At 43.7% G+C, this 235,228-nt stretch overlaps 1 protein-coding gene across 13 annotated transcripts; it reads right to left on the bottom strand.

Annotated features, from left to right (window-relative positions):
* Nucleotides 1-14,731: 14,731 nt before the first annotated feature.
* LOC144495127 (long-chain-fatty-acid--CoA ligase 1-like) lies at nucleotides 14,732-205,057 on the bottom strand. 13 transcript variants are annotated; one of them, XM_078215062.1, is made up of 22 exons: nucleotides 196,387-196,464; nucleotides 128,918-128,988; nucleotides 93,523-93,739; nucleotides 76,667-76,781; nucleotides 74,658-74,722; nucleotides 69,062-69,163; nucleotides 66,733-66,832; nucleotides 60,694-60,872; nucleotides 59,106-59,138; nucleotides 55,915-55,966; nucleotides 55,496-55,569; nucleotides 53,755-53,832; nucleotides 48,261-48,395; nucleotides 45,182-45,316; nucleotides 41,982-42,077; nucleotides 39,062-39,134; nucleotides 35,987-36,075; nucleotides 31,696-31,812; nucleotides 26,742-26,885; nucleotides 22,292-22,393; nucleotides 21,336-21,407; nucleotides 14,732-15,428 (listed from the first exon to the last, which is right to left on the bottom strand). In XM_078215062.1, exons 3-22 carry the CDS (start codon nucleotides 93,715-93,717, stop codon nucleotides 15,288-15,290), a joined length of 2,097 nt encoding a protein of 698 aa, XP_078071188.1. In that variant the 5' UTR covers nucleotides 93,718-93,739; nucleotides 128,918-128,988; nucleotides 196,387-196,464; the 3' UTR covers nucleotides 14,732-15,287. The 13 variants fall into 13 exon arrangements, with proteins under 13 accessions (XP_078071188.1, XP_078071197.1, XP_078071190.1 ...); XM_078215071.1 differs by lacking the exons at nucleotides 53,755-53,832; nucleotides 128,918-128,988 and adding exons at nucleotides 53,886-53,963; nucleotides 153,350-153,431 and having other exon boundaries at nucleotides 196,387-196,444; XM_078215064.1 differs by lacking the exon at nucleotides 128,918-128,988 and adding an exon at nucleotides 153,350-153,431 and having other exon boundaries at nucleotides 196,387-196,428.
* Between the last annotated feature and the right edge of the window lie 30,171 nt (nucleotides 205,058-235,228).

Genomic DNA, 235,228 nt, shown 5'->3' with positions numbered 1-235,228 from the left:
AGGATTCAGAGCAGGGGTATTAAGAACAAGAGGAAGTATTAAGAACCAAAGAATAAGGAAAGTGATAGGCAGAGAAATCAAGGGCCAGAGTCAGATAAGGACCAAGCAAAAAATAGTAGGAAAGGGAAAAGAAATGTTAAAAGTGCTCACCTTAAGGCTTTGTACCTGAATGCTTGAAGCATTTGAAACAAAATGGATGAATTAGTTGCACAGATAGATGTAGAGGGGTATGATATAGTTGGCATTATGAAGACGTGGTTCCAAGGTGACCAAGGATGGGAACTAAACATTAAGGCCTATTCATTGTTTAGGAAGGACAAACAAACGAAAAAGTGTTGCATTGTTGATCAAAGATGATATTGAGGAAACATATTAGCATAGATTATGTGGAATCTGTATAGGTCGAGTTAAGAAATAAGGGGTAAAAAATATTGATGTGGGTGGTATACAGACCACCAAACTGCAGTAGTAATGTTGGCAAAAGCATTAGACAGGAGATGGATGTGTTAAATGAGCACAGTGATTGTTAACGACTTTAATCTGCATATAGATTGGCAGAGTCAAATTAGTCACAGTACAATAGAGGAGGAATTTCTGGAGTGCATATGGGATAGTTTTCGGGAGTAACATGTAAAGGAACCAACAAGGGAGCAGGCCATCTTGGACTAGGTGTTGTGCAATGAGAAAGGATTAGTTGGCAATCTAGTTGAGAGAGAACCCTTGGGGACGAGTGACCATAATATGGCAGAATTCTTTGTCAAGGTGTATAGTGATGTAGTTGATTCTGGGACCAGGATTCTGAATCTAAATGAAGGTAACTATGATGGTATGAGGCTTGATTTGGCCATAATGGGCTGGGAAATATTACTGAAAGGAAAGGCAGTGGACAGGCAATGGCAGGCATTTAAAGAACAAATAGGTGTTCTTTGGCGGCACGGTAGCACAGTGGTTAGCACTGCTGCTTCACAGCTCCAGGGTCCCGGGTTCGATTCCCGGCTTGGGTCACTGTCTGTGTGGAGTTTGCACATTCTCCTCGTGTCTGCGTGGGTTTCCTCCGGGTGCTCCGGTTTCCTCCCACAGTCCAAAGATGTGCGGGTTAGGTTCATTGGCCAGGTTAAAAATTTCCCCTTAGAGTCCTGAGATGCGTAGGTTAGAGGGATTAGAAATATGTGGGGGTAGGGCCTGGGTGGGATTGTGGTCGGTGCAGACTCGATGGGCCGAATGGCCTTCTTCTGCACTGTAGGGATTCTATGAATTCTATGAAAAGGTGAACTCCAGAAGTTCATTATTCCTGTTTGGTGCAAGAGTGGTAAAGGAATTGTGACCAAACCATGGTTTACAAGGGACATTAGAGATAGTATTAGGTTCAACGAAGAAATATACAAATTGGCAAGAAAAAGCAATAGGCCTGAGGGTTGGAAGCAGTTTAAAATTCAGCAAAGGAGGACCAAGCGATTGGTTAAGAAGGGAAAAATGGAGTATGAAAGTAAGCTAGGGGGGAACATAAAAACTGAGTGTAAAAGTTTCTATAGATACATAAAGAGAAAAAGATTGACAAAAATGAATGTAGACCCCTTACAGTCAGAAACAGGAGAACTCATAATGGGGAATAAAGAAATAGCTGAGGAATTTAATTCATACTTCACAAAGGAAGACATGAATAATGTACCAGAAGTTCCGAGAGAAACAAGTTTTAGTGAGGAGCCAAAATCAGCATTTGTAGAGAAATGGTTTTGGGGAAAATGATGGGATTGAAGTTAGCTTTTTCTCCAGGTCCTGATAATCTTCATCCCAGAATACTTAAGTGGTCATGGAAATAATAGATACATCGGTGGTTACTTTCCAAAATTCTTTGGAGTCTGGAGTAGTTCCTATAAATTGGGGGGTATATAATGCAAGCCCACTATTCAAAAAGGGAGGTAGAGAGAAAACAGGAAACTATAGACCAATGAGCCTAACGTCAGTACTGGGAAGTTGCTAGAGTCCATTAACAAGGATTTCATAGCTCAGCATTTGAAGGCAGTGGTGTAATCAGACAAAGTCAGCATGGATTTACAAAATGCAAATCATGCTTGACAAATCTATTGGAATCCTTTCAGGATGTAACTAGTAGAGTTGACTGAGGAGAACCAGTGGACATGGTTTATTTAGACTTTCAAAAAGGTTTTGATAAGGTATCACATAACAGACTGCTAAGTAAAGTTAAAACACAAGGGATTGCAAGTAAAGTCTTGCTTGAGATGGATAGAAAGCTGGTTCGCAGACAGGAAGCAAAGAGTTGGCATAAATGAGTGTTTTTCTGATTGGCAGTCAATGACTAGTGGGCTTCTGCAGGGATCTGTGCTAGGACCCCAACTGTCCACTACATATATTAATGATTTGGAAGAGGGAACGGAATGTATTATCTCCAAATTTGCAGAGGATACAAAGTTGGGTAGGAGAGTGGGCTGTGAGGAGGATGCAGGGATGCTTCAGCATGATTTGGACAAGCTGAGTGTGTGGGCACATACATGGCAGATGCAGTATAATGTAGATAAACGTGAGGTTATCCACTTTGGTAGCAATAATAGGAAGACAGATTATTACTTGAATAGGTGTAAATTGAGAGATAGATATTCAGCGAGACCTTAGTGTCCTCGTGCATCAGTCGCTGAAAGTAAGCCTGCAGGTACAGCAGGCAGTAAACGTGGCAAATGTTGGCTTTCATAGTGAGAGGATTTGAGGATAGGGATCGGGATGTTTTGCTGCAAATGTATAAGGCCACACCTGGAGTATTGTGTGCAGTTTTGGTGCCCTTATCTGAGGAAGGATGTCCTTGCCATAGAGGAGTACAGCGAAAGTTTACCAGGCGGATTCTTGGCTTGGCAGGTTCGTCATACGAGGAGGGACTAAGTCGGTTAATAATTATATTCATTGGAGTTTAGAAGAGTGAGAGGGGATCCCATAGAAATGTATAAAGTTCTAACAGGATTAGTCAGGATAGATTCAAAAAGAATGTTCTCAATGGTGGGGAGTCCAGAACTAGGGGTCATAGTTTGAAGATAAGGGGCAAACCTTTTAGAATTGAGGTGAGGATAAATTTTCTCAACCAGAGGGTGGTGAATTTGTGGAATTCACTACCACAGAATGTAGCTGAGGCCAAAACATTGTCTGATTTCAAAAATAAATTAGATATAGCTCTAGTGGCTAAAGGGATCAAGGGATATGGGAGGTGGGGAGGGGGGGGGGGAGGAAATCAGGGAATTGAATTTGATGATCAGCCATGATCAAAATGAATGGCAGAGCAGGCTTGAAGAGCTGAATGGCCTACTCCTCCTTCTTGTTTCTATGCAGCAGGAGGATGAGGCAGCAAGGAGAGAATTTTCAGCTGTGGCTGGGAAGCACAGAGTAATGTGGTCAACTTTGTCCAACAGTGACACAATGATGTAGTACCTGTTAATTCTCAGATACTTTTGACCAGTTTGCTTACTCTAAGGTTTTACCCCGGTGTCCTTATTTGCAAGATGGACAAAGGACACACACAAGTAAAGGTTCAACAAGTTTATTAATAATAACACTATTAACTCTTAAATTACCCACATAAAACAAGAGGATACCCCAGATTCAAGTATACTACCCGTAAAGATGGTTTGGTTGAACTGCAGGCTCGATTCTCTGAGTCCCTCTGGTCCGTCGTCACGAAGGTGAGTCTCGATGGCAGCTTCTTCCTTCCTTCCTTCTTCGGTCAGTCTTCCGAATGGGCAAGGCCGCCTCCTTCGTCGAGTCTTCACTCCTGTGTGTCTCAAAGTGTGTCCCTTTATCCCCCAGCCTGCTTGCCTTTCCAGAAACATCTCTGGCTTCCGGCCAATGAGGTTCCAGGAGGGGGTTCCAATACCCAGTGGGTTTCTTGATATCTGACTGACAGGACAGTAAAAGTTTTAACACCAGGTTAAAGTCCAACAGGTTTATTTGGTAGCAAATGCCATTAGCTTTCGGAGCGCTGCTCCTTCATCAGATGGAGTGGATATCTGCTCTCAAACCAAAGAGCAGATATCCACTCCATCTGACGAAGGAGCAGCACTCCGAAAGCTAATGGCATTTGCTACCAAATAAATCTGTTGGACTTTAACCTGGTGTTGTTAAAACTCTTACTGTGTTTACCCCAGTCCAACGCCAGCATCTCCACATCATGCCTGACAGGACACCAGGGTCCGCCCCCAGGAGTCCCATCTCCATGCTGTTGCTTATGTATGACTTATCAGATAAGGTATCTACAGGAACTCTTGGTGACAGAAAGTCTGGCCCGATCTGGGCTTCTAACAATAGGCCGCTGCATTTCAATGAGGTGCAATGATCTCCTGCTAAATATCAGTAACGACCTTTGATGGGTGGTTGATGGGTCAGGCGCAGACACGTTTGTGTATTTGTACAATTGGCCTGTGTTTGATTTTAATATACCCAATTCTTTAATTTAGGATATCCAATTTTATCAGCCTTAAAACTAGGCCCTGTTTACATCACCACATTCCCTCCTCTTGATCCAATGAGCGTCAGCGAACCGGATCACACAATTCTCACCAAACCATCTCAACAAGCAAGTACCCCGAATCTGGGGTTGACAGTATCATCCCTAACCCACAATAGTACCAACAAATTTAAATGAAGTAAAATAATTTTTTAAAAAAGAAACAATACGTCAATCGGGTATATACAAAACAAAGCAATAAACAGTACAAAATGACAAGTGGCGATACATATTAAATATAGATGGGAGAGTATCAAGGCTCTTGATCGTAGAGCCTCTCCCAATGTCGGATGGCCCTTGCCAAGTCCAAGTTTTTGCAGAAATTCCTTCTTCTATTGGGCGTGGGGTGAACCACATATATCCGGGGTATCGTAGGCTGATCTTCTGGTCTTTGGTTGATGTGGTGTCTGTGGTTCGGTCTGAGATGAGGAGTCCCAGATAACAGAGAAGTATGTAGTTCATTCTGGGGAAGATCAAGGTAGCACCTGTTAATTCTTATTAATACCTGATTCTTTTTTCCTTTTCTTTACTAGAATGTCGTATGACTCCTCTTTTTTTTTAAAAAAACAAAGAAATAAGTAAACATAGAACATAGAACATAGAACATTACAGCGCAGAACAGGCCCTTCGGCCCACGATGTTGCACCGACCAGTTAAAAAAAAAAACTGTGACCCTCCAACCTAAACCAATTTCTTTTCGTCCATGAACCTATCTACGGATCTCTTAAACGCCCCCAAACTAGGCGCATTTACAACTGATGCTGGCAGGGCATTCCAATCCCTCACCACCCTCTGGGTAAAGAACCTACCCCTGACATCGGTTCTATAACTACCCCCCCTCAATTTAAAGCCATGCCCCCTCGTGCTGGATTTCTCCATCAGAGGAAAAAGGCTATCACTATCCACCCTATCTAAACCTCTAATCATCTTATATGTTTCAATAAGATCCCCTCTTAGCCGCCGCCTTTCCAGCGAAAACAATCCCAAATCCCTCAGCCTCTCCTCATAGGATCTCCCCTCCATACCAGGCAACATCCTGGTAAACCTCCTCTGCACCCTCTCCAAAGCCTCCACATCCTTCCTGTAATGTGGGGACCAGAACTGCACACAGTACTCCAAGTGCGGCCGCACCAGAGTTGTGTACAGTTACAACATAACGCTACGACTCCTAAATTCAATCCCCCTACCAATAAACGCCAAGACACCATATGCCTTCTTAACAACCTTATCTACTTGATTCCCAACTTTCAGGGATCTATGCACACATACACCTAGATCCCTCTGCTCCTCCACACTATGCAAAGTCCTCCCGTTAGCCCTATACTCAACACATCTGTTATTCCTACCAAAGTGAATTACCTCACACTTCTCCGCATTAAACTCCATCCGCCACCTCTCGGCCCAACTTTGCAACCTGTCTAAGTCTTCCTGCAAACTACGACACCCTTCCTCACTGTCTACCACACCACCGACTTTGGTGTCATCAGCAAATTTGCTAATCCACCCAACTATACCCTCATCCAGATCATTAATAAATATTACAAACAGCAGTGGCCCCAAAACAGATCCCTGAGGTACACCACTTGTAACCGCACTCCATGATGAATATTTACTATCAACCACCACCCTCTGTTTCCTATCCGCTAGCCAATTCCTGATCCAATTTCCTAGATCACCCCCAATCCCATACATCTGCATTTTCTGCAGAAGCCTACCATGGTGAACCTTATCAAACGCCTTACTAAAATCCATATATACCACGTCCACTGCCTTGCCCCCATCCACCTCCTTGGTCACTTTCTCAAAAAACTCAATAAGGTTAGTAAGGCACGACCTACCTGCCACAAAACCATGCTGACTATCACCTATCAATTCATTACTCTCCAAATAACTATAAATCCTATCCCTTATAATTTTTTCCAACATCTTGCCGACAACAGAAGTGAGACTCACCGGTCTATAATTCCCGGGGAAGTCTCTGTTCCCCTTCTTAAACAATGGGACAACATTCGCTAACCTCCAATCTTCTGGTACTATACCAGAGGCCAACTACGACCTGAAGATCAGAGCCAGAGGCTCTGCAATCACTTCTCTTGCCTCCCAGAGAATCCTTGGATAAATCCCATCCGGACCAGGGGATTTATCTATTTTCAGACCCTCCAGAATATCCTGCACATCCTCCTTATCAACTGTAATACTGTCTATTCTACTCCCCTGCAACCCAGTGTCCTCCTCAGCTATATTCATGTCCCCTTGCGTGAACACCGAAGAGAAATATTGGTTCAATGCTTCACCAATCTCCTCCGGTTCCACACATAACTTCCCTCTGCCATCTATAACTGGCCCTAAACTTGCCCTAACCAACCTTCTGTTCTTGACATACCTATAGAACGCCTTAGGATTCTCTTTAACCCTATCCGCCAAAGTCTTCTCATGTCCCCTTTTAGCCCTTCTAAGCTCGCTCTTCAACTCCCTCTTAGCCAATCTAAAGCTTTCTAGTGCACTACCCGAGTGCTCACGTCTCATCCGAACATAAGCCTCCTTTTTCTTTTTAACCAACAAAGAAACTTTTTTGGTGCACCACGGTTCCCTAGCCCTACCAATTCCTCCTTGCCTGACAGGGACATACCTATCACAGACTCGCAGTAGCTGCTCCTTGAAAAAACTCCACATGTCGGACGTTCCCAGTCCCTGTAAACTCCTAGTCCAACCTATGTTTCCTAATTCTCTCCTAATAGCCTCATAATTACCCTTCCCCCAGCTAAAACCACTGGCCCGAGGTTCATGCCTATCCCTTTCCATCACTAAGGTGAACGTAACCGAATTGTGGTCACTATCACCAAAATGCACACCAACTTCCAAGTCTAGCACCTGGTCTGGCTCATTTCCCAGCACCAGATCCAATATAGCCTCACCTCTAGTTGGCCTGTCTACATACTGAGTCAAAAAACCTTCCTGCACGCTTTGAACAAAAACTGACCCCTCTAACGAGCTAGAGCTATAACAATTCCAGTCAATATTAGTCAAGTTAAAATCCCCCATAACAATTGCCCTATTACTTTCACTCCTAAGCAGGATTGACTCCGCAATCCTTTCCTCAACCTCTCTAGAACTTTTAGGAGGTCTATAAAAGACTCCCAACAGGGTGACCTCTCCTCTCCTATTTCTAATCTCCGCCCATACTACCTCAACAGATAAGTCCTCATCAAACCTCCTCTCTGACACTGTGATACAATCTCTGACCAATAATGCTACCCCTCCCCCTCTTCTACCTCCTTCCCTACTTCGACTAAAACATTTGAACCCCGGGACCTGCAGCATCCATTCCTGCCCCTGCTCTATCCATGTCTCTGAAATAGCCACAACATCGAAGTCCCAGGTACTGATCCACGCTGCAAGTTCACCCACTTTATTGCGAATACTCCTGGCATTGAAGTATACACATTTCAAACCCTGCTCCACCCCACCTCTGCAATGCCGTGCATTGCAGTCCCCATCCATGCATCCCTCACTTTCAGCCCCACTACTCAGGATCCCTCCCCCCCCCCGAATCAGTTTAAACCTCCCTGCATGGCCTTAGCAAATTTACCCCCCAGGATATTGGTCCCCTTCTGATTAAGGTGTAGACCATCCTTCTCATAGAGGTCACACCTTCCCCAGTACGAGCCCCAATTGTTTAAGTACCTGAACCCCTCCCTCCTGCACCATCCCCTCAGCCATGAATTCAAACCTTCCCTCTCCCTATTCCTCTCTAAACTATCCCGTGGTACAGGCAAGAGTCCAGAGATAACCACTCTGTCAGTCTTGGCCTTTAGTTTCCACCCCAACTCCATAAATCCCTGCCTAATATCCCCTTCCCCTATCCTCCCTATGTCGTGTGTCCCCACATGTACAATAACTTGTGGTTTATCTCCCTCCCCCCTAAGAGTCCTGAATACCCTGTCAGACACATCCCGGACCCCAGCCCCTGGTAGGCAACACACCAACCCTGAGTCCCTACCTTTAGTTCCGACCCTCCTATCTGTCCCCTTAATTGTGGAGTCCCCAATCACAAGGCCCAGTCTTTTACAGCCCCTAACCACCTGAGCTTTCTCACTCGGCTCACCCCCAGAGATCTGCTCTCTATGCTCAGTTGATTCCTCCTCAACTGTAGCCTCCAGCACCGAAAACCTATTATGGAGGGGAACCGCCCCAGGGGATTGTCTTCCCGATTGCTTCTTACCCCTCCTCCTGGCATTGACCCAAGCCTCATTTCTAGGAGTTACTATTTCTCTATAACTCCTATCAACTTCCACCTCCGCCTCCCGAATTATGCGGAGTTCCTCTAACTCCCCCTCCATCTCCTTTACACGCTCCTCCAGAAGCTGCAATCTAATGCACTTCTTACAACTAAAATCTCCTGAAACACTACTGGATTTCCTCACCACATACATCCCACAGGAGATGCAGCATACTGCCTGAACTGCCATCCCTGAAGCCATTACCAGCAAGAAAAAAAGAAAACAAAAAACTTCCCCACACTTATAATTAGGTTAGAGGAGGATGGAAGGGTGGGATCCTCTACCAGTGTAGAGGATCGGGTATCTCCTCTGCACCAATTTATAGGGCTAGGGGCCCGAGAGAAAAAAAAACTACAGCTACCGGCAGGCTTCGCGATGCGGCCTTCCGGTTTCCGTTAATTACAAAAAACCTCCCGAAAATTAGACAAAAAAAACCCCAGAATTTACTCACAGTCCGCGCTCTCTCTCTCACCGCTCACAGTCTCCACCCCGCAGGTCCGCTCCCAGAGGAACACTGAGGCCGATACCCCTAGGCGAGTACTTATAAGGTAAGTGAGAGAAAAAAAAACTACAGCTACCGGCAGGCTTCGCGATGCGGCCTTCCGGTTTCCGTTAATTACAAAAAACCTCCCGAAAATTAGACAAAAAAAAACCCCAGAATTTACTCACAGTCCGCGCTCTCTCTCTCACCGCTCACAGTCTCCACCCCGCAGGTCCGCTCCCAGAGGAACACTGAGGCCGATACCCCTAGGCGAGTACTTATAAGGTAAGTGAGAGAAAAAAAAACTACAGCTACCGGCAGGCTTCGCGATGCGGCCTTCCGGTTTCCGTTAATTACAAAAAACCTCCCGAAAATTAGACAAAAAAAACCCCAGAATTTACTCACAGTCCGCGCTCTCTCTCTCACCGCTCACAGTCTCCACCCCGCAGGTCCGCTCCCAGAGGAACATAAAGGCCCAATAGTGTCATACGAAGGGTTGGTCGGCAATTAGTGTTGATGTGGTTGAGTGGGGGAAGGAGTTTGCAGAGCGTGAAAATAAAATGTTGGGTATGTGGCATGTGTCCTTGTTGTTGGAGGACTATGGCACAGTATAACAATAGATTCTTCATCCCACAACCAAACTGTGGTGTGTCGGAGGATTATGACGCAGTATAATGTGGGCAGATAAGAAACCCTTTTCAATTGGGTGATGCGTGGAGTGGATGGATAAAGCTATTTACAATCTGGACTGTGATGTCCTGATTCTTTCTCAGTGGAGGGAACCTATGTGGGCGGGCTTTGGCTGCCAGGTACCCATTGCATTACCACCTCTGGTAGTGAGCGCCGGGTCAAACGGTTCTGGGAGTCCCAGTACCAGGGGTGCCATAGGGGATAAGGTTTGCGGGTTCCCCATCCTTTCCGTCGGGGTCCCCTGGGCTGGGGTTTTATTCCTGAAGCCCTGTAAATTGGGGCGGGGACCGAGGTTGCGTGTGCTGGTCCTGGGGATACTGGGTGGGGGGTGATAACCTGGGGTACAGATTGTGGACCGTGGTTTAGGTCCGGTGCTGTGGGGTGAGGGTTGGGACTTCCTTGTGACTCAAAGACTCCTTCCAGGGTGACATGGTATTGGTGAAAATTTTGCTGGGAGCCGAATGCCTTCATTTGGTTCACATGATACCACCCGGCTTTCTTGTGGTCTACCATGACCTTGTATACCGAGGGGCTGGCCTTATCTACCACTGGATAGGGTCCGGGATATTTGGGGGACAAGAACGTTCCAGGCTGGAAGACTCTGAGCGTTATCTGTTGCCCAACCTCATATTCGATAGGTTTTACCTTACCATCAAAACAGGCCTTACTTTGCTGCTTCCGTTTGCCTATCTTAACGGCTGCAGCCTGTTTTGCGGCCTGTATGTTTTCTAGGATGGCTCTCATGGCATTTTCGTGGGTGAGGGTCATGACTTCGGGCCCGGACAGATCCAGCCCGAGTAAAGGTTCAATTCCTCGCATAGGTCACCCAGTCATGAGGACATGGGGGGCGAATCCGGTGGAACTAGATACGGAATTGCGCACTATCATTAACATGAAGGGAAGGACTTTGTTCCAGGAGTGACTGTTCTGCTGAACGGTCTTACGGATCATATCTTTGAGGGTACGGTTCATCCTCTCTACTACACCGCTAGATTGGGGGTGGTAAGCAATGTGGAATTGTTGCTTTATCCCGAACAATTCCATTACCCGTTGCATTACCTGGGCAGTGAAGTGAGTGCCCTGGTCTGAGTCGATGCTGCGGGGAAGGCCCCACCTAGTGAATAGGCGCTGAAGTGGCTTTGTCTTGTTCCCTGTACCTGGGGTTGGGGATATATCGGTGTTCTGTGCGGGGCTGCGGTTTTCTGTATCGATGATTGGCAGGGGTATATGGGGGTGGGCGCCCTGAGTTTCCCTGTCCCGTTTCCACCTTCCCCTTCGTTACGCCAAACTGGGGCTGGGTCTGTGTGGATTGGGTTCATCTTTCTGTGTTTTGTGGGCTTGGGGGTGTCTGTTTGTCTGACTTCCCGTTCCCCCACACGAGTCATTTTGTGGATGGCCCAGGCTTGTGTGTGTGTATTATCATTGGGATCAAAATTCTCACAGGCTTTCTGACTCCCCTCGGTGGCGTGTGCTATCAGGGTCTGGATCCACGTGGGCCGGTGGTGTGCATTTAATTGGACTCGATTTAATTGACCGAAAACCGCAACAAATTGGTTCCATAGTCGGCCAGCATAGGCTGTTGGGTGCTCCCCTCTCTTTTGTTGGCAGTCGTTTAAGCCTTGTACCGGGTCATCCCTATTGTAGCCTATGGCGGCCAGAACGGCCACCTTCATTTCTGGTAGGGTTCCCCCGGCCACGTTCTGGGGTTCGGGTAGGGCGGAACGGATGGCAGGACTTAAACATAACAGAATAAGTTTAACCTCTTCTGCCTCGTCTAGGCCATTTAAAACACGATATTGGGTGACCTGGTCAAAGAGAGCGTGTGGATCCCCGGAGGGTTCAAATACTCCAATCACTTTAGCTATGTCAGTGAGCTGTGTCATGGTGTATGGAGTTACATAAGTCACATTGTGGTTCTGTCCGTCCTGTCATTGGGTGGTGACCAGATTCATCGGTACAGGAACCGGATTAGTGACTGAGCTTATTGGGATGGTAAAAGGACTAGGAGCTGAGACTGAGTTTCCCCAGACGGGGGCTGGATTAGGTGGTGCCGTTGGTTCCACAACCAGGAAGGGAGGTGGCGGTCCCCAGTCAGCAGTGACGCCAGCTGTTGCATAATGGCAGGCATCCTCTTCTAAATCCCCCCACTCTACCCCTGGGTCACTATCCCGTTTCGGTCGTGTATGCACACATTACACCACTTTTTATGGCTAGTTGTGCTTTTAAATCTCCAATCTCGCACAGGCATTTGGAGTGGCCTGTTGCGCGGGCTGTATTTACTTTTCCTGCTTGGTGCAAAAGTTTTACTGCAGCCTGTAGGTCGCTGCATTTACATTTAACTTCCTCTACCTGTTGCAGCGCAGCCTCTCTCTCACGGACAGCACGCCGTGCCCTTTGGTAGGCTTTATCACATTGAGCCCGGAATTGGCTCATGTATATCATATTGATTTGGTTCCTTTCCTCTCGTGTGTTTACCTCCGCTTCCAATTGTTGTATGCGCATGGTCTTCCATCAGGCGAACTTAAATGTGAGGATGGTTAGGTACACTGCCATAAGTAGAATTCCTATTACGGCCAGTTGTGACAGAATGCGGACCCATGGGTGGATTTGGACATTTAGAACAGTACAGGACAGAACAGGCCCTTCGGCCCACGATGTGAACCCCAATCCCAGAGGTCCTCCCATTCAGCATGACTGGCCATAATTATTTCCTTTTAGGATTCGTCACTTGAGTATAGGTAAGGGATCGGGGTAGGGGTCCGGTTTTCACTAAATTCCGTCCCGTAGATTTTACCCAAATTCCCTGGACTGTTCTAGTTCTAACTACACAGTTTGTCCACCTTGTGTTACAGACACCGGGTTTATGGCCCAATTTACTGGTTGAATCTGTATTAGTCCTTCATTCACTTAAGACTGGCCGTCACGTGGGGCATCTGCCCTCTTAATTCAGGCTCAGACGGCATGTTGGAGAATACTGGGTTGAAGGTTTGACTTCGGAGCAACTTATCAATTCTTATCGAAGTCCCATCTGGAGTGCCACTGTAGTACCTGTTAATTCTCAGATACTTTTGACCAGTTTACTTACTCTCAGGTTTTACCCCGGTGTCCTTATTTGCAAGGTGGACAAAGGACACACATAAGTAAAGGTTCAACAAGTTTATTAATAATAACACTATTAACCCTTAAATTACCCACATAAAACAAGAGGATACCCCAGATTCAAGTATACTACCCGTAAAGATGGTTTGGTTGAACTGCAGACTCGATTCTCTGAGTCCCTCTGGTCCGTCGTCACGAAGGTGAGTCTCGGTGGCAGCTTCTTCCTTCCTTCTTCGGTCAGTCTTCCGAATGGTCACGGCCGTCTCCTTAGTCGAGTCTTCGCTCTTGTGTGTCTCAAAGCGTGTCCCTTTATCCCCCAGCCAGCCTGCCTTTCCAGAAACTTCCCTGGCTTCCGGCCAATGAGGTTCCAGGAGGGGGTTCCAATACCCAGTGGGTTTCTTGATGTCTGCCTGACAGGACACCAGGGTTCGCCCCCAGGTGTCCCATCTCTATGCTGTTGCTTACGTATAACTTATCAGATGAGGTATCTACAGGAACTTTTGGTGACAGAAAGTCTGACCTGATCGGGGCTTCTAACAATAGGCCGCTGCATTTCAATGAGGTGCAATGATCTCCTGCTAAGTATCCTGCTAATGACCTTTGATGGGTGGTTGATGGGTCAGGCGCAGACACGTTTGTGCATTTGTACAATTGGCCTGCCTGAGGTTTGACTGTGTTTGATTTTAATATGCCCAATTCTTTAATTTAGGATATCCAATTTTATCAGCCTTAAAACTAGGCCCTGTTTATATCACCACAATGAGGCACTGAGTCAACATTGTTCTACATCCCAGCGTAAACAGACTTGCTACACAGCAGAAAAAGCGTGGTTAGTGACCCAAAAAAGCTTTGTAGACAAGGTGTGGACTAAATGCAAAACCTTTATCAATAGTGTTACTATATAATAATGGGCAATTGAACAAGTCAATTCTAAGTCACCATGGTCCACGAACAAAACATGTTCACCAAGTAGCAATCCTATAAATATCATTTGTTCCCTGATATAAAATCATTTTGTAGAAAACATAAAACCTTCCTTTCCTTTACGAAAATGAATGGGCCCCTGTACACCAAGGTGGATAGGCAAAATAAGCCAGCATCGCTTACTTGACTTCAGAGCACTGTGCATAATTCACACCCAGTTTTGGAGGCACAAAAACACAGGAAAAATAATTGGCATTCGCTCAGGGAGTGTATTCCAGTTTAATGGAACAGAATCTTCAGAGCACACAGGGGGAATTAGATTTCATTGATTCTCTCCCCCCCCCCCCGCCAGAAACATGAATGAAGGGCTTTTAGGGTTTGAAAAATAATCATGCCAACTTCAGTTAGTATTATTTGATCCTCAAATTTCAGAGTGTACCAGCACTGCACAAATTTATGGCATGTTCCCAACCAGATGAAAAAACTACTTCTGGAGTTTGAGAGTTACGGACTTTTCTTCTGCAATTATTCCACTTAAAGACTGCAAGATGGTTGAGAGAGCAGAAGGTGCCAACTACAATATACCATTGAAACTGGTTTTTGTTGTCCAGGTGATAAAGTACCATTCAGCATGCAGTGGAAAAGGGTCACTTAGTGCATACTTCACAAGGGGAGCATATCCATCTCATTTCAGCGCAGCGAGGCTGTGTTTTGTGATCAATGGATAGAATTTACTGCAGTGATGAACCACGATACACAAAAACATACTTTTATTTTAATTTTACTGACAAATTTTGCAAATTCTCTTTTGGTTCTGTGTACAAAATCATTTACAATGCCAAGCCTTCTTTTCCTTGTACATCAAATATTAAACCTCAGGGAGACATTATAAATTAAATATGTAATCTTGTTAAAGCTTTCAGTGTTAATCTTCATTTCATCTTTAAAACATTTGTGCAACAGTTGCTGTGTACATAGATACAAAAAGAATGTTACTCAATAGTGCATTTGAGACAACTGTACATCCTTAAACTCAAGTGCAACTCAATTTGTGCTTCCATTTCATTTCAAGTTTGCTATATCATTCCCCCATGATAGAGATGAATGTTTCAAATATAAGGCATTCTGGAAATCCATATATTTAAACTGTGATCTGCACTGATATTTTTGGCTCGTAAGGCTTGTTGTACAAAATACGAATATATATTTTATATACTCTTGTTGGAGTTCATTGCAAAGCATCTGTTAACAGTTTATCAAAACTGATCAAGGCCATTAATTGAACTTGCTTCAAATAAATGTTTGTTTTTTATACAGTGACGTTTTTGTAAAGTTCAGCGATCTGCAAGCTGAAGAATTTTCTCAGTTCTGCCCTCTTTGCCTTGAATGTTGGAGTCAGAAGGCCATTTTGAACAGTTAGCATCTCGGGATGGAGATAGATATCCTTCACCTATTCAAAACAAAAAGAGTCAGTTATTAAACAAGTCTGGTCATCTTTTGGCTTGATTAAACAGCAGGTTATCCCAAAAGGTCATTAGCGACCCAGATGGGATTAATTCCTCAATTGTCATGGTGGGATTGGAAATCAAGTCCATGGATTATTAGTGCAGGACAAAGGGCTGCAGGCACATGGGATAACCACTACCAAGTCACATTCCGAACTGGACAAATATTGGCGTTCTTCTATCACCACTGGGTCAAAATCCTGGAACTCCCTTGAGCACGGACAACAGGAATTCAAGGAAGTGCCCATGACTACTATGAGATTGTTGCACATCCACCTACAGATTATACTCCGAAAGTACTTCAACGGGTTGAACTGATTTGGGATATCGGCGAACACGAAAGATACTAAATTTTTAAATAAACGACTGAATCACAGCAATTGGGACTGGTGTATGCAGTGTTAAGGTGAGCTAAAAGGAATTCACAATTATGTGGCCAATCTGAAAGCTCCTAACCAGTTATAAATTGCACAGTGGGCGAAAATAACTGCAGTGTGTGGAGCTTTTGTAAGAAATGGAAGGAAACACAGACAGTGAAAACCACAATTTATAGCTACAAGGCATCAACTGAAACGCAGTGACACATGGGGGCACAGATAAGTGCTCTGCATGTTGTGAAGAAGAGATCCATGCATGCATGGAGACTACTGGCCTCGCAGTAAACACAGGAGTCACATGGTTAGCCAGAGGGATATACATGGGCATGAAGGATAAGGTGCCAAGGTGGAAAGTGAAACATAGAAACATAGAAAAACTACAGCACAAAACAGGCCCTTCGGCCCCACAAGTTGTGCCGAACATATCCCTACCTTTTAGGCCTACCTATAACCCTCCATCCTATTAAGTCCCATGTACTCATCCAGGAGTCTCTTAAAAGACCCTATTGAGTTTGCCTCCACCACCATTGACGGCAGCCGATTCCACTCGCCCACTACCCTCTGTGAAAAACTTCCCCCTTACATTTCCCCTGTATCTACCCCCCAGCACCTTAAACCTGTATCCTCTCGTAGCAGCCATTTCCACCCTGGGAAGAAGCCTCAGAGTCCACCTGATCTATGCCGCTCAACATCTTATATACCTCTATTAGGTCTCCTCTCATCCTACGTCTCTCCAAGGAGAAAAGACCGAGCTCCCTCAGCCTATCCTCATAAGGCATGCCACTCAATCCAGGCAACATCCTTGTAAATCTCCTCTGCACCCTTTCAATCTTTTCCACATCCTTCCTGTAATGAGGCGACCAGAACGGAGCACAGTACTCCAAGTGGGGTCTGAGGAGGGTCTTATATAGCTGCATCATTATCCCCGGACTCCTAAACTCAATCGCTCGATTGATAAAGGCCAGCACGCCATACGTCTTCTTAACCACCTCCTCCACCTGCGGGGCCGATTTTAGAGTCCTATGGACCCGGACCCCAAGGTCCTTCTGATCCTCTACAGTACTAAGAGTCTTTCCCTTTATATTGTACTCCTTCATCCCATTTGACCTGCCAAAATGGACCACTACGCATTTATCTGGGTTGAAGTCCATCTGCCACTTGTCCGCCCAGTCTTGCATCCTATCTATGTCCCTCTGTAACTTCTGACATCCCTCCAGACTATCCACAACCCCACCAACCTTTGTGTCGTCGGCAAACTTACCAACCCATCCCACCACATCTCATCCAGGTCATTTATGAAAATGACAAACAGCAAGAGTCCCAGAACAGATCCCTGGGGCACACCACTGGTGACCGACCTCCATTTAGAAAAAGACCCATCTGTACCCACTCTCTGCCTCCTTTGGGCAAGCCAGTTCTGGATCCACAGGGCAGCAGCCCCTTGGATCCCATGCTCTCTCACTTTTTCTAGAAGCCTTGCATGGGGGACCTTATCGAAAGCCTTGCTAAAATCCATATAAACCACATCTACCGCTTTCCCTTAGTCAATGTGTTTAGTCACATTTTCGAAGAACTCCACCAGGCTCGTAAGGCACGATCTGCCTTTGACAAAGCCATGCTAAGTATTCTTGAGCATACTAAACCTCTCTAAATGTTCATAAATCTTGTACCTCAGGATCTTCTCCATCAGCTTACCAACCACTGAGGTTAGACTCACTGATCGGTAATTTCCTGGGCTATCCCTATTCCCCTTCTTGAAAATAGGAACCACATCCGCAATCCTCCAGCACCTCTCCCTTCTCCATCGACAACGCAAAGATCATCGCCAAAGGCTCTGCAATCTCTTCCCTCGCCTCCCACAGTAACCTGGGGTACATCCCATCCGGACCCGGCGACTTATCTATCTTGATGCCATTCAAAGATTCCAGCACAACCTCTTTGTTAAAGTCCACACACTCAATCTTTTCGGTCCACCGCAAGCCCGCAGTACATCCACCCAGGTCCTTCTCCTCTATGAAAACCAAGGCAAAATACTCATTAAGCACCTCTGCCATTTCTACTGGTTCCGTACAGATTTTCCCGCCTTCACCTTTTATAGGCCCTATTCCTTCACGTCTCATCCTTTTACTCTTCACATATTTATACAACGCCTTAGGGTTTTCCTTAATCCTACCTGCCAAGGCCTTCTCGTGACCCCTTCTGGCTCTCCTAATTTCCTTCTTTAGTCCCTTCCCTCCCTTGACCATAAGAAAATGTAATTTATATGCATAGCCAATTAAATAAACAAAAACAATTGCAATTGCTGACCATGTTTTGAGCCTATAACTTAAAAACATTTTTTTTTTTTAAAGGATGTTTTGCTGGCTGGGCCAGCATTTATTGCCCATCCCTAATTGCCCTTGTGGTGCATTTGTTTTAAAAAAAGAGTCAACCACATTGCTGGAGTCACATGTAGGCCACACTGGGTAAGGACGAAAAATTTCCTTCTCTAAAGGACATTAGTCAATCAGATGGGTTTTTCCGACAATCGACAATGGTTTCATGGCCATCATTAGACCTTTAATTCCAGATTTTTATTCGATTCAAATTTCAGTATCTGCCATGATGGGATTTGAACTTGGGTCGTCGGAGCATTATCCTGGGTCTCTGGAATATTAGTCCAGTGACAATACCACTATGCCATTGTTTCCCCCTGCAATTGCAAAATAACAATGATCGAGAACTTAGTAGAACTGCCCCCAAACCAGGAAAGTGCAGCTAAAGGAAATCCAAAAAATTATAATTCACACACACAGCTAGCAATTACAATCTCTTCATTTGGCAGTTTTACAGCTTTACACCTGACTTACTGAAGTGCCGCACCATACCCACCACCCTACCCTTCTCCCTCCCAACAGTGCCTGATATTGTGCTGTAGCGATACCTCTCATAGCCAAGTCTTCCCTGACTTCCGGATTAGCTTGGATTACAATTACCCTCATTCAGCTTTCGGAGAGCCACACAGACACAATGTGCTGAATGGCTGCTTTCAATGCTTCACAATTCTGTAGTCTCCCATTCCAACCCAAATTGTTGTTGCTGATGGACCTGTCTGGGATGCTCTGCTCCTTAGTATTACGATGTGGAGATGCCGGCGTTGGACTGGGGTAAACACAGTAAGAAGTTTAACAACACCAGGTTAAAGTCCAACAGGTTTATTTGGTAGCAAAAGCCACACAAGCTTTCGGAGCTGCAAGCCCCTTCTTCAGGTGAGTGGGAATTCTCACTCACCTGGAGAAGGGGCTTGCAGCTCCGAAAGCTTGTGTGGCTTTTGTTACCAAATAAACCTGTTGGACTTTAACCTGGTGTTGTTAAACTTCTTCCTTAGTATTACAGCACACATCATTATCAGAAGCATGCTGTAGGTGTGGAATTAGCGTCAGATCCAGTCCAAGATCAGATTCAATGCCTTTCCTTGTCAGCTTGGATCTTGTGCGTTTCTCTTGTGGGGACCATGAATTGGATTCAATTTGAATTTGAATTGATTTTTGGAGCAAGCAAGGAGATGGACTAAGGGCTCACCCAGTCTGTTCCGTGCATTGGCTTTGTAACTTTAAGAACGGAGTAAAAAGTTCTGCTATATGATTACAATAGTCCCCAGAGGCGGAACGGTAGCACAGTAGTTAGCACTGCTGCCTCAGAGCGCCAACTGCCCGTGTGGAGTTTGCACGTTCTCCTCTTTTCTGTGTGGGTTTCCTCCGGGTGCTCCGGTTTCCTCCCACAGTCCAATGATGTGCGGGTTGGGTTGATTGGCCATGCTAAATTTGCTCCTTAGTGTCAGGGGGATTAGCTAGGGTAAATACGTGGAGTTATGGGGATAGAGCCTGGGTGGGATTGTGGTCAGTGCAGGCTCGATGGGCCAAATGGCCTCCTGCTGCACTGTAGGATTCTACGATTTTTCTATGATTCAAAATGGTGTAGAGGGCACAAAAATTCCCAGAATCAAATATCTGGAAAGACAAGGAAGGTTGGGCCCCTACCAGAGGGAAAAAAATGAATAGCTTTCGTTATTCCAGAAATGTCCAAACCTACCAGGGCAAAAGCACGCACTTTAATTTATTTGCTACATTACAGGTACTGGTGTGTCATATATGCTTGCAAATTCTTATCTTAGGGGAAGCTGCAAGCATTGCTGTTACTGTTCACATCTCATCGGCAAGGTTCATAAGGTTTGGGTTCTCACAGGAAAGACAAGCTGAGGTAAAGAACGTGTTGGCCAAAACTGTGGTTAAAAGTCTTCAAGCTTCATGCAATGGAAAATATATTCTAACTTAGCTTGGGCCTGAGTTTGGCCCTGATATACAGGTGGGAACTGAGGCAGTCTGAAAGCTGGAGTGCCAGTTTGTCAGCATCATTTTCACAAACCACCCCCTCCCCACCCCACTTCCCCCACCTTAAATTATCCTGGAGCCCGATTGGAGGAGTAATGACCACCTGCCTACCATCAAGTTAAGGGCAATGATTCTGAGACCGAGTGGAATTTTTCCATTTGAACATTGGGAGCATGGCAGCCGTTTGGAGGTGACCTCTTGGATTGACACTGCAGTTCCTGAAGTGTACACTACCCTACTGACCAAATGCTGCCATGTTCCATGGTGGAGGCTTGGCAGCTGTGGCTCTTTTTTTAGTTCAAATATTTTACAGTTGCTGAGAGGGCAATTCACAATGGAGGCATCTATCTTCTCTCTCTCTCCCCCTATGGGCCCTCTGATTCTGAGAGCCTGCCTTCCATCTTTAATGAGAATGATAAGCACACCCTCTGGCCATTAACTGACCAATCCAAGCAAAAATCAATGTCAGGTGACCACTCAACATGAAGCCTGAGCTCAGGACCTTTACTTGACCCTAGAGTCCTGACTGAAAAGGAGAAAACACTGCCCCTTAATGCTGCAGTCTAAGGTTCATAGAGATTTACAGCATGGAAACAAGCCCTTTAGCCCAACTTGTCCATGCCGCCCAGTTTTTAACCACTAATCTAGTCCCAATTTGCCCGCATTTGGCCCATATCCTCTCATCTTACCTACGTAACTGTCTAAATACTTTTTAAAAGACTAAAGTGTACCCGCCAACTTGTTCCAGACATTCGTCACCCGCTGAGTGAAAAGAGGTTAATGCTATATCCAGCGTCTTTCCTTGAATTCTACATTGTGATTTAATTTGTTTGGCGTTTTCTGGAGCTGTAATTTTAAAGTGGTTTGTCATCTTTGAGTTTTTGTTTGAGTGAAAAACATCAGCCTGTGCGAGAAATATATTCATTCTTATTTTCATTCACAATGTGAATTGATTGACGTGAAGAATCATAACACACACTCAGCAGCAAGTGGCCACATTAGTAACGGATGAAGGAAACCACTTAGTTTGAAGGAAGGAAGTGAAAGAGAGAGAATAGCCAGCAAAGGATGCAGTACACAGCCAGTAAAACAATCACTTGCTTACTTGTTCAAATGACTTGAGTCCAGCTTCCTTTCCAATTTGTGTCAAATTTGCTAAAATAGCATCCTTTAAACCCTTTAGGAAAAATAAAAGTGCAAATAATTCTCCATTGGGAATATGAAAATTGTTAAAGGCATTGTGAATTATGAGACAAGTATTTAATAACTAGGATTACAGGAAAAAGTATTTAACGAATGCAAAAAAAAAAATGGCAAATTTATACAACACAACCAATGTTTCCTACAATTTTTTTTAGTCTACACGAACAATTTTTTAAGCGTGCAGCCCCTTTCATTTTCTTTCCCCCCACACACATGCAGTAATTTAAAGGAGTCAGCTGGAGAATGGGAGCTTGCCAGTTGCTGCACAGCTACACAGCTTCGAGGGAACATTAAGCCAATCTCTTCCAAAACCAGCCCTTAGCTTGGCTCAGTGACTGTACATTTGCAGTCAGACAATCAAGAGTTGCGTACACAATCAGATAATCCAGGGGGATATTTGGTACCGATCCAGTGTTGCATTTTCAGGCGTGCCATCTTTCAGAGATGGTTAGGGCCTGTCTGCAAGTTTAGGCAGACATAAAAAAAATCCCAGAATACTCTTGGACCTGTAGTAGGCTCGTTCTACTATTGGGCTGATTTCATTAATGGCTCGACCCACACCACCAAAGCAGGTTAACTGATCTTCCTGTTGTCTGGGGGGGAATTTTGCGATCTGGAAATTGGCTGCTGCATTTGTCTACAACACAGTCACTATATTCCCCAAGGAATTAAGTGGCTGGGAAGTAACATGGAACACCCTGAAGATACAAGTTATCTTTTTTCCTCTCGAATCAAGTAATAGAAAGAATAATAAATATTTGTAACATATACTGCATACTCCTCCCTACCAATCACAACTACTTCATGGCAATGGAAATAAAGTCACCCACATGCAAATATTTCCTCTTCAAGACTTGCCTTGTTCTTACACAATTCCTCAAATGACCCAGAAATATTTCTCCTTTGTGCCCACGCAGGTAACACTTCAGGATCAGGTATTACAATTCCCACCAGAAAGGCCTGTAATAGAAAAAAAAAATCAATATGACAACACGAGACAAGACAAGCTCGGCACAACATCGTGGGCCGAAGGGCCTGTTCTGTGCTGTACTGTTCTAAGACTTAGGAGATCAGAAGTCTTTGTCCTTGCTAGAAATGGGGATGCACAGGATTAATTCATAAAGGATATCTAAAATATTATCCTTGTAATTTCAAAGGATGCTATATGTGTAGTGTAAGTGTGTGAACAAAAAAAATGTTAAGTGTAGGAGATTCTCACATATTTAAAAACATTTGTTTGCACAAACTTGGTTAAAAATGTCTAAAATGTAAAAAAAAAATGTTCCTGCTCTCTAGTGACGTCATTTAACATCAAACAACGCACAAGAATTATTTTCTTGTCTGCAATGGCACATTCTGGGGCATTTGGGCAGCACGATGGCACAGAGGTGAGCACTGCTGCCTCTCAGTGCCAGGGATCTGGATTCAATTCTGGCCTTGAGTGACTGTGTGGAGTTTGCATGTTCACCCCGTGTCTGCGTGGATTTCCTGCGGGTGTTGCGGTTTCCTCCCACAGTCCAAAGATGTGCAGGGTTAGGTGATTGGCCATGCTAAACTGCCCCTTAGTGTCCCAAGTCGTGTAGGTAAGGTGGACTTAGGGGTTACGGGGATTGGGCGGGTTTGTGGGGGGGGGGGGGGGGGGGGGGGGGCGGGGGGGAGACCTTGGTAAGTTTCTGAGCTGATGCAGACTTGATGGGCTGAATGGCCTCCTTCTGTAGGGGTTCTATAATTTCTTTGTGGTTGTGGTCTGAGGATAGAGAATATGGATAATCGTGCCTGCAACTCTATAGCATCATCCTGACTCATCAAAAGGTCTCTAAAAAGTGTGTTTAGAACAATATAGAACAGTTGTCCAATTTTGGTGAACAGCAGAGTTGCAAAGCCAACCCAGTTCCTTTCATCAGTTATTGGACAAAAATAAATTCATACTTTGTACAAAGTCTATACTTCTTATATAACAAAATATGACAAATCACATTTAAAATATTGATCCTGTACTTCACATGCAAACCACTTACTGTGCATTCAAAATGTACGACATCCATCTCTTTATAGCATCAGGCCTAGCATCATTTAGCTTTGGCGCAGATGGGAAGCATCTTATTATTTTCCCAGCTCCAGGAGTAACCTGACTGACAAATGCCCCAGGTGTGTGTTTTTGCAGAGGTTGCCCCACACTGGGAGAACGTACACACTTAGCACAAAAGCATCAAAGTAGGAGGGGGGCCTTTGTCCTGCTGATAGCAGGCAGAGCATGCATCACGTTAAACCCAATGGGAGGCCAAAGCTACCCAGCTTTCATAGACCTCTGGAACCTTTGTTCAGAAGGCTGCAGCAGCAATAGAATATACATACACTCGTACTGTATCATTCTCTACCACCACCCACTTCTGATCCAACTCAATGGCCAATGAAACTCCTCATGTAAAGGCCTGCATGGTCTGGCTAAATGGCCTGGTTCTGTGTTGTCTGTTCTATGCAATTCTATACATAAACCTGCAAGCTACCTGGCCATAAAGCACGGTGGCACAGTGGTTAGCACTGCTGCCCCACAACACCAGGGACCCAGGTTCAATTCTGGACTTGGGTGATTGTCTGTGTGGAGTTTGTATGTTCTTCCCATGTCTGTGTGGACTTCCTCCGGGTGCTCCAGTTTCCTCCCACACTCCAAAGATGTGCGGGTTGATTGGCCATGCTAAATTGCCCCCTAGTGTGACAGGGGCTAGCAGGGGTAAATACGTGGAGTTACGGGGATAGGGCCTGGGTGGGATTGTGGTCGGTGCAGACACAATGTGCCGAATGGCCTCCTTCTATACTGTAGGGATTCTATGATTTCACCTGGTCACTAAGCAGCCCCATCATAATTTATAAAACCATGAAACTATGTATGGCTCTCAATATTTGTATCTGCAAGTATTGCAGTCTTTTAAAAAAATTTATTCACAGGATGTGGGCATCGATGGCAAGATCAGTATTTATTGACTCTTCCCAACTACCTCAAGGTGGCGGTGGTGAGCTACCTTCTCAAACACAACCAAATTTGCTAGGCCATCTTGGAGAGCAGTTAAGAGTCAAACACATTACTGTGGGTTTGGAGTCACCTGTAGGTCGGGCCAGGTCAAGATGGCAGATTTGCCTCCCTTAAAGACATTAGTGAGCCAAATGAGGTTTTACAACAATCCGGTAGTTCCATTCTCACAATTATTGATATTAGTCTTTTAGTCCAGATTTCTATTTATTAATTTATTGAATTTAAATTCTCCAGCCATGGTAGGTGTCGACTTCATATCTTCAGACTTTTAAAACCAGCCTCAGGATTAGTGTTACATAACCACTATACCCCTCAAGTACTGTAGTACATACTCTGCACTGCACCAAACAGTTATTCCAGAGCAACTGTAAATTTCCTTACAAAAAACAATACAAATTTCAGACCAAACTAAACGGATTCTATTCACCCTTCTAGGTCCCAAAATACAAAGCTGAAAATCCAAATTTTACATTCAGAAGATGTGCACTTGGAGGGAATGGTGCCGAATATCTGGCAGGTTCACACTCCGGTCCATTCCAGATGCTGCTATGTTTCACTAGGGCTTACAATAATTAGTTATCATAGAATCATAGAAACCCTACAGTGTAGAAAGAGGCCATTCGGCCCATCAAGTCTGCACCGACCACAATCCCACCCAGGCCCTATCCCCGTATCCCTATATATTTACCCGCTAATCCCGCTAAACTACGCATCTCGGGACACTAAGGGGTAATTTAGCATGGCCAATCAACCTAACCCGCACATCTTTGGACTGCGAGAGGAAACCGGAGCACCCGGAGGAAACCCACGCAGACACAGGGAGAATGTGCAAACTCCACACAGACAGTGACCCAAGCCGGGAATCGAACCCGAGTCCCTGGAGCTGTGAAGCAGCAGCGCTAAGCACTGTGCTACCGTGCCGCCCCTAGTTAAAAATTAGTTTTATTTATTAGTCACAAGTAGGCTTACATTCACACTGCAATGAAGTTACTGTGAAAATCCCCTAGTCAGGTACATTGAGGGAGAATTTAACATGGTCAATGCACTTAATCTGCACATCTTTGGGCTGTGGGAGGAAACCCACACAGACACAGGGAGAACGTGCAAACTCCTCACTGATGGTGACCCAAGCCGGGAATCGAACCTGGGTCCCTGGCACTGTGAGGCAGCAGTGCTAACCACTGTGCCACCGTGCTGCCCCAAGATCGATTTCAAACATCCACATATTAAACATTCTTTTGACAAAGTGCAGACACAAAGGGCTGAATTTCTGGGGGCAGGCAGAGGAGAACTTTGCCCACTTGCTGGTGCGCCGATTTCCCAGCTCCTTCCACCCCCTGGCCAATTTCCTGGAGACTGGTGGTGGTAGCAGGGTAGTCAATTGAAGCATTTAAAGGCCTATCGTCTAAGGCCCACCGGGATTTTCCAGTCAGCCCCCAGGTCCCCACAGCTGGCGGGGGGACAATGCAGCTGCCTCTCAGCGGCTCCCCTGGCAGCAGACCAGGGTGCCAATGCTTCAGGAAGGCCAAAAAAGTGGAGGGGAGGGGCATGGTGAGGGCAGCCCAGTGGTTAGCACTGCTGCCTCTCAGCGCCAGGGATCCAGATTCAATTCTGGCCTCGGGTGACTGTCTTTGTGGAGTTTGCACGTTCTCCGTGTTGTGCGGGTTTCCTCCGGGTGCTCTCGTTTCCTCCCCCTCCAAAGGTTAGGTTGATTGGCCATGTGAAATTGTCCCTTAGTGTCAGGGGGACTAGCAGAGTAAATACTTGGGGTTACGGGGATAGGGCCAGGGTGGGATTGTCGTCGACTGCAGGCTCAATGGGCCTAATGGCCTCCTTCTGCACTGTAGGGATTCTATGAAAGGCCCTTTCCATTTGCCTGGTTTTAGTTGCAGTCGCAGGTCACCACATGGATCTTTTTATTTTAAATTTAAGATTTTGGGATACCCTTGCCCTCATTTCCCTGTAATGACATCCTGCTGCTGCTTCTAAGCTGGAGGGATTCCTATTAGGCAGCAAAACTGCCCTCTGGCCACTAATTGGTCAATTCAGTGAAAATCACATTTCCTCCTGCTGCCGGCATCGAGGGGCCTGTGGGATAATCCTGCCCAAGAAGTTTAAAAGTCAACTTGGACAGCAGCAGCAAATGGGCGACAGCGATTCTTATTCAACAGCCTGTTCAGTGTTCAAACTAAAACTCACCCCATGAGAGGCAACAACTGACTTATGCCACTATTCAGTGGCAGTCCCAAATTTAGAAATGAATCTTATTGCAATTACCTGCAGGCTGTCCCCATGAACAAACACCTGGGCCACGGGCTCAGACCGCACATAGATGTTCTCAATTTTCTCCGGTGCAATGTACTCGCCCTGTGCCAGTTTGAATATGTGCTTCTTTCGGTCAATTATCTTCAGAGTGCCATTCTGCCGAGGCAAAACAAGTTCCATCGTTTAGTCACAAGCTGCTGCATATTTCTGACATAAATTAAATCTCATCACTGAAAGGTTTCACAGCTGTGAGATTGTATGTCAAAAGCGTCCCTCTTTCCTTAGCTCAGTAGAGAGGCAGACTGCAGAATGGAGTTGGGGGAGGTTGAAAAAGAGAGATATTAGTAGATTTGGGGCGCGGGGTGTGGGTGGGGGAGGAGGAGGTGGTGGAAACAGCAGTACAGCATGACTTTTGGGCCTTCGAGACCAGCAGTGATGACAAGACCAGCAAGTAATAATATCATGCAACAGGTATCTGCCTAGAATACAAATGCAAACCATTTGATTTGATTTGTCACATGTATTAACATACAGTGAAAAATATTGTTTCTTGCACATTATACAGACAAAGCATACCATTCATAGAGAAGGAAAGGAGAGAGTGCAGAATGTAGTGTTACAGTCATAGCTAGGGTGTAGAGAAAGATCAACTTAATGCAAGGCAAGTCCATTCAAAAGTCTGATGGCAGCAGGGAAGAAGCTGTTTTTGAGTCGGTTGGTACGTGACCTCAGACTTTTTCCCGATGGAAGAAGGTGGGAGACACATCTGTCAACATTAGTCAAAATCCATCTCATTTTTTTTTGTCATGTTTAGCCATTATGTGGGAACCAACAACAACACTTTTTTCTTTCCTTAAATCCTGTGATAGGTGATCGGCATGACAAGAGACCAGTTCCAAAGCCACAGTTAAGCCACCGCCAACAGTTCTCCACCGAGGTGTGTTGAGTATCGGGGTGGAGTGGGGAGAACAGGTCAGTACTTTGCACAAACCTATCACTTCCTAACACCTTTGCTCCATCCTTCTGACTTTATATTAGTTAGCAAATAGGCCAGCCTTTTGAATTTTATCTTTTCTCCCAAAGGTTGACATGTGGGAAGTGTGATGGAGGGGAAGTGATTCTGTTTATTTGCTGTGAGGCTTTAGTGCAGTATTATGCTTGCAAGTCTGAAAGTCATTATGCCGCAGGAGTGAAGTATGATCAAATACAGTTAAATCCAATTAAGGTGAAGGAAAGTTGCGACAAAGGTATTTTTAAAGGAACATGCTTGTATTATGCAGGATGACATTTTTACACTATTTAATGCTTAGAACACTAAATGGCTGATGATCTACAATATTACACTACCAAGTTCGGGAGGTCCATGTCTAGTTCATGAGTTGCAAAGTGTCACGTTTGGAAGGTACCTTTGGATATTTACCAGATCAGGTGGCACCGTGGGTTTGCAGTATCCTGTCACCCCTGGATCTGAATACATCCAATATCAATAGGATAAAAAGTCACTAGCTTTAAAGATCCTACATTAACGGAGTTTGCACAATCCTAATCAATTCCCTTATGGTGGGCAACACAATACCCTTTAATTTAGCTCTGATTAATAATCTCTTGATTTGGAGAAGGCAAAAGGAATAGTGTGACCTGCAGAGGGTGATACTTTTCAGAGGTGGGGGTGCTGAGGCATATTACTGGGCAGGAGTGGAGGAAAGCTTTGAATCTGCGTTGAATACCAGCTATTGTTAACACAGGGAGAGTTTGAAATGGGCATGGATTCAATTGCTCAGTAATTCCTCATTCTACCTGAACTTATTCTAACTGTTTTAGCTGCTTCTGCAGTAAAGAATGGACAGACAATACATCATTCCCATTTTGTTTATATTGGCTGGATTGGATTCTCCGATCTCATTCACTGCCACCACCTATATTAGAATGCACTCTTCCCAGTAACATGCCTCAGCCCCCACCTCAGAGTATTGCCCTCTGCAGGTTACACTAGTCCTTCTGACTTCTCCAAGTAAGATTATTAGTCAGTGAGAATGGAGAATCTGACACCCAGCCAAAACTCCATTCACCGCAGTGGGACTGAAGAATCCCAGCGGCGGGCAAAGGTCAGAGAATTCCAGCCATAATTTCCATTTCGTTAAAGTCGAAGCATGAAAAAGTACCTATTGACACTTATTCTCAGTCATTTAGTTGAAGCACTATTTCTATTCACACTAATACCGTCACATGTAAAGGCATCAGGTAATGGGATATAGATTCCAAATTGGGATACAGATTCAGTGGCACCACTCAGAACAGTCACCCAAGTATACCAACATCCATTTCAGCTTCCATTCCTAATTGCTTTCCTGAACCCTCAGTGAAAGTTCTAAATGACAACAGAATCAACATGATATCCCATCCCTTGAATAATCATTTCATAGAACTCTTACTGAAGGAGGCCTTTTGGCCTAACGTGTCTGCACCGACTCAGCATCTTACCCAGGCCCAGTGCTCACCACTGTGCCGCCCACAGGACTGAGTTGCCAGAAGGAGAGTCGGTGAAAAAATACAATCAGAGTACTGTTTTAAAATAGAAGCCCACATCTCCAATAAAAAAGGTGGTGGATATTGGTAACAAAGTACAGGAAGGAAAAAAAGAGGAAAAATAAAGAGTGCATTCTAATATAGAACATAGAAAAAATACAGCACAAACAGGCCCTTCGGCCCACAAGTTGCGCCGGTCATGTCCCGACCTACCTAGGCTTATATATAGGCTCACCTATAACCCTCAATCCTATTAAGTCCCATGTACTCATCCAGAAGTCTCTTAAAAGACCCTATCGAGTTTGCCTCCGCCACCACTGACGGCAGCCGATTCCACTCACCCACCACCCTCTGTGAAAAACTTACCCTGACATCTCCTCTGTACCTACTCCCCAGCACCTTAAACCTGTGTCCTCTCATAGCAGCCATTTCAGCCCTGGGAAAAAGCGTCCAAGAATCCACCTGATCTATACCTCTCAACATCTTGTACACCTCTATCAGGTCACCTCTCATCCTTCGTCTCTCCAAGGAGAAAAGACCGAGCTCCCTCAGCCTATCCTCATAAGGCATGCCAACCAATCCAGGCAACATCCTTGTAAATCTTCTCTGCACCCTTTCAATCATTTCCACATCCCTCCTGTGATGGGGCGATCAGAACTGAGCACAGTACTTCAAGTGGGGTCTGACGAGGATCTTATATAGCTGCACCATTATCTCCCGACTCCTAAACTCAATCCCTCGATTGATGAAGGCCAGCACACCATACGGCTTCTTAACCACCTCTCTACCTGCGAGGCCGATTTAAGAGTCCTATGGACCCGGACCCCAAGGTCCTTCTGATCCTCTACACTGCTAAGAGTCTTACCCTTGATATTATACTCCTTCATCCCATTTGACCTGCCAAAATGGACCACTACACATTTATCCGGGTTGAATTCCATCTGCCACTTCTCTGCCCAGTCTTGCATCCTATTTATGTCACACTGCAGCTTCTGACATCCCTCCAACCTATCCACAACACCACCAACCTTCGTGTCGTCGGCAAACTTACCAACCCATCCCTCCACTTCCTCATTCAGGTCATTTATGAAAATGACAAACTGCAAGGGTCCCAGAACAGATCCCTGGGGCACTCCACTGGTGACCGACCTCCATTCAGAAAAAGACCCGTCTACAACCACTCTGCCTCCTTTGGGCAAGCCAGTTCTGGATCCACAAGGCAACAGCCCCTTGGATCCCATGCCCTCTCAATTTCTTGAGAAGTCTTGCATGGGGGACCTTATCGAACACCTTTCTGAAGTCCATGTAAACCACATCTACCGCTTTTCCTTCATCAATGTGTTTAGTCACATTTTCAAAGAACTCCACCAGGCTCGTAAGGCACGATTTGCCTTTGACAAAGCCGTGCTGACTACTTTTGAGCATACTAAACTTCTCCAAATGTTCATAAATCCTGTCCCTCAGGATCTTCTCCATCAACTTACCAACCACTGAGGTTAGACTCACCGGTCAGTAATTTCCTGGGCTATCCCTATTCCCTTTCTTGAATATAGGAACCACATCCGCAATCCTCCAATCTTCCAGAACCTCTCCCGTCTCCATCAACGACGCAAAGATCATCGCCAGAGGCTCTGCAATCTCTTCCCTCGCCTCCCACAGTAACCTGGGGTACATCCCATCCGGTCCCGGCGACTTATCTATCTTGGTGCTATTCAAAATTTCCAACGCATCCACTTTCTTAACGTCCACATACTCAATCTTTTCAGTCGGCCTCAATCCTGTAGTACAACCACCCAGGTCTTTTTCCACCGTGAATACCGAGGTAAAATATTCATTAAGCACCTCTGCTATTTCTTCCGGTTCTGTACAGACTCTCTCATCTTCACCTTTTATAGGTCCTATTCCTTCACATCTCATCCTTTTACTCTTCACATATTTATATCTTACCTGCCAAGGCTTTCTCATGAACCCTTCTGGCTCTCCTAATTTCTTTCTTAAGTCCCTTCCTACAAGCCGTATACTCATCTAGATCCCTATCATCGCCGAGCTCTCTGAACCTTTTGTACGCTTTCCTTTTCTTTTTGACTCGGTTCAGCGCAGCTTTCATGCACCACGGTTCCCGTAACCTACCAACACCTCCCTGTCTCATCGGAACGTTGTCACGCAGAGCTCCAGACAAACATTCCTCGAAAATCTGCCACCTTACTTCGGTACTTTTCCTCGAGAATGCCTCCTTCCAATTTACGCCTCTAATCTCCTGCCTGATGGCTTCATATTTCCCCTTACTCCAGAAAAACATAATATAATTGGTATTTAGAAAATTCAATGTCATTTCTGGATCATTGGGACTCATTCATGTCCTAAAGCAACATTATTTATATTAAAAACCAATTGCACTTATACTGTACAAGGAGATGATCAAAAAGAATTTCCTCCTTACCGGCAGCCATTTTCCTACATCCCCCGTGTGCAGCCAGCCATGGTCATCCAGAGCTTCTGCTGTTTTCTCAGCGTCTTTTAGGTAACCAAGGAAAACATTTGTCCCTTTTACACAAATCTGGAAGATGAAACACAAAAGAGTTTCTGGCCCTGTGAGCAAAGCGTTGATGATTAAAAGTTTATACTTCCAAGTTATGACCTTCATTCCTCCACAAAATAATGTGATGCAAACAGGAAGGATATCAATGCTTGGTCCTAAGCAGACTTGGTATAGCATGTGCAATTTCCACATTTCGTTTTCAATCAATTTCCCATTTAAAATCAAAACTCCTAATATTAATGCTATACATTCTTAAATTCTATAAATTGACTCATTTGCACATTCTCCCCATGTGTGGGCTTCTTCCGGGTGCTGTGGTTTCCCCCCACAGTCCAAAGATTGCAGGTTAGATTGATTGGCCATGCTAAATTGCCCCTTAGTGTCAGGGGGATTAGCAGGGTAAATACCTAGGGTTATGGGGATAGGGCCTGGATGGGATTGTGTTCTGTGCATATTTGATGGGCCAAATGGCCTCCTTCTGCACTATAATGATTCCATGACTCCAAGATGAGCATCTGGACCATTCTGGTTCAACAGGTTCTGAGATGACTGAGGCGACCAAAGTGTGATTGGCAGACTCTGCCACACGAGGCAGGTGGTGCTTGAAGGAATCTTGGGACATGTGTGTGCTTTCTCTGACATGTTGACTTTGCCTCTGCACATTTCTGATGGAGTCTCTTGATGTGTTTGGTGCCTTTTTGGATGAGCATTCTCCATTCTGGTTGGTCACAAGCCATGGACTCCTATGAGTTAGCGGGCACGTTTGACCTGCTTTGGGACATCACTAAAAAGTGTTTCTGCTGACCTCCTGGGAATCTTCGGCCATGACTGACTTTCAAATAGAGCAACTGCTTTGGGAATCTAGCTTCAGGCATATCAACATGTCCAGCCCAGCGGAGCTGGTTTCGAGTGATTAGTGCCTCAATGCTGGCCATTTTGGCTTGGCAAAAGACACAGCTATTAGGCCGTCTTTCCTGCTACCAGCCAAGGCACCACTGTTGATACTTCTCCAGTGCTTCTAGGTACTTACTGTAGGCTCTCCAAGTCACCAAAGCATATAGAAACATGGGGATTACTGTTGCCCAGTAAACTACGACAGTAGTCTTGGGTCTAAAATTTTTCCTTCAGTTGTTTTTTTATTCATTTACGGATTGTGGGCTTTGCTGACTAGACTAGCATTTATTGACCATTCCTAATCACCCTTGAGTAGGTGGTGGTGAGCCGCCCTCTTGAAACGCTGCAAACCCCAAGGTGTAGGTACACCTTCAGTGCTGTTAGGGAGAGCGTTTCAGGATTTTCACCCAGCGATAGTGAAGGAACGGTGATATATTTCCAATTAGGATGGTGTGTGGTTTGGAGGGGAAATTCTCGCTGGTGACGTTCCCATGCATCCCCTGTTCTTCTAGATGGTAGCAGTCATGGGTTTGGAGCCTTGGTGAGTTCCTGCAATGCATCTTGTAGATGGTGCACACTGCTGCCACTGTGCATCAGTGGTGGAGGGAGTGAATGTTTGTGGATGGGATGGTAATCAAGCTGCCTGCTTTGTCCTGGATGGTATAAAGCTCCGACAGTTGTTGGAGCTGCATTCATCAAGTCATATGCAGAATATGTCATCACACTCCTGACTCGTGCCTTTGTAGATGGTGGACAAGCTTTGCGGAGTCTGGAGGTGAGTTACTCACCACAAAATTATCAGCCTCTGACCTGCTATTGTAGCCACAGTATTTATATGGCTGGTCCAGTTCCATTTCTGGTCAATGTTAACCCCCAGGATGTTAATTGTAGGAGATTCAGTAACTGTAATGCCATTGAATGTCAAGGGGTGATGGTTAAATTCTCCCTGGTCAGTGGTGATCATTGCCTGGCACTTGTTTGGCATGTGTGTTACTTTCCACTTATCAGCCCAAGCCTAGATATCATCCAGGTCTTGCTACATTTGGACATGAACTGTTTCAGTATCTGAGGAGTAAGGAATGGTGCTGAACATTGCGCAATCAGTAAATATCCCTACTTTGGACCTCATGATGGAAGGAAAACCACACACCAACTTGACCTGGAACTATATTCTCGTTCCTTCACAGTCATTGGGTCAAAACTCTGGAACTCCCTCCCTAACAGCACTGTGGGTGTACCGACACCTCAGAGACTGCCATGGTTCAAGAAGGTAGCTCTCCCCTAGCTCAAGAACAATTAAGGAGGTTGAACACATGCTGGCCTAGCCAGTGATGCTCACATGCAATGAGCAAATAATAACAAAATTTATAAAACTGACTGCAGAATCTACAGTGGTATCACCCTACAATTAACAGCTATTGAATTATTGGTTTGGGTGGCACTTGCTTTTGTTAAGAACTCTATGACAGACAAACACCACAAACAACAGCCGGGGTTCACCAGGAGAATAGTTCAACCGTTGAATAGATATTTACACTACAGCAGGTGGCAGCTAAATTATGCAAATAAATATGTTTGCTACGACAATCTGGAAAAAGGCTTTTGATTCACTGAGCAGAAATTGGATCAAGTGTCATTCGGAAAACATTGCATCATGAAGTTTAAGTTGGCTATGGAAAAGGACACAACAATCCAGAGTAAGAATAATTAACTGGGGGAAATGCAACTTCAATGGGGCAAGATTGGACCTGAGCCAGATTAACTGGAATTAAACATAAGAACACAAGAACTAGGAGCAGGAGTAGGTCATCTGGCCCCTTGAGCCTGCTCAGTCATTCAATATGATCGTGGCTGATCTTTTCGTGGACTTAGCACACCACACCACTTCATCCTTTGGGTGAAGAAGTTTCTCCTCAACTCAGTCCTAAATCTGCTCCCCTTCATTTTGAGGCTATGCCTCTTAGTTCTAGTTTCACCCACCAGTGGAAACAACCTTCCTGCTTCTATCTTATAAAATTATGAAGGGAATAGATATATTTCTGTAAGATCCCCCCCCCTCATTCTTCTAAATGCCAATGGGTATAGTCCCAGTCCATTCAGTCTCAGATTGGCAGGAGCAGAGGGACCTGGGTGTAAATGTCCCTGAGTTATCAAAGATGACAGCACAGGTTGAGAGAGTTGTCAATAAAGCATACAGTACTAAGATTTGTTAATAGGGCTGCAGAGTAATGTTAAAATTGTATAAAACACTGCTTTGGTCTCAACTGGAGTATCACATTCAGTTCTGGGTGCCACACTTTAGGCATTGGAAGGAATGCAGAATGGTCCCATGAGGATGAGGGCCTAGTTACATAGATATATTCCAGGGGTTGAAATTGTTCTTCTTGGCGAAGAGATTTGATCGAGGTATCCAAAATTATCTGGACAGAGTAGATGGGGAAAAATTGTTGCCGTTGGCGGAAGGATCAAGAATGAGGGGGCACAGACTTAAGTTGGCATAAAATTTCTGTTTCCTGGTACTCTGCCGACTGGAACTGTACATGAGCAGGAATTCAATGGGTTGGGTCAGTTTTTTGATTGGATTTGTTAGTTATTGGCAGTCTGTACTCCCTTCCGTCTCAGCCACCACCCCCCCCCCCCCCCTCCCACCCCCAACTACTCTGCAGCACCACTGCCTCTTGGCACCACGCACTTGATTTGTGCATTCCTGTACCCCTCCAGCCTCAACACCCACATGATCATCCTGGAGATTTCTCCTTGGATGAAAACATGGGACTTATATCTCAGTTAACCAGAATATATGATTAACCGGCACTTCCCATTCCTGGAGCTTTCCAGATAACAGATTTTCCTGTTACTGGCAAAAGGATCAATGGAGATAAGAGGAAAAACTTTTCCCTGGTGAGTGGTTAGGATTTGGAATGTGCTGCCTGAGTGCACGGTGGAAGCAGGTTCAATTGAGGCACTCAAAAGGGAATTGAATTATCTGAAAAGGAAGAATTTACAGGGTTACCGGGAGAATGCCACTAAGTGCATTATTCAGAGAGCTAGCATAGATACAATGGGGTGAATGGTCTCCTTCTGTGCTGTGAAAATTCTGTGACAAATGTTTAGTAGAAGAATAAGCCTTTAAGGAGGGCCTTTAAAGGGGATGGTGGGGGAGGAGGGGTTCAGGGAGGAAAGACGCCTAGGCGGTTGGCAGTCACCTGTACAGATGCATTATTGCAATATTCAGATCCAAAACAAACTTTTATAATATGCTGTTATTTATGCAAGAACACAGACATTTTCCACCTACCTCACCCTCCCCTTCTCTTGCAAAATAGTTCATGTCTTCTACATCAACAAGCTTAACCAGATTGCAAGGCATTGGAGCTCCAACATGGCCTGTAGATGAAATCAGAGAAATGGAATTGAAGGAACTAACCTGTACGTGTTAGAATGCTGCCCTTAATGGGGAGTCTGTTTTAATAGTGAAAAATGTTCAGTATTTTAACTTAAATGGCTTCAGTCAACATGTTTACTTCAAAATCCATACAGCATTGATATGGGATGTAAAACCGACCATGGTATCAAGGAAAAATATATAGTTCAGTATTCTGCACTGACTTAGTGTTGCAGAGCAAAAGTTTCCCATAAGCTCAAGCAGTTTTTTTTCTCCTTTGCAATATTTCCAACCAGCATTACAATATTTGAAGGTGGTTGGCGACTGAATATTACAGGTACTCTCCGTCACGCAACATACTTGAAGCACAGATTATATTCACGTGTATTGCTGGTGACTGTACTGGTAATATTTCACACTCGAGTCCGAGTGTTCTGGGTATACGCACGCTAAAAGGGAAGCAAGGAAACAAAGCTAGGAGATAAATATTAAGCAGTTGTGCTCTATATACTGAGCAGTAACTCATTATCATGAGAGCCTGCCCACTATTTACACTGATAGACAAGGTGTGTCGGGGGAATCACTTTTGTACAATCCATCATCCAAACTACTCATCTCCTGAGAGCTCTTGTACGGACACTAGTGGGAACACAAGAGCAGGAGTAGGCCATTTGAACCTGCTCCACCATTCAATAGGATCGCAGCTGACCTGGTTGTGGTCTCAGCTTTACTTTCCTGTCTGCCCCCCCCCCGCACAATCCTCAACTTCCTTGCCAATTGAATGCAATATCAAAGCCACTGCACAGAATTTGTAAAATAGGTGAAAAGCACCAAATTTGTTAGTCTCCGTTAAACAATTATTAGGTGGTTGAGAGTAAATTGATTGCAGGAAAGGCAGAGGGCGGGATTCCTTGGCCACGCTCACCTGAAAACTAAAGTCCCTCCCCCACACTTCCGCTAGAATTCCAGCGACAGGCAGAATGAGAGAATTCTGGCATTGGAGGCAGTTCAGAGGAGGTTCACTAAATCGATTCCGGGGATGAAGAGGTTGACATATGAGGAGAGATTAAACAGTTTGGCTTGTACCCACTGGAGTTTAGAAGGAGGAGAGGGGATCTGATCGAGGTATATTAAACTTCAAAAAGGATTGATAAAGTAAATGTAGACCAAATGTTTCCTCTTATGGGGCAATCTAGAATAAGAGGTCACAGGTATAGGTTGAGGTGGTAGGTTTAAATCGGAAATGAGGAACTACTTTTCGCAGAGGGTGGTGAATTTGTGGAACTCGCTGCCCCATAGTGCGGTGGAGTCTCAATCATTGAATGGTTTCAAGAAGGAGATAGATATATTTCTAATAAAAGGGAAAGAAGGATAAGGGGAACAGATGGGGGAGGTGGAATTGAGACCAGGAAGAGATCAGCCATGGTCTGATTGAAGGGCTGAATTTGCCTACTTCTGCTCCTAATTCCTATATTCCGATGTTGAAGAGACACCAACGGTTTAGGTTAGGGATGAGGAAGCAAAGGTAAAAGAGGATTCTTTCGATTTTCTTTTTGAACAGTTGGGAGAATAGGAAGTCTAGAGAGCTGCCAACAAGACTGAGGATAATGCTGCTGAACCCAAAGGTTATTTATTCCATTTCTTTTAAGGCCTCGTCACTGGATCGGAAAACTGAGATTACACTGACATCTCTAAAGTGGAACATTTCTCCTTTTACACTCAGCATTTACTTTGCAGTTTTGAGTTTTCAATTCTCGAGCTGTTTAAATCTGTCCCCTTTCTTTCACTACCCCCCATCCCCATCTCCAACTGGAGAAATGAGACATCCGCAGCTTACAATCAGTAGAAATCATGAACTTGTATACTTGTCTTCCACCTTGGCGCTTTTCATAATTTTTCATAAAGTAGCGCAAAAAGGAGCAAGTAATTTTTACACTTTAGCAGAAGGTGGCTAAGTGGAGTGTTCCCCCGGCTGCCTTTCATTGCCCTGCTGAGAAAACCCCCACAGACAGGCCCGGGGGCTCCGCCACCTTCCCCCACAGACAGGCCCGGGGGCCCAGCCACCTTCCCCCCGCACCGAGGCCCGGGGGCTCGAACACCTTCCCACCCCAGGCCCGGGGGCTCGAACACCTTCCCACCCCAGGCCCGGGGGCTCGAACACCTTCCCACCCCAGGCCCGGGGGCCCCACCACCCCCCCCCAGGCCCGGGGGCCCCACCACCCCCCCCAGGCCCGGGGGCTCCACCACTTCCCCAGGCCCGGGGGCTCCACCACCTCCCCAGGCCCGGGGGCTCCACCACCTCCCCAGGCCCGTGGGCTCCACCACCTCCCCAGGCCCAGGGGCTCCACCACCTTCCTTCCCCCCCCCCCCCCCCAGGCCCGGGGGCTCCACCACCTTCCCCCCCCCCCAGGCCCGGGGGCTCCACCACCCTCCCCCGCCCCCAGGCCCGGGGGCTCCACCACCCTCACCCCCCCAGGCCCGGGGGCTCCACCACCCTCACCCCCCCCTTCCCCCCCGCCAGGCCCAGGGGCTCCACCACCTTCCCACCATGCGATTTACCAGGGATTCCCATGCAGCAGGCTGATTCTAGAAGGGTGTGCAATTGTCTAGCTCCCACCCATGATTCAGCTGGGCAGACCCAGAACTCACCAAAAGTAATCCATCAGACACTTCCAAATTCATTTTCTGATTTGCCACCAGTGGTCACTTCAAGAACCTTTGCCAAAAATGACCATGATAGTGTGAGCGGTGCAGTCCACTTTCAACCCGGGAATCCTGATTTTCATAGTGCAAGGTGTTCCCACCCACATCAGGCAAGTGCCTGGGCCACCTTGATGGAGGTCCAAGCAAAATGAAGGCAGGCAGGCATGCCAGCAGCCAAGAGCAGTAAGCACTGATGTTGGGACGACTAAATCAAATTTGCCCCTCATGTTTCTTATAGTCAACCAAATCATTGCTCAAGTTTATGAGGAAACAGAAAAGACTTGCCTGCCGACCAGTCTCCAGGAATAGACATTGAACAGCCTGCCGTGCACTCAGTCTGTCCGTAGCCCTCATAAAACTGCAAAAAGACAGACCAAGACAAAAGTGCATTACTTTTAAAATGAAATATACTGAAGAGAAAATTCTCCCACCCCCAGCACCCTCCCTGACCCAGAGAATAATCTGTCAGCAGCTGGCAGCTAAGGTGAAAATAACAGAATTCTGAAGTGACAAATATTCAATTTCACGTATCTGACAATTGCAGCAACTGTTCCCAGTTGGCATTTTGTCAACTGACCCACATAACACAGGGCTGGATTTTAGGGGGCACCGAGGTACTTGCACACCCTGGTGAAAATGTTGAGGGGAAAGCATACGGGCATCTTTTTGCTTAGAGGGGGGTTAGGTGAGACGTTTCCACCGACACCTCCCTCCCCCCCAAAAAAAATCTGGTCAGGAGATCCCACCTCTGAGCTGCCAGCCAATCAAACGGCTGGGGCACCTTCGCAGTCCCATCACTGCCATCAGGCAGTATAAATAACGAGGAGCCAGAATGAAAGGAAATTGCAGGGATATCGCTGGGACCAAGCTGGCAGGCTGTGTGTGGGGGAGGGGGGTGGGGGGGGGGGGGGCGGGACACACTCTGGCAATGGGTTGGACACTTGGCATGGCCCTTTGTCACTGCTGCTTAGATCTCACCAGCAGTGGAAATGAGGGTAGTAAGGTCTCAAATGGGCATAAATTGGCCCCACGGACAGTCAGGATGCAGTGACAATGAACTGGTTTGGGGAAGAGGGAGACATAAGACTGGGTGCCAGGGAAAAAAAAAAAGAGTAGGTGTGGGGCCCAGCACTTCCTGAAGGGCTGTTGAGCAACAGCAGTGGCGATGTGGTGAGTGGCAGCAGCCTGTGAGAAAGACAGTCAGTAAACAGATAAGTGAAATCTGGGAACTTCAGTGTGGGAAACCAAGACAAGACTGGCTTCTACTGGTGGGCGAGTTGAAAGAGCCAAGGGGAAGTGAGGAGTATCTGAAGCAGAAGCACATTAGATCACGAGATTCTTCACAAGTGACTATGGAGGTTTAAACCAAAGCACCATTTAAAAGGAATGGAATAATTATTTGAAAAGGAGGAACATAAAAGGATCTGGAAAGTTTGTGGTTACAGAAGCAAAGAACTGTACTAGAGGCCTCCTCCTGCGTTCCAATTTCTATTAAAAGTTGGCTTTATTCACTTAAGTGACTTACAAATGTCGAACTGAATTTAGGATGATTCATCCTGTAAGAGGTGTCCCAAACGCCAATCTCTCAGGTGAAGGTCAGTCTGCACATGTCTGTCTTGATATTATGGAGTCCAAGTACAGATTGGATCCGTGTGAAGGAGGAACCGAACTGGGAGCCTCGGTCAGAACCAGAGCCCGAGGAGATAGGGAAATGGTGAGACCTGATAAAAGCAGTATCAGAGCCTGACCATGAACATGTACATACAGGAGTCTGGCTGTAGTCACAGTGTGAATAGAGCAGATTAAAGAATTACTATTAGATATAGGTAGAATTTCAGATTATCACACCTATGACCACTAGTTACACATGGGTTATTGGTGAGTTGGTTATGAAGGGAATTGAGAATTACCAGTGTTACTTTGATGGATGGAACCAAAGTTCCTCCATCTTTGGTTTCTCCAGAGTCTCTTGCCCATCGTAAAGGAAACTGCTTGAACATATGTCAGAGATTTATTGATGGACTTGTCCAATTGACCCAACCTCTGTTCCACCTTCCCAGGTTCTGTTTTATTTTCTAAAAGTAGCCTTCTTCTTAAATCTGGGCCCAGTAAAAAGCTTGAAAATCTGAACTTGGAATACTCAAAAGGCAGTCACTTCAATGGGAAGGAGCCTCAGCATGGACACTAATGACAGTCAGTGTTTTTTATTATTGTCACAAGTAGGCTTACATTAACACTGCAATGAAGTTACTGTGAAAGTCCCCTAGTAGCCACATTCCGGTGCCTGTTCAGGCACACAGAGAATTTAGCATGGCCAATGCACCCAACCAGCACGCCTTTTTGGACTGCGGGAGGAAACCGGAGAACCCGGAGGAAACCCACACAGACGTGGGGAGAACGTGCACACTTCGCATAGACAGTGACCCAAGCCGGGAATCGATCTCAGGTCTCTGGCGTTGAGGCAGCAGTACTAACCACCGTGTCGCCCATGTCACTGTGCTTGACAGGTTAAATTGGTATTACCAGCTTGTTTCAAAGCTGACCTCAGGCTATGAATGTTGGTGTCAAGAGATCATACGCAGACGATTAAAAAGAGAAACAGATACAAGCTTGAAGCACATCCCACAGAGACTGCACAGGTGCAGGAGAAGGAGGAAATGTGAGTCCTGTAAATCCACAGGGGTTTCACTCTATTTCAGTCTTGCGGGAAATCACCCAGAATTACAGTCGGAGTCAGCGAGACTTCCTGCAGAATTCCAGGGCCCCCCGACCTGCATTGGCACAGATGGCATGAGAATCAAATGATAGGTCAGCAGTGGAGGAGAATGGTTAACAATGCATCGAGGAGGAAATGTCAAGAATGAGAAACCATGGTTACTTTCACAAGACTTGGTCAGTGGTATTGGCCAGGATATTGTGGACGGCAGGGACTCAAAAGGAGAAATGAGATTGATTTGGGGGAAGAAAGCTGGGGGTGGGAGGGAAGAGAGAAGGCACCATTTACTAATGAGATGACAGCTCTTGGCATGACTACTTCCTCTCAGCACTGACTAATGCCACTCAAAAATCCAACCCATGACTGTGCGTCTGAAAATAAGACTGGCCAACAGTTCCAGGAAACCAAAAAAGGTAATTTCCCACCAGAATCTCATGCACAAAACAGAAATCAGCAAAATGTAAATATGAATATAAAAGTGCAGCTTACCTGACAACCGACAGCGGCTCTGATAAAGGTAAGCACAGTCTCAGACACAGGAGCAGCTCCAGTTACCATCAATCTTACCCGACCACCAAGACTGTCCTGTAGACAGAAAGTGGATTGGTAACTATAATATTGATAAAAGCCAAAGGTCAAGTACTGACTGAACTTGAATATTTCTGAGACTTATTAAAAGGAGGGGCAGTATTTTTGTTGTTGAATTATATACAAAACACCATGGAACAAATTTCCTTGAACAACCACTGTATGAATTTCAATGCCAGAGTGATGGTAGATACATCAGTCAATATGTTGCAATGATTGACTTATTTGAATCAAACAGCATGATCCTTCGATTGCTTGTAACAGGCTGAGTACAGACTGTACTCAACCAGCCCGTGCTGGCAAAACCCAAAACAGAATGTCTACTGTTAGATGCGATTCTGTGAGCGGGCAGCACTTGCTGAACAATTCAGAGTGTGCCGATAGTTACACTAACAACCAATTGAAGATCAATCAAGCTTGTAATGTGGCTCATTTGCGAAAAGCGACATACATTCGTATGCTGAGACCTGTTCTCTACAAAAAGGCACAGATTCAGGACTTGCCCCTTGAATTACCCGGGAGCTTGGGGAGTCATAGAAACATAGAAAACAGGAGTAAGAGTAGACCATTCAGCCCTTCCAGCCTGCTCTGCCATTCATTATCATGGCTGATCATACAACTCAATAGCCTGATCCCACCTCCCCACCCCCCGCCGCCAATATCCTTTGATCCCCTTCACTCCAAGAGATCCCCTTTAACTCCATCTTGAAAGCATACAATGTCTGGCCTCAATTTCTTTGTTGTAGCATATTCCACAGGCTCACCACTGAGTGAAGAAATTTCTCTTCTCCTCAGTCCTCAGACTGAGGTGCAGACTTGATGTTTCGAATGACCTCCTTCTGAACTGTAGGGCATTCTACGAATTAGCTTAACCTGGTAATTCATCTAGCTCAGTCTCAGTTGGGCCGCAGTGCCCAATTTACACTGGAGCAAGAGTGAAATGGAAGAGAACCAACTCCTCGATTCCAAGAGCGAAAAAGTTCAGGAACTTTTGATCCAAACTATGATTTTGTATTCCTGCCCTAGATAATTCCATGCGAAAGTTTCACTAATCTTTGGTATAAGGTGGTGCCACTTCAGGGCATATGTAAGAAATCTTAGCATTACCACTCTGTTAGGGCCTTATGATTTACATGATTTGGCCTACAATCTGCACCCACATCCTTGACGAATCTGTAATTGGCCCAAGCTACAATTAATTCCGCAGGAGTCTACAATAATCACAGAATGTAGAGTGTCTAACACACCCATCTGCTCTTTGATTCATATTTATACAGTTTCCCTTCTGCTGTCTGAAAGCTCACCCATAACGTTCTCTTAGCTTTTCTTCTACTCTGAAACCTATCCAGTGCCCCGAAATTTCACATTACAGAAGGTGAGTGAGTCGCTCAGATAGAAATTCTTCCACGTGCCACGACAACCCTGACTCTGGAATAATCAGAGATCATCAACATGCATGATTGAAGTAAATGGAGAAATCTGTCCTGGAGATTAATCCAGGAGGAGGATATGTTTGGTGTGAAGACAAAAGTGCCATATTGATGTACAAAACTTGGCCCACTGAGAGCTGATACTAACAGTTTTCTTACATATGCCCTGAAGCAGCAGCTCCTGATACCAATGGTTAGTGAAACTTGCATATCAAGTTGTCTCGAACAGGAATTCAACATCACAGTTTAGATCAAGTCTAACAGCTTTTTAAACTCAGTATCCAGAGGAAGGGGCTGATTCTCTATCACTCAGCCTTTAGCTCCGGGCTAAATCCAGCACTGCAGGCCAACAAGCAAAACAAGATAAGCTTTCATGCTAAGCAAATTTTAAAATACTTTTCATCTTTTCGTAAAGTATCCCAGGCCCCACAATCATTCCAGATTGATGTTTAAGTTCAGACAGCCAAACTGTAAAGGAGACCAAATTGATCCAATAAGACAGAAAGAAAAAGGACGTCCTAAGGATCCCGACACATAAAAGCAGGAGCACAAGGACCTTGCAGAACTTGGAGCATGTATTACATTGCTAAATTAGAAAACATGAACATAAACTAGCAGATGTGGGTGGCCCAGATACAGCCCCCATGCCCCCCCCCCCCCCCCCCCCCACCGGAACCCACCCCTCCACTCCCCCCAATACCCGGAGCCTGCTCTGCAATTATTTAAGAATCAGGACTGATCTTCTACCTCAACACCACTTTCCCACTTTGTTGCCATATCTCCCGATTCCCCGAGTGTCCAAAAATCTATCAACCTCAGCCTTGAATAAATTCAATAGCTGAGCGCACACTGCTCCCGGGGTGAATTCCAAAGATTCACAACACCCTTGAATGAAGAACGTTTTCCTCATGGTCCTAAATGGTCAAACTCTCATCCTCAGACCATGATCCCCAGTTCTAGACTCTCTGACCAGAGGAAACAGCCTCTCCGTATTTAACCCCGCCAATGTCTTGCATGTTTCAATCAGATTACCTTTCGTTCTTCGAAACTCCATAAAATAGGGGTCAATTCTACTCAATCTCTCCTCAAGACGTAGGACACGGTCATCATAGAAATCGATCAACTGTGCAATGATGGTTAGCATCCATAGCAGTTGGTGAATTTTGGAGCTAATACTGATGCTAATCATTAGCCATCAGGTCCAAGTTTTTTTTTTGAATAAACATGAGATAACCATGAACCACAGATCTTTCAGTTCAACTACAGTTGTAACGCTTAGGATATTTAAAACAGGGTAAACCTGTCTCAAGAGAGACTTTGTACAGCAGAGCATTGTCAAACCTTTCCCTTCATCAACTTTTTGTTTATTAAATGAGGAAAAAATTTGCATTGTTATGCTACCCTCAAAAATACTTACATTCTTTTAATACTGGGATCACAAAAGTAAGTAATGTACCAGGTATTTGGGTAGAGTCATCAAAGCATCAATTAAATGTAATTTTAAAATGGCCATGTTTGCAATAAAACCTCTCTCTCTCTCATGTACATTTTCTTTACACATTGAAAAAGAGCAACAGAATAGTACTTCCACATCAGGATTCATTGTTAAACAGTCATTATTGGATAAAGCCTCTTTTATTTCTCCAGCTATCACTCATGTCTGACACACACCTGGATTTTACGAAAGACCAATTTGTCCCATATGCTGTTGCGTCGCATTATTCCATTTCGAAGTTCTGCTGTTTTTCTCCAAGTAGCTAACCCCAATATCCGCCGTTTTATAAAACTGTTAGCCTGGTTGTGGACCTTCAAATCAAACTCATGTTAGATTATCAAAAGAAGCAAATACTGGAGTTATTCTAAAATATGAACTGACAATCAACTGGGAAGACTTACGGAATCCAATTTTCATCCCATTCCCAAATTAGACAATTGCACACATTAAAAAAAGGGTTTGTCATGTGGATCCATGACCAAAGACCTTTGCTTCACATCTGTTAGGAGAACCATAAATTTGGTAATACAATTATTTACTTATGAACATACAAATTAGGAGTAGGCCACTCAGTCCACTGATCTTTTGTCATGGAATCATAAAGTGTTGCAACACAGAAACAGGTCATTCAACATAAAGTTTGGGGCTTCCTTAATCTCCACAAATCCTATTGTCTAATATCATGCTCCTGATCAGTTCCATTCATATTCTTCTATCTGGAGCAACTCTCTACTTAACCATACCATAGAATCCTTACAGTGCAGAAAGAAGCTATTGACCCATTGAGTCTGCACCGACTCACCGAAAGAGCATCTCATCCAGGCCCTCCCCTCCGCTCTACCCCCGTAACCCCGTGAATTAACCATGGCTAATCAACCTAACCTACACATTGTTGGACGCTAAGGGGCAATTTAGCATGGCCTATCCACCTAACCTGCATATCTTCGGACTGTGGGAGGAAAATGCAGCACCCGGAGGAAACCCACACAGACACAGGGAGAATGTGCAAACTCTACACAGGCAGTGACCCAAGGCCGGAATTGAACCCAGGTCCCTGGCGCTGTGAGGCAGCAGTGCTAACCACTGTGCCACCATACTTCATAAACAAAGGGCCCTATTTTACCATTGCCTCGTGCCCGTTTTCAGGCGCGAAAACGTGGTAAATTCGGGTGAGAGGCCATTATCGCGATCCGCACCCGCACCTGCGCAGATTGCCACTTTACCGAAATCCGGGAATGGTGGCGATTCGATTCACGCCCAAAACGGGCGCAACGATGATTTAAATGCATTTGCATGCATTTAAATTGAATTAATGAACTGCCCACCCAACTTTATCAGCATTTCCCCCTTTACCAGCGTGTTTGCCAATCTGGAACCGCGCTATAATGGACCTGCTAAATAAAAGTCTGAAACGGATGCTCCAGCTTTTGAAGAGCGCGTTCAGCGTTTCCAACGGCTCACTTACTCAGATCAGTAGTGGGGGGGGGGGGGAGAGAGGAGGGCCTGATCATTCTCTGGTTGCGGGGGGGGGGGGGGGGGGGAGTGAGGTCAGATCGTTGTCTGGTTGGGGTCGAGGAGGAGGAGGCGGGTCAGATGTTTCTCGGAGGGGGGTAGGTGGGAAAGATGTATCTCTAGGGGGGGGGGGCGATCGGTCTGGGTAGTGGGGGGGGTGGATACGAGGGACAGCGATGTGTGTGGGTAGGGGGGTGGATGGATAAGAGGAACAGTGATGTGTGTGGGTAGTGGGGGGAGGGGGGGTGGTGGATAAGGGAGACAGCGATGTGTGTGGGTCATTGGTGGGGGGAGGGGGGGGGGGTGCGTGGATAAGGGGGACAGTGATGTGTGTGCACCCGCGCTCCCGGGCCGCTTTCTCCACTTTCTGCGACCCGGGAGCGCTTTTTCAAAATGTTTTTCAAACTGCGCATGCGCAGTTCAGAGCTCCGATCATTTCATTCGCGCTAAGCCCCGCCCACAGCGCAAATGGGACTGGAGATGGCTGAGAGTGTATGGGGGCGCCTGAAAGCAGATTTCTAAGTCGGATCAGCATTACGCCCAGATTTGGCACTTCGAATGAAAATGGTAAAATCAGGCCCAAAGTCTTGGAATCAGTTAACTGCTTGTGGCAGAGAACTCAATATTTTAACCTACCACCCATTAACTTAAATTTGTGCCCTTTCGTTACTGCATTGAAACCAGTGGAAATATTCTGCTGCTATAATTCCTCATCATAACCGTGACCAATAGATAATCCCTTATTCTCCAACTCTGGTAAGAAAAACAAGATGTGGAGATGCCGGCGTTGGACTGGGGTGAACACAGTAAGAGTTTTAACAACACCAAGTTAAAGTCCAACAGGTTTATTTGGTAGCAAATACCATTAGCTTTCGGAGCGCTGCTCCTTCGTCAGATGGAGTGGAAATGTGCTCTCAAACAGGGCACAGCGACACAAAAATCAAGTTACAGAATACTGATTAGAATGCGAATCCCTACAACCAACCAGATCTTAAAGATACAGACAATGTGGGTGGAGGGAGCATTAAAGAGATGTATATTGTCTCCAGACAGGACAGCCTGCAAGTCCAGGAGGCAAGCTGTGGGGGTTACTGATAGTGTGACATAAATCCAACATCCCAGTTTAGGCCGTCCTCATGTGTGTGGAACTTGGCTATCAGTTTCTGCTCAGCGACTCTGCGCTGTCGTGTATCGTGAAGGCCGCCTTGGAGAATGCTTACCTGAAGATCAGAGGCTGAATGCCCGTGACATGAAACGGGTACATGGGATTAGGATTTCAGCTCATAGATGAATAAGCACCAAGTTGGACTGTTTGGACCAAACGGCTTGTTTCCATGTTGCAATTCCTATGTAATTCTATGTAAAATCCAATTGAGAACTCTTTAGACCTATTGTCAATGGATCAGACAGAGTTAAGCTGACTGTTGGGTGTGGGAATTCGCTGAGCTACTTTGCAGTATATAAGAAGCTGGAATATAATAGAATCAGAACTGCAGCTCAAAAGCTGGCATTCAGCCCTGGCTTTTAGACAACATCACTTTCCCAACTTTACTTACAAAGGGTGTCCCATGATTTTAGTTTTATTTGGAAAATATTCTGTTATAAATCACTAGCCTGACCTACAAGTGACAAATCGGAAAGGAACAATCAAAATTCTGATTCATTTTTCCAAGGAACGCAAGGCGTTTGATTTGGTATTGCAAATTCTAGTACATCACAGTTATGGAGAGAATTCAGGCGCACCTTATCATACATCCTGTTCAGCAGCCGGGGAACTACAGGGAAAATAGTTGGCCGCAAAACTTTGATGTCATCCATCAGCAGTCTGATGTCTCCCTGGAAGAATCCAATCCGTGCCCCATGACTCAGAACCACAATCTGCAAAGAAAATCCCAATCTCAGTGTAAAAGTCATCATTTTCATATTCTAAATAAACGGGAAAAAACTGCTGCTGTTAGTCCCCATTGGTTAAAGGGACGCATTAACTTTCTGGGCTCTGACATTGGGTTATTCCCAAAACATCAATTGGTCTTTTTTCTTTATAGAATCACAGAATCCCTACAGTGCAGAAGGAGGCCAATTGGCCCATCGAGCCTGGACTGACAACAGTCCCACCCAGGCCTTATCCCCTGTCGCTAATCCCGCGACACTAAGAGACAAGAACAAGAACAAAGAACAAGCCCTTCGGCCCTCCAAGCCCGTGCCGCTTGGATTTAGCACGGCCAATCAACCTAACTTGCACATCTTTGGAGTGCGGGAGGAAACCCCCGCAGACACGGGGAGAACGTGCAAACTCCACAGATAGTCGCCCAAGGCTGGAACTGAACCTGGGTCCCTGGCACAGAAGGCAGCAGTGCTAACCACTGTGCCACCCACAGATGCGGATTGAAGTTGTTGCACATTTCTCGCACTGTTTTGGTTTCCTATAATTCTGCTGGCCTCTATCCGAGAAAGCCAGTGAAGAATAGAACTGGAACCAAATCTTTTACACACTTTAATAAGCAGTTATTTACAGAGGTGCACAGAACGCACCTCAAAACCCAACAACCCCAGTTTCAGTCTGCTCTTATTCCCCAGTAAACGCCCACCACCCACATACAATTAAACACTAATAATATTCTCTTTTAAGTGTTCAATATTGAGGACCACTTATGGTTGCAGCACACAAAATTACAAACTTTCAGTTTAACACAAATATTTGATCATCATAATAAATGTCGGAGTAGCCTCAAAAGGGCTGAATGGCCTCCTCCTGCTTCTATTTTCTCTGTATGCTCCTACATATTTCCTTTCTGTTTAGTTGAACAATTGCAGTTTCCTGTGAATCCTTAGATTCCCCCCAAAAATTGTGGAACTCAGTAATTCTGTAACAACCAATGCTTTCTATTTATGTGCACTGCAGCCCCACTGTGAACAAAGAACAATACAGCACAGGAACAGGCCCTTCAGCCCTCCAAGCCTGCACCGATCATGTGTTCCTAACTAGACCATCCGTTTGTATCCCTCTATTCTCAGTCTGTTCAGGTGGCTATCTAGATAAGTCTTAAATGATCCTAGCGTGTCTGCCTCAATCACCTTGCTTGGTAGTGCATTCCAGGCCCCCACCACGCTGTGTAAAATACGTCCCCTGCATATCTGTATTGAACCTTGCCCCCCCCCCTTACCTTGAACTTGTGACCCCTTGTGTTTGTCATTTCTGACCTGGGAAAAAGCTCCCAACTGTTCACCCTATCTATGCCCTTCATAATTTTATAAACTTCTATTAGGTCGCCCCTCAACCTCTGTCTTTCCAGGGAAAACAACCCTAGTTTACTCAATCTCTCCTCGTAGCTAATACCCTCCATACCAGGCAACATCCTAGTAAACCTTTTCTGCACGCTCTCCAAAGCCTCCACGTCCTTCTGGTAGTGTGGCAACCAGAACTGGACGCAGTATTCCAAATGTGGCCTAACCAACGTTCTATATAACTGCAACATCATATGCCAACTTTTATACTCTATGCCCTGTCCAATAAAGGCAAGCATGCCATATACCTTCTTCACCACCTTTTCCACCTGTGCTGCCACCTTTAAGGATCTGTGGACTTGCACACCCAGATCCCTCTGTGTCTATATTCCTGATGGTTCTGCCATTTATTGTATAGCTCCCCCCTGCATTAGATCTCCCAAAATGCATCACTTCATGGTGGGTAATTTGTTGGAAGGCATTTTGAGAGACAGGATCTACAGGCATTTAGAGACGCAAGACTGATTAGGGACAGTCAGCATGGCTTTGTGAGTGGAAAATCATGTCTCAAATTGGATTGAGTTTTTTGAAGGGGTAACCAAGAAGGTAGATGAGGGCAGTGCAGTTGATGTTGTCTACATGGACTTCAGCAAGGCCTTTGACAAGGTACCGCATGATAGGTTGTTGCATAAGGTTAAATCTCATGGGATTCAGGGTGAGGTATTTAAATGGATACAAAATTGGCTTCTTGACAGAAGCCAGAGGGAGGTTGTAGAGAGTTGTTTTTCAAACTGGAGGCCTGTGACCAGTGGTGTGCCTCAGGGATCAGTGCTGGGTCCACTGTTATTTGTCATTTATATTAATGATTCGGATGAGAATATAGGAGGCATGGTTAGTTATTTTGCAGATGACAATAAGATTGGTGGCATAGTGGACAGTGAAGAAAGTTATCTCCAATTGCAACGGGATCTTGATCAATTGGGCCAGTGGGCTGACGAATGGCAAATGGAGCTTAATTTAGACAAATGCGAGGTGATGCATTTTGGTAGATTGAACCAGGGCAGGACTTACTAAGTTAATGGTAGGGCGTTGGGGAGAGTTACAGAACAAAGAGATCTAGGGGTACATGTTCAAAGCTCCTTGAAAGTGGAGTCACAGGTGGGCAGAGTGGTGAAGAAGGCATTCGGCATGCTTGGTTTCATCGGTCAGAACATTGAATACAGAAGTTGGGACGTCTTGTTGAAGTTGTACAAGACATCGGTAAGGCCACGCTTGGAATACTGTGCAGTTCTGGTCACCCTATTATAGAAAGGATATTATTAAACTAGAAAGAGTGCAGAAAAGATTTACTAGGATGCTACCGGGACTTGATGGATTGAGTTATAAGGAGAGGCTGGATAGACCGGGACTTTTTTCTCTGGAGCGTAGGAGGCTGAGGGGTGATCTTATAGAGGTCTATAAAATAATGAGGGACACAGATCAGTTAGATAGTCAATATCTTTTCCCAAAGGTAGGGGAGTCGAAAACTAGAGGACATAGTTTTAATGTGAGAGGGGAGAGATACAAAAGTGTCCAGAGGGGCAATTTTTTCACAGAGGAGAGGGAGTGTCTGGAACGAGCTGCCAGAGGTAGTAGTAGAGGCGGGTACAATTTTGACTTTTAAAAAGCATTTAGACAGTTACATGGGCAAGATGGGTATAGAGGGATATGGGCTAAATGCGGGCAATTGGGATTAGCTTACGGGTTTTTTTTTAAAAAAAGGGCGGCATGGACAAGTTGGGCCGAAGGGCTTGTTTCCATGCTGTAAACCTCTATGACTCTATAGGTGATCCCACCTGAGGGAAAATTTTACGAATCAACAAAAACTGCAAGCAAGAACAAAGCGAAGGCAAAAAACAAATCTTCACTGCTCTGTTTAGATATGGTGCGAGAGCAGCAACTCAGTCAATTTTAACTCCTGTGCCTTATTAAACACACCACTCTCTGACCACAATGGGGGGAGTGCCAGTGGATAGCAGCTACCTGTTCACCAATTGGCAGAGGGGCAAGGTGGAATGTAGATGGATCAGAATGGGTTGTCAAGGAATCCACTCTATCTCTCTCCCTCCCTCTTCCCCCCCACCCATTCTGTCTAGAAGAAATGTAGAATTTCAAGAAGGGAACCATGAATGATACCAAGAATTTTATGCTTCCCCAAAAATGCACCTTTACTTCAATGTCTGCATCACTCTGATTTATTCACTTTTCACCAGACACCACTCAGTATTATGTACGATATACAGCACAGAGACATGCAGTACAGCCCAATCAGTTCATGCTGGTATTGATGCTCCACTCAAGCCTCGCCCTATCTTTTCTCATCCATACCTAACATCGTAACCCTTCTCCCACGTATGTTTGTCTAATTACCTCTTAAATACATCTATGCAATCCACTTCAACCACTCTCTCTGTGATAGTGAATTCTCCATTCTCACCACTCTTTCGGTACATACAAACTAGGAGCAGGGGTAGGCCACTCGGCCCCTTGTGCCTGCTCCATCATTCAATAAGATCTGATTGTAACTTACCCACCATCCCCGATAACCTTTCAACTCTTTGTTTATCAAGAATTCATCTGCCTCTGCCCTAAAAATATTCGAAGATTCTGCTTCCACCCCCTTTTGAGGATTGGAGTCCCAAAGAATCACTACCCTCAGAAAAAAATTCTCCCCAGCTCTGTCTTAATTGGGCAACCCCTTATTTTGAAATGGTGACCCTTAGTTCTAGGTAAAAAAGTTCCTTTTGATTTCGTTTTTGGAGTTTTGGTGACTCTCATCTTGATGCCCACTTATCCACATCCTCTTGGGCCATCTAAAAACCTTCCAGAATTTTAAAGACCTCTATTCAGTTCGAAGTTCAACAATTTGGTAAACTTCATCATTAACAAACTTGGCCAATGTGAAGCAAAAGTGGCACATACCTACCTTCCCTCTGTCCAGAAAGATAATGGACAAATACATATTGAAAATTTTACTTTTATGCACATTGCAAATACTTTATTGAGAAAGGATGGAGCCTGTGTGAGAATGCAAATAACTATCTGTAATTTTTCAAAGCAATCAAAATTACTACCAAATCATTCTGGCCCCTACTAATTTCCTATCAATTTGCCTTTTGAAATCAACCATGCATAATCCTTTCACCATCTAACAGATCTGAAATGTACAATGTAGGATATTTGCACAGCTTTCCAAGCAAAATGCTTTGTTTTTAAGTGAATTGGTTTAAATGAATTCTCAATTTTTTTTTGAGGGTATTAAACCTTAAATTTGTACATTATTCATACAAAAAAACTAAAGGTGAACTCTTTGTCTTTTTATATGGTTCCCTGACTGATCTATTAAATTCAATGGAGCTACACAGAGGTATTAAATTATGTGTCATCAATAAAATTAGCGTATAGACTTGAAATGTGTCATTTACTGGACTGTGACTATCATAGAAACCCTACAGTGTAGAAAGAGGCCATTTGGCCCATCGAGTCTGCACTGACCACAATCCCACCCAGGCCCTACCCCCATATCCCTACATATTTACCCACGAATCCCTCTAACCTACGCATCTTTGGACACTAAGGGGCAATTTTAGCATGGTCAATCAACCTAACCCGCACATCTTTGGATTGTGGGAGGAAACCGAATCACCCAGAGAAAACCCACGCAGACACGAGGAGAATGTGCAAACTCCACACAGACAGTGACCCAAGCCGGGAATCGAACCCAGGTCCCTGGAGCTGTGAAGCAGCAGTACTAACCACTGTGCTACGTGCCGCCCATTCATGACTATTCAATCAAAATGCTGCAAAAGGTGAAGTTTTTGGTAGTTTTCCATGGCTACAGAATGAAAACCCAAAACCTTACCATGCTATACAAATACCTAACAATAACTGTTCGAGTGAATTGTGCACTGTCCTTCTTAACCATTCTAAACTTTCAAATACAGCTCAAGGTCCTGAAGTTCTGTTTTCTTACCTGTACCAAGCGTTCAAACATGTGTGCAAGTGGTAAAAAGGAAATGTGTATGTCAAAGGGTGATGCCACCCACTGTCCCTGTAAAAACACAACACACAACTCAGGCTTGGGTTTAATTAAAAGAGACCTACCTCCACCAATCGTTCAAACATATGACCCAGAGGCAAGAAAGAGATTAGAACATCATCTGGAGTTGGGACGTTCATATTCTGCATGATTATGGAGGAAGGAAGGCAGGCAATGAAGTGAAAGGAAAAAAGATAAGATAGACGCATCCGTGTTTGAATTGAAAGCAAAAATCAAAGTATAGAAGAAGAAAATTTTGAAATTTTAACATCCAAAGTACTCCATGCTTGTCAATCATATTTGTTAAATCGTTAAAAACTCAAGTGTTCAAATAACTAATTATCTCAGAATATTAGAGCTAAAGATTTTGATCTTTTATACTGTCCAAACAACTGTTTATTGCTCATGTCGAATAAAATTTTATATACATAGAGAATCACAGAATTCTGCAGCACAGGAAAAGGATGTTCAGTCCGACACAGCGGAATTAGCTCTCTGAAACAGTTATCTGCTTCAGCCCATTTCCCATACATTTCAAATATTTAATAATAACTTTGCTTTTAAAAATCATAGATTCTGCTTGTGGCTTGACATGCTATGTACAGTTGACACTGTAAAAAGAATACAATATATTCTAACTTTCCAATCATTCCTTTTGTGGTGACTTTGCAATTATGCCCCATTAGTGCTACCGATTTATTGACTTGTGAAAATAGTTGCTTTTTAAAATTTAAAGCTTTCCAAGTCTGAATACCTCTCAGAATTGTGAAGTGCAGTTGGCAATTTCATTGCAATGCCAGTGCTGAAGTTCTGCAATAAATGCTACTTGCTTTGAAAGAGAGCGCTCCACAAAACAAACAACTCATTAAATATTTAATGTCACAGGAGACCGCCAGTAGGATCACATAAGGATGGTAGTATGAACACAATTGACACACTGCCTTGTAAAAGCTTCTGGCCATCATGTTGAAGTTGGTTGGAAAGCAGAACAGATGCTTAAGTACCAGCCAATTTCCTGTGGAGTAAGCAGTATTATGTCACTTAACTGCCAATGTAGCCTGTCCCCTTTAAGGCCATTCCCGAGACTATCCAGGTAGCTGGAGCGACTCAAAATGTATTCAGATCAAATGGCCTTGAGTACAGTCCTCAATAATTTTATGAAATACCTAGCTTTCTCTCAGTAAGAGAAGGATATGTTTACATTAAACCTTTAGCATCTTTACCATGGATTATCTTTGTAATATAAAGTCAGCTTTAAGGCCTGACTAAATCCACAGAGAAACAGCGAAGGACACCCTAGATGGGTTAGACACAATGCTTTGGCTTGACATCACAAATAGAACAAAGTGTTTTCCTAGCACACACACCAACATTCTGCCCTCAAATAACAAAAGAACATGCAGGTAATAAGATAGTTTCATGTCATGGCAGGAAGTGGGACATGGCTGTTGATAAAATGGCTGCTGCAGTACGCACGAAACATCTTCCAAGCCACTTAATAAATGCAATATAAAATCATTTTCACCCAAAAGACTTTGGCACTGGTTACTGCTCATGCTCACTTGGAAACTATCACATCTAGAGAATCAATGTGCCTGACTACTGCACAACATAAAGACAAAAGTACGGACGCCATCTGGAAATATAGGACATTATGATAGCGCTTGGTGCTTACCTCTGTGATTTTCACAAATGCAGAGAAATTGGACACGATGTTTCTATGCGTCAGCATTGCGCCTTTGGGATTTCCTGAAAGAGTAACAATAATAATGAACCCATTGTCAATCAGCATCAGTCCACTGTCAGAGTCAAATCTGAAAAACATTTGAATATATATCAACATGATCTGAAGAGAAAACTCATCAGGTTGATATCACACGAATGATCTATCTGGCGGACTGAAGTTTCGCTGCATTTTGCAACCTGAAACTAATCTGGGTGAAGTATAAAAAATAACCGATTCACACCTTTTAACACCGATACAGCTCTGCGATTTTAGTTGCCAGTGGAAAAGACATTTTGACATCAGAATCCAGGAATATGTACTGGAAAAAAAAAAGGTGAAAAGGACTTCTAAGCCCCAGTGGTACTTGCCTGTGGTTCCACTTGTGAAACAAATAATAGCCAAGTCACCCGGCAGCGGCGGCTGTGAAGACAGAAAATAAAGTTAAAGTTTATTTATTAGTCACAAGTAGGCTTACATTAACAATGCAATGAAGTTACTGTGAAAATCCCCTAGTCATCACACTCCGATGCCTGTTCAGGTACACGGAGGGAGAATTTAGCATGGCCAATGCACCTAACCAGCACGTCTTTCGGACTGTGGGAGGAAACTGAAGCACCCGGAGGAAACCCATGCAGACACGGGGAAAATGTGCAGACTCTGCACAGACAGTGACCCAAGCTGGGAAATCAAACCCGAGTCTCTGGCGCTAACCAGTGCTAACCACTGTGCCACCATGCCGGCCATTAAATAACAGGTTATATGTTAAAACAGCTTGAAGAAAACCTCCTGATGGCCTTTTAAAAATTCTTTCATTGGACTGGGAGTCGTGGGCAAGGCCTGCAATTGTTGCCCATGCCCAATTACCCTCAGAAAAGTGGTGGTGGTGAGCCACCTTCGTGAACCTCTGCAGTACACCTGGCACAGGTACACCCACAAAAGAAATAGGGCACTACATCCAAACTTAGAAGAATCTGAAAATCAAGATACCTGAACCACTAGGTGTCAGCTTGCCACAAAAGCCATATTCTTGTTTCTGAATCGCTTCTCCGCCCTTTGGCAGAGATCAAACCCAAGATGACGTTGCAGTGCCTTATCTTGTCAGCTTGGAACTTATTTGTCTCCCTCATGGACACCATGAATTGGATTTTGAATTTGGTTTTGGAGCAAGCAAGGAATGGATTTGTGTTTGCCTGGTCCACTCGGGGCATTGGCTTTGTAACTTTTAAGAATGGAGTAAAGTTTTTTTAAAAATATTCTTATTTCCTAATCAGAAAATAATCAACAGGGACATAAATAATGCAGGCTGATATGTCAGTGCAGGAAAGAAGAAATGTTGCTAAATTGGGAGGTTGCATCTTTTGAATGGAATGTTAAGCTGAGGCTCCACCAGTCTGTTTTCCCTTTCGGTTGAGTCAAAAACATGAGCTGATAATTTATCTCATTGATGTTTGTGGGACATTGCTGTGTGCAACTTATCTGCCTAACAGCAGTGATTGAGGGATAGAGCACAAATCCAAAAATGACCACTATTGCTTCAGTTAAACTGTTTTGATATATCCCCTTTGGATTAGTGAATTTTACAGCTCTAATCAGAGGAAAAATACTATCCTAGCCGACCAGCTAAAATGATGACAGGTGTCAGGTTTCAAAGTTAAGAATTAGAGATTGGTTAGCCAATAGGAAATGAGGACAGGCAAAAATGGGTCATGTTCTGGTTGGCAAGATGTGATGAGGGGTATGCCACAGGGATCAGCGTTGACACCTCAACTATATGCAAAATTTATATCAATGACTTGGATAAAGGGACTGAATGCACAGTTGCTAAATTTGCTGATGATGCAAAGATAGGTAGGAAAGCAAGTTATGAAGAGGATGTAAAGAATCTGCAAAGAGATAGAGACAGGTATAGGGAATAGGCAAAAAATTGACAGTAATGTGGAAAATGTAAGCTTGTCCACTTTGGCAGGAAGAATATAAAAACAGCACATTATTTAAATGGAGAGATAACAGAACTCTGGAGGTACAGAGGGATCTGGGTGTCCTGGCACATGAATCATAAAAAGTTAATATGCAGGTATAACAAGAGGAAGGCAAATAGAATATTGTAATTTATTGCGAGGGGAATGGAATATAAAAGTAAAGATGTTTTGCTACATTTGTAGGGTATTGGAACTACAAAAGGTCGTGAATGTAGCCCAATCCTTCACACAAACCAGCCTCCCATCCATTGATTTTGTCTACATTTCCCGCTGCCTCGGCAAGGCAGCCAGCATAATTAAGGACCTCACGCACCCCAGACAGACATTCTCTCTTCCACCTTTTTCCTTCGGGAAAAAGATACAAAAGTCTGAGGTCACGTACCAAACGACTCAAGAACAGCTTCTTCCCTGCTGCTGTCAGACTTTTGAATGGACTTACCTTGCATTAAGTTGATCTTTCCCTGCACCCTAGCTATGACTGTAACACTACATTCTGCTCTCTCTCCTTTCCTTCTCGATGAACAGTAAGTTTTGTCTGTATAGCGCACAGGAAATGCTACTTTTCACTGTATGTTAATAAATGTGACAATAATAAATCAAATCAAAGTATTGCTGAAACCATATCTAGACTACTGTGTACAGTTTTAGTCCTTATTTAAGGAAGGATATGGATGCATTATCAGAAACTCAGAGAAGGTTTTCTTGACTGATACCTGGAATAGAGAGTGTTATCTTACAAGGAAAGGCTGTGCAGGTTGGGTCTGCATCCATTCGAGATTGAAGAATGAGTGGTGACCTTAGTGAAACATGCAAAAAAAGCCAGGAATTGAACCCTGGTTCTTGGCGCTGTGAGGCAGCAATGCTAACCACTGTGCCACCCAAATGTTTATACCTGCACCTGTTAATCTGCACCTGTCATTTTTTCCCACTCCTGGCTAAAGAACATCAGAGGGTCACCTGCTGTTTTATATGGACAGCTGCCTCCACAAAACATGCATGAGCAAATCCCAACATGGGTCCATTTCCGTCCCCTGCAAAAATGTTAAGTATTGTCTTCCAGAAGGGACTTCTGAATTTTAGCTTCTCCCTCCATTTTGGCAAATACAGAGAGGTTCTCCATCATTGCAAAGCCCGAATCTATCCACCGTTAGCACGAAGGCTGCTGACATTGTCTCCAAGTGTAAATACTTTGCACCTCCTTCCCAGTAAAATAACCTGGGCCCCCCTTTAATCTCTAACAATTAGGCCACCAGGCTTGCTGTCAGGTGGGCTTTAACACAGGTCACATGACTCCCTTCATTTTACCCTAAATTGAAAGACAGTCCCAAAACAAAATAGTCTTATAAACCTCATAATTGCAACACCAGCACCTTGTCAAGAACAATTAGAGATGGGCAATAAATATTGTGCTAGCCAGGGATGCCAGATCCCATAAATAATAAAAAATAGAAAACACATTTAAAATCATACTCTTGAAAATGCAAGGTATTTAGGAATCAGGATAAATGTCTTTAAAAACAACGGAACTCTTTTTTGTCGTTAGCTTCATCGTGAACACTGGGTAAACAAAGTTTACTTACTCTTGGGTTCCATTTTTTATCCCTTCCCGCATTCTAGGAGAAATATAGAAATTAATAAATTTGCAATTTATGTACACATTTTGGTTCTGGTGTACAAACCAATACATTCAACTGATCAGATCTACATCACATAAGGAAACAGCATACTAGTGCCTTGACCCTGATCCAATAGTTATTCCAATTCTATCAAATAGATAATCTGCCATTTGTACATTTATCAGAATTCAGAATTTTTTAAAACTCATTCCACAATAACTTTTGCAAAGAGGAAAAACAAAGATTTTTCTTCTGTGTCAAAAGTGATAACCACCTACCCCGATAGAGCAATCAGAGAAGTACATCAGCAGGAATTATTCTTGAGCAGGAATTATCAGCAGAAACATTCTACATGCTGCCCCTTCAGTGGTGGCATCATCCAAAAGCACAGCATCAGTTTCTATATATACACCCAGCACTGGATGAGCAGAAATGTCCTCCAACTAAACAGTGGGAAGGCTGAAGCCATGGCCTTCAATCCCACTAATTGTTCTCTATCGAGTGACTCCATCCCGCTCCCAGGTAATTGACCAAGGCCGAACCACACCTTGCTGTTGAGATCCCAACTACATCATGACTAAGACCATCTAATTTTTTCTTCCTCGCAAAACTCAACTCTACCCTGTCTAGCTCATCTGCTGCTGAAACCCTTAAATCACACTTTTTTAACCTCTAGATTTAATGCACTACTTGCTGATCCCCCATGTTCCACTGTCTGTAAACTTGAGGCCCTCCAAAGTTGTGTTTTAACTTGCACCAAGTCCCATTCATCCATCACCTCGGTTGTCACTGAGCTACAGTGACCCCCCCCAGTTAAGCAAAGGGGATTTTATAATTCTCATCCTCGCTTTCAAATCCGTTCATGAAGTCACTCTTCCCAACCTCTATATAATCATCTCCAGCCCTACATCCCTCCAAGTTAAATGGTCTCTGCTAATTCTGGCCTTTTAAGCATCCCGCAATTATTGTCTGTGCTTTCAGCTGGAATTCTTCCCCTGAAGCTTTCTTCCTTAAAGACACTCCTTAAAACCTCTTTGACCATGCTTTTGGTCAATTGCCCTAATGTCTCTATATGTGACTTTTAAAAAAAAGATTAGTAATAGGAGGATTGAGACCAACTACGTGGGAAAAAATGGAGACTGACACATGGAGACAAGATGTGCTGGGTCATGGGGAAAGGGACACTGAGTGAGACTAGATAAATTGCTCTTGCAGAGAGCTGGCTTAGGCTCAATGGGTCAAATGGCCTCCTTCTAAGCTGAGCCATTCTTGATTGTCCAATGCTCTTATATATGGCCTTAGGTGCTTTACCATGTTAAAGGTGCTATACAAATACAAGCTGTTGTTGTAATCCATCATTTGAAATACTGAGATCTCATAACAACAAGTGGTTATGTGAGAGCAAAGGGTGGGGTGGGTTGTACACACAAATCTCAGAGAGAGATGGTTTTATGCTCAATCTCTATGTTGCAGTAAATTAGAATGTTGCATGCTTCATGCAAAAGCACTTCCGGCAGCAAACGTGAATACTGGTTTGTTCTTGGTACCTCACCTCTAATGTCTTCATAGAAACAATTTCAACTCCATGAATCATTGCTCGGTTCTCGAGGTCAGCTCCAAAAGGATCCATGATGACGATGGTCTTAATGTCTGGAGTTTGCCCTTTTTCCACACCCTGTAATACAGCTTCTGCTTTGATCGCTGTGTCACAGAACACAATCGCAATATCCGCTAAGGGCAAGGAGGCATCTGGTTAATTTCTTCATTATTTAACCATGGTGTAGTTAAAATTGCAAAGAACACTTAGGTCCTTAAAAATATTAGATTATGCTCCTGTTTCATTCATATTGTAAAGTTCTTTGTGAAATTAAGGAATTAAGATCTGTTCTGTTGTCACTACCCCTGATGTGTAGCGCTTGGGCAAAAAGAAGCAGTTGTTGAAGCTAGAAAGAAGTCTTTATTAACATTACTAATCTATGCCCTCTGGAGAGGATCCCATACTAGATCCTTACATGTTGCTACCCATCTCTAGATAGGCTCTAGTTCAAGGTCACGTGCCTCCTTACATCACTGTGGGCGGTTGTCTACTCATAGAAACTAGAAGCAGGAGTAGGCCATTCTGCGCTTCAAGCCTGCTCTGCCATTCATTTTGATCATGGCTGATCATCAAATTCAATATCCTAATCCCGCCTTCCCTCCTCCCCCACCCCATATCCCTTGACCCCTTCAACCGCAAGAACTTAGATAATCTCTTCTTGAAACCACACAAGGTTTTGGCCTCATCTACTCAGTCATGTTAACCCTGTAGGTACCAGGTCCTTCGACTACAGCTTCAAGAACAGAAATATATGCACAGGGCTGGCCCCATGTACTGACAGTTGCTCCACATGAAGTTGAATAGGATAGTTCCTGTAATGGTATTCAGATTATCGCAACCATCTTCATTGGATGGCTGACTGAAAGCATCATTTTATCTCAATGGCATTTTTTGAAAGGATTATGAATAACTTGGTTTTGAAAAAAAATCAACAGTACTGTGAGTCAGGCCTAGGTCCAACAAGAAGGTTGACAAATATTTTCAAGACATTGAAGAGGAATGAGTGGTTTGGATAGACAGAGACTATTGCCACTGCTTGGAAGTCTAGGATCAGGGGTCTAGTCTAAAGATTAGAACATAGAACATAGAACAGTACAGCACAGAACAGGCCCTTCGGCCCACGATGTTGTGCCGAGCTTTATCTGAAACCAAGATCAAGCTATCCCACTCCCTATCATCCTGGTGTGCTCCATGTGCCTATCCAATAACCGCTTAAATGTTCCTAAAGTGTCTGACTCCACTATCACTGCAGGCAGTCCATTCCACACCCCAATTAGGGCCAGACTTTTCACGAGTAAAGTTAGGAAGCGAAGCTGGTAAAAGTTTGTAACTCTCTTCTGCAAACAGTAACTGATGCTAGATTGATAGATTTATATTAACCAATGGGCAAGAAAGGACAAGGGGCAAAAAGACTGGCAGATAAAGTGATGTTGCAGATGAGCCACGAGTTCAATAACTGGTGGAATAGGTTTCAAGCGATTAAGTTGCCTATTCCTGTTCCTTAGTGGTCAATACTGCACCTGGCAGTGGCACATAATTTCACTTCTGGCTTCTCTCAAATCCAGGACAGGAAGCCGGCTGCCAATCGTAGTCATTCTCAATACGCACAACAGGGGCAATTCTCCCATCCTGCAGCGCTGAGTTTTTAGTGCAGTGGGTGAGGAGATATAGGCAACAGCAGATTTGCACGATCTGCGCTGGCCGTCTGGCCCCAAACGAGTCTCCCAGCGCCGGATTTCCAATGCCATCAGCTCCCCGCCGGAAATTGGTGCGGAGCCGTATTACACACAGCCCTTCATCTGCATCTGTTTTAAATGACAACAGCGGGCTCAGGACAGAAGCCTCTGGGCCCGTTAGCCTCTTCCCCCTCCCCCCCCCTACCCCGCCAGGAGTATTTCACTCCAGCAGAAATTACTATAGCTCCCCACTTGCAGGGAGCTAGTGGCCCGATCCTGCTGGAGTGAAGGGGAGGCAATTGGGGCCCCCCAGAGGGTCAGGCAGCTGGAGGGGGGCCCCTGGGCATTGGGCACCTTGGCAGTGCCAGCCTGGGCCTCTGGCACTGCCCAAGGAGCAAAGTGCCAATGCCATGGGGCAGTGCCAAGGGAGTGGGGCCTGCTGGTGGAGGAGTGGGTCGAGGCTGGGCCCAGGCATGTTTGGGGGACCAGCGATCAGGCCATGGGGGTGTGGAAGTAAATTTTATAGATGAGGAAGGCATGGTGAAATTCAATTTTACATATGTGCAACTACAAGCCCAGAAAGGAAAGATATACAGGCATTAGAGGCAGTCTAGAGAAGGTTCACTAGGTTGATTCTGGGTTTTGAGAGATTTTTTAAATGAGGAGTTTGAGTAGATTGGGCTTGTACACATTGGAGTTTAAAAGAAATGAGAGACTTAGAGACATATGGGATTCTCAGGATAGATGCTGAGAGGTTGTTTCCCCTTGTTAGAGAGTCTAGGACCAGAGAGCATAATCTCAGAGTAATGGGTTGCCCACTTAAGACAGAGATGAGGAGGAATTTCTGCTCTCAAAGGATAGTGAATCTGTGGAATTTTTTTTTTAAACCACAGAAGGCTGTAGAGGCTGGGTCATTAAATATGTTCAAGGCTGAGATTTTAATCATGGGTGGAGTTGATTATATTATATCAGATCAGTCATTATCACATTGAATGGCAGAGCTGACTTGATGGGCTGAAGGGCCTACTTCTGCTCCTATGCCTTATGGTCTTATAGTTCTGTGAACCCGTTTAAGTGTCTCTGAAGCTCACTTTTAATAAGTTTGACAATCATATCAAAGCTTCAATGGGCTGTGCAATGCTCTTTGCTTCTCTGCTGAAAGAAAGATTTGTAGTTAGATAGAACCCAAAGCACTTCACAGACAATAAAGTGCATTTGAAGTGTAGTCACTGTTGTAATGCAGGAAATGCGGCAACCAATTAATATACAGTAAGTTCCCACAACAACAGTTTGATAATGATCACATTATCTATTTTGGTGATGTTGATTGAGGGATAAACATTGACCAGGACACCCAAGTATAAATTCAAACTTGTGCCATTGTTTCTCTTTACATCTACCTGAGAAGCTGACAAGGTCTCAGTTTAGAGTTTTATCTGAAAGGTGGTACCTCCAACAGTGCAGCATTCCTTCAGTACTACCTTGGAGAGTCAGCCTTGATTTTTGTGCTTGTCCTAGAGTGGAATTTAATCCCTGAATCTTAAGACTTAAAATGAGAAGCAATGGCTAACACGCTAAAGTTCATTAATGCCATAACCTCTTGCTCAATGTGAAACCCATAACGAGGCACTAACTATTAGTGATTTGGAGTTATCAGTGATTGACTTTATTCCCTTTCTCCCAGTCAATATTTGTCCCTCAATAAACATGGTAAAAAAACAGATGATCTGTTCATTATCAAGATGGTGGTATGCTGAGCGCATATTAGCTGCCTTGCTTCCAACATATATAAATGCAAGTCTGACTTTTACATAAACACATTTACTGTCCCCACTTATGAGGGAGAGGCTCCTTTCCTCAGAACATGGGAATTATTAGCACAAAAGGCGTCGTTGAGGTGAAGTGTAGATACATTTGAGATGAACCAGATTAAGAACACAAAGGAGAAAGGAATAGATGGGTATGCCGATAAGACAAAGTTGGGGGGGGGGGGGGGGGTAGGGGGGGGGAAAGAGAGAGGCTTGTGTGGAGCATTGACACCAACATAGAGACATTCGATGGAATTCTACCACCTTGCCCGCCACAGAATCAGAGTGGGCGAGAGGTGGACAATGGAAATGTGCATTGACCTCGGGCAGGAATTTCCGGTCTGGCTCGAGTGAGGCCATAAAATCCCGCCCATTCAGTCTGAATGTCCAGATTCTATGCTGTATATTTTAAATTTAAAATGTAATCCCAAAAAACTGTGCAGAAAATCTGGGCAGTTAGGGAAATAAGGTGAATAAAAAGGCACAAGTCAGTGGAACGAGTTCCCAAATTCATACAGTAGCATCTACCTTTAAAAGGTCTCGAGTGTTTTGGTCACTAACTCACCACTCACAGCAAGTGGAGACAGCAAGTTGCTCCGCAGTTTCTGCTGTTGGCCCTCTGCCAGATGCAGAAATGACTTATTTCCTCCTGGTCAGGAAATGCAGAAGCTATCTCAAATGGGTTGGCCATAATGAAATAACCACAAAGAAAACTCAGCTTATTGGCTTTCCTGGCAACCATCCAATCGAAAAAGAAAACTATAGCTGTATGTGTGTGTCCCTGCTGGTTGTCAACACAACTACAGCACTTCGAAGACACTAAAATGTTCTGTGAAGTGAATATTTAAATCATCCATGCCAGCGAAGCTCCTTATAGATGACCCACTTTGTTTAATGGTGAATTGACTATCAAAATTATTGGTTGACCGAGCAGGGAAAATTCAGGAGTTTAACCATTTTGAACAAAGTTATTTTAAAAATTTCCATTTGAAAAAGAGAAAGTAATTTAACCTTGTGTTAATAAAACGGAAAACACTGGCAAAACTCAGCAGGTCTGGCATCATCAGTGGACATGATGTGGAGATGCCGGCGTTGGACTGGGGTGAACACAGTAGGGAGTCTCACAACACCAGGTTAAAGTCCAACAGGTTTATTTGGTAGCAAATACCATAAGCTTTCGGAGCACTGCTCCTTCGTCAGATGGAGTGGAAATGTGTTTCCACTCCATCTGACGAAGGAGCAGTGCTCCGAAAGCTTATGGTATTTGCTACCAAATAAACCTGTTGGACTTTAACCTGGTGTTGTGAGACTTCTTACGATCATCAGTGGAGACAGAAACAAATGAACACTTTGAGCCCATATGACTTTCCTTCAGATCCTTAAAAGTAAAAGTTAAAGAAAAGTTTATTTATTAGTCACAAGTAGACTTACATTCACACTGCAATAAAGTTACTGTGAAAATCCCCTAGTTGTCACACTCCGGCATCTCTTCAGGTACACGGAGGGAGAATTTAGCCTGGCCAATCCACCGAACCAGCACGTCTTTGGACTGTTGAGGGGAAACCCACGCAAACACGGGTAGAATGTGCAAACACCACACAGACAGTGACCTAAGCCAGGAATCAAACCCATGTCCCTGGCGCTGTGAGGCAGCAGTGCTAACCACTGTGCCACCATGCCACTCGGGCGACGCTTGTAAAATCCCACCCAAGGCCAACGGAGAATTCCATTCTGTGAGCTACGCCCACCCCGATTCCAGAGCAGGTGTGACAGTAAAATCCTGGCCTTTGCATTTCTTCCTTTACATTTTTGAGCACTAATCTGCTTTTTCAACAGGCATGGTTATATTTTTAAAATAAATTCTTGTGCCAGATTTTTACATTTCGACTGTTCTGAAGGTCGAATGATGGAAGAAGTTCCAAACCAGGGGAACCACAAAGATACACATTGCAGTTTGGTTCTTTAGTTTGTGTGTGGAGAGATTTCTTTTTGCAAAGAGTCGAAGTACGCAGCTGGAACTGATTGAGGCAAAGGCCATTATATTGTTTAAGAGAAAATTGCATAAATATTTGAAGCAAATACAAGTACACATGGAATAGAAGAGGAAAGTGGGATTAATTCTGACTTGCTCTAACATAATTCTGGCTGACATGAATGCACCAAATGGGAACACCACCACCTGGAAGCCCCCTTCCAAGTCACTCACCATCCTGACTTGGAAATATATCGCCGTTCCTTCTTTGTTGCTGGGTCAAAATCCTGGAACTCCCTCCCTAACAGTACTACAGGTCTACCTACCTGACATGGACTATAGGCAGTTCACCACCACCTTTCCAAGGGTAATTAGGAATGGGCAATAAATGCAGGCCTAGTCAGTCAAGCCCACATCCCATAAATGAATAATAAAAAAGGGGTTATTCTGTCTTAAGAATTGATAATATAAAAAGGGAAATAAATAGCATGAGGAAGTGCAACGAATTAATTTAACTTATTTGTAAAGATAAACCTACCTTTGTTTAAGATATAGGAAATAGCTTCAGCTCCCAATGTGTCATACAATGGCACCACCACCATGGAGTAGGTGTAACAGGCCTGTTCAATAATCACCCACTGAAATGGACCAGAGAATGTTTAACACTTTGAAATGGATGTTCAACAACACCAGCATTCAGCTGACTGATTATATAGTTAGATCATAGAATAGGAGCAAGAGTAGGCCATTCAGCCATTGAGCCTGCTCCACTATTCAATACGATCATGGCTAATCGGACACTTCAATGCTTTTTACACCCACTATCCCCATAACCCTTTAAGTTATTGTTAATCAGAAATCGATCAGTGTCTGCTTTGAACATACTCAATGACTGAGCTTCCACATCCCACTGGGGTAAAGAATTCCAAAGATTCACAACTCTCTATGCAAAGAAATGTCTCATCATCTGGATTCTAAACGGCATTCCCCTTATTTCGAAATTGTGCCATCTGGTTCTAGACTCCCCATCCACGGGATTACCTACATCTACCCTGAATATTCCTTTCAGTATTTTGTAGGTTTCCATGAGATCACCTTTCATTCTTTGAAACTCTAGAGAATATAGACCTAGTTTGCCCCAATAGACAGTCCCACCAACAAATCTGGTGAACCTTCATTGCACTCCCTCTATGGCAATAATATCCTCTGAGGTCAGGGGACCAAACCTGCCACCAATATTCCAGGTGCGATCTAACCAAACTTCTATACAATTGAAGCAATATTTCACTATTCCTGTACTCAAATCCTCGTGATAAAGGCTAACAAGGTCAATTTAATAAATGCACAATAAATACCAGAAAGTGTCAAAATTTCAATACAGTTACAAGGCATTCAGCTTATCCTCAATGTTAATCAAAGAGGACATGAAATATCATTTTCTCAGAGAAGGCAGCTGTGGTCTGGATTCTCCCAATTAAAATTGTACCTGGGACGCTGCACTGCACCTGTAGTGGCCATTGTAGGATAAATTTCATACACAGAGGGAAAATGTTAATATTGTGAATAATTATTCTTCATAATGCATTTAGGAAATGTAGGAGCAACACGTTTGGGACACTGTCACTTAACCTTGTTATTATTTCACTCGCTAGCCAACCGCTGAGAAAGACAGTGGTCACATTCCCCTGGAATGACTACCTCCACTGTGGGGGTAGATGTGCGTTAATTAAAGTGGCCAACCTTCCAAATTTAGACAGAATGAGGCCAACATGTTTATCCCACCGAGTCTCATTAGAGTTTGACGTGCAATGAGAAAATATATTGAGTTTCTTGCATAAAGGTTAGAGCTGTCCAACCTTTCTTGAGGTATGCAAAGATCATTTTTCCCCCTCTTGCTCAGATGGTCGAGCCCCAAAATATTGGAAAATATCAATGCCAGCTGCGATGGAAGGGAATTCAAGTTTGGCAGGTCTGGGTGGGGCCCTATAGAATAGTCAACTGATCTCAACCTGACTCCAGATATCTTATTTAGGTCTTGTCAGGAATGGAGAGTAGGATAATATCTGCAGGCTTTCAAACATCCTCCCCCTACCCCGGGCCAGGACTGTGAGGGTCAGCTGATTGTATCCTGTATAACCAGCCAGAAATAGTGTTTTTCTTAAATAATAAATGACAAGATTTTCAATGCAGTATTTTCCTGTGAAGTTTGTATTAAGTTATGAGCACCTCTGCTTACTGATTGGTTCCCCATCTTGGATATTGCCTCACATCAGGAATGGTAGAAACAGATATTAAAGAGCATTAAAGTATATTTCAATGTCACATATGAAAAGTATGCTAATTGTTCATATGCCTTTGACTCATAAATGACCAAAATAGTTGTGATGACCAAGATAAAAAATACATTGGGTAGGATTGTGCGGCCCTTCCTGCCAGCAGGATCTTCTGATTCCACCGAAGGCGGCCACCCCACCCCACAAAATGTAGTAGACATTGGCAGGACTGGAAGATTTAAAGTAAGGTAAAGTTTATTTATTAGTCACTAGTAAGGCTTACATTAACGCTGCAGTGAAGTTACTGTGAAATTCCCCTAGTCTCCACACTTCGGTGCCTGTTCGGGTCAATGCACCTAACCAGCACATCTTTCAGATTGTGGGAGGAAGCCGGAGCACCCGCAGGAAACCCACACAGACACAAGGAGAACGTGCAGCCTCCACACAGACAGTGACCCGAGCCGGGAATCAAACCCGGGTCCCTGGCGCTGTGAGGCAGCAGTGCTAACCACTGTGCCACCATGTCGCCTGTTGGAAAACATGCTTTGGTGGGGCCAGGAGATCCTTCATTATCTCCAAGAAAAAAATACTTGCCTCTGGTCGGTTTTGTGCAAATATTCCTATAAATTGATCATTCCCTGGTTTGTATCCTCGCGCCAATAATCCTGAACCCACAAATTCTGCTCTGTTTATAACCTGAAAGACAAGTTAAGGAACACAAATGTAAACATAACCATCTCATTCCCCCCATCAATAATGTAACTACTTACACAGAGAGAAGAAAAATGACCTCACTAAGACCCAATTCCCCAAAAACACGACAGCCTGAGTATAGAGTGTCCATTATCCCAGGTTTAGAACATAGAACATTACAGCACAGTACAGGCCCTTCGGCCCTCGATGTTGCGCCGACCAGTGAAACCAATCTCAAGCCCATCTAACCTACACTATTCCAATATCATCCATATGTTTATCCAAAGAACATTTAAATGCCCTTAATGTTAGCGAGTCCACTACTGCTGCAGGCAGGGCATTCCACGCCCTTACTACTCTGAGTGAAGAACCTACCTCTGATATCTGTCCTATATCTATCACCCCTCAATTTAAAGCTATGTCCCCTCGTGCTAGCTGTCACCATCCGAGGAAAAAGGCTCTCACTATCCACCCTATCTAATCCTCTGATCATCTTTTATGCCCCTATTAAGTCACCTCTTAACCTTCTTCTCTCTAACGAAAACAACCTCAAGTCCCTCAGCCTTTCCTCATAAGACCTTCCCACCATACCAGGCAACATCCTAGTAAATCTCCTCTGCACCCTTTCCAATGCTTCCAAATTCTTCCTATAATGTGGTGACCAGAACTGTACGCAATACTCCAAATGCGGCCGCACCAGAGTTTTGTACAACTGCAACATGACCTCCTGGCTCCGAAACTCAATCCCTCTACCAATAAAAGCTAACACTCTGTACGCCTTCTTAACAACCCCATCAACCTGGGTGCCAAATTTTCAAATTACTCTCACTTTATGTGGTAAAGGGCAGTGATTTGCATGCAAATTATACATAACAAAGACTCAAGAGAAGGTTCTTTCCTGCTGCCACCAGACTTTTGAATGGATCTACCTTATATTAAGTTGATCTTTCCCTACATCCCATCTGTGACTACATTCTACACTACACTAGGTTCTGCACCCTCTCCTTCCCTTCTCCCCTATCTACTCTATGAACAGTATGCTTTGTCTGGAAAGCAGTCAAGAAACAATACATTTCACTGTACACTGATACGTGACAATAATAAATCAAATCAAAAATCAAAGCATACAAGGCCAGATTTAGATTTGATAAATCAATGAACATAAATGAGAATATTTACGTTATTGAAAGATTAAAAATGTTGCAAGTTAATGCTAACAATACATTTCAACAATTTTTCTGGATAATGAAGCTCCAAGAAATGAAGTTAACCAATTATGTGGATTAATTTTGGGGCCTTTTGATTACAAATCTAAACTAATCACAAATATTTAAAGCCCACCGAAGTATATCCCCCCGACTTCTGTAATCTTTGCTAATCTTCTAACATTCCGAGATCACTGCACTGCACAAATTCCATCATCTACAATTAGCAGCCGTGGCTTGGGGTGCCGAGACCCCAACTTCAGAATTCCCTTCTCGCCTCTCATCTTCTGTAATAATTCTTGTTCACCAATTGAGGGAAAAACCACAACACGCTTATTCACAAATAAAGGCTATACAGAGGCTTGCAGCCTATCGCTGCAGACAGCTCCCTAGAATGTTCTTCAACAGCAAGCCCTGTTCACCAGGATGATCCCACCCCTTCTCCTATGTGAGTCATGTGACCCTTACTCTGCAGATTGATACTTAAAGGGACAATCACCACATCCCTCCCTCTAAGTTCCTTTATACAAATGCCAATACTCAATTTACACAGTACCAGATAATTAAACATTGAATACATAAATCCAGTCCCATTATAAATTAAGTCTTTCAGTTGGTTTCCGATTCTTAGTGGCGTGGCATAACTCCTCTGTCTGGCCTCAGTAGAAACCACAATCACAGGTGTCTCTTCAGGTACAGGCATCTCAGTTCCATCTGTTTCCATGGGGATGTCAGTTGCGCCTGCAACAGGATGACCTGGTGCTTCAGTGCTTGGTTGGTTGACAAAATTTCCAGATGGCAATGTAGCTCCTGATGGCAGTACTGGCTGCTCGGACAACTCTTGTTCTTTCAAATGGTCTACATATTTGCAGGCGATCCTTCCTTCTACATCCACTTGATAAGACAAGGTTTCTGTTTTGGATACAACAACTCCAGGGACCCAAGTCGACCCACTTCCAAACTTTTTCACATACATGCTTCACCCACTAAAAACGACGCTGTTGACTTACACGAATCATTGGCTGACCATGAGGCTCAGTCTTGCTCTGAGACGATGGTTCATCAACAATTCTGCTGGCGGATATTCCGTTGTTGCATGAAGAGTGGTCCTATACCCCCGGAGGAATTGAGATATCCTTGTCTCTAGGGTGCTTCCCGACTGCTTCTTTTGGACAGAGACAAAGTTTTGGATAGTTTGTTCAGTTAGTCCGTTGGATGCTGGGTGGTAAGGTGCAGTCCTAATGTGCTTGATACCACCGAGGGTGGTGAAGTTCTGAAGCTCAGCACTAGTGAAGATAGTTTCATTACCAGACACTACAACTTCAGGTGTTCGTGTGGGTGGGAAAACATTGACATAATTGCTCAACTGTAGCGTTTAGAGACTTCTCCTCAAATACTTCCATACACTTTGAATGTGCATCGACAAGGAGTAAAACCACTGTGCCCATGAATGGACCAACATAATCAATTTAAACTCGTATCCAGGGCTGGCCAGGCCACTCCCAAGGGTGCAATGGGCTACAGCAGGCAACCTTTGTTGCGATTGGTACTGCTCATATAGTGCTAGAGTAGACTCTCAATGTCAGCATCAATGCCAGGCCACCAGACATAACGCCTGACGAGCATCTTCATCTTAAATATACCCAGATGGGCACGGTGTAAGTCAGTTAGGCGCAACTTCCTTCCTGCTACAGGGACTCTTGCTCTTCAAACTTTGAGCTTAAAAACAGCGAGGTTATGTTGCAGCTGTATAAGGTGCTGGTGAGGCCACACCTGGAGTACTGTGTACAGTTCTGGTCTCCTTACATAAGAAAGGATGTACTGGCACTGGAGGGAGTGCAGAGGAGATTCACTAGGTTGATTCCGGAGTTGAGAGGATTGGCGTATGAGGACAGACTGAGTAGACTGGGACTATACTCATTGGAATTTAGAATATTGATGGGGGATCTTATAGAAACATAAAATTAAGAAGGGAACAGATAAGATAGAAGCAGGGAGGTTGTTTCCACTGGTGGGTGAAACTAGGACCAGGGGGCATAACCTCAAAATAAGCAGGACCAGATTTAGGACTGAGTTGAGGAGGAACTTCTTCACCCAAAGGGTTGTGAATCTGTGGAATTCCCTGCCCAGTGAAGTAATTGAGGCTACCGCGTTGAATGTTTTTAAGGCAAGGATAGATACATTTTTGAACAGTAAAGGAATTAATGGTTATGGTGAGCGGGCGAGTAAGTGGAGCTGAGTCCACAAAAAGATCAGCCATGATCTTATTGAATGGAGGAGCAGGCTCGAGGGGCCAGATGTCCTACTCCTGCTCCTAGTTCTTATGTTGCAAGTATGATGCCATCTTGGCAACTCAACTCAGTTTTTTGTATGAAATATGGTTTCATCTCTTCAGAAACTGGTTCATTAGACAGCAGCGAATCCCAACTGGTCCAGAACTTGATCTGTTTCACCGAGACTGGCAACATGTCCAAAAAATTAAATGCAATGACAATTTCCTGCGGTACTAGGGGAGGTGCAACACTCTCCTGCAAAAGTTGGCAACAAAGCACATCTGCATTCGCTGTGTGTGTTCAAGGCCTGTGCTTGAAGGCATATTTATGGTTGGAGAGTATTAATGCCCAACACTGAATCCTTGCCAATGCAATTGGCGAAATAGCCTTGCCGTCTTTAAAAAGATGCAAAAGTGATTTGTGATCAGAAATAATGGTAAAGTACCTACCATACAAATACTGGTGGAATTTCTTGACACCAAAAACTATTGATGATCCTTTTTTCTCAATTTGAGAGTAGCCTTTTTTGGCTCCTGAGTGTGTTCTTGAGGCAAATCCTATTAATCTTCTAGATCGATTGTCCATCTCATGAGACAACACCAAACGCCATATGGAGATGGAGAGGCATCACCAATTACCTCACTACCTCAGACAAGTTGAAATGCACAAACAAGTTTGAAGAATGCAGCAATTGTTTTATTCTGTTGAGAGCTTCTTTCTGGGGAATCTTTAAAAGGCCAACGCTGGTGTTTCTTTTGCAGAATATTCAATAATGTCAACAGGTTTGGTAAAAATCGCCCATAGAAATATACCATTCCCAAAAATGATTTGAGCTCAACTGTTTTGGGGGCCATTGCCTTCCTTATGGCCTTGACACCGTCTTCCATAGGGTGTAATCCTTGTGCATCTACAAGGTACCCTAGGTAGGTTATCTCAGTGGCTTGAAAAATTTCTCCTTCTCGAGGCAAACTTGCCTCTTGAAATCTCTTCAGCACCTCCTCTAAGTTTACTTGATACTTGGTTTCTGTCGATCCAGTTATGACATCATCAAGGTATATCACAACTCGTGGCAGCCCCTGCAGCAAACTCTCCATTGTCCTCTGCAAAATTACACATGCTGAAGACATGCCAAAAGGCAGGCATGTGTATTGGAACAACCTTTGTGTGTGTTTACTGTGGCATAACCTTGGGAAGCATTGTCTAATTCAAGTTGCTGATATGCATGACTCATATCTAGCTTTGTATAAGATTGACTTCCAGCCAGCTTTGCATACAGGTCTTCAGCCTTCAGGACTGGATTCTTATCCAATTTGGCAGCCTGATTAACTGTTAACTTGTAGCCCCACAAACACAGACAGTCTTGTCTGGCTTCTATACGAGTCAATGGATGCTGCCTATTCTACGAACTGAACTGGCTGGATAATCCCCAGTTCTTCCAATCTCTTCTCAAAAGACATACAGTACCGGATTTGCGTTAAAAAAAAATCAAGGGGTTACCTCTGGATTCACTTAGATCTTCACCTGCAGGTCTTTTATCTTGCCTAACCCATCGCTGAAGACACTCTCATATTTCTTCATCAGTTTGAGCAGACTTCCCTCCCACACTTGGAAAATTCAGTCCAATTTAACTTAATTTCCTTAAGCCAATCGCGGCCCAGAAGGCTTTGTCCTTCGCCTTACACTATTATTACTGGATACTGGAATGGGTAGAGAAACCATTTCTGAAGATGCTCTGGTTAAGATTGATTCGAGTAAGAATGAAACTAATTAAGATGTTCTGTGGAAGAGGCACTGGAGAAGAATACGTCTCAGACTTAAAACTTATTGGGTGAGTTCTCTGGTGGATCATCAAGCAGTTTACCTCCAACGTCATCATAAATAGAAGCATGACCTACTATCCACAGATTTCCTCAAACCTTTTGAAACAAACAATAAAACTGGCCCTTAACCCACCAACAAAACTTTTCAGACCTTGGATTTCCACATACCCATCAGAATAAAGAACAAAATATTACTTACTTCCCGGTAGGTTATCCACTGGTAAGGCTGGTCTGGGTTCCTGAAACCCAAACAGGGACCATTATCTTAAAAAAAATCAAAAAGCAAAATTGAACTCTTTGCATATAAAAGATCCTAACCTACCATGATGAGATACGTTCCTTAAAACAGCCCACAGTAATTTTGAAGGTTTAAACCAAAAATCCATCTGCATTGCTGTTGCAAAAGTGCAATTTTTGCCTCATAATTACTCTGGAACATTTTACACAGCTAAAATGCTACATTAATGCAAGCTGCTGTACACCAATTTCAAAGCCTTGTTGTGTTCGCAGGGGCATGCACAATTTGCACATATTAGCTCCATTGGAAAACACCTTCAAACAGATAGAGGGTTTAGTGTATAACTGAAGATACTTCACAGATTTCCTGTCAGTACAAGAATCATACAATGAAAAGATCAATAATATTCTATTATTGAACAATACACCACAGAAACAAGACATTCAGCCCATTGAATTTACATCCTTTTCTGCCCCTCCATCTCAACTAGTCCACCCTACAGCCCACATGCCTTTTAAATGTTGATTTTTTTCAAGAATGGCCCCAATTCTCTTTCAAAAAAAAAGAGTCTGCCTCAATGGTAGTTTGCGGAGAATTCCAGATTCTAACAACCCTCTTTGTAAAGAAACTTCCGCTGATGCCCCTTTTAATTTATTGGGAATACCATGAATTTGAGCCCTCTGATTACAAATGGAGATCATCGCTATTACTTTATCATTCACAAACTGGAAGAACTCAAAAGGTTCCTCAGACAGCATCTTGCAAACCCATGATCACTACCACCTAAAAGACAATGGCGGCAGATACATGGGAAACACCATCCAGCTGGAAGTTCCCCTCCAAGCCACACACCATCCTGACTTGGAAACATATGACTGTTTGTTCACTGTCGCTGGGTCAAAATCCTCCCCAACAGCACTGTGGGTGTACCTAAATCACAGAATCTGCAGCAGTTCGAGAAGGCGGCTTACCACTCAAGGAAAATTAGGGATGGGTAAAAAAATACTGTTCCCCTCAGCACCACTCACATCCCATGAATGAATAAAAATAATTTTGAAGATTCCATAACATTCTCTGCTCAAGTTAAAAAAAAAAATCTCATCAGAAACTTACGGTACGGTAGCACAGTAATGTAGCGGCATGGTAGCACAATGGTTAGCACCGCTACTTCACAGCTCCAGGAACCTGGGTTCGATTCCCGGCTTGGGTCACTTTCTGGTGTGGAGTTTGCACATTCTCCTCGTGTCTGCGTGGGTTTCCTCCGGGTGCTCCGGTTTCCTCCCACAGTCCAAAGATGTGCGGGTTAGGTTGATTGGCCATGCTAAAAATTGCCCCTTAGTGTCCTGAGATGCATAGGTTAGAGGGGTTAGCGGGTAAATGTGTGGGGATATTGGGGTAGCGCCTGGGCGTGATTATGGTCAGTGCAGACTCGATGGGCCAGATGGCCTCTTTCTGCACTGTAGAGTTTCTATGATTCTATGATTATCTAATCTTGGTCGACATTTTAGTGAATGTACTAAATTTTTCCATTATTTTAGAGAAGTGCTGTGCATAAGTGTATGAAACTGTACGCAATACTCCAACAGACACTAAACTAAGTTCTTTGCAGGAATTCATTACAGTTTCAAATTGCTTAATACTTTTTTCCCCCCCTTCCACTTGCAAAGAGAAGGTGTAATCATCACTGCAGGTTCCTTCGCAATTCTCACCATTCCTTCACCACCAAGGCAAGTAAACATTCTCCTTGCTATCACTCAGTCAGTGCTGAACTGTAACCTGCTATGTGCAGGTACAGTCGATTATCCATGCAACGTTGCCACCTCCTCCACTGCACATTTCTACACAAAAAACTGAACACAATAACTAACAAAAAATTGAATTTTGCTACAGATATATATCCCTGTGGTGAGATATTAACTTCCATTTTTTTGCCATCGACAAAAACAGCATATGAGGCATATAATACTTACCTGATACAACCAAACCCCTTTTTAACACATCGTACAGCGTTTTTACATCCAGATAGTAGAAAGTCAGCAGCTCATCCCCTTTAAGTAGCACACTTTTCCGAGCACGTCCTTCACCCTGAAATACATCAAATCATTAAAAGCAATAATTCAGTGTACACCCAAATGATGCCATTTTAAAACCAAGCGATTACTTTTGGGCAGTTTACATCAAGGTTTCATTTACGCAAATGATTATGGAATAATAGTACCTTGCAGCACAGAAGGAACCAGCCTGCCTGTGCCAGGGCTTTGTTAGAGCTATCTAATTAATCCCACTACCCTCCCTTTCCTCACAGCTCACTGATTCTTCTTCTTCATCTATATTGACTTGAGGTCAGAATGTGTAGAGTCAGGGGATAAGTAACATAATGGATGGCAGGCTGGCTACAGAACGGAAAACAGGATTAAAGGTAGTTTTTCCAATTGGCAAACGGTGGGAAGTGGCCTTCCATACATCAGCATTAATTGTCCAAGGTTAACATAATGCTGGAAAATGTCAGCAGGTCTGACAGCACCAGTGGAGAAAGAATGGAGCCAATGTCTCGAGCTTGGATGACCTCCATCCAGACTCGGAATGTTGGCTCCCTTCTCTTTCCACAGATGCAGTCAGACCTGCTGACATTTTCCAGCATTTTCTGTTTTTGCTTCAGCATCTGCAGTATTTTGTTTTGATATTAACAAATAAACTACCTGGTCTGACGAATCTGAAGTACTGTTTAAAATTTGTGGTTTATACTAAATTGGGAGGCGCAGCTAACACAGAGGACAGCGGTGATAAAATACCAGAAGACATTAATATTCAGAATCAGGATTCACTACGTTGATTCATTAGTGGATGTCTTATGAGGAAAGGTTCAGCAGGCTGGGCCTTTACTCATTAAGAATCTGAGGTGATTTTATGGAAATATACAAGACTCTGAGGAAGCTTGCGAGGGTTGATGCTGAGAGGATGTTTCCCCTTGTGGAGGAATCTAGAACTAGGGGGCACAGTTTCAAGATAAGGAGTCACCCATTCAAGACTGAGATTAGGAGGAATTTTTCCACTCAGGGGGTCGCTAGTCTTTGGAATTCTCTCCCACTGCGCGCAGTTGAGGCTGCGTCATTGAATGTATTCAAGGTTGTGTTAGACAGATTCTTCATCTACAAAGAGTCAAAGGTTTAGGGAACAGGCAGGAAAATGGGTGAAATGGCCTCTTTCTGTGCTGTAAGCATCTCTGATCTAAGATAATGAAAGAGGGAATTGATAGAAAGTAATTCCATTTAGGAGGAGACCAGACTTAAAGGCCACAATTTCTAATAAATCCAATAGGGAATTCTGGAGAAGTATCTTTGCTCAGAGGGCAGTTAGATGCAACTTGACACCAACTTGAGTTAAACAGCATAGATGCATTTGTGGGGAAACTGGATAAGCACATAAGCAAAAAGGAATAGTGTGATATGCTAATGGAGCTGGATGAAGTGGGTTGGGAGTTGTAAAGCATAAACATAGGCTTATACCTATGGGGCCAAATGACCGGTTTCTGTGCTGTAAATACTGTGTATATATTCAATTCCCCTTCTGAAAGTTACAACTTAAATCTGCATCCACCACCCGATTAGGAAGTGAATTCCAAATTGTCATAATGTGCTGCATACAAAGATCTTTTCTTTAGGCGTCGCCTCTGGCTTTTTGCCTATTATTTTAAAGCTGTGCCTTCAGGCTCCTGAGCCTCCCAGAATAATGTTGAAGTTTGCCAATTGTCCCACTGTGCCTGTGCCAGCTCTTTGGTTGAGCAAGGCAATTATTTCCCATTCTCTTCCCATACCAATGGAATTCTTTTCCATTCACGTATCATCCAAACCCTTTTTGAAAGTTACTGTTGAATCAGCATCCACCACCCTTCCAGGCAGTGCACTCCAGATCAAAACATGCTGCGTAAAAATAAGTTTCCCCACATTTCCTCTGGTTCTTTTCCCATGTACCTGAAATCTGTATCTTCTTCTTACCAGGCATTCTGTCCCTGGAAACAGGCTCTCCATATTTGCTCCATCAAATGCATTCATAATTTTATAAACACCTCCACTTAATCATAGAAATCATAGAATCCTTACAGTGCAGAAGGAGGCCATTCGGCCCATCGAGTCTGCGCCGACAACAATTCCTCCTAGGCCAAATCCCCGTAATCCCACATATTTACCCCACTAATTCCTCTAGTTTACGCATCCTGGGACATTAAGGGGCAATTTAGCATGGCCAATGCACCTAACCCACGCATCATTGGGCTGTGGGAGGAATGATGTGGAGATGCCGGCGTTGGACTGGGGTAAGCACAGTAAGAAGTCTCACAACACCAGGTTAAAGTCCAACAGGTTTATTTGGTAGCAAATACCATAAGCTTTCGGAGCACAGCTCCTTCATCAGATGGAGTGGATAACTGTTCTCCAACAGTGCACAGACACAAAAATCAAGTTACAGAATACTAATTAGAATGCAAATCTCTATAGCCAGCCAGGTCTTAAAGGTACAGATAATGTGGGTGGAGGGAGCATTCAACACAGGTTAAAGAGATGTGTATTGTCTCCAGACAGAACAGCTAGTGAGATTCTACAAGCCCAGGAGGCAAGCTGTGGGGATTACTGATAATGTGACATAAATCCAACATCCCGGTTTAGGCCGTCCTCATGTGTGCGGAACTTGGCTATCCGTTTCTGCTCAGCGACTCTGCACTGTCGTGTGTCGTGAAGGCCACCACAAGCAGTCACGGGCATTCAGCCTTGGATCTTCAGGTAAGCGTTCTCCAAGGCAGCCTTCATGACACACGACAACGCAGAGTCGCTGAGCAGAAACTGATAGCCAAGTTCCGCACACATGAGGACGGCCTAAACCGGGATGTTGGATTTATGTCACATTATCAGTAACCCCCACAGCTTGCCTCCTGGGCTTGTAGAATCTCACTAGCTGTTCTGTCTGGAGACAAAACACATCTCTTTAACCTGTGTTGAATGCTCCCTCCACCCACATTATCTGTACCTTTAAGACCTGGCTGGCTATAGAGATTTGCATTCTAATTAGTATTCTGTAATTTGATTTCGGTGTCTGTGCAGTTGGAGAACAGATATCCACCCCATCTGATGAAGGAGCTGTGCTCCGAAAGCTTATGGTATTTGCTACCAAATAAACCTGTTGGACTTTAACCTGGTGTTGTGAGACTTCTTACTGTGGGAGGAAACCAGAGCACCCGGAGAAAACCCACGCAGATAAGGGGAGAACGTGCAAACTCCACACATACAGTGACCCAAGCCAGAAATTGAACCCGGGTCCCTGGAACCGAGAGGCAGCAGTGCTAACCACTGTGCTGCTCTTAATCTTCTCTATTCTTGCAAACAATTTTGGCTTTAGTCCCTCCACACAACTAAAGTGACTGATGTTATTGTCATGTAATAACCCAATATTTTTCACATGGCTAACTTACCTTTTCTGCCAGGGCATGACTGAATTTTCACTCCAGGATCCAAATCCAGACACCAGGATGAATTCCAGGTCAGGAGTATGGAACTGCCAGTAAACATAGAATCCCTACAGTGCAGAAAGAGGCCATTCGGCTCATTGAGCCTGCACTGAGAACAATCCAACCCAAGCCCTATCCCTGTAACCCCATGTATTTACCCCGCTAATCTCCCTGACACTAAGGGGCAATTTAACACGGCCAATCTGCCTCAACCACACATCTTTGGACTAAGAGGGGAAACCGGAGCACCCAAAGGAAACCGTTGCAGATATGGGGAGAATATGCAAACTCCACACAGTCACCCAAGGCCAGAATTTAACCAGCCACCACCCACCAAAAGGTAAGTCAGCAGGAAATCGACTTGCTCCATGCCAGCCCACCCCTAAACCATAACATGCCGCAGGTGGCCTCACTGGGGAGGAAGCCCCATTCTTGGCAGCTGCCAGCCAATTCAGCCCAAGGACTGAGACACCAACTCCAGTGGCACAAGGCTCATGGGCAGCTGATATTCCCAACCTTCATTCTGCAGGAGCAAAAAACATGCAAAGCAAAGTGTGCAACATTCAGGATTTATTTAAGGGAAATATTAGAAGTTGAGGTACATGTTTTATCATGTTTTATGAGGCGGCACAGTGGTTAGCACTGCTGCCTCACAGCGCCAGGGACCCGAGTTCGATTCCCAGCTTGGGTCACTGTCTGTGTGGAGTTTGCACGTTCTCCCCGTGTCTGCGTGGGTTTCTTCCGGCTGCTCCGGTTTCCTCCCACAATCTGAAAGACGTGCTGGTTAGGTGCATTGACCTGGACAGGCACCGGAGTGTGGCGACTGGGGGATTTTCACAGTAACTTCATTGCAGTGTTAATGTAAGCCTTACTCGTGACTAATAAATAAATGTTAATCTTGGTGGGTTATTCACCCCCTTCTAAACCAAATTAATTTCATGGCATGGGAATTCACAAAATATCTATGGAAGCGTTAGAGCAAGTTGATAATGCGGTTTAAAAAAAAAAAATCATACAGGATCAAATCATAGAGTATAAAAGTTGGGGTCTGATGTTGCAGTTGTATAGAACATTGGTTCAGCCGCATTTGGAATACTGCGCCCAGTTCTGGTCGCCACACTACCAGAAGGACATGGAGGCTTTAGAGAGAGTGCAGAGGAGGTTTACCAGGATGTTGCCTGGTATGGAAGGGCTTAGTTATGAGGAGAGATTGGGTAAACTGAGGTTGTTCTCACTGGAAAGACGGAGGATGAGGGGAGACCTAATAGAGGTGTATAAAATTATGAAAGGCATAGATAGGGTGAACGGTGGGAAGCTTTTTCCCAGGGGGGGGCGGGGGGGGGGGGGGGGGGTAACACGGATATCAGAAGGACGTATTTTACACAGAGGGTGGTGGGGCCTGGAATGCGCTGCCGGGCAAGGTGGTGAAGGCGGACACACTGGGAACGTTTAAGACTTATCCAGATAGCCACATGGACGGAGTGGGAATGGAGAGATACAAAAGAATGGTCTAGTTTGGACCAGGGAGCGGTGCGGGCTTGGAGGGCCGAAGGGCCTGTTCCTGTGCTGTATTGTTCTTTGTTCTAGGATCCTTGGAGGCATAGTGAAGTTATGGTCGCGTACAAAGTTTTGAGGAGGGGACACTTGAGAGAGAATATAAAGACCTTAGAGCAGGTGCAGAGAAGGAAGGATAACAGACCTCAGTGACTTAGAAGCCAGCGAAGAAAGGATTGTTCCCCTTTCAGCAGAGAAGACGAGATCAAAGAGGCATTCTAAATCATAAGAAAGAAAACCGGAGCAGATGGCCACATGACCATTCAAACTTCCTCCACCATTCAACCAGATCATGGCTGATCTTCTACCTGAACTCCATTTTCCCACACTATTCCCATATCCCTTGATGTCTTTAATATCTAGAAATCTAATCGATCTCCATCTTGAGCGTACTGAATGATTAAACCTCCACAGCCCACTGGGGTAGAGAATTCCAATGATTCATCACCAAGTGAAAAAGTTCCTCCTCATCTCAGTCCTAAATGACCTGCCCCTTATTCTTAGATAATAATGATTTCTGATAATTAGCTAAAGAACCAATAAGGGGAAAGGGAATAATTTGATTTTTTTTTAAAACATGCAGTGAATAGTAATAATGATCTGGAATGCACTGTTGAACCGGTGCTGAAGCAGATTTAACAGCAACTTCAAAAGGGATTGGATGAGTCAGGATTCTCAATCTTTTACTCATTGGATCCTCTCTTGTGTCATAAAAACATCCACAAATCACCTGCAACACAAGTATTCTTTCTGTATAAAAATGTTATACATTTAACCATATGGATTTATTATTTTTTGTTTTACTTCGTGTGTAACTAGTTTCTGGTACTGAGGAACAATTGTACCAAGCTGTGAAGGCATCTTTGACATCTCCAAATATACACTGCCCTGTCCAGTCACATACTATGTTCTTCTCAGACCTCTTGTTGCTGTGCAGGGTCCCTCTAATTCTCCCCTGGATCGATCCAACCTCTGGGAGCCTTCTTAGAGATGAAAACCCATTCAGCCCAGAAGCCAAGTTCAGCTTTGATTCATCCAAAATCATGTCATCGCCTGCTTCATCTCCCCTCATCTTGGGGCACTTTCCTTTCCTTCGTACATCTTGCTTTCGGGCAAACTTCTTTCACAAACTTCCTTCACAGGCATCCTTTGTAAAATGCTTGTTATTTATTGGCTTTCTCAAAACCAAGCCACATACTGACACATTTAGTCATCCACTCGTGATGCACTTGTTGAGAATGGATGGGAAGGAGACAGCAGTGGGGTAAACTTCTGGTGAGCCCCTTGGAACTTTGTTCGGCAACCTAAAGAGGTCATGGATTCAGAGAGGCCACAGAGCCTCCTTACTGACAACTCAGAGAAATACTTGAAAATGAAGAATTTTCAAGGCTATGGGGAAAGAGTTAGAGCACTGACACTATTTGAATAGTTCTTTCAGCGAGCTGCCACAGCTTCCATGGGTATTATAATAATACTTTATTGCACAGAATGAAAACTAGCAATTCCAGAAGTCAACAATGACCACATAAAGCCAACTAATTAATTTACACCAGGGAATGGCCCAACTATCTCAAAGAAAATGCAGCTGCAAATCATTTTTGAAGAAAATAATCCTTTGCATAAGACAACAGGCAAGCTGGCTCCAGAACAGACTCGTAGGAAAAACAGCTAGGCATTCGTAATATCTTGGAGGACAAGCATTAAAAAACACACTTGTAACTGTGGCACTCAGAAATTACCTGATTATTTGGAAACAATGTTGTCTCAAGCTCATGTACCAATAACAGCAAGGGAAAGAATTTCCAACCAATGATTGGCAATGAACTTACCTCAGTTCCCATGAGAAAAACAAACTTTTCTTGCAACACATTAACTTGACTGACCGCATGCAAGCGCGATTCTGGAACCAGCTACTAAGATGCACATTTTAGGGCAAAATCCAGCCCATTGGCGAAGCATTGTTCTAAAATACTGGCACATCCAGGCGTGTTACATCAAAATCTCAAGTGGGAGTTGTATTAATGTGCATTTGGATTTTCATCGAGTTGTATAAACACAGTAACCCATTCCAAAAAAATACTTTAAACCTCAGCCTTTGTTTGGCAAACATTTTAGCATCCATGTCATGAGCTGGCCGAGCTGACTTGTACCAAACATTCATTTAGTTACCAAAGAATAGTTTCTTGAAATATTTTCCAAATATTGCTGAAAAGAGTGACATACTACCAAAATCTTTTGTATTGCCCTCATCAGGACAAGTGCAAGAATGCTAAATTTCAAGTAACCACCACAATTTATTCTATAGGAGAAAATGGAGCTGATTGTTTGGCTGAGACCCCATAATGGAGAGCAATGAGAAACTATAAGCTCCCCAAGTTCCAGGTAATTCAAAAAGGTGCAAGGATAAAACATATTCCTTTTATTTGCAGAGAAAGGGCCGGTGCACCAATGCATGTCACCTCCAGTAAATGAGCCACGTTACGAGCTCAACTGGTCATCATAAATTGGTTGTTGGTGTAGTACACTCAGTGTATTAGTACACTTAGTCAGCAAGTGCGATCTTGGAATCACATCCATCATATCTAACAGTATATGTTTTGTTTTGGGTTTTGCAAATGTGGGCTGGTCCTCCATTGTTTTCTCCAGAACGCTTCAACCAGAGTCAACTCCCCAACCAATCAGCATCCTTTTCTCATGTAGTATAAACTATTGTGATCATGTAAAATTTGGCATTCTTGCACTAGTTTTCATGAGTGCAAAAAGAAAAGCAACACATCTCTCTTCTTGGCAATTTTCCAAATGATTCTTGCTTAGGCTTTTAAAATCCAAGATGGCGCTGGAGCGAGGCGACTTCTTACAAGTTGTGTCCAGCACACCTTCTAATTCTATCTTTTATTCTTGTTCTATGCTTCTAAAACTTTATCCTAACTCTTTTATGACTGTAACACTACATTCTGCACTCTCTTGTTTCCTTCTCTATGCTTCGTCTGTGTAGCATGCAAGAAACAATACTTTTCACTGTAAACCAATACATGTGACAATAATAAATCAAATCAAACGTTTAACTGCTTCAAAAGTGAGCAGAGGACCTGCTTTGAACAGCATGAAAGCTGCAAAAAGGGCGACATGGTGGCACAATGGTTAGCACTGCTGCCTCAGTGCCAGGAATCCAGGTTCGATTTGAGCCTGGGGTAACTGTGTGTAGAGTTTGCATGTTCTCCCTGCGTCTGCTTGGGTTTCCTCCCGGGGATCCCGTTTCCTCCCACTGTCCAAAGATGTGAAGGTTAGGTGGATTGGCTATGCTAAATGCGTGGAGTTATGGGGATGGGTGTACCTGGGTAAGATGTTCTCGGAAAGTCAGTGCAGACATGATGGACTAAATGGCCTCCATCTTCACTGTAGGATTCAAACAAATCAGGAAATGGACGCGTATTGTGTGAAGCTGTGTATAAGAGTGACGAAGTGTATAAGATTATGAGAGGTTTTTGCAGGGGGAGTAGGTGGCAGCTGTTCCCCTTGGTGGGGGGGGGGGGGGGGGGGTGCATAGTTTTAGGGTAAGAGGTATGGCAGTATTAATAGAAGCAAAATTATAGGCTCATGTCTGGTACAGCGAGATGTACATGTGTGCTTCACATTTCCCCCAGCCACTACCTAATCATCTCAAAACCTTTCCTTCAAACCATCCACCTAAATTCAAAACGTCTTCACTGGCAACTGTTTGGGGAGGTCCAGGTGTTTTCAACTTGTGGGTCTCGTGTAAACAAGTATTGGAACAAGACCCAATACTATTTTTTGTATTCATTCATGGGATGTGGGCATTGCTGGCTAGGCCAGCATTATTGGCCATCCCCAATTACCCTCGAGAAGGGGGTGATGAGCTGAAGTCCGTGTAGTGTTGTTAGGGAGGAAGTTCCAGAATTTTGATCCAGCAACAGTCAAGTAACAGCAATATATTTGCAAGTCAGGATGGTGAGTGGCTTGGAGGGGAACTTAGATGATGATATTCCCATGCGTCTGCTACTCTTGTCCTCCTACATGGCAGCAGTTATGAGTTTGGAAGGTGCTGTCTAAGGAGTTTTGGAGAGTTCCTGCAATGTATCTTGTAGATAGTACACATTGCTGCCACTGTTTGTCGGTGATGGAGGGAGTGAATGTGTGTGGGTTGGGGTGCCAATCAAGTGGGCTTCTTTGTTCCGGATGGTGTCGAGCTTCAAGTGTTGTTGGAGTCACACTCATCCAGGCAAGTGGAGGGTATTCCATCAAACTCATGACTTGCGCTTTGTAGATGGCAGACAGGCTTTAGAGAGTTAGGAGGCAAGTTATGCACTGCAGAATTCCCAGCCCCTGCCTTGCTCTTGTAGCCACATTATTTATATGGCTGATCCCATTCAGTTTCTGGTCAATGGTAACTCCCAGGACGTTGATAGTGGGGGACTCAAATATTAAAAAAAACACGTCAGTATCTCAAGAATCTGATCTAATTTATGCAATCACCTTCGGGACTATTATCTTCTGACAGCCTTTACAATCGGTTTTCTAATGGTTCCTCAGTGCAACTATGGGGATTTAAATTTCAGTTTGCAAATATCAAGTTAGAGATTCTATAGAGAAGTGAACAAAACCTATTGGAGTGGGGAAGGAGGGGGAAAAAGGTAAATCACAGGTTGGAATTCAATCCTGGGGTGTGGAGACATATAAATCACCCAAATTTCACTCCCACAGTAAAAAGAATCTGTGGTGTGTTTGCAAAACTAGTTAAAGAGACTTTCACATTTCGTTATTCTGTACATAATCCCCATTATCAATGGTCTGAATTTCCATTGGATAAGGTTTCACCCCAAGCTGCTTCAAACTAGTTTTATTGTTCAGTAGTGATTATTTGCATTGAAACCCAAACTCTATATGCATTATGTAATTAGCCAATTAAAGATTAGTTTAATTTTACATTCTAGCAGTGACAATGTTCAGTTGTAGGGAACTTGGGAGCTTTTCAGCAACAAAATCCATTGGCCCAAACCCCCCCCTTCCCCAAGGGGTCCTGATGAACGGACGACATGGGAGTTGTCTGAGAAATGTTGACTTCCAATGGGCAATTCCCTCCCATCTGGAACTCTCGGAAACTCAGTTAATGGCAGAAACTTGGGATGGTACTGACTTATTTATCAGAAAGTTACCCAGAAAACATTAGGATTATGGGGTGGCACTGCGGTTTGCACTGCTGCCTCACAGCACCAGGGACTCGGGCTCAACTCCAGCCTCGGGTAGCTGCCTGTTTGGAGTTTGCACGTTCTCCCTGTGTCTATCTGGGTTTCCTCCGGGTGCTCAGGTTTCCTCCCACAGTCCAAAGATGTGCAAGTTAGGTTGATTGGCCACGATAAATTGCCCCTAGTGTCAAGAGGATTAGTTGGGTAACTGAGAGTTACGGGAATAGGGTCTGGGTGGACTAGTGGTCAGTACAGACTTGATGGGCTGAATGACCTCCTTCTGCACTGTAGGGGTTCTATGATTAAAACCAGTTACAGCTCCTGGGTGACTCTTTTACTGACTCCCCACAGGACCCTCCACTAATCCCTCCAGCCACATCTTTCAAAACCGACTGTCCCCTGGCTAACTACAAACCCCGCCCCCAGACAGCCGACAATCCTTCCGACTCCTCTTACCCACTCACTCACCCTACCCCATCACCCATTTAGCTTACACAGTTACCTTCTCTCTGTAGCTTTGGAGCATTTTACCGTACCAGAATACAGCAACTAGTGCTGTTGCTAGGGAGCATGGCTTAGTTTCCCCTCATATTGCAGGAGCATTGGAAGGACTCTGGAGAATCGGGATGCTCTGTGTTCCCGAGGAGACCTGGTGCTGAAGCCCAGGTGAGAAACGTGGAGCTCCAAGGCAAGGTAAGGAAACAGGGGACTGGCAATCCAACGGCTACTGCCATTCCTCAGACGAGTCGCCCATTGGAAAAACTAACGTAAGTCACAACTTAAGACATTTAAAGAGATGTGTCTCCACTGATTGGGTTTTCAGAGAGAAAAAAAAATCAACTATTTTGAAGAACTCTGGCTACGTAAAAGATAAAAGAGTAAAGAGTAAAAATGCCGCACACCTCTGACTGTCCATGAATTATTTCAATACACAGTGGCAGAAATGAGGGCAGAATCATTAAGCATCAAAGAATGGAAATTAGTTTTCATTTCTCAAAGAACTGTATATCTTTCATCAGTTTCGACTGCAGGTTCTGGAAAGAGCAAGCACATTGCTTGCAAAAACACCCTTCCTAAAACGATTAACTCTTCACATTGAAAATTATAGTGTGCGAGAGCCTTTTTAGTTCATTTAGTGATATTTATTATTATGATACAGCTACATGCAAGTTAGTTATATTGCTCATTATTAAATACTTCTTTGAACTTGTGTGTATGGCATTGAACACACTGGCACTTCATTTTGAGAGACAAGATGTACTGTGATAAACAAGGTGTTGACAAGCCTATGGAAGAGAGTATTAAAAAAAGAAATCACCCCAGCTGTTTCAGCCAATCGATTTAATTCTCCCAGCTCCTCCCCGGTGCACGGAGCTGATGTTTCCTTCACATCAGATCACTCAGAACAGCTCTTCCTAAAGCACACATCTTACAGTAAAACTAAGCACAGTGTTAGAGCATCCTCAGTGACTGCAAATTAATTCCAAATGCTACAGGACCCTCTGCAATAGTGACTAATCATAAATTCAAAAAAATATTCATGATAAACTTCTTCACTCAGTGGGTGGTGCTAATGGGTAACTCGCTGGTTGAGTTTAAGGGGGAGGTGGGCAGACACAAGGGAGGAAAGGATCGAAGATGGGGTTCACATTGATCAGTTGGGCTGAATGGCCTGTTTCTCTGGTGTACGTTCTGCATTATGCTATATAGCGGAGGCTATTTTGCCCTCAAGCATATGGACAATGTTATAAAGGGCTGCTCTGCCAATAGCATATGTTCCGAATCTGGAATGAGTCTCAAACGTTCCTTTAAATTTCCTTTTAAATTCACTTGTGGGACATTGGCGTCGCTGGCTACGTGAGCATTTATTGACCATTTGTAGTTGCCCTCGAGTTGCCATTGTTGCCTTCATTTTGAATTCTACTTCCAATTAAATAAGCAGCTGGTGCTGCAACACAATTAGGTTATGAGTTTTGGTTACTGTTCCACTCTGCAGTTTATTGCTAATATCCAGAAAGCTCAGGAGTCTTTGTGCTCCCCTGATAGTTTAGCAGGCTTATTTATCCACTTCAGTCAATTCACAATGTATCCAAGGGGAAGCCAGAGGAGTACATGAACGAGAAAATAGATGGTTCTGCTGATAAGGTACAAGAAGAGGATGGGATGGGGCACACATGCAGATACACATCAGTTGGGTCGAACAGCCTGTCTCTATGATATCAATGAAAAATACCCTATGTTTCCATATAAATACACACATGGATTTAGGATTTGATTTAATCTCATATCATTCAAGTTTTTGTTTTTTTGTAAATTTGTGATATAGTTAAAACTTGTGGATTCCTACAGTGCTGGAGGGTGGATGGTTTGATTTGTCAGGGTATAATTTAGCTAACCCTGCGTTTTAGGTATTTGCTGCAATGGCAGGATGTTTAAAATACACCTGCTGTAATGTTTTCATGGCCACACTGGAAGCTGTTGGGCAGGGCTGTTTTGAGAGATGAAATGGAACAATAGAAGAACAGGAAGATGACAAACTGGCATCTGTTGTTTTGATGAAAATACATCCATTTCAAACAGTTAAACTATCAAAACGAATGGACACCAACAGGGTTTGAGAGAGATAGACTGTAAAAATCTATTTTCAAGTTGTAGAGCAAGTCAGAATTAGAAAGGAGCAAAAGTTACATCTCTTCTGCAGGGGAAGAAAATACAGCCGTATGGGTTATTTTTCTGTATATTGACTGGTATTTAATCAGTCTCGGTCTTGTACAATAAATGAAAATAAAATTTTATTCTGGTGTCACAAAGCAAACTCATTGTATTAATATTACAAAACTCGAGTATTGCTGAAAAGTGACATTTTGTTGAAACTTGCACTCATCAGGACAATCACAGGAATACCAATGTCCAGGGAAACAACTTTAAATATATGAGGATAGAGTGCTGATTGGCTGACAAGTAGACTCAGATTTGTAAAGGCACTGCCTTGGAGAATGCACCAGTTAGTTAATGGTGACTGACAGTTAACTGCCAAGCATCGTTCAAAAAATTTAAACCAGGCAGTTCAACTGAATGGTTAAGGCATTGCCCTGAGGAATGAACCAGTGAATGGCTTTCACTTTTGTTTAGCTGAAACAGGCACAATGTGTGTACATGTTCTGTCTGTCTGCAAAGACCAGGGCCCTATGTATTAATATACGTAGCCTCTAGTACATGCAAACGCACCACTCCGTGAGCCTCCGTGGCAATCTTAAATTGGTCAGCATAATTTTTATCACACTGAGGATTATTTAGTAAATGTTATCCAATCGCAGAATTACATCTAAATGTTGGGCACTGTGTTTTGGGTTTTGCAAGCATGGGCTGGCTGGGTACAGTCTGCACCTTGCCAATTGCAAACAGCAGCTGGGACATGTTGTTTGATACGATCAGCCAGTCTTTGAGATACAAGGCTTACATACCTAGCATCACACTGGCACTGAAATTCATATCGTACATTTATCTGTGTGATAGACAAAACATTTTTTTGGCTCGACGGCAGCACCCTCTTAGTTGCGAATACCATTCATGTTGCTACTGCATAAAAGCAGCATAAAATAGCTAGCTTCACCAGTTGTTCAAATATTTGAGATGTGTTGAAGCTAGCTGCTTCACACTGCTACTATGTAGTAGCACAACAATATTTATGTGGCTAGTCCAGTTCAGTTTCTGGCCAATTGTTGTTACCTCTCAGATGCTGATTCATTGGTTATGAAAAATTACATAGTATTTGAGTATTGCTGAAATAAGACATCTCACTGAAGCTTTTTGTCTTGCACTCATCAGATCAAATTGCAAATATATCATTGTAAAAATCTCTTTTCTTAACAAGTTGCAGAACGTGTCAGAATTAGAAAGGAACAATGACAAAGTTTCATCTTTTCTACAGCAGAAGAAAATACAACAATACTCAAGAAGCCTGACACCATTCAGAACAGAGAAGCCCACATGACTGGCACCTCTTCCACAAACATACACTCCCTCCACAACCAGTGAACAGCAGCAGCGGTGTGGATTGTCTACAAGATGCACACTAGGAACTGACCAAAACTCCTTAGGCAGCACCTTCCAAAACCACGACTGCAAACATCTAGAAGGACAAGGGCTTTACAACAGGCGGCACAGTGGTTAGCACTGCTACCTCAGCTCCAGGAACCTGGGTTTGATTCCGGCCTCGGGTGACTGCGTGGAGTTTGCACATTCTCCCTTGCATCTGGTGGGTTTCCTCTGGGTGCTCCGGTTTACTCCCACAGTCCAAAGTAGTGCAGGTTAGGTGGATTGGCCATGCTAAATTGCCCCTTAGTGTCAGGGTGATTAGCAGGGTAAATATGTGGGTTAAGGGGGATAGGGCCCGGGTGAAATTGGTGTCAGTGCAGGCTCGATGGGCCGAAATGGCCTCCTTCTGCATTGTAGGGATTCTATGATTTATTAGACATGTGGGAACACCACCACCTGGCAGTTCCCCTCCAAGTCACTCACCATCCTGACTTCACAGTCAATGGGTGAAAATCCTGGAACTCCCTCCCTGACAGCCCTATGGAAGCACCTATACCTCAGGGTTCAAGAAGGCAGCTCACCCCCACATTCTCAAGTGCAATTTTGGATGGGCAATAAATGCTGCCTCGCTAGCAATGCCCACATTCCGTAAATGAATTTTTAAAAAATTGATGCACATAAATGGCAGCAAAGTAGCAAAGCTATTTGTATTCACTGACTTTGTACACATCTCACCTATGGACATTTTTTACAACTCGAACTTCTGATCTGAATGTGCATGTTAAACTCTTCAACCACCGGCCCACATTACAGCTAAAAGGACTTCTACCTCTTAGTACGATGAAATATAGTTACTGTACAGCATAAACATTGATGCATTTCACAACAGACTTCCAATTTAAAAGAACTGGTACATTAATAATTTGATTCCCTCCTACTGCACTAGCCATGAAGTGATTTGAACAGGAGGATGAAAATTTTCAATTGGAGGCACTGGGGGAGAAGAGCATTGCACAAGAGATGGAACTGCAGCCATACAGGGGACAGACAACAGAGGTGAGTGACCAGGAGGGGCATGGGAGAGGAAACTAAGGAAGGGGCTTCTTTGGATGAGTGAGAACAATTCCTCCGGGTGCTCTGGTTTCCTCCCACAGTCCAAAGATGTGCGGGTTAGATTGATTGGCTATGCCAAATTCACCCTAGTGTCAGGGGGACTAGCAGGATAAATACAGGAAGAGGGCTTGGGTAGGATTGTGGTCGGTGCAGACTTGATGGGCTGAATGGCCTCCTTCTGCACTGTAGGGATTCTACATAAAATCATTCTATATGATTGTAAAGCCGAGGTAAGGAAGAAGATGAGATTCTCAAAGAGATAAGTGGGGGTGGGGTGTGCGGTATAAAATCAGGCCCCAAATGTCAGCATTAGGGTTTGAGCAGAAAGGGTCTGGGGGCCAGAGAAATTTCCCTCAGCAGCCAGGCTGTGCAGAAAGATCGGAGGAAGAGCAAAGGGTACCAACACGCAAGGAGACAACGGTAAATGTCTCAGGTGAGCCCATTGCAGAATAGCACAACAGGAACAGTGAGGATCCGAGGACGGCAGGAGGACTGGAAAGAGGAAAAGTCTGGGGTTATAGATTTGGGGAGTGGGCAAAGTGAGAAATGAAATTGGCACAACTGGATGACAACAACAGGATCTGGAATGGCAGCCAAAATGACTACACACGTGGGCACAGCATTTCAGGTTACATGGGCATGACAAAGCTTAGAATAAATAAAATGCACAGCACAAAGTAGAAGACTAAAAAATAAAAAAAAAGAATCATGGTGCATCAATAACTGCAATTGCATCGGATTCTCCCCCACAGCAAGTTCCCACCAGAAAGCAAGTAGTTTTGAACAGGGAGTTTCGAGGCCAGGTTTCCAGCATACTGGGCTATTCATCTCCATCTACAGGATTGGCAGAAACTAAACTTTGCAGACAGCTGGAGTCAGATAAAGATGCCCAAGGTTTTTAAAGTACCACTTGAAACTTTCTGTGCAACATAACCTGGATGCTGTCACCACACAGAAAGGATAATTCAAATTAAAGGAAAACAAACATCGACCACAATTAAAAAAAGCAAATCCTTCTTTGTCACCTGTATCTTTTGAATTCAACACCATGGAAATCAGCTTTATTTTGCATTTCTGGTCCAAGTCTCAAAAAATGTTACAAGCTCTTGGTAAATCCACATCAACATTGTTTGAAAGCAGCAAATGCTGGAATCACTCAACAGGCCGAGCAGCATCCGTAGAGGGTGGAACGGTGTTGATGTTTCAGATCAGAACTGACCTGCTAAGTGTTTCCAGCATTTTTTTTGTGTTTTCCAGGCTTGCAGCATCTGCAGGATCTTGCTTTTGGTTTAGAATTTGGAAGCAACTTGTCCTGACAAATAAGAACCATAGTTATCAATCGGCCAGTGTTGTTCACAAACAAACTTCATCATTACGCCATAATACTCCGAAGAAAAAGCAATGACATTTCAAACATTACCTCCACTTGAATGGACTGCATTGACAGGTCACATGGTGGCTTCTGCGCCTTGGGTCTTGTGGCATACCAGTACGCTACGAGTGCTGCAATGGTGCCAATGCCTATTAGAGTGGATGGTGGAAGAGAGTATATGAACCGCTTGACCTCCCCAATTTCTGGTATCCGCAGGTGCGTCAACAGCTCACTTGCTTGCATGGTTGCAAAGGTATTTTCACTTCTGTGGCAGTGAAAAACAGAACAGATATAAGAGCATGTCCACTGAATCATTGGATAAATAAAATTACAACATGAACCAAGGCCATTCAGTCTACTGCGTCAGTATCAGTCTACAAATAACCATCTAACATAATCCCAACTTTCCAGCTCTGGTCCATAGCCTTTTTGATTACAGCACTTCAAGTTCACGTCCAAGCGCTTCCTAAATATTATGAACCCTTTCAGGCAGTGAGCTCCAGATCCTCTCTACCTCCAGGTGAAAGTAATTTCTACTCAAATCTCCTCTAAACCTCCTGCCCTAAATCTAGGATCCCTAAGTAATGGACTCCTCAAATCACAGGGAATAGGGTCTTTTCTACTCCATCCAGACCCACTTCAATTAGGTCATCCGTCAGTCTCCTCTGTTCCATATAAGAAACAACATTTTCCTAGCCAACCTTTCCTTGCAGTTGCAATTTTCCAGTCCAGACAACTTCCTCATAAATCTCCTTTGTACTCTCTCTAGCGCAAACACCTTGTTCCTATAGTGCAGTACTCCAGCTGTGGCCTAACTAGTATTTTTATACAGTTCCATCAGAACCCTCCAGCTCTTAGATTCTATGTCTCAGCTGATAAGAGGAGAGTGTTCCATATGCCTTCTTTACCATCTTATCTACCTGTCCAGTCATCTTCGGCGAGCTGTGAACATGCACTCCCAAGGTTCTTCTGTTCCTCTACACTTCTCAACACCTAGCGTATGTGGTGTATGCTTTTGCATTGCTAGCCTTCCCTAAATGCATCATCACGTACTTCTCGAGATTAGACTCAACTTGCTACTTTTCTGCTCACCTGACTAGTCCATTGATATCTTCCCACAGTATCAACTACATGGCCACTTTTCATATCATCTCCAAAATTCATTCATGTCCAAATGACTTATATAAACCACAAAAAGAGACTTAGTACGGAGTCCCACAGGAAACAGTCTTCCAGTCACACAAACACCCATCGACCATTACACTTCAACAACGAAAGCAGAAAATGCTAGAAAATCTTTGCAGGTCTGACAGCATCTGTGGAGAGACAGTCAACATTTCAAATCAGGATGATCTAGACTCAAAACGTTGGATCTATTGTCTCTCCACAGATGCTGTCAGACCTGCAGAGATTTTCCAGCATTTTCTGTTTCAGATTCCAGCACCTGCAATATTTTGCCTTTATTACACTTTGCTTCCTGCCTCTGAGTTAGTGTTGGATTCCACATGCTACTTTGCCTTGGATCCTATGGTTATTTACTTTTGTGAACAGTCTGTCATGTGGAACCTTGTCAACAGCCTTGCTAAAATCCATGTGTAGACTACATCAAAATGTACTACCCTCATTGATCCTCCCCAAAAAATTCAATCACGTTAGTCAGACACAGCCTCCCCTTCACAAATCCGTACTGACTATTGCTGATTAATCGGTGTCTGGCTAAATGAAGATTTATCCTGCCCCTCAGAATTTTTTTTCCAAATTGTTTTCCCACCACCAAGGTTAGGCTGACTGGCCAGTATTAATTCAATCTATCCCTTTTTCCACAGTGGTACAGCTTTAGTTTGTCTTCCAATTCTCTTGCACCATACCAGTCGTAAGAGAGGATTGAAAAGTGATGATTAGAGACTCTCTGATGGATATATTTAATCTGGGCCTGAGGTTTATCCACTTTCAAAGATGTTAAAAACCTCAAGTACTTAACCTCTCACTATGATAATTGCTTCTAATATTTCACACTCCTCCTTCCTGATTGCAATGCATCATCAGTATCTTTTTGTGAAAACAGGTGCAAAGAACTATATAGTACTAGCTGGAAAAAAATGCAGTTGAAATTCAGTGCTGAAGAAACAGAACTTCTACTCTGTCCTATACCAGCTCACTTGATACCCAATGCCAATGTCAACCCCTTTCAATATATATGATATAGGTTAAAAGCAGGGTAAAGCTAAATCTACATTATTGAAGATACTTGCCATGAACTATCCTTAATTAGAGTGACCCAAACCCAATTGCATCAATATGACATTTTTATTTCCTACCCCACACACACACACACTGGACGGGAGAATGACTAGTATCATGAATAATTGCAATAGTGTTTCCAGTTCACATTCATTTCTGTTTAGTGTAGAATGCCAGTGAATTTGCCACTGCATTTTGGGTAGTGCTTTAAAAGTATTACCAGAGATCATAAAAAAACTTACTCAATTTTTCCAAAGTTTTCTAGTCAAGGCTGCACAGTGAATCTGTTAGCTGTGAAGTAATGTCAAGACTTTTCTTTCCCCAAGGCAATTGCACAAGAACAGCAAAGAGGAACACTTGGGTAGGATTCAGTGGAACATTTCTACCCAAATCTATTTAGATTTCTCACATACCAAACCACCCACCCAAGTAATAAGACTTTATACATATTCTTTGACTGTTCTGCATTGAAATGTGTCAAACTACAACAACATGCTTGACAATGATGCACATTAAGGCACAAATTAGAATTGCTACAGTGTTTTATAGCAATGCATCTGATGGACTACTATATTCTCATCCCTCCCTCGCATACTTTTACAGATGCACCATAGAAAGCATTCTTTCTAGTTGTATCACAGCTTGGTGTGGCTCCTGCTCTGTGCAAGATCGCAAGCAACTATAAAAGGTAGTGAACGAAGCCCAACCCATGACTCAAACCAGCCTTCCATCCATTGGCTCTGCCTACACTTCCCACTGGAAAAGCAGCCAGCATAATTAAGGACCCCACTCACCCCGGACATTTTCTCTTCCACTTCTTCTGCCTGGAAAATGATAGAAAAGTCAGAGGATACACACCAACTGACTCAAGAACAGCTTCTTCCCTGCTGCCATCAGACTTTTGAATGGACCTTCCTGGCATTAAGCTGATCTTTCTCGACACCCTAGCTAAGACTGTAACACTACATTCTGCACTCTCTTTTCCTTCTCTATGTGTGGTATGCTTTGTCTGTGTAGCACACAAGAAACAATACCTTTTACTGTATACTAATACATGTGGCAATAATAAATCAAATCAAACATACAGACTCCTCATTGAAAGAGGTCATTCTTAAGTAAATTAAATCCTCCAAGTTCACATTTTTGTAACAGTCTACATTGTAATCCTTTCTTGCAGCATAACAATGGGATTTTGAAATGGCATTTAGTTTATGTGGTATGCAACCGCAAATGGCAACTTTACAATATTAAAAGAAATGGCACGAGGCTCCTCAGGTTCATTACATTAATTCCCATGTCCCCAAAACATAAAAGATTATAAACTGTTCAATCAAACCATACCTCTTTGCTTACTTAAAAACTGGACTTCGCTGAACCAAAATAAGGCTGCAACGGGTTACACGATCCACAGATTGGAAATTTCAAGAAACTGTAGCCAATGTAGTTACAGGACAAAAACTCAATCCTCATCCTTATGAAACATCACAACTCTCACTGAGAGGACACATAACAACTAACGAAACCAGGGACCAACAGGTGATCGATCCATCTCCCTAGCCTGGCCCACAACAAAGGAGAAGCCATCAAAACTCATTATACCTGTTGAGGTGTTGAAAGCCACCATTTGTAGCCTAAGGTTAACAATGGACTTTGATCAGAGGCATAAAACTGCTTGTTACCCTGTAACTGATTCATCAATAGGCATCACATGACTTAAGTTACTGGCCTTTGGAAAGTTTTAGTATTACATTTTGAGACTTGCAACTCAATCTGCTGCTTAAACGCCCAGCCTGCAATCCTCAAAGCAGGACTCCAAGGCCTGCGTAATGTCCAAGCCTTGTCAGAGATTGTTTCTCTGTAGGTTTCCTGCCATCGCCTGCCGAGCAGATCAAGTGTCTGTATGCCAACATCATCTTGCCGCGTCACCATCAAATTTAAAAGGAATTCTGCAAAATCCTTCAGCTATACTCTTAAACTATAGCTCCTTCATGGAGGAAGCCTCACTAGACTCTGACAATCATGTGAACCGATATGCACATCCACGGTGCTTTATTTTAAAATTATTCCCATTTGTAAGACCTCCTTTTTTATTGTGTGCTTATATGTATGTATGAAACGGCGACCATTCTCCAGGTTTGAATGTGTGAATAAACCAGACTTCTGATTTAACCCTAAAGAGAATTTGCTGCAAACTACTTTAAAAACTGACCTGAAAATAAAGGAGTCCTTTATTTTCTCGCTGTCTGCCCGTAAGCAGAGGTGTTTTAATTTTTGAAACCGGGCGTGTTTTTCCCCAAACCCTCTGTTTTGTTTCACTTCCTTGTCTGTAAGGCTGAAGGGTGGATCAGTAAATTTGCTGATGACACCAAGATTGGTGGAGTAGTGGATGAGGTGGAGGGCTGTTGCAGGCTGCAAAGAGACATAGATAGGATGCAAAGCTGGACTGAAAAATGGCAAATGGAGTTTAACCCTGATAAATGTGAGGTGACTCATTTTGGTAGGACTAATTTAAATGTGGATTACAGGGTCAAAGGTAGGGTTCTGAAGACTGTGGAGGAACAGAGAGATCTTGGGGTCCATATCCACAGATCTCTAAAGGTTGCCACTCAAGTGGATAGAGCTGTGAAGAAGGCCTGTAGTGTGTTAGCTTTTATTAACAGGGGGTTGGAGTTTAAGAGCCGTGGGGTTATGCTGCAACGGTACAGGACCTTGGTGAGACCACATTTGGAATATTGTGTGCAGTTCTGGTCACCTCACTATAAGAAGGATGTGGAAGCGCTGGAAAGAGTGCAGAGGAGATTTACCAGGATGCTGCCTGGTTTGGAGGGTAGGTCTTATGAGGAAAGGTTGAAGGAGCTAGGGCTGTTCTCTCTGGAACGGAGGAGGCTGAGGGGAGACTTAATAGAGGTTTATAAAATGATGAAGGGGATAGATAGAGTGAACGTTCAAAGACTATTTCCTCGGGTGGATGGAGCATAACTATAGGGTTCGTGGTGGGAGATATAGGAAGGATATCAGAGGTAGGTTCTTTACGCAGAGAGTGGTTGGGGTGTGGAATGGACTGCCTGCAGTGATAGTGGAGTCAGACACTTTAGGAACATTTAAGCGGTTATTGGATAGGCACATGGAGCACACCAGTATGATAGGGAGTGGGATAGCTTGATCTTGGTTTCAGATAAAGCTCGGCACAATATCTTGGGCCAAAGGGCCTGTTCTGTTCTGTACTGTTCTATGTCCTATGTTCACATAACCATTGAATCGAAACCCTAATCTTTGATATTGAGATTTGTCCTGTACTTGGTTACCAGCCACGTGGCTGCAGTGGGGCAAAACAAAAGCATCAAAAACAGACCATAGTAAGAAGTTTAACAACACCAGGTTTATTTAGTAGCAAAAGCCACACACGCTTTCGGAGCCTTAAGCCCCTTCCTCAGCTCACCTGAAGGGGCTTAAGACTCCGAAAGCTTGTGTGGCTTTTGCTACCAAATAAACCTGTTGAACTTTAACCTGGTGTTGTTAAACTTCTTACTGCGTTTGCCCCAGTCCAACGCCGACATCTCCACACCAACACTGACCATGTCAGTCATTATCTCAAAGGGGAGAGGAGTTATTTCAAGTATACATGCTTTGTCAGAACTGAAAGAACAGCAAGAGAAGACGAGGGGGGAAAGCAAATGAACAGCACTGGAAGAAAAAAAAGAGCAAACCAAAGGATGAGCAGGAGCAGAAGAAAATACAAGTGTGCATGCAGGAGAAACAGAAAAGGTTGCTTAAGTGGAAAACAGGAGATGGTTAAATGTCAGAAATGATATCTACCAGAGACACATGGAGGGAAATTAAAGAAATGTACCGTGCAGAGAATTTGTAAATAGCGGAGTCAGTATGGTGGGAGAAGTGAGACAGCAACGTGAAACAAATGGAAGCACAGTGCAGGCTTCAGCAGCCCAGAAAGGAATAAAAAAAAGCACCTACACCTACAGAATAGCCTATCTGCTAGAGTGGCGAGTGAGAGAGATAGTGTGTGCTTGGACACAGATGGAGTACAGTATACAACTGATATTTGTAGTTCATTAGCAGTACAAGAGTTTCCTTGAATGAATAAATCAATGCCTTGACTTCAGACATCTTTGCAACTTTTGGTGTGAAACCAATAAGAAAATTTTCCTCCTTGTTGATTAATAAGGTCACAGCATGCAACTCTTCACTACTTCTTCCCCCCCCCCCCCCCCCCCCCGCCCGCCACACACACAAAAATAATAATTTCTCTATTGGCATGGTAATTACATATAGTATTGCTGTTGCTTCAATTGGCGACACAAAATAATGCAGTCTCAGAAGCATTTTGTAAGTAAACAAAGGGCGGTTTTGTTCGTAACAGCAATGGGCCAAGATTCCACGTGGTGACATCCCTCCCTGGAGGAGTCATTCACACAATGATATAATTGTGCACATTTAGTGATTGGGAGGGGGAAGGGATAAAATAATGACACCTCCCTATGGAGCTGAGCATTTGACAAAATCCAACTCAATACCAAGTGCAAACAATTACTGTAACTCACGACCTGACCATTTAACTTCCCTGTGTTATCGGATGCAGCAAGAACTGAACGTTCAGGCTTGGGCTGATGAGCGATAAGTAACACTTGTGTCCCACAAGTGTCAGGCAATGACCATCTCCAATAAGATAAAAAGTCGAACCACCTCACCTTGATATTCAATGGCAGTGCTGTGGTTGAATCACTCTCCATCAACATCACTGACTAGAAACCTAACTGGAGCAGCCACAGCTCCAATAACACTCAAGCAGCTCAGCATCATTTAGGACAAAGTAGCCTGCTTGATCCATACCCTATCCACCACCTTAAATATTCACTACCTCGATCACTGGTGCACTGTAGCTGCAGTGTGCACAGTTTATAATTTGCACTGCAGTAACTTGTCAAAGCTTCTTTGACACATCTCCATAACCAAATGACCTCAATAACCTTGGTAAGAAGTCTCACAACACCAGGTTAAAGTCCAACAAGTTTATTTGGAATCACGAGTTTTTGGAGCGCTGCTCCTTCATCAGGTGAGTGCTGCTCCTTCATCATGGCTATCTTCAAGAACCTTAAGGGTAGCCATGATGAATCGGGCAATAGACGCACAGACACCACTCCTACAAGTTCCCCTCCAAGTCACACACTATCCTAACTTCAAACTATTTCACCATTCCTTCTCATCGCTAGATCAAACGTCTTGTTCAAAGGGTACTGTGGGTGCTCCTACATCAGACTAGACTGCAGTAAGATTTATTTATTCGTCACAAGTAGGCTTTCACGAACACTGCAATGAAATTACTGTGAAAATCCCCAAGTCGCCACACTCCAGTGCCTGTTCGGGTACACTGAGGGGGAATTTTGCATGGCCAATGTACCTAACTAGCACATCTTTCAGACTTTGGGAAGAAACCGGAGCACCCGGAGGAAACGCATGCAGACATGGGGAGAACGTGCAAACTCCACACAGACAGTGACCCAAGCAGGAATCAAACCCAGGTCTCTGGCACTGTGAGGCAGCAGTGCTAACCACCGTGCCAGCAATTCAAGAACATGGCTCAACTTTCACAAGGATAATCATGAATGGACAACAAATGTCCAGTAATGTTCACACCTCCAGGAATGAATTAAAAGAATGGCCACTTGGCCCCTTGAGCCTGCTCGGCCATTCAATAAGATCATGGCTGATCTGACTGTAACCTCAACTCCACATTCCTGCTTACTCCCGATAACCTTTCACCCCCTTCCTTGTTAATCAAGAATCTATCTAAAAATCTGCTTTAAAAAGCGCTCAAAACTGCCTTGCACATCTGCAATCAGCCAAATGCACAGTTTTTCAAACTTTCCAAGTGATTTTACTGCTTAGATTAACTTAACTGCCTTCGGCAAAAGGTAGTGCAGCTGCTAGCTACCAAAACAGAATTTACACATCAGCTGTCCAACTTCTGGAACACATAATGAAGCAGAAATTAAACTATCAACTCTGTACACATGAAATAAAAACTCTCAGTAACTACTGGTGATCCAAAACTTCAGATTCACCATTAAAAAGATTGAAAAATCAAAACCAAGTCTTTGGGAATTGCTGGGGCTCATGGCCCACATCACTTCACCACAAAAACAGATCAAGAAAGACACAATAAAAATACACTAGCCTGCGATGCACACACTCCTGTAAGCTTGCTGCACAGCTTCTCGTCAGTGAAGTTTCAAATAGACCTGAAGGCTAGATGGAACTTTTAAAAATTGACCAGTGTGTGTACTCAACCACCGCTTTTTCTTTGCAGCCAGATCACGAGATTACTTCAGAGTCAACAATGTCATTCTCAAAGGTCGTACTGCAGGTTAACTATTCCACGTTAATAAGAGATGGTGCTAACAAAGCTGGTGCGCAATTCACCGTAACTAATAGTCTTTCCAGACCTTTCGTCAGATAGCAGCAGAACCTGCTTCCAGGTCCCCGAAATACAGAATCCACTCTAGGTAAATAGTGCACTAGCAGGTCCGCATTCCAAGGTATCAGATCAACACAGATATCTAAATGGTTTCAAAACGTTTTTTTAAAAAAAAGAAACCAGCTCGGTAAAAGCGATAGCAAATGATGGTAAATGTTAGCAACAAGTGTTTGAGCACATAGTATAAAAGAATCCCTTAGAATCCACTCACCATCTGTCTGTACAATCCTTCATTCTCAAAAACTGAGCACACAGTACGGAAAGAGGGAAAAAAAACTGTTGCGAGCTGCTGAATGTTCGACAGCCAAGATCTCAAAGGGAATTAGGCACTCTGTGCTCTGAGCCCCAGCTTACCGGGGCAAAGGTGAAAGGCTACAAATTACAGGTCTTAGTTAGCAAGTGCAGCCAAGGTACCAGGAGGAAAACAGACTGGCATCTCAATGTCACTCCATTTTTAGAAGCGTGTCTGACAAACGTAATGTGCCAAACACTCCCAACATTGTTGTATTCTGAAAACCAGGATCGACTTCACTTTAATATTCAGCAGGAAGCATCTGTCAGATGCTTTAAAAGAATGGCTTCACAAATGTGCAGACACTTTCCTCTAACCGTACAGAAACAATCAATCCTCATAGTTAGGCTTAGTACTTGCATCAATACTGATATTCCCATTAACATGAAGGCAAAATAAAATTGTTTAAACACTATGAATTCAAGCAGTTCTTCACAAGATAACAGCATAATAGTGAACCTTAATGAAGCATTACCAAGGCTTAGTCAACACTGGATGAAAGTGCAGCTTGAATTAGTAACAGTGTTTTTTTGCAGCTCTTGGGGAAAGTTTTCCGGCCTAGTTATCAACCTAAGCTGATCAGTTACACAGCCAAAACGTTTGCACAATTTCCTGAGAGACTTGGGAGGCAAATGGTGAATGAGGCATTTAAAAGAGAGGCTTCAGTGACTGAACTTGCTCGACGTATTGAGTTTGCTTCTATTGGGCAATGGAGAGCATTACAGTGAGAGAGAAAAACTGACGCCAAGGTCTCAGAAGCCTTTCTGGAGGTGTTGTTAACAAAGTTTATTTATTAGTGTCACAAGCATTCTTACATTAACACTGCAATTAAGTTACTGTGAAAATCCCCTAGTCGCCACACTCCGGCACCTGTTTCAGGTACACTAAGGGAGAATGTAGCATGGCCAATTCACCTAGCCAGCACGTCTGTCCGACTGTGGGAGGAAACCAGAGCACCCGAAGGAAACCCACACAGACACGGAGCACGTGCAAATTCTACACAGACAGGTGGGCAGGGTGATGAAGAAGGCATTCAGCATGCTTAGTTTCATTGGTCAGAACATTGAATACAGGAGTTGGGACGTCTTGTTGAAGTTGTATAAGACATTGGTAAGGCCACACTTGGAATACTGTGTGCAGTTCTGGTCACCCTATTGTAGAAAGGATATTATTAAACTAGAAAGAGTGCAGAAGAGGTTTACTAGAATGCTACCGGGATTTGGCAGCTTGCGTTATAAGGAAAGGCTGGATAGACTGGGACTTTTTTCTCTGGGAGCGTAGAAAACTGAAGGGTGATCCTATAGAGATCTATAAGATAAATGAGGGGCATTGAACATCTAGATAGTAAATATCATTTCCCAAAGGTAGGGGAGTCTAAAACTAGAGGGCATAGGTTTAAGGTAAGAGGGGAGAGATACAAAACGGTCCAGAGGGGCAAATGTTTCACACAGAGGGTGGTGAGTATCTGGAACGAGCTGCCAGAGATAGTAGTAGAGGCGGGTACAATTTTGTCTTTTAAAAAGCATTTAGACAGTTACATGGGTAAGATGGGTATAGAGGGATATGGGTCAAATGCGGGCAATTGGGACTAGCTTAGGGGCTTAAAAACAAAAGGACGGCATGGATAAGTTGGGCTGAAGGGCCTGTTTCCATGTTGTAAAACTCTGACTATGACCGAAGCCAGGAATCGAACCTGGGTACCTGGCACCGTGACGCAGCAGTGCTAACCACTGTGTCTGGACCAGTTGCAGTTTGCTTTTCATACGAAGTTGGACTGCTCAACAGCCTCACCCAAAAAGCTTAGAAAGAGAGGCAGAGCAACTCAGCTTTACGAACATCCCCAAGAACCTTGATACAGTGAAGGAAAGGATTCCAGGACTGCGAAAGGACTTGTTCTCAATCTTAACACATAACTCAAATATACTTGGTAGCAATTGTACAACTGAGTCAGAATGCTGTTGGCTCAAAAAATATCAGGATAATACTCCTGTCGTCCTGACCAACTCATAGCCCTTGATCAACATCGACATATAAAATGGAAGCCTGATTATTACAGTGGTACAGTGGTTAGCACTACTGCCTCACCACGCCAGGGACCCAGGTTCGATTCCCCGTGTGGACTTTACACGGTCTCCCCATGTCTGCGTGGGTTTCCTCTGGGTGCTCCGGTTTCCTCCCACAGTCCAAAGATGTGTGGGTTAGGTGGATTGGCGATCCTAAATTGCCCCTTTGTGTCAGGAGGACTAGCTAGGGTAAATGCATGCATGGGATTATGAGGAAGGGCCTGGGTGGGATTGTGGTCAGTGCAGACTCGATGGGCCAAATGGCCTCCTTCTGCACCGTAGGATTGTTTGAGAGAGCTTGCTCTAAGCAAATTGGCTGCCCCGCTTCCTGCACCTCAACAACACTTCTAAACTATGTCAATGGTTGAGGTATACTTTGGGATGTCCAGAGGTGCAATAAAAATTAAAGTGTTTCTTATATCTACTCCTTACTGCCTTTCACTGCTTTAACTAACTGAACACTTATCCTATTTGGTGTCAATTGAAGAACCTGCAACTCCGCTTGTAATTCCTTCCTCCATTCACACTCATACTACTTCCCCATTAACGATTCCCCGTTCTCAGCTCAAAACGCAAGTTAAAATTCCAGCGCAGTACTGAGGGAATGCTACACTGTCAGCGGTGCTGTCTTTTGAGTGAGATGTTAAACCCATTTGCTCTTTCAGTGGGGTGTAAAAGATCCCCCTGCACCATTTCAAAGGTGAATTAACAGAAAGGGCTGATGGGGATAATAAGATGCTCACACATTTCAAGAGAGTTGTTTTTCCGCCTGTGTTGAGGATCTAACCTCCTTCCCACAGGATGTCTCATGGGCAGCACGGTAGCACAGTGGTTAGCACTGCTGCTTCACAGCTCCAGGGTCTGTGTGGAGTTTGCACATTCTCCTCGTGTCTGCGTGGGTTTCCTCCGGGTGCTCCGGTTTCCTCCCACAGTCCAAAGATGTGCGGGTTAGGTTGATTGGCCAGGTTAAAAATTGCCCCTTAGAGTTCTGAGATGCGTAGGTTAGCGGGATTAGCAGGTAAATATGTGGGGGTAGGGCCTGGGTGGGATTGTGGTCGGTGCAGACTCGATGGGCCGAATGGCCTCCTTCTGCACTGTAAGGTTTCTATGATTTCTATGATTCTATGATTTCATCCCCTATCTCTTGTGGAGGGGCACAAGGCTGACGAAAGGCAGCTGGAGAAAGGGCTGATGTTCCTGATGGTGGAGCCGCTGGCTTCTGCTCTTGCCTCTCTTAAGAGATTCAAAGTAGAGCTGTCCAAGCTGCTCCAATGCCATGGTGAAGGCCAGCAACAGAAAAATGCATGAAGGTGAGTAAAGTGCAAGACAAGGTGAAGTGTCTTCCAAGAAGTTGGCAATCATCTGTCGAGCGGTGAAAGCATTTCAGAGAAATACTTCTTTGAACAGCAATGGCAATGGCTGGAGCTCTTCAGCACAACTAATCAAAGCCTTTCCAGCTTCTCAGCTTAATTGAAGCAGCTCTTCATGCTGTGCAGTCGCCTCAAGTGGCCCTGGTGAGTTGCTGACAGATCGGAAAACAGGTGCTCTGATAGGGAAAAGCAGAATTGGAAGGTTGAAACAGGGAGAGGGGGTTGGGGGGGGGGGGGGGGGGGGGGGAAGAGAGAGAGAGAGAGAGAGAGAGAGAGAGAGAAAGGAGGGGGGAGAGAGAGAGAGAAAGGAGGGGGGAGAGAGAGAGAGAGAGACCAAAGATCCCCTTCCCTATAGTCTCAGTTGAAGAGTAGGCAGTCAATCCTCTCTGAAAGCTCTGGTTCATCGCCAGACTCTGTCTCCTAGCGAGAAAGAGAGTGTTCAACACCTCAGAATGGTCACATCCAAGATCTCCATCCTATCACAAACTGATAGAATGATACACTGCATCATTAATCAGTGGTGCCAATACACTGACGTGCTATTCTGGCAGGACAGCATTCCTCGCAGTTAGTTTACTTTTAGAAGCTTAATTCCAACTATCCAGTCCCTTTCATTTCAGCTAAAATAGAAACAAAATACTATGGGTGCTGAAGAAGGAAATGAAAACTAAGTGCTGGAAAAAGCCAGCAGGTCTGGCAGCATCTGTGGACAGAGAAACAGAGAGTTTTTGGACTCAAAACGTTAACTCGGTTTCTTTCTCCATGAATGCTGCCAGACCTGCTGAACTTTTCCAGCATTTTCCGTTATTTATTTATTTTTCTTTCTCCTCCAGGTTTAATTCAGTATGCAGCCGGTGCAGTTACTACTAACCCAGATATAGCTTAACTCACAGGCATTGGGTGTAAACGGTTCATTTTGCTCCATGTTTGCGGTAAATTCAGTTCCATTCATGAAAACCACTGGAATTTTACTTCACTCAGCAGTTTGAGAGAGAATGGACAAGCTAAGATTTCAGCTTGTGGAACTTTAGTCAAAATTCAACTTCTGAAGAGAAATATCTTGAATATCAACTTATCTAGCTCTCCCCATAGATGCCGATTAATCTACTGAGCGCTTCCAGCATGTACAGCACAGTGGTTAGCACTGCTGCCTCACAACGCCAGGGACGCGGGTTAGGTCACTTTCTGTGCGGAGTTTGCACATTCTCCCTGTGTCTGCATGGGTTTCCTCCAGGTGCTCCGGTTTCCTCCCACACTCCAAAGATGTGCGGTTTAGGTAGATTGGCCATGCTAAATTGCCCCCTAGTGTTAGGCGCACTAGCAAGGTAAATACATGGATGGGGCCTGGGTGGGGTTGTTGTCGGTGCAGGCTCGATAGGCCGAATGGCCTCCTTCTGCGCTGTAAGAATTCTATAATGTGCATCAGATTTTTACCTGCATCAGCTCAGCCACTACTGACATCTTCAACCATTCCTCAAGACTCAACTAGTCAAGTGCTCTTTTGGCCAGCCTCCCAACTTCCACACTGCATAACTACTGAGCTTGTTCAAGATTCTGCTACCTCTAACCGAAACTCGCATCAATTCCCATTACCCATCACTCCTCTGTCAGTACATCAAAGCTTTGGAGTATTGTGAGCAGTTTTGGGCCCCATATCCAAGGAAGGATCTGCTGGCCTTAGAAAGGATCCAGAGGAGGTTCACAAGAATAATCCCGGGAATAAAGAGCTTGTCGTATGAGGAACGGTTGAGGACTCTGGGTCTGTACTCATTGGAGTTTAGAAGGATTAGGGGGGGATCTTATTGAAATTTACAAGATACTGCGAGGCCTGGATAGAGTGGGCGTGGAGAGGATGTTTCCACTAGTAGGAAAAACTAGAACTAGAGAGCACAACCTCAGACTAAAGGGACGATCCTTTAAAACAGATGAGGAGGAATTTCTTCAGCCAGGGTGGTGAATCTGTGGAACTCTTTGCCGCAGAAGGCTGTGGAGGCCAGGTCATTGAGTGTCTTTAAGACAGAGATAGGTTCTTGATTAATAAGGGGATCAGGGGTTATGGGGAAAAGACAGGAGAATGGGGTTGAGAAAAATATCAGCCATGATTGAATGGCGGAACAGACTCAATGGGCCGAGTGACCTAATTCTGCTCCTATGTCTTATGGTCTAAAATTCTTATCCTTTATTTTAATCGCTCCAAAGCCTTGCTTCATTCTATTCCTGTAACTATCTCCCCTCTTATGGTTCTTTGCAATATTCACATCCAATAGTGAAAATGATAGTCACCCAAAGATAACACACAACCGACGACAGACAGGAGAACACCCATTGTTCCATCCAGCAACTCCCCCACACTACTGCAATGCCTTGAACATCATAACATATACGTGCCCCACCCCACCATTTTATTATCCTGGGGGAAGCAAAATAAACCATCAAGCCAAATAAATTTCTCTTTGACCCCTTAAGCAATCAAAACTAATTTGAGAGATAAGATAAAGAAGGGATAAAAGCAAAGGTCGGTGTACAAAATGCGATAACAAATACGAAAGCAGAGAAAAAAAATTACTTGTTAAAATAAATCAGTTTGGATGAAGAATAACATTTTTCCTAACAGTAAAGGTGCTGTCGGATTGGGCATACAGCAAGAAATAATGATGTGGTCTTGTAAGAAAGTCACGGCAATTATCATGGGTGATTTTAATTTACATATAGATTGGACAATCAGTTTGGCAAAGGTAGCCTGGAAAACGGGTTTACAAGTGTGCTTTCATTTCACAGTAACTTCATTGCAGTGTTAATGTAAGCCTTACTTGTGACTAATAAATAAACTTTAACTTTACTTTCAATTTCTTAGAGCAACACATTCTAGAGCCAACCAGAGAGCAGGCTGTTCTTGACTTGGCAGTGTGCAATGAGGCAGAATTAATTAATGACCTCATAGTAAAAGAAACCTGTAGGTAGCAGTGATCATAACATGATTGAATAATGCATTCACTTTGAGGAATAGATGGAGGGGAATCTAAGACTAGTGTTTTACACTTAAATTTAAGGCAATTAGAAGGATACAAAGACGAAGCTGGCTAAAGAGAACCGAGAAAATAGGTTACGAGGTATGTTGGTGAAAATGCAATGGCAGACATTTAAGGAGATATTTAGAATGTTCAAACATATCAGCCATGATCTTATCAAATGGCGAAACAGGCTCCACTGGCCAAACGGCCTTCTCCAGTTCCTAATTCACATATTTGTATTTTACGATGAGCATATAGCAAAAGGTACCAAGGTCACAAAAAGTTCAATAAGTCAGTGCACCATCTGGGTAAGGTGGGCCAGTTAGACAAAGCTTTTTAAGCACAAGAAATAAAACAAATGAATTAGAAGCTGACAGACATTCAGCCTAAAGTGCATGATGTAAGAGCTAATACAGTGACTTGGCTACCAGCTGGCTACGACAAAGCTAAATTTTCCAAGCTGTGGGGTGTTTAGAAAGGCGAGAAAAACTGGCAGAGAAGTAGCAAGACCGTGACAGCAGCAGAAAGAAAGGCTCTGAGTGAAGGCAATCCAGCAGTTGAAACACCACAAATAGAACTAAGAGAAAACAAAGAACGCAACACGGCGGCAGATCGATGAAGTTTTGACAGGCAACAGTGTCAAGGTTTAGTGACTAATGGTGAGCAAATGGAGTAGAGTTATTTATCAGCTTTGATTAGATTGAATTCATCATTTGGTCCCCTCTTATGCACCTCAGATTCAATTCCCAGACACATGTGGGTGGCATGGGGGCACCGTGGCTAGCACTGCTGCTTCACAGCGCCAGGGACCCTGGTGCAATTCCGGCCTCGGGTCATTGTCTGTCTGGAATTTACACGTTCTCCCCATGTCCATGAGGGTTTCCTCCCACAGTCCAAAGATGTGCAGGTTAGGTTGATTGGCCATGTTAAAATTGACTCGCGTGTCAAGGGGATTAGCAACGTAAATGTGAGGTTATGGGAATAGGGCCTGGATGGGACTGTGGTTGGTGCAGGCTCAATGGCCTCCTTGTGCACTGTAGTGTTTCTATGAGGATGGCAAGAACTCTAGAGTTTTCTGTTAGTTCCTTTAGGAATGCTGCCAGCCCATGTTGCATGGGGTAGAATTAATAGAACTATAGAATGGTTGCAGCACAGAAGGAGGCCATTTAGCCTGTTGTGTCTGCACCAGCTCTCTGCAATTCCCCTACGACAGTCCCAGTTAGTGGTCCAGTTAAATAAGGAACTCACCAAAGCAGCAGCACTAATCTCTGTTTAGATCACCATTGGAAACTGAAACACCAAGATTCTAAGAAATTGGCATCTGGCCACAGGATTCTCAACTAAAAATTTAGCATCCTATTTCTGTTTTGGATACAGAATGGGGAAACTGGTCGTACAGAACTTGGGTACTATTCCACAATGTGAAACCGTATTTGGAAATGCAGGATTTTTAGTAGTGAGAAATACTCAATTTGGAGTTAAAAGCGTCATTATGGCACAGAAAGAGACCATTCAGCCCATCGAGCATGTGCTAACTGACTGTAAAGCAATCCAGCAAGTCCTATTCCTTATTTCCCAGGGAGGTTCCTCCACCCATTTGAAAATCATGTATTTCACACTCAATAGAAATGTCAAATCATCCTGTACACAATTGCTCAGCAAGTTTTTTTAAAAACAAAGGGTGCCATGTTATCTATATCTGCATACTGTAAATAGCAGAACCTTAGAAACAATAAAGTAGAGGGATTTGGGCATGTAGGTTCACAGTTCCCTAAAAGTGGCAACACAGGTGGCCAAGGTGATTAAGCAAGCATATGGCATGCTTGCCTTCATCAGCCAGGCACTGAGTACAAGAGTTTGGAAATCATGTTGCAGCTTTATAAAACTTTAGTTAGGCTGCGTTTGGAGTATTACATGCAGTGCTGGTCACAACACTACCAGGAGGACATGGAAGCTTTGGAGAGAGTGCAAAGAAGCTTCGCCAGGATGTTGCCTGATTGCAAGGGTGTTGACTATGAGGAGAGGTTGAATAAACTAGGATTGTTTTCACTGGAAAGATGGAGGCTGAGGGGAGGCCTGATAGAGGTCTACAAAATTATGTAAGGCATAGGCAGGGTGGATAGTCAGGGTCAAAGTTTGATTTGATTTATTATTGTCAAATGTATTAATATACAGTGAAAAGTATTGTTCTTGCGCATGATACAGACAAAACAAACCATTCGTAGAGAAGGAAAGGAGACAGTGCAGAATGTAGTGTTACAGTCATGGCTAGGGTGTAGAGAAAGATCAACTTAATGCAAGGTAAGTCCATTCAAAAGTCTGGCAGCAGCAGGGAAGAAGCTGTTCTCGAGTCTGTTGGTACGTGACCTCAGACTTTGTATCTTTTTCCCGACAGTGGTGGTGGAAGAGAGAATGTCCGGGGTGCGTGGTGTTCTTAATTATGCTGGTTGCTTTGCCGAGGCAGCGGGAAGTGTAGACAGAGTCAATGGAAGGGAGGCTGGTTTGCGTGATGGATTGCGCTACATTCACGACCTTTTGTAGTTTCTTGCGGTCTTGGACAGAGCAGGAGCCATAACAAGCTGTGATACAACCAGAAAGAATACTTCCTATGGTGCATCTGTAAACATTGGAGAGTCGTAGCTGACATGCCAAATTTCCTTAGTCTTCTGAGAAAGTAGAGGCGTTGGTGGGCTCTCTTAACTATAGGGTCAGCATGGGGGGGGACCAGGACAGGTTGATGGTGGTGGTGATCTGGACACCTAAAAACTTGAAGCTCTCGACCCTTTCTACTTCATCCCCGTTGATGTGGACAGGGGCATGTTCTCCTTTACGCTTCCTGAAGTCGATGACCATCTCCTTCGTTTTGTTGACATTGAGGGAGAGATTATTGTTGCCACACCAGTGTCAACGACAAGTCTTTTACTCTGAAATTCTGCTGTTTCAGGGTGGATCTTTCTCTGGGATTCTGCTGTATGAGAGCCAGAAGACAGGTGTCTGTCCAAGTCTGTCTAGAGGTGTTAAACTAGAAATCTAGCATCCAAGTGAGCATATCTGCTTTTGGTGCTAACTGGTTCTGAAGATGGGATGCTGCTTCTATTGGAACTATAAAGATAAGTAGCTGAAAGAACTATAACTAGTCAGGTTTAAGCATTTAAATTGGTAAAGGTTATGCTACTTTTTTTTGTTATATTCTAACTGTATTCTTAAATAAAGTTTGTTTTGATAAAAACTTCCTAGTGGATCAATTGAATCATACCTGGAGTGGAACATCTTATGCTCACCCTAATGCCAAAATCATAAAAAGTTAGGTTCTAGGCTAGCTTCCTAATGTACCTTGGAGTTTCTGATCTGGTCCCTAACACGTGCGACAGGATCAATGGCCCATGGATTTCTGCAGTCGAAATATATATCCTCAATGGATGTTTAACGGAATGATATTTCTAATTAATTAAATGGAACTTGCTTTGTCATAGTTTTTCAATGTAATCCTACACAGGGAAGTTTTAGTTTTGTTAATAAAAGGAAACAAAACCTGCAGTAGACCAATTGCTGGAATGAGCAGCAGCCTATTGGAAGTGTTATGGTGAAATCAAAGTGATGGACACAAAATGGTTACCTGACACACACACAATGGACTCTGGGAAGGGACATTAAGAGGCACTGACTTTGGGTACAGACAGTTACACAAAGAGTTAAAACCTGCAATGTCTAAATTGCTGCAGGAAACTGGTCAGACGTTGAGGCACCTTAAGACTTGAGATAAGAGCAGACCCAGAACAATGAGTTTGATAACAAGATCAACCACTGATGGGGACATAAATGCATAAATGTAACGAGATCAGCCACTGATGGGACATAAATACATAAATGTATATATCAAAACCAGTCATTGATAGAGGACATAACTGCATAAATGTATCCACTCTATGTACAATGATGTGTTAACTGTCAATGTCCGTACCTGTCTGCTTGTAACGACGTGTTAACTGTCGATGTCTGTATCCGTCTACTCAACTTGTAACGATGTGCTAACGGCTAATGTCCGTAATGTCTATTATCTAAAAAGTATAAAAGATGCTCAACTACCATTGTGTAGTTGAGAAGGTAGCTGCCAGTACTGCGGAGTACCAGTGCTTCTCCCAAAGCTTTGTCCGAATAAAGCTGTTTTGTTGAACCTCCAAGTCGGACTCCGAAGTGGTGAATTTCCCACAACAGAAGAAAGGGAAAAGTAATGGCATGCAGTTAGTTACCAATAATCTAATCAAAGAGTTCAGATAATAAATCGCAAGGCACTTGACCTTTGATCGGTTTACAGCAGTGATTAGATTGGATCTCAGAAATCATATCAAGCGTGAATCAGTATTTCCAACTGACTGCCCAGTGAAGCTCACCTTAGTTACAATGCCAAAATTCACTGACTGAATTACAGCCTTAACAATTCACCGCCTTTGTAACTCACCTTTGATTTGTATTAGAATACAGTGAAAAGTATTATTTCTTGCACGCTAGACAAAGCATACCGTTCATAGAGAAGGAAACGAGAGAGTGCAGAATGTAGTGTTACAGTCATAGCTAGGGTGTAGGGAAAGATCAACTTAATGCAAGACAAGTTCATTCAAAAGTCTGACGGCAGCAGGGAAAAGCTGTTCTCGAGTCGGTTGAAACGTGGCCTCAGACTTTTGTAGCTTTTTCCCAACGAAAGAAGGTGGGAGAGAGAATGGTGCGGGGGGGTTCTTAATTATGTTGGCTGCTTTGCTGAGACAGCGGGAAGTGTAGACAGAGTCAGTGGACGGGAGGCTGGTTTGCGTGATGGATTGGGCCACATTCACGACCTTTTGTAGTTCCTTGCGGTCTTGGGCAGAGCAGGAGCCATAGCAAGCTGTGATACAACCAGAAAGAATGCTTTCTATGGGGCATCTGTAAAAAGTCGGTGAGAGCCGTAGCTGACATGCCAAATTTCCTTAGTCTTCTGAGAAAGTAGAGGCGTCCAAGGGGACCTCTGTCCAAGGGGAATACTATGGGTATAAACAGTGAAACCCAATGTTTTATATTTAAACTACAGACAGACCATTAGGTTTATAAAAAGATAAATGAGCAGGGGAGGGTGAGCAAGCCAAGCATCATAGCTCAAACTAGCATCAGCAGAGGTCTTATCTGTACATTACACAAGATAGGAGATTCATTATTAACACTGTGTGCTGTAATCATTGGTACACTGGTCTCCTTGCCACACGTAGTGCACAATGGGACACAAACTGTCATTTGTGAATCACATCTACCAATTTCTACTTTTAAATGTATTCCTATTTTAAATCCAACCATTCCGGTCATTCCATGCATCCCAAGGCCAACAACTTGAATATTAATCTTCACCAGGAACGTCATGACACAAGGTGCTGAGGCACAGTGGGTAGCATCCCTGCCTCTGAACCAAAAGTTCCAGGCTCAATCCCACAACAGGACTCAAACTGCACATCCTTCGTACATTCCTCTGACAAGCGATGAGAGAGGGAAGAGCGTCCTGGTCAGCTATGCCTGATGTAGTGGCGACCCTCAAGCATATAGCTGCTGGCTTCAGGCTAGTGACCTACCTGCTCCAGGAAAAAGCTATAGAAACAGATCGAAGTAAGCATGTGCTTTGTCTGCCTCATGTATCTCTGGACAGAGGGAGCCTTCCAAGTCAACATGGCCACAATTGCAAATGCCCATGAAAGCACACTGAGCATAGGAAAGAAAGAAAAATGAAGTTCAAAGGAGGATCAGGAATTTCTTGGAATATTCATGCAGGAGACAACCATATAACTGTGTGTGCCAGATCCTGCCTTCAGAATAAACTACTCCAATCTCTTTTTCCTGTACCTTTCAAATATTTATCCAAATAATATTTATTCAAGCGGTTGACTACGGTTATGCTACAGTTTAAGGCAAAGTCCAATTTTGCGTAACTGCTCAAAGTTTGTTGTGACCTAGAACATTGCTCCCTCAAAAGTTGGAGTTGCTATTTTTTCCATTCTTCTGAGGCATTTCGTTCCTCTCCTACCTGTTAATTTATGTTTTAGTTCCCAACATGATGATTAGTACACGACTGAAACTGAACTACTGCAACTCTGTGGGGACTGGCTCTTCACATGCAAGCACGATGTTTAACATTCCTTTTTAACTACCATCTACTTCCATTTAACATGGTAAAGTGTGGCAAAGGTTAGTCTGTTGACAGTCCAGATCAAAGATCAAAGCAAAATACCGTAGATGCTGGAAATCAGAAATGAAAACAGAAAAAGCTGGGAAAACTCAACAGGTCTGGCAGCATCTATGGAGAGAGAAACAAATTGCCAGCATATGCATTATTTACAACGGGCATTGACTGACATGTTAAATTTCAAAAATGGTGCATCTTCATTTCAGTATTTGCAATTTCCCTTTTCAATGGCATACTATTATACTTAATGCAGATAGGTCAAAGAACAAAGAACAAAGAACAATACAGCACAGGAACAGGCCCTTCGGCCCTCCAAGCCCGTGCCGCTCCCCAGTCCAGGATTGAATCCTGAATCCAGGATCCCCGCCCAATTTTCCAGCCTATCTACATACCAATATCCTATCCACCGAGCTGTCCCTCACAGCTACGATGCTTTGTTCATTACAACCTATTAACTTACCCCCACCCCCCCATTCCAGACCATGTGATCTCCAGGGAGAGGCGAAAACCCAGAGTGAAAAAACCCAGGGCCAATATGGGGAAAAAAAATCTGGGAAATTCCTCTCCGACCCCCTGAGGCGATCGAAACGAGTCCAGGAGATCACAATGACCCCGATCGGAAAATGCTTCCCAACCCGAGTCATTTCCACTTCCACGAACACCATATGAATTCCCTGCCCCCGAGACAGGTTCCCAACTATCCGCAGTCTCACTCTGTACTGGCACCAGCAAGATGATCATAGAATGAAGCCTTGAAACGAGAAACCAGGAACAATTAGCCCGCGCCGCTCCCTGGTCCAAACTAGACCACTCTTTTGTATCCCTCCATTCCCACTCCATTCATATAGCTGTCTAGATAAGTCTTAAACGTTCCCAGTGTGTCCGCCTCCACCACCTTGCCCGGCAACACATTCCAGGCCCCCACGACCCTCTGTGTGAAATATGTCCTTCTGATATCTGTGTTAAACCTCCCCCCCTTCACCTTGAACCTATGACCCCTCGTGAACGTCACCACCGACCCGGGGAAAAGCTTCCCACCGTTCACCCTATCTATGCCTTTCATAATTTTATACACCTCTATTAAGTCTCCCCTCATCCTCCGTCTTTCCAAGGAGAACAACCCCAGTTTCCCCAATCTCTCCTCATAACCAAGCCCCTCCATACCAGGCAACATCCTGGTAAACCTCCTCTGTACTCTCTCCAAAGCCTCCACGTCCTTCTGGTAGTGTGGCGACCAGAACTGGACGCAGTATTCCAAATGCGGCCGAACCAACGTTCTATACATCTGCAACATCAGACCCCAACTTTTATACTCTATGCCCCGTCCTATAAAGGCAAGCATGCCATATGCCTTCTTCACCACCTTCTCCACCTGTGACGTCACCTTCAAAGATCTGTGGACTTGCACACCCAGGTCCCTCTGCGTCTCTACACCCTTTATGGTTCTTCCATCTATCGTGTAGCTCCTTCCTACATTATTCCCACCAAAATGCATCACTTCGCATTTATCAGGATTGAACTCCATCTGCCATTTCCTTGCCCAAATTTCCAGCCTATCTATATCCTTCTGTAGCCTCTGACAATGTTCCTCACTATCTGCAAGTCCTGCCAGTTTTGTGTCGTCCGCAAACTTACTGATCACCCCAGTTACTCCTTCTTCCAGATCATTTATATAAATCACAAACAGCAGAGGTCCCAATACAGAGCCCTGCGGTACACCACTAGTCACAGGCCTCCAGCCGGAAAAAGACCCTTCCACTACCACCCTCTGTCTTCTATGACCAAGCCAGTTCTCCACCCATCTAGCCACCTCCCCCTTTATCCCATGGGATCCAACCTTTTTCACTAGCCTACCATGAGGGACTTTGTCAAATGCTTTACTAAAGTCCATATAGACAACATCCACGGCCCTTCCTTCGTCAACCATTTTGGTCACTTCTTCAAAAAACACCACCAGGTTCGTGAGGCATGACCTCCCTCTCACAAAACCATGTTGACTATCGTTAATGAGTTTATTCCTTTCTAAATGCGCATACATCCTATCTTTAAGAATCTTCTCCAACAACTTCCCCACCACGGACGTCAAGCTCACCGGCCTATAATTACCCGGGTTATCCTTCCTACCCTTCTTAAATAACGGGACCACATTGGCTATCCTCCAATCCTCTGGGACCTCACCTGTGTCCAGTGACGAGACAAAGATTTGCGTCAGAGGCCCAACGATTTCACCTCTCGTCTCCCTGAGCAGCCTTGGATAGATTCCATCAGGCCCTGGGGATTTGTCAGTCTTTATATTCTCTAACAAACCTAACACTTCCTCCTTTGTAATGGAGATTTTCTCCAACGGTTCAACAGGTCAGTTTTGTGAGCAAGGATAACATGACCATAGTAATCCTTTACAACTGACTGTATATATTGCTACTAGTTTCTGGTTCTCTTTTATATCCAAGTCAACTCTTGAACAATATTATTTTTGGTGCAATACCATCTGCTCTTCTCAGTTGGAAATACAGAACAACAGTGCACTCTGTAAAGGGAAAAGACAGAACTAAAGGAATATAAGGTGCATTTATGAATGCAAGGTGCCTTTACCTAAAATGCTATGAATTTCATTTTAAAAATAAAATAAAAACAGCACTGACCGACCTACCCTAATGGCCTAATTCTTAGGATTTCAAGTAGAGTTGACAGGAAACACATACCAGTGCCAACATCATGGAGATTCTAAAGGGGCGGGGAGGCGGAGGGGGGGGGTTCTCTCCAGCCTCTGGTGGGTTTTCTGACCCACCATGGCAGATACCAGCGGAAGGTCTGCCGGCTAAAACCAATTAATTTCTAGAACTCCTGTCATATTCTACCCCCAACGTCAACTATCAAACCCGCTCGTGGAGGCTAGGGAGAATGTTACCCGCTTGTATTTACACCATTTGATTCAAATTACAGAGCATCAGGTCTTTTCCCTATAGATGAGAGAACTTTGAATTAACAGAAATGGACAGCACATGCTGTATTTGATCAGAACAGAATATCGACAGTCCAACTAATGTGAAGAATGACTAGGTTATTGGGTCATACTCCTGGTCAGAAAACATCCGTGGAGAAACAGAAGTCAGTCAACACTTCAAAGTCTGCTCCTGATCCAGTCTAGCTTCACATCCAAATACAATGTGCAATCTGAATTACAATGTTGGTTCATCCACTCAGCAGTTTTACCAGATATCAACTGTCAAGCAACATTAAAAAAACCCACAGCAAAATCCAAGTCAGTAGCCAACTTTTCACAATGGATTATTTCAACAACAGCAACAACTTGTGCTTGTATAAAACTTTCAAAGCAGCAAAACCTCCTAGGGCACTTTTACGGGGCCATTATAAAACAGAATATAACACCAAACCACCTAAGATGATACTAGGGCAGATAACAAAAGGTTTGATCAAGGAGATATGTTTTGAGTGTCTTAAAGGAGGAAAGCAATACAGAGAAGGGGAGAGATGCACGGAAGGCACTCCAGAGCTGAGGGCCTAAGCAGCTTCTGAAGGCACAGCCACCACTGGTGGTCACAGTAAGTAGTCTCACAACACCAGGTTAAAGTCCAACAGGCTTATTTGGTAGCACGAGCTTTCGGAACGTTGCCCCTTCTTCAGGCGAGTGATGAAGGGGCAACTCACCTAATGAAGGGGCAACGCTCCGAAAGCTCATCTACCAAATAAACCTGTTGGACTTTAACCTGGTGTTGTGAGACTACTTACTGTGCCTATCCCAGGCCAATGCCAGCAACTCCACATCATGACCAATGGTGGAGCAATTAAAATGAAGACACCAGAATTGGAGGAGTGCAGATATCTGAGGGTTGCAGGGCTGGAGATTCCAGGAGGGTGTGAGGCAAAGGAGGGTTTTGAAAACAAGCCCATGGGTAAAGGTGAACAGGGAGGGCTTGGTACATTCTGGGATACTAGCAACAAAGTTTTTGGATTAAAAAAAGGGTGACACTTTTTTCTCTGGAGCGTAGGAGGCTGAGGGGTGATCTTATAGAGGTCTATAAAATAATGAGGGGCACAGATCAGCTAGATAGTCAATATATCTTTTCCCAAAGGTAGGGGAGTCTAAAACTAGAGAACATAGGTTTAAGGTGAGAAGGGAGAGATACAAAAGTGCCCAGAGGGGCACTTCTCTCACACAGAGGGTGGCGAGTGTCTGGAACAAGCTGCCAGAGGTAGTAGTAGAGGCGGGTACAATTTTGTCTTTTAAAAAGCATTTAGTTAGTTACATGGGTACGATGGGTATAGAGGGATATGGGCTAAATGCGGGCAATTGGGATTAGCTTAGGGGTTTTTTTTAAAAAAAGGCAGCATGGACAAGTTGGGCTGAAGGGCCTGTTTCCATGCTGTAAACCTCTATGACTCAGTGACACTGGTTAGCACTGCTGCCTCATAGCACCAGGGACCCAGGTTCGAATCCAGCACTTTTCCATCTTCTCCCTGTGTCTGCGTGGGTTTCCTCCGGATGCTCTGGTTTCCTGCCACAGTCCAAAGATGTGCAGATTAGGTTGATGGACCATGCTAAAATTGCTCCTTAGTGTCAGGGGAATTTGCAGGGTAAATACGTGGTGTTGCAGGGATAAGAACTGGGTGGGATTATAGTCGGTGCAGGCTCGATGAGCCGAATGGCCTCTTTTTGCACTGTAGGATTCTATGATTTATGGGATGTGGGCATCGCAGGCAAAGCCATGCATTTGTTTTCCATCCTTAATTGCCCTTGAACTCAATGGCACGTATTTAAGAGTCAACCACATTGCTGTGGTTTTGGAGTCTGATAGATGGGAGAATTCCTTTCCTGAAGGTCATTAGTGAACCCAATGGGTTTTTTACAAAAATCAACAACTGTTTCATTAATAAGGGTAAAATTTTGGATACAGTCAGAAGTGCATTGAAATAGTCAAGTTGAAAGTTAACACAAGATATCAATGAGGTTTTCAGCAGCACATATGCTGCGGCAGGAAAAGAGGAAATAGGTGGCCTTAGTAATAGCATGGATAGGTGGTTGTAAGTCTTTTGAATGGACTTACCTTGCATTAAGTCGAACTTTCTCTACACCCTAGCTATGACTGTAACACTACATTCTGCACTCTCTCCTTTCCTTCTCTATGAATGGTATGTTTTGTCTGTATAGCACGCAAGAAACAATACTTTTCACTGTATGTTAACACGTGACAATAATAAATCAAATTAAAGCTCATCCTTGGGTCAAATATGACACCAGCCTGCACACCACATAAACATATACTTATTTTTTTTTAAAACGTATCTTTGCAGTCAAGAATGCCAATCACATTACACCAGACCAGAAATTTCCTTCCTCTCCATCTAAGTCAGGCCACCCAGCAGCAGAGGAAGCAGTACTCCAGTTTATCACAGGAAATCAGTCATGATTTACCAGACTTACTCATGATCTAGCAACCAAGAAAAAAATGCGCTCCTCACTCTGACAGTACATGGCTAAGGACACTGGTTTTAAAAATATAGTGTACAAGAGGATGCTCCTCACTCCGACAACCTCACTGGAACACTTGTTTTCAGGAGGCTAATGAGTTCAGAGGTCACCCGTTTTCTGCATGTCCTGACTTCACAGCAACTTGTTTGAAAATCACTGCCAAAACATAGCTCGACTCAGTTGTTCCATACACAGCTCACAACCCAAGTTGTTATAATTAACTAACACATTTCAAACAAAACTATCACTGTTGCAATGCGAAGCATCAGTTTCAAATTTAGCCAAATCTTTATTTAGTCTGTGCTTGTGAATATTACAAGGAGCATCGCAAAAATGTAAAAATGACTCAAGTGCGGCACAGGCGTGGGCGACATGGTGGCGAGCACTGCGGCCTCAGTGCCAGGAACCCGGGTTCAATTCCGGCTCAGGTCACTGTGTGGAGTTTGCACATTCTCCCCGTGTCTGCTTGGGTTTCCTCCGGATGCTCCGGTTTCCTCCCACAGTCCAACGATGTGCGGGTTAGGTTGTTGGGCCATGGTAAATTGACCCTAGTGTCAGGGGGTAGATAGCAGGGTAAATATGTGGGGTTACAGGAATAGGGCTTGGGTGGGATTGTGGTTGGTGCAGACTCGATGGGCCAAATGGCCTCCTTCTGCACTTTAGGGGTTCTATGAATCTATGATCCTATTAAAATATGCAGGATTACATCTGAAGCCCAATTAAAATTGCTTTACCGGGACATGCTTTAACCTTTTTGTTTTAAAAAATGGCATCTAGTTCAGATATGCCAAAAGGCACCTATACTTAGAGTCCTGTACAAAACCAACACTAAGGCACATTGTAGAAGTGCTGGGTTCCCAAACACCGACAAGGACTTGAAACAAACAATACTTTATTCACTAGTTGAGCAGCTACTCCATGCTTGTACACACTCCCAGGGAGAACCCACACGTTCCCGGCACACGATCACTCAATCTACATCTTTCCTGTTTAAAGTTGGACATTGAGGTGTAACACTGTACACGAACCAAAACTATGTACAAACTATGTTATAACATACACCTTGAACAGGCTAACAATACATGACTATTTACAGCTGGTGAGACACGCATTAAAGGTGTTGCAGCTGGTGCATAGCCAGTCGTGTCTCCTGCTTCCACCACCCCTTTTTTTCCAGTTGTGCAGAGATCTGAAGGCCAGTTGCAGACTTGGATGGTAGCATAGTCCTAGACCTTGTGTTGGGCTGATCAGACGACCTGAGCATGTGGCTATGTCGGTTGGGTGTGCTGTAGTTTTTCTCAAGCTGGTGTCCTCTGTGTGGACAACTATGGGATCCCTATAGTGCAGAAAGAGGCCATTTGGCCCATTAAGTCTGCACCGTCTCTGAAACAGCACTGTTGTAGGCTAAATGACTGGAGTGCTGTGGCATCTGTTGGGGCTTGTTCCGCTACCTGTAGGAGGTGACGATTGTACATGTGCAATCATGCAACTATTCAGTTGCAGGGCATGGTTATGTACCACTGCCAAATTGTCATGGCCATGTGTGGTCTGGATTCTGACCATTTGTTAGAGGTGTGGCGATGCCGGTGTTGGACTGGGGTAAACACAGTAAGAAGTCTCAACACCAGGTTAAATTCCAACAGGTTTATTTGGTAGCAAACGCCACCAGCTTTCGGAGCGCTGCTCCTTCGTCAGGTGAGTGGGAGATCTGTACACAAACAGCAAACAGGGCATATAAAAGACACAAACTCAATTTACAGAATAATGGTTGGAATGCGAGTCTTTACAGCTAATCAAGTCTTAAAAAGATACAGACAATGAGTGCAGAGAGCATTAAGCACAGGTTAAAGAGATGTGTATTGTCTCCAGACAGGACAGTTAGCGAGATTTTGCAAGTCCAGGCAAGTCATGGGGGTTACAGATAGTGTGACATGAACCCAAGATCCCGGTTGAGGCCGTCCTCATGTGTGCGGAACTTGGCTATCAGTCTCTGCTCAGTGACTCTGCGCTGTCGTGTTGCGAAAGCTGCCTTGGAGAACACTTACTCGAAGATCAGAGGCCGAATGCCCGTGACCGCTGAAGTGCTCCCCAACAGGAAGAGAACAGTCTTGCCTGGTGATTGTCGAACGGTGTTCATTCATCCATTGTCGTAGCGTCTGCATGGTTTCCCCAATGTACCATGCCTCGGGACATCCTTTCCTGCAGCGCATCAGGTACACAACATTGGTCGAGTTGCAAGAGTATGTACCGTGTACCTGGTGGATGGTGTTCTCAAGTGAGATGATGGCATCCGTGTCGATGATCCGGCACGTCTTGCAGAGGTTGCTGTGGCAGGGTTGTGTGGTGTTGTGGTCGCTGTTCGCCTGAAGGCTAGGTAGTTTGCTGCGGACAATGGCCTGTTTGAGGTTGTGTGATTGTTTGAAGGCAAGAAGTGGGGGTGTGGGGATGGCCTTGGCGAGATGTTAGTCTTCATCAATGACATGTTGAAGGCTCCGGAGATGTCGTAGCTTCTCCGCTCCGGAGAAGTACTGGACGATGAAGGGTACTCTGTCCACCGTGTCCCGTGTTTGTCTTCTGAGGAGGTCGGTGCGGTTTTTCGCTGTGGCGCATCGGAACTGTCGATCGATGAGTCGAGCGCCATATCCTGTTCTTATGAGGGCATCTTTCAGCATCTGGAGGTGTCTGTTTGTCTTCCTACAGAAACTCAGCACACATGGAGCAGTTGAACCAGGAGCACTCCTCGTCACAATGGATGGCTTGGCACTCTACACCAGCATCCCCCACGATGATGGCATTGCTGCAATTGCCTCAGTACTCAACACCAACAACTGCCAGTTTCCAAATGCAATTTTACAACTCATCCGCTTCATCCTGGACCACAATGTCTTCACCTTCAACAACCAGTTCTTCATCCAGGCACACGCAACAGCCATGGGGACCAAATTCGCACCTCAATATGCCAACATCTTCATGCACAGGTTCGAACAAGACTTCTTCACCGCACACAGGACCTTCAACCGATGCTATACACTAGATACATCGATGACATTTTCTTCCTTTGGACTCATGGTGAACAATCACAGAAACAACTATATGATGACATCAACAAGTTCCATCCCACCATCAGACTCACCATGGACTACTCTCCAGAATCGGTTGCATTCTTAGACACACACATCTCCATCAGGGACTGTCATCTCAGCACCTCACTGTACCGCAAGCCCACGGATAACCCCACGATGCTCCACTTCTCCAGCTTCCACCCTAAACACGTTAAAGAAGCCATCCCCTACGGACAAGCCTCCGTATACACAGGATCTGCTCGGATGAGGAGGATTGCAACAGACACCTCCAGACGCTGAAAGATGCCCTCATAAGAACAGGATATGGCGCTCGACTCATCGATCAACAGTTCCAACGTGCCACAGTGAAAAACTGCACCGACCTCCTCAGAAGACAAACACGGGACACGGTGGACAGAGTACCCTTCGTCGTCCAGTACTTCCCCGGAATGGAGAAGCTACGACATCTCCTCCGGAGCCTTCAACATGTCATTGATGAAGACGAACATCTCGCCAACGCCATCCCCACACCCCCACTTCTTGCCTTCAAACAACCGCACAACCTCAAACAGACTATGGTCCGCAGCAAACAACCCAGCCTTCAGGAGAACAGTGACCTGGCATCACATAACCCTGCCACAGCAACCTCTGCAAGACGTGCCGGATCATCGACACAGATGCCATCATCTCATGCGAGAGCACCATCCACCAGGTACACGGTACATACTCTTGCAACTCGGCCAACATTGTCCACCTGTTACGCTGCAGGAAAGGATGTCCCGAGGCATGGTACATTGGGGAAACCATGCAGACGCTATGACAACGGATGAATGAACACCGCTCAACAATCACCAGGCAAGACTGTTCTCTTCCTGTTGGGGAGCACTTCAACGGTCACGGGCATTCAGCCTCTGATCTCCAGGTAAGCGTTCTCCAAGGCGGCCTTCACGACACACGACAGCGCAGAGTCGCTGAACAGAGACAGATAGCCAGGTTCCGCACACGAGGATGGCCTCAACCGGGATATTGGGTTCATGTCACATTATCTGTAACCCCCACAACCTGCCTGGATGTGCAAAATCTCACTAGCTGTCCTGTCTGGAGACAATACATATCTCTTTAACCTGTGCTTAATGCTCCCTCCACTCACATTGTCTGTACCTTTAAGACTTGATTAGCTGTAAAGACTCACATTCCAATCATTATTCATGGAAATTGAGTTTGTGTCTTTGTGCCCTGTTTGTGAGCAGAACTCCCACCCACCTGACGAAGGGACAGCCTGTTCCAAAAGCTAGTGGCTTTTGCTACCAAATAAACGTGTTGGACTTTAACGTGGTGTTGTTCGACCTCTTACTGTGTTTACCCCAGTCCAACGCCGGCATCTCCACATCGTGGTTTTGATCTGCAGCATTTTGCGAAATGATTCCACTTGCTACATTTACCATACGGGAAATATGCTGTTCTAAAAAGGTGATGGCCACTGCAGTTGGGAGGGGGCATGCCCAGTATCACGAAAACTTCTGTTTTCTACCCAAAATCTCTGTTGCTTTTGTCTGATTGTTTGTTGCACATGCAGATGCTAATGACTGCGTGTAGTGTTAAATCTTTCTTTTGCAGCAGCTGCTTACAGACTAGATCACTGTGGACCCCGAAGGCTATTCGAACCCATCAGTAAGGGTGCCAAATGGAAGTTTCTTTGCTAAGTATTTCAAGGAGGCCATACAAAATTATAACTGCTCTTTTGGTTTGTTGAATTAAACACTTGCTTGTTGAGTATTAAGTGTTTAACCGGAAGACAAACGTTCTCAAACTTGTTTAGAGTTACTTCAAGGTCTTCTTTCTGCTCCATTTGGAAAACTACTGGAAATTCTCGATGGCCTCTGGGCACACTAAGTTTTTTAAAGAATAAGCTTATACTTTTTTTTTGATTTGCCAGATAATGCAGCACCGAAGTAAATACACCACTCCTTCCCAAACTTCTCCCAACTATCTGCGTTGTCAAAGGCAAGAGGATCAATGTGGCAAAATCCTTGTGCCATACTGCCAACTCCTGACACCATGTAGAAGTGCTGGGTTCCCAAACACTGACAACAAAGATTTGTAACAAACAATATTTTATTCACTAACCGAGCAGCTGCTGCATGTTTGTGTTCTGCCCGCACTCCCAGGGAGAACTCCCATGCTCCCTAACACGTGACCCTTTGTCATCACGTGACCACTATAGTCTACACACATCTTCACAAAAAAAAAATCAGTGTTTAACTTCTGCTGTGTTGCCCTTAAAAGGGACAATCACCACAGAAGAGGATCACCAGGCTTGAAGGACCAATTGGGACTGAGAGTGGATAATCATCTCAGGGGGTGGAGTCCCAGGGATAATCATCTCAGGGATTGGAACAACTGGTGGGCTGATCTAGGACAGCTAGGGAAGCTGCCAACCTCTGTTTGGTTTTCCTTATTAATAAATAGCTTTTGTGTTTCTGAGAAGTCAGTGAACGTGCATCATTATAACTTCAAAATCAAATGTACCTCCAATCTTCTGAAGGATACTTCAACATAAAGAAAACACAAAATATTGCAGATGAATTAAAGTTCAAACTTTTTTTAAAAAAGAACGGGGAGTTGATTAAATGCAATCATTTGTAAAAATCATTTGTATCTAAAAAGTATCCTTCAAACACAAATTCAATAAATCAGTTACATTTAAAATGTAGACTTTGTATTGCATGTTTCTTTTTAATATGTTCATGAATTATAATTAATATCTGTTGCAATTGGTGCATACAACAACGGTGCAAGTACACACATTAGCAATAGTGATTTTAAAAGGGTGATAAGCAGCTACAGAGTTAGCAAATGCAGAAACCCAGTGACCGCAGTGACTATATCCCTCATCTACCATCATTTGAAACCTATGCTCTGAAGTGGTGCTCAGCCAGTGGTACTGGTATAAAGTAATGTGCATTTTCAGGTCACACTTGGGCATCATTTTTGAAGGAGCAGACAAGTCAGCCAAAGTTTTAAGTGCAAGACTCAAGTAGGGTCTTAAGACATGAATTGTCAACAGACTGACTTCAGTTACTCTACACTATTGCCACATATTGTCTTAGAAATGCAGGAAGGTGAAGGGGAACAGTAAAACATCAGTGTTTCGCTCACGCTTACGTGTTTAAGCGCTTGTATCAACAAGGCTCCAGTTTCAATTATTTACTAGTTGTGTTAGTAACTCAAGACACATGTTCAAGAGGGAAACAAACAAGATCCAAGTTGACAAGATGGGGCATTGCACCCCATCTTGGGCTTGATCTGACACTTCATCTTAGCTAAAAGGCCGAGATGGCTTTGAAAAATTGCATCAGGAGATGCCTCGGTTAAACCTTATCGCCTACCCTGATCATTTGACTCGATCCTAGACTCAGCAAACCATCTGCATGATCATGGTTTCACCCTTGCCAGGTAATGCTCTTTAGTTGGTCATAGTTCCACGAAATCATCAGAATCGGTGACTGCGTCAACGTGTCAACAATTACACGCTTGGCAATTACATTGTTAATTGGCTCAACCTCCAAAAGAGCGCACATGGACACAGCTGCAATAGTTGGGGGGGGGGGGGAGGAGAGGAAGCTGGAAAACCATAAAGAGTTTGTAACTCTACTAAACTGCATGCGAATAAAATGAAAAGTTGTTGCATTATTCCTCCACCATATAATATTATTGATCTTAACAGTCTGCACCAATATGTGCACAGCAAGCTCTCACAAACAGCAGTGTGATAATCATAGAATCCCTATAGTGCAGGAGACTATTTGCCCCTTCAGGCCTGCACCGACAACAATCCCACTCAGGCCCTATCCTCTTAACACTACATATTTATCCAGCCAGTCCCCCTGACACTAAGGTGCAATTTAGCATGGTCAATCAACCCAACATCTATGGAATGTGGGAGGAAACCGGAGCACCTGGAGGAAACCCACACAGACACTGGGAGAATGTGCAAACTCCACACAGTCACCCTGGCGCTGTGAGGCAGCAGTGCTAACTGTGCTGCCAAGATGAACAGATCATTGTTTATTGTAATATCAATTGAGGGATATAAATATTAGCCACATTGCTGGGGATAATCCCCTGTTCTTCTTCAAAATAGTGCCATGGGAGTTTTTACATCCACCCGAAAGGGTAGAGGAGGTCTTGAACCTCGTGATACTGAGGTACCTGTGCTACCAACTGAGCCACATTGGCACTAAAAGTTTAACACTTATGATTTTCAGTAGCTATTTGGCATCATACAAATCCAGAGTTAAGACCCAAACTCAATTTGCAAGGCACTTCTCCCTCCAAGGATACTTGCTGCAGTATTCTCCCGCCACCTAAAGGCTGCATTTACATTCATAGTGCCAAGTCATTGCAAGGTGCAAGTGCTATACAGCAATGCTCAGCCACAGGTATAATAAGTCGAACAGGGGCGGCACGGTAGCACAGTGGTTAGCACTGCTGCTTCACAGCTCCAGGGTCCCGGGTTCGATTCCCGGCTCGGGTCACTGTCTGTGTGGAGTTTGCACATTCTCCTCGTGTCTGCGTGGGTTTCCTCCGGGTGCTCCGGTTTCCTCCCACAGTCCAAAGATGTGCGGGTTAGGTTGATTGGCCAGGTTAAAAAAAAAAATTGCCCCTTAGAGTCCTGGGATGCGTAGGTTAGAGGGATTAGTGGGTAAAATATGTGGGGGTAGGGCCTGGGTGGGATTGTGGTCGGTGCAGACTTGATGGGCCGAATGGCCTCCTTCTGCACTGTAGGTTTTCTATGAATTTTAACCACATGGCCGCATGGTGGCATAGTGGTTAGCACTGTTGCCTCTCAGCGCCAGGGCCTTGGGTTCAATTCCTGGCTTGGGTCACTGTCTGTGTGGAGTTTGCACGTTCTCCCCGTGTCTGCGTGGGTTTCCTCCGGGTGCTCTGGTTTCCCCCCCAACAGTCCAAAGATGAGAGGGATAGGTGGATTGACCATGTTAAATTGACCCTAGTGTCAGGGGATTAGCAGGGTAAATATGTGGGGTTATGGGAATAGGTCCTGGATGGGATAGTTGTCTGCGTTGGCTCGATAGGCCGAATAGCCTCTTTCTGCACTGTAGGGATTCTATGATTCTTTACATTCAAAGAATTTTCACCATCAGAAAATGTTGGCACCAGTTTTTTTCTACACTGTTCAAATGTTCTGAAAATGGCCTACCAGTTATTGTTCCTTCTGCCTGACGATACAAATTGAAATGATTTCCTCATTAGACATTTCTGCCATGAATCCTGGTGAGCAAGTGGAAATTTAGCATTAACTGCTCACAGAGTCCAAAGCAAAAGGCAAAACTCTGCAACACAACTGTCATATTAGTAACTACAGTCAACACAAAAGATCTCTTAAGAATTTGAGTGCATTCTTCAAAACAGTGCAACTTTTTTAAAAAAGTACTTCCATATTAAACATACTGAAATCCTTTGTGCCAAAAATCAGAGTGCGGTTCCCACCCAATCTAGTTTTATTTATTCTTTGGTTATCTAAATCATATCTACTTCCGCAGGCTCTGCTTTGAAGTTATTATAAACCTAATTTCCTCTCCTTCCCTACCAGAGCATCATTTTTCTTTGACTGTTTATATAAATCCATCCTAAATACAGCAATTAGTTCCCCCAATCAGCAGTCACTTTGCAAAAATGTATTTATAGGATGTGAGCATCACTGGCAGTATTTATTGCTCATCCCTAACTATCCTCTATTTCAGAGGGCATTTGAGAGTCAATCACTGTGGCTCTGGAGTCACGTGTAGGCGAGCCCAGGTAAGGACAGCAGATGTCCTTCCCTGAAGGATAATCAGCATCACTAGACTTTGAATTAGTTTGTTTTTTTTAAAAAATTGAATTCAAATTTCACAATCTGCCATGGTGGGATTTGAAACCAGATCCCCAGATCTTGCCCTGGGTCCCTGGATTACTAGTGCAGTGAAAATACCACTTCACCACTCATGATAAAACAGTGAATTTTCAAAGAATCCTTTAGGCATCTAGACAGCATTTTTATAAAGTGGCCTTGGAATGATGCATACTACCACAGAATCCATGGCCAAAATGTTATATTGTTCAGGCAGGCACGTACCATGAAAAGGGAAAAAAAGCCAAAAATGAAGGTTTTAGTTGCGCACGTACATCCTGCCCACCATCTAGGGGCCTTAGGAATCCATGCAGCAGTTAAAAAGTGGCCTTTGAATGGTGCATATTACCTCAGAACCCATAGCTAGAATTTTACATTGCTCGGATGGGCACACTCCCAATCCAGAAGCGCCTGAAATTGCTCAAGAAAACATTGGGCACACATCCCATGTCATTGGGATAATAACTCGCGCGATAATAGTCAGCAGGTGCACACGAGAGTCAGAACCCACCCACCCACAATCAAGCAGGCAATTTGGCCCAGTAAGGGGCCAATTGAATGCAATCTTGCAGCCCGCCTCCTTTCACGGATTGGGTGGGCCAATTGGCCAGGTGGCCTTTAAATCTTAGCTGCAACCTCGAACCGGAGCAGGATGAACCGTCAGGGTGGGAATAGAATTTTCAAAAGGTTTCCATGAACTGAGGCTGTGTGTTTGAACGTGCTGCCTAGACACACACTGCAGTGTTTTTCCATCACAATTCTCTCTTGGAGAAGACAAATTTGCAGCTCCAAGACAGCTCCACAGTGGCTGACCCCCGAGGGACCATATTAGAGGTGCCAGCCTGCACCCTCCCTTTTCCCTGTGGCCACACTCTTCCCGCTTTCCCCAGCAGCACAGAGTCTTTCCCAGCGTGCGTTTCAAGCTGGTTACCCATTAACTGGGCAGCCAGTGTGAAATAGTGTTCTGGGGCCGCTCATGGCTAGGAGCATAGTTCGTGCCCACATCCAGGCCCGCCGAGTGCACGGGCCTGACCACAAATTCAGGATGTGGAGATGCCGGTGTTGGACTGGGGTAAACACAGTAAGAAGTCTCACAACACCAGGTTAAAGTCCAACAGGTTTATTTGGTAGCAAAATCCACTCGCTTTTGGAGGGCTACTCCTTCGTCAGGTAAGTGGGAGTTCTGTTCACAAACAGGGCATATAAAGACACAAACTCAATTTACAAAATAATGGTTGGAATGCGAGTCTTTACAGCTAATCAAGTCTCAAAAGGTACAGACAATGTGAGTGGAGAGAGCATTAAGCACAGGTTAAAGAGATGTGTATTGTCTCCAGACAAGACAGTCAGTGAGATTTTGCAAGGCCAGGCAAGTCATGGGGGTTACAGATAGTGTGACATGAACCCAAGATCCCAGTTGAGGCCGTCCTCATGTGTGCGGAACTTGGCTATCAGTCTCTGCTCAGCGACTCTACACTGTCATGTGCTGTGAAGGCCGCCTTGGAGAATGCTTACTCGAAGATCAGAGGCCAAATGCTCGTGACCGCTGAAGTGTTCCCCAACAGGAAGAGAACACTCTTGCCTGGTGATTGTGGAGCGGTGTTCATTCATCCGTTGTCGTAGCGCCTGCATGGTTTCCCCAATGTACCATGCCACAGGACATCGTTTCCTGCAGCGTATCAGGTAGACAACATTGGCCGAGTTGCAAGAGTATGTACCGTGTACCAGATGTCACCATTTCACATGAGAACACCATCCACCAGGTACACGGAACATACTCTTGCAACTCGGCCAATGTTGTCTACTTGATACGCTGCAGGAAAGGATGTCCCGAGGCATGGTACATTGGGGAGACCATGTAGACGCTACGACAACGGATGAATGAACACCGCTCGACAATCACCAGGCAAGAGTGTTCTCTTCCTGTTGGGGAACACTTCAGCGGTCACAGGCATTCGGCCTCTGATCTTTGAGTAAGCGATCTCCAAGGCGGCCTTCACAACACACGACAGCGTAGAGTCACTGATCAGAGACTGATAGCCAAGTTCCGCACACATGAGGACAGCCTCAACCGGGATCTTGGGTTCATGTCACACTATCTGTAACCCCCATGACTTGCCTGGCCTTGCAAAATCTCACTGACTGTCCTGTCTGGAGACAATACACATCTCTTTAACCTGTGCTTAATGCTCTCTCCACTCACATTGTCTGTACCTTTGAGACTTGATTAGCTGTAAAGATTCGCATTCCAACCATTATTTTGTAAATTGAGTTTGTGTCTTTATGTGCCCTGTTTGTGAACAGAACTCCCACTTACCTGACAAAGGAGCAGCGCTCAGAAAGCTAGTGGATTTTGCTACCAAATAAACCTGTTGGACTTTAACCTGGTGTTGTGAGACTTCTCACTACATAAATTCAGGATCATAAAATGGTAGGAGATAATCAGGAATATCTGACATGCAATAGTAAAACAAATTTAGTTTTAGATTTTTTAAAAAAGGAATTGCAGTGTACATAAATTGTATCAATTTTCAGTTATTAAGGTGACACTTAAAAGACGGGTTACAAAAATGAAGTAACAAATAACAGAACACAGCCACATGGGCATGGACCAGAAAGCAGGGGTAAGTGTTATTTTTTTGGCTTAAGGGGATGTGACTTGTGTACACACTAGTCTTCCAGTGCCACAGGTGGAAATGGGACCAGGTTCTCAGGTGGCCAGTTACACACACACACACACACACACACACTGTTTCATAAACCACGCACCACATTGTTTCCTAAACCAACTGCAACATAATGGAATAACATTTCTGATAAATTCAGCTACTATCAGAATATTCACCAATACAACAGACATCATTCTGTGTGAATACTCAATGTGCCATGTTCTTGGTCCTAGTAATATTTCTTTATGGAATTTTGAAAACAGAAATTTCTGGCCAACAGACTCTCCGTGCTACTGCAGAGAGCTGTTAAATCCCAAGACACATTCTACAGCGTCAACCTCAACACTTGAAACTTGAGCCTGTGCCCTGTAGTAACCCTGAAGTCAACCACTTAATTGTCTCTTTGGCGGGGGGCCAGGACGACGGCTGTGCTCCTCCCACTTAGCTCCAAATCCACAATGAACTCAGTTCAGTGTGGTAAAGGTCAGCGAGCCTGGCTGCTGATTGCTATGTGTGCTACTCGTGTGCGCACACAGAGGAGCCAAAGCTGAATGAATAAACAGAGAGCAGAGACAGAATTGTACTGCTGCACTGCATTGTACTGCTTATGTGGCAAGTTAAATTTCAGCGAACATCAAATCAGGCATTCGCTTCTTGTTAAATGAAGACTTCCAAGAATTTCATTACACAACAAACCGAAAGTGAAAGTTTCTTGTAGTTTTACAGAATAATTTTGTTTGCTAAATGAGAATACTCTTTTTGAAAAAGAAAACACTGCTAATTATCAGGTATGGGTTGTAAGTGGCAAGGGCGGTGCGTTGGCACAGTGGTTAGCGCTGCTGCCTCTCAGCGCTAAGGACTGGGATTTGATTCCCACCTTGTGTGACTGTGTGGAGTCTGTGTGTTCTCCCAGTATCTGCATGGGTTTCCTCAGAGTGCTTTGGTTTCCTCCCATAGTCCAACAAAATGCACATGGTGGATTGGCCATTCGTATCCCAAGATGCATAGGTTAGGGGGATTAGCAGGGTAAATACATGGGGTTACGGAGATAGGGCATCTCATCCAGACCGTCAGAGAGCCAGTGCAGAGTCGATGGGCCAAATGGCCTCCTTCTGTACTGAATCTAACCTGCACTGTTTGACATTCAACAGCATTCATCATTGAATCCAACACTTATTGACAACCCGAAGACTATCATTGACCACAAACTGAACTGGACCAGCCATTTAAACTGTTGTCACATATATTAATATGCAGTGAAAAGTATTGTTTCTTGTACGCTAAACAGACAAAACATACCGTTCATAGAGAAGGAAAGGAGAGAGAGCAGAATGTAGTGTTACAGTCATAGCTAGGATGTAGAGAAAGATCAACTTAATACGAGGTAGGTCCATTCAAAAGTCTGATGGTAGCAGGGAAGATTGTGCTCGAGTCGGTTGATACATGTCCTCAGACATTTGTATCTCTTTTTCCAATGGAAGGTGGTGGAAGACAGTATGTCAGGGGTGCGTGGGGTCCTTAGTTATGCTGGCTGCTTTTCCGGGGCAGCAGGAAGTGTAAATAGAGTCAATGGGTGGGAGGCTGGTTCGAGTGATGGACTGGGCTTCATTCAGGACCCTTTGTAGTTTTTTTGTGGTATTGGACAGAGCAGGATCCATATCAAGCTGAGATACACCTGAAAGAATGCTTGGTGGGAGTCGTAGCAGACATGCCAAGTTTACTTAGCCTCCTGAGAAAGTAGAGGCATTGGTGGGCTTTCTTAATTATATCGGCATGGAGGCCCCAGGACAGGCTGTTGGTGCTCTGGACACCTGGAAACTTGAAAGTTCCCCTCCAAGCCATGTAACATCATGACTTGGAACTACTTCCCCTCCTAACAGCATGGTGGATGTACCTATACCACATGAACTACAGCAGTTCAAGAAGGCAGCTAATCATCTCATTAGAGGGCAATTAAGGACAGGCAATAAACGCTGGCCTTGCCAGTGAGGCAGTGAAAGAACTTTAGATATATTGAAAATGGATTTCACAGTAAGTTTCACCTCAGCTTGTACACTGCATATCAGCAAAAGGTTTTTTCATCTGCAGGATGTGGACATCACTGAACGGGCCAGCATTTATTGCCTATTCCTAACTGCCCTCAGAGGGCATTTCAGAGTCAACCACATTGCCGTGGATTTGAAGTACGCCAGATCAGCTTCCCTAAAAGGACATTAGTGAACCAGATTGTTTCAATCGACAATGTTTCACGGTTATCATTAGACTCTTCATTTCAGATTTCTATTGAATTCAAATTCCGCAATCCTGATGTGGTGGGATTCGAACTCAGATCACCAGAGCCTTATCCTGGGTCTTTGAATTACTAGTCCAGCGACAACAATACCACAATGCCACTGTCTCCCCTATAAAAATTGGTATTGGCAAAAAACTGTTTAGAAGCAAATTTTCTGTGACTTTATTCCCTGCAGCCAACACTAGGCTAGTACATAAAGATAATTAATCACAGGATGCAAATACTCATACCTTTCCACCACAAACAATTCTGTTCTCTAAATGGTCCATCAAAATATCACGGAGGTATTAGAACATTGCCAGAACAGCCTAATCAGTCACAGTAATCCAAATTAATTATGCATAATACTTTTGAGACATTATGAGCTTCCATTAAACTCCTCCTCCCCCAACACCATTGTTCCCATCAACCCCCAAAGCTCCCCCAACCAGCCAAACCCACTACCATGCATTAAATACCAGCTATCAGGAACCCAAGAATTGCTTGGTTTCCAAAATGGAGGCTGTTATTTTATCTGATTACGTTATCTGACTATACCTTTCCATTTCCTGCTCACTCAACTCTCAACTCATAATATTTGACAATAGCTCTACTTGTCCAGCCAAGCCCTCAGAGTGTCAAATTCACAGACAGCACATGATAGATTATCCTGCATCCTTCAACACAAACAACGAGTATTGCCTTCTCCCACTTGCTTCATTTTTGTCCATTATTTCCTAGGCTCCAGTTATCTGTCCCAACCTGGCCATCACTCCCACAATGATTCCATCTTCTGTGCTTTAATGTCCCCCCAAAGATCCATCCTCAATCCCCTCAGTGATGTTACCCATGCCCATCAGTAATGTTATCCTGACGTTAGTTTTCATGTGCACGTCAGCAGAACCAGCTTTAAGCTTCCATTCTAGATTCCGACATGGCTGTTGCTTGTTCAACATCAAGTCACAAATGGGCAAGAATTTTAGCTCAGCAATGCATAGAATGCAACCAACCTATTTGGCCCCTGCCAAAATTCTGCCTCCGAGCTTCCAATTCCCTCTCGGGATGTCTACTCAAGCTTAACTCAACAATACACAACTTGTGTTCTGCTGATTTTGAGCAGAGTTGTACTTAGTCTATCATATATCTGCTTCCAAATGCAAACTCACTGCTACCTTATCCTCCCAGCTGTTGAGCCCCTTATACACAGTTTGTCATTCCAGACACAACACTATCCTCCTTATTGCATCCCATCCAACGCAAAATCTTGTTCAACTATCACCTAAATCCTTGCCAGATTCCACAAGCTTCCTCCAACTGCCTCACTCCTCTCTACATTGACAACATCTTGAAACCATAAACTCACTACCATCACCCTCTCTCAATGCTGGTGTGTCACACATGTCCCCCTTCTTGTCTCCCTACCACTTGGTGAGAGTCAGACCTCACACTTAAAACTTCCTTTCTAAAACCTTGATACACCTCAGAAGTCCTCCTGAAAAATCTTTCACTAACACCATCTTTACCCCATCCACTTTATTAAGTCAGGTCCTTAAAGGTAAAGTATATTTGGACATACTGTATTAGAGTTATAGCTCATTATTGCATTTGAACCCGTTTCTGGAGACCTGGGTTTGAATCCCGCCACAGATGATTGAATTTAAATTCAATAAAAAAACAAATCTGGAATTAACAATCTCCTGATGACCATAAACCATTGTTGGAAAAACCTACCTGATTCACTAATGTCCTTTAGAGAAGGAAATCTGCTGTCCTTACCTGGTCTGGCCTACATGTGACACAGTAAGAAGTTTAACAACACCAGGTTAAAGTCCAACATGTTTATTTGGTAGCAAAAGCCACACAAGCTTTCGGAGCTCTAAGCCCCTTCTTCAGGTGAGTGGGAATTCTGTTCACAAACAGAGCTTATAAAGCTTTATAAGCTCTGTTTGTGAACAGAATTCCCACTCACCTGAAGAAGGGGCTTAGAGCTCCGAAAGCTTGTGTGGCTTTTGCTACCAAATAAACCTGTTGGACTTTAACCTGGTGTTGTTAAACTTCTTACTGTGTTTACCCCAGTCCAACGCCGGCATCTCCACATCATGAATACTTGTGACTCCAGAGCCACAGCAATGTGGCTGACTCTTAACTGCTCTCAGGCAACTAGGGATGGGCAATAAATGCTGATGTGGAGATGCCGGCATTGGACTGGGGTAAACACAGCAAAATCTCACTAGCTGTCCTGTCTGGAGACAATACACATCTCTTTAACCTGTGCTTAATGCTCCCTCCACTCACATTGTCTGTACCTTTAAGACTTGATTAGCTGTAAAGACTCACATTCCGATCATTATTCATGGAAATTGAGTTTGTGTCTTTATGCCCTGTTTGTGATCAGAACTCCCACCCACTTGACAAAGGAACAGCTACTGTTCCAAAAGCTAGTGGCTTTTGGTACCAAATAAACCTGTTGGACTTTAACCTGGTGTTGTTAGACTTCTTACAATAAATGCTGGCCAGCCAGTGACACCCATGTCCCATAAATGAATAAAAAAGTAGTACCTAAAGTATTTTTCCCACATTTATTCATTCATGGGATGTGAGCGTTTGCCAAGACCAGTATTAATTCTTCAGCCACAGTTGCCTCTTAGGTGGTGAAGGTGAGCCACCTGTTTAAACCATTGAGGTCTGTCGTCGCATATGGGTTTTCTTTCTAAATGCATTAGTAAATGAGTTAAACTAAGGTTTTCAACAATCCAGTAAGTTTTATGGTCACCATTAGTTACATTAACTTTTGATTACATATTTATTTAACGAACGGTGTTTGCCATGGTGAGATTTGGACTCACATTTCCGACTTATTAGTCCATGGTTCTTGATTACTATAGTCGAGTAACAACTACTGTGTCACCATTCCCGTATCTAACAGAGCAGCAACCTTGCAACCAAATATTACACCTAACGATTTCTGGGCCGAAACAAAGAGGGAAACATGTCAAAGAATACAAAACCAATTAATTGCTTTTTAGAACACAACTTATGCAGAAAAGTGAACAATCCGGAGAAATCCCCATACTTTTTGCAATCAAACATACACTCTTTCTTGGCGCAATTAGTTCCTCCCTCTTCCCACAATAAAAAAACAACTTGCAGCCATGATAACTTATCTGAACTACCTCCGATTGCCTTTCAAGAAGCTAAAATGTCCACAGGTTTGCTTTGAAATGCACAGCCAGTTCTATTGCAGTGATGTATAATGGGCTGGGCTCGGCAGCGAAGCATGGCCGTTTCCCACTGGAATGGAGAATCAAATTCCATAAGCGGAAAAAAAAACTGCCGGGAGGAGCAAGTCATCAGAGACGGTTCTCCTTCTGCCCATGTTCCGCCTTAAATTGTCTATAATTTGTTGTTAGTGCTGGCTGGCAAACCCGATTACTTAATTTTGTAAACCCCACCCCACACACAAGATGTTTCTACCCAGAGTTTCAAATTACACTTCAATTTTATGGGGAGACCAGCACTCTGAACTTGGAAGATGCAAGGGGATCAGTTTGTGGCTTCACACTCAAATTACGCACCGACACCAGACACGGCTCCAAAACTACTTCACAGCCAATGCAAAAAAAAACTTCAGGCATGAATGCATGGAGAGATACATACATTCGATTTACACTGAAAACAGGATATCGTTTAGTTTCCAAAAAGACTGCACAAGCAGCAAATGAAACATGGGCACTGAGACCACGCTGCCTTGATCACACTGTAAAGTTTAAACGCAAAAAAAATAATAATGGCTCATAGAAGGATCCCCAAAAAGCAGGATTTTGATTTGAAATCAAATGAGGTGACTGAAGCAAGCACATGGTAGGGAGAATGCCGCACAATTGTAAGAAAGTGCATTCAAAAGGGTCAGAAAATCTGGAGAGCTACAGCGTTACACTGAGAGTTGGATCATAGTTTGAAAAAAAAATGTACTAGACAGCAGCTGAAAGTGCTGGCTTTGTTGAAAAAGGAGAGAAGCGTAATGAATGAATACAACTCAAGCTGCTCCTGCCTCTTAATGTCCGTGGGATAGGGGAGGGGCATGATGCGGTTGGTAGCAGGAAGCGCCAGCACTAATCAAAGCTTTATTTTGCAATTTTCAAGGTCTAAACTCTGGACACAGAACTAAAATAGTTTTGGGAACTCAAAACTGTTTATATCTGCTGATGTGGAGATGCCGGCGTTGGACTGGGGTAAACACAGTAAGAAGTTTAACAACACCAGGTTAAAGTCCAACAGGTTTATTTGGTAGCAAAAGCCACACAAGCTTTCGAGGCCCTGAGCCCCTTCTTCAGGTGAGTGGGAATTCTGTTCACAAACAGAACTTATAAGACACAGACTCAATTTACATATCTGCTGAGACAAACTAGGTTTGCAGAACGCAAGTCATGCATTGTTGAGTGACACTGATCGCCTGTTCTCAGAGTACAGACCAGTCAGTTTGCCATGAAATATCAGAGACATGGTTGGCATAAAGAGCACAAAAGAGGTTAAAGAGGTGTGTTAATGGGACACAATGAGGTTTTATTTGTTTCAAAATTACATTTTCGCAATGGTTCAGTGAGTAAACACACCACATGGTGTGACACCGAGCAAAGCAGCCCATAGGAGATGGTACAACTGGCCTGAGCAGAGAGATTCCGAGGAGGGGGGAAATTATCAGATTTCCAATCCCAGTTCAACGTGCACCTGCAATTATCAGACAAGAATAAAAATTGGGTTCGCTTGTGACATTCCCATTACAAAGTAATCAATTGACAATTGCTATCCTCCATACTACCACTGCATTAAACCTGGCACTTTATCTGTATTGAATCAACTGAGCAATCATTGAAGCAAAGCAAAATACTGCGGATGCTGGAATCTGAAACAAAAACCGAAAATGCTGGAAAATCTCAGCAGGTCTGACAGCATCTGTGGAGAGAGAATAAAGCCAACATCGAGTCTGGATGACCCCTTCATCAGCTCTGACAAAGCGTCATCCAGGCACAAAACGTTGGCTCTATTCTCTCTCCACAGATGCTGTCAGACCTGCTGAGATTTTTCAGCAACTTCTGTTTTTGCGTGCGAGCAATCATTGGAGCTGTGTTGGTTGGCTGCATTAAATCAGCAAAACCAATATACCTGTATATGATTATACTGTGACATGCAATTTCACAACCAATAAGTCAATGCCTCAACATTAGAAATAATTTTACTGAGAACATTTAGAGTTTCAGGTCTTCATAATGAAGCAATCAAAAATTGGGCTCGCTTGCGATATTCCCATTACCAAAATAGTCAATTTGCAATTGCTACCCTCTATACTACCACAGCATTAAACCTGACACTTCCTCACTGCAAATCTGCACCAACTGCTGCAGTACATTATTGATATTGGCAAAGCAGATATTCAAGCAGGCTTTGGCAATTGTATTGTCCAACAAAGAGATCTTGTTAGGGAGATGGGGACAAAAAAAACTAGTGGAACAAGTTCCAGCAAGCGCTCATGTTCATGCACAAGGTAGACTTCATCAGCTTCAAACTGCAGATGATATTTCCAAGGAGCTCAATAGAAGCTCGATCAGAAAATAAATGACACTTTCAATTTACCATTCAGGAGAAACAAGATAGGATTTGAACCCACTTGTTTCACAACAGCTGTGCTTTTTACCAACTGCAAAACTAACCAAGTGCATGTTGAATTATGATGATCAAGCCAGCAGTGACATTACACAATAGGAATTAGCATAGCACCACTCAACATAGCCACAAAACAACTTGTATTTCTGTCACATAACATAACAAAATGATCCAAGGAGCAATATGAAGCAAAATTTGACACCAAGGCAGATGAGGAGGTATTAGGGCAGAGGTCCAGATGTTTGGCTTCATGGAGCATCTTAGAAGGAAAAGAGACCGACAGGAACAAAAACAGAAAATGCTGGAAAATCTCAGCCAATCTGACAGCATTTGTAGGGAGAGAATAGAGCCAATGTTGAGTCGGGATGACCCTTTGTCAGAGCTAAAGACAAAGAAAATAGATTCTTTACTTTCTTTGTCTTCAGCTCTGATGAAGGTTCAACAAAAAGTTGGCTCTAGTCTCGCTCCACAGATGCTGTCAGACTTGCTGAGACTTTCCAGCATTTTCTGCTTTTGTTTCAGATTCTAGCAACTGCAGCATTTTGCTTTTATCTTAGAGGCAGAGAGGCGTTGGCAGGGAATTCCAGAGCTTAGGACGTGGGCAGCTGAAGACACCACCATGAGCAATGGAGTAATTAAAATCAATACTCAAGAGACTAGAATTAGATGAGTGCAATTATCTGAAGGTTGTGGGGTTGGAGGAAATTAACAGAGAGATGGGTGGGTGAGGACAGACCGGCATTTGAAAACAATGGAGGGGGGGTTTTAAAAATTGGAGTGTTGCTTGACCAAAAAAACAACTCGGATCAATCAGCAAGCACAGGGGCGATAGATGAATGCGAGTAAGGACACGCACAGGCAGAAAAGTTTTGGATGACCCCAAGTTTACAGAGGGTGGAAGGTGGGAGATCAGCATGAAGTGTGCTGCAATAGTCTCAACCAGAACTAACAAAAGGGAGAATTGAGGATTTCAGCAGCAAATATGCTGAGGCAGGGGCAGGAGCAGAGTCTGGGCAGAAATTACTGAGGTGCAAAGAGGCAATTTTAGTGATTGTGCTGATCCGTGGCCTTCAGCTCATCGAGGTCTCCAATATGGCACCATGGGTGCGAATAGCCTGTTTCGAAGGAGGAACTGAGTCAGCATTTAGGGGATGGTTTGGAGTGAAGAGTGAAGACAATGGCTTTGACCTTCCTAATATTTCACTGGTGGAAATTTCTGCTCATTCAGTTCCAGATGTCGGATAAGCTGCTAATTTAGCAACCGAAAAGAAATGGACAAGTTGAGAGAAGTGGTGCTGAGTTGCATGTTGTCAGCATACATGTGAAAATGAACACTGTTTTTGGAGGATGAGGATTAGAAGCCCCCCCCCCTCAACTAAGACCAGAGGTAACAGTGCAGATGTGAGAGGAGAAACCATTTAATACTCTGGCTATGATTAAATAGATAAAAATGGAACCAGGAGAGAGCGAGGTGCCAACTGACAGGGATTGGAGGAGAAGGATGGTGCCATCAACTGTGCCAAAGGTGAGTCAGGTGGAGAAGGATAAGGAAGGAGAGTTTATCTTTGTCACAATGACGCAAGATATCATTTGTGACTGATAAGAGCCATGGACGGGTCAAACTGCAGCAGAGAGGCTGAAACACGATTGAAAAGTTCAGTGTAAATGGCAGACAATACAATGCCAAATTCGTCTGACCGAGAGTATTATTCAGACGAATTAAAGAAACAAGATCGTTTAACATCAAGATGATGGTTAGACGAGTCTTTGATTCATGCTTAATTATGCCTACAAGAAGCCAAAGGCAGTACAAAAGATTTTGGCACCATGCTAATTTAACGTTGGAAGTATTTAATGTAAAAAGTTGACAAAAACTGCATAAAAATAACTTGCCAACAGAGCACACAGGTGTGGCAAGCCCGAATCAGCATATTGCAATTTTCTTACACTGATGCTTTCTAGGTAAAGGCAACACATTAAAAATGTGGTTTACTGTCACTGCATTTGACAAATGAGACCTGTTCCTTCCAACACTGTAACACTACATTCTGCACTCTCATTTTCTTCTCTATGGACGGTTTGCTTTGTCTGTATCGCGTGCAAGAAACAACTTTTCACTGTATGTTAATACATGACAATAATAAATCAAAAATAAAATTCTCCATAACCATGAATTTTACCTCACTTAAACTCTTTCTGACAAATGAACAACTTTACACAGACCATCCAGAAAAACTATTATGAAATTTTTCCCGACCCCTTTTTTTTAAAGAAAGCAAAGGTTCATGATATTGATCTAGAAGCGACAATGACAGAACTGAACTTTGACTGGCTGAATTCCACAAATAACATTTCCTGGACTCTTTACCATAGCAAATATCATCCATGGCTGTACCTCCCCCATGGAGGTACTCCTCAGGAGACTGCAAATGATGCAAGCATATGGTTCACAGGGCAACAGTGCGAGGGGGCAACTCCATAATGCCTGCCAAAAACTATTGTTTTGAGGAAGAGATGGGGATGCATTCCCAGATCAAGTACTTGTAAAGTCAACCTCAGGGTAAAAGTTCCTTCAACACACCCGATACCACAGCTTCAACCATATACACTTAGCAAAAACATGTACAACTTTTATTTATAAATGTTTAATCCTATTCTACCAGACATTCATTTGCTTCCTTTTTCATGATTTGATGTGGCTATTCCACGTGACTAACTTTGTTTGTGGAGAGACAAGTTCTTTTAATTGAGTTCATACAAGAATGATACACACGTTGGCTTGAAATAATTTAACTGAATTCATGGGGGGTGCAAAAGAACATAAACTACTTCTCCCAGATAAGGGCAAACATGTAGTGACAGCTTCAAAATTCCAAGCCTGGTCAGGAATTCTGCCTCTACTATATTGCAAGCACCATGCAATGAATTTACACATGATAATATAGTCACGTAAGAATCAATGGCTCTTGTACAAAATGTTATATAACCAATATTTGTTTTGGCAAAAGAAAAGTCCCTCAAAGGCACTACCCATTTGGCAGCTGCTGTTTTGGAAAAGACACGCTAACTGGCAGTTTATTTCTTAAATCGAGAACATAAATATTACCTAGCAAAAAAGGTTCAATCAACATGCCAAATATCTCAAGCCAAGATGATTAGGGAAAGATAAGTTACTACAGTATTCAAGGGAAAAAAAGAACACATTCAGCTCTTGGCAATTACTTTATAGTTCTAGGAAACAGCAACACAACATAAATAGAAAAAACATGATAAGCATGAAATGTATTGGTGAGAATTAGTAGCTCCCCACACCATCGCCCCCCCCCCCCCCCCATGTGATTTCACGGAGATGAAGAATTTATTTCAGTCTTGTATGGCACATGCTCTCCCGAATGGGGAATGTAATAAAACTGGCTACACAACAAAAGTATATTTATGTAGTACTTTTATAGCATCAAGGTATGCCAATCTTCTGACTCAGAAGAGACTGCTACCAACTCAGCCAGAGCTGACATTTAAATAGCCTGCAGCAATAGTTGAATCATCAACAATCATAAGCTATTTAAGCCAATTTCAGGACTGGGATACACAATCTGATTGCTGAAACTTCAGTGCGGAATTGCAGGAGTGCTGCATCAGAGGGGTTATCGTTCAACTCCACCATTAACTAAGGCTCTGTCTAAGATGCCTTGGCAAAATGTTCAACATTGATCCCTCAACTAACACCAAACAGGTCGTTTACCTCAGTGATCACTTGATCTGGGTATTAGTGTCTTTTGCACTAGTAATTGTTTTAAAAAAAAATACACCATTTATAAAAGTACGTTACATGACCAAAGATAACATTACACAAGGTGCAAAGCAAATCAGTTTCTTCCAATACTGTATATTACTCACAACATTTATAATAGTCAATTTTTACAATGTTCATTACATTTTAAACATGTAGCCCAAGGGGTTTTCCAGTTTCCAGCCCCTCAGTGCAATATGGCTGAAGCACTTTAGACAATGGCCTTTCCCCATTGCTTTGCAGTTGCTGCCCAAGCTTTAGTGCAACATTCAGCACATATTCCTGGATCTTGGGAATGTGCCTGTCTGTAACATTTGAACAGCTCTTCTGCACTGGAAGACCAAAGAGTCTTGGTCTGACCAAGAGATATTTTTCACCAAGGTGACGGCCCTCCAGGTGCAGTTGCTGTTTATCTCAGTGTGCATCCCAGGGAACAGCACAAGTAACACTTCAATTGCTCCAAGGGTGAAACAAGTTGACCATGGAAGAGGCAGGGCTTATTATGAATTGTTCAGCTGCTCTATTACACAGCAAGCTGAACATACCGAACAGTAATCACAATCTAGTTAGTGGATCTGGGATCCAATTAGTTCAAGTGGTATAATATAAGAGCAAACACTCTGTTATTCACTTCTGTTGATCATCTTGTTTGAATTAAGCAGAAAATCAATTTGTCCATTTTTCAACTGAAGACCTTTTTTATTGTGGCCTTTCTACCGCAGCACCACTTTTGTGGCAAAAATTAGATTACCATTATTCCACCATAATGGGCATGTCACTGGGCAAGTAATGATGTGGAGATGCCAGCGTTGGACTGGGGTGAACACAGTAAGAAGTCTCACAACACCAGGTTAAAGTCCAACAGGTTTATTTGGGCAAGTAACCCAGAGCTCTGGGGATTGGGGTTCAAATCACACCATAGCAATTTAAATTAACACATCTGGAATGTAAAATTAGCCTCAGTAATAGTGACCAGGAAAACTATTGCCGATTATTTGAAAAACCCATCTGGACAGCAATGTGGTTGACTTTTAAATGTCCTCTGAAATGGCCTAGCAAGCTACTCAGTTCTGCCACACATGTCAACAGCATTGTCAAGCGGCACATACACAGCAATAACTTGCTCACTGATGCTCAGCTTGGGTTCCACCAGGACTACTTACCTCATTACTGCCTTGGTCCAAACAAGGACAGAAGAGCTGAGTTCCAAAGGTGAGGCAAGAGTGACTGCCCTTGACATCAAGACAGCATTCGCCTAACTGTGGCATCAAGGAGTCCTGGCAAAATTGATGTCAATGGGAATCAGGGGAAAACTCAGTCATTGCTGTGTATGTGCAGCTTGGCAGTGCTGTCGACAACACCGTCCATCATCTTGCTGATGATTGAGGATTGACTGAAGGAGTGGTAATTTGTCAGAGAGTCATAGAGGTTTACAGGATGGAAACAGGTCCTTCGGCCCAACTTGTCCATGCCGCCCTTTTTCTTTTTTAAAAACCCCTAAGCTAATCCCAATTGCCCACATTTGGCCCATATCCCTCTATACCCATCGTACCCATGTCACTGTCTAAATGCTTTTTAAAACACAAAATTGTACCCGCCTCTACTGCTACCTCTGGCAGCTTGTTCCAGACACTCACCACCCTCTGTGAAAAAATTGCCCCTCTGGACACTTTTGTATCTCTCCCCTCTCACCTTAAACCTATGCCCTCTAGTTCTAGACTCCCCTACCTTTGGGAAAAGATACTGACTATCTAGCTGATCTATGCCCCTCATTATTTTATAGACCTCTATAAGGTCACCCCTCAGCCTCCTACGCTCCAGAGAAAAAAGTCCCAATCTATCCAGCCTCTCCTTATAACTCAAACCATCAAGTCAAGTCCCGGTAGCATCCTAGTAAATCTTTTCTGCACTGTTTCTAATTTAATAATATCCTTTCTATAATAGGGTGACCAGAATTGCACACAGTATTCCAAGTGTGGCCGTACCAATGTCTTGTACAACTTCAACAAATCGTCTCAACTCCCGTATTCAATGTTCTGACCGATGAAACCAAGCACGCCGAATGCCTTCTTTACCACTCTGTCCACCTGTGACTCCACTTTCAAGGAGCTATGAACATGTATCCCTAGATCTCTTTGTTCTGTAACTCTCCCCAATGCCCTACCATTAACTGAGTAAGTCCTGCCCTGGTTCAATCTACTAAAATGCATCACCTCACATTTGTCTAAATTAAACTCCATCTGCCATTCGTCAGCCCACTGGCCCAATTAATCAAGATCCTGTTGCAATCGGAGATAAACTTTCTTCGCTGTCCACTATACCACCAATCTGAGTGTCATCTGCAAACTTACTAACCATGCCTCCTACATTCTCATCCAAATCATTTATATTAATGACAAGTAACAGTGGACCCAGCACTGATCCCTGAGGCACGCCACTGGTCACAGGCTTCCAGTTTTGGTCAGCTTTGATTTTTCCTGCTTTCCCGGACAGGACATACCTGGGCAATTTTCTACATTGTCAAGTCAATGCCAGTGTTGGGAGTCATACCCGTCACAAAGTTAGATGGTTGTGGTCGTTTGAGGTCAATAATATCAGTCCCAGGATATTGCTGCAGGAGTTGCTAGGCCCAATCATCTTCCAGATGTCTTATCAATGACATTACCTCCATCATAAGGTCAAAAGTGGAGATGTTTCCCAATAATTACACAATTTTCAGTACTATTCGCAACTTCAGATATTGAAGCAGTCTGTGAGCATATGCAACAAGACCTGGACAACACTGGGCTTGGGCTAATAATTGACAAGTAGAATTTATACCACACAAGTACCAGTCAACGATCATCTTCAGCGAGAGAAAATCCCACCATCTCCCCTTGATTATCTTATGGAATTACCATTGCTAAATCCCTCACCATCAACATCTTGGGGGCTACCATTGACCAGAAACTGAACTGGACCCATAATTTAAATACTGTGGCTACAAGAGCAGGTCAGAGACTAGGAATTCTGAGATGACTAACTCACCTTGACTCCCCAAAACTTATCCACCACCTGCAAGACGCAAATCAGGAATGTGATTGAACACTCCATTTGCCTGGATAAGTGCGGCTCCAACAATACTCAAACTCGACACCATTCAGCCTGCTTGATTGGCACCCTATCCACAAACATCCACTCCCTCCACAACTAACGCACAGCAGCAGCAGTGTGTACCATCTACAAGATGCACGGATTTGATTTGTCACATGTATTAACATAGTGAAAAGTATTGTTTCTTGCGTGCTATACAGACGAAACATACCATTCATAGAGAAGGAAACGAGAGAGTGCAGAATGTAATGTTACAGTCATGGCTAGGGTGTAGAGAAAGATCAACTTAATGCAAGATAGGTCCATTCAAAAGTCTGATAGCAGCAGAGAAGAAACTGTCCTCGAGTCGGTTGGTATGTGACCTCAGACTTTTGTATCTTTTTCCCGAAGGAAGGTGGTGGAAGAGAGCATGTCCGTGGTACGTGGGGTCCTTAATTATGCTGGCTGCTTTGCTGAGGCAGTGGAAAGTGTAGACAGAGTCAATGGATGGGAGGCTGGTTTGCGTGATCGATTGGGCTGCATTCACGACCTTTTGTAGTTCCTTGCGGTCTTGGGCAGAGCAGGAGCCATATCAAGCTGTGATACAACCAGAAAGAATGCTTTCTATGGTGCATCTGTAAAAGGCGGAGAGAGTCGTAGCCGACATGCCAAATTTCCTTAGTCTTCTGAGAAAGTAGAGGCGTTGGTGGGCTTTCTTAACTATAGTGTCGGCTTGGGGGGACCAGAACAAGTTGTTGGTGATCTGGACACCTAAAAACTTGAAGTTCTCGACCCTTTCTACTTCGTCCCCATTGATGTAGACAGGGGCATATTCTCCTTTACGTTTCCTTGAAGTCGATGACAATCTCCTTTGTTTTGTTGACATTGAGGGAGAGATTATTGTCGCTGCACCAGTTCACCAGATTCTCTATCTCATTCCTATATTCCGTCTAGTCATTGTTTGAAATCCGACCCACTACGGTGGCGTCGTCAGCAAAATTGAAAATCGAATTGGAGGGGAATTTGGTGCACAGTCATAGGTGTATAAAAGGAGTACAGTAGGGGGCTGAGAACATAGCTGTGTGGTACCAGTGTTGAGGATGATCGTGGAGGAGGTGTTGTTGCCTATCCTTACTGATTGTGGTCTGTGAGTTAGGAAGTTCAGGATCCAGTCGCAGAGTGAGGTGCCGAGGCCCAGGCCACAGAGTTTGGAGATGGGTTTCCTGGGAATAAGCATTGAAGGCTGAGCTGTAGTCAATAAATAGGAGTTTGACATAGGTGTCCTTGTTTTCTAGGTGCTCCAGGGTTGAATGCAGTGCCAGGGAAATGGCGTCTGCTGTGGACCTGCTGCAGCAGTAGGCACATTGTAGTGGATCCAGATGAGTCCGGGAGGCTGGAATTGATTCGTGCCATGACTAACTTTTTGAAGCACTTCATAATGGTGGATGTCAGAGCCACCAGCCGATAGCCATTAAGGCACGCTGCTTGGTTTTTCTTAGGTACCGGGATGATGGTCGTCTTCTTGAAGCAGATAGGGAACCTCATATTGTTGTAAAGAGAGGTTGAAGATGTCGGTGAATGCCTCCACCAGCTGATCCGCGCAGGATTTGAGTGCTCATCTTGGTACCCCATCCGGGCCAGTTGCTTTCCGTGGGTTGACCTTCAAGAGAGCTGCTCTGACATCTGCAATGGTGACCCCAGATACAGGTTCATCCAGTGTGGAGGGCATGCTCTCGCTGATAGTTTGCTCAAAACGGGCGTAGAATGCATGGAGCTCATCAGGGAGGGGTTTGTTGGAGCTGGCGATTTTACATGCCTTCATCTTGTAGCTTGTTATGTCTTGCAGACCTCACCATAGTCGGCTGGTGTCAGTGTGGCTAGCCTGGGACTCTAGCTTGGTCCGGTATTGTCTTTTGGCATCTTTGATGGATCTCCTTAGATCATATCTGGCTTTCTTGTATAGGTCAGTGTCGCCTGACTTGAACACCTCAGACCTGGACTTCAGCAAGCACTGGATATCCCTGTTCATCCATGGTTTCCGGTTGGGGAACACACGGATTTGCTTCTGCACTACACTGCAGCAACTTACCAAAGTTCCTTTGACAGCAACTTCCAAACCTGCGACCTCAAGGGCAGCAGATGCATGCCAGAAGACCATCACCTGGCAGTTCCCCTCCAAGTCACTCAGCATCCCAACTTGGAACTAATGTCATTCCTTCACTGTTGCTGGGTCAAAATTCTGGAACTCCCTTCAAAACAGCAGTGTGTGTAGCTCAAGGTGGTGCTCACCACCACCTTCTCAAGGGCAATTAGCGATGGGCAACAAATTCTATCCTTGCCAATAACAGCCCACATCCCATGAAAGAAATAAAAAAAAAATTGAAGTCAATTTTTACTTCATCATTTCAAGATATACAAGTAGCTAAATGCCCTTACCAAATATCCAGATATTTTAAAATTTGGTAAATCGATGGCCATTTCAGCTCGAAACACAAGCATAAAAATAACAGCTCAATATATGTTTCATGCTTCAAATGGTGGATGCATGTGCTCAGCAATTGTTTCCATTCCATTTCAAGCCTCAAGTATTGAGCGCTTGCTTAATCTCATTAAAACACCTCCGCTACATTTTCCTATTGCATCACACCACCAAACAGTGGCCATCAGTATTAAATTAAGTTCGGTTTTTGCACTATGTTCAGCAAATGCAAACACTTTTCTCAGCCCTTACCGCTAGTAAAGTATACTTTCATCCCAACTGTTGATGTATCTGACAGAAGCAAAGCACTGCAGATGCTGGAAATATGAAACAGACAAAATTTTGGAAATGTTCAGCAGGTCTGACAGCATCTGTGGAGAGAGAAAGAGTTCTAAAGGAAGGTCCTCGATCTAAAACATAACTCTGTTTCTCTCTTTACAGATGCCGCCCGACTTGCTGAATATTTCCAGTTTTTTTTTGTTCTTATATTTGATCTTTAGTCCCACAATTTTAAAAAAGGCCAAGGGTCAAATATTTTGTGGGCGGCACAGTGGTCAGCACTGCTGCCTCACCAGCACCAGGGACCTAGGTTCAATTCTGGCCTCGGGTCACTGTGCTGAGTCTGCACGTTCGCCCCGAGTCTGTGTGGGTTTCCTCCAGGTGCTCTGGTTTCTCCCACAATCCAAAAGGTGTGCGCGGATCAGGTGGATTGGCCATGCTAAATTGCCCCATAGTGTCAGGGGGACTACCAGGGTAAATACGTGGGGTTACAGGAATAGGGCCTGGGTGGGATTGTGGTCAGTGCAGACTCGATGGGCCAAATGGCCTCCTTCTGCACTGTAAAGATTCTATGTTCTATGTCATTAACCATAGAATCCCTACAATGCAGAAGAGGCCATTTGGCCCATCAGGTCTGCACCGACTCTCCAGTCGCCTTCCAAAGTTTAGAAAGCCAATGTGCAACTGAATGAGACAAAAAGAGAGAGACACCCAGACAGGCAAAGATTCCATTGTATGTCATTGCTGTCCCCTTATTGCTTCTGAGGTTAGTCAGGGCGATATTCACAGAACAGAGGGTTAGATATAACCCTCCACAATTAGCTTCAAAAAGGTCAAAGCAAATCATTTCACTGTCAAAGGCTATTCTCATTGACAAATACTTTCTCCCTGTATCAAGTAAAACGATATGGATTCGGATACCAAATAAATATTCTCAACTACTCCTGACCCCTCACCTCATAACTTTCTTCCAAGAAACAATATTTCTGCAGAAATTGCTTCATTTTACATCACTTGCAAATTACTATGAGTGAGTTTTTTTTTGTTCGTTGCTTCACACAAGATTTTCCTCCATTCTTGCTCTGTCCAAAGAATGACTAGCTAACAGAAACAAACACATTGGCTGGAATTTTACCACCCCACCCACCCAGGGGAAAATCAGAGCAGGCGAGCGGCAGACACTGGAAAGGTCCATCGACTTCAGGCAGGATTTTACGGTTTCGGGACAAGCGAGACCATAAAATCCCACCCATTACTTCTGTAGTTGTCAAATGCATGCAGTTAGTTCCTCTAGCTGTGGAAAGATCTTTCAGTCATTTAAGACTGGCACCAGCATTAAATCAGGAAGAAAGCTCAGTGCAAGTACCAGTAGAGCTATAAAATGGTCCGTGAAAACACATTACCTATAGAAATTCACTTTCCAAACCCACAAAGTGCTGAAAAGACTTTCAAACCTCTAATCTGTGCAGAAGATCTTATTCTCTTTAACAGTGACAGTATGATTATGATACTGCTGGATAGAGATTCATGACAACAATATGTAGTACAAAACATTACTAAAATATGAGGAACTACGTGGCTAGATCGGAGAGGCTGGGGTTGGTCTCGCTGGATCAGGGAAACTCAAGAAGGGCTTTGATAGAGGTAGTCAAAATCACGAGATGTCTGGACAGCAACTGTTCCCATCGGCAGATGAATCAAGAAACAACGGACATCAATTTAAGGATTTTAGCCAAAGGAATCAAAGGCAACAGGAGGAACATTTATTTTACATTTTAAGTGATTGCAATCTGGAATGCACCAAGGAGGTTCAATCGTTGTTTTCAAAAGTGAACTGGATAAGCAACTGAAGGGGAAAAAGCTTGCTGAGCTACCGGACCAGGGAAGGGGAGGGGAACTAGCAAAACTGCTCTTACAGAATGCCAGCATGGACTTGCAGGCCAAGTCCTTCCCTGCTGTAATCATTCTAGAATACCACAGGAAACACAATACATTGTTAGAGGGTTAGCTTAGGTGCAAACTCCAGTACAGTATTGAGTGAGTGCCGAACTATCAGAAAACCTTCCTATCAAATGACTCATTGGTAGTAGGGAAGCTGCTAGAGTCCATTATCAAGGATTTCATAGCACAGCATTTGGAAAACAGTGGTAATCAAAGTTAGCATGGATTTACAAAAGGGAAATCGTGCTTGACAAATCTACTGAAATTCTTTTGAGGTTGTAACCAATAGAGTTGACCAGGGAGAACAGGTAGATGTGGTTTATTTCGACTTTCAGAAGGCTTTCAACGAAGTCTCACATAGCAGATTACTATGTAAAGTTAAAGCGCATGGGATTGCAGGTAGTGTCAAGATGGATAGAAAGCTGGTTAGCAGATAGGGATCAAAGAATTGGAATAAATGAGTCCTTTTCTGATTGACAAGCAGTAACTAGCGGGGCACCACAGGGGTCTGCGCTAGGACCCTAACTATTCACATCATATATTAATGATTTGGAGGAGGGAGCTAAATGTATGGTCTTCAAATTTGACGATGATACAAAGTTGGGTGGGAGGGGGAGCTGGGAGGAGGAGGCAGAGATGTTTCAGTGTGATTTGGACAGGCTGACAGATGCAGTATAATGTAGTACCATTTTGGTAGTAATAATAGGAAGGCAGATTATTTGAATGGGTGTAAATTGAGAGGGGTGGATTCTCAGCAAAACCTTGGTGTCCTTATGCATCAGTCATTGGAGGCAAGCATGCAGGTAAAGGAGGCAAATGGTATGTTGGCGTTTATAGCAAGAGGATTTGAGGAATTGTGATATTTTACTGCAGTTGCATTTGGCATTGGTGAGGCCACACCTGGAGTATTGTGTGCAGTTTTGGTGTCCTTATCCAAGAAAGGATGTTCTTGCTATGGAGGGAGTGCAGTGAAGGTTTACCAGGCTGATTCCTGGGATGGCAGGTCTGTCATATAAGGAGAGACTAAGTCAGTTAGGATTATATTCAGTGAAGTTTAGAAGTGCGAGAGGGAATCTCATAGAAACTTATAAAATTGAAACAGGATTCGACAGGGTAGATTCAGAAAGAATGTTCCTGAAGGTGCTGAGGTCCAGAACTAGGGGTCATCATTTGAAGATAAGAGGTAAACCTTTTAGGATTCAGCCAGAGAGTGGTGAATCTGTGGAATTCACCAGCACAAAGTAGTTGAGGCCAAAACGTTGTGTGATTTCAGGAAGGAATTAGATTGCTCTTGGGGCTGAAGAGATTGAGGGATATAGTGGGGAAGGTGGGATCAGGGTATTGAATTGTATGATCAGCCATGATCATAATGAATGGTAGAGCAAGCCTGAAGGACCTATTCCTGCTTCTATTTTCTATGCATGTTTCTATGTCAAATCAAGGTCCCATCTGTTTCATGTGGACATAAGAGATCCCATGGCACTATTTCAAAAGAACTGGGAAGTTATCCCTGGTGTCCAGGCCAATGTTTGTCCCTGAACCAGTTATCACTGAAAACAGTTCATCAGGTCATCCTTACATTGCTGTTTGTGGGAACTTGCTGTCTGCAAATTGGTTGTGCCATGTCAGAGTCCTTCATTTTCTGAGGTGCCTTGGAGGTTCTGAGGTAGTGAAAGACATTTTTTTTTAAATTGCAAGTTTTTCTTTCAATTGCTCACTTTTAAAATTTTTATTTTACACAGAAGATTAAAAAGGTGAAGTATGTTACAGGTAAATGTTTTGGTTCAGGACATGTCATGAAGCAAGTTCTTTTATGAACATAATGGAATAGTAGCAGAAGTAAGCCATGCTATTAGGTTTGGAGAACTATTATATTATGTATAATAATATTATACTATGTCTTAATACCCATTTGCCCTGCACAGATGCTGCTGCATGTACAGACTCCCAGTTGCATCGATTACATCACAAACATCTGAAAAAAACACTTACCATAAACTATGTGGCTACTGTAGCCACCCTACAAACCTCCGCCTTTAAAGTTTCATGATTACTCACAAAATTGACCACACAAATACAAAAATCATGACATCACACAACTAAAGAAGTCACAATAGAGCAAGACAAGTAGCTGAACAACTCTAGCCAATGTGGGCGAATTTGTGCATTACACAAATGGGAATGCAGCCGAACTATGCATTGGAAGTCTGTGACTCTCCCCCACAATCCCTTCTGGAATGAAGTTTGGTCAGTAATTGGTGCTCTCGTTCTGTCATTGTAGCTTTACTCAGCACTGTAAATCTAACCTACTAGATTAACAAAAAACTGCTTTCTTCAAATAATAGAACAATATGTATGCTGTGGAGGGATTGTCTACAGAGTTTCTGTGGGTGGAAGTTCGGAGTGGGAAGGGGTCGATCACTTTGCTGGGAGTTTTCTATAGGCCGCCCAATAGTAACAGGGAGGTGGAGGAGCAGATAGGGAAACAGATCCTGGAGAGTTGCAATAATAGCAGAGTTGTTGTGATGGGAGACTTTCATTTCCCAAACATAGATTGGAATATCCCTAGGGCAAGGGAATTGGATGGGGAGGCATTCGTTAGGTGTGTTCAGGAGGGTTTCCTGACTCAGCATGTGGACAAGCCTACAAGAGAGGCTGTCCTTGATCTGATACTGACCAATGAACCTGGACAGGTGTCAGATCTCTCAGTGGGAGAGCATCTTGGTGATAGCGATTATAACTCTATCTCCTTTATGCTTGCATTGGAAAAAGAGAGGATCAGGCAAACGTGGAAAGCATTTATATGGAGTAAGGGGAAATATGAAGACATAAGGCAGCAAATTAGAGGAGTAAATTGGAAGGAGGTATTCTCGGGGAAATGTACTGAAGAGAGGTGGCAGTTTTTCAAGGAATGTCTGTCTAGAGTTCTACAGGACAACGTTCCGAGCAGACAGGGAGGAGTTGGTAGGTTAAAGGAACCGTGGTGCACGAAAACTGTGCAGGACCTAGTCGAGAAGAAAAGGAAAGCATACAAAAGGTCAGAGAGCTGGACGAAGATAGGGATCTAGATGAGTATACGGCTTGTAGGAAGGGACTAAAGGAGGAAATTAGGAGAGCCAGAAGGGGTCACGAGAAGGCCTTGGCAGGTAGGATTAAGGAAAACCCTAAGGCGTTCTATAAATATGTGAAGAGTAAAAGGATGAGGTGTGAAGGAATAAGGCCTATAAAAAGTGAAGGCGGGAAAATCTGTACGGAACCAGTAGAAATGGCAGAGGTGCTTAATGAGTATTTTGCCTCAGTTTTCACAGAGGAGAAGGACCTAGGTGGATGTACTGCGGGCTTGCGGTGGACTGAAAAGATTGAGTATGTGGACTTTAACAAAGAGGCTGTGCTGGAATCTTTGAATGGCATCAAGATAGATAAGTCGCCGGGTCCGGATGGGATGTACCCCAGGTTACTGTGGGAGGCGAGGGAAGAGATTGCAGAGCCTCTGGCAATGATCTTTGCGTCATCGATGGAGACGGGAGAGGTGCCGGAGGATTGTGGATGTGGTTCCTATTTTCAAGAAGGGTAATAGGGATAGCCCAGGAAATTACAGACCGGTGAGTCTAACCTCAGTGGTTGGTAAGCTGATGGAGAAGATCCTGAGGGACAAGATTTATGAGCATTTAGAGAGGTTTAGTATGCTCAAGAATACTCAGCATGGCTTTGTCAAAGGCAGATCGTGCCTTACGAGCCTGGTGGAGTTCTTCGAAAATGTGACTAAACACATTGACGAAGGGAAAGCAGTAGATGTGGTTTATATGGATATAATGCATGGAGACCATGCAGGCGCTACAACAACGGATGAATGAACACCTCTCGACAATCACCAGGCAAGAGTGTTCTCTTCCTGTCAGGGAACAGTTCAGCAGTCACGGGCATTCAGCCTCTGATCTTTGGGTAAGCGTTCTCCAAGGTGGCCTTCACGACACACAACAATGCAGAATCGCCGAGCAAAAAACTGATAGCCAAGTTCCGCACACACGAGTACAGCCTCAACCGGGATCTTGGGTTCATGTCACACTATCTGTAACCCCCACAACTTGCCTGGGCTTGTTTTGAGACATTATTTGTTTGTTTTTACAGTAACCAGCCCATGTAGAACTAAGACACTTTAGGATTAGCAATTATTATACAAGCAGTAATATGTTTCTAAATGATGAAGTCTCACTCAAGGTTACTATGGCCCCTTAACATGAAGTTCAATTTATTGCAACTATAAAACAAAAGATTAATAACCTAACAATGTCTTGCCAGATACAAAGAAAGTAACTGATACTGAAAAATAGTCACTGAATAACAAATTGAATCCATTTTTGGCTCTTCACTTGTCTCCACTTTCATGAACATATCTCGCAATCAGCATTTTTAAACATATTTCATACCAAAAAGCCACTAAAATATCTGACCAACTCCAGTACTGTTTCAAACTTCATTCATAAATCATTTAGTTATTTCAAACTTGAGTTTTTAAACAGAACGATGAATGATAGTGCTTTCACAAATCAAACTAACAAATGCTACAAACATATTGGCAATTGGGAGAAGTGGGAAAAGACAATTTTTGTCTGCATTTCCATCATGTTCCCATGTTTCATGTACATTCCACAATTCACGTGCAAGTGTAAACTCCGCCACAGAAGTTAATCAGATAATAAATGTTGATCCAACAGTAAAGAAGTTTCCAGAAGTCACTTTCACCTGCCTTGGTGACCTGGAACAGATGCACATTCTCTTCCCTCACCCACAGGTAATAGCTAATCGTCCATTTGTACTACCTTAGCTAGGATTTCAAGAACATTGACACCATTGTGTAAATTGACAGGCAGTAGAGGCAATCATTGAGCAAAGAAAGGTATGAGGAAGCAACACATGATCCTATGGAATACTAAACAACAGAAGTATTTAGTGTTGCAGAACAGGCAGTGCTACTCTGGAGGAAAGGTCACAAACCAGCAGTTCAGGCAAAGGCTGCCAAGAGATGATAATTAATCTTTTTCTGTTTCTTTCCAGGCTCAGGATAGGGCTCTAACAATGGGACATATTGCAGGCTAAACCATGGATATCCTGGGTGATTTTAAATGTGAGGAACTATCACAGCTGAGGTTGGTCCTAAAACTTTTTTTAAAAATCCACTCATGGGATGTGGGCAATGCTGGCTAGGACAGCACTTAATTCCAATCTCCAATTGCCCTCAAGAAGGTTGTGGTGAGCTGTAGTCCATGTGGCTTAGGTACACCCAGAGTGTGGTTAGGGAGGGAATTCCAGGACTTTGATCCAGCAACAGAGGAGGAACAGTGATATATTTCCAAGTCAGGATGGCGAGTAGCTCGGAGGGGAAGTTCCAGGTGGTGGTGTTCCATGCATCTGCCGCTCTTGTCCTTTTAGATGGTATTAAGTGTGAGTTTGGAAGGTGCTGTCCAAGAAGCCTTGGTGAGTTCCTGCAGTGGCACCTTGTAAGTGGTACATACTGCTGCCACAGTGCATCAGTGGGGGGGGAATGGAATCTCAATCAAGCGGGCTGCTTTGTCCTGGATGGTGACAAGCTTCTTGAGTGTTGTTGGAGCTGCACACATTTAGGCAAGGTGAAGAGTGACCACCAAGTTGACCCATGACTTACACAAATCTATGGTCGTCATGATGTGGAGATGCCGGTGTTGGACTGGGGTAAACACAATAAAAGTTTTAACAACACCAGGTTAAAGTCCAACAGGTTTATTTAGTAGCAAATACCATTAGCTTTCGGAGCGCTGTTCCTTCCTTCGACCTGGTGTTGTTAAAACTCTTACTGTGTTTACACAAATCTAGGCAAGATTACAAAATAGTGGTCAGCAACTGATAACCAAGTCAATTGCTCCCTCGCACAAACCCATCCTGGGGACAATGATATCAACTAAATTAACCTAGTTGAGATTGGCTGCCTGAATGAAGACCATGGATCAAGTTGTGTCAACATGGTTCAGTTCAACATCTCACTGTACATGAACACAGTACGTTTCTCATTTCCTTCAATACAGGTAGTCAATTACACACAAATTCCAAAAATAAACAAATGCTCTCTGACTTTATAAGCCACAGTCATCATTTCAGCTCATGCTTCTGAACAACTATAAAAAGGAGTTTCACCATGATATAATTTAAGCTCAGTAAGAAGTCTCACAACACCAGGTTAAAGTCCAACAGGTTTATTTGGTAGCAAATACCACAAGCTTTCGGAGTACAGCTCCTTCGTCAGATGGGGTGGATATCTGTTCTCCAACAGTGCACAGACACAGAAATCAAGTTACAGAATACTAATTAGAATGCAAATCTCTACATCCAGCCAGGTCTTAAAGGTACAGATAATGTGGGTGGAGGGAGCATTCAGCACAGGTTAAAGAGATGTGTATTGTCTCCAGACAGAACAGCTAGTGAGATTCTACAAGCCCAGGAGGCAAGCTGTGCGGGTTACTGATAATGTGACATAAATCCAACATCCCGGTTTAGGCTGTCCTTATGTGTGCGGAACTTGGCTATCAGTTTCTGCTCAGCTACTCTGCGCTGTCGTGTGTCGTGAAGGCCGCCTTGGAGAACGCTTACCTGAAGATCCAAGGCTGAATGCCCGTGACTGCTGAAGTGCTCCCCCACAGGAAGAGAACAGTTTTGCCTGGTGATTGTCGAGCGGTGTTCATTCATCCGTCGTCGTAGCGTCTGCATGGTTTCCCCAATGGACCATGCCTCGGGACATCCTTTCCTGCAGCGTATCAGGTAGACAACGTTGGCCGAGTTGCAAGAGTAGGTACCGTGTACCTGGTAGATGGTGTTCCCACGTGAGATGATGGCATCCGTGTCGATGATCCGGCACATCTTGCAGAGGTTGCTGTGGCAGGGTTGTGTGGTGTCGTGTCGTGGTCACTGATCTCCTGAAGGCTGGGTAGTTTGCTGCGGACAATGGTCTGTTTGAGGTTGCGTGGTTGTTTGAAGGCAAGAAGTGGGGGTGTGGGGATGGCCTTGGCGAGATGTTCGTCTTCATCAATGACATGTTGAAGGCTCCGGAGGAGATGCTGTAGCTTCTCCGCTCCAGGGAAGTACTGGACGACGAAGGGTACTCTGTCCACTGTGTCCCGTGTTTGTCTTCTGAGGAGGTCGGTGCGGTTTTTCGCTGTGGCGCGTCGGAACTGTTGATCGATGAGTCGAGCGCTATATCCTGTTCTTATGAGGGCATCTTTCAGCGTCTGGAGGTGTATGTTTAAACACTCTGGTGGCAAGGTGTCTTAATGAGAGATCCCAACCAGATACTTGGTCTCCATCAACAGCTTCATAACATCGCCTGAATTTGCATCTGCCGGAGCGGAAACGTACATTCATGCCTTTTGTTACCTCTTGACTTGGCTATTACAGCACATTGGTAAGGGTAGAATGTAGGAGACCAGACAAACAAGAAATCATCCAAACCCCTGCAGCCCTCACACCAAATCCCATTCATCTATCACCCTTGTGCTTATTGACTGACATTGGTTTCACAGAATCATTACGGTGCAGAGGGAGGCCATTTGGCCCATCATTTCTGCACTGGCTCTCCAAATGAGCATTATGACTTAGTTAATTAAAGGCCCCAGCAAAAGGATTGAACTCTCAACCCTTGCTTTCCACTCAAGTAAAATCTTAAGTTCAAATTCTTATCCGAGGCTTTCAAACCCGTCCAATGCCTCACCCCATCCCGTGTAATTTCCTCCTGCCTCAATCCTGTGGTCATCTAATTCTGGCCTTGAGCATCCCTGATTCATGATGTGGAGATTCCGGCGTTGGACTGGGGTAAACACCGTAAGAAATTTAACAACGCCAGGTTAAAGTCCAACAGGTTTATTTGGGAGCAAATGCCACTAGCTTTCGGAGCGCTGCCCCTTCCACCTGACAAAGGGGCAGCGCTCCGAAAGCTAGTGGCATTTGCTATCAAATAAACCTGTTGGACTTTAACCTGGTGTTGTTAAACTTCTTACTGTGTCATCCCCGATTCACCATGGGTGCTCGTGCCTTCATTTGCTGAGGCACTAAGCTCTGAAATTCCCACCTGACATCTCTCTTCCTTTCTACCTCTCTTTCCTCCTTTTAAGATATTCCTTAAACTCAACTCTTTAATTAATTTTTGGGCCATCTGCCCAAACATCTTCTCAAGTGACTCAGTACCTAATTTTGTTTAATGTTCGCCCGAAGCATCTTGGAATGTACTTCATTAAAGGTTAAGCATAAATGAGTTTGTTATTTTCGTTGTCAGGGACAAAATTAATTCTCACTCGGAGCAGCCTGGGTAAATAAGAGCCAGCAGATTTTATTTAACATATTTGTTCATGGGGTGTGGGTGTCACTGGCAAGGTCAGCATTTATCATCCATCTGTAATTGTCCGAGATTGAGGTGTGCTGTCTTTTTGAACTACTACAGTCCACGTGTTGTAGGTACACCCATAGTGTTCTCAGTTAAAGAATTCCAGGAATTTGACCCAGCGACAGTGAAGGAACAGCAAAATATTTCGTGTCAGGATGGTGTGGGGCTTGGAGGTGGTGATGTTCCCTTGTAGCTGCTGCCTTTATTCTTCTAGGCGGTAGAGGTCACAGGTTTAGAGGGTGCTACTGAAGGAACTTTGATGAGTTGCTGCAGTACATCTTGTAAATGGTGAAAGCTACTGCCACTGTGCTCCAGGGGAAGAGGGCAGTGAGTGTTTAGGGTGTTGGATCGGGTGCTAATCAAGTCGGCTACTATGTCCTAGATGGTGCAAACTTCTGGTATGTTGATGGAGCTGCACAGTGGGGAACATTCTGTTGTACTTCTGACTTGTGCCTTGTAGTTGGTGGACAGGCTTTGGGGCCTGACAAGAGGTTCGACTAACCTAACTAAGCTCTTTTGACAAAATAACAAATGAGTTGAAGGTGGCCACATGGTGGTTGTTGCACAGATACAGACTTTTAAAGGCAATTGATAAAGTGCCGGTCTATGCCAGAAAATAGAACTACATGGGATTTATAGTGGTAATGTGCATACCCAACTGGCGAAGGACTATAAGGCAGGAAGAGTGGTGGCTAACAGATTTTTTTTTTTTAACTGCAGAGAAGTATGCAACATAATCTCCAGGGATGGTAATAGGCTTATCTTGTTATACATAAACAGCCTCAATCTGTATACAGAGTACAATTTCTGCATTTTGCAGATAATAGGAAGGAGCAGGATAGTAACAGACTTCGTATAGACGTAGACAGACTAGCGAATGGCTGAGAAGCAGTTTAATGCAGGGAGTGTGATATGATACACTTTGGGAGAAGCAAAAAGAAGAGACTGTACAATCTAGTGGGACTATTCCAAGGAGGTGCAAGAGTAGAGAAACCCAAGGGTGCACATTCTCAAATCCTTGAAGGTGAAAAGGCAAGTCGATAAGGCAGTTAATGTAGCATAAAGAATCCTTTGTAATTAGAGACATTGTGTACAAAAACAAGGCAGTCATGCTCAGATGTTTAAGTCTCAGCTGGAGCATTGTGTAGCATTCTAGGCAACACACTTAAGAAATGATAAGATATTGGTGAATGCAAACAGGAGGTTTACCAAGATGGTACCGGGTGAAGGACTTCAGTTATGTAGAGAGATTAGAGAAGCTGGGATTATTCTTCTTAGAGCTGAGAAGGTTAAGGGGAGGTGGATTAGAAGTACTCAAAGTTATGAAGAGTTTTGATAAAGCAACTAGAAAGAAACTGTATTCCTTTGGTGGGTAAGTCACCAGATTTAAAACTTTAAATAGAATGGAGGGGATATTCAAAGGAATTATTTCATAGAGGGGTTTTCTGATCTGGAATACGAGTGGACTGATATTTGAAGCAAACCTAGTTTGCAGGAATGTGGGGGCTTAATTGGTCAGTGGGACTAAATCAGATAGCACTTTCAAGAGTCAGTACAGGTATGACAGGTCAAATGGCCTCCTTTTCCTCCTGCAATTACAGTCCTTCTGCACTGTAAAATCATAATGATTCTAATACCTCCACAGTCTATCACATCTTCTACCCGATGCCAGTGGATTGCACAATTGTCCTCTGAAATAGATGGGAAATTGGACAACAGGATTTTTTTTTTTTAATGCCTGGAGTTAAATAAATAATAGCATGATTTCTGGAGCCAGGGTAGGATTCTTCACCCACCAAAAAGCTGTCCACAGTTGAAATCAGGACCAAGGTCTTTGCCTGATCCTTCTTTTGTAGGTGACACCAGGTAAGCGAGGACAGGACTGGGATCAGCTGTGAAGTCCACAATTGTTGAACAGTTATCTCATTGTTATTCATCAACTGGATTCACATCAAAAATGGCTATTTGATTAAAACATCAGGTGGCAACCAGAAACCATAGAAGTCAACTCCAGCACAAAACACCTTCAGAAGACTGAAAACAAAACAAAAAAAGGAAGTCACCTCATCCATCTTAAACTGTATTTGCCGCATACCAGGCTCAGGAACATCATTGGATGTGGACAGATAGAACCATAATTCAACTGCCTTTAGCAATTAGAACAAGATCATTAAGTCTTGATTTTACTTATTCTTTCATGGGACGTGGACATCACTGGCAAGGCCAGCATTTATTGCCCATACCTAATTGCCCTTGAACTGAGTGACTTGCTAGGCCATTCCAAAGGGCAGTTAAGAGTCAACCATATTGCTGTGGATCTGGAGGCATATGTAGGCCAGACCATGCAAGGATGACAGATTTCCTTCCCCAAAAAGGAGATTAGTGAACTTGGTAAAAGTTTTTTTTTTTCAATACCGATGCCAGTTTCATAATCTCAGTAGTGGTGACTATCAATTCCAGATTTTATTACTTGAATTGAAATTCCACCTGCTGCTGTGGTGGGATTTGAACCCATGTCTCCAGAGCATTAGCCTTTTTTCATTCATTCATGAGACATGGGCGTCAGTGGTTGGACCAGCACTTATTGCCTGGATTACCACTTTGCCATCACCAGCCACCCACCACAATTCCATCCAACAGGCAGGTGACTACACCCCAAAAGTCTAACTAGCAGTAGAGCAAATTGGGACCTCCTGAGATCATGACAGGCAAAATGCAAAACTTTTGTTCTTTTTCATATCGAAATGTGCAGAGACACAAAATCATGCTAGTAATAACAGGCATCTTCAATCTACGTAGAGACGCTTTGGATTCTGCAGTGTTGCATTACTCCAGCTCTTGTACTGGAGCCAATAATGTTATTCTATCACCTTAGGGCCAGGAGCACTAAAAAGATGAGACTCTTCCTCTATACAAGTTTAGATTTTCCCAATGAATTTGCTTAATACTGGCCTTAAACTAAACAGCGTCACAAATAACTCTCAGAATCATAGCGAAAGGGCTCAGGTTATTGAAAGCAACAATATATCACTTCAACTTAAACTAATTGTAGGCCCCAGCATAATCTAATTCAATCACAGAAACAAGATGAAGCATACCATTTAGCTTATTGAGCCTTTTCTGCCGTTCATTTTGATCATGGCTGATCTGCAACATAACTCAATTTACAAGCTTTCACTGTGCATCAGTGGTGGAGGGAGTGAATGTTTGCAAATGGGGTGCCAATCAAGCAGGTTATTTTGTCCAGGATGGTGTCGAGCTTCTTGAGTATTGTTGGAGTTGCACTCACCCAGGCAAGTGGGGAGTATTCCATCCCACTCCTGACTTTGTATCCTGTAAATGAGGGACATGCTTTGGGGAGTCGGGGGGGGGGGGGGGGGGGAGGGTGCAGTGGAGGAAGTGTGTTCCATCAGCCTGGAAAGGCGCAGCTCTCATTTTAAAGTTATGCCTCCTTGATCTAGGCTCTTTGCACCAGAGGAAATAGGGTAGGTAGAAATCAACTCCTTTGATCATCTTAAAATACCTCACTGAGATCATGTATTAATATTTTATATTCAAGAGTATACAAGCCTTGTTGAAGCAACTTGTCCTCATATAACCTTTTCAAATTCCTTATGCTCACATTAAAATAAATTATAAATGACAATGTGTGCCAGATACGAGATGCTCAGTGTTACAGGTTCATGGCAAACAGCCATTTTCCATTGGCACAGTTTCCTTTGACCCAGAACCCGTACCTTCATAGGCAAAGAGTAAGAGACATGAAGAAACAGAAAGTCAGGAAGATGGTATTGGGGAGCAAGTGAGGGCAAAACCTGGATTCATACAGGCTCTTCACATTCAATGAAGTATGAAGTGTCACTGTTATAAAAAGGGGACAAACACTAGAGTCAACCTCAAAATATTGCGGATGTGCACCAAATTCTCCTGTCTTCAGTGAAGGACAGTAAAATAAGATTTCAGAATAATGTACAGAAGCCAAAATTATACTCAAACAGTTCACCTCCAGGGATATTTCCTGGGAACTCAAATTATCATTATTTCTTTAAGGATTGGCCATATAGTTAAGTTACTTGATACAAGAAGTTAAAAGTTTATCAATCACAAGTAAGGCTTACATGAACACTGCAATGAAGTTACTGTGAAATTCCCCTAGTTAGGTGACACACTAAACATACTATATAGGAGCAGAAGGTTGCAAAGGAAAATTGATAGACTGAGTGCCCAAAGCAATGGCAGATGGAATTTAATGTGGGAAAATGAGAGTTCATTCACTTTGGACACAATAAAATACTTTGATCTATCTTTTTAGATAGATCACAGATTCACCAAATGGATAGTAGAAGCTAAAGGGTTAAACTATAAATGACAGCCTGCACAGACTAGTCTTGCATCCCCAGAAGATTAAGGGTGATTTATTGGAGGTGCTCAAGATGATTAAACAACATGATAGGGAGAAACTATTCCGTCCAACGGAAATAACCTTAAAAATTAGAGCCAAGGCCATTCAAGTGTGACTAGTCACAAAAGGTAGTGAAAATCTGGAATCCTCTTCCCTCAATAAGCTTAGGATAGGTCAATTGAAAATTTCAAAACTCAGTTGGATTTTTTTTTGGTTGAGAAAGGGCATCAAGGATTACAGAACCAAGACAGGTAGATGGAGTTAAGAGACAGATCAGTCATGATCGAACTGGACAACAAAATAGATGCACCATGCTGAATGGCCTTACTGTTTCTATTAACAAGAGAGGCATGTGGAAGTAGTCAGATTCAGCCAATAGGAGTTAAAGTATTCTTCAGGATAATGTTTCTTACAATAGGAAAATGCTGCTCTCCACACATGTTCACACTCATCACAACATAAGGAATACCACAGCACTGGGATATATATAATTTTAGGATCAGGAACAAACAATAGGAAGCAAAGGAAAAAGTTAATTTTGTTCCACATTTGGCAAGACAATACCCAAGGTGCCTCAATATTTACATTCGAGTCAATTTAAGTAATTTAACATATGTAGATTTGGGAGTGAGATTGGAGTAATGAAAAACATACAACATAGGCAATATAATAAGAAAGAGAGACTTGTAACTTGCTGAGCAACATTATACATGTGCAAAGTATCCTTTTTACTAATTCATGGGATGTGGGCATCACTAACCAAAGCCAGGATTTGATGCCTATCGCTAACTGTTCTAGTAGTGTCCTTGTAGTGTAGGATCTTCCAGAATGCTGTTGGGGAGGGAATTCCAGGATTTTGACCCAGTGATGAAGAAGCAATGGCGACATAACTGCAATTCAGGATGGCACATGACTAAAGACCAACTTAAGGTAGTGGTATTCCGACCCAACTGCTACCCTTATTCTTCATGTCAGGAGAGGATATTGGTTTGAAAGAAGCTTCAGAGGAGCCTTGGTAAATTGCTGTAATACATTTGTAGATAGTCAACATGACAGGAATGGCTCACCAGTTGTGAGGGAGAGAATGTTTAAGGCAGTGGATGGGTTACCAAATCAAGCGGGCTGCTTTATCTTGGATGGTATCAAGCTTGAGTGCACTCATCTAGGCATGTGGGGAGTATTCCATCATGCTCCGGTGTGTGCCTTGTAGATTGTGGGCAAGCTTTGGGGAGTCAGGAGTTGGAACTACTTGCTGCAGGATTCCCAGCCTCTGACCTGCTCTTGTAACCACTGTATGCTTATAGTTGGGACAATTAAGTTTCTGGTTAATGGTGTCCTTCAGGATATTCATGGTTAGGGATACAATTAACTAATCACTGGGACGCTTGGCCCACGCAATACCAGGTATACTGGCATGGATGTTGCTCAATTGTGTGATAGGCAAAGTCTTTTCAGACTGATGGAGGCATCCTCTTAGTGGAACTTACTACTCCCTTATCCATTGCAGTCAAACAGCACGTTCCTATCAGAGTACTGACTCTACTCAACCAGCCCATGCTTGCAAAAATCCAAATTAAACATCGACTGTTAGATGTGATTCTGCGATTGGGCATCGCTTACTGAACAATCCTGAATGACCCAACAACTACACGAACAACCAGTTTAGCTCAATAATGTGGCTCTTTTACACTTGCTAGCAGCAGCATACATTCTTCTCGTGGAGAGCCGTATGTTCAAGCCTTGTGCCTTTGTTGCATTACCCTGGTGTTTGGACAGTGACTAGTTCTACATTATTTTCTCCATGGCAATGCCTCAGAGTCAAATTGCCAACCAAACACCCTTTTCTCCTGTAATACAAATTGTTATGGAGGTTTGAAATTTAGCATTCTTGCATTTATTCGGATGAGCTCAAGACGAAAAACTTTAGCAACAGGTCTCCCTTTTCAGCAATATTCATTTTTAGTACACTGCTAAAGTGTGCTCCTCATTCTTCCCTAAAGCTTCAAATATTTGTGATTTCCGCCCCCAACTCCTGCATTTATTTTTCATACTCTACTTAATATGCTAGTGTTAACACAGCACCATTTGATGAATCAGTCACAGCTGCTGACAGCTCTGAACGGAAATACAATAATCTATCATTGCGATGCCAATGTATCAGTTTTCTGAACAGAAATGAACTTCATTTAAATGCACTACAAACAATATCTGCTGTAATATTCAAAAGGAGAATGTAATATTTACATAAATATGTAGTTAAATGAATTTAATGTGGCCTACCCCAGTTTATAGCTCAATTTGTTGGAAAAGTCCTACAATATCATTTTCAGAAGTACAGCAAAAAAAAAAATATCAGGAGTTAGAAAAGCTGCAATAAATTACAGTAAACATTGTGTTATCTGGCACTCTACCAACCAGTATCTGACAGCTGAAGTTTCTTTCAAAAAGCCAATCACTTTCAATGGTCATGTGGCAACTTGAGGCTACAAATAAAAGGTAGTTGAATGCATTGTTTAAAACAGGGGTCTCCAAACTACGGCCCGCGGGCCACATCTGGCCCGCAGCCTGTGGGGCGGGACAGGATTCCCGATGCTGAAAACACTCCCGCGTCCGGAACCCCGCCGTTGACTCAGGATCCGGACGCGGGGACAGAAGCCACAGGCCGGACATTTGCTGCCGCTCCGCGCAGTGTCTGATGGACCCATGGGAATCCCTGCCCTCTTTACCAGCCTATTGTCCAAATCAGAGCTGCCGTCCTGTGACTGACAGTTCATTAAACGAATCAGCAATTGAGACATCTGTTATCCAATTGCCGCTCTGCATTGACTGAGTGACAGCTGCTTTATCCAATCCGTAAGCTCCATCTGTCCGAAATGAGCAAGAACAATGGCGGCGGCAATTCAGACCAATTCAGTTATGGAAGGAAAAAAAAAGAAAAAGTGGACAGTGAGTTCCGCCTGTTTAATGAAGAATGGGGTGTAAAGTACTTGTTTGTACAAGCAGGTGATAAAGCCTCGTGTCTCATATGTAACAAAACTGTTGCAGTTTTGAAGGAGTACAATGTACGTCGGCACTATGAGACCAAACATGAACCAAGTTATTCCCAATTCACAGGAACACAGCGTTCGGAAAAATTTGAATCAATGCAATGCAGGTCGCTTTCCCAACAAGCTTTTTTTTAAAAAAAACAGAAGATAACTGAAAATGAAGCTTTAACCAGGGCCAATTACAAACTAGCTTATGTGTTGGCTAAAAGAGGAAAGCCATTCACTGATGGAGATCTCAACAAAAAGAGTGTATAATGGAAGCAGTGGAAGAGTTATGCCCAGAAAAAGCAAATCTGTTCAAAATCATCAGTCTTGCGCCAAATACTGTTGCTCGTAGAATTGAGGATATCGGAAGCAATATATTTCATCAAATTGCAGACAAAGCAAGAAATTTTCAGTTGTATTCTCTCGCACTTGATGAATCGACTGATGTGTGTGACACATCACAACTTCTAGTATTCATCCGTGGCGTCGACAGTGAATTTAATGTCACACAAGAATTAGCATCAGTGCATAGCATGCAGAGCAACTGGAGAAGACATCTTCAAAGAATTGCAAAAAACTGTGTTAGAATATAACCTGGAGTGGAATAAACTGCAATGCGTGACAATTGATGGGGGAAAGAACATGTCTGGGGTGAAGAAAGGTTTCGTTGGACAAATCACAAAAGCTTGTGAGGTTGGTGGATTCTCAAAGCCCATGTTTCTGCATTGCATTATCCATCAACAAGCATTGTGCGGAAAGTATGTGGATATGTTTTGCGTTCTGAAACCTGTTGTTTCAACAGTGAATTTCATTCGATCTCACGGGCTTAATCATCACCAGTTTTGTGATTTTCTGAAAGAAACTGAGATGGAGTTCAGTGACTTGCCTTATTATACAGCAGTTCGATGGCTTTAGTTGTGGAAAGGTTCTTTCAGCTCAGAGGAAATGGATTCCTTTCTCACAGAGAAGAATCGACCCAAACCACTTTTATCAAACACTGACTGGCTCTGGAAATTGGCATTTTTTGCAGACGTGACAGGCCATATGAATCAATTGAATCTGAAGTTGCAAGGTGAAACAAATTTGATTTGTGATCTATACGCGCATGTCAAGGCATTCAGGGCAAAACTGATGCTATTTCAAGGACAGCTGAAAGTTCATAACTCGGTTCATTTTCCATGTTGTGAAAAATTTCATTAAGTGAAGCAGAATTTCCTTCTTCATTTGCAACAGAAATCATTATGGACTTGCAGAAACAATTTCAGGAACGATTTTCTGATCTTGATGGAGAAACAGATGAAATAAAGCTGTTTCAAAATCCATTTGGCTGCAATGTTGAAACAGTCAGTTTCAAATGGAAATTGATCTCCAATCAGATGACATGCTGAAAGACAAGTATAAAGAAGGAAATCTGATCCAATTTTATAAATCTTTGCAGCCTAAGCAGTTTCCAAATTTGAAGCGATTTGCTTGTGGATTTGTATCAGTTTTTGGTACAACGTACCTGTGTGAACAAACATTTTCAAAAATGAAGTGCGTCAAGTCCAAATATCGAGCAAATTTATCTGATGAGCATTTGAAGTCCACTCTAATAATTGGCTCCTCAAGCTTGAAACCTCAGTTCAGCAACATTTTGAAATTAAAGCAGTTCCATCATTCCCATTAATCTTGTGCAAAATTTGATTTGTTGTAAGCACAGCATTGTTTCTTTGTAGTTGTCACATTTCTCTTTTGTTCCGAATCATATCATGCTGATTACAAAGATGATCCAAATAAAACTTATTCATTCAAATGTTATTCATTCTTTATGAAACTAATTATTTTTCTTTGGCCCCCGAAAGTGTAAAATATACGATGTGGCCCTCGTACTGAAAAGTTTGGAGACCCCTGGTTTAAAAGAAAGAACTTCTTTACATAAATAAATAACACGTTTAACAAAAATAGCAGCACGGTGGCACAGTGGTTAGCACTGCTGCCTCACAGCGCCAGGGACCCAGGTTCAATCCCAGGCTCGGATCACTGTCTGTGTGGAGTCTGCATGTTCTCCCCGTGTTTGCATGGGTTTCCTCCGGGTGCTCCGGTTTCCTCCCACAGTCCAAAAGACATGCTGGTTAGGTGCATTGGCCATGCTAAATTCTCCCTCAGGTGTACCCAAACAGGGTGCCAGAGTGTGGTGACTAGGGGATTTTCACAGTAACTTCATTGCAGTGTGAATGTAAGCCTACTTGGTGACTAATAAATAAATTTTACTTTAACTCAGCAAAATAGTAACAACTACGAAGACAGAAGCACTAGTAAAACAGATCTTGCAGACTGAAAAAACACACCAAAGCCTGTATATGCTCAGAACCCTCAAAACAGATGTCAATAAAAACAGTTACATAGGAGAAAGAGCACTCTGTACTCAAATATGACACTATTTCCCCTTAAATTTCAATTCCCCATCAGGATGGAAATATAAAAGTCTATCAGGAGCTTTGCAGTTGCACTGCGACCTATGCAGTACCACTGGTGGGCACATTAAGAAGTCTCACAACACCAGGTTAAAGTCCAACAGGTTTATTTGGAATCACAAGCTTTTGGAGCACTGCTCCTTCATTAGGCGAGCCCCCGTCCAACACCGACATTTCCATATCATGAATATCAGTGGTGAATCATGTAACATTTAATCTGGGATCATGGGTGAAGAAGAGGAGATAAATTAATCTGTACATGAACGTTCCTCGTCCATTCCCCCACCAAAGTCAATTCACAAACCTGGAAACACGAACCAATTCCTGGTGAACATTCAACAGCAGCATTAACTTCTACCATATTATCTAGAACTCTGAAACTTTTCCTGACTCGGAGTCATAAAGGTACACAAATATGGTCTTGGTGTCTGCGAACAGCTCTTCATGTTGCAGTCTCATGACCCAAGATACTGGAACACTTTGGTTTAAAATCCCAGTATTCACTTCTGGTCACTACCAAAGTTCCAGTAGCCACTTCGGGTCACTACCAAAGTTCCTGACGTAGACCTGACCATCTGGTTTGAACTGCCCCTCTTTGGCACGGTCGTCATGTCCCTCATTCTGCTTCTCTTGCCTCCTGCCACTTTTACTCAGATCTGGCGAAGCAGATCCAGGTGAAACTTCAGCCTTCCATCTAGCAAGGATTCCACTGAAGAGAGCCGGTTGTATATTGTGGCATGATATGATAGTGGAATAAAAATCTTGAGCGCTTTATACTCAAAGTATCACATGACATTCTCTTCAATCCCTCCTCTAGATTTTGAGCAGCTTGCTCTGCCAAACTATTTGAGAAGCTGGATGAAACAGCACAGTACATATCATTCTTTTGCATAAATTCTTGAAACACTTCACTTGTAATTGTAGTGCCGTTATCAAAAACAAATGAATCTGGTAGAGCATGAGTGACAAAACTTTGATGTGCCTATTTATTTTGAATGTGCATCTACAACAACCAAAAACCATGTTGTTCATGAAAGGTCCCACAAAGTCCACATGCAGTCTGGACCACAGCCCACTCCTGAAGATGAAGAGGTGCTAGTGGCACCATCTCCCAGTTTATCTGATATGTCAAACAGGAATTCACCTTGTCCTCCAAGTTCAGATCCATATTAGGCCTCTAAACACCCTGACTAGACCTTTTCATTCCAGAGCCTCATGAATTTCATCCATGACTTGCGAACGACCAGGATGACTCTTGGCCCCCACAGTATGTATCAATCTTGCACATTTAACACACAAGATTTCAACTCATCATTTTCCATGATAGCTGGCCACTCTTGCATTAGAAATCTTTTAACCTGCACCAAAATAGGATCTCTGTCGATCCACTGCTTAATCTGCTTCGCACATACTCGAGGGACTTGTGTATTCCTCAGTAAGAAAATTGCTCAAAAATAATATCTTGGATGGCAAATCCAGTGAAAGGAGACAACTCAACATATCTGCTTTTGCATTGTCTTTTGCTGATTTGTACACTATATTGTACTGATTAGCCGACAACGTAAGCAGCCAGCATTATATTCTTGCTGAGGAATACATTGCGACTCACTGAAAGGACTCAACGTCTTGTGGTCAATACATATGGTGAGTGGATGGCTGTAGAGGTTCTGATGGAATCTTTTCACCGCAAAAACAACAGCTGAACCTTCTAGTCCAACCGTAAGTATCCCTTTTCAGCATCCCCGATGAAAAACTGATGGGTTTTTCAGACCTGCCTCTATTAAATGAGGAAGTACCACCCCCATAGCAAGTTCCTTGTCTGGATCAAAATGGACCAACATATTAGCCGATTGCAGCTGCACTTTCACATCCTTGAAAGCCGCCTTCTGTGCAGATTCCCACTTCCATTTAGTTTCTTCGTGCGGAAGTAGGTACAACATTGTAGACAGGTCTGACAAAACAGTTGTATAATAGTTATCAAACCCAAAAGTGACCCAAGCTCATTCCTGGATTCCGGAGATTCCTTAATGGCTCGAATTGTCTCCTCCATAGGAGATGAGGATTTGACATTGAATCTGTGACCTAGAAATTCCACGCTCTGTGCCTGGAAAATGCACCTGCTCTGCTTCAGACATAGCCTCACCTCAGAAAACCCCTTTTAGAACTTGATCCAGATTGCTGGGGTGCTCCTCCCCAGTCTTCCCTGTAATTAAGATGTCATCCAAACAGACTGCAACCCAAGGAATGCCTTGCAATAGGTTGTCGATCATCCTTTGAAAGATTGGACTGGACGATACACTAAAAACCAAAAGATTGTACTTGAGCAACTCAAATGCGTGCTGATAGTCTTGTACTGCTTCAAATTTTCCTCTAGCAAGAGTTGTTTGATGTGGCTGGGTCATATCTAGTTTTGAAAACGTCTCACCCCCACAAGAGTTGGAAACAAATCTTCCACCCGAGGTAATGGATACGCATCTAACTTGGAAACTTGGTTAATGTTAAGTTCGTTGTCACCACGTGTACCATACCATCATTTTTAAAAGGGCAGGAACGACTGGAGCTGCCCAATGAGAAAACTGATTAGGCTTAAAATGATTCCAAGCCTTTGCAGCCGCTCCAACACCACCTCCACTTTCCTTCTCATAGCGTACGGCACTGTCCTAGGTTTGAAAAAGTGAGTAGCCTGAGGGTCTACATACAACTACATACCACGCAATTTGTCCTTGAACATGTCTGGATACCTCTTAACATCCTCAGTCAGCCATTTTTGTGCGCCTAATCTTGCCACAGTTTAAATGGAAGTTTGCTGAGTCAGTCACACCCTAGGAAACAGTCTTCCCTTTGACCACAAGGAGGCATGCTTCTGCTTCTTGATTGTTATTATACACATTATGGACTCTCCAGTGAACATTTGAAGATTAATCTCTGCTGGTGCCTGATAAAAGTCCCACTTGTAGGTCTCGTCACCAATTATAGTCGCGCAGGCTCCCGTGTCCACCTGGTTGCCCTCAAACCTGGGTCAACTAATGCTGTGCACGAAGACACAAGTTATTGTACAACAAATCTCTTTTATTGTACTCTATCAAGTTACCACAAAAGTATCAAACTCTACTACAAAACCAAAGCCCACCAGGCATCAACTTCGTTATACACAAAAAAGTATTCAACCTCTGTCTTTACTTCGCTATACATAGAAACATAAAACTAACATCTGACTTTCCAGTATCAAAAGCTTCACAAAATATCCAAACTCGCGGCTTGGACTCGACATACTATCCATGGCGAAGTGAACTGGTCAGATTCCCTCCCGATATCTCCGAGTCCAAGGCTTGGGGGTCCTGCTGCTGCTTCTACACTGGTTGATCCCGGGTTACTGCTGCCGATGTGTCAGAATCTCTCCTTGGTATACAGATGTTGCTGGCACTCACTGATCATGCTTTCAGTCATGTAATGATAGGGCAATCCTTTTGGTGACAAATGCTGAAAAGTTGTGCCTCTGTCAAGGGTTGTAATTCTCTCAGGTACACGACACAGAGGGGTCTATGTTCAATCACTGCCTGTTCAAGGCATAGCAACAGCCACTGTCTAATCAAGTCCCGTGCTTGGTCCATGGCTGCATTTCCGGTTCTTCACTGCATCTACATTCCTCAGCCTGGTCTGAGTTAGCTCTTTTAACCAACTTGGAATTTAAAATCTTCTTGCTCAGCATTTGCCTTGCTCTGTGCACCACGGCATTTCTTCACTAAAATTCCCTTTCATGTTGCACCAGTGATAGACAGCATCCATAAAATTGCAATGATTCGCATAGTGACTTTCCACACATAAAACACTCCACTGTTTTCACCTTTTTGCTTGCAACTTCTTTCCTCATTTGATGCAGAGACCTTGCCTGGGCACCAACATTAGCCTTCTAAATATTACTTTTGATTTGATTTATTATTCTCACATGACTTAGTACACAAAAGTATTGTTTCTTGTGCGCTATACAGACAAAGTATACTGTACATGGAGAAGGAAATGTGCAGAATGTAATGTTACATTCATATGAATGTAACACCACATTCTGCACTCTCTCCTTTCCTTCTCCAGGTTGTGGAGAAAGATCAACTTCATGAGGCAAGTCCGTTCAAAATTCTGACAGCAGCAGGGAAGAAGCTGTTCCTGAGTCGGTTGGTACGTGACCTCAGGACTTCTGTATCTTTTTCCTGACAGAAGGTGAAAGAGAGAATGTCTGGGATCCTTGATTATGCTGGCTACTTTTCTGAAGCAGTGGGAAGTGTAGAGAGTCAATGGATGGGAGGTTGGTTTGTGTGATGGATTGGGCTACATTCACGACCTTTTGTAGTTCCTTGCGGTCTTGGGCAGTGTGGGAGCCATTCCAAGCTGTGATACAACCAGAAAGAATGCTTTCTATGGTGTATCTGTAAAAGTTGGAGAGTCGTAGCTGACGTGCCAAATTTCCTTAGTCTTCTGAGAAAGTAGAGGCGTTGATGAAACTCATCTCCAAACTCTGTGGCCTGGGCCTGGGCACCTCTCACAGACTAGATCCTGAACTTCTTAACTCACAGACCATAATCAGTAAGGATAGGCAACAACACCTCCTCCACGGTCCCCCCCACTATACTCCTTATACACCCATGACTGTGGGGCCAAATTCCCCTCTGATTCGATTTTCAAGTTTGCTGACGACACCATAGTGGGTCAGATCTCAAACAATGACGAGACAGAGTACAGGAATGAGATAGAGAATCTGGTGAACTGATGTAGCAGCAATAATCTCTCCCTCAATGTCAACAAAATGACGGAGATTGTCATCGACTTCAGGAAGCGCAAAGGAAAACATGCCCCTGTCTACATCAACGGGGACGAAATAGAAAGGGTCGAGAGCTTCAAGTTTTTAGGTGTCCGGATCACCAACCTATCCTGGTCCCCCCATGCCAACACTATTTGGTCACGCAGTCATAGGTGCATAAGGAGCAGAGTAAGGGGCTGAGGACACAATCTTGTGGGGCACCAGTGTTGAGGATAATTGTGGAGATGGTGTTGTTGCCCATCCTTACTGATTGTGGTCAATGGGAGAAGCTGAGCTCCAGGCCACGGAGTTTGGAGATTAATTTTGTAGGAATGGTGTTGAAGGCTGAGCTGTAGTCAATAAATAAGAGTCTGACATAGGTGTCTTTGTTATCCAGTTGCTCCAGGGTCGGGTTTAGGGCCAGGGAGATGGCATCTGCTGTGGACCTGTTGCGGCAATAGGCGAACTGTAGTGGATCCAGGCAGTTTGGGGGGCTGGAATTGATTCATGCCATGACCAACCTTTCAAAGCACTTCATAATGATGGATGTCAGAACCACCAGACAATATAGTCGTTAAGGCACACTGCCTGGCTTTTCTTTGGTAAAGGGACGATGGTTGTCTTCTTGAAGCAGATAGGGACCTCAGATTGGCGTAAAGAGAGGTTAAAGATGCATCCATTTGCATGCCCTGAGAAAATTCTAGAGCCTTCTTAAAAGTCAGTGTGGCCACAGCCCAGCCTTCCTTCTAAAACGACTCCAAAATCAGTGTTCTGAAAGCTGCTGCAATTTTGCCACAAAGTTAGATATACATTGACCTGATTTTCAAAAGGGGCTACGAAATGTGAATCTTTCAACAGTCACTCAGTGGACCAGAGCAACTAAACCTGCAAATAAAATCTCCCCCGGCGAGGCCAGATTCCTCACCTCATCAACTTACAAGTCTTCAACCCACACACACAGGAGAATCAAGCACTGCTCCGCCTCATCTTCTATTCCATTTGCTAAAAAGAAATGCTGCAGTCTCTCCACGTGTTCTGCCCAGTCATCACCTCTCTCACTGAACTCACGGACTGCCCCGAAGGTAGCCATGGTGCTGCTAATTTGAAATTCTGTTGAATAACCCTACAATTGAAACCAGCTACTCACTGTATGCAACCTTGTGTGGCCAAGCTGAACATCGAAAAACTATTTTCTTACCTCATCGCCAAAAGGCTGTGGTAACTTCAAACCACAGAAAAGGTAGTGGAATGCATTGTTTATATAAATAACGAAGTTTAACAACAATTGAATTATTGTCACATGAATTGGGATGCAGTGAAAAGTACTGTTTCTTACAAGCTATATAGACAAAACATACCCATTCATAGAGTAGAAAAGGATATGGTATAGAATAGTGTTACAATTACTGATAGGGTGAGGGGAAAGATCAGCTTAATATCTTAAGTTTGATGGAGCAGGGAAGCAGCTGTTGTTGAGTCGGTTGGTACGTGTTCTCAGACTTTTGTATGTCTGTCCCCCACCGGAAGAAGGTGGAAGAGTATGTTCAGTGTGTGTGGGTACTTGATTATGCTGGCTGCTTTATTGAGGCAGCAAAAAGTGTAGATGGAGTCAATGGATGGGAGGTTGGTTTGCATGATGGGCTGGGCCATGTTCACGATCCTTTGTAGTTTCTTGCGGTCTTGGTCAGAGCAGGAGCCATACCAAGCTGTGATGCATCCAGAAAGCATGCTTTCTGCGGCGCATCTGTAAAAATTGGAGAGAGTCGTAGTGGACATGCAGAAATTTCCTTAGCCTTCTGAGAAAGTAGAGATATTGGTGGGCTTTCTTAACTATAGCATCAGTATGGAGGGACCAGAATGTTGTTGTTGGTGATCTGAACACCCAAAAACTTGAAGCTCGCGACAATCTTGACTTCATTACCATTGATGTAGGCAGGGACATATCCTTCACTACGTTTGCTGAAGTTGGTGACTATTGACATAGCAAATCTAGTGAATTGGTGCAATCTCCCCCCTGTACTCCGTCCCATCATTGTTTAAGATCTGACCCACTATAGTGTTATCAGCAAACTTGAACATGGAATGAAATGGAACTTGGTCATGCAGTCATCGGTGTATAAGGAGTATGGTAAGGGGTTGAGCGCACAGTCTCGAGGATAATTGTGGAGGTGGTGTTGTTGCCTATCCTTACTGATTGCGGTCTGTGGGTTAGGAAGTCTAGGATCCAGTCACAGAGGGAGGAGACGAGCCCAAGGCCACAGAATTTGGAGAGGACTTTTGTTGGGACAATGGTGTTAAAGATTGACATAAATGTCTTTGTTGTCCAGGGTCAAGTGTATGGCCAGGGAAATGGTATCTGCCATGGACCTGTTGCAGCGATAGGCGAACTGTAGTGATTTGAAGTGTCGATAGGGGATAGAGCAGTAGGTATGTTTGATGTTAATTTATCAATGGTCGAGGATGTTTGGGCTTCTGGTGGGACAGGAGACATGTTAATGTTATCTTGATAGAAAACTGCTGAGATTTGCCTGGTTGAAATCCGCTGCCACGATGAACAAGGCCTTGGGATGTTTCATCTCAAGACCATTTGTAGTGTTATATATTTCTTCCAGCGCAGTCTTCGTATGGGGTGGGATGTAAACAGAGGTGAAGTCCTGTGGCAAGTAGTAGGGATGGGATTTCAGAGTCAGTTACTCAAGGTCTGGGGTGCAGAAACTTGCCAGTGTTACCATGTCTGAGCACCAAGAGTGTTGATTAGAAGGCAGTACAAAAGTAACTCAACAGAATAGTAACTACAAAAAAAAAAACAGGAGCACCAGTAAAATAGGTTTTGCTTGCAGACTGAAAAGCTCATTAGAGCCCGCACATGCTCAGAACCCACAGATACCAGTAAAACAATTACATAGGAAAAAGGCTTATACGAACATTCGACTCAAAATGATTCTCTGTAATAGCTCAGATAATACATTCTTTTAAAAAGTAATATGTTGTAAATCTGCAAATTTAATCCTCAGTTTTACATTGAAATTATTACTTTATTGGGTCAGTTTTGATTATTGTGCCTGAACAATAATATACCACATCTAATCTTGTGTCCAGACTAATGAAACTCCCCATTAACCAGGTCACCAAATAACAAAGATTTTACAGTTATCACTATTCCCCCCTGAAGGAAATGTGTACATAGTACATTGAAAGCTAAAGTTGAAGACACATTTCACCAACTCCTTTAGATACTTATGAAGCATGTTTAAAAATTGGGCACACCAATACTACAATATAGCAGCATTCTTTCAATGGATATATGGAAATAGTTACAGTGCACTCTAATTCAAGGCTTCAGAGGACATTAGCCACGAGATCAAAGCTTTAGCAGTTATCCAAGTCCCAATATCAGATCACTGCCCTATAACTACTCCCATGTCTCCAAATATATCAAATGTATTTAGAGAGCTACTCATTATGTGGTGAAAACTCCCAAGATCACGCAAGGTGACCAACAAACAGGAAAATGTTGAGTGAAGGACACCAAAGACACTGTATAAGAAGTCATCATTAGAATCCTTTGAAAGACCAGGAGGGAGATTCTATGGCAAAGTAATTTGGAGAGAGATTTCCATTGGCAGAAAGAAAAGCAGAAAAATGTTGGAAATACTAAGTAGCTCTGGCAGCATCTGTGGAATAAGAAACAGAGTTTACAATTCAGATCTTTCACCTGAGCAGTTCTGATGAAAAGGTAATTGACCCAAAATGTCAAAATAAGTTTCTCTATCCACAGATGCTGCGAGGCTGGAAGGCCTATGTTCAGCATTTTCAATTCATATTAGTTCAGTAATTAAAAAGAATTTGTTAAGAGATGAGCTCAGAAACCCAAACCATGGAGGAGTTCAGATCAAGAATCTTGAAGCAAAATTTCTGGGGTTCACGCAGCTCTGGCCAGGATAGGAATGGTGAATATGTTGAACTTTGTTTGGAATAGGACACAAGCTACAGTATTCTGCGTTAATCAAAGTTTATAGGGAGGAGGGTTTGGGAAGGCTAGAGGGAAAAGTGGGGGTGGGCAGGAGACTGACAGAGAAAGCACTGGATAAGTCAATTCTAATTGCTCATCAGTTGCGCTGGTCAGAGGTGGAATTGATTTGGTAACATAGGCATGAAATTCTAATTTCAGAGTGGAAAAGATTCTGAAGTTTATCCAGAACTAACTGGGATTAAAGCAATTCAATAGAGGAAGAAGTGATCATTGTTGGTTGCCCTCTGATCAATGGTTACAAAAGGTCATGAGTCTTCATGTGACTAAAAGGCCAAATCTCAACCCACAGATCTTTGACTACATGGCACAGGACTTCCTCAAAAAAGGTAGTGGATCCGGAGTGCAAGATTTTCTTCCTTTCTTTTCTTCTCTGCCACCGCTCTGCTCATCGTTGTGGCACAGTGGTTAGTATTGCTGCCTCACCAGCTCCAAGGACCTGGGTTCAATTCCAGCCTTGGGTGACTGTTGTGGAGTTTGCATGTTCTCTCCACGTCAGCATGGGTTTCCTCCAACAGTCCAAAGGTGTAGGTTAGGTCGAATGGCTATGCTAAATTGCCCCTTAATGTCCCAAGTTACGTGGGTTAGATAGATTAGCTATGGGAAATGTGTGGAGTTATGGGGATAGGGTGGGGGAAAGAGAGCCTGGTTAAGATGTTCTGTCAGAGACTCAATGGGCCAAATGGCCTCTTCTTCTGTAATGTAGAGATTCTATGGATTGGGACTCAAAAGCGTGATGGACAATTTGCCATCATTCTGAACATTGCAAGTTCTTCCCAGTCATAAAAGGTCAAACCTGCTGCACTCCAAAGAAGGTTTCAAAGTGTCTTTGAAATGCTTACTTTAGCCATTTGGAGAGTTCAAAGAACTCTTTGGAGTGGCACAGTGGTTAGCACTAACTGCTGCCTCACAGCACCAGGGATCTGGGTTTTATTCCAGCATGTGTGTGTCTGTGTGGAGTTTGCATGTTCTCCCTGTATCTGCATGGGTTTTCTCCAGGGGCTCCGGTTTCCTCCCACACTCCAAAGATCTGCAGGTTAGGTTGATTAGCGATGCTAAATTACCCTTAGTGTCAGGGGGATTAGCGGAGTGGGTATGTGGGGTTGCAGACTTGATGGGCCGAATGGCCTCCTTCGGCTCTGTAGGGATTCTATGATTAGCACCTGGTAGGAAATGTGGTTTCCAAATGTGGTCATCTGGACACAGGGTGGAATTTTCCAGTCATGCTCGTCTCAGAACCAGAGAGTGCCGCCTGAGATCAGCGGACGTTTGTATGGTTCGCCCCTTGCCCGCTACAATTCCCATGGTGGGCAGGACTGGAAAACTCCCCCCCGCCCACACATGTCCAGTCCATTGAAATGGATTGTAGGAATTTTGCCCAAATGCTTGCGGAATTGGCATCCAGAAGGACACTAGTGTTTGTTCGACCGTTCTCCCACCAAAATCTGGAGGACGCGATGGAGATATTCCTGATGAAATTTCTCTCGCTCTCTTATACATTGATAGAGTCCAGGTCTCACTGCAGTACAGGAATGTGGCAACAACAACTGCTCTGTCCACTAGGGCCATTTTTGATTTGGAGGTCTTTGTTGTCAAACACTCACTTCCGTAATTTGTGGAAAACGGAGCTGGCGCAGCTGATCCAGTATTAGAACCTCTCGTCATCGGTGGCCTTCTGAGAGTTGGCTGCTAAGGTCCGAGAAGTGCTCAACCCACTCCAGAGTGTCTCCTTCAAAGTATATGGAAGGTGAAATATTTGACCAGGTATGGGTTGATATACGAGTATTCTTTTGGCAACATTCAAGGACAGGACGAGCCTCTTGTATGCAGAATTGAAGAGATTGAGAGTGGCTTTCAAATCTGGTGCAAAGCAGCGTGTAGGAGAGGTTTAGCAGCAATGAAATCTTTGGGAACTTGGGAGAAAGTTAAAATTATAGCTTATGGGTAAATAATAGTTAGGAAAAAAAAGACTACAGGTGTGTTTTTGGGTCGCAGAAAAAGCCAGAACACAAGTACATGAGAGATAGAAGGCATAGAGCATACAGTACGTCGAGCCTGCTCCACCATTCAATACAATGATGGCTAATCTTAGGCTTCAACTCCATTTTCCTGCCCCTTTCTCATACACCTCAAATCCCTGAGACACCAAAAATTTGTCCATCTCAGCTTTAAATATATTCAATGATAGAGCATCCACAACCTTGGAGTAGATGTTGCCAAAGATTCGCAACCGTTTGAGCGAGGTAATTTCTGCTGAATTTAGTCCTAAATGATCACTCCTTTATCCTGAGACTGTGCTCCAATTTTCTACATTCTGCAGCCAGCGAAACAACCTCTCAGTATCTACCCTGTAAAGTCCTTTCAGAATTTTGTATGTTTCAATAAGATCACCTCTTATTCTTCTAAACTCCAGACAATATAGGCCTCAGTCTCTCATCACAGGACATCTCTCGCACCCAAAGGGGCAATCTAATGAATCTTTGCTGTGTTGCCTCCAATTCAAGTGCATCCTTTCTTAAATATCGAAACCAAACCTGCACACCATATCCCAGATGTGGCCTCACTAAAGCCCTGTACAACTGTAGCAAGACTACTTCATTCCAGTACTCCACTCTGCTTACAATAAAATCCCCTTGCAAAAAATTGGAAGAACACAGCTCTTGTAGGATTAGAGAACATTACAGAGGAACAGGCAAGTCAGAGATAATAGAAAGGGTAGAACTCAGAACAAACAACATTGATAGGGAAAAGGTAATCAGCAAACTATTGGGATAGAGGGCAGATAAGTCTAGATGGCCCACATCCTAGGGTATTAAAGGAAGTGGCGGCAGAGATAGTGGATCCATTGGTTATATTCCAAAATTCTTTGGACACGGAAAAAGTTCCAGTGGATTGGAAAAATGCTAATGTGGCAACCTTATCCAAAAAAGGGAGGAAGACAAAATGTGGGAAATTACAGACCAGTTTGTTTCACATCTTTTGTTGGGAAAGTGCTGGAATCAATTATCCAGGAGGCAATATCAGGACATTTGGAAAGTCAGAACGCTATCCATCAGAGTCAGCTTGGTTTCATAAAGGACAAATCATGTTTGACTATTTTGCTAGAATTCTTTGAAGATGTAACAAGCAAAGTGGATAATGGGGATCCTGTGAATGCAGTATATCTGGACTTCCGGAAGGTGTTTGATAAGGTGCCGCACAAAAGGTTAATTCACAAGGTTAGATCACATGGGATGAGGGGTAATTTATTAGCTTGGATAGGTGACTAGCTGATGGACAGAAGACAGTTGGGATAAATGGGTATTTTTCTGGACAACAAGTAACAACTAGTGGGGTGTAATAGGGTCTGGTCCTTGGGCCCCAGTTATTTACAGTCTATATTAATGACTTGTGATACAGGGATAGAAGGCTCTATAGCCAAATTTGCAGATGACAAAAATAGGCGGGACAGTAAGTTGCAATGATGAAATAAGAGCCTTACAAAAGAACACAGATAGGTTAGGAGAGTGGGCCAAAAGGTGGCAGATGGAGTTTAACATGGATAAGTGTGAGGTCATGCATTTTTGGTCAAAATAATAGGAAGGTGACTTATTATCTAAATGGGGAGAGAGACTTTGGGGTGCGCCAGTGCAGACAGATCTGGGTGTCCTCGTTCATGAGTCACAGAAAACTAGCATGCAGGTACAGCAGATAATAAAGAAAGTGAATGGAATGTTGGCATTTATAGCTAAAGGAATAGAATATAAAGGTAAGGAAGTATTGTTGCAAATATACAAGGCATTGGTGAGGCCGCACGTACAGTATTGTGTACAGTTTTGGTCGTCTTATTTGAGGAAAGATTTAGTGGCATTGGAGGCAGTTCAAAGGAGACTCACTCAATTGATTCGAGGGATGAAGGGTTTGTTGTATGAAGAGAGATTGAACAGTTTAGGCCTATACTCTCTGGAATTTAGGCGAATGAGGGGAGATCAAATGGAGGTATACAACATGATAAAAGGTATGGATAAAGTAGACATGGAGCGGATGCTTTCTCTTGTGGGGAATTTTAGGATGAGTTTAAGTTAGACAGATTTTTTAAATTGGTAATGGGTTGAAGAGTTATGGGGAGAAGGCAGGAAAATGGGGATTAGGAGCATATATCAGCCATGATCGAATGGCAGAGCGAACTCAATGGGCCAAATGGCCTAATTCTGCTCCTATATCTTGTGAACTTATAAGGTGGGACAGGGCAAGGCTATGAAGGGGTTTGAGCACAAGGGGGAGAATTTTAAACAAAAACAGAAAATGCTGTAAAATCTCAGAACTGACAGCATCTGTGAAGAGAGAATAGAGCTAACGTTTTGAGTCTAGATGACCCTTCATCAGAGCCATTTTACATTTGAGACATTCATGGACCAGAACCAATGCAGATTATTGAGCATAGCTCAGGGGTGAACAGAACTTGGGAGTGAGTTGGAATATGAGCTGTGAAGATTTGGACGAGCTGCTGTCTGTGGAAAGTGGAAAATGGGAGGCTAGCCAGAAGAACATTGTTACTTTTTAGACTGGACTGTTCCAAACATATAGATGAAGATTTCAGCAACAAAAGGACTAAGGCAGAGACAGAACATATTAGGGGGATGGAAGTAGGCAGTCTAGGTAGAGATCAGGTGCAAAGTTCAGTTCAGGGTCAAATGAGAAAAGGGTCAAGGATGGATCATTGAGAGACACCAGAGGTAACGGTACAGAACAAGGAAGAGAAGCTAATGCAGGAGATTTTCTGGCCACGTGTTTTAAGAGACACCAGAGTACAGACACAATTGAAGACCATAGGGAACAGATATCAGCAAGGAAATCTTGAGACAGTTGAGGGTATAAATGATGGATCTGGATAGATAGAAGTGTTCAACCACAAGGGAGTGCATGCAGATAAATAGAGTTTCACACCTTAATGGAGGATGGGGGGGGCGGGGGTGATGCTACTGGCTGGTCCCCTCAAAGGTTAATCTGACAGACCAGTAATAGAAGTTTTAGTGAGGCTGAAGATGGTCAATGTACGAGAGTAGAAAAGAGGCACATGCAGAGGCAGAGAAGTTCAGGTTTGGATCAGCAATTAGTTGTGTGCTGAAGGGAATATTAACAGATTTGATTCCCAAGGGCTTTGAACAGTTTGTTTAATACAAACTTTGCCTTAGGAATACCGGATACCCTCACCCCCTCCCTCCTTTTGCAAAGCCATATTGGAATACACTTGTGGTTCCAAACTAAGACCTGAAGGAGGATTATAGCACTCAAGCTCTCAGTCTGGGACCATCCAAGGTCATGTGGCACTGTGACAGTCAACTTTCTACAATCAAATACGAAAATTCTGTGAAGCTTAGGTTTGCAATGACAGGGAACAAATGGGACTCTGGTTTGCAGAAATTTAAGAAGCAAGGAGTACTGACAGTCTGCCTGCCCTTTATGTAGAAGAAGTCAGAAGGAAGGAGTGTGTTTTTTTTCTTCTTTTCATTCTCATGATGGGCATCCTCAACAAGACTGGCAGTTATTCCCTACTGTTAGTTGCGAATGTAACAGGCCACCTTACTGAAATTCATAGTGGCTATTTCAGGGGCAGTTAAGAGACAGCCATGTTGGACTTAAGTATAGGCTAGACTAGGTAACAATGACAGGTTTTCTACCTTAATAAAGACATTAGTAGCCCCCAGTTGGGTTGTTACGATGTTAGAGCTTCATGGTCATATTTTATTAATACCAGCTTTTTATTTTGAGATAGAGTCATAGAGGTTTACAGCATGGAAACAGGCCCTTCGGCCCAACTTGTCCATGCCGCCCTTTGTTTTTTAAAACCCCTAAGCTAATCCCAATCGCCCGCATATGCCTCTATACCCATCGTACCCATGTAACTATCTAAATGCTTTTTAAAAAAGATAAAATTGTACCCGCCTCTACCACCACCTCTGACAGCTTGGTCCAGACACTCACCACCCTCTGTGAAAAAATTGCCCCTCTGGACATTTTTGTATCTCTTCCCTCTCACCTTAAACCTATGCCCTCTAGTTTTAGACTCCCCTACCTTTGGTGAAAGATATTGACTATCTAACTGATCTGTGCTCCTCATTATTTTATAGACCTCTATAAGGTCACCCCTCAGCCTCCTATGCTCCAGTGAGAAAGTCTCAGTCCATTCAGCCTCTCCTTATAACTCAATCCATCAAGTCCCGGTAGCATCCTAGTAAATCTTTTCTGCACTCTTTCTAGTTTAATAATATCCATTCTATAATAGGGTGACCAGAATTGCACAGTATTCCAAGTATGGCCTTACCAATGTCTTGTACAACTTCAACAAGACGTCCCAACTTCTGTATTCAATGTTCTGACCAATGAAACCAAGCATACCGAATGCCTTCTTCACCACTCTGTCCACCTGTGACTCCACTTTCAAGGAGCTATGAACATGTACCTCTAGATCTCTGTTCTGTAACTCTCCCCAATGCCCTACCATTAACTGAGTAAGTCCTGCCCTGGTTCAATCTACCAAAATGCATCACCTCGCATTTATCTAAATTAAAACTCCATCTGCCATTCGTCGTCCCACTGGCCTAATTGATCAAGATCCTGTGGCAATTGGAGATAACTTTCTTCACTGTCCACTATGCCACCAATTTAAAAAAATTTTTTTACAAAGGTTTTTTAAAAACTGAATTCAAATTATCAACTGTCACAGTGAGATTTAAACTTGCATCCTCAAAGACTATTAGTCCAGATCAGCGTAGTGGGTAACATAGCCACTAGGTTGCAGAAGCAGGGAAGTCATGTTGGAATTGTATAGAACTTTGGTGAGGCCACAGCTCGAGTGCTGCGTGCAGTTCTAGTTGCCACATTATCAGAAGGATGTAATTGCATTGGAAGGAGTGCAGAGAAGGTTCACCAGGATGCTGCGTGGGATGCAACATTTCTTGACAGAAGCCAGAGGGTGGTTGCAGAGGGTTGTTTTTCAAACTGGAGGCCTGTGACCAGTGGTGTGCCTCAGGGATCAGTACTGGGTCCACTTCATTTGTCATTTATATTAATGATTTGGATGAGAATATAGGAGGCATGGTTAGTAAGTTTGCAGATGACACCAAGATAGGTGGCATAGTGGATAGTGAAGAAAGTTATTTCCGATTGCAATGGGATCTTGATCAATTGGGCCAGTGGGCTGACGAATGGCAGATAGAGTTTAATTTAGATAAATGCAAGATGATGCATTTTGGTACATTGAATCAGGGCAGGACTTACTCAGTTAAAGGTAGGGCATTGGAGTTACAGAACAAAAAGATCTAGGGGTTCACATGTTCATAGCTCCTTGGAAGCGGAGTCACAGGTGGACAGAGTGGTGAAGGCATTCAGCATGCTTGGTTTCAATGGTCAGAACATTGAATACAGAAGTTGAGACGTCTTGCTGAAGTTGTACAAGACATTGGTAAGGCCACACTTGGAATACTGTGTGCAATTCTGGTCATCCATTATAGAAAGGATATTATTAAACTAGAAAGAGTGCAGAAAAGATTTACTAGAATGCTACCGGGACTTGATGGTTTGAGTTATAAAGGAGAGACTGGATAGATTGGGACTTTTTTCCTCTGGATCGTAGAAGGCCGAGGGGTGATCTTATAGAGGCCTATAAAATAATGAGGGGCATAGATCAGCTAGATAGTCAATATCTTTTCCCAAAGATAGGGGAATCTAAAACTAGAGGGCATAGGTTTAAGGCGAGAGGGGAGAGATGCAAAAAAGTGTCCAGAGGGGCAATTTTTTCACACAGAGTGGTGAGTGTCTGGAACAAGCTCCAGAGGTAGTAGTAGAGGTGGGTACAATTTTGTCTTTTAAAAAGCATTTAGATAGTTACATGGGTAAGATGGATATAGAGGGATATGGGTCAAATGTGGGCAATTGGGATTAGCTTAGGGGTTTAAAAACAAAGTGCAGCATTGACAAGTTGGGCCCAAGGGCCTTTTCCATGCTGTAAACCTCTGGCTCTATTTAAGTTATGAAGAGAGGTTGGATAGGCTTGGGTTGTTTTCATTAGAGCAGAGAAGACTGAAGGGCGACCTGATTATGAGAGACATGGACAGAATGGATAAGGAACAGCTGTTCCCCTTAGATGAAGGTTCAGTCACAAGGGAACATAGGTTGAAGAGGAGAGGCAGGAGGTTTGGGAGGGGATGCGAGGAAAAAAATCTTTACCCAGAGCGTGATGACAGTCTGCAATGCACTGCCTGGGAGCGTGCTGGAGGCAGGTTACCTCACATCCTTTAAAAAGTATCTGGATGAGCACTTGGCACATCCTAACATTCAGGGCTACGGGCCAAATGCTGACAGATGGGATTGAGAGAGAGTTCAGGTGTTTCTAATGTGTCAACGTGGAATCGATGGACCAAAGGGCTTCTTCTGCACTGTATGTATGATACTACCATACTCATGCATGCTTTGTTCTGAACATAGCCTTCGAGATTTCTGTTGCACACCCCAAACCACTATACTGGTCTACTAAACTAGTTTAAGTTCTTGTGATCTTTTATTCAGAAAGGGGACAAACAAACAACAATGATCACAAAAAAATATATAAAGCAATCAGCAGGTAAAAATGTTTTTTCTCGTTTGCTTCTATAATAAGGATTTTTTTCTCTTACATTTCCTACAGCTATTGTTAACATATAATACAAAATGCTGTCCATCTGATCTTCGAGGGTACAAGAAACAGAGATTCCTGCAGGCTAAATCAAGAAATAATCCAAAATTAATCGTCAAATGATGCAACAAAAGATCTGTTCTCTACGAGTGTGCCAACTCAAAGAAAAATGTTGTGTCAGAAAAAAATCTAAAGCACTCTGACAAAAATCTATTTGTTAACAGAAAGAATCCAAATATTACACACAACCACTGGTTTCAGTAAAATTACTTCTAGTCACACTAAGGTTCAGTTGCTAAATCGCAGTTACAAATGTTCAACAAACATGCAATAGAAACAAGACTTTCCTTGTGGTAGCTGCCATCAGTTTTGGAACCCTAGTGTCCACTTTGACCCTCAAGTTGAGCTTCTGGCACCATATCTTCCCCCATCCCCAAGACCACCTACTTCCACTTCAGTGCCATCGACTTTCTCCAACCCTGCCTCAGCTCATCTGCTACTGAAACCTGCACCCATGTCTTTGCCACTTCTAAATTCAACAATTCCAATGGTCTCCTAATTGGTCTCTCATCCTCTGCAACTCAAGCATTTAGTCTCCCTCACAAGTGGAAATACCTGTCTACAATATGAAACCTCCTTGCAATTTAAAAAGATTCGCATATGGTCATTCCTCGGCCTTCTCTTTCCTAGAGAAAGAGGTCGAGGCTTTTCAGTCTTTTCTGATAGTTATAACTTCAACTGAAAGCTAGATCGAATGACGATGACAGCTGCTCAGTAGAGCAGATAAGTGGTTGCAGGTCACAAGTACACACCAGACAACAGCAGTGAGGCAGCAAACTGCGGAAAAATTTGTTCCAGCAGCCAATGTCTTTGTGTCCTAGTCAGTGAGCCAAATTAATGGTCAGAGGGTGGTGGAGAAAGAGGCATGGGAATTTTCGACAGGTCTCCTCATGTCATCCTTGGGTAGCACTGCTCCTCAAGGCCACTGATTCAACAAAGTCATTCCAGTGTCCCAAGGGACTACTGATTCAGGGAGGGTATATAAGATAATTTTCCGTCAGACATCAGCTCAGTAGAGGAATGGTGCAAGAATAAGGGGATCACCAACACAGATCCTTCCATTGAGTGGGTGATGAACATCCAAGTTTGCAAATTTTCTTCATGATGCTTCCAAATAGCACCCAGCAGATGCAATATTGAGGCAAGTCGCACAATCTTCCCCAACTCCCTTTAATGTCCAACCAGAATTTCCTCCATGTTTTTGCAGATAGCTGCACTTGACTGCACCTGAAGATTACGCATCAATGGAAATGTTAATTCTGATCAGGATCACCACTGAACCTCCCACAGTCAAAGGGTCTGCTGGTTCTTTTTTTTAAAAAAAAATCATTCATGGAATGTGGACACCGCTGGCTGGACCAGTACTGCCCATCCCGAATTGCCCTTGAAGGGACAGTTGAGAGTCAACCACATTGCTATGGATCTGGAGTTACATGTAGGCCAGACCAAGTTGGGATGGCAGATTTCCTTCCCTAAAAGGACATCAGTGAACCAGATGGGTTTTTACAACAATTGACAATGGTTTTGTGGTCTGACTTTTATTGAATTCAAATTTAACCATCTACCATGGTGGGATTCAGTCCCAGAGCATTAACCTGGGTTGCTCTGTTACTAGTCTGGTGACAATTCCACTATGCCACTGCCTCCCACATTACTGACTTTTTGTATTGCCTGTGTTCATACGTGAAGGAAGACCTTTTGGGCAATGTACAGGAGAAACGGGAAGCGTAAAAGATGAAACTGTTTGCCAAGAGTAGCTCAAGTGAACACCTGTCCACCCTGCGGCTGGGGCTAAAAACCATTTGGCTGTCCATCCGCCCAGGGAGTCATCTGGTTTGGTTGAAATTCCTGCATGGACGTCCCAACAACTTCCCCTCCACAGCAGGAATGCTCACATACAAGATGCTTGAGAGGGCGTACAAAGGAGAAGGGCTGTTGAAAACCCCACCGCAACCTTCGCCCCTCTCTTACCCAAGTGCATTTGTACAATTAATCGGATGGTGAAAGCACCATTGATTATTTTGACAGCATTCCATTAATATTAGTGATTCTGGGACTCAGAATCTAAAGAACTAACTTTAGATCCTAAACAATTAATCTTTCGGCATAGTGGCATTGTGTTTCTCCTTGCCCAATGTTGAAATGGGTCAATGGCCTGATCTAAAGTCACAGAAGCTGATGATTGTGTCGTCAGGCAAGCATTTTGAAAGTGTGAGCATTGTTGGAAGTTTGTTCTAATAGGGAATAAATTAACTTTTAAGCGTTTATATCATTCCACTTAGTTAAAGTTAAGAGATAAAACGTAGTCAGTTATCAAAATGGTTAGTTATTTCACAAATTGGGACACTTCCAAAATACACATATACCCAGCGAAATCAGATATTTCACAACTTGCAAGAGCAGCTCACCAGATAAGATATTTCATTTTGTAAAATTGGTTTGGCAAGGGCACAAATGTTGAGGCATAAAGGAGGAGGTTGTTAAAACAATGAAATCCTGCCAATAGCTATTGAAGGTGTTAATATGACAATTAGCTAAACATCTAAAACAAAAATGATTTCTAAAGTGCGAAGCAGGATTAGAGTGGATTAGTTTCTAGGTGATCAAACACAGACACATTATGATAGACTGCATGGCCCCTTTCCATGCTGAATTTCCTATGACTCAATGAAATATCAAATGAATTTTTCTTGAGAAAGTAACAATCAAGCTGAAAATATTTTAGGTTTACTGGCCTACATATTTTTAACCTAAAACAACCTAACACATTTCATAAGAGCATGCGCAGTACAACACAGCCATAAATTTTAAAAATTCTTTCATGGGGTGTGGGTGAAACTAGCAAGGCAAGCATTAATTGTTTACTCCTTACTGTGTTTACCCCAGTCCAACGCTGGCATTTCCACATCATGACTACATATTTTTGACAGCTATCCAATATAAAATGTGTCTCTTTATATGTAAACATCCAAATATAGTGTTCCAAACGTACACAATGACACGCAACTCTACCTCACCACTCCTCTTTCGACCCCCCCACTGTTTGATTTTTCATACTTCTTGTCTGATACCCAGTACTGCACGGGCTGAATATTTCATCCAACAAAATAGTGTAATGCGAAGACTGAGGCACTAGGGCTTTGATCTATGATACAGCTGGACTGTTCACAATCTTGGCGCCATATCTGACCAAGATAAGCTTCCAACCATATAACCATGCCATCATTGAGACTGACTACTTGCATTGGCATATCATCATTTGTCCCCACCACTGTCTCAACTCATGTGCTGCTGAAATTTTCATCCATGCCTTTCTTACTTTGCATTTTGCCTATTCCAATACTTATCCGTCCAGTCTCCAATTTTCCACTTTCCATAAACTTGAGCTCATCCAAAACTCCGCTTGCCGTATCTTATCTTGCACCAAGCCATTCACGCATAGTCACTATCGGACACTGGTCTCTAATCCAGCATTCTCGTTTTCAAATCTTTATATGCATCATCCCTTCCTATCCCATCCAGGCCTACACCCTCTGCGCTTTTCTAATTCTGCCCTCTTCCACATCCCGAGTTTTCATTACTGTATGATTGACAGCTGCGCCTTCAGCTGCCTCAGATCAAAACTCTAGAATCCCCTCCCCAAATCTTTCCAGCTTTATGACACCCCTTCAAAGCTTTCTCTGTCATCTGCTTAATATCCCCTCAATTGAGGAGACACTGGCGTGGCAGGAATGTCACTCAACCAGTAATCCAGAGGTCCAGGCAAATCCTCCGAGAGCACAGGTTCAAATCCCACCATGGGAGGAATGTCAATACAATTAATAAAACCTGGAATTCAATGCTAGGCCTGCCTCAGTAATGGGTGACAAAAAAAGTATCTGCAATTGTTGTAAAAACACATTTCATTCACCAACAGGAAGGAAATTTGTATCTGGGGCCCACCCGGTGCAAGGGCAATTAGGGATGGGCAACAAATGCTTGCCTTGCTAGTTTCACCCACACCCCATGAAAGAATTTTTAAAATTATGGCTCCGTGTTGTACTGTGCATGCTCTTATGAAATGTGTTAGGTTGTTTTAGGTTAAAGGCATTATATAAATGTTGCGAGCTGTTGCTATTGAGGCATACAGAGCATCTAAACTGAAGTGGAATCTTACAACTTGAAATTTTTTGATATGATTTGAAACAATAACAATCGGTCTTGAGCGGATGTACCTATTTCCCCAACAGTGGCCTGCTTGTTACACGTGTGCTGCTTCGCAGTTAGTGCATTTCTAAAATGGAATCTCAATTCATCATACAAAAATTACTTATACCTTAAAAATGATTTCAAATTAAAATTTACATCAACATTTTCCCCCTTCTACATGTTGTGCTCTGGTGACATTACTCACAGCTTAAATCTATCAGCTTCCACTGCCAATTCCCTTTAGGCCACTCCCATCAATCTTGGCTTTGCTGCCTGATTGTTTTACCAACATCACTATGAATGAGAAAAACTTTCCAGAGTCCAAAACAATTTTCTGTCACACATCTAGTGGACAGAACCTAGGGGGTCAGGTTGGGCCCACTTTAAACATCCAACTCATCGCCAAGATCACTTATTTCCACCTCAGTAATATTGCCCACTGCTGTTCCGTATTCACGTCCACTGAAACTCTTATCTACACAAGACCTTGTTATCCTCTCTAGTCCACTGCCTTATCCTCCTTCCCAGTTTCTCATCCCCCTTGAACTCCAACTTGTCCAAAATTAAGCCACCTGTATCCAATCCTGCACTAAGTTTTGCGCATCCATGCCCGTTTCCCCATTGACTTGCACTAACATGCTGTTGCCAAATTGCATTAAAATCACTGTTTAACACTTTTAAAACTATGATAAAATAATTGAATGGTATAGCACAGAATGAGCCATTCAAACTCCAATCTACTACACACATTCAAAACTCTATCATAAATTGCACTATCTCCCATTCACCTCTCACGTCTGTGCACACTGAGCTCCATGGGCTCCCTTGGCATGGTTTTTTGAACTAGGGACTTTCCGTGTGTGAGGCGAATGCAACCACCATTACACTACAGAAACTGCTGGCCTTTTTTTTTCTAACACCTCAACTTTAAAAAAAAATCATATTATTTTGTTCAAATTCCACCCCACCCTCCCTAACCTCCACCAGTGACCTTCCACTCTACAACCCTCTGAGAACTCAGCACTCTTACAATTTGGGCCTCATGTGCCTTCCCAGTTTCCTGTACTCCACCACTACCAAAGGACGTGAGAAAAGTGAAGAAAGAGGTTAGTAAGTCACTAACCTCTTCTCTCACGTCCTTTAACAAGTCCCTCAATTTGACCAAGCTTTTGGTCATAGATCCGGATATGAGGTTTAATGTCATTTTTGTTTGTTAATGCTCCTGTGCAGCCTATTGGCATGATTTTGGTAGGCTATACAAATGCAAGCTTTTGTTGCTGAATGTTGCTGTCACAGAGCAAAACAAGCCAAGGCAAAAATCAATCACAACGTGATCCAGATGCAACTTAGAATCATAGAAACCCTACAGTGCAGAAAGAGGCCATTCGGCCCATCGAGTCTGCACCGACCACAATCCCACCCAGGCCCTACCCCCATATTCACCTGCTAATCCCTCTAACCGACGCATCTCAGGACACTGAGGGGCAATTTTAGCATGGCCAATCAACCTACCCCGCACATCTTTGGACTGTGGGAGGAAACCAGAGCACCCGGAGGAAACCCACGGAGACACTTAGCTGGCATTTCAATAGCTCTGCTTAATCTTACAAAGAACAATACAGCACAGGAACAGGCCCTTCGGCCCTCCAAGCCCGCGCCGCTCCCTGGTCCAAACTAGACCATTCTTTTGTATCCCTCCGTTCATGTGGCTATCTAGATAAGTCTTAAAACATTCCCAGTGTGTCCACCTCCACCACCTTGCCCGGCAGCACATTCCAAGCCCCCACCACCCTCTCTCGTGTAAAATACATCCTTCTGATATCCGTGTTAAACCTCCCCCCCGCCCCCCCTCACCTTGAACCTATGACCCCTCGTGAACGTCACCACCGACCTGGAAAAAAGCTTCCCACTGTTCACCCTATCTATGCCTTTCATAATTTTATACACCTCTATTAGGTCACCCCTCATCCTCCATCTTTCCAGTGAGAACAACCCCAGTTTACCCAATCTCTCCTCATAACTAAGCCCTTCCATACCAGGCACCATCCTGGTAAACCTCCTCTGTACTCTCTCCAAAGCCTCCTCGTCCTTCTGGTAGTGTGGCAACCAGAACTGGGCGCAGTATTCCAAATGCGGCCGAACCAACGTTCTATACAACTGCAACATCAGACCCCAACTTTTATACTCTATGCCCCGTCCTATAAAAGCAAGCATGCCATATGGCTTATTCACTACCTTCTCCACCTGTGACGTCACCTTCAAGGATCTGTGGACCTGCACACCCAGGTCCCTCTGCGTATCTACACCCTTTATGGTTCTGCCATTTATCGTATAGCTCCCCCCTACGTTAGTTCTACCAAAATGCATCACTTCGCATTTATCTGGATTGAACTCCATCTGCCATTTCTTTGCCCAAATTTCCAGCCTATCTATATCCTTCTGTAGCCTCTGACAATGTTCCTCACTATTTGCAAGTCCCGCCATTTTCGTGTCGTCCGCAAACTTACTGATCACCCCAGTTACACCTTCTTCCAGATCGTTTATATAAATCACAAACAGCAGAGGTCCCAAAACAGAGCCCTGCGGAACACCACTAGTCACAGGCATACAGCCAGAAAAAGACCCTTCCACTACCACCCTCTGTCTTCTGTGACCAAGCCATTTCTCCACCCATCTAGCCACCTCCTCCTTTATCTCATGAGATCCAACCTTTTGCACCAACCTACCATGACAGACTTCGTCACACGCTTTACTAAAGTCCATATAGACGACATCCACAGCCCTTCCCTCGTCAACCATTCTAGTCACTTCTTCAAAAAACTCCACCAGGTTAGTGATGCATGACCTCCCTCTCACAAAACCATGCTGACTATTGTTAGAGTTTATTCCTTTCTAAATGCGCATACATCCTATCTCTAAGAATCCTCTCCAACAACTTCTCTACAACAGACATCAGTCAAGTTCACCGGCCTATAATTACCCGGGTTATCCTTCCTACCCTTCTTAAATAACAGGACCACATTAGCTATCCTCCAATCCTCTGGGACCTCGCCGGTGTCCAGTGACGAGACAAAGATTTGCGTCAGAGGCCCAGCGATTTCATCTCTCGTCTCCCTGAGCAGCCTTGGATAGATTCCATCAGGCCCTGGGGATTTGTCAGTCTTTATATTCCCTAAAAAACCTAACACTTCCTCCCTTGTAATGGAGATTTTCGCTAACGGGTCAACACTCCCCTCCGAGACACTCCCAGTCAACACATCCCTCGCCTTTGTGAATACCGACGCAAAGTATTCATTTAGGATCTCCCCTACTTCTTTGGGCTCTAAGCATAATTCCCCACTTTTGTCCCCGAGAGGTCTGATTTTTTTCCCTGACAACCCTTTTGTTCCTATTTATTTTTGTATTTTTATTCCAATTCAATCAAATCAAGTCCAATTCAGAGTCTCAACAAGTTGAGACATTTCCGATCCAAGCTGACAAGACAGGGCCTTCACACCTGTCTTGGGCTTGATCTTCATAAGCCAACTGATTGGAGGAGGGGGAGGTTTCCTCCTCCAAGGCTTGATCTCATTTGCATCTTAGCCAAAAGGCTGAGATGGCACTTTTAAAAATTGCTTCATATGAAAATGAAGCTTAAATGTAACCTAATGGCCTCAACCAAGTGCAGCATCCTCTTCATACTACACTTGAGCTTAGCCAAAAGGCCGAGAAGCGATAACATATGAATAAAATGCCTTTTTTTCCCTGGATGATTAAGAGGAGCACAAAGTAAACCTACAATTTCTCCTCAAATTAAAAAGGTATGGGGACACATATTTAAACATAAAATGGATACATTGCAATTTTTAAAAAAAATAGTTTGAAAATTTTACATGCCTATGAAGAGACTCAGAGCTCAGGTTGCAGGGAGTTGGGGAATTAGATACCTTTGCTCTTAAACAAGTGGGATTTTCTTTAAAGTTGATTTATTAGTGTCACAAGTAGGCTAACTGCAATGAAGTTACTGTGAAAATCCCATAGTCGCCACACTCCGGCACCTGTGCGGGTACACGGAGGGTAAATTTAGCATGGCCAATGCACCTAACCTGTCAGTCCATGACGGACTGAATAAGGTGGAGGGGTTTCACCAACAGTCTCCAGCTCCGGGCTAAATAACGTGGTGCCCTATGCTGCTAGATCAGATCTTACAAGGCGCCGTGACGGACGGGGGGACGGGCCAGCAACAACAACCTCCCCCCCATCCAAATGAGGCTCGCAACCAGAATAGGAATGTTAATACTTCCGAGAAAGCAACATTTAGTTACTTCCCATTCCATCCTCAATTCACTCGGATACATTTAGTAACAATGTGCTCCGAACATTGTGTCACTCAGCGCGAGCGCTCCCCCCACGACAAGCCTACTACACATGCGCAGTAGCCGGCTTCGTTGTCTTCTGGGGGTAGGACAGCAGCGGCGGCGCGCGCGCGCGCGCACAGTCACACAGAATAACCAGGAGATGTTGCTAACGTTTCCGCCTTTCACTCCTGAATTGCAACAATGTTTCTTCTTGAGGGGTGGGGGGAACTAACTAACTCTCTCACTCACTCAGACACAGACAGACCTGTGCTCACTCCGGCGCCTCCACCATGTGTGTCCACGTTAGGCTACAGCAGCCTCCCAGCTCTTTACTGAGCTCCCCCCGGCAGCTGCGGCCAATCACTTCGCTCCCTCAGCCTGGGCGCCAAGGGGAGGATTCCGCGCGGTCCACACGCCCCTGCCCCCCGCTCCCACCCTGTCTTCAAGTGGTCCACTCTCTCCATCTCCCACCTTGGCTTTAAGGGAATGCTGTTTGACTCCGAATCGCTTGTCATTGCGAGAGTCATGTGGCAAACACTGCTGGTTGTCAACAATTATCAAACGAATCGAGGTGAGAGAGAGACCCCGAGTATGCTTTAATACAGTTTGGAGAGAGTCTCTCCACTTTCAAGAGGGTTGGACGCTGATTTTTGTAGCAGTAAGACTTACAGTCCATCTGCTTTTTTTCCTGCTGAGGCAACAATGGAAACATTCTCATACCTACCTCTATAAAATTAACACAGTATTCCCCAGATGTCGCCTCGAGGACTTCCAATCTGGCATCAATTAGTTTCTAGTCCAACAGAAACGAAGCAAGCTTTGCATCCAATTCTGAGGAGTAAACTAGGGCAAGTTAAATGTATTTAATTGGGAGAACACCGGGAAGGGGGGGAAGGGAGCTGGTGATAATACTCAATATAATTAGATTTAAAGTATTTATGGAAAGGGACTATAATCCAAAAGTGAAAAATACCCAAGAGGAAAAGAGCCGATTTCAATGGTTTGTGAAGGGATCAAGCTCAGGTGGAGTGGAAGCAAAGGATGATCAAGAGCAAGCTGTCAATGCAGAAATAGTTTAGGTACAAGCCAAACATACTCCCATAAGAAGAAAAATGGGACACCCAAAGTTAGTGTCCTGGAAGAAGAAACGAATGAGTATTAAATAAGAAACTAATGTTAAGTAGAGAATAGTAAGAAGTCTCACAACACCAGGTTAAAGTCCAACAGGTTTACATGGTATCACGAGCTTTCAGAGCGCTGCTCCTTCAGGTGAGTGGAGAGGTGGGTTCACAAACACGGCATATATAGACAGAGACACAATAGCAACATCTTGCAGAATAGATAAGGAGGAACCAGTGGATGTGGTGTGTTTGGATTTTCAGAAGGCTTTCAATAAGGTCGCACACAGGTGGTTAGTAAGCAAAATTGGAGCTCATGGGATTGGGGGCAGTGTACTAGCATGGATTGAGGATTGGTTAATGGGCAGAAAATAGCAAATAGGAATAAACGGGTCATTTTCAGGTTGACAGGCTGCAACCAGTGGGATATAACATGGATCAGTGCTTGGGTCCCAACTATTCACGGTCAATTCAATGATTTGGCTGTGGGGACCAAATTTAATATTTCCAATTTTGCCGATAACACAAACTTGCTGGGAATGAGGGTTATGACGAGGGTACAAAGAGATTTCAAGGAGATTTAGACAGGCTGTGAAAGGGCAAGAACATGGTAGATGGAATATAGTGTGGGAAAATGTGAAGTTATCCACTTTGGTAGAAAAACAGAAATAGAGTATTTCTTAAATTCTGAGTGATAATGAGGTATTTATGTCCAAGAGGGGCTTGGGTGTTTTTGCTCATGAAACACTGAAAGCTAACACGCAGGTGCAACAAGAAGTTTTTAATTAATTTATTCATTCATGGAATGTGAGCATTGCTGGCCAGAGCAGTATTTATTGCCCATCTGTAATTGACCTTGAGAAGGTAGTGGTGAGCTGCCTTCTTGAATTGCTGGAGTCTATACGTGAAAGGAACACCCACAGTGCTGTTAGGAAGTGAGTTCCAGGATTTTGACCGAGCAACAATAAAAGAACAGTAATACAGTTTCAAGTCATGATGTTGTTTGACTTGGTGGGGAACTTGCAAGTGATGGTGCTACCCTTGTCATTCAAGGTGGTAGAAGTTGTGAGTTTGGAAAGTGTTGTCAAAGGCAAAAGTGTGTTGGCCTTTATTGAAAGAGAACTTGTGTACCGGAGTAAAGCTGCAGTTGTAGAAGGCCTTGGTAAGACCGCAACTGGAGTATTGAGTACAGTTTGGTCTCCTGACCTACAGAAGGATATACTTAAAATAGAAGGAATGCGGGGAAGGTTTACCAGACTGATTCCTGGGATTGCAGGATTGTCCTATGAGGAGAATTTGAGGAGACGGGCTCTGTATTCTCAGGTTTAGAAGAACGAAAGGTGACCTCATTGGAGCATACAATGAGGTTCAACAGGGTTGATGCAGGAAGTATGTTTATCCCTGGCTGGAGGGGGTCTAGAAACAGAGGATGTAATCACAAAATAATGGGCAGGCCATCTGGACTGAGATGAGGAGGAATTTCTTCGCACAGCGGGTGGTGAAACTTTGGTATTCTGTACCCCAGAGAGCTATGGAAGCTCAGTTGTTGAGTATGTTCAAGACCAAGATTGATGGATTTCTAGAAATTAAAGATGTCAAGGGATATGGGAAAAGTGCCAGAAAATGACATTGAAGTAGAAGGTCAGCATGATCTCGTTGAATGGGGGAGCAGGCCTGAGGGGCTGAATGGCCTACTCCTGCTCCTATTTCCTTTGCTCCATTGTGACACAGAGTCAAAGAGCAATACAGCATAGCAACAGGCCCTTTGGCCCAACCGATCCATGCCATCATGGTGCCCTCCCAGCCAGTCCCAATTGCCTGTGTTTGGCCCATATCCCTCTAATCCTTTCCCATGCGTGTACTTACCCAAATGCTTTTTAAACGTTGCTTTGTACCAGCCTCGACCAGTTTTTTTGTCAGTTCATTCCATATATGTAGACCCTCTGTGTGAAGAAGTTGCCCCTCAAGTCCCTTTTAAATCTTCCTCCTCTCACCTTAAACCTATGCCCTCTAGTTTTCAATTCCCCTTCCCTGGGAAAAAGACTATGTTTGCTCATCTTATCTATGCTCCTCATGATTTTATACACCTCAGTCAGGTCACCCCATCATTCTCCTACGTTCCAAGGAATAAAGTCCTAACTTGGCCAACCGGCAACATCCTCCTAAATCTTCTTTGCACTCTTCCCAGTTTATCAATATCTTTCCTATAACAGGGTGACCAAAACTGTAGACAATACTCCAAGTGCGGCCTCATCAATGACTTTTACAACTGTAACATAATGTCCCAACTCCTATACTCAATGTCCTGACTGATAAAGGCCAGTGTGCTAAACACCACCTTCACCACCCTGTCTACCTGTGACACTGCTTTCAATGAACTATGTACTTGTACTCCTAGGTCCCTCTGTTTCTCAACACTCCCCAGGACCCTATCATTCACTGTATAAGTCCTACCTTGGTTTGACCTTCCAAAATGCAACACCTCACACTTATCTGTATTGAAATCCATTTGCCAATCCTCGGCTCACTTCCCTAACTGACCAAGATTCCCCTGTAATTTTTGATAGCCTTCTTCACTATCAACGATACCTCCTAATTAAGTATCATCTGCAAACTTATTAACCATGCCTTGTATATTCATATCCAAATCATTTATATAAATAATGAATAACAAGGGTCCCAATACCCTTGATGCACACCACTAGCCACAGGCTGCCAGTCTGAGAAACAACTTTCAGCCATCACCTACTGCTTCCTACCATTGAGCCAATTTTGAATCCAATTAGCTAACTCTCTCTGGATCCCATGCGACCTAACCTTTCAGACTAGCCTGTCATGCAGGACCTTCTCAAAGGCCTTGCTGAAGTCCATATAGACAACATCTACTGCCCTACCCTCATCCATCCTCTTGGTTACCTCTTTGGAAAACTCTAAAAGATTCATTAGAAATTACTTCCCACGCATAAAGCCGTGCTGACTATCCCTAATCAAACTTTGACTATCCAAATGTTGGTAGATCCTGTCCCTCAGAGTCCCCTCCAGTAACTTATCCATCACTGATGTCAGGCTCACCGTCCTGTAAATTCCTGGCTTGTCTTTGCTACCCTTCCTAAGCAACGGAACAACATTAGCCACCCTCCAGTTAACCGGAACTTTGCCAGTGGAAAGAGATAAAGCATATCCAATTCACTGCTGGCCAGACTTCCATATTCTAACCTTTGTAAACTCAAGGTCACCATGCTCTTACTCGCATCAAATCTAACCCCTCTTTCACCTCTGTTCAGTGAGCTATATTGGCTCCCAGTCAATCAACACCACAATTTTAAAATTCTTATCTTTATTTTAAAGTCGCTACATAGTCTTGCCTCTTCCTATCTCTGTAATCTCCTCCAACCTTCTTAAATATTTGCATTTCTTTAAAGCCAGCCTCATGCATTCCTGATTTTAATCACCACTGTTGATGGCTGTGCCTTCGCCATAAACTCTGGAATTCCCTCGCTAAACCTTTCTACCTCTCTGTTCTCCTTAAGAAGCTCCTTAAAACCTGCCCTTTGACCAGGCATTTGGCCATTTGCCCTAATATCACTGCATGTACTTTAGTGTCATATTTTGGTTTTTAACACTCCTGTGAAATGCCATATGATGTTTTATCATGTTAAAGGCACTATATATAAATACAAGTTATTGTCAGATGCATCCCACATTGCTGACGGAAGCTCAGGTGGAGATAGAAGCCCTGACAGGTCTTTCAGTCCTGTGGGAGGGATAAACTTGGTGTGACTATTGGTCAATCATCACATTCTAACAACAATGGTGGGAAGACTATTGGATACCGCCACAGTATTTCACAGGAGTGTTATCAAAAAATATTGACCTTATATATTGTCGGACATGAGGGTGGAATGGGCAAAGGAGACTGAAGACAGGAATGGGTTAATGAACTTTGTAACACTTAAGATGTGTGCAAAGCATTGAAACCCGAACTTTGTATTACTTAGAGATTTGTGAGAAGCATTGTAGAGCTTGTTTTTCTGTATCCAAACAGATAAGAGAAGCAACTGCTGTGTACAAGCTCATGATTTTTCACAGCTAATTGTGTTCAGGAATGTGGCTAACCCAGCTAGTAGAAGCTGGGCTAGAATCCATTTGGTGTTCTTTTATATTATGTACTTTGCTGTTTAACATGGTGGAGCTTATATGCATGCCTTCTGTGATCGTATAATGATAGATAGATTCACATATAGTTATTATATACTATTCATCCTTGCCGATATAAATTGTTATATAGGCCCCCGTATTTCAGTCTAACTTGTTTGTGCAAACTCATAATCTAAACAAACCACAGGTGTCCACATAGAGGCGACAAAACAGACAGCCTTGAGATGGCCACGATTACACGGACTACACGAAGGACGGAATCGCTGAGGCAGCAATAATCGTGAGAAAATGCGGACGTGACCAGGGGCGAAAATATATGTATAAATACTTGTTCTTAACCTGTATTCGGCGAGAAGTCTGGAGACCGTGTTAGGAATCGGACTTCTCCCACAAGCTTGTGAAAATAAACCACTGTACTTTGACTCACGACTAGTCTCAGAGGTATTATTTACCTACAACAGAGACAAGTTGACAGAGATGGTCGGTAATGGAGGAAAGAAACTAGGCATTATACACTTCCAGGATGCTCCTGTTTTAGTGAATGGTTTTGGCAGAACAGAACAAGGCCTTCTTGGAATCCAGACAGATTTGGTAATTGATGACTAAACCAGTTGTATGCCGGATATGTTCAAGTGTGTGTCCCTTAGATTTGAGTGAGTGAAGATACGAGGAGAGACACTTGATAATTTGAAAATGCTGTTGTAAAGTGACTTCAGATCCTGACATTAGCGAGGAGATTAAAGAGCTTATTATGGCCATTATGTAATTTTAACCATATGGGATATAATTTTAAAAGCAACATCTGTACATTTACCAGACTGTACAGTGCTCTAAGCAAGTATTTCCACTCAAATAGATTAAAACGCCCTTTCAGCAAACTGCTGGATGTGAATTATTCATTATTTTCCTGTGTTGTCATCCTCTGATTTTCAAAATGCTCATGGAAATCTCTAATTTGAGGAATCTTAGAATCTTTATGGCCTTGATATGCTATTAATATATACGTGCATTTTTTGACCTTCTGTGATTGTCAAATTGTTTTTCAGTTCTCAAATCTGAGGGATTGGGGGCAATGGGAAGGAGGTAAATTGGGGCTTGCAAGGAGAACAGGATGGTCAAAAAGAAGGGCCATACAGCCAGTTGAGGTGCTTCATGTGATAATCTAAACAGAAATTGGAGTGTAGATTGCTAGAAGTGGAGAGTGATGGTGCCCCAGTAGTTGCCAAGTGCCTGAATCAGAACTGCTTCTGGTGTACAGTAACCAGTTACTACGGACCAGAAGCAGATCTATGATTTGCTTTTAGAAAACGGCAGAGATGCAAACAAGTGCTGAGATCATCCCATAATGACCTCTTCTGGCTATCTAAGGTTGCACCAGTTAAAGTGAAATTTCTGTGGCACCTCCTGATTGCTGCATCTCTGAGGCAGTTGGTTATTTGAGACACAGAATTCCAACATGACTGAAGGAAAGACAGGGTGGGCCAGTTGATGCTTGGGCGGCATGGGTGGCACAGTGGTTAGCACTGCTGCCTTCCAGGGACCCGGGTTCAATTCCAACCTTGGGTGGCTGCTTGTGTGGAGTTTGCACATTGTCCCCGTGTCTGTATGGGCTTCCTCTCAGTCCAGAGATGTGCAGGTTAAGTGGATTGGCTGTGGTAAGATTGCCTCTCAGTGTCCCAAGATGTGTAGGCTAAATGGATTAGCCATGGTAAATGTGTGGGGTTGCAGGAATGGGGTGGGGGAGAGGGCCTGGTGGGTGCAAATTCGATGGGCCGAGTGGCCTCTTTCTGCACTGTAGAGTTTCTACGACTCTATGATTGTCTCAGTCCTTTCCCCTGGTTTTTGAAACCAGTAGGGTTGAACTGTGCCATTTTCTTGAGGACTATTAGCTACAGATTTTTAGGGAAACGTGATGAGTGCATGAATGGGACTTGAATTGCCAAAGGAGGCTAAGCAAGAAAGATGTTTAAAAACCTCTGGCTTAAATGTTACAGCTGCAGAAAAATGTGGTTCTCTTTTCGTTTTGATCTCTATTTCTGTCTATGACCATCACCAGTGTATACAACTCTTAGTAATATCTAATCAAAGGTCAGGAACAATTGGATGACACAGTAGTTTTTAAAGCAGACTTCCACTTGATGACAAAATAGCTCAGATTAATGAGATAAAAGTCATAGAAACCATAGAACCATAGAAAATTACAGCTCAGAAACAGGCCTTTTGGCCCTTCTTGTCTGTGCCGAACCATTTTTCGCCTAGTCCCACTGACCTGCACTTGGACCATATCCCTCCACACCCCTCTCATCCATGAACCCGTCCAAGTTTTTCTTAAATGTTAAAAGTGACCCCGCATTTACCACTTTATCTGGTAGCTCATTCCACACTCCCACCACTCTCTGCGTGAAGAAGCCCCCCTAATATTCCCTTTAAACTTTTCTCCTTTCACCCTTAACCCATGCCCTCTGGTTTTTTTCTCCCCGAGCCTCAGCGGAAAAAGCCTGCTTGCATTCACTCTATCTATACCCATCAAAATCTTATACACCTCTATCAAATCTCCCCTCAATCTTCTACGCTCCAGGGAATAAAGTCCCAACCTATTCAATCTCTCTCTGTAACTCAGCTTCTCAAGTCCCGGCAACATCCTTGTGAACCTTCTCTGCACTCTTTCAATCTTATTTACATCCTTCCTGTAACTAGGTGACCAAAACTGTACACAATACTCCAAAATTCGGCCTCACCAATGCCTTATATAACCTTACCATAACACTCCAACTTTTATACTCGATACTCCGATTTATAAAGGCCAATGTACCAAAGGCACTCTTTACGACCTCATCTCCACCTGCTGGCTGCATGTTAAATGAGTTTGGACAGTAGACAGATCTGAAGCACAGAACTTACCCTAATAACAGCATTAGTTGTCAGTGCCATTCAGACAGAGGACTAAGGGTGACTGAATGTGATAAATAGGGAAAGTGTCATACAAGTGCAGTACAAGTGCTGTCTGGAGATGGAACTGAGACGCATTGTTGGCAGAGAGCAAATAACATTTCATCCATCTACCTGACCTGGGAGCATTTGTCACTGCCATTGGTAACTGAAATGAAAAACGTCCATTCCTAGTGCTAATCTTTCAACTTCATACAAAAAATAATAGAGGATTTGTCCTATCACTGATAATAAGCCAAGATACCAACTATTAAAAAATGCAGAGTTAATAGCTGTGCTGTAAGTATGTGCATTCACTGCTGCATAACTGTCTAAAGTCCCTTAAGCCCAAAATAGCCCCCAGATCATTTTAACCTTTCATGGGACGTGAGGGTCACTGGAAAAGCCGGCATTTGTTGCTCATCCCTAATCCACAGAATCTTTACGCTGTACAAGGAGGCCATTCAGCCCATCAAGTCTGTACTGGCTCTCTGAAAGAACATTCTCTTCCCACTCCCACGTAATCTTGCACATTCTCTTTTCAGATAACAATCCAGTTCCCTCTTGAATACCTCAATCAAACCTACCTCCACCACCCTCTCAGGAAGTTCCTTCCAGACTCCAGCCATCCTCTGGGTGAAAAATAAAATCCTTACATCTCTTTTTTGCCCTATATTTACCAATCAAGCAACTTACAGAACTCACGTGATGTTATTTTTAGATTTTAGTTGTAAACCCTTGGCTCGCTCTCTGAACTCCCACTGCATTATGGGTTCTCTCTCTCTCCAAATTCCTACTGCTTTATGATCTCTCTCTCTCCCTGAATTCCTCTGCTTTAGGCTTGCTCTGTCTCTAAACTCCTGCAGCTTTCTGAGTTCTCAGAGTTCCTGCTATTTTATGGTCTATTTTTCTCAAAGCTCCCACAGCTTTATGGACTCACTCTCTCTTTCTCTCTGAACTCCCACTGCTTCATGGGCTCTCTTTCTCTGTACATCTCTGCTGCTTTATAAGACCTGGCTGGCTGTAGAGATTTGCATTCTAATTAGTATTCTGTTACTTGATTTCTGTGTCTGTGCACTGTTGGAGAACAGATATCCACTCCATCTGACAAAGGAGCTGTGCTCCGAAAGCTTATGGTATTTGCTACCAAATAAACCTGTTGGACTTTAACCTGGTGTTGTGAGACTTCTTACTTTTTAAAAATACTTTTCCAATTCAATCAAATCAAATCCAATTCAGAGTCTCAACAAGTTGAGACATTTCAGATCCAGGCTGACAAGACAGGGCGAGCGACCAAACCACCCTGTCCTGGGCCTGATCTACATGAGCCAAGCTGATTGGAGAAGGGGGAGGTTCCTCCTCCAAGACTTGAGCTCATTTGCATCTTAGCCAAAAGGCCGAGATGCCGCTTTTAAAAATTGCTTCATATGAAACATATGAAGCTTCAATGTAACCTAATGACATCGACCAAGTGCGGCCGACCATGGGCTGCCGACCATACTACACTTGATCTTAGCCAAAAGGCCGAGAAGCGACTTCTTACTGTGCTTTACGAATTGCCTTTGAGAAGATGGTGGTGAGCCACCTTCTTGAACCACTGCAGTTCATCTGCTGTAGGTACACACACAGTACTGTTAGGAAGGGAGTTCCATGTTTTTGACCCAGTGGCAGTGAAGGAACAGTGATAAAATTCCAAGTCAGGATGCTGTATGATTTGGAGGGGAGCATTCTATTTGGACGGTGCTGTTGAAGGAGGCTTGGCGAGTTGCTTTACCCAATTGAGGTTCAATGTATATAACTATACCAGTAACAAGTTAATTTACATATATTTACACAATTGACAGACAGACTTGTAGACCTCTTCTATGGCTACTGATTAAACTCAGAGTACCAAATACGGGGTTTCTTTTTTAATTGATTGATTTTAACAGCAGATTAACTCATTTATTTAGCAAAGTGGATAAACACATGAGCATTATAATAGAGAGCTGAAATCCAAGGGCATGTAAGTAGTACCACAAAAGTATTCGGCATCCAGGATGGGAAAAAAATAACAGTTTTCAGAAATAGCATTCCTAATGCTTTGTGTTCTATCGGGATAAAAAAGGGAGAGGGTACAAAGAAGCGCCAAAGTAAAACTTATGTTCCATATTAAATCATAGCCTGCTGCGTACAAATATTTTACTGTGTACTCAAATAGGATTCCAGTAGGCTAAAGGTTAAAATGTATTTTTGAACAGTTAAAGAAGTCATAGCCATCAACAAGTTGATGATACAATTTGTCCTCTCTCCAATCCCTTAATCTGGTTCAGAGCTGAATATGGTAGCAGCTGTAATACTATTCGGATCCATTTATGGATCACAACTGTGTAATGTGTAGCAGCTGTGTGCCGTCAGCTTCTCAACATAGGTACAATTCACAGTCACGTAAACTGGTTTGAACGTCAGTTGGGAACATATAATAGGACATAGGAGTCTAATTTCAGACAAGCTAATAAAGCGTGGCATTGTCAGATTCCATTGTTATTCAATGAATAGTAGAGAGTAAATAGTCCTGTATGGCAAGTCTCTTAAGACCCAATGTTTAGAACTCACTAACTATGATCGACCTCTTTCCCAGCCACGACCAATCGCTCCACTGTATATATATATTTAGATATAAAATCTATATTGGTGGAAGGGATGGGAGCAATTGAGGGTCACATTTCTCCACAACCTCCTTCCCAAAAACTGCCTGCAGTAATTTCTGGCTCCTTTTGCAATTACACACACTGTCACAACACCCATCATATGCTTTCCAAAAGGAAATAAAATGGAGGGAGAAGCACAAAGGACAAAGAGAGAAGAAAAAAAGTTAAGGGGAGGGAAGCAGAAAAGACAGAGCGACAGAATCAGAGGGGAAGAGGGAGTTGAGAGAAACGTGAAATAATAAAACCAGGTACGAGACCAAACTCCCTGGTTTACCCAGCTGTTAAGAGTTTTAACAACACCAGGTTAACAACACCATTTAACAACACCAGGAGATCCTCTCCACTTGGAGAGGATCTCCAAGAAGATTGCGCATATCGACACAGACCTTTAACCTGGTGTTGTTAAAACTCTTTACTGTGTTTACCCCAGTCCAACGCCGGCATCTCCACATCATGATTACCCAGCTGTGCCACGCTGCAGGAGAGTGAACAATGGGACATTAACTGTGGGATTTTACAGCCTCGCTCGTCCTGAAACTGTAAAATCCCACCTGAAGTCAAGGACCTTCCCATTGTCAGCCCCTCGCCCGCTCCGATTCTCATGGCGGGTGGGGCAGTAAAATTTCCGAAATCAGTTTTTGGCTCACACTCCCTAACTACAAAACCTTGCTTGCTGTTGTGATGTTCCTGTCACACACTTCTGTCAACTTCTTCCTACAATAAGTTTCAATTCCCAAACTTCAAGTTAATTAGAAAAACAGTGTCTGGATCAATATTGACAAGGTGAGAGGGATGGGTGTAAAGACCCGGAAGACTCTGATTAACAGAGTCCAGCTTGAACAGGTTGATGATATCTTCAGCTGTCCTGGATCACTCATCACATAAGATGCAGTTCACCAAGGGTCGTGGCATTGTGAGTATGGAGTAGCCACAGCATCTCAATTGCAACAAAAAATTGTTTCCTGAAAGCCCTGGTGTGGCCGGTATCAGTGTGTGGCTGTGAAAGCCAGAGCATTAAGAAGAGTAACAAGGCTCGAATAAGAGTCCTGGAAATGAAAGGACTCAGACGGATATTATGTGTGTCATGGATAGCCAAGTGGGTGCTCAAGGAAGCTGGTGTTAAGAGAAACTAGTTTGAGTGATATCAAGGAAGCTCACATATCTTGGACAGGAGGGGAGTGTTTTGGATAAGAGGTAGTGCAAGGCTAAACACCTGGAAGTGTGCTCAAGGAACACACAAGATAATATGAATGGATAATATTGGAACGAGGGCTGGCTTCTCTGTGGAACAGGCAGTCAAGGCAGCAGCGAATAGAAATGAGTGGAGAAAGATTGTTCATATAGTTCGATCAACCCTTGAAATGGGCACAGATACAAGACAAGATCCAAACTTCCGTTCTTGTCAAGCTGCAATTACATCCTCCCACTGTGGTGGCACTTTACCTTGATCTTATGACCTGTGTGATCAGTGCTCCACCTGTCACCACTCTGCTCAATGATCTTTGCTATCTTCTGAATTATTGCATATTACTTAACATCATTGGGCATTACACCAATTTGGTGCTATTCACAAAATTAACTATATTAAGAAATTTTGAATAATGCATAGGGTGTGGTTAACTTTTGTACTTTCCAAACAAATTATTAACTGCTTTGAAAAATTCACTGAGGGGATTTGTAATGTTTCAGCCAACTCTCTTGGAAGGAAACTGCCAGATCTAAGAGCCTTGTTTATTTTAAACAATGTAAATTTTCCATGATGCCTTGCCTTCCAGTTTCTGCTGTTCTTCATGATTTTCTCTGAAGTCAGGCTTATCCCATTCATCTTTTAATGGTGAAAACGGTTGCAGAATAATGAAGTTGTTCTGCCACTTCCCTGTTCTTGGGTATCAGCTCCCCGCAGTCACTTGGATCTAGAACTCTACTGAATTCTTCTCTTAACCGGATATGCTTGAAAAACATTTTGTCATTGTATTTTCATTTATATTAAACATTGGAAAATTTAAACCATCGTCTCTGGCCCCTAGCACGAATACCAAGTCCACTCCTCCAATTCCACCCACCTCCCTGGATAGTGTCTCAAGTTGCAGAGAATTGTTCTCGAGCTCGGAGTCCTATTCAATGCCAAGCTGACTTTTGAATCCATATCCTCTCCATAACAAAGATTGTCTATTTTAACTTGTGTACCATTGCCTGCCTCTCAGTCCATCAGTTGCCAAACCTCAAGGCTTGACCAATCCAACGCTGTCCTAATTGGTCTCCCATTCTCCACCCTCTGTAAACTTAGGCCCATCCAAAACTTTGCTGCCCATATTCTAACATGCAGGGAGCTGCACCCACTCACACATCCAATTTCTGCTGAAAGACCGACTTTGACTCCCAGTACCTCGCTCCTCAATTGTTATCATCATTTTCAAATTCCTTCAAGCCCTCACCCCTCCCTTATGTCTGTAGATTCACCATCTGCATCTTATATGTATCCTGCACTCCACTTATCGCCCACCATTGGTAGCCATACCTTCAATTTTTAGGATCTGGTATTCCCTCTGTAACCCTCTCCACTTCACAACATCCCACTCCCCCTTTAGCACGCTACAAGTGCAAAAGCTAGGTCTCACTATATGTGATACCTGGTTCGGTTTACTCCTGTCAGGCAGACTGCTAAAGTTATGCCAAGTGTTCTTTGATGGACTATGTGATTCTTGGGGCTAACTACATCATGACCTATAGACCCTAAATGTTCCTCAATTTCAGTTGAGCTTATTGCCTCCTCCTCATTATTTCCAACAAAAAAATCTCTTCATCTGCATGGAGGTCAGTGACCAGTGGAGTGCCCCAGGGATCTGTTCTGGGACCCTTGCTGTTTGTCATTTTCATAAATGACCTGGATGAGGAAGTGGAGGGATGGGTTGGTAAGTTTGCTGACGACACCAAGGTAGGTGGTGTTGTGGATAGTTTGGAGGGATGTCAGAAGTTGCAGCGAGACATAGATAGAATGCAAGACTGGGCGGAGAAGTGGCAGATGGACTTCAACCCGGATAAGTGTGTAGTGATCCATTTTGGCAGATCCAATGGGATGGAGCAGCAGTATAAAATGAAGGGTACCATTCTTAGCAGTGTAGAGGATCAGAAGGACCTTGGGGTCCGGGTCCATAGGACTCTTAAATCGGCCTCGCAGGTGGAGGATGCGGTCAAGAAGGCGTATGGCGTACTAGCCTTCATTAATCGAAGGATTGAGTTTAGGAGTCGGGAGATAATGCTGCAGCTTTATAGGACCCTGGTTAGACCCCACTTGGAGTACTGCGCGCAGTTCTGGTCACCTCATTACAGGAAAGATGTTGAAGCCATTGAAAGGGTGCAGAGGAGATTTACAAGGATGTTGCCTGGATTGGGGGGCATGCCTTATGAGGATAGGTTGAGGGAGCTTGGTCTCTTCTCCCTGGAGAGACGAAGGATGAGAGGTGACCTGATAGAGGTTTACAAGATGTTGAGGGGTCTGGATAGGGTGGACTCTCAGAGGCTATTTCCAAGGGCTGAAATGGTTGCTACGAGAGGACACAGGTTTAAGGTGCTGGGGGGTAGGTACAGGGGGGATGTCAGGGGTAAGTTTTTCACTCAGAGGGTGGTGGGTGAGTGGAATCGGCTGACGTCGGTGGTGGTGGAGGCAAACTCGTTGGGGTCTTTTAAGAGACTTCTGGATGAGTACATGGGATTTAATGGGATTGAGGGCTATAGATAGGCCTAGAGGTGGGGATGTGATCGGCGCAACTTGTGGGCCGAAGGGCCTGTTTGTGCTGTGACTTTCTATGTTCTATGTTCTATGTTCCTTCCCCCTTGTGAGTCCTCACATTGCTGTTCAAGAAAAAAACATTGTGGAAGAACGTCAATAAGCTCCTGACAAATACAGATGGACCCATCTGTAAGTTAAGTCCATCAGGAGAGTTAAAATCCAAAAAGCTTTAGCAATGATCTTTTTAATTACATCCCAAAGGTGGTGGCCTGTAACATAATTCTAGCACTTCCATTCGCTAATTTTGACCTTCTAAGTCCTCCCAGATAGACTCTGTGCCAATACCCACATCATTCCTCCGTCTCAATAGAATAGAATACCTTCTGTGATTGATAAAGTCATCCACCAATATTATTTCCACCCTGATGTTCCGCTTCCTGATGCCCCCCCCCATTTGTTCTTTCCTCATGTGCTTCCTTTAACCAAGAGGCAAATTTTCAATGGAATAAAAATTGGATGGATTCTTTATGGCTTAGATGATCACAGTAAGAAGTCTCACAACACCAGGTTAAAGTCCAACAGGTTTATTTGGTAGCAAATACCATAAGCTTTCGGAGCACAGCTCCTTCGTCAGATGGAGTGGATATCTGTTCTCCAACAGTGCACAGACACAGAAATCAAGTTACAGAATACTAATTAGAATGCAAAGCTCTACATCCAGCCAGGCTGTTCACCAGGCAAAACTGTTCTCTTCCTGTGGGGGAGCACATCAGCAGTCACGGGCATTCAGCCTTGGATCTTCAGGTAAGCGTTCTCCAAGGCGGCCTTCACGACACACGACAGCGCAGAGTTGCTGAGCAGAAACTGATAGCCAAGTTCCGCACACATGAGGACGGCCTAAACCGGGATGTTGGATTTATGTCACATTATCAGTAACCCCCACAGCTTGCCTCCTGAGCTTGTAGAATCTCACTAGCTGTTCTGTCTGGAGACAATACACATCTCTTTAACCTGTGTTGAATGCTCCCTCCACCCACATTATCTGTACCTTTAAGACCTGGCTGGCTGTAGAGATTTGCATTCTAATTAGTATTCTGTAACTTGATTTCTGTGTCTGTGCACTGTTGGAGAACAGATATCCACTCCGTCTGACGAAGGAGCTGTGCTCCGAAAGCTTATGGTATTTGCTACCAAATAAACCTGTTGGACTTTAACCTGGTGTTGTGAGACTTCTTACTGTGCTTACCCCAGTCCAACGCCGGCATCTCCACATCTAGATTATCACCCAGGCTGTAAAGACAACATTTAATTACACCTTTCCCCACCATGATTTTAGTTCTACCCTTGATATCTTTTAACTCCTCTATATGCAGAATCACAAAGTTGTTAAGGTGCAGGAGGCCATTTGACCCATCGTGTCTGCACCAGTTCTCCAAATGATCATATGACTTAGTGTCATTCTCCTGCCTTTTCCCCATATTCCTGTACATTGTTTCTCTTCAAATAAACATCTAATGCTCTCTTGAAAACCTCAATTGAACCTGCCTCCATCCCACTTCCAAGCAGTGCATTCCAGACCCGAACCACTCGTTATGTGAAAAAGGTTTTTCTCACATTTGCATCTTTTACAAATCACTTTAAATCTGTACCCTCTCGTTCTTGATCCTTTTACAAGTGGGAACAGTTTCTCCCGATCTACTCTGTCCAACCCCCTCATGATTTGAACATCTCTATTAAATTGCCTCTTAGTCTTTTTCTCTCCAAGGAAAACTGTCCCAACCTCTCCAATCCATCCTCATAACTGAAGTTTCTCATCTCTGGAACCATTCTTGTAAACTGTTATGAAAGTTGACACTCCCCTCAATATTTTTGCCTCTGCAACCTTCATAGCTCCACTCCATGATCTCCCAGTCAGTCGCCGGGCAATACTGTTGAGTGATGGGATGTTTGCCAGGGCTGCCAGCTGTGTCAATTTTGCTAATGGAAGTCAGAATGGACACCTACTCAGTTTTTCCTTTGGTTCAGGGCTCCATTGACTGCAGACACATGTGACAATGTTGGTTACTTCATTCAACCAGACGCATTTGTCAACTGCAAGGACTTCCAATCAATCAATAAGCAGCTTCTAATGCTGTGCAGCCACAAGAAGATCCTTATGCGGATATATACAAGATTTCCGAGAGCTGTTGTGACACTATTGTCCCACGGCAGTCAAAATTCCTTGACTTTTTCAGAGTTGGAAGCAGATTAAAGTGTGAGTGTTGGACGATAAGGGATACTGACTGCACACTTGGCCCATTAAGAAGCACTACAATGAATGGTATATGACTACCTGATGTGTGTTTTAAGAAAGTATTGAACATCCTTAAGATATGCTTCAGCTACCGAGACAGATTTGGAGGTGGAGGCACCCTTCAGTAGGCACTAGTCATCAGCTCCAGAATGGTCATAGCATGGCATTGCATAAGGATTGGACCTGGAGAAGGAGCGAGGCAAAGAGGTCAGATCCTCCCTGAATGATTTGGAGGTATAGGGGGAGGGAGAAGAAGAAGAGCAGGACAAGCAGGAGAGTGATGAGGGCAATTCATCTCCAGTTGCTCACAGTGCTGTCAGGGATTGCTCTCATTAATGTAATGTTCACTTAAGTTGGTGACAAAACTATTTACTTGAGCTAAGCGTGGAACAGAAACTTATCGGAAATTCACATGTATCCTTGTGCAGCTGCCAACCCACATCTTCCTTTCTCATATTTTTATGTAATCTTTGTGGCTTGAGCAGGAATGCCCTTTGTGGTTTTGGAGCCCACCAAAGACTCGTCCACCTACACTTCTGCAGTGCCTGACCTAATCTTTGGGAAATGAGTCACATTAAAGCTACTGAAGTGGGTGGCGTGCGTGGGGAAGTGTATTGTGTGGAAAGTGGAAACTGTTACGATTTTGGACCAGACCCTCAGATTTATGCTATGATCTGGTTAAGGAACAGTAGCTTTTCTTTAAAGTTGACAATATTTGAAATCTAATTTATTTGCTAAGAGAGAGTAAAGCCACGGGTTTCCATGGTTTCTGAACAAACAAAATAAGCTTTGCTATACAACGTCAGAAAAGTAAAACAATTTACAATATCTATCTTGTTTTCTAACATTCAGAATCAACATTCTGAAATTAAAGAAATTAAAATTACACAGTGACTTTGACTCAAAGGGCCCGATTTTACCATTGCGTCGCGCCCGTTTTCGGGCGTGGTAAAGTCGGATGTGAGGCCATTAAAGTGATCTGTGCCCGTGTCCGCGCAGATGGCCAATTTATCGAGACCCAGGAATGGACACGATCCGATTTTTCACACAGAGCGTGGTGGGCGAGTGGAATCGGCTGCCGTCAGTGGTGGTGGTGGTGGAGGCAAACTCAATAGGGTCTTTTAAGAGACTCCTGGATGAGTACATGGAACTTAATAGGATGGAGGGTTATAGGTAGGTCTAGAAGGTAGGGATGTGTTCGGCACAACTTGTGGGCCGAAGGGTCTGTTTGTGCTGTAGTTTTTCTATGTTTCTATGTAACTGCTTCTCCACTCTCTCCAATGCATTCACATCCTTCCTATAGTGTGGTGCCCATTACTGGACACAGTGTTCCAGCAGAATATTTCAATATTCTATACCATTGCATCAAACCAATCCATTTTATTTCTTATGCTGATGGTTTTCATATCAATACATTTTAATTCATCCTTATGTATTTATGTAATTTCTTCCTATTAGATGGTCGACAGTGTTAACCCCTCCACCAGCTTCCCTTAATTTAAATCCTTTCAGTTTTTAAAGTTACCTTATCATAGAATCCCTACAGTGCAGAAGGAGGCCATTTAGCCTATCAAGTCTGCACCGACTACAATTCCACCCAGGTCCTATCCCCATAACCACACATTTTTACCCTGCTAATCCATCTGACACTAACGGCAATTTACCATGGCGAATCAACCTAACCCACACATCACTGAAGTTCTTAGCTTGGCTAAGATGAAAAATTGCCTCCTCAATTCAGGTGAAAGCTGCACCTAGGGAAAATCCATTACTTCTTCAAGAAGCAGACCCAATGGGCCAATAACTTGAAGTGCTCTATCTCTCAAAATACCCCTGATTTTATACCTCGATTCCCTGCGCCCAACATGGGTTGCGCAAATGGTTAACACAGGTGAAGAGAAGTTATGTCCCCGTATAAGCCACACTCCCATCCACTTCCGTTTGACTTCAGGAAGGTTGTGAACCAGTCACTGCAGGCTGGTGCGGGCCTCTTACTGATGTAAAATTCAGGGACCTATAACACAAACAGGACCTCGATGCAACTTCTAACACATGGTCGCACATCTCTCGCTGAGTGCTGAACCATCCTGAGAAATTTGGCAGGAAAGTAGGATTGGGGCCAGAAGAGATTTACCTTTTAATGGTTTCGTTGTAGGCCAGATGGGGCAGTTATATTCTTCTAGAATCTAGAAGAAACTTACACCTTCCTTGTGTCCTAGTCTTGCCTCAACCCCCCTTGACTGCAATTATTTTTCAACTCCTGCAACAGCGCCCCCATTCCCTTATCAGCCTGTTGGGAACTGTTACCTCAGATTTTGTCTGCAGCTACCTGCCAGGCCAGTTTAATGATTATACCCGGACTTAGGTGCAAATCTCACTTTAAACATTGCAAAGAGATCTGGGCCTCATGCTGGCATGGCCAAGCAAACTTAGCTCTCCACTGCACCCACTCCTCCCACTTTCCATCTCCTCACCCTCAAGTGCACACTCATTCTGAGTTAAAATCGGGGTTCATTTATTGAGCCACATCTAAACTTAAGGTATGGTTCAATACCTTCAGAAAAGGTTGAAAACAGACAAGAAGCTGGCAGCGTTTGTGGGGAGAGATAAACAGAACTATCTTTTCAGGCCCTTATTTCAAGAGGACTGGAGTATTAGAGTAGGGAATTCTTGCTGCAACTGTACAAGGTACTGGTGAGACCACATCTGGAGTACTATGAGCAGTTTTGGTTTAAGTTTATTTACTGGTGTCATAAGTAGGCTTACATTAACACTGCAATGAAGTTACTGTGAAAATCCCCTAGTCCCAACATTCCAGTGCCTGTTCGGGTACAATGAGGGAGAATTTAGCATAGCCAATGCATCTAACCAGCACATCTTTCTGACTGTGAGAGGAAACCAGAGCACCTAGAGGAAACCCACACAGACACGGGGAGAATGTGCAGACTCCACACAGACAGTGACCCAAGCTGGGAATCGAACCTGGGTCCCTTGTGCTGTGAGGCAGCAACTGTGCCACCGTGCCGCCCACATAAATAAGGGACCATAGAGAGCACTGTAGGGATTCTTTGGTCTGCTTATTTAAGGAAAGATATTATTTCATTGGAGGTAGTTCAGAGGAGGTTCACTAGGATGATCCCCAGTTTGAAGGGATTGTTTTATGAGGAAAGGTTAAACAGGTTGGGACTCTACTCATTGGAATTTCGAAGAACGAGAGGTGATCTCATTGAAATATATAGAAGTCTTAAGGAGTTTGACAGGGTAAATGCTGAGAAGATGTTTCCCCTCATGAGAGAGTCTGGGACCAGAGGGCATAGTCTCAGAATAAAGGAGTGCCAATTTAAGACTGAGATGAAGAGGAATTTCTTCCCTCAAAGCTTTGAGAGCCTTTGGAACTCCTTCCCACAGAGAGCTGTGGGGGCAGAGTCATTGTGTATATTTAAGGCTGAGATAGATAGATTTTTGATCAGTAAGGGAGTCAAGGGTTATGGGGAAAGGGTAAGAAAGAGGAGGTGAGGAATGTCGGATCAGCCATGATTCTATTGAATGGCAGAGCAGGCTTTAGAGGTCGAACAGCCTACTCCTGTTCCTATTTCTTGTGATCTGTAGGTTGATGACCTTTCAATAAGGTTCACTTTTTTTTTCCTTTCTCCATTGATGCTGCCTGACCTGTTGAGTTTTTCCAGCATTTTCTGTTTTTATTTCAGACCTCCAGGTTTTGGTTCAATATCAGAGTAAGTGCCTGGAGGAACGGAAAAGTTGGTTCTGGATCCTGAACCCAAGCCTGAAGCTGAACCTGAGCCCTGAGCCTGTACCTGGACCTGATTTTGAAGTTGTACAACATCACTCTCTACGGCAGTCACTTGCGATCACACTGTCCTATTTCTAAAGTGACTTTCATTAAGTCTTGTATAAAAGAACCATATGGTTGCGCATGTGAAGAGTAGCAGAAATTAATTTGACTATTAACTCTTATCTACAAGTTGTTAATATTATTCACATTTAACTCATTTGTATATTTTGCATTTAAGAACTTTAATAATAATCTATGTTGAAACTTTATTCTACCTTATTGAAATGTTACAGGCAGAGCTAATTACCACATTTTTAAAAATTGTACCATCCCCAAATTCAAATCTATCTCTCCACAATGTTGTGTTTAATCCAATCAATACCATTCTCCAGTAGCACAGATCGTTTTCAAACCAGAGTGCAGCTTCTAGCATTTAATTCTGACCTTAATGCCACCTATAGCTCGATTGATGGGACAAAGGGAGAAAATCGAATGATTGAACAGCTGAAAAGGCTAAGAGAAGCACTTAGATAGTAGAATATAATGAATCCCTTTACATGGCCGATAATGTTTAAAACAAAAACTGAGTTTTATTTTCACAATCCACAGGCCCAGGACTGTAAAGCCTGTCCACGAGGCTGGATGCTGCTCCCATTTTGGATTGTCTGGTTAATTTACAACAATTACCACGAGGTATATTTTCCTCAGGTCATGGATGTAAGTGAAAAACTGGAGATTTGTTTTGTACTCTAAATGGGTAGCCACTGAATAAATAAAATGGGGTAGAAATTCCTCCACATGTCAACGATTCTTCTGAGTGCAGATTCAGCCTTAGACTTCTAACTCTTGCAATTGGAAGCACCTCATTGGTCTTCCAGCTGCATAGCTACAAATATGAAGACCAACAGCAACAAAAACTCTTTTCTTCCTGTTGTGCGAACTTTCCCTTCTCTACGTGCTGAAATTAAGTCTCCCTCATCCAATTCCTTTGTGCATGGACTCTGTTTCCTCAATGGCTCGAGCTGGGGATGTGGGAAGTTGCCAGTCATCCATTGATAGCACTTGAGAGTCATGATAAGAGATCATGAGTAGCCCAAAAGGCCCAGAAGCTGTGTTTCCATGTAGGCCAGGGCATTCTGTCTACCCGGCTGCGTGACCAATAAGGGAACTGGATTAGGGGTTGGCATAGGGAGTAAGCATCAGCCTCTCCCATGAAGCCGCCAGGGTCACTGAGACTCTGAACACATATAATACATATCTGTAGAAACTTTTACAATTAGTTTTTATGTTCCCTGCTAACTTACTTTCATACTCCATTTTTCCCTCCTTAATCAATCGCTTGGTCTTCCTTTGCTGAATTTTAAACTATTCCCAATCCTCAGGCCTGCTGCTTTTTCTTGCCAATTTGTTTGCTTCTTCCTTGAATCTGATACTATCTCTAATTTCCCTTGTAAGCCATGGTTTGGCCACAATTCCTTTACCATTCCTGCACCAAACAGGAATAAACAACTTCTGGAGTTCACCCATTCGTTCTTTAAATGCCTGTCACTGCCTGTCCACTGTCTTTCCTTTCAGTAATGTTTTCCAGTCCATCATGGCCAATTCATGCCTCATAACATCATAATTACCTTTATTGAGATTCAGGATCCTCGTCTCCGAATCAACTACATCACTGTCTACCTTTGCAAAGAATTCAATCATATTATGGTCACTCATCCCATAATTGGATTACCAACTAATCCTTTCAATATGGCCTGCTCCCTTGTTGACACTTTGAAGTAAGCCAAAGATTCTTACACCACGCCAAAACTCACAATATAGTAGATTTCAATCTCCTCCAGCCATATGAGAGACACCGTTCAGGCTCCACCATCACCCCACTTAAACCATTTTCCATCAAGGAAACCTACCGACAAGGTGAAGAACAATCATCAAGACACCCATCAATGGGATATCTCGGGGAGAGATACAATTCTCCTGACAAGATAAGGGAACCCCTCTAGAATTAAATATAGCAAATCATAGCCTGTATCAGCACATCACCTACCCAGATAAAGAAAGGAAAGCTCAGAGAGCGAGGAACATCAGGATTGGCCAATAGACGCCAGATGGCCGAGCAGTGGACACTTTCGCAAAAAGGAACAGAACAGCATTACCTCATAAGAAACAGAATGCTGCCTCCAGAGGAACCCAAGCCTCTAGAAGGAGGACAATCTGGATGTCCCTACATAAGACCACTTGGAGGAGGGAGACCTACTCCTCCATACAGCCCAATCTCCAACCAAAGAAAGACTAACAATGCTGAACCGAAGCACTTAGACTAGCACTCAGGCCCTGCAGCCAACAGCATACCACATCCCCAGGGGAGCCAAGTCTCAAGAAGGTGAGTAGTCCAGAATCCCCCAAAAGGGGGACATCTCAGGGGAGTGTGACCCAACGTATCTTCCACCTGGCCCGGATAAACACAGTTACTACTGTGCTAACCTACACAATGGAGCTAAACTACGTTCAATAGCACACTAGAATAGGGGTCAACAACCCAAAGATCTGTGGAATTCTCTGCCCAGGGACCCGGGTTCGATTCCCGGCTTGGGTCACTTTCTGTGTGGAGTTTGCACGTTCTCCCCGTGTCTGTGTGGGTTTCCCCCGGGTGCTCCGGTTTCCTCTCGCATTCTTAAAGATGTGCTGGTTAGGTGCATTGACCCAAACACGCGCAGGACTGTGGTGGCTAGGGGAATTTCACAGTAACTTCATTGCAATGTTAATGTAAGCCTTACTTGTGACTAATAAATAAGCTTTAACTTTATCTGCCCAAATGCCTCCTTTTGTGGTTTTGTGTCAGATTTTGTTTACGAATGCTCCTGATACATTTCATTACATTAAAGGTGCTATACAAATGAAGTTGTTGTTGCCTAACAAAAATCTATCAAGCTCAACAGGGTGCCTTTGAGGATGTTCATCTAGTGTTGCTGAGCCAGCCACTTCCTTACCCAGTAATACATCTTTATTGGAATACATATTGGGCGGCATGGTGGCACAGTGGTTAGCACTGCTGCCTCACAGTGCTAGGGACTCAGGTTCAATTCTGGCCTTGGATCACTGTCTGTGTGGAGTTTGCACATTCTCCTCCTGTCTACGTGGGTTTCCTCTGGGTGCTCTGGTTTCCTTCCACAGTCCAAAGATGTGCAGGTTAGGTTGATTGGCCATGCTAAATTGTCATTTAGTGTCAGGGGATTAGCAGGGCAAATATGTGAGGTTACGGGAATAGGGCCTGGGTGGGATTGTTGTCAGGGCTGGCTCGATGGGCCGAATGGCCTCCTTCTGCACTGTAGGGATTCTATGATTCTATCATTTTGGCTTTTGCTCACTCACCAGAACAAGATGAAACACCCGTCTAACTTGGGAAACAAGTGGGACTGGTCTGAACTGGGTTTGCGCCTTAAAATGGAACTCCAGTTAGGACCAGTGCCAGTCATTTGCCAAGTCAGACTGTTTTTGAGTTCTGTGATAGCTGAGTTATCCACTCAAAATATTTCTGATGGGGGTTTAATCACTGTGTGAAATTCAACACACGAGGATATTGCAGTAGTCAGAGGTTAAGGCAGACCTGACATTGAGATTTGTGGACTCACATCTCCGGGATCCTGTTCTGAAAAGAAAGATGCTCGATGAGCATCACACTCATACCTGGGCACCATGTCCCATGTTGAAGGACTAGCCAGACAGGCTCAGGGTGGAATGTACTGCCAAAGTCAGTGCCAATATCAGAGAAGCATTCAACACATTGCAGGACTGAGTGAAATGAGTTGTGGAGCCAGAGATCTCTCAATGGACCTCTGTGATTCCCGAGTGAATGCATCCAAAGTAAATGCATTGACCATTAGCCTAAAGGCCTGTAGGGGATCATTTGAACAATATGGAGCACCATTGTTCAGTGTCTGCAGGATCAAACACTCAGACCTACCCTCCCATTGAATCAGAGAATCATAGAATCCCTACAGTGAAGGAGGCCATTCAGCCCATTGAGCCTGCACCTACAACAATTCCACCCAGACCTTATATCCTTACCCATACGTATTTATCCTGCTAACCCCCCCCGACACTAAGGACAATTTAGCATGGCCAATGCACCTAACCTGCACATCTTTGGACTGTGGGAGGAAACCAGAGCACCTGCAGGAAACCTACACAGACACAGAGAGAACGTGCAAACTCCACACAGTCTCCCAAGGCCAGAATTGAATCCGGATTCCTGGCACTGTGTGGCAGCAGCGCTAACCACTTGCGAAAGTCTACCTTCATAACACCATCTTCATAGAAATCATAGAAACCCTACAGTACAGAAAGAGGCCATTCGGCCCATCGAGTCTGCACCGACCACAATCCCACCCAGGCCCTACCCCCATATCCCTACATCTTTTACCCGCTAATCCCTCTAATCTACGCATCCCAGGACACTAAGGGGCAATTTTAGCATAGCCAATCAACCTAACCCGCACATCTTTGGACTGTGGGAGGAAACCGGAGCACCCGGAGGAAACCCACGCAGACACGAGGAGAACATGCAAACTCCACACAGACAGTGACCCAAGCCGGGAATCGAACCCAGGTCCCTGGAGCTGTGAAGCAGCAGTGCTAACCACTGTGCTACCATGCTGCCCACTTCTCTGCTAATGACAGCTTTTGTGACCTTTCTGGCCAGCCAGCACAGATAAACAGCATGAACACATGGCACTTCTGGTCCAGTACATTTAACTACGTAACTCCACTTCAAAAGTAATGCATTGGTTGCCAAGTCTTAATGCGGTCTTAATGACTTTAAAAGATGCTCCACAAACAGATGTTTTATCAGAAACTTCCCAAAATTTACAAAATGCAGGACCAGTTCTCACACAAGTACACACCCAGTGACACACACACACACACACATCAACAGTGGTGTTGCAACCTGCTAAAGAGTTCTCCTAGGATGAGAGCCACCTTGGTTCCAAGAAACTCAAGATACTACAGCACAAGTGTCCCTTATCCTCAGTGGCACACAATGAAAAACACAGTGCTGGTAATTAAAGGCAGCTAACCATCATAACTGTGTTCCAGATCCTAGACTACTTGTAGGCAGCACCATAGGAGAGAAGCTCTATGAAATACTAGGGCTGTGACCAAAACAAGGCCTGATCAATCTCAATAACCACCCATTATGTAGAATTGATTATCATTCTGCAGTTTAACCTGGGTCAGGCATAAAACTGCTGAATAATGACCACAGCATTAAAGTTGGATCTATTTCTTAAAACATCAATAACTATACCAACTATTGCCATTGATAATAGAAGCCTCTCAATGAATCAAAAAGATGATTCAATAAAGAGGTTCTTTTGAAGTCATAAACTGTTAGCTGATGCAATTTTATTTGACCACCAAGATGAGTTTTAAATTCAATGGGGGCTACCTGGTTCTATTCACCACACAGCATTGTGATTCTTTTCTTAAAAAACAACATCCTTACCTTTGCAGTGTGTGTATTTTCCTGCTGAGATTGAGGGAGTGAGGGAAGTTCAGTAAATTGTCAGTGATCACAATGTTGTAGTGTGACATCAGACCTTTGTGACATCAGACCTGCGGCATTGGCAAGTCATTAAAGACAGTGAATGACAGAGAAAAGACAAAGTGGGGAAATTTTGTTTGGAATGTTTACTGAAGAATGCGGCACGACAATGGAAGGTAACTATATAGAACAGTTCAATTGTGAACTGACAACTCATTCTATATAATGGGTGGAATTTTACCGGCACATCCACTCAAGGTTCATGCGATCCCGCCCGAGGCCAACGGAGAATGCCGTTCTCCGAGCCTCGTCCGCCCCCAGAATCGGGGCGGATGTGCCAGTAAAATTCTGGCCTATGTCTCTGCAAATGTTATCTGTGATTTTTCATATACCCTGTCAAAATATGACTGGAGGAAGTATGGGAACTTTTAATGCAACATTAAAGCTGTAATATAATATTATTACATATTAGTATTATAATAATTCATTAACAACAAAATATTTTTAAGTTATGAATATTTTAGCCTTTAAGTCACACCATGGATTACTAATGTAGGGATGCTACTGTGTTTTTCCATCATAATGCTTTGAAGGGTTCACCTATTTATTTTGAGCATAGAATTATAGAATCCCTACAGTGCAGAAGGAGGCCATTCAGCCCATCGAACCTGCACCGACAACAATTCCACCCGAGCTCTATCCCCATGTATTTATCTTGCTAGTCCCCCCTGACACTAAGGGGCAATTTGACAAGGCCAATCAACCTAACCTGCACACCTTTGGAGTATGGGAGGAAATCCGAACACCTGGAGGAAACCCATGCAGACACGGGGAGAATGTGCAAACTCCACACAGACAGTGACCCCGAAGCTGGAATTGAACCAGGGTTTCTGGTGCTGTGAGGCAGCAGTGCGAACCACTGTGCCACTGTGCCACCCAAGTTAACACCTCTGCTGAAACAGATGAGGCAGGAATGCTAGACAGTCAAGTATTTCTACATTCCATGTGCAAATTCAAGAAGACCTGGACAATATCCAGGCTTGTGGTGACGAGTGGCAAGTAACATTCGCACCGCACAGAATCACAGAATTGTTATGGCACAGAAAGTGGTGGCCATTTAGCCCATCTTCTCTGCACTGGCTCTCCAAACAAGCATTATAACTTTGTGCCATTTCCCCATACCCCAGAACATTGTTTCTATTCAAGTAATCAAGTAATCAGTGCCTGGCAATAACCGTCTCCAACCAGAGAGAGTCTAATCATTGCTCCTTGACATTCGGTTAATCATCATCATCATAGTTGACCAGGACAAAGATATCGTGTTCCTCCAGTGGTGAGGCTAAGCTCTTGGTGATCTGAGTGCTCATGTATAGAAACGAGATGACCACAATGAAGAAACAATGGCCGGAATTTTACAGCCCCGCCCACCACGGGAATCGGAGCAGGTGAGGGGTGGAACATGGAAAGGCCTATAGATCTTGGGCGGGATTTTATGGTTTCAGGGCAAGCGAGGCCATAAAATCCGACCCTTTGCCATCATTGAATCTCCCACTATCAACATCCTGGGGGGTTACCATTGACCAGAAACTCAACTGGACTAGCCATATAAATACTGTGGCTATGCAGGTCAGAGGTTACGAATCCTGCAGAATAATTCACCTCTTGACTCCCCAAATCTGTGCTCAATCTACAAGGTACAAGTGTGTTGAAATACTCTCCACTTGCCTGGATGGATGTAGCTCCAAAAACACTAAAGAAGCTTGACACCACCCAGGGCAAAGTAGTCTGCTTGATTGGCACGCCACCCATAAATGTTCACTCCCTCAACCACCGACGCACAATGGCAGCAGTGTGTACTATCCACAAGATACACTGCAGCAATTCACCAAGTCTCCTTGGACAGCACCTTCCAAACCAATGACCACTCGAAGGATAAGGGCAGCAGATACATGGGAACACCACAACATGGAAGTTCCCCTCCAAATCACTCAATATCCTGACTTGGAAATGTATCGCCGTCCCTTCACTATCAGTGGGTAAAAATCCTGGAACTGCCTCCCTAACCGCACTGTGGGTGTACCTACACTAATCGCTTCTCGGCTTTTTGGCATCTCGGTCTTTTGGCTAAGATGCAAATGAGATCAAGCCTTGGAGGAGGAGAGTCTGCACCTACTCCAATCAGCTTGGCTTATGTAGATCAAGCCCAAGGCAGGAGTGGAGGCCCTGTCTTGTCAGCTTGGATCGGAAATGTCTCAACTTGTTGAGACTCTGAATTGGACTTGATTTGATTGAATTGGAAAAGTATTTTAAAAATCGCTTCTCGGCTTTTTGGCTAAGATCAAGTGTAGTATCGATGTGCTGCACTTGTTTGAAGTCATGAGGTTACACTGAGGCTTCACTTAGCCTTTTGGCTAAGATGCAAATGAGATTGAGACTTGGAGAAGGTGCAATGCCTGTTCCAATCAGCTTGGATCATGTAGATCAAGCCTGGGACAGGAAGTGAGAGGCCTGTCTTGTCGGCTTGGATCGGGAATGTCTCACTTGCTGAGACTTTGAATTGGACTTTGATTGGATTGAATTGGATATAAACAAAAAAAATGTGACTGTAGCAGTTCAAAAAGGCAGCTCAGCACCAGCTTCCCAAGGGGATTTCGGGATGGGCAATGAATGCTGGTTTAGCCAGTGACACCCACGTGCCTTGAATGATTAAAAACCATCAGGACTTTAAGCCTAAAACCGTCATTTTAAAAGGGGGAAAATAAAAGAACAATTGATGGAAAGTATGTGGGAGTGTGTAAAATGGAACAAAGCGGGATTCTTATCATATGTTAATTTGCAGACGACCTTAATGAAATGCCATATTACAATCAATTAAAAATGTGTGATTTTAAAAACACATTTATAAATATTCATAAATAAGTTAGTGCCTTAATTAAAATTGACAACAAAGGAATTTTATAAACACCTATTAATGCACTTGTTACTAATGCGCAATGTTCAGAAGTTTAATGTTTATTTATTAGAGTCACAAGTAGGCTTACATTGACACTGCAATGAAATTACTGTGCAAATTCCCTAGTTGCCACACTCAAGCGCCTGTTCGGATACACCGAAGGAGAACTTAGCACGGCCAATGCACCTAACCAGCACGTCTTTCGGAATTTGATTTATTCAGATGAGACAGTGGTTGACTAAAATCTTGGAATGTCTTGAAAAGTTGTTAAAAGAAAGCAACCAAAAGCTCAGATAAAATTAGTTTCTATAATAGAATTTTCAGGTATGAAACAAAATGAGCATAAAGGCCATTTTCTTTTGCATTCTACACATTAGAATCTTGACACTAAATAAAATTACACTGGAGAGAATGTATCTGGATAAATTATTGAGTGTGTGTACTTTTTCAGTATATAGCAGCCCCTAGTGGCCAGATGGTAAATTGACATATCCTGCCATGTGTTGTTACAACAAATAAGAAGAAGTGTTCATAAGTTCATGATCCTACCTTTTCCTAAAGGTAGGGGAGTCTAAAACTAGAGGGCATAGGTTTAAGGTGAGAGGGGAGAGATACAAAAGTGTCCACAGGGGCAATTTTTTCACACAGAGGGTGGTGAGTGTCTGGAAGAAGCTGCCAGAGGTAGTAGTAGAGGCAGGTACAATTTTGTCTTTTAAAAAGCATTTAGACAGTTACATGGGTATGATGGGTATAGAGGGATATGGGCCAAATGCGGGCAATTGGGATTAGCTTGGGGATTTAAAAAAAAGGGCGGCATGGACAAGTTGGGTCGAAGGGCCTGTTTCCATGCTGTAAACCTCAATGACTGTATGACTCTATAAGTATATGTTAGGCTTCTACAAGTACAGGTATATGTGCAATTTTATTTTATTTACTGTCCCACAGTCAATGCCTTGAGTATACCCTGGTTGCTTTTATGGGGCAATAATACCCTGCATGATGAACCACAGAAGGTTTCTATTAAAAATGAGATTACAACTTCAAAGTTTTTTTTGAAGTTTAAAGTTTATTTATTCGTGTCACAAGTAGGCTCACGTTAACACTTCAATAAAGTTACTGTGAAAATCCCCTAGCCGCTGTTTGGGTACACTGAGGGAGAATTTAGAATGGCCAACGCACCTAACCAGCATATCTTCTGGACTGTGGGAAGAAACCGGAGCACCCAGAGGAAACCCATGCAGACACGGAGAGAACGTGCAGACTCCACATAAACAGTGACCCAAGCCGGGAATCGAACTCGGGTCCCTGGCACTGTGAGGCAGCAGTGCTAACCACTGTGCCACCATGATAGGTCCTCATGTAACTGTGCCTGAAGTTGGTGTGGAATCTCTGCTTTGGCTTCTATGCAGGATGATTCCAGTCCAGTTTGAATCTGGGTTTAAAATGTTTTCAGGAGGGTTGTAATTCCTCTTAGGCACTTTGTAAATTTAAGTGGGTCCCCACCATCCCTGCACGTCTCACCTGCAAATAAAAGTCCAATGGAAGCTACCACCAGCACTCTTAAAGTATTAACAATTTATCAGTTGGTAGCAGACCTCTGTATGGGCCTGTAAGCTGGCATGTGCAAGAGCTCTGTCCTCCTACAGCAACTGATACCCTTGTAGTTTAGCCAGGATCTTACCAGCTATGACCTGTATCTTGCATCTGTCAATTTTAGACTGGCGGGCGCAGTATGGCTGGAACCTACCTGACCAGTTTAATTCTTACATACAGCAGTGTACAAACATTTACAAAAGGATATGGAAAGACCAGTGTGCCTATCAAACCTGTCCTGCCCTGGTGTAGTGTCATTTCAGCGGTCACGGGCATTCGGCCTCTGATCTTCGGGTAAGCGTTCTCCAAGGCGGCCTTCACGACACACGACAACGTAGAGTCACTGAGCAGAGACTGATAGCCAAGTTCCGCACACATGAGGACGGCCTCAACCGGGATCTTGGGTTCATGTCACACTATCTGTAACCCCCATGACTTGCCTGGGCTTGCAAAATCTCACTAACTGTCCTGTCTGGAGACAATACACATCTCTTTAACCTGTGCTTAATGCTCTCTCCACACACATTGTCTGTACCTTTAAGACTTGATTACCTGTAAAGACTCGCATTCCAACCATTATTTTGTAAATTGAGTTTGTGTCTATATATGCCCTGTTTGTGAACAGAACTCCCACTCACCTGATGAAGGGGCAGCGCTCCGAAAGCTAGTGGCTTGTGCTACCAAATAAACCTGTTGGACTTTAACCTGGTGTTGTGAGACTTCTAACTGTAGTGTCATTTCTGCCGACCTTTACATGACCTCTCCACCACCTACAATACAGTCACACAATCTCCTGTGGGAGTCAAAAGCAAAGGTGGAAAAAAAGCTTTTGCACAATTTAGGAAAACATTTTGGAAAATTTCTCACTAATCCCCAAAGGTCAATACAGTCACATGACATTGGCATGGTGACAATCACCCATCCACAACCCATGAATATCTAATGTTTGCCACAAAAAAAGAGCAAAATAACCATTCGGGTAAATATCATTCCTAACATTTTCTCCATGAAGTTATATTACTCTCCAATAAGGGCGTCTTCTTTCTGATTTTCTTCCCTTGCTTCTTGTTGCAGGGAGAGTGTCCTCTGTCTCAAAGTGAGCTAGCAGGAAGTACTTAACAACAGTCTGATGCAGATATTGATTAATTTTTCTCCATCCATCAAACGTGGCTCCCTGAATCATCTACACAGTCTGCCTGTGATCAGGAACTCAGGGAGAGCAATCTTTCCCTCTGTGGTTGCCCCATTATGCAACACCTTAAATATAATGTTTAAGTAGGTGTGCCAACTTATCCTTGTAATTTAACAAGGATCGTATGAGTCGTGAGCTGTACATTGCACCCATTAATTTTAGACTGGCTGGAACCGGTCTGACCTTTTAAATTCTTACATACAACGGTGGTTCAACAAACCAGCTTTGATTCATTTGAACTTTGCATGGTTATAGTTTTATAATGAAAGTGTTACAAAGCTGAGGTGACATGAGACTACGTCCCTTAAGGTGGTACTATGGCACTTGTCTAGTGCAGTTCAGGCAACTTTATCATAGAATCCCTGCAGCAGAGAAGGAGGCCATTTGGCCCATCGAGTCTGAACCAACCACGATTCCACCCAGGAAATCCACGCAGACACGGGAAGAACGTGCAAACTCCACACAGACAGTGATCCGAGGCTGGAATTGATCCCGGGTCCCTGGCGCTGTGAGATAGCAGTGCTAACATTGCGCAGTAAAGATAAGGTCATCTTTAGTCCCAGATGGCCATAAGCTCTCCTTTGATGGGGAGAGCTGATTAGTGGTGCTTTAACCTGAGGATCACCACACCTCAGGCAAAGGGTAAGGTTGAGAAGATGGAGCCTTCTGAATAACTTCAGCCAGTACAGGATTTGAACCTGCGATGTTGGCATTGAACAAAGAACAAAGAACAGTACAGCACAGGAAACAGGCCCTTCGGCCCTCCAAGCCTGTGCCGCTCCTTGGTCCAACTAGACCAATCGTTTGTATCCCTCCATTCCCAGGCTGCTCATGTGACTATCCAGGTAAGTCTTAAACGATGTCAGCGTGCCTGCCTCCACCACCCTACTTGGCAGCGCATTCCAGGCCCCCACCACCCTCTATGTAAAAAACATCCCTCTAATATCTGAGTTATACTTCGCCCCTCTCATCTTGAGCCCGTGACCCCTCATGAACGTCACTTCTGATCTGGGAAAAAGCTTCCCACCGTTCACCCTATCTATCCCCTTCATAATCTTGTACACCTCTATTAGATCTCCCCTCATTCTCCGTCTTTCCAGGGAGAACAACCCCAGTTTACCCAATCTCTCCTCATAGCTAAGACCCTCCATACCAGGCAACATCCTGGTAAACCTTCTCTGCACTCTCTCTAACGCCTCCACGTCCTTCTGGTAGTGCGGCGACCAGAACTGGATGCAGTACTCCAAATGTGGCCTAACCAGCGTTCTATACAGCTGCATCATCAGACTCCAGCTTTTATACTCTATACCCCATCCTATAAAGGCAAGCATACCATATGCCTTCTTCACCACCTTCTCCACCTGTGTTGCCACCTTCAAGGATTTGTGGACTTGCACACCTAGGTCCCTCTGTGTTTCTATACTCCTGATGACTCTGCCATTTATTGTATAACTCCTCCCTACATTATTTCTTCCAAAATGCATCACTTCGCATTTATCTGGATTAAACTCCATCTGCCACCTCTCCGCCCAATTTTCCAGCCTATCTATATCCTGCTGTATTGCCCGACAATGCTCTTCGCTATCCGCAAGTCCAGCCATCTTCGTGTCATCCGCAAACTTGCTGATTACACCATTTACACCTTCTTCCAAATCATTTATTTATATCACAAATAGCAGAGGTCCCAGTACAGAGCCCTGCGGAACACCACTGGTCACAGACCTCCAGCCGGAAAAAGACCCTTCGACCACTACCCTCTGTCTCCTATGGCCAAGCCAGTTCTCCACCCATCAAGCCACTTCTCCTTGTATCCCATGAGCCTTAACCTTCTTAACCAACCTGCCATGTGGGACTTTGTCAAATGCCTTACTGAAATCCATATAGACGACATCCACGGCTCTTCCTTCATCAACCGTTTTTGTCACTTCCTCAAAAAACTCCACCAAATTTGTAAGGCACGACCTCCCTCTTACAAAACCATGCTGTCTGTCACTAATGAGATTGTTCCATTCTAATAGAATTGCTCTCATAGAATTCCTACAGTACAGAAAGAGGCCATTTGGCCCATCGGGCCTTCACCGACAACAATCCCACCCTGGTCCTATCCCATGTATTTACCCTGCTAGGATAAATAAGGGACAATTTAGCATGGCCAATCAACCTAACCTGCACATCTTTGAACTGTGGGAGAAAACTGGAACATGTCTGGAGGAAACCCACGCAGACACAGGGAGAACGTGCAAACTCCACATAGACAGTGAACCGAGGCTGGAACCGAACCTGGTTCCTGGCGCTGTGAGGCAGCAGTGCTAACCCATTGTGCCCCCGTGCCACTTGGTGCTCTGCATCACTAACGAGCCGCCCAGCCAACTAAGCTAATGTTAAGGCAAAAGCAACGTAAATTCCAGAAGAAAATTGAGTGATTTGTACCTTCTCCTAATGGTGGAAGGTTCATTCCTTTCTTTTAGGGGAAAACATATGGATTGTGGGTGGGTCATTGATGATTGTCACCCAGCTATTGACATTCCCTCTCACCTCTCAGAATCAGAGAGGATTGCACAGAAGGGGACCATTCGGCCCATTGTCTCTTTGCTGGCTTTCTATAAGAGCAACTCAGCTAGTCCCCTTCGCCTACAACCTATCCATTTTTTCTCTTCTTACAATTATCCAATTCTCTTTTGACAGCCATGATTGTATCTGTGATGCACTATCAATTACGACGCAAAGACTTCTGAGAGTGAGGGAAAACGAATAGGCTTTTATTCACAGAGAACAGGAGCACACCCTTGTAGCTGACCTGGTCTGGACTGAGGGAAAGAGGAGGGACCACCACCTTTATAACCCACTCTGGGTGGAAAGGGAGGGGTCTCAGGTGGAAAGGGAGGAGTCTCGGGCCAGGTGCAGCATGGGTGTGTCCAGGCACATACATGCAGTAACAGTGGGTCACCACAATCTGCCTCCATCGCAATCTCAGGCAGCGCATCCCAGATCCCAACTGATCGCTGGGTAGAAACATTGTCCTGCATGTTGTCTTTGGCTTTTTTGCCAGTCCTTCAAATCAATCAGTGCCCTCTGGCTTTGGCCCCTCCACTGCCCTGTCCAGATCCTGGTTCCTGCACGTTCCTGCCCATCTCCCTGTGTTTTTTTGGATTCCTGAGGAGATTATATGGCTGTATTGTTGGATGAGTGGGGCCAGAAAGGTGATGTGATAGTACGCAGCATTGTGCCATTGCTGTACATGTACAACTTGTTCAATCTGCAACTTTCCTGGATGGACATGCCTGTCGGTTCATTTTTAGGTGTGCCACTAGGGGGAGCACAGATCACATTCCACTGAAATCTTGTTTTTATTGCCTGCAGTCCTGTAAACCTAAGTTTAAAGTTTATTGATTAGTGTCACAAGTAGGCTTACATTAACACTGCAATGAAGTTACTGTGTAAATCACCTAGTCGCCACACTCCGGCACCTGTTCAGGTCCACTGAGGGAGAATTTAGCATGGCTATTGCACCTAACCAGCACATCTTTCAGACTGTGGGAGGAAAGCGGAGCGCCCGGAGGAAACCCACGCAGACACGGGGAGAACGTGCAGACTCTGCACAGACAGTGACCCAAACCTGCAATCGAACCCGAATCCCTGGCACTGTGAGACGTCAATGCTAACCACTGTGCCACCCTGTCAGTCTATACCGAGATGAAACCTCAATGTTTTACCGTTGTTAAATGCTTTAACGTGTTTAGAATATAAAATCATTGGAAGTTTTAACTTGTACAACATGGCAATGTTGCTTGCTTAGGGTCACTCCTTTATCTACCTCATAGCAACTTCTTCTCAAAATTCAAGTTGGGGACAGTCAGGCATTTCTGTAACTGTCATTGTTAGTCTCACAAAGTAAATTGTCTCCCTTAGGTCAGGGTAAAGGACATGATAGAAAGGGTGCAGAGACAGAAGTTGTGGCGTACATTAATACCAACAGCATTGAGAAAGTATTGAGCTCCTTTGATATGGTTTTTAGGAGGTAGAGAGGAAGTTAAAAAGTCAGGCCTTGAAACATAGAAAATAGGAGCAGGAGGAGGCCATTCAGCCCATTGAGCCTGCTCCGCCATTCATTATGATCATGGCTGATCATCCAACTCAGTAACCTGTACCTGCTTTCCCCCCACACCCTTTGATCCCTTTAGCCCCAAGAGCTATATCTAACTTCATCTTGAAAACATAAAATGTTTTCGCCTCAGCTGCTTTCTGTGTTAAAGTTTATTTATTAGTCACAAGTAAGGCTTACATTAACACTGCAATGACGTTACTGTTAAATTCCCCTCGTCGCCACATTCTGGCACCTGTTTGGGTCAATGCACCTAACCAACACGTCTTTCAGACTGTGGGAGGAAACTGGAGCACCCGGAGGGAACCCATTCAAACACAGGGAGAACTTGCAAACTCCACACAGTGACCCAAGCCGGGAATCGAACCTGGGTCCCTGGCGCTGTGAGCCAACAGTGCTAACCACTGTGCCACCATGCCAGAGAAACCAACAGGCTCACCAATCTCTGGGGTGAAGAAATTCTTCCTCACCTAAGTCCTAAATGCTTTACTCCGTATCCTTAGACTGTAACCCCTGGTTCTGGACTCCCTCACCATTGGGAACATCCTTTCTGCATCGACTCTGTCTAGCCCTGTTAGAATTTTATAAGTTTCTATGAGATTCCCCCCCCTCATTATTCTAATAATAATCTCTGGATTGCTCCCAATGCCATGCACCAGTGAGAATAGAAGTAGGAAGATAGGGAGCATCAATCCATGGCTTGAGGTATAATGTAGGAGAGAGGGCTTCAGATTCTTGGGGCATATGGATTAGTTCTGGGACATGAGATATGCATTCAAAAGGGACAGGTTGCACCTCAACAGCAGTGGAACCAATATCATTGTGGGGAGATTTATTGGTGTGATAAAAGCAAATTACTGTGGATGCTGGAATCTGAAACAAAAACAGAATATGCTGGAAAACCTCAGCAGGTCTGACAGCATCTGTGGAGAGAGAACAGAGCTATCGGGCAGGATTTAAAGCCTCGCTCGTCCTGAAACCGTAAAATCCTGCCCGAGGTCAATGGACCCTCCCAGTGTCCGCCCATCGCCCGCTCCGATGCCAGTGGCGGGCGGCACAGTACAATTCTAGCCACTGTTTCAAGTCTGGATGACTCTTCGTCAGTGTGGTTGGGGAGGATTTAAATGAAATTGGCAGAGGATCGGCTCAATGTAGCAAAGAGGAATAAATGCATAAAGTCAGGGTGTTGAACAGTACCAAAGTAGGGAGTAGCCCCATATTAGATAGGACCAGGCGAAGAAGGACAATGAGGCATACAAGGACAGGTTTACAATGTGTGTATGTAAATTCACAAAGTCTGATGAATAAAGTTGGTGAGTTAAAGGAACAAATAGCAGTTTGGGAATAGGATTTAGATATTTGATTTGATTTATTATTGTCACATGTATTGGTATACAGTGAATAGTTTTGTTTCTTGCACGCTGTACAGACAAAGCATACCGTACGTCAAGAAGGAAAGTAGAGGGTGCAGAATGTAGTGTTACAGCCATAGCTAGGGTGTAGAGAAAGATCAGCTTAATGCAAGGTAGGTCCATTCAAAAGTCTGACAGCAGCAGGGAAGAAGCTGTTCTTGAGTCGGTTGATATGTGACCTCAGACTTTTGTATCTTTTTCCCGACGGAAGAAGGTGGAAGAGAGAATGTCCGGGGTGCGTGAGGTTCTTAATTATGCTTGCTGCTTTTCCGAGGCAGTGGGAAGTGTAGACAGAGTCAATGGATGTGATATAATGTACAACTCAATTCCCTGATCCTCCTCCTTCCCCCCATATCCCTTGATCTCTTTAGCTCCAAGAGCTATATCTAATTTCTTCTTAAAATCACACAACTTTTTGGCCTCAACTACATTCTGTGGTAGTGAATTCCACACATTCACCACCCTCTGAGTGAAGAAATTTCTCCTCACCTCAGTTCTAAAAGGTTTACCCCTTATCCTCAAACTATGACCCCTAGTTCTGGACTCCCCCACCATTGGCAACATTCTTTCTGAATCTACCCTGTCAAACCCTGTTAGAATTTTGCAAGTTTTTATGAGATCCCCTCTCACTCTTCTGAACTTCAATGAATACAATCCTAACAACTTAGTCTCTCCTCATATGACAGACCTGCCATCCGAGGAATCAGCCTGGTAAACCTTCACTGTATCCCTCTATAGCAAGGACATCCTTTCTCAGGTAAGGACATCCAAACTGCATATAATACTCCAGATGGCCTCACCAATGCCCTAGACAATTGCAGTAAAACATCTCTATTCCTATATTCAAATCCTCTCGCTGTGAAGGCCAATTATACCATTTGCCTTCTTTACTGTCTTTACTGCACGCTTACTTTCAGCGACTGATGCACAAGGACACCAAGGTCTTGCTGAGATACATTTAGTTTTCTTATCTAAATCATTAATATATAATGTGAACAGTTGAGCTCCTAGCACAGATCCCTGCGGTACCCCACTAGTCACTGACTGCCAATCAGAAAAAGACCCATTTATGCCAATTCTTTTCTTCCTATCTGCTAACCAGCTTTCTATTCATCTCAAGACATTACCTGCAATCCCATGTGCTTTAACTTTACATAGTAGTCTGTTATGTGAGACCTTATCGAAAGCCTTCTGAAAGTCTAAATAAACCACAACCACTGGTTCTCCTCGCTCACCTCTACTAGTTACATCCTCAAAGAATTCCAAGAGATTCGTCAAGCATGATTTCCCCTTTGTAAATCCATGCTGACTTTGTCTGACTATACCACTACTTTCCAAATGCTGAGTTATGAAATCCTTGATAATGGAGTCCAGCAACTTCCCTAGTACTGACATTACGCTCACTGGTCTATAGTTCCCTGTTTTCTCGCTACCTCCCTTTTTGAATAGTGGGCTTATATTAGCTACCCTCCAATCTGTAGGAACCAGTCCAGAGCCCAAAAAAGTTTGGAAAATGATCACCAATGGATTTACTATTTCCAGGGCTATTTCCTTAAGTACTCTGGGATGAAGATTATCAGGACCTGGAGATCTATCTACC

This window comes from Mustelus asterias, chromosome 6 (genome assembly GCF_964213995.1).
Source record: "Mustelus asterias chromosome 6, sMusAst1.hap1.1, whole genome shotgun sequence".
Taxonomy (NCBI): domain Eukaryota; kingdom Metazoa; phylum Chordata; class Chondrichthyes; order Carcharhiniformes; family Triakidae; genus Mustelus; species Mustelus asterias.
The sequence above is the reverse complement of the archived record's forward strand: the minus strand, read 5'-3'. Positions and strand labels throughout refer to the sequence as shown.

Coding starts and splice junctions, on each gene's coding strand:
- LOC144495127 (XM_078215069.1), bottom strand. CDS start 93,717: ATGCAAGCAAGTGAGCTGTTGACGCACCTGCGGATACCAGAAATTGGG. Junction 45,317..48,260: donor TGAACAGGATGTATGATAAG/GTGCGCCTGAAT, acceptor TTTGATTTGAAG/GTCCACAACCAGGCTAACAG. Junction 15,429..21,335: donor GACTCAAGTCATTTGAACAA/GTAAGCAAGTGA, acceptor TGTTTTGAATAG/GTGAAGGATATCTATCTCCA.